The sequence below is a fragment of the Camelus dromedarius genome, chromosome 10 (genome assembly GCF_036321535.1).
Source record: "Camelus dromedarius isolate mCamDro1 chromosome 10, mCamDro1.pat, whole genome shotgun sequence".
Classification (NCBI taxonomy): Eukaryota; Metazoa; Chordata; class Mammalia; order Artiodactyla; family Camelidae; genus Camelus; species Camelus dromedarius.
In genome coordinates this window covers 72,473,227-72,744,338 of record NC_087445.1, presented here as the reverse complement: position 1 = coordinate 72,744,338, position 271,112 = coordinate 72,473,227, and the positions used below count along the sequence as shown (strand labels likewise).

Genomic DNA, 271,112 nt, shown 5'->3' with positions numbered 1-271,112 from the left:
AATCTCCAGATGCTCCCTCTCTGCCTCCTGTGACTTTCTTCTGTGCACTGAGTGCCCCACTCTTACAGCAGCCCCACTTCTCACAACAGTTGCAGGAGGCAGTTCCTGGCTTCCCATCCACAGTTTGGTCACCCAAGAGGGACTGTCCTCTTATTTTCAACTCAGAAGATCTTAGGGAAGGACTCTGTCATGTCCCAAACCTGCAGCCAGGGTTGGAGGGTGGTTGGTAACTCCCACTGGAAAATTTGTGGGTAGAGAAGGTACGCGCTTCTCAGAAAACAGTGGCACGGGTGGCAGGCCAAAGATGTCCTCCAGAGAGAGGGGCTCCATGCGGTTCTTTTGGAGGAAGCAGATAATTGGGTTTATTTATTTATTTATTTTAATATTTTAATAAACTCAGGACCTCCTGCATGCTATGCACCATCACTACCACTGAGCTATACCCACTCCCACAAAGGAGGCATTTTCGTGTGTGACTTAAGGAGACCCAAGGCAAGGCATGGCTGCTTCAGGGCCTCGGTGATTAAATGCAGCCAACACAGCTCTGGAAAAGGAACATTCTCCTTGTTCCTTGCCAGGATAATGAGGCTCCAGGAGCATCTGGTGCCTCCCAGGGTTGCCACTCAGGAATCACCAGGCAAAGGGAGGCTGCAGGTCCCATGAGGGGGACAGTGACAGGAGCCACTCTTGGGGGACTAGAGCAGGGGACACCCTCAAGAAGGCCAAAGTGGAAGAACCTGGCTGGAGCTCATATGTGGCTCCCCCAGGCACTCCCAGACAGAACTGAAAAGGCTTTGAGGGGGTCGCAAGGTGCTGGCCCGCAGGATGGAGGAGGGGCACACTGCTGTTAACACACCCACCCTTATACCCCCAGCGGGCAGCGCTTAGGGACGGCTGAGGTACAGGTAGCATTACCTATTCACATGTGCAGATAAAACAGACTCAAGAGCAGCTCAAAAATATTGAAATGATTGGAAGGTGGAGGGAATATAGACGACTTTTTCTATCATGTGTACATTTCTGTGTTTTCCAAATTTTCTCCATTAAGCAGGCATCACTTTTATGTTTAGAAAATAAAATTAACACTACATTTTTCAGAGAAAAAAGATGACGTGGCAGGTGCTACAGAGCAGGGGGCAGGAGTGTTGAAGCAGCTTTAGTCCACCTGCCTGGGGCAGGCTCAACCCCTGAGAATCAGAACACCCAACCAGTAGCCTTGGCTCACCGGAATTCAGCTCCTGTATTCTTGTTAAGAGAGACAAAAGGACAAGCGTCGAGGAGGCATTCAGGAAGGAACCTTGTTCATGCTCCCCTCTGACCCCTGGCCCTGCTCCACCCAATCCTTCCCATCAATCATCACAGGATGATTTGTTCAGAGTTGCTAGATTACCTGGCCAGGTGGTTAGTAAGAGGCAAATGTGCTGGGGAAATGTTTTCAGCAACTTAGGCTGAAACTAAAGATGAAGTGGCAGAGTTTGGCGGAAAGGGCTCTGGACCAGGGGTCTGAAGACTCCTGCGTCCAGTTCAGTCAGAGGCTCACCTTGGGACCTGGGATGAGTTGCTTTCCTATAAGGCCCACATTCCCTCATCTGAAGAGATAGAAAAGGAGGAGAGAAGTAAGGTCGTAAACCCATTAGGATGCTCCAAAAGTAGAAAAAGCAACCATTGCCTCCAGCCTTCTGATGATTTGTGGCTTGTGTCCAACCACAGTAGGAAAACTGCAGGTGACAATATCAGACTCCACATCTACCCATGAGCACGCTCAGCTGCCTGTGTCACTGACTCATTTAAGAAATGCATTCATTCATTCATTCAAATGCATACTGAGTACCTATATATGTCAGGTACTGTGCCAGGCACCAAGGATGCAGCATGAACAAGACAGACAAGGGCCCTGCCCTTATGGAGCTTACATCCTAGTGGAGAGACAGACAATAAGCAACTGATAAATAGTGAGATAATTGTTGTGGGAGAATAAAAACAGGGCTTAGGAAGACTGGTGAGGAGCAGGTGACACCACTTTAAATCTGGTGATCAGAGAAGAGGATATTCGAGCTGAGATCTAAATGTGTCAGCTGTATTGGTCAGTATAAGCGAAGCTAAGCTGCAGTAACAAGTTAATCCCAAATCTCAGCAGTTTAACACAACAAAGATTAATTTCTTGACCATGCAAGGTCCAACTAAATCGGACAACTCTCCCAGGATGCCTTCCCCCATGTGGTGACCCAGTGGTTCACTCTAGACAGGAGCTAGATTGTCCTGCAAAGGAAGATATTCTTCTCACTGACACGCACAGACCATTGACCAGAATTAATTTCATGACCCCGCCTAACTGCAGGGGCCTGGGAGGGGCAGTGCTCCTGGTGGCCTGCGAAGGAGAGGCGAAGCACAGGAAGGTGAGCCCTAGAAATCTCTACCATACTAGCTGGACGAACAACGGTAGATGACCGGTCCAGGCAGAAGGAACAGTAAGTGCAAAGACTAAACACAAGAACTCATTGGTGTGTTGGAACTGGAAGAAAACTCACATGAGGCGGAGGGCAAGGGGGAGAGTGGAAGGAGATGGGGCCGGAAGGGAAGGCAGGGATGGGCGGGTTCAGTTACCATCCATGAAGGGACTTCATGCAGCCACACAGCAAGCACTCAAGAAATGGTAGTGATCGTTGGTGTTATAGGAACTTCCTTCCTTTCCCCAGGTCAATGGGGGAGGGCAGCTGGGGTGGGGGGGATAAACCAGTAAAATCACAGTCTGGGGCTGCTGCCCCAACCGGTTTCTCTGGTCATGCCAGACAGTCTGGGGCTCCAGGCCAATCCGAGCTTTGTCCCTTCTTCCAATGGACGGGTCCCTCAGCAAAGGGGGAGGATGGGAGGATTGTCCTAGGGCTATACACGGGTTCCTTTTGCGACATCCCCTCCCTGAAAATTGTAAATATCAGATGAGTGAGTGTGGACCAGCACGCAGAGACCAAGCACCAGAGGGCTTCTTCTGGCCACCTCCCCCCAGTCAAGGTGCCTATCCAAAGCTCAGGCTTGTAGTTCCAAACTCAGCCTCCAGAGCCACACAGACCTGATTACAAGTTGGTGACAACAGGTTCTTCACTTCCCCGTTCCACATCTCCAGTCCCTCGTCCACAAAACGAGGAGGCACAGGAGTACCCACCTATGCGGTGAGCCTTCTGCTGCACGGCACCTGGCATACAGTAGGTGCCCAATACAAGAGCTGTGATATTGTCACTAGTCAGCTCTGCCCAGGTAATACGTTTTCCCCACAAAATGCCAGACAGTTTTTCTACTGGTTCTCCTGTTGAACAAAATTGATGACCTAAGGGGGAAGGGTATATCTCAGTGGTAGAGTGAACACTCAGCATGCATGAGGTCCTAGGTTCAATCACCAGTACCGCCATTAAAAAAAAAAAGGTAAATAAATAAACAAATACATAAATAAATCCAATTGCCCCCTCAACAAAAACAAAAACAAAAACAAAATGAAACAAAAAATTTGATGACCTAAAAGGTAAGAAGCTGCACCTCTTTCCAGAGGGAAACGGTCAAGATCTTTTCACTCTGGGGCTGAGGAAGGAGAGCAGAGGAAGTGCCCTGTAAACTTTGTTGGATTTTTTGTCTTTCCATACATTGGTACTCGTGTTGTCAAAGAGGTTAATCTCCAGGGAGGTGCCTGGGTATCTTCAGGGCCTGGCTATGCCTGACAGTCAACATTTACTCAGCGTGTGTTTAACAGTTTCATTCAGCACCCAGGCTTGACGATGGAATGAATGAATGGATGGATGCATGCATGAGTGAATGGACTATTTGTCAGTTCCAGGGGGTGAGTTAAAGGGGAAACAGTGGGTGAGAGATTATTTGCCTGCCCTCCCAGCCATCAGCCCCTTCCTCGCTCCCAAACTCCTGGGTCTCTAACTCCTCTGCCTTAGTCTGCCCCCGACCCCAGTTGTTTCTGATACATTCCTGGAACAACCTGAACATTTCTCACTTTCGGTCCCTAGCTCCCAGCCACCCTCCAGGTCACACACACATACACACCCCACCCCAGGGCGGGATGTGAGGGTCTTCTGTGACACCCACAGCAACCAGCCTGAGGAACGCTGGGAAGGCTGGAGAATAAAGCTTCCCTTTGTTCAGACAAAGAATTGGAGGTCTGACACAGATAAAGGACCTGGCTGAGAACAGAACAGGTCCACATGGGGAGGGGGTAGTCAGATCTCTGAGTGACCAGCTGATATTTTGGATGAATGGACACTTCCCAAACACTTTAAGCCAAGAAAGGAATCTAGATGTCCAGGTTCCCAGACTCTGATCCGCACCTCGACAGGTCCCGCATTATTCAGGCCTCAGAAACTCAGCTAAAGCTGACTTAAGCAAAGAAGAGATTACTTGGCTCACAAACTAGGAAGTCCATGGGTGTTTTAGCTCCAGGCACAGCTGGACCCAGAGGCTCACATGACATCACTGAGGGCTTGCTCACTGTCTCTTGGCACTTCCTGTCTCTCCTTGGCCTCTTCTTAGGTTTTCTCTGGGGCGTGAGCAAGATGGCCACCAGCCAGGGCCAGCTTCTCAGGCATGTAACCAGTACAGTCACACAGGGCCCCACATTCAAAAGACTCCATGCTTGGGGCTTAAAGCTCTGCTGTCCTGATGGGGCTTAATGTTTATGCCATCTTGAAATCCATAATCGTTCTGACTTTGAATCTGTGTTTTATAAGTGAGGTCTGATGGAATGATGGCGCCTGTACTGAGGGCGTAGAACTTTGACTCATGTGCCATCCTGCCTCCCTGGAAAAGGTTCTCTGCCCCCCACTACCCTACCCCTGGCACCGGCCCTGTTTGGCCTCCCCTCTGCATGACCACTGCAGCCTTCCACCCTGGGCACAGGCATAGGAAGGCTGAAGTCAGGCTACATGCCCAGCAGCATTGCAGGGAGTGGTGGCAGCCTTCGTTGCCCTGGGTCAGAAACCCTACTACCCGTCTGGAAGCCAACTAGAGACTGTGTCTAGGACAGGCCGAGCCTCTTACCTACCCTCTATCTGGGGACTGAGATCCTTGGGAGTCACCCCTCTGCTGGAGGTTGAGGTGGGGGAAGGGGAGGTGCCTGGCCAACTTCTCCAGGCCCCAGCCCTGGACCAGGACTCAAGACATTAGCCTGGTGGGTGGTGGAAGGGGTAATTCAGCAACCATAAGGCCCAAGGGAGCAAGGGAACATGCACACATGGCAGGGTGGAGGGGTGCTTGGGAGGTTCTGCACCATTCTCTCGGCCAGCTCCACCGGCCTGGGGGATCCTCTCTGCCTCCTAGAACCTTTCTGAGTCTGGTTTGTGTTTGTCTTTTCTGGCCAGTTCAAAACACCCTTAGGGACAAGCCACAAAGTACAAATTGTGTCATTTGTGTTACATGAATTAAATGTTCTAATATTTGCATTTAAAACTGGTATTGCACACGAATATATTTATATACATGCATGACTGGAACATTATGCTGTACACCAGAAATTAACACATTGTAACTGACTATACTTCAGTAATAAACAAACAAACAAATAAATAATAAAACTGGTTTTGCACAGTGTAAAGATGAATGATAAAATTCCTGCTAATTATTTAAAATGTTTATTTTTCCTTACTTAGAATGACATTAAATAGCAAATAAAATACACAATGACAAGTTTGAGAGCCTGTGGAAGGAAAGGAAAGCATTCTGGGTACTGTAAGTGGCACTTCTCCTGCTTTTTGAGGAGGGGGCCCTGAATTTCCATTTTGCACTGGGCCCACAATTACACAGCTGGCCTTGCCACTAGCATCCTCAGGATAGCATTTTCCCAGCTTAGCAACCCTGGCAGAAGGAGCATCTTCCCATAGTTCCAACAGGAAGTATCAGGGATGCCACTCATTGGCACAGCCTGGGTCACATGCTCATCCCTGAACCAATCACAGCAGATGGGAGGCAGGAACCCTCTGATTGGCCAGGTCTGGGCATGTGTCCATCCCTAAGACTAGGAGATTGGTCAGCTCACTTTAGCCCCTTTTGATGGGTTCTCCATAGGGAAGAGGGATTCTATTCCCAGAAGAATGGGGCCTGCACAGCCACCAGCCCCTTCAGTCCTTCCTCTATAACACCCTTCCTGCTTAGTTTAAAAAACAAAAATATCAGCCGGGCAGAGAGCAATTTAGTTCTATTCTCCTAGCTCATATCTCCCCAGTCTCCTTTGTGGGGTCCTCCTCCCCTTCTTCTAAATGTGGGAAGACTCTGGGTTCAGACCTTAGTCCCCTTCTCCCTTCCTGCCATCTTCTTCCAGCAAAACTCATGCAGGGTCATCAACCCACTGACAACTCCATCTCCAGCTGGGACCTCTATGCTGAATGCAGCTCAGGGGTCCCAGCCCTGCATAACCTCTCTTCTTGGGGTCCCAGGCATCTCAGAGCTCACCTGTCTGAACCCAAACCCCTGAGAACCACCCCCAACACCTGCTTCTCCCCTAGTCTTTGCCATCCTGTCAATGGCAAGTTACTCACACCAAAAACTTCAGAACATCTGTACTCCTTCTCTCAGAAACCCAAATCCAGTCCATTGGCAAATCCTGGCAGCTCCCCTCCAGAAGAGAGTCACAGCCCACCCTGTCCTCACCATCACTGCCTTTGCTCTCCCAGTCCAGCCACACCGTCACTCACCTGGATCACTGCACGAACCTGCTAACTAGGCTTCCTAGTTTGGTTCTCACCCTCCTATTGTCCACTCTCCTTTTCTCCATCCTCTGATGTTTGAGAATGTTTAAGTCAGATCATAGCCCTCCCCAGCTCAAAACTTCCCAGTGGTGTCCATTTTTAAAACTGGTTAGGGGGTGGAGGGCAGAGTTCATCTGTAGAACTTGCCGATCCCTGTGGTATAAATTCTCCCCACTTTGGCAATTCCAACTTACCAATGTGACATCACTGAACACACAGTGGAAAAGAGACGTGCATGACCAGCTTTTGCAAGCCAGCTGGTGGGACTCCAGCACAGCATGGCTGCCAGCCTGCTCAGAACAAAGTACAAAGTCCTTCTATGGCCCACATGGCTCTGCACAACCCAGCCTGGCTGCCTTTCCAATCACCCCCACCCCCACCCCATCACTCACTGCCCTCCAGCCTCCACCTTGTCTTCCTACCTGTCAAGGCTGTTCCCACCTCAGGGGCTTGGCACTTGCTGTTCCCTCTGCAAGCATGTTTTCTCAGCTCTTTAGCTCTTTCCATGGCTGACTCTCTCACTCACGTGTCACCCTGACTACCTAGTACCCCTCTATCACACTCGCCCTTATTTTTTTCATAGTCTGAATCACTGCCTGATGTTCTACTTTTGATTTATTTGTCCATTCGTCCATCTTCTTCACCAGAATGTAAACTCCACAAGAGCGGGAATTCATCAAACCACTGCTCTTTCCCCCATCTCTGGAGAGAACCATGCATTGCACACAGTAGTTGCTCAGTAAGCTTCTGTTGGCTGAAGGGACCCACTTCCTCTGGGCCAGGCAGACACTAGGAAGACGGTAAGAGTAAGTGCTGGTCACCATCAGTGAACCAGAGACCCCAGGGGGGGGCCTCAGATGTGGAGAGGAGGACAGCAAGGGGACCCAACTGTTTCCAGGAGGGCCCTGAGTGCCAGGATGAACACGTGGACCTTCCCCTGCTAACTGAGGTGGTATCTGTACATTATCCAAAGCAGGATCGCTCCGGCTCAGTCTGTCTCCTTGCTGCTCTGCCTCTCTACCCTTGGCGATCTCCCACAAACTCAGCTTACCCAATGCCAGGTTCATGTGATCTGCCCTGCCTCCATCAAGGGTGCTGCCCAAGCATGTGAGTTGAACCACAGAGCCATGAAACCTCAGAGCTCAAGACCCTGCAAAGTCGTCTTGTCTACCTGACTCTCCACCGGAACCCAGAGCTCCTGCATTGGACTCGGGAGAGAGACAACCTGGCATCCAGGGCCCTGTTCAGCACATGCTGTCCAGCTTTTTCTAGAAAAACTCCAGGGACAGGGAGTTTTATTCATTCATTCACTCAACAAGGAGTTACTGGGCACCTACCTACTCTAGTGCAGCCACTGTTATAGGCACTCAAGTCAGTGGTGACCTCAGCAGACCTGCTTCCTGCCCTCACCAAGCTCCCATTCTACTGAGAGAAATGATGACCAAGTAAGCAAGTCAATAGATAATAAAATTTCAGTTCATGATGACTGTCATGGAGGCAATTAGAAAAGAAAAGCTGGCGTGGTAGAGGCTCCCTCTGAAGCAACTCAGAGAAGGCAGGGAGGGACCCTTGGAGGTGGCAGCATCTGAGCTGAGCCCTAAACAACTAGACAGAGCCAGGCAATCCAAGCAGAGGGAACAGCAGGTGCAAAGGCCCTGGGGCAGGAATGAGCTTAGCATCTTAGAGGGCCACAGGGGGAGCAGTATGACTAGGGCGTAGGGAGTAGGAGGAGAATGGAGGGGTCAGAGGGGTCAGATCACATAGTAAGTTGTTCTGTTGGCAGAGAGAAGCCACTTGTGGGATATGATGGACTCAACTTCAAGCAGCTTAGCGTGAAACCCAAGTTCAGAGGGCAGAGTGGAATCAGGAAACCAGAGAAGAGGCTGCCACAGTGGTCCAGTAAGAGCTGACAGTGGCTGAGACCAAGGTTGCCACACTGCTGGTCAGGGAGAAGTGGACAGATTTGGGTTATAATTTGGACAGACCCCATAGGATATGCTCATGGGTTGGATTTGGGGAATGGAAGGAAGACAGGCTAGTGCCTGGATTTGGGGCCAGATGGGTGCTGTCCACTGAGATGGGCTGCCTGGGCCTGGGGGGAAACAAGGAGCCATTGGCCAGAAACAATTTCCACTGCTGTAGAGAAGTCTTCTCCTTGCCCAGCTGGAAGTGCCTCCTCCTGCTGACCGATGCAGGACCCACAGCAGACAAACCTGGTTCCACCCTGACTCCACTAGATGAGCTGGAGACCTTGGGCCATCACGAAAATGCTCCAAGCCCCAGTTTCATCGTCTCTAAAATGTGAAAGTGATGCCAACTTCCTGGCTCACTGTGGGGACTCCATGAGGGACATGTGAAGCACGTCTTGCAGGCTGACACATGGCTGTCCACCAGAGCTCCCATTACCATCCCTGCTATCCTGCCGCTTCGTTGTCTGTCAACTAGCCCTGCCTCTCAGAAAGAAACAGGATCTGGGAGAAGGCGCCTCTCAGACAGGGCCAGGGCCTGGGGCCAATCCTGGATAGATGAGCTCTGAAGCAGCAGGAGGAGGAGGGCTCTCGGGCCACCTGAGTTGGGACAGCACAAAGGAGCCAGAGCCACCCTGAGGTTCCAGGTCAGGCCCTAAGGAGAGGCTACAGGAACATGAACTCTGGCAGGAAAGAGACCCAGCATCCCCCCTGTCCAGCCAGTGGCTTGATCACGTTGAGCCTCAGTTTCCTTCTCTGAGAAACGGGTACACAGTTGGCCCATAGTGAGGATGAGATGAGACATGCTTTTAAGCACTTTACCCAGGGCCAGACACATAGGCCAGACACCCTGGACGCCCCCCAGGGGTCGAGGGGAATGTGGCTTCTGGGGCCTGGAGCAGCAGTGGCGAATGAAGACAATGGGGGCCAAAAATGTGCGTGGAGTGGGGCGGGAGCAGCACCTATAGGAGCTCATTCAGCCAGAAGGACTCACCAGGCTGGTGTGGTCCAGGCTGGATTGGCAGCCAGCAGTGGGACAGCCACCCCCTAGCTACACCTCAAAGCCTTCCCAAGGGGTTCTCACTGCCGGGGGCCCTCACCCCACTCACAGGGAAGCCTCCTCACCCCAATCCTCTATGGTGCCCATCGCTCCCCACAGGCCCTCTGGTGTTGTCCTGAAACCTCCAAGAGGAACTAAAAGCTGTGATGGAGCTCAGTGGCCGGAATGTCCGCACTGGGGCTCGATGGCCTGGGTGTGAAGACTTCTTACCCAGAAAAGTCTCGACCCTCTGTGCCTTGGTCATTGCACGCCCAACCCACACAGTGACTTGTGAAGATCAGATGAGATAGTGCTGAGTGCTGCCGCTCCACTGGATCGTGCAATAACCCGTGTAAGGCCATGTTTGTTTATCCCCAATTCATAGGTGAGGGGACTGAGGCTCAGAGGGGTTAAGTAATTGGCTCAAGGTCACACAGCAGCAAGTGCTAGAGCTGACTCCTGAGCTCAAGCACACCTCTTGACCAACCACTGTACTCCCCACCCCTTGCAGAGGCTAGGGAGCCGGGTCTAGAAAGGTCTTCCCAGGGAGACCAGCCTGAATGTTCCCAGGTGGAGGTCTGAGCGGTCTGGTCCACCTGCGGTCCCCTCGCCTGGGGCTAGATTCCAGTTATCTTTCTAGAAGTCAGCAAAAACCCAGCTGGAGAGGGTGCTAAATGTCCTGGAACAGTAATGTTTAACATTTTCATAACCATCTTTTAGGAGTAGGAAAAGCAATATGAATTTTCCCAAAACCCTCACATCCCCACCACCCAGAGGTAAGCACATTACTACCTGGAGAAACAGCCTTCTAGTCCTTTGTCCATGCAGGCAGACAGACAGAGATGGACCGATCAAAACAGGTAGACTTTTGCTTTTTTAAAAGAGGATTGTACTTTACCTTTAGTCAGTCATTGCAGCTGCCTTCCCTGACTCACAACAGCTCACAAGCATCTTTCCAGAAGAATACACGAGGAAGCACATGGCCTGATGGCCCGTTGTATGACTGCTCCATCCAGCCTCTAACAATCCCCCACTGCTGGACACGTAGCGTATTTCCAATGTCCCATCAGGATAAGTTATGCTAGAATAGGCTCCAGAGGGCGGGGAAGGTGGGGGGCTGGGGGCTGTCTGTCTTGTTCACTGTAGCATCCCAGCGCCTGGCACTGCAGCAGGGCAGGCTCCAGCAATGTTTGCTGGATGAATGAATCAACACCGGCCACAGAGAGCAGCCTCCCAGCTCACCGACCTGGGCCTCCCCAGCCCCGCAATCCTCCCCTCCCCTGACCTCCCACCACCCCCACCCCCCCGGACTCCGGTCCTCTGCCTGTAGTTACACTGTGGTTCCCCAGGGCCACTCCAGCAGCCCACTTGGGCTCTGCTTTCCTCCCTCCCATTTTCTCTGCCACCCTAACCTCACCCTGATGTCTCCCCTGCCCACTCCACTTCTGCCTCAGTCCCCATTCCCTCAGAGAACTGCTCCATCAGAACACACCCCAACTTCAGCGCTGGCCAGCTGGCCTCAGGGCAGCAGGGGAAGTGCTGAGCACTCCTTCTGCTTCAGGAGTATCTCCCAGCCTCCAGGCTGGGCGCCTGCCTCCTCTCCCCTCTCCCAATTCTCCTGGGTGATCTGGCCCACTTCTGGGCCTCCATCATCTCTCCACAGGGAGGGCCCCTACCTATCACAGCCAATCACAGATACTTCCTGAGTGCCTGCTGTGTGTGGCACCTCCTAGGGACAGCGGGAGATGGGACGGGATGGAGCAGCAGGGTGCTGAGCGTAGGGGACGCATCTCAGCCCCCCACCAAAGAACCCCAAGTAAGAGAAGCTGTGTCTGCACAGTAAACAGCCCCCTACCACTCCATCCTCCAACCAGATGGTGGCCCCCTACTGCCCCTAAAGATCCCAGAGCAGCTGCACAGACGTACACAGCCCCCAAAGCAGGGTGTACCCAGTGCTCAGAGCAGGGACAGGCAGGCAGCCACGTGAGCACATCCAGGACACCTGCCCTGGTCCAGGGGGCCAGGTGAGGACTCTCAGAGGAAGTGAGGCCTCAGCTGAGACTTGAACAATGATCAGGGGTTCCCAGTGGGGAAAAGGGTTCTGCGGAAAGGGCCAAACCCTAACTATTCGTTGGCCCAAGGAGTCCAAGGAACAGAGAGGAGGCCAGGGCCGCTTGAACCCAGAGAGCAGGGGGTGGGAAGGGAGACTGAGGCTGGAACCCTGGGGGTGGTCCTGGAAGTCCCTGCAGCCCAGGCTCCCCTTCCCCATTAAGGACTGAGGCTCAGCAGCCCTGCCAGCCTCCTGATCAGCTAAGGCTGACATGTCTACCTAACAGAGCTCCTCCAAATCAGCACTCCTTCCCACCCAGGACCGCTCCTTCCCCCGGGGTCCTCCTAGGCACAGAAGGGGGTCCTAGGGTCATCAAGAACACCTCCTTCTTCCTCAGCACCAAACTCCACCTCAGTCTCCCCCTTCCTAGCCTAGGGTGGCTCTCTGCCCTTCACATGGCCTCCAACATCTGCCTGGGCCAAGGCACCAGCCCTGGCCCTGGGACCCAGCTTCCAACCCAGCACCCAAACAGCTGCCCCGAGTTCCCCAAATCCCATCTGGGCAATCTGGGTCTCTCTCTCCCCGTCCCTACCCCACAGAGACGCCCCCTCCCTGGTCACTGCTTCTACATTTACCGGCGCCTGCTGTGTGCCAGTCTCTGCTGGGACTGGGATCCAGCAGCAAGCTGGTCCCTGTCCTCCCGTGGCTCATCTTGTAGCGGACAAGGCAGACATTAAATGCACACATTTCACAGATACTTAAATGCAGTTGTGTCTCGTGTCGCGGGGATGTGCAGAGGTCACTTAGAGCCTTCCGTGGGCCTGCCCCCTCCCGCCTTTCCCGCACCGCCTCCTGTGGCCCAATCTCCACACCTCCGCTCACAGCAGGCCCACCCAATGCCCTTCGTCTGTGCCTATTTTCAAATGCCAGCTCCTCCATGTGGCCTTCCCCGGGCTCCCCAGCGGGTCCCTGGTCCCCCTTCTGCAGCTGGTCCACTAGCTCTGTTCCTTCCACTAAGTTGGAAGTTTCTTGAAGGCAGGACCCTCACCTTTTCATCTCTGCATCCTCCAAATGCCTCGTACGAAGCATGTGCTTAACGCTTGTTGGATTCACGAAAAACACGTTGACCAACTCTTGGGTGCAAGTCTTGGGCACAAGCCTCCCCTTTGTTCTTCCAACCCAACTCCTGCCCAGGCTCTTCCTCCTAGAAAAGGCCTCTTTGCTCTTACCTCCCATGAGCATGGCCCGACTTCAGCCCCTTTGAGCCAGGAAGGAACACAGGAGCTCAACTTGTTCTCTGGGGCCTCTCTTGCCCAGGATGGTGGGAAGCTGACACCCCCGCCCCTCCATCTCTGGGGACCAGCCCCACTCTCAGATTTCCTTCTGGACCCACTGACCCTCAGGGGGTGACAGCAGCGCGGACATCCTTCACCGAGCACAGCCTGGGCAGAAGGCATGGACCCTTGCCACGTTCCATCTCCCAGGTCCTGCATGGGCTTCCCACCTGCCCCAGAGCCCTTGCCCACAGCCTCAGTGTGCCACTGCCCGCCCTGGACCATTCCACCACGCCCTCTACTCCACACCTCCTCCTGCTTCTCCCCACCCAACTGCAGCTGGTGGCCTTGCCTAACATTTTGCTGCAGAAGTAAATCCAGTACAGTCAGTCTGACGGAGGCCAAGGGTCTGCCTCCCCTCTGTAAGAATGGACAAGCAGCCTGACGCCTTCTCCAAGACCCACTTCCATCAATTCTCCCCTCTCGCCTCCATCACCGCCTTCTCCCCTCTCCTGGGTCATTCCCAGCCACAGCGTACAACCCAGCCTGAGCATCACTCCTTCCAAAGCCTTCCCTGACCTCGAGCCCCGCCCACTCTCCAGGTCTCTGCTCCCTTTACAGCAGAGCTCCTAAAGGGGGAACTGAGGTGTTGGCAAAGAGCGAGGCTCAGCAACGGGACCACCCAGCTCCACACTCCTCCCTCCAGGCGGGGGCGCATGGACAGGGGACCTCTGTGCTTCCATATAGAAGCATATGGCTTCCTTACCTGCACCTCCACATTCTGTTCCCCTTGCCTCCCCAACCATCCCACTGAAGCAGCCCTTAGCAAGGACACAAAGGCCCATCCTCTGTCCTTAGTCACATGTCCAGCAGGTCACCATCACCTCCAGGGCCCTGACCTTAGGGTCTCCCACAGCCCCCTCACAGCGCCGCCCCGTGGGCTCCCCTGCTGGTCTGCCCAGAGACAGCCCCTTCTCTCCTCCACCCCGACTCCCCGACTCTTCCCAGGGTGAGCTGAGGGAGCACGGCTGGGGCTCTGCCCACTCCACACCTCCTCTTGGAAGCTAAGTGGCATCTCCCACTCCCAACAGCAAACCCTCTTCCCCCTCGGCCCCATCTCAGCAAGTGGCACCGAGCTACACACACCAAGCACTGCGGGGTGTTCTTGGCCGCTCTCTTCCCTCCTATGTCTTCCTCCTCTTGGCAATACCTCTGAACACAGCCTACACCAGACCATTCTCACCACCTTCACTCTGAACCCCAACCCAGGCCTCCAGCCTTGCACAGTGCGCCTCCCCCCAACACCCTAGGCCCATGCGGTAGACTACACCAAGGCTAGACTCCAAAGCCCTCAGCAGAGCTCAGAAGCCCCCCACCCCCTCCCCGCCCTTCCCAAGCAGCTCCAGCTCCACCACCCCAGCTGCTCCCCACCCCACCTGCCCTCACCAGCGGCTCTTCCTATGGCTTCCCCTCCTCTTTGAGTCTCAGCTCGAGTCTTTCCTGACCCTTGGAGCCCAAGCAAACCCCTCTCGCCAACCCTTTATAATTGACAGCTCGTTTTCTCCTTCGTAGTAATGCATCACCACCTAACATTCTGGTGTGTGGGGATTTACTGTTATCAACACTAGAATGAAGACTATGGGGTCACTATTTGTGACATAAATGAATCTCACAATTTGTGATCTCAGTATCATTATGCCCATTTTTCAGATCAGGAAGCTGAGTCTCAGAGACAAAGTCAACTATCAGGGTCTCCTAGCTATGCAGCAATGGGCCCGACTCCAAAGGCAGGGCTCTTGGCCACCAGGCTCTCCCATGCCCTGTGCAAGGCCTCCGAGGCTGGGAGAAAGGCAGAGAGTTCATGTTCTCAAAGACAAAGTTCTGTCTTCTAAAAACAGAAGCCAAGTCTCAGGCACAGCAGCCCCACAGAGACTCCCAACTCCAGGAGGACAGGGACACCGGGGTGGAGGAGCAAGAATAGAGGGTGGCCCCTTAAAGACTGCAAGGGCATGTTTCAAAGCCCAGCCCAGCCCAATGGCTCCCCAGGCATTTGGGGCTGACCTACAGGCTCAGGGAGGCTGTCTTGATCAGGAATAGCCACAGTGACCACAGGGCATTTGCTGTGTGCCAGGCCCTGTGCTGAGGACTCCACATCCCTCACTTGCTCTTGGCAATCACCCCGTGATTATCCCCATTTCATAGATAAAGAAGCTGAGGCTCAGAGAGATTCAGTAACTTACCTGAGACCTTGCTGCTGAGGGTGGAGACAACCAGGATTTGAACCGAGGTCTCAGCTTCAAGCCTGCTCAGCAACCATTACACAGTCAGGAGGGTGCCTTCCCGCTGCCCAGGAAAGGCTCAACCCGGACCCCAGCTGAAACAGCTCAAGCCCCAGACTCCATGGCCCAAGGGAAGGGGCCTTGGTGGGGGACAAGCTGTCATGTGGAGAGGGAACAAGCACAGGGCACGAAAGGACACGCCTCACACAAGTGACAGGTGCAAAACAGAGGCTTTAATCTGAAGGGCAATAAAGGAGCCAGGGGCTGGAGGGGCCCGAGGGGACACAGGAAGGAGGGGCCAGGAAGGCGGTGGTCTGGGCCCGCAAGGGAGGCAGGCAGGCAATGGGCCTCTCCAAAGAAAACCATTTCTGTGACTCTTGCTGCTCCTGTCCCAGCCTCTACCCAGGCCATCAGCCCAGACCTGAAGGCCAAGCCCGTGAATTGTGCTTCTCGGGTGCTCCCCTTCCCAAAGGGTGTGTGGACCCAGATATGGGGAGGGGGCAGTGGAGATGGGCCAGCCTGGGCTTGAGCAGGGGAGAGACTGTGAGAGCCAGGCCTGGGAGCAGCCCCTCTCCAGAAGAAAACTCTGGAACTTGCATGCTGCTGCCAGCACCCTCAACCCCCCAATTAGGCCTGCCTGGCCCAGCCCCTGCCCATCCTCAGAGCCAAAGTCTGGCCTTGAGGAAGCATCACCACCTCATCCTGGAACCCCAGCAGGCCACTTCTGGGAGGGGAGGACCAGAAAGTGGGCGGCCTGCTCACCCACCGCCCAGAGAGAGGGGCAGGGAAACAGGGCTAAGGGCCTTGGGGAAGCAAGCAGCAACGAGGCGGGGGCAGGAGCAGCAGCAGCTGGACATAAGAATGCCGAAAGGAATCCAGGTTCTCCACAACCACAACTGGCCTGTAGCCCACAACCTTACCCCTCCAGAGTTTCAGCCACCCACTCCCGGCCAGAGAAAGCTTTGGAAAGGCAGGCCTCACCCACTCCACTGGCGAGCAAGCCCTGCCAGGCCCTCCCAGGAGCCTGGTGCCTGCCCAAAGGGCAGCTTCTAGAGGCTACCCTTGAGCCAAAGGCCAAACAGCAGAAAAGCAAGGAGGAGGCACTGGACACAGGTGCCCACAGGCCCAGGGGGCAGCCACGAGGAGGAGCTGGGAGGGTCACTGGCCAGAACAGCCAACGCTTTTCCCTTCCCAACCCCACCCCAGTCTGGCACCAGCCTCAGCCTCCAGCCCTCGGGACACCCACTCACCCACCCAAACATGGCTTAGGACGTTGACCCACCCCGTGGGGAGCATCCGCTCCAACCCCTAGGAAGGCAACCTGGGAGGAAAAGCAAGGGCAGCGGCACGGTACCTCCCCTCCCCGCTGGGGCCCAGGACAGCCTGGGTCTCGAATAGGACTGAACAGGGAGGAGGAGAGGGAGGCCAGGGTGGGAGCTGGGCCCTCTCCTCTCGCTGGTCCACCACAGGGGAAGTCAGGGAACTGGCCACACTTTGGTCGCTTCTTCCAACTTGGGCCCTTCAGCCTTATGCTATGAGCCTCCCTCCACCTCACACTCGCCACTCACCCCAGTAAACAGCCTCTCATCAAACAGAAAGAACAGAGGGAAAGGGTGGGGAGGGGGCCGCAGCTGCGGTGGGGGAGGCAGGCACAGGAGCAGCCTGGACGGCTCGGGCTGCTCAGCCCCTCCTAGCACGACGTGACAGGATGGATGGGCAGCAGGCTCCCAAACTTGAAGTGCTGGATCACCGGGAACTTCTCCAGGCACTGCGGGGAAGGAGGGCGAGGAGCAGAGTTGAGGGCAGCGCCGCACCCCTGCCAAGGCCTGCTCGGCCTGGGCCCCCAAGAGACCCCATGACGACTCCAGAGACCAGTTCCAGGAGCTGTCCAGCCAGGGCCCGGGAAGCGGCCCAGTCTCAGAGCGGCCCCCAGGCCTTTTGGGAAGGGCAAAGCTTCCACCACCCCCTCCCATGCAAAGACCTCCACTCCACGACAATCAGGCCCATCAAATAATGAGAATGAGAGTGGGAGAGGGAGAGAAGGTTGCCCAACCCCACAAGGCAGATGCCAAGAAGAAAGGCACCCTAGTGACACCACTCAGCCCAGAGGGACAGGCTGGGACTAGAGGTGCAAAGAGCCCTCCAGACCACTGGGGACCCCCAGGCCAGGTCCCGGGGCTGGAGAAGACGTGAGGGGACACTGGGACACAAGCCTAAGAAGGGTCCAAGGACCATTTTTTCCAATTTTCAGTTCTCTAGACTGAAAAAGGCATCTTGGCACTTCAGATGCGACAATAAGAACCAGCTGACAGCCCCCACCCCCAAGGCAATTCTCAGCAGCCCCACAAGCGAGCGCGTGGGGCAGAGAATAAAAGCACTGCATGGGGCGGGGGTACCGTGCAGGGGGAGGGTGCTCCGCCCTGAGCCCAGCCGGCCAGGGCCTCAGCCCCAGGGCTCAGGCAGAGGAGATGGAGAGAGGCAGGGCCAACCAAGAAGCTAGCCTGGCCCACAGGCAGCAGGACCCTAGGCCCACACCCCTCTGCCCTACCATCAGGGCGCTACTTCCGCACCACACAGGTCCAGGAAGGGAAGGGGGGCCCAGCTGCCAGCCTCCCTGCATCAGCCCTGCTGGGCCTACCTGCCAGCCTGCTAGGCCCTGTACGCTAGCAAGCTCTCACAGGCAGCAGCCTCGAGCATGTGAGGATCTGCCTCCTTTCATACCTTTGGCCGCAGAGACAACCAGAACGTACACCTCCTGGCTGGGGTGGAACAACACTTATGGCCTCAGAGAGGGTGAGGGTCCCATTCTATGACTGTGCTCTCCTCTAACTAACTTAGAGGAACAAAGGCACGCCGGGGCTGGCCCAGGTTCCCTCATCTCAACAACCAGCTGCAGAAATGAGGTCTCTGCCAGCCGTGTGTGCGTGTGTGTGTGTGTGTGTGTGCGTGCGTGTGTGTGCGTGTGTGTGCGTGTGTGTGTGTGTGTGTGTGTGTCAGGATGGGGTGGTCCACAAGGACTGAAGAGGGGCCAGGAGGTGAGCAGGAAGGGAAATCTTTTTGTATGATGGAAGGATAGGGAACTAAGCTCTGTGTGGGAGCAGAGCTCCAGGCCACAGCCAGACTCCTGGGCCTGGGGCAGAGAAAGTGGGGAGCAGGCAGCCGGGGTGCTCCCTGGGGGGGAGGAACAGCAGCCATTCCAGACCAGAGGCAAAGGCAGCTGCCACTGTGCTTATGTCATAGAGGAAGTGGTGGGAGTTCGTTGAAGGGAGGGCCCCCCCAGGGCCCAGGAATTCCAGAAAGGGTCAAAGGTCAACCTGCTTCTAGCTCTCAGGCCTGAGAAGCTGCAAATGCAAGAAGCTTAGGGGGAGGGGACCCAGGACAAGCTTGCTTCTCCAGGGCCACAGGAGAGGTGAGGAGATGGGCTAAAGGCAAGAGGCTGCTTGGGGCAAAGGGACTGCGGGGCTCCAGGGTAACAGCAGAGTGAGCCTCCCGACAGACCTTTCTCCCCTGGGGACCGACTTGTGCACTGGGCAAAGCAACAGCTTCAACCTGTCCACATCCAGGCCTTCCAGCTGGAGGCCCTTCCAGGTCCCACTGACTCAGGGGGAAGGGGCTCTCCAGGCCCTGACAAGCCCTTGTGAAGGGAGTGCCTCCACAGTGACAGCCCTTAGGAAAGACAGGCCCCAACACCCATGAGGGCCCCAGGAAGCGTTTGGCTCTTCAGTTCAGAAAGGCCGAGACAGGCAGTTCGTCCCAAATCCTGATGCCAGGCCTGATCAGGCCTCTGGGGCAGCTCAGGGGACAAACTCCCCTCCAGCAGCCAACTCTGGCGGGTGGCTCTGGACTTCAGGACTGGTGGACCTCAAAGGTCCCCCCCAGGGACCAAGAACTGGTCTGGAAAAGTGAGTCATTTCCTTGCCTTTCTCTGTGCAGGGAGTGTGATCCCATGACCCTCAGGGACCAAAGACTAAGGGCTACCTGCTAGCAGCTTACAAATGAGTGCCGAACATCACAGAAACTCGGTGTTCCTAAGGTCAGCGAGATCCAGCGCTGTCCTACAAAGCAGTCTGGCCGCCACACCACGCTGGGCAGACAGCAAGCTCGCGCTGCACACCCAGAGCTGGAATTTCCCGTTTCCAGGAAGGCACTGTGTTATCTGCTCGAGCGCCCTTGGGCTGGTCCCGAGCTGACCTTCTCGTGTTCTGCAGCTGTAGAAATACTGACAACTGTCACCCCATGGACTGTCTTGTTTCTGCTGCACCATCACCATCTCTAACCTTAATCTGCTCCTCCCTCATCTCCATCAGCCAGAGTTCTCTTGCCTCTGGAAGGGGCAGGTAGGGAAGGGAGGCAGGGTCTCCTGTTCTGGCTTTATGAGCCCGGGTCAAGATAAGTTTAGTCGCTCAAGTAAGAGCCTGCAGGAAGGACAGGATTTAAGATTCTGAGCAGGAAAGGCACCCAAGAGTCCTGCTTGTGACACAGAGGGGGAGGGGGTGGGAGACTGGAGGGGGCTGCGTGCCCCTCCATGCTGCACATGCTCCAGCAGTGGGGAGTTCCCCCTCAGCACCCACTGTGGGACTGGGGGGGCAGGGGGTGTCAAGAAAAACAGATCAGCCAGGGCAGCAGTGACCCGGGTGCTCTCCAGCAGGAGAGGCCAGCGCGGAGGGCCGCGCGGCCCAGCCCGGAAGGAGCCAGCACAGCCCCAGCTAAACCGCCTCTTAGATTAGAGAGGTATGTGGGTTGGAACCTAAACACAGGACGTGAAGTCCAGAGGAAGGGGACCGGAGGGGGAGGGGGAGGAAGGGAGAGAGAGGGCCAGGCCGGGTCAGTTCTAGCGCCTTTAACCCCTTCAGGGCCATGCAGAGGGATCCAGGCCCACTCGAAGTGTCTGTACCACCAAACACACCCAGGCCCCTGCTCCCTTTCGTCCCTGCCCCCTCGCCTCTGTCAGAGAGAACTCTGGGTGTAGAGGCCAGCCCAGAGAACCTCCCCCTCCACAGAAGAGGGGTGGCCAAGGGTCAAGAGATGGGCATCTTCAGGGTGACACCTGAGACCACCAGCCTGAGGGCGAAAAGAGGGGACTTTGGGACCTTCTGCTCCAGGTGAAACACTCCACACTCAGGCCCTTCCCTGGCCAAGGTCAAGCAGTTTCAGGACTAATCTGCCCAAGATGTGGACGGACGAGCAGAAAGGACAGGGTGGGAAGAAATGTCTCCTCCCCAGTCGCCAGAGAAAAAGCCACCTCCTTGGCTGGGAGAAGGGTGCCTGCAAGGAGGACCAGGAGAGAGGGCAGGAGCCACCCTCAGGAGACAGTGGCCGCCTCCCAGCAGAGGGAGCTCCGGAATCGCCACCTCTCCCTGCATTTCTGATTTGAGAGCAGGAAGGACCACTTGAAGTGGTCCTTAAAAGTGCCAGCTCCCGGCCCCCCCAACACCTCCCACTTGCCCAGGGATCAAACGCACCAAAGTTTGAGAAACACCACTTTGGATGATGCCTCCAAAAGATAAAACCCTTTCCCAAGCATGTCTCTGTTTTCATGTCCCCACAGGAGACAGAGCGGGCCTCCAGTCACTTGACAAGTGGAAACAAGAGACCCCTGAGCAGCAGGGCCTTGCCTCAGCCACGGAGCAGAGCTGGACCTCAGTCCAGTGCTTTTTTCACTGCCCATCCCACAGGCAGAGATTCTGAGGCTTCAAGTGTCAGAGGGGCTGGCCCAGGACTCAGAGCAAAGCAGCAGAGTAGGGCTGGGGGAGCAGGAGCCCAGGACCAAAAGTGCCCACCAGCCCCCACTCACCTCAGCCTTATACATGCGGATGAGACCCTGGTTCACTTTGGACCAGGAGGGGACAGCACTGATGTTCCACAGCTGGTTGGAGTGCTCTGCAAAGGGGCCTGTCTTCATCTGGAAAAGAGAATCCACAAGCTGGAGAGGTGAGCCGCCTGGGAGCCCAAGTTCTGCTTCCCTGCAGCAAGGTCATGTGGGCATCCACACACACAGGCACACACACACTCATGGGGACTAGGCCGCAGATGCAAGCATGTACACACACACGTACACACACGCACTCCTGGGGACCAGGCATTTGCCTGTGGGGCTCACATGCGTGCACACACACAAGTTCCAGGGACAGGGTCCCTTCTAGGCAGAGCTAGAAGAGTCGAGGGGTCAGTCTCGGGGAGGGGTCAGTCTCGGGGAGGGCCCAGGTGGGTAAGACCAAACCCAGGTATCTGACCGTCCTCTCCTGGCAGGCTGAGGGAGGAAGGAAAAGAGGGGGCCAGAGAGCACCTGCAGCAGATTTGGGAGGAAGGTCTGTTGAGAAAGCCAGCCTGACCTGGTGGGGAAGTGCAGAGGGGATGGCAACAGGAGCAAGGGACAGGCAGGAGCAAGGACAGCTCCATTCCTGGTCCCTGTTTTTAGAAGAGAGAAATTCTGCAGCAAGACCAGTGGAGCTTCCATAGTATCAGAAACCACCGCACTGAGCCAGGGGGGGCTTTGTGCCTGAGTGCACCCCTCGGACAGCACAAGGCCAACACATCTGTATTTATTAACAAGCAGTTCACAATCCCCCTCAACATTGCCTCCTCCCAGGCCGATAAGCAGCACTAATGCTGGGGAAATGGGGCTCCAGGCTTCAGAAGAGTTGGAAAAGCAAAGAAGCTGAGCTGGCGAGAAAGCAGACTTGGACCCTGAATGGGTGGAAGGTTCCAGAAGAGGCTGTGCGTGGAGGTGGGGCTGGTGGAGAGTTGTTCCAGGGAGAAAGGATGGGCCCCAAGCGGGCCTCTCTCCGCATTGGGGGTCATAAGCATAAAGGCCCAGGAGCACAAACTCCCCACCCACCAGCTGCGGCCTTGCCTCGTGACCCACTCCCACAGGCCTCACGCTTCTCTAGTAAGAACAACTCTTACAGAACTGTAAGATCAAAGTGGGAAGAGCTGCCATTTTATAGTTGTCATCTTCCTCCCCTGGCCCAAGTCCCCAAAAAGCCTGTCTCAACCCCCAAGTTCAGTATTAAGGACAATAGGCCTCCTTCCTCCAGCAGTGAGGCCCAAGGTGCAAGACAGGTCCCCACAGGGCTTCTCCTGGACCCACCCCTTCACCCAGAATCTTTCCCCTCCTCTCTCTCTCTCTAAGGCTCCCTCCTCCAGGAAGGCAGCCAGGAGCCCCCAGCTTGCAGGGGCCTGGCCTTCATAAAGCTTTGTTCCCAAAGTCCCAATCAGGCTCCACCCTCCCGCCCCTCGCTCCGCCCCCTCCCCAGGCTCCAGCCCTCTCTTGGACACTTCCAGGCCCTGAGAATCTGAGGGATCACTGCAGCTGTGGAACCAGTTTCCCTCTGGACAGGCCCTGCAAGCAAACCACCTAGGAGGCACCCTGCTGGCTCCGTCCCAGCCGTCCCAGCCGTCCCAGCCATCCCAGCCGTGGCTCCAGAGGCCTGCTCAGCAAGGGCCGGCAGAGGGACATGGGGAAACCATAAGGTTCTGCTTCCTGGGCCGGCCACCCCCACTAGGGCCATGGGATGGGGGGCACTAAAGGCCTCTCTGGCCTGCTGGCAGAGCCAGGGGCAGGCCTGAGCTCTGGCGCCCCAGTGCCCCGGCCCCGTCCATGGAAAGGAGGACCATGCTAGTTCTCTAGAAGAGCTCCCCCCACCAACCAGCCTCCAGTGTACCAAGGTCTCCGTCTCCCTAAGTCCTTCAGAAGGAGACTCTGCAACTCTGGGAGAGGAAAACAGATGAGGGGGAAAAAGGAATCGGGGGCGAGAAGAGAAAAAAAATTAGCTCATTCTAGCCACAAAGGGAGAAGAGAAAGAGCGAGAATGAGCGAGCGAGCTGCAGTCCCGCAGTGACCCCAGGGGAATCGTGTGAGTCAGAGCAGCCATATTGAGCAGGAAATTACTCACAGACGCTGCGTTCCTGCCTCTCCACTCCCAAGAGAATCGGCCTTTTGTAAATGGTTCCTCTGTCAGTAACAGGGGGGATGGGGTGGGGGGAGGCTCAGCACAGCGCCTTCCTGTCAGCTCCTTCCCTTCCAGCTGAAATCTGATCCCTCCCTTCCCAAAACTCCAAATTTAGAAGCCAGATTGAAACTGAAATTCTTTTCCTGCCGGCCCTGGGCTCTTAAAGGCGCCAGGGCTGCATTTCCTGAGACGGCAGAAGCCCTGCAAGGTGAGGTCCCTCATCCGGGATGCTCAGGGCAACCAGGGCAGGTCCCAGGCTGGTCCCTGTGATGCCACAGGAAAAGCCTGGTTTCATTCCCAACTTCTTGTTTGTTTAATCTCCTAGCTGCACCAGCCCTAGCCATCCCTGGGTCTCCAGAGGCAACACTGCCCCCTTCCTGACCACAGCACAGAGCTCCACACCGGCCTCTAGGTCCCTGCCTCCCAGTGTCAGGCCCTGGACCTCCCTCACCACCATCTAGGGGCTGCGAAAACCCTGGTCTGAGGTGCCAGGGGGGTTGGTGAGCCTAGTCTCTGGAGAACTAGCACAAGGCCTGCAGTCATCAGCATCTGCACCAGCTTGCCCTAGGCTGGCCAGGAGGGCGAGGGGGCCCTTCCTACGGTCTCCTCAGCTCTGGGGCATGACTCTGCTAGTGTCCAATGTTTACTACCATGCCCAAGCACCCAGACCCAAAGTGCAAACCAGGCCTTGCAGACAGGTGTGGAACAACCGAGAACTCTAGGGCCTGCCGGCCAACTCCCACTTCATGCCTCTCCCTCAACTGTTACTAAAACCTTCTCCAAGTTCCATGTGTCTTTAGCACCACCTAGTGGCCACTTCCGGATTTCCTCTAGCAGAGGAACTGGGTCCCAAACTTTGGAAGAAAGCTTTTCTGTTTTTATACCAGCATAACCAACCAACCAAACAAAAATACAAAGTTTTAACCCAGAGTCAAGTCCCCTATTCCCTCAGGCCCAGATTGGCCCTCCTCCTTGTTAGTTATTGACAAGGAGCCACAGGCTTGGCCAGCCACCAGGGGGAGCCAAAACAGCTCAGCCTCTTAACCCCACCAGCCAGCGAAGCCATAGCTCGCTGTGGACTGTGCACCCTTTCCCCCTACCCTGCTCCTCCAGCTTCTCCTGGGGTCTCCTGGCTCCACAGACCCTCCCATCCCACTCCAGGGAGAGCAGCATGTGATCGGATCTGAAGGCAGTGAGCCAGGCTGCCCCAGAGTCCTTCCGACCTTGGGCTGGCTACACTGCTGAAGGCAGCAGATCTCTGAGAATGAAGCAGTGGCCGTCCAGCCGTCAGTACGGGCTTCATTTGCTGACTTGGAAAAACGTGTCATTCCCCTCTGGCCTCTGGAGTTTGGCGAGGCCTGAGCCGAATGCTGACCAGGAAAGCCTGGAGCTACTGCTGCTTAACCAGGCATCTCCCACTCTTCAGGGGGCTCAGAATGGGCAGCGAAGAAGAGTAGCCCCCATAGGCAGGGGTCCACGGGTGTGCCAGGGACGTCACTGGGGCCAGAAGGCAAGCATGCAGGCATCAGGAAAGAGAATGGGGCAAGACTCTCTCCAGGCAGCAGAGCCAGGGTGCCCTTTGGAAGTCTGGGGGGGCAGGTACCAGGCAAGAAAGGTGAAAGGTCCCTACACCTCCTGAGGACCTGAGGGCAGTGGGTCCCCAACTTTCATGCACAGTCACTTGGCATGGGTGTTTAAATTCAGGTTCCCAGCACTCATCCCCCAAGAATCTGATTCAGAAAGCTGAGGTGGGACCCAAGAACAGGCATTTTAACAAGCCCCTGGGTGACCCTGAGGAAGTGGCCCAAGGCTGCAGAACAACAGCACCCAATTAAATGACCCCACTGGGTGGGCTGGGGGTCCAGGCCTGCTCACTTCCACTTCCAGTACTCACTCGGCCCACGTCCTCAGGCACTGACAGAGAGGAGCCCCTTCAGCAGAAATCTGTCCGCTGTCCACGCCATTCTCTCCAATCCCTACAAAGGCTTCGTCCCACACATCCACATGCATGTAGCTTTACAGATCTCGTGGGCCCCATCCACAAGATGCTGACACCCACCCATCCTCAACAACACCTACCAACCCTTCAGAACTGCTGCATCGGTCACCAAGTCCAGCAAATAACCAAGTCTTAATCGATCAGCTCAAGTTGAAACCTCAGACCACTGACTTGGGGGAGGAGATCCTGGACAGTCAAAAGTTAGCTCAACCATTCAGAGACACCTGGCTGGGCTTCCTTGTCAATAACCCACCTTCTGGGGCTGGCCCTGCCATCTTCAGGCAGCAGCTCTGGCTCTTCCGTCCAAAGTCACCACCCTCAGATCATTCTGGCCCAGAGGCTACCATGGGCTTCTCCCTCACCTCCCTCCCTCACCTCGGTGATAAACAGGATACACTCCAGGAACATGTAGTCCTTGTGGTTCTCATTCACGGCCTTCTCATCAACAAAGTGCCTGGGCTCCAGATATGGGTGGTCTGGAAACAGCAGAGAGCCCCAGGATTCAGAACCAGGCATTTGCACAGCAGGGCACCTCGGCCCGGTGCGGTCTATACCCACCCACCCTTGACACTTGACCTCACAAGAGCAATCAATTACCTTGTGACTTGGTCTCCTCACCCTGCAGTGGGGATAAGAACGGAACCCCCCACCACCGGGCCATGGCACACTGCCCGACCATCAGGACCACGGTACAGCACACCAGTAGGTGGTATCAGTGGTATGCTGGCACAGACCCTTCCCAGGGTCCTTGAGACGATCTACTTGAAGCACTTAGAGCAGTGCCTGGCACAGGGCATATGCTCAACAAATGGTCATTGATTAATATTATTTTGCAGGCAGTTAATCCTAGGTCAAAATAGATAAAGACCCCCCACCCACTGTGGCTTGCCCGTAGGAAAGTGGAGGGAACCAACAGAGTGGGCCCCTAGCGAGTGGCCCCCGGCCAAGCACTTGGCAGCAGCTCCCTGATGGGCCCCTGTGCGCACGGCTCGATAATCATAGCAAATGACGTTGGTCACTGAGTCAAAAGAACCCCTCATTTTCAACATAAAACCCCACAGCTACTGCCAGGAGTTGGGGCGCATTTCATACCAGCCCATTGTGCGCCAGGCGGGCGCCCTGGCTCCAGCCCACATCACTTTCCATTATCTCGGCAGTGCTGGCCTCCACCTCCCCCAGCCGGCCACGCTGGTGGCAGCACAAAGTCGGCAGCGAGCAGCCACCATCAATAGCCGGTCTAACGCCTGCTCTACAAGCTGTCACTGTGTGCCCTGGGCAGGAGGGGAGGGAGGAGGGCCAGGGCAGGGGTCCGTGCCCCCTCCAGTACCTATCAGCTGCGAACTGCCCCAGATGAAGGGCAGAAACTGGAAGTCATCCAGGCCCCACACGCCCTGGCTGCCGGCTGGCTCCATCCTGTACGTCTTCTGGAGTTTCCGCATAACCTCAAGATACCTGCACGGGACGGCGGGGAAAGGAGGGGAGGTGGCAAAAAGTAAATAGACAGTCTCAACCCTTCTGCCACTAGGAGCAAAGGAGGCCAGAAATAACCACCTAAGAGTGTGTCTCCATTTCAATTATAACCCTCATGCCTAAGTTACATATCAGCTGATCTTCTCAGCATAATGTAGCTCGATTTTTTTCTCTCACACTCAGCCTCCTTTCGGCCCAGGAAAGGGGCAAAACACCAACCAGGACAGAGGGGCAGTGCCGTCAACTCCTGACAATGTAAGAGCCTGGGCAGGAGCCACAGCTTCCCCAGCTCCGGGCTGCCCATCGGAATCGGAAAGACAGACCACCTCCTAGGTCCCTTCAGACTGTGTCAGAATCACCCATAGAGCTGCACTCCAGGGCATCGGCAGCACTGGGGGGGAGGGTACGGATGTGATGGTGCCTTCTGGTGACTGAGACACACCCACATGCGGGGCAGGTGGTCTAGGTGGTGAGGGGAACAAGGCAGAGCCTGACAGCCTGGGTTCAGCTGGCTGTGACCTCAGTGAAGAGACCTGACTTCTTTATGCCTTAGTTTCCTCATCTATAAAAAGGAAAGGACAATTGCTACCTCCTGAGGTTGCTGTGAGAATTAAGTTACATGTGAAGTGCTTACACAGTGCCTCCACATGGTAAAGGCCACGGGAGCATCAGCAGTCGTTACTTGCATTCTCTTCATTTGAATCTGACCCTGTGAGAACACCCCACTCACAGAGCTTGATTAGGACTAGACTGGAGACCCAACAGCCACTCAGGGGCCCCCTCCAACACCCTGTGCCTGGTCCAAGCAACAAGGAGGAAAGCGACCCCTGGCTCCTCCTCCCACTGGCAGCCGCCCCACCTGCCCTCCTCTCACTCACCGATTGAACACCTTGAAGACAATGGCTATTTGGTCGTCTACCCGCAGCACCCCAATCTTGCAGAGACAGCAGAGGAAAGCAGCAAAGGCGGCTTCATGTCCTGAGGGAGAAAAACAGCTGTGGTGGACAGTCTTCCAGAAGGAGTGGGGCTGCTCTTGGTCTCACCAGGGTCCAAATCACTGATAACCTCCCCTCTAGGGAGCGCAATTAACATGGAGACAATGGAGCCTCTTCCGTATGGAGAAAGACCTAAGTCCTTTTAGAACTACCACTACCACAATTCTACTCCTAAAAGGCCCAGGCTGTTGATTTCTTAAATAGGCATTCACATTTTGTTTTGGAGGATTAACTCATTCATCAACTCCACCCTATTTACTGAGCACATGCTATGGGGGTACTCACAGTCCATGGCAGGCATTAGGGAGACAGCAGCAAAAAATGTCCCTGCCCCTGTTTGATAGTTTATGATTTACCAGAATGACAGACATTAAATATTCAATCACTTCTATGAATCTAGCTCTGAAGGAAAATAGGGTGAGAACTGGAGGATATCACAGGGAGACCCTGACATAAGCGTTCGGGAAGGTTTCCCTATAGAAATAAATAATATTTAATTTGAAAGACAAATAAGAGTTGGCAAGGTACAGGGAGTGAGTGAAGCAAGAAGAGCATTCTAGCCAGAAGAAATAGCATGTGCAAAGGCTCTGAGGCAAGAAAAAAGACTGGGAAGTTTGAAGAACCCTAGGAAGGTCAGTATGGCTAAAGCAGAGACATCAAGGGAGAAAGTGTAACGAGAGGAGACTGGAGGTCAGACAGGCCTTTAAGGCCATAGGAAAAAAGTTAAGACTTTATCCTAAGAGCAACAGGAGCCACTGAAGGATTCTAAGTATGGCCACATTACAGGGTCAAAAGGCACCCTTCCTTCCTTTCCCATCTTGTCAAATAGGAATGGTCAGCACCACAGAAACCACTGGCTGGACTTGGGACCAACTCTCATGGTTCACATTTGGAGCGAGATGAGGAAAGACTATTTCAGAGACTTCCCATCCTGTTTTTGCAAAATGAGGGTCCCTCCAAGGGCTTGGAAAGTTTGTGAGCTGTTACTTTCACCTGCACAGTTTCTGATCGTGACCAGAGTCTAAGCCACCATCACTCAGGGGTAACCATTACTCCTGCACACCTAAGAGCATCTGAGAGTGGAAGAAAAACCCAGCCCCTGCTGGCCTGACCACTCTCCCCTCCAGGTCTTTCCCAGTTGGCCTCAGTGAAAGATCCGCCCCTGAAAGTCTCACTTGATAAGCCTACTTTCCAGCATCAGGGGAGCAGACAACAAAACTTTCGGACGACCCAGTCCAAGGGTACCCTTCTCCAGGCCTGCCTCTGCGGCCTGGGCTCCTCTTGGGGAACCGCGGCCCAGGGAAGGGAAGGGCCTGAGAGGGCAGCAGCTCTTGTATATGCCTGCTGCGAGGTGGAAAGGAAAGGACGGACGAGCTATCAAAGCAGGGGCCCTCCTCAGCCACCCCTGGCCTAGACAGAGAACTCCTCCCTCGACGTGCCAGCACCACTCCCTCAAGGGCACTGAGTGGCTAAGAGCAACATGCCACGACACTGCCAGAGGCCACCAGGCTCTTTCAGTTCTCAAGGCTTCTGTAAGCGGTTGTCTTGAGACATAGCAAGTGCTCAATAAATTATTAGTTTGGGGATAACAATGATCTCACAGACAGGCCATCTCTACAAAGAACAGAAACCAGCATTGGGCTTATAGCCACCACACATGTGGCACCAGCGCCCCCTGGTGGACCAAGCCAGAGCCGCAGGAGCAGCACCAGGCATTCTTGCACTGGCAGTGCTGCACCCCAGGGGGCACCCCAGGCTGCCTGCTTGGGGCTCCCTCACCCCCAGACAACCCAGAACTAAGAGGAGGCAGCCCAAGAAAAGACTGCAGTGAAGCCAAGGAAGCGCCAGGAGCAGCAGGTACCTGTGCCGTAGTCGATGCGCGTAGAGTTCCCTACTGCCTCCTTTAGGTAAACAGCCACCTCGGGAACAGCAGCTGCCAAATGGGTGGGGACCACTGTGGCCACCAAGTTTTCTGCTTCCTGATAACACAAGAGACACAAAGTGGTGGCAGCAGATTAGGCAGCTTCCCGGTCGGCAGGCGCCTCAGAAGCAGTATCTGGCTGGAGCCCAGGCTGCCACACAGAGCAGTCCTGCCCCCCACCCCGGCTCTGACTGGCCACAGAAAGAAGACAAGGGAGGGCATCTCTTCTTACACAACAGAGACAACCCTGGGGCAGCTTTTCATCTGCTGATCCTCCCTCCAGGAGACACAGTTCTGGGGGCAAGACAGGAGGATTCTGAAGCTAGTCGACTTCCCCATCTAGTCATTCACTGACGTCCCCAGAAATATCCCTTCTTCACACTCCCCAGTAAGGGAGTTTGTGCCATTCATCCACCAAAAGACTCATGCAAGGATGTTCGTGGCAGCATTATTTACAGTAGCCAAAATGTGGAAACCCCTCACAGCTGAACTGTCCATCAATGGTAGAATGGATAAATTAGGCTATGGTCCTGCGATGGAATACTACGCAGCAATGAAGACAATCCACTGCTCCGCACAACGTGGGTGAGTCACACACACATTAATGCTGAGCAAAAGAAGCCAAACATCTATGTGGAGTTCAAAAACAGGCATAATCAATCTATAGGATAAAGGTCAGAAGAGTCTGGGGGATATCAACTAGAAAGGGGCACAAGGGCCTTGCTGAAGTGCTGGAATGTTCTATGGCTTGATATGGGTGGTGGATGCAAGGATAAAAACATGTTAAGACCTATCAAGCTGTCCAGCCATGACCTGTCAGCTTTCTTTTAAGTTATAACTCAATAAAAACCTTTATTTAAAAAAAGCCCATGAGCCATCTCAGCATCCAGAGGTGGCCCCAGGCTGCTCTTGGGCAGGGGTAGCGTTCTGCTGGGTTCTTGGGCCTCTCCCCTCTGCTCCACATGAAAACACTGGGCCAAAAAAATTAGGCCCCAGGTTCTTCCAAGTTCAGCCTATAAATGCCTGGCGTGAGACTCTTGGAGACCTGGTGGAGATCCGGATTCCCAGGCCCCGCCCCAGACCTACAGACTCGGCTTTTCTAAGGACAGGGTTGCTGTCCTGCATTTTTTGTTTGTTTGCTTCAAACAGGTATTACCTTTGCATGACTCAAAAATAAACACATTATGAAAGGGATGCATTGAGAAGTCTCACCCCACCCCTCCCCCAAGCCCCCTTCACCCCTACCTTGAAAAAGAAACCACAGCTTTATTTGCCTCTGATGTAGTCTTCCAGTGATGTTTCTCAACGTGAACAGAGCAATACAAACAAATCCTTTTAGTCTTCCCTCTTTCTTATCAAAATGCAGCTTGCCTTGTGCATCACATCCTGGCTCCTCTCTAACCTAACAGCGCAGCCGGGCCTCTGTATCCATAGATGCAGAACCCGTGGATACAGAGGGCCAACCGAACTATGCATTTTGTGTAAGGGACTTCAGCATTCGTGAATTTTTACATTCGTGGGGGGGGGGGGGTGTCCCAGAACCAATCCCCTACAGATACCGAGGGATGACTGTAAATCGCAGTCCCTTCCTCTGAGTTCCCTAGTCGGTCTCCTTATCCCTTCTTACAGCCGCAGAGTACTCCATGGGTGGACTTACTGGTTTATTTAACTGACAATAAACTGCAGATGGACATGCAGGACGTTTCAATCTGTTGCTACATGACTAAATAAACAGCGCTGCAGAGGACGCGGTGGTGATTCCCAGAGGATGGCTGGGGCAGATGGTAAATACACTTGGATTTTTGGGAAATGTAACTGCCATTTTAACAAACTCCCCAATGATTCTGATATCTGAACGCTTTCCCCCCAGCCCAGCCCCCAAGCCCGTCTTGTGGCAGCCTCACCTCATCAAGTTTGGCATACCAGGTCCTGTAGGCCTTGTTCCCAAATCGAGAGGGCTGGTCCACCGGAGGAGTCTCATCAATCCACCTGTCCAGCGTGTTGAGAAGAGCGACCAGTTTCTCAATGGCCTGTGGAGCAAATGGAGGCAGCCAAGCCACAGTGACTAGGGGCCCCGAGCCAGAGCCACAAAGGGAATCCCAACTGCTGCCGGACAATGACCCCGAGGCATGCACTACTGCATTCCCCCTGCTGGCCCCCTTTACTCCCAACCATCCTGAATGTGAAGGAGGGGCCAGGGGAACACAGTGAGCTTTACAGGAAGGGCCCAGCACTAGGCTGGAGTACAGATGTGGCTTCCACACCTGATTTCTCTTGCCAGCCCATCCAGGAGGAGCTGCTGGACAAGCACTACATTTTATCAGGGTCTTCGGTTTAGTACACCATAACTAAAAACACTATAAAACAGAAACGTAGAAAGGAAGGAAACAAAAATGACCAGTAATCTTGTCACCCAGCAATAAACACTACAGGTATCCCTCACTTTGCACCACTTCACTTTTACGAAAGATCTACCTTAGCATTTGTTTTTGCTAACTGAAAGAAATCTGAAGACTTTCATTTTTGCCACTTTGGCTTACAAAAGGTTTCATAGTAAACGCTCTTCTGTCAGATAGCAGGGGACATTTTAACATACTCTTCTATTCCATCTTTCTACAGTGTTTTCCATTGCTTACCATAGAACTTTGAAAGCAGCCAGATTCAATCCCAGCTAAAATACCATTTAATTGCTGTGAGACCTTGAGCAAGTGACTTTAACTCTCTGAGCTTGTTTCCTCATCTCAAAAATGAACATAATGGTAAATAACTCCTCGGGCCATCACAAAGACTAAGTGACAGTCCATAAAGAATGCCAGCACAGTGCCCGGAACGGGGTGCTGCTATACATACACACACAGACTAACACATGGGGCATGGGGCACACACAGCTTTGCAGCCTGCTTGGCTTCCTGAGGACTCTCGTTCTACATCAACATGTAAACATAATTTTGTGATAGCCTCTAATAAATGAATAACACGTTATCGTACAAATGTACTGTGATTTCTTTGCCCAATCCCCGACCATTAAACGTTTGGGTTATTTCCAACTGTTCACCACCACAAACAGTACCCCTGGCGGAGATGCTGGGTCAGAGGTGCGAGCGTGGTAACACCTTACAAGGCTGACAGTGTCTGAGATCCATCTCTACCTTTCCCACAGGAGGCAGGGACTGAGGAGCGGAGTCGGTGTGACAGGCCAGGCAGTATTAGTACACAAGGTGTTACTCAACAAGGGAATTATGTGAGGCTGTCTGTCTAAAACATGGTCTGTGAGGGCAGCACAGAAATGGGCCAGGACAAAGGGGAGCACACGATGCAGAGGACACTCAGAGTCAGGTGGCCCTGGGAGGAGGGGCCCTGCCAAGAAGCAGATCTTGCCTGTGTCTGCTGGGCACAAACGGTATAAGGAGACACCTCCAGGAGCCCCTGGTGAGACAGGAAGGGGGCAGGGCACAGTCACTCAAGGAATGCCACAGCAATTAACATCAAAACGGTGAAAGATTCAACTCCAAGTAGCCCTTGAGGTTCAGGATGATGAAAGATTTAACTTCTAGTAGATCTTGAGCTTCATTATACGCCCACTGTAATATATTAACATGGTGAATGACACAACTACAGGCACCACGGCAGTCCCAAGTTTAGCCACAAAAGGTCAAAGGATGGGAAATGGCCAACTTCCTGGGAATCCCAACCCTTTCCCCTTAGACTGGTCCTTCTACTTATTAGCATATGAAGCCACCAAGCCCATAAAAACCAGCAACAAAGCACCTCGGGGGCGGCCCCTCTCTCTCCCTCTTCCAAAGGTGGCCCACACTCTGTCTATGGAGTGTGTACCCACTTTAATCTGAGCACCCAACCCCCACACCTTGTGGCCTTTCTCTTGCCTTTCAATGTATCTCTCTGAATAAATCTACCTTTACTCAACTGTGGCTCGCTTTTGAATTCTTTCCTGCGCGAAGCCAAGGACCCAAGCTTGGCAGGGCACATCCCAGGGGCTCAACCGAAGCCTGGGACACAGCCCTTCTCATGCCCCACATCTGTTTTCCTGCATCACTGGCAGTGGGTGGTGCCCGCAGGAAAAGCTATGACAGAGGGCAGGCCATGGCCAGGTCTGCCATTGCTGAGACTCTGCGGACAAGCGGTCCCAGGAGCTGTGTGCGTATTTGTGGGGCAGGAATAGGTGGGCTTGAACTAATAGAATATACGTGAGCCAACCCCACCCCACCACACACAGCTCCAGGAGGCACAAATCACACTGTAGTCCACATAAACAGTCCCCCCTGGAGATGTGCAACATGACAATGGCCCTGATGCTGCCCTCCCTCACCTCCCTGTGAACAAAAAACACTACAAACCTTATCAGTAAACAAAGAATGCTAAAGCCATCAAGTCATCAGCCATCAGCCAGCTGCTGCCACCCCCCACAGTGAAGACAAGCAGACAGGCCAGCCTCTGAAGCCTGAGGGGACTCAGAATGTGAAAGGACAGGACATTGGCCCTAGATAGCTAGGTGCTTATCGAAGGAATAATTTCAATGAGCCCAAATGTTTGCTCCCTCCCAAAGAAAGGCACTAAATTCTTTAACTCGAGATGTCTCATTTTCAGTTAACAAGTAATCTTTTAATGTTCCAACTACCTGGTCTTTGTTGTAAAACTCCTATATATCCTGGCTCCTCCCCTGCCTCTTCGGAGCAGTCCCTCAGAGTGATCTGGGAGGCTGTCATACCAGGCTCCAAGGGGTTCGAGTCCTCAAAAATGTCCACCGAATAAAACATAACTCTCAACATTTAGGCTGTGCATTTATTTCAGTCAACATCCCCTTTCCCTATGCCTGAGACCTGGGAGGAAAGAAAAGTTACCTGTGAAAGGAGAAGGCTCCCTATACACCTGGCTGTGGCAGAGGGCCAGCGTGAAAAGCTGTCTTGCTGAAATGTGACCAAACCATGAGAACTGGCTTTGTGAAGAACCAGGTCACCAGAAATGGCTGCTAAGGACTGAGCAAACCTGAGCCCTGGCAGCTACTGCACTTACAAGGGATGGCGCAGGGATCCAGGCCCCAGGAAGCACCAGCAAGGCCGGATTCCCAGGAGACCTCAGTCTGCAGCGAGGCACCGCGGAGGGATAAAGAGGTGCTGCAAGGCCAGCAGGAGCCAGGCCCCAGCTGCCAGCTCAGCTGGGCCAGTGAATAATTAAAAGGCTCCTGGCTCCTCTTTCTGGAGACGGTTTTTTGAATGCAGGGGCTGCCTCTATTGTTTGGCCTGCTAGGGGAGAGGGGTTGGAGGGGAGGGAGCTGTGGGCTGAAGCCCCTCAGAAGCATGTAGAATCATTTGAGCTGCCCTCCTCCTTAGACCAAAACTGCCTGTTTGGATTTCATGGACCAGTAAAATTTTCTCCAAATTTTATTTGCCAATTTTAAATTCTGCCCTCATTAAAAAAATCAAATGGAACCACCACGAAAAATAAACCTCCTATCTACTATCACCTTTATTTTACAAAAATAATGAATTTTAATCCTCAATGAACAGGACAGCCAATCTCAAAAAGAAAAAGAGACTTCTAAACACGGGTCTGGACAATCTCACTACATGGCCCTCGCCTGTTCCCTTTGCTGCAGGTAGTCTGGAAGTCACCCCCCAGGCCACTCTGCCCTCTCCCCAGCTGCAGTCGTCCCCCCACCTCCAACCAGAGGCAGGAGTGAGAATCAGCAGGGGTACCAAGCAGCTGCACCAGGCAGGAAGGGAGCGCCCCCTCTGCAGGAGGCCACATGCTGCGTGCCTGCAGTGCCTTCTGCCACCAGGCCAGCTGTGGGTGACCACACTAGTCACCTCTGTCCACCAAGTGAGGATGAACCTCAGCTCAGGAAGAGCCCCAAGTAAACAACAATGTTACTGGAAATTCAAACAGCTAAAAGATAGCTAATGGTAACAACAGCTAATAATAATGATGCCATCTAGTAGGTGCTAAGGCACTGTGCTAAGAAAAACCTACACATGAGATCTCAGTGAATCCTCCCCAGGGCCCATGAGTAGGTCTGTGGCTCTTCCCACACTACAGATGAGGAAATAGAGCGTCAGAGGGAAAAGGCCACCCAGCTCAGAGGTCAGAGGCTATCCAAACCCAGTCAGCCTGACTCCAGACCCCAAGCACTTAACCTGGCTGTAATTCTGCCTAAAGAACCCCCTCGAGCTAAGACAACACCTGGTTGGGAGGGGATCTACCATCAAGGCCTCAGGGGCAATTAAGGGATCTGAGAGGGATCTGGAAACTCAGAATCTGCTGGGTTAATTATAATATTCCCCTTTAATTAGCCTTCCACCGTCTCATTCCCCAGCCTACTGAGCACAGCTGAGCATTCCTTACCATAGGCTCAAGGAGGAGCCATCTCTCTCCCCAGCCATCTGCACCCACAGACAAAGTCCCAGGGCACCAGGAAGGCCCAAGGGGAACCCAAGAAGTCATTGGTGGGCAAGCTCCCAAGAGAAGGCTGTCAATCCCCAGCACAGGCCTGGCTTCCCCCAGTGACAGACCAGGACCTCAGCCACCCAGCAGCCAGTTAGGGTCCAGGAGCCTGAGGGCTATGCTAGCCTGGAGAGAGGTGGAGGGACTGCGCGAGTGCAAGGCCAGGCCTTACCCAACAGGCCGAGGCTATGGCTAGAGAGCTGAGTGGACAAGACACTGAGAGAGGCTGCTTGGGCCTTGGTGTCTGAGATAAGATAACGCTCACAGAGGCTCTGGGATGCCTGGGACAGGAACCTAACAGGCCACTGGAGGCCTGGGACCCAACACTGGGAAACGGCATCCAGCAAGAGCAAACAGCTAGCAAGAGCACACCTTCCCATGGGTATCAGCCTCCACGGCTCTTGTCCTCCCTCCACAGACAAGCCCGTCTCTGAAACACAGCCAAAGAGCACCCAGCTAGCAGTGTGCCCCTCATTCGGCACTGCCACGTCTAGGAGTGATTTCTCAGGAAAGAAAGCCCACAGATGTACAGGCCAAGGTGTCCAGAGTCCCAGTGTTTAGGGAAACAACCTCAAAGTCCACAGGTGGGGGTTGTTTAAACCAGTGAGGGCATGGCTCAACGGGGCAGAGGCACTCCTGGGGCAGGTGTAGGTGATAGTCCCCACACCGTTAACAGGGGGCCGCCCCTGGGAGTCAGTTATGGGAAGGAGTACAGGAAGAAGCCAGCTTTTTTGTTAACGTTATGCACGTTTCTATCAGCAGTCTCTTCAGTGAGCATGTTTATTCTTTCGTGATCATTTTTAATTTAAAAAGTTATATAAAGACACCAGTTAGCAAAAATGCAGGCTATAAAATGGAATATTTACCTTGATCTCAATTTTATAAATATACACTCATTCACAGATTTTTTTAAAAATTGGAAATACAGACACCAAAAGGTCTGCAGCGCACGTGTGTGGGTGACGTGACCTCCCGCACTGGCCAGTCACAGACCCTGTGGAGCTGTTTCCGGAAAGGCCCCGTGCGCAGCCCACGGCCCGCGCCTACCTCGGAGACTGTGTACTCGAAGGTCAGCTTCTTCCCCTTCACACCTTCGTTGAGGGTGAGGATGAATCCGATGTAGTCAGCATACGCCTACCAAACAGAATGCGGAGTGAGGACATGGCAGAGGGATGTCAGACCCCCACTCTGCACGCCCGGCCAGCCCCCACCTCCCCCCATTTAGCAAAGAGCTCCAAGCTGCCCCAGACCACCGGAGCAGCAGAGGTAACGCCAAATACCCTACCCTTATCCTCCATCCAAAACCGCTGGCAAGCCAAAGACCACGATGACACCTAGACCTCCAGCCAGTTTACTATGTGCTCATTACTGCTGCCAGCAGTTTCTTTCCACAACCTCACGAGGTAGACACTATCACTGTCCCCATTTTACAGATTAGGAAACCAAGGCTTCAGGAGAAGTGACTTGCCCAAGGTCTCCTAAGACCAAGATCTCATTACATGTGGAGGTAGGACCCAGCCAGCCAAACTCCAAAGCAGAGTGGCCGAGTATTCCACCATCCCACTATACCACCAAGGGTCCTTCCCTGGTGGTTTTGCGGATGTTTCCCCCACCAGACAGGCCAGGATGCGTGCCTGCAGTGCAGAGGCCCTGCTCCCAAGAGATGAAGCTGTCTTCTGCCCATGGCTAGGGCTCCAAACACACCCATCCCCAGCTTCTAACTGGGCACTCTCTTCCCTAGGGGGCTGCAGGTTACAGACAGCACAGGGGTAAGAAAGCACTGAGGCGCAGGCCCCTGGAGAGGCAGATTCGAGGACCAGGCAACTTCTGTTTGCTCTTGTTTCTTCTTCAACCCTTTTGCCTCTCACTTTCTTTCTTCCTCCTTCTCCAAGCCTTAAGGAAGCTGGGACATCCACAGCAACCCCTGAGAAGCAACCACTCAGGATCTAGAACATTCCTATACCAGGATCCTCCCACCAGCCTATGGAATGACTGCAGGCGGAAATGTGGGGTCACATGGCCAGCCCAGTGGACCACCCATGGCAACTCTCCCAGCCTAGGGCAAGTCTGAGTCCTCATCCTGACTGTGGCCAGTGTTCACAATCATTCCCGTAAAGTACATGAGGCTGCAAAGAAAGGTAGCAGCAAGAGGCAGGGTCACCCTCCACTGTCCCTGCTCCCACATGGCTCACAGTCTCTTGGTGACTAAAACTGACTAAAACTCAGGACTTTCTTATGAACGTGATTGTATGCAAAGTCACCACCAACAGCACCATCATCACAGCAGCAACAGTCATTACGCCCATCGCTCAGTGAGGCTTACCATATGTCTTGCACTGGGCCACATGCTTTTCTGGCTTTACATCATTCAAGCCTCCAAACAGCCCCGTTTTACAGTAGACGCCTAGCCTAGGTACTGAGGTTAGGCACTTAGCCTAAGTCGCAAGAAGAGAAAATGGCAGCCCTGGGCTTCCAGCCCTGACCTCTCTGACCCCAGGCCTGTGCTCCTGGCCACTGCACTCTGTTGCCTGGTGAAGAGCTTTGGCCACAGCGCAGTCACCTGTCTGGCCACAGCAGGTCCACACCCTTGACCAATAAGCTTCAGAGCAAGCGAAAGGTTTCCATCAGGTATTGGTGAATCTATACCTCCAAAAACTGTCAATGTCAAAAGGTTGGAAAACTCCCTGCAAAGCATCAGATAGTAAATATTTTGGGTTCTAAGGGCCCCATAGCTTGGTTCACAAATTCTCAACTGTGCCCTTGTACCACAAAAAAAGCCATGTAAACCAATGAGCATGGATGTTTTCCAATAAAGTTTTACTTACCAAAATAGGGAGGGGGCCAAATTAGGCTGGCAGGCAGTCATCTGCCCACCTGTGGCCTATGACACAGCAGCTCTAGAGTCAGATGACCTGGGCATGAATCTCTGGAATCTCATCTCAACCACTAACTGTGCCGCCATGCTAAATGTCTTCACCTCCTGGCCTCAGTTTTCTCACCTTCAAAATGCAGGTGACCACAGAGCCCCCATCCCAGAGCTGCTGTGAAGATTAAATGCACTGAAGTACCTGGCACATCATAAACACCCAGTCCTCCTTGGAAAACATTTAGGGGAAAAGCAAGGAACTAAAGCCATGTTTGGATTCAGACAATCCTGCAGGTTCAGGAAAGAGCATTAGTTCTCAACCCAGGGCGGTCTGTCTCCCTGGGGACTTCTGATCTGTCTGGAGACATTCTCAGTTGTGATAACTGGGGGGGGAGGGTGCTACTGGCATTGAGTGGGTAGAGGCCAGACTGTTACTAAACATCAGACAATGCACAGGGCAGCCCCCATGCCAAAGGGTTATCTGCCTCCAAATGTCAATAGCGCTGCGATTGAGAAACCCTTAGGTAGAGCAAGATGATGAAAGGACTCAAACCATGTCCTTTGAGCAGCTAAAGGGACTAAGGCGTTTATCCTGGTGAAGGCTCAAGGGAGACCACAACTCAGAAAGACGTAACCATCCCCAGATATTTAAAGGGCAGGCTTGGGAAAGAGCAGCCAGAAAGGCCTGCATGACCCCCAAGTCCCAATGAGGCCAAGACACAGTAGCTGTAGTGTTTAGGCTCAATGTAAGCACAGCAAAGTCTTCATAGAAAACCTGCCAAGCTTGCCAGGACCCCCAAGCTAGCCCTTCTATACAAGTGATGCTCCCCACGCCAGCTGACCAGACCAGGTAGAGGTAACCGGCTAGAGCTGGCCCCAAGGCCTTTCCCGGGAACTTGAAACTGGCTTTCTTTTTCTCAGTCCCAGTCTTTCCATAGCCTATCCCAGAAGCTCAGGAGGCACAAGCTGCCCACCATGGGGATGGAGCAGTGCAGAAAGCTGAGGTCCTAATTTCTGGTATTTTTAGGCTTAGCCACCTCCCTGGCTAGGTTTCCATGTGGTTACCTTCTCTCCCTTTGATTCACTGGCTCCCAATTTGCTATTACTTATAACCAAGAATCAAAGTGACCTACCTGATCAGTTAGGATGTTCAGCCAATACAGTAACACCCAAGGGGTGATGGCTTATGAGAACCAAGAGCATTACTTTCCAGGGTTATCCTTACTCGGGCCATGAGATACTTTCCCACTAAATACTGCCCCTGAGGAGGGAGACACAGCCAGCTCCCCTGACACCTCTCTTCCTAGCTTCCAAACAGCTCTGGCTCCAAAAGCAAGAAAGGTCAGGAGCTCACAGCCTCACTCAGGCCTAGAAAATCAATGTTTTGAAAAAGCCCGTTTCTCATCCCAGTTCCAACCGCACAGTGCAGACACCACTGGTACCTGAGAACGCTTCCATTTGCCCATGTCTGGAACAGTGTGGATCTCTTTTTTTGGAATGATGAAGTTCTGAGTGGCTGGAGGGCTATCCTCTGAAGAATCTGGACAAAGAAAATGAAAAAGCAATCAGATAAACAGACTCTTCCCCTCCCAACACACACACATACACACACACTTCTAAACCAACACTCCAATACCCAAACCCCAGTGTAAACCAGACATGTAGTCCCAGAATAAAGTATTGGCTCGTTAAGCCAAACCCACTGGCCTCCTGCCTTTCCTTACTCTGCAAGGAGCTGGGCAGTACTGGCAATCCCCTCAACAACTGATACTCCAGTGGCTCTGCCATGCCCTCTCCTCCTGCTCCCCAACCAGGCAGAAAGGTTAGAAAAATAAAACCAAGTTGACCTTTCAGACATATAAACAGGCAAGTCAAAGAAGAAGGAGAAAAACAACACATGGCCAATATACACTTGAAAAAAATCACCAACCTCCCCAAATAAGCAAAGATGAGACTGCTTTTCTAAATCAGGTTGGCAGGTTTAGAACATCTGGCATTGATTGGGGAAGGAGAAACAGGAACTCTCCTGCACTGCTGGTGGGAGTCTTAGAGGGTAGAATCTGCTGAGGGGGCAACTCGGCACTGTCTTTTGAAGTAAAAACTGCATATACCCATTGAACCAACAGTAGGAAACAACCCTTCAGATGTGCCCACAGAAACAGACAAAGATGTATAGAAAGGTGCTTACTGCATTTAAAAAAATTAGAAACCCAAATATCAATCAATAAAGTGATGAGTAAATAATGATATGCCCATATGATGGAAATCTTCCTAGCTTTTAAAAAGAATAAAAGCTAAATTACTGACAGAGGAAGAACAGCCAAATACTAATAAGTAAAGAAAAAAACTGTACTACATTGTATATAATAAATCTTATTTTTGTACAAATAACTATACATACTAATATAAACAATACACGTACCCATTAGCACATGCATCAGAAAAACCTAAAGGATTAAACACCAAAGTTAATAATAGTCATCGCTAGGAGGTAAGATTTATAAAGGACTTCCATTGTCTAAGCTACATATAACTACTTAAAACTAGCATATAGTACTTTTGTAATCAGAAAAAAATATTACTTTCAATGGAGTTTCTATATTTTCAGAAGTTGAGGGAAAGGAAAATACAGGGTAGTTCCATGTGCTAACCTAGAGGCAAACTCTACCAAAGCTGACTGCTTTGATGACGATGAGTGTTCAAAAATATCTGCCCCACCCTGCAGGGTTCCCCTTCACTTTGTGACACTGACACAAGCCTTCAGTCTCTTACCCAAAGTCCCCAAAATTCCAAAATCCCAAAGTTTTTGGGTTTTTTTTTTTTCCAGTAATTTTAGCATAGACTCATTTGATATAAAACTTAAACCTAAGCTGATATAAGAACACTTACAGGCTTTATGTATCCCACTTGGTTGAAATTTATGTTTTGCTGCATAAATCTTTTTGTTTGATTATGAGACACTGCTTTCTGAAATCTGAAAAACTCTTAATTCCAAAATACACCTAGGGTCCCAAGGCTTTAGGGTTGGGAATTGTGGGCCTGAATCTACTATTGGATAGTTGTCAGGTTAGTAAGCGCTTCCTTTAAAAATGAAAACTCTCCAAGAAGAGTAAAAGGACTATCAGTCACTCACAGTTTAGTATAAACTTGTCTCATTGCTGTCCTCCTAAAACCTAGCTCACATCAGCTGCCTGGAGAAAAGGGGACAAGGACCTAAGTAGGTTCTAGGACACGTGACAATTGGGGGAATAGAGCCTGCATGGAGAGGCCCTGAGGAAAGGAAAAGTGCCAGGAGACCTGGAGATCTAAGGAGACAGAGAACCTGGGACAAGAGCAAGGCAAACTCTGCCTAATTCAAAATTCAAACGAGGGCCCCCCGAAAGAGACCAGAAACTCTCTTCCTCCTCCCACCTTCTGCAAGTCCTGTTCCCAGAACCTCAAATTGATGACCCTACTATTAGTAAATTGCTACTTTAAGTAAGATGCTAAATTAGAAGCTGTGTAGGTCAGGTGACCTAACCGCATTGTTTTTATAGGAAAACATGCTCTACATTCCAAATTATCAACTTGCAAATGATCTCTGGGAACAGACGCTTTTCTAAGTTTGAGAGAACTGTTCCCACAAGGGGATAGCCCTCCTAACATTATTTCAAAGGGAGGAAAATCTCCAGGCCAGGCCCTGTTTCCAGAGGAAAGGCTACTTGGTGGAAGTTTGCAACAAATCACTGACGAAACACACAATTCGCCAGACCACGCAATCCCAAATCAAAAAAACCAGCCTTCAAACTTGGGACTGTGATAAATGAGGTCAGACCCACAGCCCCTCCAGCCTCAGATTCCATCTCTGACAAAAGTGCCACAAGACAGTGGGATCCCCTACAACTGGATGAAAACATCCAGAGTTTTAGAGATGTTTCTAAAAAAAAAACCCAGAGAGTATATTATCATCTACCATTTGGTAACCTGTCTACATGTTCAACCTGTACCATCTCTGAGAAGGATAACAGTAACCTACGTTTACTGACTACCTACCACGTCCCATGATTTGCCCACATCATCTACGACACAAACACTACAATTCTGTGAAGGAGGTACAGTAGCTCCCTTTTAAGAGATAAGATAACAGGCTCTCAGAGGCTGTGACTTGCCAGGCAGAGCCAGGTCCATGTAATTCCAAAATCCAAGATTTTCACTACTACACAGTCTGAATTAAGCAGTTCTTCCCACTTGTTCCTAAATGTCCTATTTTAAACTTCAAAGAAGGACCACCTCCTGGGAACCGGAATCTTCCCAGCCACAGATAACCTCCCTGAGCCTTCCCCTCTCTCAGGGCACAGGTCCTACCCTCCAAATCCCCCATGACCCATCTTCAGAGACACATTCATCTCACTGATAATTTTGTTTGCCTATATCCTGATGTCATTACCAGAACTCCTAAGAGCACATGGACACAAGTTTTGTATCAAATAAATGCCCTAAGAGACCATACTCAACTCTTTTGTTCATGGGGGGGGGGGGGGGGCTCTTTTGTTCTTCAAAATCTCTCCCTCCTGAGACCTTCCCAGAGATCACAAATGACAAAACAGGGAAGTAATACCGAATGGTTTCAAAACTACCTGTTTTGAAACAGCTGTTTAGCCAACCTATTTACACCTCTGCCAGAATTTTAAAAGCTATCTACCATCAGTCCTTCTTAGCTCAAGAGGCGAGGGGGTTGGTCAGCAAACACCTTTCCATTTCCCCAGGTTATGGGTCTAAGAGTATCCTTTGCCTAGCACTTCCAGCCCAGTTATTTGAGATGAACTAAAGGAAACCACGGTGTAAATAAAAGTTACAGATGGTGAGGCCAGAAAGAGACTCATCTCCCTGCACAACCAGCCTTTTTAAATTAGTGGTTTAGACGACCAAGGGCAGTTTCTCTCAATAACTTCTTAACCACTTAAACTCCAGAGCCCGGCCTCCGAAGGTGGAGAGAGGGTAGGTGGATGAGGGGTGGTCATGAAGTGGGGAGGCTGGAAATGGGATCGAGGCAGGCCCAGGCCCAAGGAGCACCACCCCCGCCCCCCGCCTGAGCAGGGTCTAATAAAGAAGGAAGCCGTCATCCTGACTGGCTTGATCCCCACCAGGTCAAGCGCTGATGTGAAAAAGGCCTCCCTTCTGGCCACAGTGCTGCCCACACGACCCTCGGGCAGCTCAGGCTCCCCAAGTCCTCGTGTTGCGCCCCACCCATGACCTCTTTGCAGCCCCGGGTTCCTGTCCTCCTCCTTCCAGATGCCGCAGCACTTTTCTCTCAGGGCCCCTCAACTCTTGCTCCTCCTCGGGGCCCACGAGGAGCGCCTACCCCTCGAGTTCCTCCATCTCCCGACCCTCCCCTTACTGAGACCCCCCACACCACACCCCTTCTCCGCCCCCACGCCTGGCACCGCCTCCGCGCCCCCACTCCACTCCAGCCCCGGCGGCCCGCCTTACCTGGCGGCGAGTGCCGCTCGCCTTCAGCCATCTTCCTCCCGCCAGAAGCCGGCCCAGGTGCCTGCAGTCCCCTCTCACCTTTCACCCCCGCACGCACCCAGCCTTTCTCCGCTGCACCACGCGCTCAGTGCTTCCCGGAGACAAATAAGCAGCGGCCGGCTATAACCGAAAACCGAGAAATAAAGTCACCCCAGCGAAGCCGACCGCCATGTTGGTGCGGGGCACTCAGAGAGCATGCCCAGCAACGGCCGGCTGGCGGCGGCCGCGCTCACCCCGAGGCGGCGGCCATGTTGGTGCGGGGCACCCGGGAGCATGCGCGCCAACGGCCGGCCCGCCCCTCGACGGGCCAGCCGCGGACCGGGAGGGCTCTGGGAGCGCGGCAGCCATGCTTTTGCGGGGCGGCCCCCACCTGTCATCTTCGTGCGTGGCTCTGACCCTATCCCGAGGAATATTAGAAGACACTCCCCTGTCAACATGGTTGTGTTTTCCCACCACTCCGGGAGCAGCGCTCAAGGACACCAAAAGGACTGAGAGGGGTGCACACCACTGCCTCCAACAGTTTGGACGGCTAATGGACGTGGGAGAGAGCGAGCTGGACGGCGAACTCCACCTTGCTCCTCTTTCGGCGTTCCACCTCCTCGCGGGGTCCCCAACCGCTAACTGCGCCCCGGTCCCGCCCCCGGCCCCGCCCCGCGCTCGTGGTTAGCCACCGGGTTCCGCAACCGGCCGGAGGCCCCGCTCGGAGAAAGTCCCCCTCCCCTACCCCCACCCCACCCCCGGCCGCCCACCCGCCCGGCCCGGTGGGTGGGCGCCGGGCCGCTTCTACCCGCTGGCGGCCGTGACTCGGCGTCCTTGCCCCAGAGCCTCTAGCTAGGACCCGCCCACGGCGGCGGCTTGGACTTTGCCCAGCGCAAGGGACGGAGCGGATTGTGTGTTCCTGGGCAGGCCGCAGAGATGTTGGCCTTTGCTGCCAGGACCTTGGTGAGTGCGGCAGGGAACCCGGGCTGGCGGGCCCTGGACGGGGAGGGCGGGCGGGCGGGCCGCGCGGGCCGCGGGCCGGGCCAGCCACAGAGCTGCACCCGCATGGGGAAAAAGGCCGTCGAGGCGATACAGCTGGGCGGCCGCCGTCCGGCGTGGCCAGCAGCTACTGGGATGAGGTCGGCAGGTGGGCTAATCCCGTTTGGCAGAGAAGGAGACTGAGGTTCAAGGTCAGAGGCTGGGTCGAACCCACATGCTGTGGCGCTAAATTCCAACGACTTGGAAAAGACAGTGAGGATCCTGGCTTCAGGCAGCACCTCCATCCACCCTTAGACCCAGAGCCAACGAGCAGAGAGACCAGGGATGTCTCCCCACAGTTATTCTCCGATTCACACATCTGTCCCATGCTCAGCTGGAGCCACTTCTCCAACCCCATCCAGTTTGTCAGCTTTTCCGGGCTTATCAAATGGCCCCTGGGGAATGGTGTGTGGACAGAGAAACTCAAGTGAAGGTATCAAGCTGAGCTGCTCAGAAAGTCCTCAGAACTAGCAGAAGGAAGCAGGTGGCAGCCCCGTGCTCTCCTTTTCCACCGGTCCCTCCTGGGACGTGACTGAAATCTACACACCCACACTCTCAATATCCCCAGAGAGCAGCTTGGAGCAAGTGGTGCTGCTATCCTAATTTGGATTCCTTCCCTCTCTACTCCAAGCGTATCTCCCTCTGTCTGTGCCAAGAAGGGTGTTCAGGTACTGCTGGGCCCAGAGGGCTAAGAGTTCCCATCCACAGGCCCAGAGGTTTTTCTAGATCTTCCGGGACCCTAGAGCTCCTCCTCACCCTTGCCACTGCCACCTGAACTGTGTCACCTCTGGATCATCCTCCAGGACCTGCTAGGTGGCCTGGTTACTTTACTGCCAGGAAGACTGAGACAAGGAGAGAAAAAAACTTGACTAGAATCCCCTGGGTCTGGTGACTCAACTCTAGCTCAATCCAAAGTCAGCATCCTTTGGCTTACTGTTAAGGCTCAAAGTTGTCTACTCTTAACACCCCATCCCCCACTGAATGAGCCACAGCTCAAGAGAACCAGGCTTTGGTGGAAGAGTGGCCCAGAAGGGCCTCATGAGTCCCAGAGGGAAATATCCACTTAAGCCCTTTCCCAGTGTTTGCTCCTTTGCACCAACCACAATTTTCAAGACTATATTCATGGTTGTGGTTTAACTTCGGCAGCGAAGCAGTTTCTGTCCTCCAGCCAAGTTTTCCCTGATCAAAGAGACCTATGCAGTTTCCAGCAGGTGGATTTTTTAACACCTCTTGGCCTGCCTCCCTGGCACTGGGCCCATCTAGGGAAGGAAAGAGAAAGTTTTCCAGGTGTCCTCCTATTCTGGTGCACACCCCACATGCACCGTCTCATCAGCTCCCTTTTTCTCCATTTCTGGAAGCTAAGGAGGGTGGAACAGCTGCTCCTGCGACAGCCACAACCCAGATGCCACCACAGCCACCATAGCCATCGTCATTGCCATCTCTGCCTCCCCCTGAATCTCGGCTCTTGTCTTCTCTTTCCAGCCCAGGCAAGTGGCTGCCTCTTGCTAGGTTCTGCTCACCCACTTGGTAGCACAGTTAGGCTTAGAGATCCAGCCCAAGGCAGACAGACAGGGCTCAGAACCTCAGTCCTGCCATGGAGGACAGGCAGCAGAAGGAGAAGGTATGAAATGGAACCTCTGCCGCTTGCCTGCCCATTGCTGCCAGCAGCCTCCGGCCTTCCTGTCTCTTTCTGCCCACCTCCAAGTCTCCAGAGTCTCTCTCTGCCAACTCTCACCCTCCTTGCCAGTCCACTCAGCTCTCTCTTGCCACAGCGCTGCCCCCATGCCTCCCCAGCCCCACCCCACAGATAGGAGAAAGCCCGAGGCCTTGCCCTCAGCCAAAGGTACTGTCATCATCTGGCTCTCTCCGATTTTCTCTTCTTCCCCCCTGTTTCCCAACTTGGAAAGGGTGGGAGAAAAGGAGGTGGGGACCTCCGGGAGGGAGTGGTTACCTCACATGTCGTCCCAGGACGAGAAAGGCAGAGCCCTGTGCACCCAACAGGTGAGAGGTCGCTCTGAACTCTGCCACCCCCAACAAGTGCCATTGCCAAGGGCTTCTCTGAGTCCTGCCAAGATCAATGGCCACACCCCACCCTCCCCCATCCCTACCTGCATCTCCAGGCCCTTAAGAGGTGGAGACACCTACATCTCCAGGGCTGGGAAAGCATAGCAGGCACCACCCAAGAGGCGTCTCTGACCCAAGGAATTGGGCACATAAGTGCCCAGGACTAGCTTTGGGAGTGCCAGGGCCTCCCAGAGCCGCTAAGAGAATGAGCAGGGTGTTGTGCTGCCTGCAGGTGAAGCCCCTGGGCTTCCTCAAGCCCTCCTCCTTGGCGAAGGTTTCCAGTCGCTTCAAGACACACCAGGACTCACTGCCCCGACTGCCCGTGCCCCCGCTCCAGCAGACCCTGGACCATTATCTCAAGGCACTGCAGCCCATCGTGAGCGATGAGGAGTGGGCCCAAACCAAGGAGCTTGTGGAAGAGTTTCAGACCCCGGGGGGCGTAGGGGAGCGCCTGCAGAAGGGGCTGGAGCGCAGGGCCAGGAAGACGGAGAACTGGGTGAGTAAGAAGGCAGGGGGCACAGCAGTCCCCTTGGCTCGCATGGAGGATGGGGGGAACAGGGACCTCCCCAGAGGCCCTGGGTGGTTGTGAACATCCCTCCCGTGGCCTGTTGCTGGCTACACACTCAAAACTTTCCAACTCAGGCTGCTCTGGTGCATCTGTTTGTACCACAGAGTTTCTTGACCACCTACTCTGTGCCTGGCACCAGGCAGGGGACTGGGTGAGAAAGGACACTGTCAGTGGTGTCTTGTCACTGACGTTCAGGTAGGGCGGAAAAAGGACACACGTGAGAGGTCATATCAGAGAATGGAATTCTATAGAAATAAAAAGCACGATGAGAGGGTGAGGGTAGAGAAGGGCAACATCTTCATTCTGAAGGGGCAGGGAGGGTGTCAGGTCTGAGACAGAGGAAACAGCACTGGCAAAGGAGGCAGCAGCTGGTGAGTTCGGGGACAGAGGCTGGGGTGGAGTGCAAGGGTAGGGCGGGGGCCCTAGGAGGAGGCACCTGGACTTGAGCTCAGTGGGAGGGGGGCTGCAGGATGGTCTCAAACGGAATTTGTGACAGATTGTCCTGGTTCTGCCTCCGTCTGTCACGCATGTGTGTTGGGTGTGTGCAGATGTGTCTGCACTGATGCTGCATGCATGTTGCTTTCCGTATGTGTCTTACACTTCAGTGTAAAGTTAGAAATTAGAAAGGACTGCCCTGCTACTGGAAGGGAAGCGAGGGTGGGAACAGGAGCCCAGTGACGAGGCTGGTACCATCACCCCGATGAGGTGCTGTGGGGAGAGGTTCCGAAGTCATATCCAGGATATGTTTTGGTGTTGATGGCACTTGCTGATGGGGGCAGGGATGGCAGGAAGGCTGGCAGACAGTCCTGGCCTAAAGCAACTGTGTAGGGGAAGGGAGGGGGGATTTGTTGAGAGAGGGATGACGTGGGGAAAAGCAGGTTTTAGGAGAGAACCAGAGGGGGCATCTGGTAAAATGAGAGATGCTGTGAGGGAGCAGGTGTAAGGGTAGGGCTGCACACAAGAGGTTGGGGGCATCAGCTGGTGACCAGCACGTGTGAGCCTTGGCAGGTCAGGACCTCGGACTCTGGATTAGAGTCTGGAGTCTGGCAGTTTTCCAACTCTGGTTAACCCAGAACTGCTTCTTCAAACACAAGCTTCTGGCGGAAGCAACTGGGGGCACCACCCCCTCTCCACTCACAGGGCCCTTAAGGGGGTCTCCCACTGCCCAGCAGACTCTCACTCAGGGATGCCTACATCTGCAGGGTCTCCCCTTGTCTCCCAGGCTCTGGGCAGAGACTCTCAGATCACTGGTGGAGTGAGGGCTCTTGTATGAAGGCATCCCAGCTGTGTCCACAAGGGGAGGGAGCTCCTTTCTGCCCCTCCCTAATCTGCAGATAAGGAAACTGAGGCCCAGAGAGATAGATTAAAGTCCCAGAACCACACAGCAGCTCTCAAGGCGGCCCCAAGCTACACAGGAGGATCTGGCTGACCAGGGGCCCTGTCTCCCGGTCACGGATCAGCAGACAGCAGTCGCCCACTGGCCTGCTGTGCAGTCCGGGCACTTTGCCCTCCTTTATCCATTGCCAAGGGACCAAGGCTAGTGACCTGGTGCCACAGGCCAGCAGTTCCCCAAGGGGAATCTGTGGTGATGAGGCACGTCCCCCTGCTATTTAAGATAGAATGAGGAAGCACAGCAGGGGCGCAGGTCTCCAGGGGTTGAGGGACTTGCCACAAAGAGGCATACGGGCCTGTGCTTGGAGAGGTGTGTAGTGGGGACGATGTTGCTGTCAGCACGTAAGGCTCAAGGGTGACACTCACCTGGGAGTCTGCACAGTCCCAAGACAGGAGCCTTTAGCAATATATCCACGGCTGGTCTCCAGGGAGACACGGCTTACCCACTGGAAATAGCCCCGCCCTGGGCAGAGGACGGCCCGCCCAGTAGATACGCAGGGTGTATCAGCCACATCTTGTCACTGGTGCAATAATTTGTCTTCACCATGAGCTTCCCTCAGATTGCCCTGACCTTGACATCCAGGTGGGTGTCCATTCCCCAGTCTGACACCAACAAAACTGAGACCACAGTTGGTCAAGGTCGCACTGAACACTGTGCTCCTGCCTCCCTGGAAAACGCCCCACCTGGGACAAGCAAAAACTCACGCATCAGCCTTTTTTTTTGTATAGCTTTCTCTTCTTTTCTTTTTATTTATCAGACATTTTTACTTGCAAAAGCACTAAAATCATTGACCTAAAATGTGTAAGGTAAAGAAAAGTGATTGACATTTTGCCTCTGTTCTTCCCCCCGCCCCAGGTTTCCTGCCAGTCTTTTTTTCTTGGCAGTGTTGCCTGATTTCCCTTGCTAGTGCTGATTGGCTCAGTCTAAAGGGAAGATGATGGGACACTGCTGGTGGGTTTAAGGGATTGGTGGGGTTCTATCTGAATGTTCACTTTGACAATCTCTGCTCCCCAGAGAGGGCAGAGGGTACCCAGCCAGGTCCTTTAGCCCTGGTTGGGAAGGGGCACCAGGTCCCCACCTACACCTCCTCACAGGCTCTGGTCCTTCCTTCAGCTGTCCGAGTGGTGGCTCAAAACAGCCTACCTCCAGTACCGCCAGCCCCTGGTCATCTGTTCCAGCCCTGGTGTAGCACTGCCCAAGCAGGACTTTGTGGATCTGCAGGGACAGCTCCGGTGAGTGGCTAAGGCGCGTTCAGGGCGAGGAGGCAGCAGAGGTAGCGCTCCGGACATCTCCAGAGCCCTGAAGTCCACTTCCCCCAGGAGACTGGAGGGGCCGCAGCCCTATTCATTATCTTTCATCCCCACAAACAGCCTTAGGAAGTAGGGAGCATCATCCCTGTTTTATAGATAGGGAAACTGAGTCTCAGAGCCGGGAAGGGACCTGCCCAAGGTCACCTTTCAGGATTGGCTGACCCTGGCAGGAAGCAGGATCTTACTGGCTCCAAAGCTTCATAATTGTTAACCACCCAACTGTGGACCAGGTCCCCTTCCTCATGCTTAAACCTGAGGCTCTCCCTCACCCCATTGCTAGCAGTTCACTCCCTCCTTCCCGCTCTCCTCAGCTGGCCACAGGGGTGACCTTTGTACACAGTCCCCTTTTCCACATTCGGTCATATCACTTGCCCTGGCTCTGTTCCAGTCCTCCAGGGGATAAAAATACCACTGACAGGGCTCTCCTGTCCACAGACTAGCAACTCACAGCCACCACGGCTTCTCTTAAAGGGACCAGGGTACCCCAGAAAGGGCCAGGGGTTCAGGCCCAGGAACTCCAACCAGTTGTCCCCATGTTGAGGGCCAGGAGCACCCCTGGATGTCAGGCATGGTTGGTGTGTCCCAAACAGTCCAGGGAGGAAGGCCAGGCTGTGCAAGGTGGCCTAGGGAACACAGAGGCTCAGAAACAGGAAGGGACTTAAGAGAGGGGACACCTCAAGCCACTGCCCTCCCATTCACAACCCCCCTTCCCCTGAGGTCCTAGGTCCCTCCATAACTGGTGCTTCAGAGCAGGGTGACCACCTTCCAGACTCTAGGCTGTGGATCAGGGCCTTGGGCCCTCCGCGGGTGGAATCACAGTTGGGCACTGACTCATAATCTAGCCATAATCACGCTACTGTTCATTAGCACTTAAATTCTGCTGGTTGGTTGCCCAACACATCACTCTAATCTCTCTTCCTAGAGATTACTTGGGTCCCCGGGGGGTGGACTGGGACTGGAACACAGGTTCTGCACTTGAACTCCCCCACCCTCTCTGAAAGCAGTGACAGGAGTGAAACAATGGGTCACTTCCCTGGGTGAGGCCTCTCCCTCCACACAGGTTTCCCAAACCCAGGGACCTCCCTGTGGGGGTCCACACTGCCTTCTGATCTCTGATTGGCCCCTCCAGGTTCGCTGCCAAATTAATTGAGGGCGTGTTGGATTTCAAGGCCATGATTGACAAGTGAGTAGCTCTGCTCCTGCCCTGACTGCCTAATTAGAACAGCTGCTCCAGCTGGCCCAGCCCAACCCCAGGACTGTCCCCCTCCCTCCCACCCTCAGCGCAGCCTGAGGGCGGGGTAGACCCAGAACTCAGTTGCTTTCACTCCCATTAACCCAGCCTCTGTTGGGGTTGAGGAGACAGACAGTAGGGATTGGGACACCTGAGTCCTCCCTCTGCTCCAGTTGCTGGAACCTCCTCCCGATGACCCTATCCCAAGAGACTCCTGGAATGGGCTTCCCAGCCAAAGAGGACCCTAGAGGTTGACTTGCTGCTTCATCTTCTTTCCTGTGGCAAACTGAAGCCCAGAAGGGGAAGGGAGTTTCCAGGGTGACTCACAAGCAGGGTGGATTACAGGCCTCCCGACCCCAGTCCTACTCAGACAGGCCCACTGCTCATGCTGAGGGGGAGGAGGGACGCAAGGGGGCCCAGCACTGCTTGTGTGAGCCCCGCTACCTGGCCCAGCCCGCAGCCATACCCCTCAGCTCCCTGTGCCTCCTTCCTGTCCCCTCGCCCCTGCAGCGAGACCCTGCCTGTGGAGTACCTGGGGGGGAAGCCGCTGTGCATGAACCAGTACTATCAGATCCTGTCCTCCTGCCGCGTGCCGGGTCCCAAGCAGGATTCAGTCGCCAACTTCAGCAAGATTAAGAAGCCACCCATGCACATCACCGTGGTGCACAACTACCAAGTGAGTGCCCCGCCCCCCCCCCCCCCCACTGTCCCACAGCCTCGGCCCCAACGCTGTTGTCGAGGAGGAGGGGGCAGGGCCAACACACTTGCCTGAGTGCCCTTGGGGATAGACAGCCCTGGGCACCTGCACTGAGTGTCCAACTAGGCCCTGCCTGGGGGATGCCAGGAAGGGCTATGAGCCTGGCAGCCCGAGGAGAACATTGCAAGGACCTCCTCCCCTCTCCTCACCCTCGGCCTGTTGCTGTCCCCTCAGCTGGGGTGCCAAGACCAGGAGGAGGCTGGGGTGGGAGGTGACTGCTGCTCGTCTGAGGCTCCCCACCAGCCCCCTTCTCTCCACCCACCTGGACAGTTTTTTGAGTTGGACGTGTACCACAGCGATGGGACACCCTTGACCTCAGATCAGATCTTCACGCAGCTGGAAAAGATCTGGAACTCGTCACTACAAACCAACAAAGAGCCCGTGGGCATCCTCACCTCCAACCACCGCAACTCCTGGGCCAAGGCATACACCACTCTCATCAAAGGTACCCCCAGAGGACAGGCCTGCACCAGGCCCTGGGCAGCCACAATTCTCACTGAATCCTCTCAACTCGCAGTGGGTGTTGTTGCCCCATTTCACACAAGAGGAAACTGCAGCTCAGTTGGGTTAAATTAGTTTATTATTTCTATTAAGTAGCAAGTTGCAATGAAAATCCAAGTCCTCTGGCTGAGGACCCCACCTTCACCTTCCCTCCAAATCCTGTGTTGCTCAGGGGCATTGTCCCCAGAGTCACCTGCTGTGTTGGGTCCCCAGCTGCCTCACCAGCTCTCTGTGCAACCCTGGGCTTCTGTTTCCTCCTTTCTTTTTATGGGTCAGGTGTTAGGCCCTGCCTCACGGAGTGCTGTGGGGCTCCCTCACCGCCACCCCACCCCCCACACACGTCTCCACAGACAAGGTGAACCGGGAGTCAGTGCGCTCCATCCAGAAGAGTATCTTCACTGTGTGCCTGGACGCGCCCATGCCGTGGGTCTCTGAAGATATGTACCGCAGCCAGGTAGCCGGCCAGATGCTGCACGGCGGCGGCGGCAAGCTCAACAGCGGCAACCGCTGGTTCGATAAGACGCTGCAGGTGAGGACCCAGCAGGGCTGTGACTCCCACCCAAGACACGCAGCCAGGCTTGACCCACTGCCGCCTTGGGACTCCCTGCCCTCCCTCCGAGCCTGGCTCCCCTGGCTTCCCAGCTTGTAAAGCCGGAGGGGAAGTCAGCGGGTGGACGCGGCTGTAATTACCAGCAGTCAGCCTGTCATTATCAGCCCTGGCCCAGAAACCACTGTCACCTCCAGCATGCCCATCAGCAGATCAGAGAGAGCCTGGGATGTGGGGCCAAGCAAAGTGGCACAACCATGACTCTCCCTCTGTACCTATAAAATGGGGTGGTGGTAGGACTCCCTGGAAGGGAAGTTGTGGGAACTCAGCGAGGTATGTGAGTGCAGGACGTGCTTAGTGTGACCTGAGACCTTAGTGTTCCAAGGCCCCCAGTGAGTGTTAGCTGTTATTAATAACAGTAATAGGTCAGCAGGACCCCTTGAGATGGCTGAGAGGCCCTTCCCATGGGACCCAACCAGAGAGTGGCTCCAGGGACCTGGGGCTGTCAGGGATCCCCATTCCCCTCTGCAGTTCATCGTGGCAGAAGACGGCTCCTGTGGGCTCGTTTATGAGCATGCAGCAGCAGAGGGACCCCCCATCGTCGCCCTCGTGGACCACGTCATGGAGTTCACGTGAGTGTGGTTCCCCCACCCTCCACCCAGTTCTCCAGCTCCTGATGACAGGTGACACAGAGGCGACACAGACTAGCTTTTAAAGGGGAAATGGCATTCTCCCTTAGACCTGGGAATCTCTTTTTTCAGAGGAAGCCAGAAGAAGGCCTGGGTTTGAGTTGGTCAGACCTGGGTTTGAATTCTGGCTCTGCCACTTCTCAGCTGTGTGACCTTGGACAAGTCCCTTCCCCTCTTCCATTAGCCATTTGAAAGCTGGAATGAAGGCGGATTGCAGAAGAACAAACCCAAGAGTCTCCCTGGACTGGCCCCCTCCAGCTTCAGGGACCTATCCTCCCTATCCCAATCCCGGGGATGGACCCAGTCTCCCAAGGCTCCCGGCAGGAGCCTGAGACCCCGACATCCCATGCAGGAAGAAGCCTGAGCTCGTGCGGTCTCCCATGGTGCCCCTGCCCATGCCCAAGAAGCTGCGATTCAACATCACCCCTGAGATCAAGAGTGACATTGAGAAGGCCAAGCAGAACCTTAGCATGTGAGTGCTGGGCCGTGGGGCCCCTCGAGCCAGAACAAGAGCCAGCTCTGTCATTGTGCCTTGCTGGCTCTGAGACTGCCCTTGGGCCCTCCCAGGGGTTGGGAGGCTGCCCGGTGCCAGCTGCTCACCCACCTCCACCCCATCCCCACCCCACCCCCACCCCAGCATGATCCAGGATCTGGATATCACTGTGATGGTGTTCCACCACTTTGGAAAAGACTTCCCCAAGTCGGAGAAGCTGAGCCCAGACGCCTTCATCCAGATGGCACTGCAGCTGGCCTACTACAGGTGCGCCCTGCCCCGCCTCCCAGGAAGGAGGGATGAAACCTGGGGGTAGAGGTGGGGGAACCTGCCAGGGGTGTGCTCAGCCCATCTCCCACCCAGGATCTATGGGCATGCGTGTGCCACCTATGAAAGCGCCTCTCTGCGCATGTTTCACCTGGGCCGTACCGACACCATCCGCTCGGCCTCCATGGACTCGCTGACCTTCGTCAAGGCCGTGGATGACCCTAACGTGCCGGTGAGAGGTCTGGGGCAAGGGTGGGCGAGCTGGACTTGAGCCTTCTCCCTTCCTGCTCATTCTGTCAACACACATTGAGCACCTACTGTATTCCAGTCCTATGGTGGGCACTGGGAACCTAGTAGAAGATGGGCCATGAATTTATCAGTGCAGTTTTCTGGCAGCCAAAAATAGAAAGGAACTACAGGTGCTCTTTGAACAATGCAGGGTTTAGGGGTGCCACGCAGTTGAAAATCCAGGTATAACTTTACAGTCAGTCCTCTGTATCCACAGATTCAGCCAACCACAGGGTGTGTAGTACCGTAGTATTTACTGAAAAAAAATCCACGTGTAAGTGAATCCATACAGCTCAAACCCAAGCTGTTCAAGGGTCAGCTATATTCATTCAGTCGTCAGCACTGAGCACTTGCCCTGTGTCAGGCCTCAGCCAAGGACTGTCCAGAGAGATGGCAGATCCAGTTCCTGCTCTCAAGGAGCTCAGAATCCAGAGCTGGAGCTGGGTGGGGTGTGGGCTGCCGGGGAGGGGCCAGAAGCACGAGGCTTCAGCACCCTCTCCCACTCCCCCTCCTAGGAGCACCAGAAAGTGGAGCTGCTGCGGAAGGCCGTGCAGGCCCACCGAGCCTACACGGACCGGGTGAGTGAGCCTGCACATCCCTACTCGCCTGACCCTGGACATTTCTCACTTGCCTGTTCATCCCTGCAGTAAATGGCTGCTCCCCTTAGCATCAAGCACCCCTCCCCTAAGCCCTGGGGCATTTGGAGCAAGGCAGAATATCCCCATTTTAAAGTTGGAGAAACCAAGGCTAGGCCCAGGGACTGCTCTGGTCCCAGGTTAGCCTCTGGACCTTGTGTCATGCTTTCTCCCCAGGGCCTCTGGAGCCCAGGATGCTGAGGGTATGCCCTGTCTGGCAGACAGCAGGATTCCTGCCCTCTGACGGCTTGGGCTGCAGTCACGGGGTGGAGGTCTGGTTCCCATCCTGGCCCTGAGCACCTGTACGTGCCAGGCTTTGCCCCTGTCACATGCAGATGTCTGTTTAGATCTCATTGCCACTCTGCAAAGGGAGTTAATGACTGTCCCCATTTCACAGATGAAAACATGGAGGCTCAAGGTGTAAGTGACCTGCAAAGGTCCCACAGCCAGGATGAAGCCAGGCCACCGAGCTACAGGCCTGTGCTCTTAAATTTCACCCTGTCCTGCCTCCCTGGGCAGGACCCTGGGCCTTAGTTTCCCTATCTATGAAGTAAAGGCTCTCCTGCCTGGCTGTTTTGGTCTCATGGGTCTGGGAGGCCAGTGAATGGAAGGCTCCTGAGGAGGGCAGCAGCGCCTTGTGGGCCTGCAGCCTCAGTGCCTGACAGCTCCCCCTCCCGTAGGCCATTCGTGGGGAGGCCTTCGACCGGCACTTGCTGGGTCTGAAGCTGCAGGCCATCGAAGACCTGGTGAGCATGCCCGACATCTTCATGGACACCTCCTATGCCATCGCCATGCACTTCAACCTCTCCACCAGCCAGGTGGGTCGCTGCCCTAGGTGCCCTGGGGTGGGATGGAACAGAAGCCACTGGAAATGAGCTGGACAGAGGCTGTGCTGAATGGAGCCAAGGTCCAGAACATGGTCAGGCTTTGGTGGTGCTGTGGCCCACACAGGTCCACTCCCAAAGCAGCTGAGTTCTGGAGGAGACGCTGGGGTCAGGGGGGTTCACTGCAGCTTAGGCAGGCTGAGGAGGAGTCAGGACCCACCCCCACCCCCAATGGAAGAATGGGCTTCATTCATTCACTGGTCAGACATGAAGGAACATCTGATCCATGCCAGCCTCTGCGGGGCCCTTGGCCACAGCAGGGGCAGACCACTGTCCCTGCCACAGAGGCTCACAGTCCAGGCAGGAAGCGCAGGAAATGAGGCAATGATGGCCCCTTGGAAAGTGCTAGGGGATCAGGGGAATCCCGAGGAAGGAGCAGTTAAAGGCCACCAAGAATGTCAGAGAAGTCTCTGTAACTGCACCCCGAAGGATGAAAGGGAGTAACCTGTCCACTGGAGACGAGAAAAAGGCTTGGGCAGAACACCGGGGGAGCAGAGACATGGAAAGGCTGGCTGCTGCCACTTCAGGGCTGGCAGGGAGCCAGCGGGGTAGGGATGAGCGCCTTGGTCCTGTGCCGTCCCCAGGTCCCCGCCAAGACAGACTGTGTCATGTTCTTTGGGCCTGTGGTCCCAGATGGCTATGGTGTCTGCTATAACCCCAGGGAGACACACATCAACTTCTCCATGTCGGCCTACAACAGCTGTGCCGAGACCAACGCTGTCCGCCTGGCGCACTACCTGGAGAAGGCGCTCCTAGATATGCGCGCTCTGCTGCAGAGCCACCCCCGGGCGAAGCTCTGAGCCTCCTTGCTTAGGCCTGCCAATGCCACAGCCAAGCCCCGTCGGAGTGGGTCATGCGCCAGGCTCCACTCCTTCTCTCCCTCTTCTCCTGGGCCCCAAAGATCTGACCGAGCCAGAGCCAGAGACAGCATCCCCCAGCAGGGCCTGCAGGCCTAGACAAGTGCCTTCCATGGGTCCTTGCCTAGTCCTGGGCTGAGTTCAGAAGCTGAGCAGGCAGTGGGCCCAGGTGCTCAGGTGTCTCACCCACTGAGGCCTCCTCAGGGGAAAGCAACCAGCCGAGCTCATCCCTTGTCAGGGTAGGGGACTGGGTAGGGGACTAGGAAGTCCTTGTCTTGCTAGCTCAGCTCTGCCCAGTTCCTGGCACCTGCAGGGCTGATCTGGAGTCTAAACCCCAATCCCCAAGCTCCCAAAGACCTAGAGACAGGATTACTTGGAGCTGAGGGGCCAGGGTGCAAGGTGTGCTGGTGGGGAAGTCTGTCCTGCATTGCAGCGCCATCCCTAAGTGGCTCTGTGCTCTTCCAGACGATGCAGCTCTCGGGCCCCAGCTCGCTTGCTTCCATGCTGCTTGATTCCTGAACTGTATCCTGATTGTACGATAGCAACACGCACAGCAATTAATAAAGGGGAAATTTGTTGGTAAAGAGTTGTTTTAGTCTAGAAGGCAGGCAGGGTGGGGCAGACTTCTGGCTTTGCCTTCCTCTAGCTTTCCCTGCATTTGGGAGCTGGTGTCCAAGCAGCCAGTGGGCTGAATGGAAGGCCTCCTGGAGGAGCCAAGGGCCAGCTCCAACCTCAGGACTCTGCACCAGAACAGCACTCACCCCAGCCCACGTTCTTCACAGATAACTCCCACCTACCCATGACTGGGCCTCTCCAGTTCCATGGGCTGCAGGTGGGGACAACTCTCCCAGGGGACTGTGGGGCCCTATAGCCTCAGGTTTGGTGATCGGAGCAGTGTGTGCTGACACCCAGGGCCCAAGGCCTCATCTGCTGCCCCGCACTGAGCCCAGAAGGAGTGGTGGCTGAACAGGTGTTCTGACCCCCAGCCCTAGCCACTGCCTTGGGCCATCAGGCCCCAGATCATGCAGTCACCCAACCAGAACTCTATACTTGTCCCCACCTTCATGCACTTGTGCCAGAGTCAACTGGGTGGCTTGTGGAGAGAGAAGGAGCATTCTGGCCCAAAGGAAGGCACATGTGAAGCCCCAGAGGAAGACGCCAAGTGTGGGAGGTCACCACGCCTGTGGGTGAGATGCTTCACGCCCTGCAACGGTCATGTGAAGAGGATGGGGCCTGTGGTTGTCTCCATTTTTCAGATAAGGAAGCAGGCGCTCAGAGAGGGCATGCCATGTTTTCAAAATCCCAGGGAGCAAGAAGTGGAGCTCAGACAATGCAGGGAGTGGGTGTCGCCTGAGGCCTGGCTGCTCCTTGGGACCTCAGCAAGGCTGGCAGGGTAGCGTAACACTGAGGAAGGGGTGCACGGGGGCCCATTCAGGCCACAAGCAGGAGGACCTGAAGACAATACCACTGCAGTAACACAGAGGCCTTGCTGTGCCACTGGAGAGCAGGGCTGCCCGTGGTGTCTACAGGCTGGGTCACCTAGTCTATACAGTGGAGATACGCAGTTCCTCTGGGTACCCCGTGGAGTCCCAGGAAGCACAGCCCACAGCAGGAGCTGAGTGCTGTGTGAGCAATACTAGGGCAGGGCCGCCACCACCCGGCCTGGGGCAGCAGGGGAGGAGACAGGGATTCAGGCTGAGAACACTGCAGACACCCACCCAGGATTCCTGAAACCCCATTTCTAAGAACCACATACATCTGCCTAGGCAGGATTTTTTTCCCAAAACAGCATCCCTCAGAAGTGAAGTCATCCCATTGCATTTGAGTTGTTACAGGTCTCAATACAGAGGCTCACTCAGTTCTTTAGAGCAGCAAAGTACTGTTTGGAGAAGACACGTTTAGCACCTACAACCCCAGTCAGTTTAGATGGAGTGCTGAGAGGTCCCCTGGTGGAACTGGTAAGGAAACAAGTCAAAGTTAACAGTGAAGATTTAGTAATTATTCCTGAGGGTATAACCTATGACCTCACGCTTTGCAAGTGCTGGGTGCAAGACAAGCGAGTGCTTTAAAGGTCTCTGGACAAGTTGGCGAGATTACCCACTCCTACAGGATTGATTTTTAAAATCCAACCGTCTGTTATGCCAAAAGGTTTGGAATAAAATTTCCAGGCACAGCATCATGCATGAAATCCAGAAGGTGCTGCTGTATACCAAACTGCTTACCCGCTGAGCCCGGGAGGAGTAGGGCAGCAGGCCCAGAGGTGGTCCCAGGGGCAGACCCTCATACCAATGATACAGATGAAGAACTAGAATTTTTTTTTTTGCAAAATATGAATGGAAAAGAACTGTTCTAAATTCATGTATTTTGTGCAATACATCAGTTGAAATTTGAGAATGTAATATAATTAATAAAAGTAATAAAGATGGCTTGGTTTTTACCTAGAACCTCTAAAAGTTTGTCCAGTTTGGCATGAATTTGATTTTGGCTCTCTTCACTGGGAAAGTGCAGTGGCTGGAATCAAGAGCAGCCCTGGAGCAGAGCCCTGAGGTGGGGTGAGGGCTGGACCACACGGACCATGTTAAAGACCTGGGCTTTAATCCCAAGACACTGAGGAGGATGTTTTAGGAAGATGCTGAGGAATGGATTGAAGGGGCCTAACTAGGGTGAGGATGAGGGCAACCTGCCAGGAAGCTTTGCTGCCTCCTGGCAGGGGCTAGTAGGGGCCAGGACCCAGACTGGCCTGGGAGGCAGCGAAAGTGGCTGTTTCAAAGATGCTTAAGAGATGGAGTGAGCGGGACTTGGTGACTGACTGAAACAGGGAAAAGGAGGAGTTAGGCAACCCGTAGGTGGGGTGCCGGGCAGTTCTCTGAGAGCCCAAGCCGGGGATGTGTGTGAGTGGGGGTAACCTGAAGTGAGAGCAATGGATTTACCGAGGACTCAGGGATGCCCAGGGCTCACCAGACAGCCCTGTTCCTCTCTCCTGCTGCATTCTGGGAAACATCACAGAGGCCATTCAAACCCTGGCTTTGGGGGCTGGAGGGGACTAGATGTCTCAGAGATACTGAGTGATTTTCTAGTCTTCACCATATCCTTGCCCCTCAGGGTCATGTGTCCCCACAGCTGCGCCCCAGCCTCCTCTCACGAGCTCAGTCAACGTGCTCAAGCTGCCAGAGTTCAAGATTTTATTTTAAAACAATAGTAAACAATTTGATTTTTCTTATGTCAAACCACCTCACACTTGGCTTGTCTCAGGCCAAAAGTAAAAAACAAAAATAAGAAGGGAAGGAAAGGAAAATGTGGACACTGACCAACCTTCCCCAGAAATAGGCCCCTGGTCCTGGCATCTGGAATGGCTTTGGACACTGTCTTTAACAAATGAGAAAAGAAAGCACCAAAATATTGTGCTTCAGCAGCAGATTAGGAACCTCCACAAAGAAAAGGCAGGGTGGGGTGAGGGGGGATTCGAACACAGGTCCCAAGCAGCCTGGTTCAGTTCTAGAAGCTTCCGAGTCTGGAAGCATCTCTCCTCCACTCCATTTGAAACTCCATTTCAAAGCGACTTTGAGACTGGGAGGAGCCATCCTCCGAGCTGGGCAGTGGGGCTCTGTAAGCCCCCACACCCAACACAGGCTCGGGGCGACTCGAGCAGGTTCCCAGCAGCTCGGAGCCAGGCAGGGAAGGACAATGAATGTTCAGAGCACAGAGGAGAGGGAGGGGCCGGGCCAGCAGGCACCCACGGGCCCCCTCCTCTCACCGGCTCCTGGTTCCTCTGCATTTTGTTCAGGTGGAGATGAAGGCGAACCGCTACCAGATGGCAGGACAGAAAAGAGCTGTAAACAGCTTGGGTTTGCTCACCCACATGTGCAGGCTCTTTTGTCAGAAAGGGACCACTGTCTTGGGGACAGGGGACCAGAGAAAGCCCTTGTGGTGCAGGGTCAATGTGGACAGAACACAACAGCAGCCGCCAGATGCGCGCGCTCTCTGGGCCCGGCCCCCACACAGGAAACACTGAACGAGGTTCTGGAATGGCATTGGCGGCAGGGAGGGTGTGGCGTGCTCCCTCCTCCGGGGCCCCCAGGCCACCTCTTGGGCCCAGGGAGAGAGGATCTGCCCCCTGGGGCCCGGACCAAGGGCCTGGGAAGCTGACCTGGGCCCCTCCGTACATAGGGCAGCCACCGCAGAGCAGGCTCTTCCGGCCCCATCTCCAAAATCCCGTTTGCTTTTGACAAAACCAAAAAATAAATAGTTTGTATTTTTCACGCCACCTGGATTTCCTGGCCCTGGGACCCAGGGGTGCAAGCCCTCCTTCTCTACCCCACGCCCTGGTGCCCAAGCCAAGGGCACTTTCCGCCCGACCGGGAGCTGGCAGCGCAGCGAGAGTCTCAGGCCGTGAGGTCCCCTGGCAGCAGGCCCTTCAGGGTCCTGGTTGAGGGGCTGGCTCAGCCCTTTGGTCCACCTTGTTCATTAAAATTAAAATAAGAAAAAAAAAAAGGCTCCACTTGGTGACTTGGATCTGTAGAGGTCTCTGCCTTGTCCCTCTGTCTGTCATTCCATCCATCCTGCAAGGCGCATCGTGCAGGCCAGATCTGGAGGTTGGACCCGGCCACACTCACCGGTCACTGCAATTTGGTCCCCAGCTTGCGTTGTCTGTTCCTGCAAAATGGGGGTGGGTGTCAGATGAGGGGACTCCTGGTATTCAGTGACCCACCCCCTCAGCTGTCCCCTCCCTACCCACAGTCCCATCAAAATCAATGAATGTCCACCCCACCCCACCCTGGTAGCCCTAGTGTTTGGCTTGAGCTGGGACAATCAGAGCTCCTGCCCTGGGACCTGGGACTTGGGCCACAGAGAGGGGCAACATCTCTGGCTGAGCCTGTATTGCAAGTGCCTCAGCTCTGGAGTCCAGGTGCAGAGCCAAGAGGCCTGGGCAGGGGTGGCGGCCAGGATGACAGAAGAGAGGTGAGACGGACCTGGCTGGATTCCAATAATCACGGGGAGTTCCCACTCATGGATAAGCCAGCAGTTGTGCTATCAACCCAAGCAGATCAGAAGATAGTGACTTCTCCGTCTGGGATGTATGTAAGCAAAGGTTGGAGAACTATTGATGGAGGTTAGAGATTGGATCTGAGTATCTGATTTGGGGGTGGGGCTACATCCACAATGAGATCAGGAACCTGAGGGAAGCAGGGATAGTCCCACTTCCTGGAGAGCCTGGCTGAGGCTCAGAAAGGAGGTTGGGGCTCGTCTAGAGTCCCAGCTGAAATTCAGAAACCTAACTGCACCCACAGATCCTGTGTGACGCCCCCAGCCTCATCCCAGGGCTGGCCTCCTTGTTCCCTGGGCTCCAGCCACACCTGCCTCTGTTTGGTGGACTCACCAAGCTTTGTCCTACCTCAGAAGCTTTGCACACACTTTTCCCTATGCTGAGGGCACTCCCTGCCAAACCCCAACTTCACCAGGCCTGCTCCCGTTCCAGTCAGGTTTACCTCACCTGTCACCTGGCCCAACCACCCCACCCCAACATCACATTCCTGTCACAAGCTCTCAAGCCCAAGGTGCTGATCACACAAGTAGATGCCTCATTCCTCATGTCTCCCTCTGCCAGCCACTGCCTTCACTCTGTGCCCACCCCCAGCACACAGCCTGGCACAGACCAGGTATGCCTGGAAATTTTGGTAAAGAAGGCATGTGGTAACCAGCTGGGCAGGGCAGCACCTGGAGGTATGGGGCAGGCAGGGCAGGGCCACTCTGGGAGCTAGGTGGAGAGCCTGGGCCAGCTGGGGCCTTCCGCCAATAATGGGATTGCCTGCCCTAACCCCCTCAAATCCCCTTTCCTCACGGATCCAGGGCTTTAGCCTTAAGTTCATTAAGATAATTTGAACCATGATGTACTGGCACATTTTCTGGCTGCTGCGACTCCCTACCCCGTCCCATGTTCCCTCTCACCAGGAGCCCAGTATTCCTCAGGAAGCCTCCCAGGCTTACACTGAAGCCCAACCTCACCTCAGCTCCCCTCTGAACCTGGGGAGAAGCCAGGCCTTCCCCACCCCAGCTGGCACCCCACCCAGGATTTGGGGTGAGTGGAGAGGAGAGTTGAGTCAGAAGGCTCCAAAACTAGATTCACCCTGACTTGCTGTGCAACCACGGGCGCCCCTCACTGCCCCTAGGATCACCCCCCATAAGGAAGTGTCTGGACTAAGCAGTCCCAAGGCAGGGTCCACACACAGGCACCCTGGGAACCTTGGCTGCCCCGTTCTCCGGTTCTGAAGCATGGCTCTGGGCCAAAACAGCCTGGGGTTCCAGCCCAGCTCCCACACCCACAATCTGCAAGTCCTTGGTCAAGTGACTCCTCTCCTCTCTGAGCCCCAGTTTTCTCATCTGTAAGATGGGGTCCAGGGGAGGATTTCATGAGGTGGTATAAGAAGAGTGCTTAGGCAAGTGCCTGGCCCTTGGGGAGCCTTGCAAAAATGGGGGCAGAGCTTCCCTAGGGCTACCCAGTAACTGCTGTCCCCTGGACTCACCTGGCTTCTGCCCGGGTTACTGTGTACTCAAACCAGAGTACGTTGGGAATGAGGCTCGTGTCGCGGATTAGGAAGAACTCAGAGACAGGCCTGGGGAGACAGACACCCAGAAAGTCAGGACCGTATCAGGGCATGAGTCTGTGCCCCAACCAGTGCCTGGGCCAGGGGTGCTCCCTCCTCTGAGCACTCAGTCTTTGCCTGGCCTGTGACCCCAGGGCCACTGAGAGACCCAGACATGTCACCCATGTGACACTCAGGCAGGGATACTGCCCCACGGTATACACAGCCCAGAAGGACTCGGACTGCTTTCTAAGTCCCTCAGAGGCTAGGCAAGGACCGAGGCCAGTACCTTGGTTTCTGGGCTGAGGAAACCCCTGGGGGAGGTGGAAGCCAGGCAAGCGGGGCCGGCAGCCTTATGCCCACCAGAGGCCTGGGCACTAGGGCCTCCCAGGGAGACAGGGTCAGGGCGCATGGGTCCTCCCCTTCTGCAAGAGGGGATAGGAGCCATGATGTCTGGGAATGTGGGGGGAGCGGGGACAGCAACAGGGGCAGGAGACAGTTACCAGGCTGCTATCCTAGGAAACAGTGGGGTGAGGACCTCCTGGGTGAAGACGAACCAGGCAATGGCCATGAGGCCTCCAGCAATGCCCCCATAGAGGACCTGGCTCCAGGTGTGATACAGCAGGTAGACCCTGGGCCAAAGACAGGGAAGTTCATGAGAGCCAGCCAGAGACAGGCCTGCACAATCCCCCCCACCCACCCAAATGCATGCACATGGGGAGACATACACAGACAGGACAGACTCATGCGACCACACGGACTCAGATCTACTTTCACAAGGAGGTGGGGATTTGGACCCCAACAACTGCTCCCCTAACTCTATAAGTGAAAGGATGGCTCGGCTGAGATTTGCCTTTCTGTCTAGCCCTTGAACTCAGAATTTGTCTGCAAGGGGCTCCTCCAGGACACTGGGAACAGATGGCTGATGTATAGGTGTCCCCGGAACCATGGGCCCAGCCAAGAGGAGAGAGCAAGGACTGGGCTGGAAGGGGCAGCTGGAGCCATGTCCCTTTAAAATGAGACAACAGGGACCCCCTTCTCAGCCTTGCCCTACAGAGTCCGGGACTTGGGTCCATAGTGGGGGCCACTAGGGACCAAGAATCCAGCAAGACCCCAGTGGGCCAGGTGTGGGGCGGGGGCTCTCCTCCCCTCTGTACCTGCTGTAGGAGACTAGAAAGGCCATGGTGAGGAGCCCCAGGGAGAGCACGTGCCTCCAGAGCAAGTCCAGGAATCTGGCGTTGTTCGTTTGGTGCATTCTGGGAAAACAAGCCTGTCAGATGGCCTCAGTCCACAGCCCGGAGCCAAGGCCTCCCAGAAGCCCCAGCCCCATCCACATGCTCCCTAGGCATCTTCTGCCTTGTCTACAGCTCCTCCCACCCCCAGGAGAGGCCAGGCTCCAAGGGGTATCCAAAGGGCTAGCAGTGAGTCCCTGGCAGAGCCCAGCCTGGGCCAGTTCAGGGACACCCCAGCTAGGGCAGAAGCTCACCTTAAATACAGGAAAAGGAAGGAATAGACGGAGAAGAACCACATAAACTGGGAATGGCTGGAGGGCATCCCGTATTTGGTGCCCACTCCCATGTGGGGGCCTAGGAGAGAGAGAGCAGAGCATGATGGGAAGAGGCAGGCCTCCCAGCAATGCCCCCACCTGGGGGACCCCCTCAGATGGCCACGGCCTGGGCCCTACCTCCACAGGGCCGTGGCTCCTGGATGACGTGTTTGATCAGCCAGTTGACCCCCTCATTCAGTGCCAGGCCCCCGAGGAACGAGATCTGCCAGGGAGATGTGTGGTCAGCAGGGCCGCTGTATGTCTTCTGGTCACCACCCAGCCCAAAGACCGTGGCCTCTGACTAAATCTCCCAGCCCAACTAGAGAACAACCTGGAACCAGCCAGGAGGCTCCACACACCTCAAGAAGGGTGGAGGCATGGGAGGGAATGCAAAGCCCCTGGGATGGACTGGGGTGGCCCCTCCTCCCTGGGGTGGGAGCGCTGGGGAACAGCGGGGCCGGGGGGCGGCAGACAGACTCACTCACCGTGTGCAGCTCCCTCTTGAATATGATGAGGGTCACAAAACCAACAATGATAAATATGGGACTGAGGCTCAGGTAGGCAAGGAGGTGGCCAGAGAGATCACCTGGGCAAGATAAGGAGCACAGGATGAAGACAGAGCATGGCCATCGAAGAGGGCCCAGCCCCCAGCAAGGCAAGCAGGACCTGAGTCAGAGAGGCTGTCCCAGCTGGGCCCAGAATGCAGGACCAGGCAGCTGTGGACGCCTCAGTGCACCAGCTGACCACTCCACCTCAGGTATGGGCACAGCGTGTCTGGGTCTGTTTACTGAGCCCTCAGGTTCACAGATCGTGAGGTTAAAGCAGGTGCCTTGACTGTCCCCATTCTATAGATGAAAAGACTGAGTCGCACAGGGGTAGCATGACTTGTTCAAAGTCACACAGCCAGAATGAGGTGGGATCTGACTAAAATCCAGGTCTCTGGCCTGGTCCAGGTACTATACCCATCACTCCGCTAAGCAGAAATCTAAACCATCCTTGGTCTGTACCAGGAGACAGCCCAGAGGGACACAGGTGTCTCCGGAACGCAGTGCTGCGCTGAGGCTGCCCCAGCTAAGCCCTAGGGCTCCGGTGGAACCTGGTATTCTCTGGACATCATAGAAACATGGACCTACACTGCAAACCCTGACAGGGACCAAGGCCAGGGGCAAAGAGAAGGTTGCACTGCCCACTATGGCCACCTGTTGCAGTAACAGCTTCTCACCATCCCCCTACTGGCAAAAAATTAGCTACCTATTGAATATCTGCTTTTTATCCACCAACAGGCCCGGGAGGGAGACAGTGTGAGGACCACGAGCCCCTTTGAGAGGTGAGGACCCTGAAGCCAACAGACGAGAGCCACTTACCCCCTTGCTCAAGGGCAGAATCCAAAGGCCGCCCTCGTCATCTGAGACAGGGCAGTTATGTGGCCACTCAGGTCAGAGGGCATGGTTCAGTTCCTGTGTCAGCACTTGCTGGCTACATGACCTCAGGCAAGGACTTTACCTCCCTTAGACTCAGCTCTCTCACCCATGAAATGGAAATCTTACTACCCACCTCCTATAGTTGTGGGAGCTTTGGTGTGACCAGGCCTGTGACACACCCAGCTCAGTCCCTGACACCCAAGATACTACCATGTTGGGAGAACCCAGCGTGGGAAATGGTGCCACCATGAGCCTGGCAGCAGGAAGGTGCCCACACAGGACTGAGCCTAGGTTCCAGGCTGAAGAAATGGGCACACACCTGGCCTCACTCACACTCACACCTACCCAGGGTAGGGCTGACTGAACTGGCCTGGGAGAGCAGGCCAGCAACACAGGTCCAAGTGTGGGTGCAGCCATAAGCCCGCTGGATGACACTGGGTGAGGCCCTTCCCTTTTCTGGGTCTCTGTCTCCTCATCCAGACAATAGCTCCTTCCAACCCAGAGATTCTGGGTCTCTCAGCTGCCCAGCTGATGCCCAGAGCACTGGGTCATGAGGACAGGAAGTAGCTGGTACCCCTAAACCTTTGGCCATTTCCATGGCCTATCCCACTGCAAGGCACTACCCTTGGGACTTCCTGCAGATGCTGTTGGCCACTCTGGCTTCACCATTTCTCTGATCGAAGCCCCTCTGGATAAGTCCCACCTCAGCCCTGCTCATCAGGCCCTGCAGTCCTGGCCCTGCTTCCCTCCCACCCTCTGCTCCAGTTCCAGGGAGCAAAGTCTAGTTCGCTGAAAGCACTGTGCTCTGTCCTACTTCTGGACCTTTGCACACACTGTTTCCCCCACCCGGGATGCTGTCTAGGTTAACGCAACATAAATTAAGTACCCATCACAGCGGGGAAAAAAAAAAAAAAAAGACACATTCCTGCCATTGCCCAGCTCTCAGAATCTATAACCGGGGCACCATTCTTGACACCACTCGTAAATGCAGATATCCGGCCAGTGGCCAGTGTCTGTCTCGCCCTTTCCATGGGAGGCTCCATGAGTGCAGGGATAGGATCTCTACACTCCACTCAATCCCTCAAGTCCAGCACAGTGCCTGGCACTTAACTGGGCTCAAAAATTATGTTAAATGATTGGAGAATGGATGAAGGAAGCAAGGGTCAGTGTGATGAAGCGTGCAGAGGAAATGTGCAGGGATTCACAGAAGAGTTAGCACACGACTAGACCTCAGGGGAGGCCCCCAGGCTGAGCCAGGTCTCTCCTCCAGGTACCCACAGTCCCTGCAAAGGGTCCCTCATCACAGCCTGAGTCATGCTGCTCACATCTGCCAGATTCCTTCTCCTCGCCATGAGAACCCGAGAAGCTACTCCCAGGCCAGGGAGGGGAAATCATGAAGGTGCTGAGGCCTTAGGCAAGTCCCTTCCCCCGCCCAGGCCTTGGTTTCTCTCCTGTAAAGTGAGTTTTTCACAGTCCGAGAGTCCCAGAGATTATCGGCCTGTTCACCATTCTAAATACAGAGTAAGCCCAGGGCCTAGCATTCAGGAGGCGCTCAGTGGATATCAGCTGAAAGACAGTGAATGGTGGGCGGGCAGGCAGGCAGGCAGACGGTAAGGCCACCCCTTCCCCAGTATAACCCACAACACCTAGGGTCAAAGTTCCCTGGCATCCAGCCCTGGGGCCCTCAATAGAGCCAGGTTCTCACATCTCTGCCTATAAGAGCAGCATGAGCAGACCCTTCCAGGAGCAACCAGAGCTCAATGAGGGGGCCCCCAGCCTCACCCAACACCCAACCATCTTACCCAGAGATGGCAGGGTGAGCTTGAGAGGGTCCTGGGAAGGTGGGATCTTGTTAACTGCAGTTATTTATTGAATGCTTACTGTATGCCAGGCACTGCACTCAGCATTTCTCACACCTCCTGTTTTCGATTCTCACACCACCACTAGAAGGGAGGCACTGTGATTAGTTCCACTTTAGAGAGGCACAGAGAGGTGAAGTCACTTGCACAAGGCCTCAGCCTGAACTCTGACCCCAAGGCCCAAGCTCTGCACCACTCTACTAGACCGCCTCCAGAAAGGTCACTACAGGAACTCCCAGATGGAAAACCCTGCGCTTCTACGAATGTGTCTGATGGGAAGCTCCAGAAGTCAACATCCCGGGGGCTGCCTGGCCTCGATTTGCACACTCCTAGCAATGGGGATCTCTTTCTCACAGACAGCCCAGAAGCACTGTTCGAAGGAAACAGGCACTCCCTTCATGCCTGGGATAGAGTCTGGCCTCTCTGGCTCCAGGAAGGCCGGCAAGAAAGGCTCAGGTCCAGGCTAGTGATCCTTTCCCGCTTCACACAGACCCTCACCCCATTACAACCCACCCGAGCCCCTGGACCCGGCGGAGCTCCCGGGTCGCGCAGCCGCAGAGTACGCGAGCGAACCGCTCAACGATTTCGCCCAGCTCATCGCCGCACCACTGCGCCTGCGCGGCGCGCGCGCCGGCCGAACCCCTCCATGGCTCACTATTTGACAGTTCCCACCCCGGTCCCGCGGCGCCCCCTCCGCGGGCTTGCGCCGGCCGGAGGGCCCGGGGCTGACAGGCTGGCCCCAGGAAGGCGTCCTCGGGGCTGGGGTCACCTTTTACCTGCAGGATATTCGACGTGGGTGAGGGTCACCGGCCGCCATGAAGCGGGGAGCGAGCACTGTCCGTCCGCTGCCATCTTACCCGGAGACCGGGCTTCGCCGAGCAGCCAATGGGGAGCCAGGGGGGCGGTGGCCCTGACCTATCACGCCAGGGAGACGCCACGCACCCAATCGGAGGCCGATACAGGTAGCGACGCAGCCATTCAGCGTGCAGGCCGTGGGGCTGGCCCGTGCGTCGAATTGGAAAGCAGGGCCCCTCGGAGCCTGCGAGCCGGCCAAGCCGGTGCCCAATCTGGGGTGAGCGCAGGTAGATGTCTGGCCAATCAGAGAAGAGGAGGGGTTTAGCACACAACAGAGAGCAGAATAGCCAATCAGAAGGTGAGACCGGCTCGCGGTGTGGGCAGGGCAGGCCAATCAGATGTTAGCTTCGGGGGCGTGTTGAACTTTGGTGGGAGCTTTGGTTTGGCGGAGACCTGAGCCGAGTGCAGGCTTCCTCTGTACCGGGAGCCCGTCGGGGGTCTGCGGGACCTGGGCGCCCATTAGAGCTCGTCCTCGAAGCGGGGAGGCGGCCTCGGCATGATAGGGTCTGAACCCACTTTCAGTTATGAGTAAACTGAGGGCAGAGACCCAGAAGGGACTTGTTTTCCTTTTCCCTTTGCTGACCGGCAACAGAGCAAGTCTCAAAACGGACCACCTTTCTTCGGGGGCGAAGCGCACAGTTGGCGCCCCAAATGCTTTATGGAATGGAAGCTTAACTGGTGCTAAGAGTGGAAGCTTAATTGAAATTAAGAAAGACTCTGTCCCTCATTTCATTCAATTAGCACGTTTATTGATTCAGTCATATTTATGCTGCTTAATGAATCATCTTGGGAGCATTTTAAATGAGAGGCTGGTTTTCCGCCTACACCTCAGTTTTCCCAAAACATTCCTCTCAGTGTCCTACAAGGCCTTGTGTAAACAGCCACACCTTACCACCCACGCCCCTTTTTCCCACCGCCACTGTCTCTCTGGCTAGACTTCAGTACTTACAGTCCAGGTAAAGTGTCCTGGCCCCACTTGTATCCTAGCTTTTGCACATGCTGTTCTGGCTGCCTGGAATGCATCACCTCTCTGCCCTGCTTTGCTTGGCCAAGTCTGTCTCAGGTGTCTGTTCTCCCTGAGAGGTTTCCATGGCCAGGAGGGGGGCCTCCCCTGGGCTCTCACAGTTGCATCTCCTCTCCTACTTCAGTGCTGACCTCACTGGACTGTGATTGGTTCCTTGTCTGTCTCTCCGTTGAACAACTTTTCGAGGACTTCACGCAGCACTACAATCAGCTTGTAGAAAATGGGGCCCAAGTTGATCCAGTAGATCTGAGTTGGAGCCTGGGAGTCTACATTCTTATGTCTTCTGGGGTTCTGAGATCAGTGGTTCCAGCCACAACTGGAGAAGACCCGGGCAACATGAAGACAGAGCCTGTTATGTATTGAAGATGGGCCCAGACCGATGCTAGAACAAACACCTGATAGACAGCAAAAGTGCTTATGAGAAGTGAGAATACAGCAGAGAATTCCACTGACCAGAGTGGCTCACTCTGTGAGTCTGCCAGGCAGCTGGAGTCAGTACCATGGGCTGGGCTGAAAGGGCTGGGGGGATGATGGTGGCTCAAAACCCACTAGCAAGCCAGGAGGTCCCAGCCCCCCCACAACTGTACACAGCTACCCACCCAGTCCAACCTGGGCTTGTCTGGGTCAGCTGGCCCCACTCCCCTGTCACCTGCCCTCAGCTACCTCAGGCACTGCCATTATTAGCCTCTGACAGGCAGGATGTGTGAGGAGTGGGCTGTGAGTTTCCCAGAATAGTCACCTGGGACGGAGCAGCCATCCCTGGTTAGAAGCCATTTCACAGATGAGCAAATCGGCCTGAGAGGCCAAGCCCTTGAAATCCAGGCCTATCTGACTCCAGAGTCCTCTCACCTCAGGGGGAAATGTTCTGTAAAAAGTGATGAGGGTGAGGAACTGCAAAATGAGAAGGAGTTATCTGGGGTGCGGTTGCCCTGGCAGAGGGATGAAACAGCACAGGATGAAATGGGCAAGAAAGAGGCAGGGGTAAGGTGCTGGGAGTGTGGGGATCGGCAGGGGCCTGGCCTCCCAAAACTTTGAGGGCCCACTACTGGTGAGTACAGAGGGGAGCTTGAAAGATGGTTTAGTTATTTGGTTTGCTTTTGCTTTTGCAACAAATTCAAATATAACATTCATACAGGAAAATCCAGAAATCAAATGTGTATAGCTTGATGAAGCTTCACAAACTAAACAAGCCTGTGTAAGCAGCACCCCAGATCAAGACCCAGAGCCCCAGAAGCTCCTGACACCCCCTCTAGGCTAAGATGACCACCATCCCAGCTTCTAACACTATACGTTAGGTTGGTCTGATCTGCATACTTCCTGTAAGCAGAATCCTACTGTATGTACTTTTTGCGTGTGTCTCCTTTCACTAGCATTATGTTTGTGAAATTTTTGACCATGCTGTGGCCTCTAGTTGTAATTCACTCTTGCTGTTAGTATTCCATGGTGTAAACACATCATAGTTTATTTTCCATTCAACTTTTGATAGATATTGGGATGTTTCCAGGTCTGGGGTTTTAGGAATAGGGCTGCTAGGAACATCTTAGTGCATACCTTTGGTGTACGCATAGATGCTTTTCCGATGGAGATGTGCCATTGCAGGGTCCCACAAGATGGCAAAGATGACAGTTCAGACCTGCCGTGTAGACGAGGAGCTGGGTGGTGCAGGCATGAATGCTGTGAGGAGACCCCTGGGAGGCTGCAAGAGCCACTCGTCTCCTCCGTGAGCTGACGGGTGGACCAGTGATGCACCTGGTATCACTCAGCATCCTGGGATGTGCTCCATCCTTAGTCACTCGTGTTATCTCCACTACAAGCTGCGAGGCAGCTCTTAATGTGCCCACTTTGTAGCTGAGGACAGTAAGGCTCTGGGTGTCCCACCTCAGAGCCTGACTGTCACCTGGCTAGTGTGTGGCAGAGTCAGGGTTGAATCCAGGTCTACCTGATAGGCAGGACCACCTTCTGAACCACCCTGCATCCCATCAACCAAACTGCAGGCTGCCTCCTCCCACTGTCCGGAGGAGTCCTCAGACAAGCCCCAGCTGTCCCAGGCAGGGCCGGCCTTTCACTTTGACCTCTCCTCTGGCAGGGAGTTCACAGACAGGGCGGCCCCCAGATTAGAGGCACGAAGTCTAAGTCTGTGCACCACACCCCAGCCACACAGGCTTGTGCTCAGAGTCCTGAGGAAACTCTTCCCTTCTCTAGGGGTGGTTCCCCGAAATGTGTCAGCTGCCACCCCCTAGATTAGAAGTTCATTCATTCACTTCAGGGACTATTTGAGCGCCTCAGTGGTGCCAGACCATGTGTATGTGTCAGTGATGAAGAGAGAAAGGTGGGGAGGAGGAAGGACGCTGCCTTGGAGAATCTCCCATTCCCATGGGGGTCATGTTGCTCCTGGATCCCAAAGATGCCAGTAAGAAAGACAGACGATCTCAAAGTAGGAGTGACAGTTTTGGCTTCAAAACCTCTGAGAGGAGCCACTCATGGTCTGTGTGTCAGAATAGAAGCTTCTGGAAGTCAGGGCCTAGAGTTCCAAACATCATGGGGCCAAGTCTTCGAGACACATTGGCTCAATCCCGTGGGCCGCAAGTGCCTGTGGTTTGTGGCATGTGCTGACTGCCATGGTGTAAATACTCTTTTGTGGCCACTTTCTAGCCACCACCATGGTGGTTCTGAACAAGCAGTTAGGGAGAGATGCAGTCAGCAGATGGGGTGGGAGCCGGCGCCAGCGCACTCTGCCGCTGCCTGTGCGGCATCTGGCACAGTGCTTGGCACACAGTAGGTGCACAGGAAATACAAACGAATGATCCTTCTTCGACTGTCCTGTTGCATTTGTCTGTGCACCCTGGGAGCCATTTCTATTGTGATTGAAAGGACTGTTTACTGAGCAATTGATGTGAACCACATCGTGGGCCAGAGACAACACCATGGATCTTATCCTCCACAACCCACCCCGCTTCACGCTGCATGAGAATCAGCCTCGTGGGTGATGGGGCAGAAGCCCTACAGCTGTTTGTGGCCCAATGTAAACTCAAACAACTCCAAGGTGAAGGACATCGGGCATGGATAGAGCGTTGGGCGGGACTCAGGAGACATGAATGTCCATCCTGGGGCTGCCAGAAACTACTGTATGCACTGGGGAGGTCATCCTCCCCTCTCAATTTCCCTCTCATCAACAAGGGGGCTGGAATCAGTTACCCACTGCTGTGTAACAAGCCAGCCCAAAGCCTAGTGCCTTAAGACCATCACCATTTTTTAAAATTTTATCTATCTATCTATCTATCTATCTATCTTCCCTTAACGGAGGTGCTGGGAATTGAACCCAGGACCTCGTGCACACCAGGCACACATTCTGCCTCTGAGTTAATTATACCCCCACCCTAGACCATCACAATTTTATTGTTCAAGATCTGCCACTTGGCAGAGCTCAATTCAGCTGGGTCACTCATGCAGCTGGTGACTTGACTGGGCCTGTACAGTCCAAGGGGCCTCCCTCAAATCTGGCACTTAGGTGGGGCTGCTGGCCAGGGTGCCACATTCTCCTCCACGTGGCTTCCCCAGCAGAGTAGCCAAGGTTTTCATGGCTACAAACACTCTGCAAGAGGGCAAGTCCCAGTGCACCAGGGCTCACCAAGCCTCTGCTTGCATCACATCACTCTTGTCCCACTGGCCAAAGCAGGTCACATGGCCAAGGTCAGAGCTGACATGGGACAGAACTATACAAGGACATGGATTCCAAGAGGCATGATTGTTGGGGCTGTGATTCTAATAGTCCACTGTCCGCCACAGAAATAAATGGGCCAGGATTCCCCTGAGGGCCTTCCCAGCTCTGTCTCTGGGATTCTGAGCTTCCTGGGAGTTGTTATGCTAGAAAGGACGTGCTCAAAGACTGATTTGGGGTCAGGGGGGTGTCTTAAAGACCCAGGAGACAGCTCAAAGGTTCTCCTGCTTGTCAAATATGTGACCAAATGAGCATCAGAAAACTGATTGTAACTGATTGTAAATATCGAACAAAAAAACCTGGGAGTCCATAGTGGTATTCAAAAGAGAAAAGGTAAAACTTATTGCAGAATGCTGTTCAGCAACAGAGAAATAAAATACCGATACATGCCATAAAATGGATGTATCTCAAAAACATTATTCTGTGTAAAGAAGCCAACCACAAAAGACCATATATTGGATGGTTCCATCTTCTGGAAATGTCCAGTAAAGGCAAATCTTGAGAGAAAGTAAATTAGTGATGACCTGGGGGCTGGGGGATTCACTACAATTGAGCACAAGAGGGCTTCTGGGGGTGATGGAAATACTCGAACGATATTGTGGTAACAGGTACACACTTCTGTAAAGTGATTAAAAACAAATGGTTAAAGTGAGTGCATTCTTTGGCATACAAATCATACCTTTATAAAGCTGTTTAAACCAAACACTTATCTGCCAGCATTGGAGGTAATCATATCAGCTTGTGTCTAGAATCGGTAAGGGAAAGATTCAGACATCTATCCTCCTTTTAGGTGGAACTGGAGTCCATTTCCAGTTGGCTGAGAGAAGCTTCTTTTCAGAATCCCAGCAGATATTAGAGAGCTGTTGATCATTTTTAAGGTGTGATTATGGTATTGTGGTTATGCCAGAGAACTACCTTATTTTCAAGACCTGCTTATTCAAGTAGTTTAGGAAGGAAATACAAGCCTAAAACATAACCTAAAATATTTTAGAAAAGAACTATATACATGAAATAATATGGAAAGATGTTTATTACTGACTCAAAGTGTTGATTTCATGGGTGTTCTTTATACGGTTTCCTTTTTAACTTTTCTGGACATTTAAAGTTTTCAAAGTGAAATTTTTTTTTAAGTACAGTCGTCCCTCCCTTCTCCACAGTTTTGATTTCCAAGACTGCAGTTCCTCTCAGTCAACCACAGTCCAAAAACATTAAATGGAAAATTTCAGAAGTAAGCTCATGCATTTTATTTCTTTTCTTTTTATATTTTTATTGAAGTGTAGTCAGTTTACAACGTTGTATCAATCTCATACATTTTAAATTGTGCACCGTCCTGAGCAGCGTGATGAAATCTCGTGCCATCTCAAGCCATCCCGCTCTGTCCCCACCTGGAATGTGAATCATCCCTTTATCCAGTGTATTCATGCTGGATACGCTGCCTGCCCTTTAGTCACTTAATAGCCACCTGGGTTATCAGAATGACTATCACAGTATCACAGTGCTTGTGTTTGAGTAACCCTCATCTAACTAAATAATGGCCCTCAAGCACGAGGGTTGTGATGCTACTAATAAACAAATAAATATCTGATTACCTCTCCCACCAAAAAATAAATAAAAATAAAATATAAAAAAGAGTAGTGATGCTGGCAATTTGGATATGCCAAAGAGAAGCAGTTAAATGCTTCCTTTAAGTGAAAAGGTGAAAGTTCTTGATTTAATAAGAAAAGGGAAAACACCATATACTGAGGTTGCTAAGATCTACAGTAAAGATGAAACTTTTATCCAAGAAATTATGAAAGAAAAAGAAATCCGGGCTAGTTTTGCTGTCCTACCTCAAGCTGCAAAAGTTTCAGCCACAGTGGGTGATAAGTGATTGGTTAAGATGGAAAAGACATTAAATTTGTACGATATTTTGAGACAGACCATATTCACATAACTTCTATTACAGTATAGTTATAATTGTTCCATTTTATTATTGTTGCTGTTCATCTCTTACTCTACCTAACTTACCTAAATTAAACTTTATCATTGGTATGTATGTATAGGAAAAAACATAGTATATATATAGGGTTCAGTACTGTCTCCTGTTTCAGGCATCCACTGGGGGTCTCGGAACATACCCCCAGCCCATAACAGGGGACTACTGTTCCTTTCAAATAAACTGTGATGTCCTGCTGCCTGTGAAAACTTCTGAAGAGCTGGCAGGCTCAGATCTGCTCCATTCCTGGTCCAGCCCCTCACCCTGGCTCTCACCAGCTCAGGCATTCACAGTGACCCAGAGGCTGAGTCTGTACCTCCTGCCGGGTCAATGCCTTTATCTTAGAGATGTGGACACTGAGGCCCAGAGAAAAGCGACCTCACCAAGAAGCTGCCCAAGCTGGATCCACGCCCAGGCTGCCCATCCACATCTGTCCCTTCAGCATTGCACAGGCGCTCTCCTCACCTTCACCAGGGCCCTCCCTGCCTAGGGACACATGGCCCTGCCAGACTGCCATGTAACCCCAAGTGGGCTTACAGCCCCTACCGGGCTGCCCTCCACCTTTTGCCCTCCTGGCACCTCCCCCAAATAGTACCCCCAAAGAGCAGGTCTCCACATGTGCACAGCAACATAGAAGGAAATCATTTATTTGACCCAGAGTCGATGCACACACACTCTACCATACAAAAGTTGGAAGCTCAACAAATCAAGTGCCAGAGGCAAGTGCGTAGACGTGTAAACAAAGACAAAATGAAGATGCTGCTTCTGTGTGATTCAGGAGCAAATCAGAGCAGCTGGGGCCCAGGCCCAGGATTACATTCACAGCGAAGGGGAAGTGCAAACGAACGGAATGTCAGGGTGAAGGAGGGCCACCCCGGTCCTCCCACCCAGGAGAGGCGGGTGTGGAGCCAGAACTGTGGTTAGTGCACACGGGTCCTACAGGCTGGAGGGCAGGAGCGACCAAGCAGGGGACGGGGGGTGGACTCAGAGATGATGGGCCATGCCCAGCATGACCCATCTCCCACCCTCCTCCCTCCTGCCCCAGGTGGATGAGATCACCCCACCCCTGGGACCCCTTTGCCATTCACGGCAGAGGGATCCCGGTCTGAGGAACCAGGCCCAACTCCAGAGTGTGGACAACCAGGAGTCAGTTTTTCTCCTGGGCTTCCCAACCTGGAAAGGGACAGACCTCAAAATAAAGTGTTAAGGCAATAAATAAAACATCCCACCCCAGGTGAAAACACTGTAGAATTGGGTCTGCAGGGCTGACAGAAACCCTGCGATGTGGGGGCAAAGGCCACCCAGCCTTCCTCTGCAGGACCAGCGGGGAGGCGGGCTCCCCGCCACTCCACGGCTTGAGAGCGTTTGTGCGTCGAGTTGAAGGCAAAGTGCCGGGTATGTTTTTCGTCCAAATGCTGGTCCAGAGGCCTACATCCTCTGACCTCCCCCAATGTGGCCCCGGGGGCCCCTCACTCCTGGGGCCGCCACCAACGGCAGCACAGGTGACAGGCCTGAGATGACCTCAGAGCCTCCAGCTCAGTGCCTAGCACCAGCCAGGGAGTTCCGGGCTCAATGAGGGAGGGGGCGGGGGTGAGAGGACCAGCCCCACCTCCTCCATTGGTGGTGGTGGCAGAGGTGGGAAGAGAAATGAGAGTCTTTGGCAGGGTGAGGGAATGGCAGCATCCTGGTTTAGTCCTTGAGTTTGTCAAGGGCCTGTAACCCACCCAGACATGGCAGGAGAGCAGACCCGTCCAGGTGCCACCCACCAAGGTGGTCCCCACCCTCCATTTGGAGGTGGAAACTGTCTAGGGTGGTGGTGGGCCATCAGGACTGACCAGCCAGATGCCTGGATTCTGAGACGGTCCAGCCCACATACCCTCACCAGAGAGCCCTGCCACCCTCTTTCACCTCCACCCTCCCAGTCTCACTCATCAGCAGCCCTGAGCTTGGGGACCCACACCCAGGGAAGCCCATCTCTGCTTGTCCCAGTTCTCCTCACAACACCGTCCTCTCCCTCAGGCTCCACAGGCCACTGGTCCAGCCTCTTCTTCCCCCAGGAAGAGCTGAGGGCAGTCATGTGGGCCCCCAGGGGTGCCATCCCTCTCCAAGGAAGTTTGCCCCCCGGGACTTGGGGATTCCCAGCTGATGGAGGTTGGGAGAATGGGGCAAGGTCAGGGCTGGTGCCCTTGGCCACCATGGCCTGGACTCTGCCACTGCTGGTGGCCACAGACACCCAGGCCTCCAATGCCAACCCAAAGGAGGGGAGGGGGCAGCCTTCTCTCTGCCGTCACCCACGTGAACGAGGCCCAGCGGCCCTCCCAGAGCCCACACCTGCCACTACTGCAGCTCCTCCGGGGGCCCGTTCTCTCGGGGCAGCACACCGTTCAGGCCAATGCTGCTGGCCACTGGCACCCCCAGGTAGCCGAGCAGGATCTCACTGCGGCGCCGGGACAGCTGGAGGATGTCGTCTGCCAGGGCTGGCACCGAAGTGTAGCGCACATTGTCCAGGTCGAACATATCCCTCAGGTACTGCACAATCTGGTGCTGGGGGACGGGGCTGGCGTCGGGCCTCTGGTCCTCCAGACCATCCAAGGCCTCTTCCTTGGCCTTGAGAGCCCCAACCCAGTCCCTTCTGTCCTCGGCTCCTGCCCTCCGGGTGCGTCCTCTGGACCCACGTGGGCCAGGCTCCCAGGGGAACAGGCAGCACCTGGACACAGGCCCAGGCCCTTCCTCCACTCCTGGCACCTCCCAGGGTTCCTATCCCAGGAGCTGGGGCAGGGCCCAGGCCGGCAGCAGCAGACCCAATGCTCCCTGTTTACCTTAAAGAAAGCACAGACTTCAGAGAGCTGAGGCTTGGGACCAAGGAAGCCGAAGGCTAGGACAGGGCTAACGTGCTCCGATACGGAGTAGAAATGGGAGATGAAGCCATCAGGCACCTGTGAAGGGCGGCAAGGCTGAGGGCTGGGACCGGGGCAGGGTGAGGACCCAGGCCCTGGGGTCATATGAAGAGCTCTGCTTCCGAGCTCAGATCATTCACATCCTTGCTGGGTGATGCCGAGCCAGCGACTGGAGCTTTCGAAGCCCTGCTTTTCACCTCTGCAGAACAGGGGCAACCTCAGGGCTGTGGTGAGGGCTGCAAGAGGGGTGGGCCCAGCACAGGAAGTGCCCAGAGCATGTGGCAGTGGCAGTGTTATCAGCTGGGCAGCAGAGCCTGGCTGGCAGAGGGGAACAGTGGATTGCAGCCCAGATAGCACAGCCAGTCACTGCCTGGGAGTGCAGATAACCACAGCCCAGTGGGCAGGAGGGAAGCTCTGCCTGCTCGCGAGGGCATCCTGCCCCTACCCACACGCCTCTACCAAGCCAAGCACCACTGCTCTCGTGACATTTCCCAATGGCCTGCTCTGTGCTGGGCCAGGGTGGAAAGATGAAGCAGATCTATGTGGCCCTCTCGGTCCAGGGAAAGGTAATGGCAGACAAGTGGCCGGTGCTGGATGGAGACCAAAAGGTGCAGCAGGGCCTGGGGGCTCAGCAAGACCTCGCTGCACCAGCCTTTTTCCTCTGCCCACCCCACCCTATCCCAGGCCTCCAATGCCAACCCAAAGGAGGGGCCCCCAGACCAGGGTCCAGCACACACCAACTGGAAGGTCAGCTGAGCCAGGCACCACACTCAGGGTCCCTGCACAGCACTCCCCAGGCACCCAGTCAGCTCACTCACCATCAGCAGCCTCCTTTTGGCTTTCAGGACCGACCAGCAAGCTGTGGCCAGGGCCTAAATCAAAAATGGGACACCCCAGGTTGTCAGACTAACATGACCCATCCTCTGGTCTGGGACCAAGCTCTTACCCCCAGGTCACACCCAGCTCAAGCAGGAAGCTGGGTTCAGCCACCTGGACTCTGCTGCTTCCCTGCCCTGTTAGGAGTCAGACACACCTAGATCTGATCTTGACTCCAGCCCTTACAGCGGGGGCCCCTGGACTTTCCACTGAACTTCTCTGGGCCTCAGATCCCTCCTCTGTAAAATGGCCATGACCCAGCATCCCCGCTTCACTTCAGTGACAGTGGGTATCCATGGTTACCGCCTGTAAACCACAAGCCCTGCCCCTTCCAAGCCACACCTATGCCACACAGCATGACTGCCCTGCGGGGCCCTGTGCTCAATGCTCTCCTGCTGTTCCTCTTTCTTTCCCCCCATATTTTAACTTGATTTAAAGCATCCAAATTGAATAGAATGAATGACAGCACAGAATGAGTAGAATTACCTCAGTGAAAGCACTGTGCAGAAGGGAAATACACAGCACGCTGGTGCTCGGCCAGTGCCGAGAGCAAGGGGATCCCCTGTGAAGCTTCTCCAGAGCAGGCAGGCGCCCTGGATCACAGTGGTGGCACCATGCCCAGTGGGGTGACCGCTCTCTAATAGGTGGGAGCCCAGCCTTGGTGCCCAAAGCCAGGGAATGAAGTAGGGTCCAGGCAGACGCATGTGGTCCTGTTAGCATGTGTGCTTGGGGGGGTGGCCACCCACCGTCTCCTTGAAGCTGTCCGACAGCCAGCGGTTCCTCAGGACAGCGAGCACCGAAGATGGGGGGTTCTCCAGGTCCTCGAAGGCGTCCATGAGGATGAAGTCCAGCACGATGTCAAAGAAACTCATGCACACAACCTGTGGGGGCGGCAGCACTCTGAGGCCCGGCTGCCAAGCTGCAGGGCCACTGTCCAGCTGGGAAGACTGAGGCCAGAGAGGGTGGATGTGGGGCCTGGGTGGGAACACATGGCTGGATAGACACACCTCCGTTCTGCAATGGGGTGCAGCCGGAGCCGCCTCCCTCACAGCCTGGGCCTGGGGCAGGGCAGGAACAGGGGCTTATAGCAGGGATGGAGCCGTCTCAGAGCCCCAGAATCAAGGCAGGGCTGGCACAGGCACCTCCTCCCTGCCCAGGTGTGAGGGACCCTAGGACACGGGGGACTCAGCACAAAGGACTCACCCCTCGGCCCTCCAGCTCCAGCCGCGTGGTGGCCCAGGTCTCCGGCCGCAGAGCGTAGCTCAACATCTCCTCGTAGCTCTCCAGGAAGCCTTTGGGGCTCTGTGGGGAGAAGCAGAGTCTGTTTTGGCTGTGAGAGAGGCCCCAAGACCCAGTGCAACTAGATCCACAGAGGCAGGCTGTCTATGGGTGGAAGACACACAAAGTCCGGGCCAGAGCCAATCCCTGACCAGTAGCCATGGAGAGAATGAGGCAGGAAGTGTCCTCTGCCCACCTCTACGCACCTCTGCAGAGCCCAGGGCATGCCCGGGAGAGATGCAACACCAGGTGCCCAGAACATCTTACTCCAGCCCATTACTGAGCACCAACTGCCTTCCAGAAGACGTGCACCTGCTCCAGCAGGAGCTCACTTTGGAAAGATGCATGAGGTCGAGCCAGCCGCCAAAGATTCAAATCTCCACGCACATCAGCCTCACTGGTGAAATGGGAGAAGCTATAGCCCCACATGAGGGCTGTTCTGGGGGAGTCAATGAACTCGTTCATGTAACACAATCAGGCAATAAATAGTGTATAGGACTGCTGCCACCAGGTACAAAGATGATCAGCACACAGGAGGAATTCCTCACTCTCTGGGACCAGGAGGCTGAGCTGGGGCTTATGACACAATTTGCAGACGCAGGTGTAATTTCTGAATGTGGAAACCTAGTACACGACAGGGATCAACTCATTTAATTCATACAGTCCTATGAGGAATGGTTCAGTATTGTGCCCACTTTACAGATATGAATCCTGAGGCTTCAGGAGATTGGTGATGTGCCCAAAGAGCCAGGCCGGGTGGAGCTGAACAGAGCAGCACGGGCAGGTTGATGCCATTTATAAAGAACCACAGGCAAGGGGCCACTGGATGGATGTTCACCAAAATATGAACGGGGTGGGGCTGGGGACAATTTATCTTTTTGCTTGTGTCATCTTCGTTTTTTCTATAACAAGCATGAATCATTTTTATAATCTTTTTAAAAAGCTATTTTTATTAAGCTTTAAAGAGAATTTGCTAGGATGATGCTGGGCTGTCCTTTAACCTCCCTGAGCCTCAGTTTCCTCATACGTAGAAGTCCATGACAGTGAAGGTAAGAGCTGGCCCTCAAGGACACTTTTAATGATGGCTGAACACGTGTGACATTATCTCATACGTCCCCAGGACATGCCCATTGACACACGAAGGGGACTGAGGCTTGGAGGGTTCACGTCTGGCCCTGGGCACAGCAAGGAGGCGGCCTGATCCCACAAGTCCGGAGCCTGGGTGCAGTGCAGGGGCCAGCACCTTCTGAGACAGGGGCGGCCCCAGCTCCGCGGCCCGGAAAGACCCGACAGGGCTGCGTCAGTTACTGCTCCAGACAGGGGCTGGGCGCGGGCTCGAGCACTTAGGAGCTGCTAAACACTCAGCCAAGCCTCTTCTTAATTTCTTAACAAAAGTGAAGCCAAGTCCTGCACTGGGGCAGAGGATGGAGAGAGGAAAGCCATTCCTCTGGTCCTCAGGGAGCAGCTGCAGCGAGCGGCCACCCACAAAGTGCCTACCACCTGTTTGTCCTTTCTTTCTCTTGTCCATCCTTTCACCCTCCTGGGGAGGCCACAGAAAACAGGTTCCAGGCATGGCTGGGGTTGGGCTGACCGGGTCAAATCCTGGCTCTGCCCCGCCTCAGGCTTGGTTTCCAAGTGGACAGAGTCCGTGGTCAGGAGCTACCAGAGGTAACAAAACGTGAGTGAAGCGCCAGGCTCGCTGCTTGGTAAATGGCAGCTTCTGGGAGAATAATTAGTTGTCCCTCAGAATCCATGAAAGAGCGGTTCAAATAGCAGGATACCAAAATCCAGATACTCAAGTCCCTTATATAGAAGCGTGTAACATCTGCATCTAACCTCCCCTACACCTTAAATCACCCGAGATTACTTACAACACCTGACATAATGTGGATGCTATGTAAATGGTTGCTGGTGCATGATAAATTCAAGTTTTGCTTGTTGGTATTTTCTTGGTTTTTTTTTTTTTTAACATTTTTAATCCAAGTTGGTTGAATCCACCGACGTAGACCCGCACATGTGGAACCCATGCATACGGAGGGCCAGCTGTACTCGTGTTGATGGAGCAGCTGCCCTGGGCACACACCTGAGCCGGGAAAGCTGTGGTCCTGGCCCTCGTGAGTAACGAGGAGGATGCAGAGTGAGGGGACCATGTGGGGCGGGGCTCACAGGCCCCAGGGGACAAGTTAGGGGAGGCCCTCCTGGGGAAAGAGCTGGGACTCAGAAGGCAGGTGACCAAGGAGGCAGAGGGGGATGGGGGCTTTCAGATACTGCTGTGTGTCCCACCTCCTAATCTGGGTGCTGGGTACACCAGGGTTCATCCTTTCCTTCATTAAATACTATAGATACGTTTTTATAGTCTTGTATGTGTATTTCACAATAAAGTAGTTAACAACAACAACAAAAGAATTGAGGGACAGTGTTCCAGGCCTGGAGGGGCCAGCAACGCAGAGACCAGGTCAGGGAGAGAGTCCGGTGTTCTCTAGGAGCCTTGAGCCAGCACAGGCCACAAGGCGGAGATTGGGCTTCACACCAAGGGCAGGGGGCGCGCAGGAGAGTTTAAGCAGCTGGGGGCAGGCGTGTCAGAGGTGCATTTTAGAACCATTACCGAGGAGACAGGACTCGGAGGGAGAGGCGTGTTCAAGAGCTTTGCTCAAACCCACCAAAGAAAAGAAACACAAGTGGCCAAGAAACATGAATATTTATGCAACCTGATAAATAATCAAAGAAACATAAACCAATGGATAAAGTGAAGATTAAAAAGATTACAGGCATACCTCGGAGATACTGTGAGTCCAGTCCAGACCACCAACCACAACAAAGCCAATATCGCAATGAAGCGAAGTCAGATGAATTTTTTGGTTTCCCGGTGCAAATGAACGTTATGTTTAAACTATACTGTAGCCAAATAAGTGTACAATAGCATTGTGTCTAAAAAGACAATGTATATGCCTTAATTTAAAAATGCTTTATTGCTAAAAAATGCTACCCATCCTCTGAGCCACTGGTGTGTCAATCTTTTTGCTGATAGGAGGGTCTTGCCTCGATGGCGATGCCTGCTGCTGGGGTGGCTGTGGCAATTTCTTGAAATATGACACCAGTGAAGTTGGCTACATCGACTGACTCTTCCTTTCATGAATGATTTCTCTGTAGCACACAATGCTGTTTGACAGCATTTTACCCGCTGAACTCCTTTCCAGATTGGAGTTCATCTTCTTAAACCTCGCTCTATCAACAAAGTTTATGTAATATTCTAAATCCTTTGTTGTCACTTCCACAATCGTCACAGCATCTTCATCAGGAGTAGCTTCCATCTCAAGAAAACACTTTCTTGGCCCATCTATAAGAAGCAACTCCCCCCAGGGGAGGGTATAGCTCAACTGGTAAAGCGCATGCTTAGCATATGCAAGGTCCTGGGTTCAACCCCCAGTACCTCCTCTAAAAATAAATAAATAATTAAATCTAACTACCTACCCCCCTCAAAAAATAAAATTAAAAAAAGCAACTCTTCATCTATTCAAGTCTTATCATGAGATGGCAGCCACTCAGTCACATCTTCAAGGTCCACGTCTAATGCCAGTTCTCTTGCTGTTTCCACCACACCTGCAGTTACTTCCTCCACTGAAGTCTTGAACCCCTCAAAGTCACCCAGGAGGGTTGGAGTCAACTTCTTCCAAACTCCTGTTAATGTTGATATTTTGACCTCTTCCCATGAATCACCAATGTTCTTGATGGCGTCTAGAATGGTGAATCCTTCCCAGAAGGTTTTCAGTTCACCTTGCCCAGAACCATCGCAGGAATCACTATGTATGGCAGTCAGAATCTTATAAGACTTATTTCTTAAATAAGACTTGAAAGTCAAAATGACTCCTTGATCCAAGAGCTACAGAATGGATGCTGTATTAGCAGGCATGGGAACAACATGAATCTCACTGTCCATCTCCATCAGAGTTCCTGCGTGACCAGGTGCGTTGTCAATGAGCAGTAATATTTTGTTTTTTTCTTTTTTTTTTTTTTGTATCTTTTTTTTTTTTTTTTTTTTGTAATGAAGGTCCTGGGGATTAAACCCAGGACTTCGTGCATGCTAAACATGTGTTCTACCACTGAGCTACCCTATACCCCCTGCAGTAATATTTTGAGAGGAATCTTTTTTCTGAGTAGTAGGTCTCAACCCTGGGTTTAAAATATTCAGTAAACATGTTATAAAAAAGATGGTCTATCCTCCAGGCTTTGTTGTTCCATTTACAGAGCACAGGCAGAGTAGATTTAGCATCATTCTGAAGGGCCCTAGGATTCTGGGAACAGTCAAGGAGCACTGGCTTCACCTTCAAGTCACCAGCTGCATCAGCCTCTAACAAGAGAGTCAGCCTGTTCTTTGAAGCTCTGAAGCCAGGCATTGACTTTCCTCCAGCTATGAAAGTCCTAGATGGCGTCTCCTTCCAATAGAAGGCTGTTTCGTCTACACAGAAAATCCATTGTTTCGTGTAGCCACCTTCATTAATCCTCTTAGCTAGATCTTCTGGTTAACTTGCTGCAGTTTCTACTCCAGCACCTGCGGTTTCACCTTGTACTTTTATGTTATGGCGACTGCGTCTTTCCTGAAACCCCATGAACCACCCTCTGCCAGCTTCAGACTTTTCTTCAGCTGCTTCCTCACCTCTCTCAGCCGTCACAGAACTGAAGAGAGTCAGGCCTGGCTCTGGATTCGGCTTTGATTTAGGGGGGATGTTGTGGCTGGTTTGATCTGTTACCCAGACCACTAAAACCTCCTCCCTATCAGCAATAAGGCAGTTTTGCTTTCTTTATCATTCTGTGTTCACTGGAGTAGTACTTTTAATGTCGTTCAAGAACTCTTCCTCTGTATTTACAACTTGGCTGTTTGACACAAGAGGTCTACCTTGTCTCAGCTTTCGACATGCCTTCCTCATTGAGCTTCTAGCTTTTGATTTAAAGTAAGAGACAAGCGACTCTTCCTTTTACTTGAACACTTAGAGGCCATTGTAGGCTTACTAACTGATGTAATTTCAATACTGTGGTGTCTCAGGGAATGGGGAGGCCAAGGAGAGGAAGAGAGACAGGGGAATGGCAGTCAGTGGAGCAGTCAAAATACACACAACACTTACTGATTAAGTTCGCTGTCTTACATGGGTGTTTGTGGTACCCCAAAACAGCTCTAATAGTAACGTCAAAGATCACTGATCACTATTAACAAATACAATAATAATGAAAAAGTTTGAAATAGTACAAGAATTACCAAAATGTGACACAGAGACACAAAGTGAGCCAATGCCATTGGAAAAATGGTGCCAAATAGACTTGCTGGACACAGGGATGCCATAAACCCTCAATTTGTAAAAAAACTGTGAAGCACAGTAAAACGAAGCCCGCCCTGTGCTAGCACCCAGTACTGGCCAAGGCGTAAAGAGACAGCCTTACGGTGCTGGCAGGGACTTAAGCTGTGAAGGCATTCCAGAGCATAAACTGGCAAGATCTGCCACCCATCTGTGCCCAAGACATGGCGCTGCCACATGCGGGCTTTGCCCCCCAGAAAAGCTCACAGGTACCTAAAGAGATCTGTACCTAAAGAAATTGTAATAGTCGTCTCTGGGGCAGTGGAAACATGAGACGGAACCCAAAAGCCCATCCACAGAAGGATCAGGTTAACCACAGCCAGCCCACCCGACAGAACACTACACAACTAATGCATCTCCTGATACGGAAAGATGGACAAAATACACTCTTCTACAACAAAACCAAGTGGCAGAACAGCCCACAGAACACAAACTAAGCTTTGGAAATTCAATTGCAGTGTTCAAAGATCAAAATCTCTGGAACTAAGTGGGAGGAATATATTATCAGACCGTGGGCAGCAGTTCCCTCTGGCAGGGGGTGTTCAGGGAGACCTTGTATGGTTTGCATCTCATACTCAGTCAACTTTATAAAACTGTGTTACGTTGTAATCAGAGGTAAAAGGCAATACGGATCGGTATTTTTCAAAATAGCCCAGCAAAAAAAAAAAATACCCACTCTTTCCCCACTTTCCTATGGCCTGCAGAATGAGGTCAGAACTCCGTGGCTTGATTTTAGATTGGGTTTTTTCTTTTTTCTTTTTTAACAGAACTAAATAAATGTTAGAAAAATAAACAATTTTAAAGGTAGGGGAAAGGAAACTTGAGAAGAGAGCCCCCACCCCCTGCTACCTTCTCAGCCTTGGTCATCAGGCCTGTCACCATCTGCCGGCCGACCTCCCCAAAGAAGAGCTGGTGACTCTTGTCTTCCAGAAGGCCCTAAGGAGTGAGGAAGGCAGGGAGGGGGTGAGCTGCTGGATAGCAGTCCCCCAAAGCCACGGAGAGGGCAGAGCAGGGGGCTGGGCAGGTGAGCCATGTGGGCAGAGGCGCCTGCCTGACTGCTCCCACCCCAGGCTCCATCCTCCCCAGGTGCCCCTGGACCACACCCACCTTGAAAGCCTGCCGCACACAATGCAGCTTGGCCAGAAAGTCCTGGTCACTGTAGCAGCCCAGCAGTTCTGTCCTGCGGGGAAGCACAGAGCGTCACCCAACCTGGGCCCCGCCCAGCGACACCCCCTGGAGTCGGGGTGGAGCCCTGGGTGGCCCTGTCTCCACGTGGCAGTGTGACCTCGGGCAGGGGTTTGCCCTCCTCTAGGCCTCAGTCTCCCCCAAACCAAAGGAAGAGGTTGACAGGATACTCTCTGAGCCACTGGCAGGTGTAGTCGCTGAGGATCAGGCTGACCTCAGCCTCCTTTAGGCCCCAACCAGCAAAGGATCCTCCCTGGCAAAGGACCAACATGGCCAAACTGCTCCCAATCCCAGGGCAAGGCTTCCTGGGGTGCCTGGAGGCACCCTGATCTGGGCCCTTCATCCAAATCCCCAAGGCTTCAACTGGGGCTCTCGACCACTTTCAGTCCATGAACTTTAAACACATATCCTTAAATCTGGGAGTCATACAGAACAATGAACTTGAAATGGGTAAGAGCCCTAAATATACCACAGAGGGGAAAACTGAGGCTAAGAGAAGTCAGGAGACTTGTCCAGGGCCACATGCAGGACCTGGAGAGAGCCCACATCTGTCTGTTCCCAAAGCCTGGCTTCTGGACCGCGTCTCGAAGGGCTGTGCAGAGCACAGGGCTTAGGAACAGCGCCCACTGGGCTTCTGTGGTTGGACCCCCCAAGAACTTACAAGTACAAACGATTATTTTATTTCGTCATACTAACTAGTTATTGTGATCACTAACTCCAGACCTGCCTGCCTTGTACTGGGGTCATCCTAGGCTTTCCGGGGCTAGGGCAGAAGCCATGGCCAGCCCACCCCATCCTCAGCCTGGCCCAGCTGAGTCCTCACCAAGTACCACTGGCATCTCCAGCTTCCTCCAAGGGGACAGGCCCCTCCAACCTATCTCCTCCCCCACGCTCACCTGAGGGTCCGGCAGGGCACTTTGCCCTCCTTCACCAGCTGCAGGGCCTCCTCATAGGCGGCAGCAGGCCTGGAGAGTGGGATTGGGTAATTTCCGACCTGCAGGGACTCAAAGAGCTGGGGGCAGGTGCAGGGTTGGGAAAGAGGGGTGCGTGAAACCGTGTCAGCAGCATCCCGGGGGGCAAGGGCGCCAGCAGGGGACACCCTAGGGGCCAACCTCTCAGAAGGGATGTCCGAGGGAACCCTGGTTGGAGGGCTGGAGGCCTGGGTTTGAGTCCCACTCTGGGCCTCAGCATCCCCATCTCCAGGTGCCCTTCCCAAAAGGACCACCTACTGGACACAGACCCACATCCTCCCATCCCAGACAAGGACAGCTGCCTAATACACATGGCCATGGCAGGAAACTAACGCCAAGCAATGGGCACACAGTCTGGAGAAGGGAGAGGCCAGTGTGGGCTATAGCTGTTGGGGACGGGGACCCCTGCCCTCACTCACAGGACCTATGACCCCTGGTTTTTCAGGCTTCCGGGTCCCCAGCAACTTTGAAGAGTCCCCAGGGAGCAGCACTTGGCAACTGCCAAATTCTGCTCCCATCAGAGGAAATGCGTTCACTTTCCCATGACCCAGGGCTTGCACCCTCCAGGAGCTACACAGGGACCCTCGCCTTTACCCCACTCCCCCACGCCCATCCTCCCCACCCACATCACCTCGGTGGCGGAGAAGAAGGAATCCTCTGAGGTCAGGCTGTCTTCATCGTCTGCCCGCAGGCGCAGCGAGCCCTCAGTCAGGGGCAGAATGAGGGTCCGCTCTGGGCAGAGTCAGAAAAGAGGGGCTGAGCTGAGATTCCTGAGATCACCAAGCTTTGTGGTAAACATATGCCTAGACTCCCAGTTCTGGGTGGATGATGCTGATAGGCGCAAAGGCCCCCGGACCCTGAGGCCTAAGGCCCCTGAGCTCTGAGGGCAGGCTGTGCTGTGAGGCCCTAGGCAAGTGTCTCCTCCTCTCTGACACTCAGCCACTGATACCAAAAGGCCACTCAGCACTGCCATCCCCGCCTGCTCAAGGGCGAGGGGGTCTGGACCTTCAAGGGTGTTTAGGAAAGGTCCATCAAACAAATAAGCAGAGGCTCCAGCCCTGAACACCCCAGCAGCCTTCTCTGCCACGTGGGGAGGCCAGAGGAAGGAGGACTGCTCCAACAGGGACAAACCGTGGAGGATGTGTCACCTCGGCTGGCCCTCGCTGGGCCCTCGCTGCCACTGGTGGAGCCGGGGAGCACAACACTCAGCAGTCTGATGTCCCCCCTCAGGGCTGACAGCACCCAGGGAAGGGCCCTGGGGGTCACAGTCACTGCACAGGGTCTGGTACACAGCGAGCACTCTGGCTGAATAACTTCATTCCCTCTCAGTGATGTCACACCCTTGACCTCAGTGGGGCAGACAATAGCACTTGTGTTCTTTGGGCTAATCTCCGTGTGAGCCACCCCTCTGCCCGCCCAGCGCCCACAGGAGAGGGCGCAAACCAAAGGCCTGGAACAGCTGTCAGGGGAGATGCTGACACACAAGCCCCAAGGCCTGCATCCCTCGATGGGATGGGACCAGGTTCCCCGGGCCAGGGGCCTCATCCCAGCTTTGAACCTGCGGGTCGGGCCTCAGTTTCCCCATCGGTGCAATAAGGTACTGATCGGACGAGGTTCTGGGCCTGGGGATTCTGGTTCACCTGATGCACTGAGGGAGTCCCAGCCCAGTTCTCTCGCAGCGTGCCCACTTCCCCGCAGCCCCCATCCGCCACCCGCGCCCCAGGCCTGCTCACCGAGGTCCAGCAGCACACCGTCGGATGGGAAGGTGGACCCAAACTCCTCCTGCAGGTGGTAGGCCCGGTGCAGGAGGGATTCCAGCTTCTCCGCAAACTCCCTTCGCTGTGACTCCGGCTGTGAGTAAAACAGTGATGGTCAACCCAGACCCTAGAAGCTCCCCATACCAACAGCTGGCCCCTTCCCTCACCACAATGGGGTCCCAGCCCCTGGGGAAGGGGGAGACGGCTCTGAGGCCCAGCAGCAGGAGCGCAGGTCTAGCCTGAGCTGCCCAACACGGGAGCTGCTGGCCACGTGCGGCCAGTGAGTATTTGAAATGCCACTGTCATTACTGTGGCCAATCCCAACTGACATGGGCCATAGGTATACATTCAAATACTTAGGATCCCCCCAAAAAGCCCCAAGAATACAAGAGTGTGAAGTACCCCAGTGATTTTTCATTCTTGATTACATGTTGAAATGATAATATTTCATAACATAAAATATATTATTAAAAGTCAATTCACCCATTCTCTTTTACTTTTTAACATGATCTCCAGAAAATCTTAAATGAGACACATGGCTTCCCACTGAACAGAGCTGCTCTAGACCCAAGCAGACCTGGTTCAGATCTTGACATCACCAGTTCCAGAACTGTGTGACCTTGAGTAAGTAACTCCCCCATTCTGAGCCTCAGTTTCCTTATCTGTCAACTGAGGTAAAAGAACCTAATTCCTAGGATTTTAGAAGAAACATGGACAAGGTATACAAAGTACTTCCCACAAGACTGACCCACGGTGACAGCCCGTGAGTGTTGGTTATTATAACAAGAGGGCAGTTCAGAGCCAGAAAGAGCTGGGTTCAAACCCCACTGTTGCTATCCTGTGTGCACTTGGGAAGGTATCGCACCCGTGGCACCGCAGCCTGTGGCCTCAGTGACCTCCTCGCGGCCCTCGGCCTCCAGGTTGGGGTGCGGGAAGAAGGGGGCGCTGCTCCTTTGACCCCAGGGGCTGCCGGGCCAAGGGACCAGGCACGGGCAGGCCTGACGCTGTTTTCCACGGGGGCTGCCAGATCCTGTAATTGCACGTAACCAGACCCTGGGGAGGAAACAAGGGCCAACTCGGGCCTGAAGCCACTGGGGAGGAAGAGCCGGAAGCACTCGGAGGGGGACAGTAATGATGGAAGCGGCTCCCCTCACTGAGCACTAGGCCTGGACCAGCACCTCACTGTTCACCCTCAGGGCTTCCTTGAAGACAGCGGTTACTGTGACCCCATTTCACAGAGAAAAACTCAAGGAGGTTAAGAGGCCCAGCTCACCCAGCTAGAGCCTGGCAGACCCCGTGGGTCCCCAGACCCGCTGGTCACCTTGCTCAATTCTCCGACAGGGCCAGACCCCGCTCGCTGTGGCCAGCAGAGCCTTGCAGCTCAGCAGAGATCTGCCAGCTCTGTCTCGGTGAAGTCACTGTGGGTTTGAGAATGGTTTCTTAGATATGACGCAGATGACCAAAAAAAAAAAAAAAGATATACTGAATTTCATCAAAATTTAAAACTTTTGTGCTTCAAAGGACACCATCAAGAAAGTGAAAAGATAACCAACAGAATGGAAAAAATACAGACAAATCATTTATCTGATAAGGGACTTGTATCTCGAATATAAAGCAAAGGAGGAGGCGAGGGTATAGCTCAAGTGGTGGAATGCACGCTTGGCATACACAGGGTCCTGGGTCCACTCCCCAGTACCTCCTCTGAATAAATAAATAAGTAAACCTAATCACCTCCCCCACAAAAATTTAAAAAGTGACAAAATAAAATAAAATATTTTTAATAAATAAAATAAAGCAAAGGACCTGAATAGACATTTCTCCAAATAAGATACACAAACAGCTAATAAGCACATGAAAAGCAGCTCAACGTTATTAGCATCAGCGGAAAACAACTCAAAAGCACAGTGAGACACCACATCATACCCACTAGGATGGCTAGAATCAAAAAGTCAGATAACAGCAAGTGTTGACAAGGATATGGAGTTACTGGAACTCTCGTACACTGCTGGTGAGAATATAAAATGGTGCAGCTGCTTTGGAAAATTTTTGGCAATTCCTCAAAACCTTAAACACAGAGTTACCATAGGACCCAGCAACTCCACTCCTAGGTATATACCCAAGAAGAAATCTGAAGAGGATATTTTCACTTTTATAAAAAAGGCAAAAATTGAAAATAGCATTCAACATTTGCCTGTTTTTATTTTGGAGGGAGGACAATTAGATTTTTGTTTATTTATTTATTTAACAGTACTGGGGATCGAACCCAGCACCTCATGCATGCTAGGCATGCACTTTACCACTGAGCTATACCCTCCCCCCTCAGCATGTTTTGCATTGAACTATTTGTATAACATGCACTGCCAAGCTCCTTTCCCGGGAACTACAACCAGCCTCTCAGCATCCAGCCCCTGTAACTTTGAACTGTCTGTAAGCATCTGCGTTTTATCTTGATGAATTTTGCACATCTATTAGGAAGCTGTGTCCTGTGGTAATTAATTACTTCTCTTGATGTCATTTTGGCTTAAGAACAGTTTCACAGGAAGGCTCTACTTTCAGATGGTGGGAGAAATCTGTACACTAACAGCCACTGAACCATACAATCTAATATGGTGAATTTTATGGTATGTGAATTATATTTCAATAGTTACTTAAAATCCTTATAGCATAGTAAAAAGCCTGGAAGGTTATCAAGTAGTTGTGCCTGGATGAAGGGTAATAGGTATCAATAATACCAATGTCAAAGATCATTTATTGAGCACCTGTGTGGACCAGAACCCTGGTCCTGGTGCCCTGCCGAGGGGCACCAGTGCACAGGGAGGCTGAAAAGCCTCTGCCCACATCACACCACCATGAGCTGTCTGATCAGAGCCTGGGCTCTTTTTTTTCCCCTTTTTTCTATTTCTGTAGTTTCTCACTACTCTATTAAGGAACATTTTGTTGCTTTCACAGAAAGAAAAACAAGGAAAGGTTTATAACTTTAAGATAGAGTAGGAGCAATAAATACAATTTTGGAAACAAAGTCACCTCCCTTCCTCCTCCTGCCCTAACACTCCCACTGTCTTCCCACGAGCAGAGGGGCCCTGACGCAGCGCTGAAAGCTTTGTATGCCCCAAGCACTTCCCCAGCCGCCATGACTTCCAACCACACTGGTCATACCTGCGTGATGGCCTCAGAGAGAATGCCCCAGCTGGGGTGGAGGGCAGTACAGCTCCAACTTACTACCTGCTGTACCAGACATGTCCCCACACTGTGCTGCAAATTGTCTCCCAGGCTCCCCTGCCATCTGGCTGCTGGCCAACAGAGGCAGGTGGAGGAAAGAGGACAGGGGGGTGGTGAGAACCTCTCCCCTCCTCTTCCTGCCTCACACAACATCCCTGCCCCCACCAACCCACCACCCCCGCCCCCAGTCAGACCCCTCTGTGATGTGAGCTCCCGACTCCTGAGCTCTGAGCACCACCACCCCAGCTCTGGGGTCCTTCAGCAACTCCCTCACCTGTGCAACGTATTCCCCGGGTTCAACTCCCTCCCTTTCCAACACCTGAAGTTGTCCCCATTCCTGGCCTCCCCAGAGAGACGGCCTCCACTTTGACCTCGCTCCTCGTGGCGGACGAAAGCTCATGTTTGGTTTTTTAAATACAGAAAAGTATAGAGACTAAAACAGAAACAGCCCATAATACCTACCACCTATACACACACTGTCCAGAGCTTGTGCCCAAAGTGAGAAGTCAAACAGTAAAGAAAGGCACAGAAAAGTACAAGAAAATTCTTTGCACCTTTCCCTGCAGATCCTCTCCTCAAAGATCACTATTAACGATTTTCTGTGTATCTGTCCAGAGGGAAATAAAAGTGCATGTCCACATCAGCAGTTACTAATCAGCATACATAGGGATGGACGACTGTCTTTTTAAAACGTACACACAGGTCGTGAATCACTGTTATATATTTGTAACTTACATAATATTGTACATCAGCTATATCTCAATAAAAAATGTATACATGGGTCACACTATACAAATCCTGATTCTTCCTTATTTTCATTTAATAATATATAGTAGAGAAAGCAACCTATCAGCCCACAGCTTTCTGTCAGCCTTTTAATAAGGGCTGCGTAGTACTCCAGACTCCTACTGATAGGCATTTAGAGTTTCCAGTTTTTCGTGTTTTTTAATTATTACAAAACAATGCTTCAGTGAACCTTCATCCTATGACATATATTAGGCATGTTTTTAACAAAAAATGTTTTATTTTAGCTTTTGTACCTTATTTCTCTCTCCTGATACTGAAATAATAAATATTCATTATAGAAAACTCGGACAGAGCCAAAAAATGTATAAAGACCACGTGATCCACTCAACTATGAACACAGGCTGTTTCCCTCCAGCTCTTCAAGAATGCATATTTTCAGGGGGCAAGGGCATAGCTCAGTGGTAGAGTGAATGCTTAGAATACACGAGGTCCTGGGTTCAATCCCCAGTACCTCCATAAAAAAAAAAGTGCGTATCATCCTCACATAGTCAGGATCACGTTGTAATCATCGTGGTTTCCTGAGAAAGTACCAGGCTTGTGCTAAGCACGTTACATGAATTTTCTTACTTTGTTGGATCAACATTCTGGTTAAGGGGAAAACGCCCATCCAAGGGGAACTTACGGGCCGGCAGGAGGCAAGGCTGCTAGCCGCCTCCCAAATTTGGCCGCCCCTCTGCCACACCCCCACCTTCCCCATGGAGCTGGGAGGAGGAAAGACCCAGGGAGGTCCGCCTACCTCAGACAGTGCCTCTGAAGCAGTCTCGGGGTTCCGGAGGCTGTCCCCCGGTGTGGGGGTGCTGCCGCTGTCCCCCCTCTGCCCCACGCTCAGTGCCTGCTCCCACTTCTGCAGAGCCTCCTCAAACAGCTCCATGCCTGGGGACAGGTGGGGAGAGAAGGGAGAGTCAGGCCCCCTCGCAGACAGAGGGCATCCGGGCCCCACTCGATGTCCCTCAAGATGGGGCTCAGAAGAGTGAGGGGGAAGAGGGCCCCAAGGGATGGGAACGGGCAGGACCGTGTGGACCGGGTCCTGACCCCTTTTTCAGGGCTGGCCAGTTTGCAGGCCTTCATTCAGACCAGAGTTATTCCTGGAGACTGTCCCCTGTCCACAAACAGCTGGAAACTACTGAACCAGGGTTTGGGGTAAGAGTGTGGGGTGGCAAGCAGCACCCAGAGAATCCAGTCTGGGCTCCCGGGAGGAGGCCACCCTCCATCCTGCCCCGGGGGAGCCCGAGGCCGGCCTCCTGGCCTGCACCTTGCATGTAGAGGCTCTCAGCGTTGCCATCGTTGTTGGTCACAGACTCCTCCATCCCTCTGGTGTCCCATGGTCCCGAGCATGCAGCTGTGGGGCTGGATGAGTTCACCGCCACCATCTGGGCACCAAGTAGCACCGAAGAATAAGGGGTGAGGACTTCCCAGATCCTTGGCAGGACCCCGAGTCTTCCCCACTGCCTGACCACATGCCATATGCCCTCTCCAACAGCATCCCTGAAATTAGCCCCCCACCGCAGAGGCCAAGCCCTCGACAGCCTGGTGCCACCAACTCCAAACGCCTGAGGGAGGGTCACAGAAATGGCCAAAGCCGGAGGAGGCACTGAGGCCAACGCCTGTCTCCAGGCTGTGGGCTCCTCCAGGATGAGAGCCATCTCATGCTCACGCCTAGATCCCAGGGCAGTGCCCAGCTCAGAGCTGCGGCTCAGTGCTTGCTGGATGAATTTATAAATAACTGGATGATTGAATGAGCCAAAGGCATTTCCCGAGAGAAAATATACTTCTTTGTCTTATTTGTCTCTAGCCAAAGCACCTAGTAGCTCCTGGCACAGAGCAGGTGCTTGCTCAGTCTGATAAATGAAAGAATGAGTGAATGAACGAACTTTCATGGATACGTATCTTTCCCAAGAGACCATAAATTTCTCCTCTGCACCTATCCACCTCCTTCTCACCAATATCCAGCACATAGTGATCGGTGACAATCTCTGAGAGCCTACAGGGATGGATGGATGAGTGAATGAATGAATGAGTGAATGGAATCCCTTCTCCCATCTTCCTACCAGCCCATAAGCCCCCTGAAGGCAGAGGCTGGAGCCCCAAAGCGGGACAGGCACCCTGATATCCTCACCGAGGCCAAGCTGTGGGAAGAGCCTGAGTGCTTGCTGGGCCCGATGGAGGAGATGCCGCTCAGAGTGTCATTGCTCTTGCTACTGGGGCTCTGTACCCTCCGGCTGGAGTAGCCTGTGAGGAATAGGAGGGTAGGGGTCACACGGGCTTCGCACCCAGCCTCTGCATGGGCTGTTTCTCCCCTCCGGACCCCTCTCCCCTCCTCCTCATCTGGAAGCCTGTCCTGACTTCTAAGTCAGGATGACAGCAGAGCACGCCCAGCGCGCACACCTAGCAGCAGAGTACTGACCCGGAGGGGCCTGGATCTGCCGGGATAAGCCTGGGAATAAGGCCCAGCTATTTCCACCTCCTTCTTACTCAGCCTTCCCTGTGTTGTTGATTGACTGACTGATCTGGAATTCTCCTCCTTCCAAAAAGGATCTGAGGCAGCAAATTTTTAAAAATACACGGACTTTTTTTTTGAGTGAGAAAAGTTGGGAAGGCAAAATAAGGTGAAACCAGAGATGGTGGTGGTACAGGGCAGGCAAGCAAGAGGTTGGTACAGAAACAACTCTAGGTTTCCAGGGGTAGGGGGTGCAGGATGGCCAACTCAGAATGGAAACCCAGCCGTGTCAGCATGTCTCAGGGTCTTGCTCTAGACTAGTCTGCAAACGTTTCTGGACTGAAAAGACAAAATTTCCCTTTTGCAATGGTAATTCACAGTTAAAATTCACTGTCACACGGGGAGATTTTGCTTCTTTAAACAGGTTTCTCCCAAGATAAGAGCCTGTGGGAAAGCAATCTGGATGTGGCAAACGCTGGGCTGCGGGGTTACCAGATTAGCGGGACTCTAAGAGGCTTTTAAAGCCACAGCAGAGGACACAAAACAGATCACTGGCTGCCAGGGGCTAGGGAGAGGGGCTGACTACAAAGGGCACTGGAGAGATTAAGAGCAATAGTTCTCAACTGCAGTAGTGATTGTATGACTGACTATATGTGTTTGTCAAAACTCATGGAATTGTGTGCTAAAATGGGGGAATTGTACTGTATGCAAAGTAAACTGTAATGTAAAAAAAGAGGCAGGTGGGGAGAGTACCAGATGGCTCAGGGACCACGTGGCCCTTCCTGCTCCTGAGCCAGGGGCTCCCTTTGCTGGATGGAAGAGCTGCGCCCCACCAGTCCCCTCTGTACCTAATTCTCCCTCAGAGTCCTCAGATAATGAGAACCACTGCTTCCGGCGGGACACGTGCATCTGGCCGCATCACCCACCAACTCTTTACAATAACCTGCTTTACAGGTGAGGGGGACTTGGCTTGGCAACAGAGTTTCACTAGCCTGAGATCCCAGCTAATAGGGGCCCAGCTGAGACTCGATTCCAGGTCAGGCCTGTCCCCACCACCTCATCCCTACCTTTCTTCACCGACGGAACCTTCCTGGCCATGAGGATGGGGAGGGGCACTGTGCCCAGATGCTCTCCTCCCATCTCGGGGCCAACCTGCTTCTTCTTCCGCCGACGCCTCTTCAGCTGGTGGGCGGCCAGGGCCAAGGCCACAGTCCCCAGGGCTGTGGCAAAGAGGACCTTCCGCAGGCCTGGCGTCAACCGCAGCTGGGAGAATGCAGACTGCAGGAAAAGAGGGAGGCAGCCATTACCTTTCCCTGGGAGAGCTGCCTTGGGGAGCACCTGAGAGGCAGAGAACGCTTCAGGCCCTCAGGGGATAGTTCCTGACCAGGAATGGTTGAGGTGGGGGGACGTGACCAGCCCCTCTGAAACCTCTGGACCACAGAGATGTAAAGAGGGGAACTGAGGATGGCAAAATGACACAGCCGAGGAGATCACGTCTGGAGTCTGGCAGGTATCCCCAACACCATCAGCCAGGACTCTACCGGCAGCAGTGACTGGGCGCCTATGCCAGGTACTGCACCAGGATTTCACCTGTGTTACCTGTCTGAACTGAATGCCCATCATCTTCCAGGTGAGGAATCCATGGCTCATACAGGTTAGAACACATGCTCAAGATGACAGAGAGGCAGAAACTGAACCCAGGTCTGCTGACCCCATTTCTCAACAACTCAAAGACAATGATATTCACTCCACCCGACGGTCCATCTGTACATGTCCCTGCTCTGCCCTCACTCTGCCTGCTGGACTGGGAGCCCCTCGGGTGAGGCTGCATCCCACAGAGCAGAGCTTCAGGAAGCGTCAAGAGGCATGGTCAGCCACAAACATTTAAGGTTGGCAGGGAGGGCATTTACTAACCCCTTTTATAGACTGAGAAAAATGAGATCAAGAGTTCACATAGTCCTAGGGTGAAGACTGGGCTTGGGACCTCAGACTCCTAACCCAGTCCTTCTTACTCTGCTCAAAGAGGAGACACCAGATGCCTGGGACAGCAATCAGAAGGGTCCAGCTTTCCTGGATTCTAAGGGACCCTGGGATGAGTGGCTCAGTGTTTCAAGGACCAGGGGGGTTTAGGGCAGGACCACAACCCACACCATCTTTACCTGTCCAAATGTTGTATATAGGAACACAGGGATCTCAGCCACGGTCATGGCCAGCGCCTGGATCATGGACATGCCCTCAGTCCTCCGAAACGCCATGACAGGACCAGCACCCCCAGCGAGAGGCCGTGGGGCTGAGAACTTCCAAAGAGAACGTCTTCAACTGGTTGCTGGCTGGGTCCTGGGCACCTTCCACGCCCCAAAAGGACAGGGACACACATAACAGAAGGTCCCTCCAAGGAGCTGAGAGACAGAATGACCAAGTCAGCCACAAGGACGTGCCCATGGGAGCACACAGAAATGCAGAGTGCCCTGGGGGATGAGGCGGGAGCATCCTACGTCTGGAATGCCAGGCTTGGAATGAGGCCACAGCCTTCTGCACCTGCCAGCAGGAAGACAGCCAAATGCCCCACAGACCCTCTGCCCACCCTGAGCTCTGGCAGCAGAAGGCAGTGTCCCTGGCACGCTGGCCCAAGAGCAGACCCAGAGCCTGGGAGTTGGGTAAGTTGCTCTCATACTTGGGGCTTTATGCCACAGGTCTTCAAACTTATTAAACATGCTAAACAAAAATCTTAGGCCTCTAAATGGTAGGACCCCACCTGAGAATCATCATATCTTTTTGACCTCCCACAAAGCCAAGAATGTTGCACTTCCTGAGGACAGTATTATGAAAACAACAGCGTATTTCCTCAAATAATAACAGCTACTACACATCATGTGTATTTCATGTATTTTGTGTTGAGTCCCCTACGAACGCTATTTCACTGAATTATTACAATTCTGTGAAGTAGATTCGACCTATCTCCTCCACTCCCCACCAATGCCAGTTTCCAATGAGGAAACTGAGGCTCAGAGAGGCTAAGTCAGGAGTCCAAAGTCACACAGCTGGCACAAGGTGGAGTCAGGACTTGGACCAAGATCTGTCAGGCTTCAGACTCTGTGCTCAGTATAGTCTTTTTGCCATATTTGCTATGGAGCAGGCAGTGGGAGCCCCAGCAGAACCGCAGACGACAAGGGCAACTTCCTCCTGGGGAGAACGCCAGGGTACCCCATGGCCCTATTCCAAGGCCAGTAAATAAGTGGCTTGAGCACACATAACCCAGTCTCCAAGATCCTGCAGAATGCTCCCCAACCGTCATCATCAAGCCCAAGGATGCCTTCAAGGTCTCCTGGGAACTCAAATGGAAGGAATGTGCAGGCCAGACAGACCCTATCCACCTGGGACGGCGGCCAAAGTCACTAGACCAGCACAAGAAACAGCTTATCCCCAGTTAATAGGAAGGATGAAGGATCCTATCAGTCTAGCTCTAGTGCTGGGCTGTGTGTGTGGCAGTGGTGAGGGGGTGGGGGGGCCGGGGCAGGGATGGGGGACAGGCAGGGAAAGGCTCTAGGGCTGAGGAAACTCATGTTATCAAGGGTTAAGGGCTTCTTGCCAGGAGACTGCAAATTGAGTTATGTGACCTCCAGTGGTCAGTGCCCGAGTTAATATCATAAGCCACCTCTGTAACACACACACTCCTTGCAAACTTGGCCCAAACCTCAGAACAAAGGGAGACGAGAACTTCAGAGGACCAGCAGCTACTATTTCCCAAGCACTTGTTTTAACAGGCTAGGCTTGGAACAGTCTCTGCGAGGAGGCTTTTGAGTCTAGTTGTTCACAGAACCCTCACTCACAACAAGCACTGTTTACCTCAACGACAGGAAAACTGTGGCTTGGAGAGGTAATCAACCTGACGGAAGTCACTGACTAAATGGCCAAGCTGGGATACGACCTCAGCTCTGGCAGACCCCAAGGCTGTGCTGTTTCCCCTGTGCTGCCTGCTACAACAGCCACCTCTCCCTCCATGGCACAGTTGCAGGACTTCTGGATCCCCAGGTGAGAAGCCCACCTGGAGTTGCAAAGATGAGCCTGAACACATGCTCAGGAGTGAGACAGGTCTGTGGCCTGGCATTTGCCTGCAGGAAAGTCAAGAGCAGCCTCTGCTGCCCCCACTGAGGAAGAGTGGTAGGTGCCAAGTAACAACATCCGCCCCCAAGACTGCTTCACTCCAGGGATGGATCCAGATCTAGCCCAAACCGTTCCCTGTTCAGCCCCCTGGCACTACCGAGGGCCGAATGAGACAGGCCTCCACCTCTTCTCCCATGGCAATGTTCCCCACCACGTGGACACTCTCAAAGCCTTCCCCACCTGGGGAAGTCATCTCTCCTGCCCTGTAACCTTGGGCGGGAACCTCATTTCCACCCCCACCACAGCACTTACAATCCCTCAGCTTGGATGCCCACGCTTTCCATCTCGGGCACCTCCTCCCCTGCCTTGAATGACTCTAGCCTGAGCACCCTTCATTCCGCCTTGACCCCAGTAATGTCCCTTGAGCCACTCTCTGTCCAGTCTCCGTTCCTTCTACCCTGGCAGGACACCTCATCAGTCCGACCCAGACCGGCACTGAGCACTCCCACACTGGATCTCAGCAGGGTCCCCTTCTTCAGAATCCGCTCTTTCCGTTCCGGACAACTCTTTGAGCAGCCCCTGGTCAGGACCTCTCCTCTCTTGCCCCGACCCCCGCAATATCCTTGAGAGTCGTCCAGATGCCCACTGGCGCTGCGCACGGCCGGCGCGCTCGCTCCTCCATCTCGGTACTTTCCCAGTCTGGGTCTGGTACCTGCTCCTGCTCCGATCTCGGCAATGTTACACGTCCGGGCATCTCTTCCCTGACTGGGTACCTACCGTTCCACCTCTAGCGCAGCCCACGGCTGGAGTACCTTCTCATTCCAACCTGGGCCCTTCTAGTCCAGCTGAACAGGGACACCTGCGCCCCAACCCAGTCGTCGGCTCCCGCTCGCTGCAAGTCTCTGTTCCGGACCCCGCCGCGCCGCCCGCCTGCCCAGCTGGCTCAGCCCGAGACGCCGCCACTCACCCAAGATCCCATCGCTGCGGAAGGGCAGCGTCTCCTTCCCCGGCGCCCGCTCAACCAACCTCCGGGCCATCGGAGGCGTGGCCTCACGCAGGGCCAAGGTTTCTTTGGCCAATGAGAGTCACCGACCCCTTCTGCACCGCCTCGGCCTCTAGACTATTGGGTGGGTCACGTGACCAATCTTGCCTCACCGCCCCCTCCTCTCTCTCTGTTCTGCCCCTTAAGTGCGGTTGAGGCGCGGAAGTGACCTTTTCTCTCCTGTGATTGGCTATCGAAATTAGATTGACCTCGGTGGCTGAGTAGGGCGGGGCCGCTCTTAAAGGGACTGAGGCGGAACAATCAGGTTTAGAAGGGGATTTGTGGAAGGGAGCGTCAGCTGTCTGAGCCCTCGTATTTGGTCCCTCTGCCTCCGCTGGTCTCACACAGACAAGTTCTTCTCGCCTTTCAAGCGCCCACTTTCCAATACCACCGTCTCTGACATCCCATAGCATCCTCCTAAACACTTGCCACTCCACCTTCAGGATTTGTTTGCAAAGGTACCACGCCTCCCTTACCAGAGGTTGTCTCCCTGAGAGCTGAGAGTGATTCGATTCTGACCGCCCACTGTGCCTTGCACTAAATACTGGGTTTGGAATTAGGGCCACTTGAGTTGGAATCAGGTTCTACCACTTCAGCTCTCTGAAGCTTACTCAATTTACCCCTCTGTAAAATGGGAAAGGAATTCCTGCCTCGCCTGAGTAACAGGGCTTTGGTGCTGCTCACAAGAAAGCGGGGGCAGAGTCTATAGCCATATCACCCTGAAAGAACGGGATCTTGGAAGCTCTCTCAGGCCTGGTTATACTTGGATGGGAAACCACCCTGGGAATACTGGATGCTATACGCTTTAAAAAACGTGTGCGTGGCGGCGGGGAGGGTTTAACTCAGTGGTAGAGTGCATGTTTAGCATACTTGAAGTCCTGGGTTCGATCCCCAGTACCTCCATTAAAATAAATGAAAAAGTAAACCTAATTACTCCTCTCTACAAAAAAAAAGTCATTAAAAAATAGTTTTTAAACACAATGGCGCCTTTTCATAACCAAAAAGCTGAACACATGTAAGTTTTCAAAATGTGTAATTGTAAGTTTTTAAAATGTAACTATCAGGAAGGTCACATTCTTTCATTCATTCAACAACTGATATCTCTGTGTGCCAGCCCTTTGACTGGAGTTGGGAGCGCAGTGGTGGACAAGATACATGGTGAACACAGTATTGGACAAGATATATGTAAGATACTTAATTACAGTCTTATGTGATATTGCTCTAATGGTGGAAACTCAGGAATGTGGGGATTTCAAGGGTACACTTGTGCTCCCATGGGGAGGTGAGAGAGACTCCTGAAAGAGAGATCCAAACAGAAAACTAGAGGAAGATCAGGAATTAGCTGGGCAGAGAGAAGAGGAAGCAGTATTCAGGAACAGCATGGGATGTGATCCAGAGGCAAAAGAGAACCTGGCATCCTTAACTTAACATGGCAGAGAAAAGGGAGAATGGCAGCTGATGAAGTGGGAGCCAGAGCAAAAGAGAACGGGTTCCACCACTGGACTGGCTGGGTCTGGGGCCAAACCCATAGCTTCCTCCCCTTTGACCTTGGGCAAATCACTTAACTTCTCTAAACCTCAGCTTCTTCACCCTTAAAATAAGGATGATGATAGCTTCTGAGCTGTTATGAGGACCTTAGGTAATTATTCACTTAAAAATGCTCAGTGCTGGGCCTGGCGTGGGTTTAGGACATTTTGGCCATTGCTATCAGAAAAACTGCAATAGTCAAGTAGAAAGATAAATAAATAGATGAAACATACAGACCTGGACAGCTACAAGACCAGGAGTAACTGGGACCTACATCTTGCTCTCTCTGCTCTTTTCCTTGTTGTTTTTCTTCCCAGGATTTGTTTGTCCAAGAAGGTAGGGACCTTATTTTGTTCACTACTGTATCCCTGGCACCTAGAACAGTGCCTGGCACACAGTTGGTGCTTAACCAAACCTGAGTCAGGCTCCTCTGAGCCCTCTGCTCGACTCCATTCAACCTTGAGCTTCCATAATGTAGAGTCTTGTTTTAGCAAGAATCCTGCGGGGTTAGTTTAGCAAAATCCCATCGATCAAATTCTTCATCCTCCATTCTGAATATCTTATCATCCTGGCCTGCCTTCAGCAAGAATCTCACTAGCCTCTATGTTCCCTCTTAGTTGTTTTCCACTCACTGACCCCCACTCTGCTCACTGGCTATAGATCTCCACTTGTCCTTACTGTATTCGGGGGTTTTTTCCTTCATTTTTTTTTTTTTTTAGGTGGGGAGGTAATTAGGTATGTATGTATGTATTTATTTAATGGAGGTACTGGGGATTGAACCCAGGACCTTGTGCTTTACCACTGAACTATATCCTCCCCCTTGTCTTTATTGTATTTGGAGCTGAGCCCAATCTCTCTTCCCTATTGCAAACCCTCCACTGCACTAGAGACTCTCTTGGATAAAGTCTTCCTTAACATCTGTAACAAGTATCGTGAATATTTTTTTCTTTAACAGTGCTCAATGTGGTTATCAAATGAATGAGCATGTAGTTATATTGATATATGGCTGCTGAAAGATTATATGGCTGGATGCTGGCTAAATGAATTACATACTCAGCTATAGACAGACACTGGTAAGTAAGCCAATGATCAATACAGGTGAATAGAAATACATAGTGAACACTTTGAAACGTACAGAGAAACACATAGAGATGATGAACCACAGGTGTGTGAGTGACATGAAAGTTGATGATGGCTCCATGTAGACAATAATGCAGATCAGTGGCTCTGAACCTGGAAACTTTTCAAAACTCCACCTGCCTGGGTTCCACCTGCATTGAGAGAAACAGGGCTGGGAGTGGCACCAGGTTTGGATTTTTAGTAACCCCAGGGGGTGACTTGAAGCTCACCCTGCACAGACAAGCTGGGGTAGATGATGGGGAACTGGTGTAAGTGCAGGAAGATAAACAAAGCCAGGAACCCAGGGGACAGAGCCAGAGAGGAAAGTGTACCAGTTCAGGAACAGACTGGGTTAGGAGATGAAGTCTAGAGATAGAGAGCACGGACGGGTGGAGAAAGGTAATAAGCCCCTTCCAAGCCCCATGGAGTCAGAGTGTATCTGCAGGCCTTCCCTTTGCCTGTCTGGGGTTGTGAGGTCATTTCGTGTCCCTGCGTGGAGGGTAGCCTATTCCTCTACCTGGGCAGAACGGAAGCCTCTCCTCTAGTCCTTCCCTCCCTTTAACCCTTCCGCATACCCTCCCTCAACTTTGGGGAACAAGCGGATTTCTAGGGGCCAAACAGCCATTCCCCAGCGGTGGAAGCTGAGCCCCCAGCCGGCCTGTCCCCTGGCTCAGTTGTCCTTAGTGTCACCAAGGTCAGAGCAGAAGAGGCGGGGGCTAGAGAGGTCTAGGTGGTGGTGGTAGTGGGCGGCACAGAGAGACTCAGGGCAAAGAAGCCGAGAAACAGGGAGACACAGGGCCCAGCAGGCGACAAGGGTGCGCACGGAGAAAGGGAGAAGAGGCACAGATGGGTCAGGGACCAAGGGACTAGGAAGCCAGAGAGGCTAGGTGGGCGGCGGGTACAGGGGTCAGCAGCGAGCAGCTGCGAGCGGTGCCGCCTCCGCCCCGCCCCGCCCCGCCCCGTCCCCTCGGCGGCTCCTCCCCCGCGGCCGGCGCCCCGCCCTACGCGCTCGGGCAGGCGCGGCGGCGGCGGTGGCGGTGGCGGCCGCAGAGGCTGAGGCGGGCGGGCTCGCTGAAGGCCGGCGCACCGGCAGCAGGTGGGCGCGGTGCGGACCGGCGGCGGCGGGCCGGGGGCTGCCGGGCGGCGCTCGGGCCGGGCGCGGCCGGCAGTGCGGCGCGCCATGGACTTCAACATGAAGAAGCTAGCGTCGGACGCCGGCATCTTCTTCACTCGGGCGGTGCAGGTGAGGCCGTGCGCCCTGGGCCCAGCGCGGCCGGCGGGCACCCCCGTAACATAGCTCGGCGCCGCAGCAGAAGGCCCTGGCGGCCGCCGTCCCCTTCCCCGCTGCTTGGGCACCCTAGCCCCGCCACCGCCCCTCCTTCTGCGCTGCCCAGAAGAGGGAAAGAGCAGGGGCGGCCGGCCACACTGGCCGCACCCTCAGGGCGGCCCAGGGCCGGGCACTGAGCCTGGACTCTGCCCTGCTGCCTGGTCAGGGAGGTGTCAGCCTCCACCATTGCGACCGGCCGTTGAGGTTATCCTGCTGTTCTGGCGCCCGCCCAGGCTCCCAGTGGGGGCTCCGCTGAGGAGGGGAGACGGCACCAGGCGGCTCCTGCCTCCCTGCCCTTGCTCAGCAGTGGCTCTGACTCCCAGCAGGCGTTTGGAGGCCTCAGTTCCAGGCCCAAGTACTCGTGCACCCTCCCCGACCCCTTCTCTGAGCCTCAATCTCCGCACCTGTGCAATGGGCTGGTGGTACTGATTCTCTCAAGTCCCTTTTACACGGTTGGATAGTCAGCCCGGAAGCCAGGAGGGCTGGGGTTATTTCCTTTCTGCTCCATGGGAGGCCTGGGGGATGGGGAGAGGGCTGAGGTCTGGCCAGGTGCCCTCCTTGGGAAGCTGCCCAGGCAGTGATGCGGGCATTGGAACAAGTCCTATCCATTTGGGGGCATGGAGAGAAACTGAGGCAGCTTAATGTAATGATGAAAACTGGAGCCAGCTGTGGCCGTGGATGCCTCTTCTTGTGACTTTGTGGAAGGGGACTTCACTTCTCTGGGCCTCAGTTTTTCAATCTGAAAAATGGAATTAGTAATCCCTCCCTTCCAGCATGAATGTGAGTGTCCCAGGCACTTTGCGTGAACATGGTCGCTAACGGCAAGTCACTCTTGGTGTAATGTCGTTAGTATTGCACCCTTGCACCATGTGACCTTGGGCAAGTCACTTCTCTCGGAGTCTCCATGTCCCCTCCTGTCAATCGGTTGCCACACCAGTCTGCCTCCAAGGATGGCTGCACACTTGAGGCTTGGCCCATCACGGTGCTCTGGGAATGGGTCCTGTTGTTTGTCCTTGCCCTTGTGGTTGGTTCTCTGGAGGAGCCCAGCTCCAGACAGTCCCTTAGAAGCCCATGTTTACTAGAAAGCACAGTGTCCCATTGAGGATTCATGCTCCCAAGAAGGTTTGCTGCTCCCTGTTCCAAGCCCTGCTGGTGACCCCAGCCCTAGTGAGAATGCTAGGAACCCAGAGCCCCTTGGGCAGCCCCACACCATCTGGAAGGTGGGGAATCCTCCCCAGTGTTGATATGGCAACCAGTTTATCTCTTACATCTAGGAAGAACCTGATCTGCCAGTTTCCTGCTACTGTGGGGCCCTAGCACCTGACCTGGCCGTGCCTGCAGAACCTGGGGTGTGAGGAGGCTTGGACCCTGTGGCCTCACTTTGCCTGGTGGGGGCAGGCCCACTGGGTCCCCATACTAGAGTGGGATCCAACGCCCAGGCCCCAGCCTCCAGGGTGGAGGAGGGAGCTGGGAGCTTTATAAATAGAGGCTTTCTCTGGCTCTGCACGCCCACCCCCTGCTGCTGCCATCTTGCAGGGAGCAGCCTTTGGACTCTGCAGGCATCAGCCTCTGAAGCACTGGGCCCATCCTCTTGGCAGAGATGGAGCAGTGTGGCAGCCAGAAGAGAGGGGCTTGAAATGTGACCTGGGCAGGAGAGCACACTCAGGGGACCTTCCTGAGGCCAGTCTGCCTCGGGGCATGAGTCAGCCAGGAGGGATAGGAGTAGTGTATTATTAATGCGTGGGCAGCTCCTCTGAGTAGGTACCACCTTGCCAGGTCCCAGGACACGCTTGGTAAGCACTCAGCCCTCACCCCTATCCGGTCAGGAACTGGACCATGGCCCTGGGATAAGAATCTGGAGGCAGGATCTCCTTTGCATGGGTGATTCTAGGATGGCTTCCCAGTCCCTGAACTGTGCCTTGAAACTTGGGAGGGGTTTGCAGAGTTGGTCCAGATGATGCAAACAGCCCATTTAAGGGTGCCCAGGCAGGAACACCTGAGGTTTATTTGGGTCAGATGCCAGTCGGGTGGGAGAGGGTGGTGGAAACACTAGTACTAATGCTGTTAGTAGTAACTGCAGTAATAGTAATAGTAGTGGTAGAAGTAACAGTAAAAGCCAGAGAGGCTATGGCATTGTTACCATCCGAGCCAGGCAGGCAGCAGTAGACGTGGGAGGGATGCCCAAGAGGTGGGGAAAGCCTGGTAGGACTTTGAACGTGGGTGGGTGTGTGGTGTAAGGGACAGGTGGCCAGGTGGCACCACGGGGAGTGAGAAGAGGAGATGCTGAGGTGCACACTTAGGGTGGGTGACATGATCACCTTAATCAGATTGGCTGGTACCGTCTGGGTAAGGAGGTCCCTAGGAGCTCCTGAGAGCTGAGGAGGGACGTGAGGGAGGCCTTTTATTCATGATGAGGATGATCACACCACCTCACATTTATCAGGCCATGTGCTGACCATGGAACGGAGCACCTCCCAGATGTTCTGTGAGACCTGTGAGGTCTGAGGTCCTGTTATCCCCATCCTCAGGGGAACTGAGGACCAGAGAGCTGACTTTGTCTCTTTGAGCCTCGGTTTCTCATCTGGAAAATGGGGCTAATGCCACCCTCTGAAGGGGCTGGGTGAGGTGAGGCCTGTTCAGGGCCTGGCTCTGGGAGGCCCCAGTTTGGGGAATGTGAGGGGGAGGGGGAGTCCAGAGACTGGGAGGAGACCGAGAGCGGCTATAACCCTGTCCCCCCACTCCCAACTACCCCCAGCTGCCCGGCCTTGCAGAGAGAAACCCAAGCCCTGTTGCATAATTGATGGCTGGCCGAGATGGCAGCCTGGCTATCGGCGGTGCCTCCCCGCTCCCTGCAGCCAGGCTGTCCTCAGCCTCCAGATGATTCATCAGTGCCGGGTCATTTGGGAAGGGCCTCCAGACCTCCACCCCATGATGACCCTGATTCCAGCACAGTCTGCCCCTTGCTCAGCCTCAGTGGCCTCTCCTGTGAAACAGGAGCCTTGACCCGACTGGCCTTGGAGGACCGTTGAGGGAGTTGGTGTGAAGCACCCAGCGCAGGGTCGGGCCGCGGTTGCCATCAGCAGTGTCTGTCATCGTCAGGTCTGATCTTACTCCCAGAGGTCTTCACCTTTTTGCTGTTTGGCTGTGACCTTCCCCAGGCTGGAGAAGGCCTTGAAGATCAGAGGGGACTGGACTGGTTTTTGGTCATTCCTAGGTGGCTCACTTGGCTTCTGCCAGCTCTGAAGGGGGACCCCTGGGACATCTTGGTCCCTTCCTGGCCTTGGGGCGGGGCTGCTGAGCTTTCTGGGTCCTGGGGGTGCCCAGCAGTTGGCTTGGGTGAGCTATCAGTGTTCCATCCACCACACCCGGCAACCAGAGGCCAGCCATGTGGCCATCCTCTCCCCAACACACTCCCCTTCCTTCCCAGCCAGGTCTCTGCCCATCAGCTCTTAACAGCATCAGCATTTACACTGAACACTGACTCCCTGCCGGATCCTGTTCTTCATGTCTTACCCTCATCTTTCTTATTTCATTCTCACAGCCTATGAAGGAGATGCTATTACTTTTATCCCCATTTTCCAGCTAAGGAAACTGATGCTCAGAGAGGCAAAACCACTTGCCCAAGGTCACACAGCCTATTAGAGCTGAGGCTTGAATCAGGTCCCTCTGATTCTGGAACATGGGTTCCTCCCACTCACTCCCCTAGTACCCCCTTCCCCATGGCTCCCAGCTCCCTGTGGAGCCTCCTGATGACCCCAGACCTTGCTTTGTGCCCCTTTTGTTCCCTAAGCACTTGTTATCAAGTACTTTCCTTCAGAGTCAGGCTGGGAGGACCCTTAGTGATGGGCTCCCAGAGGTTCTCTACACCCTAAGCTGTATGCCTGATTTTGTACAAATGTGCATTTTGGGGGAGAGGGAATCTGTAGCATTCATTGGCTTTCCAAAAGGAATCCTGCCCCAAACTCTGGTCCAACCACCTCGTTTCACAGAGGAGCAAACAAGGCCCAGGGCAGGGTTGTAACTTGATCAAGGTCACAGAGCCAGTATCTTGACGTTGGGGCCTGAGTTCCAGCCAGTGGTGGGGGGGGGGGGTTGATGAGTAGGGCAGGGGTGGTCCTCCCTTCCCCTCTTCTGAGCCCTCCACCCCTGGGCACTCCCCTCACAGTTCACAGAGGAGAAATTCGGCCAGGCCGAGAAGACCGAGCTCGATGCCAACTTTGAGAACCTTCTGGCCCGGGCAGACAGCACCAAAAACTGGACGGAGAAAATCCTGAGGCAGACAGAGGTGCTGCTGCAGCCCAACCCAAGTGAGTGCTCAAGGGGCTGGTCCTGAGCAGAGAGGGGCGGGAGGCTGCTGGCGGGGGGGCCAGGCTGCCAAGGGCCTGCAGGTGCGGCTGGCAGCAGGTGGGGTTTGGCTTAGACCCTCGGGGCTTGAGGCTGCTGTGGGGGCTCCCAGTTAAATAAAACAGCAGGCTCGGTGCTGGGCTCCCAGATGTGCTCTCTGGGGCCATGGAAACGCTGAGTTTTGATCAGAGGAGTCACAGAAGTGCCTGGACACTAAAACACAGTTGGGAAAAGAGGCAGGAAAAATGGGAGCCAGGTCACTGGCGATTAGGCAGCGAGGCCCAGAGGCACAGGAGGCCTCACCCAGAGTCACAGGAGCACAAAGCAAACAGAAGCACCTGCAGGAGACTCTGTGGGAAGAGAGGTGGCCTGGGAGTAGGTGAGTGTGTGCAGAGAGCTTTCTGGGGCCTGGTTGACCAGGTATTGTTCATTCCTGGGTTACCCTCTGTAAATCTGTATTATAATGAGGGAGCAGGTGGGGTGGGTGGGGGAGCCTGTGGGCCTTGCCTTCAGGCCCATCACCTGCCACTGTGTGACCTCAGGCAGGCACTTCATGTCTCTGAGAAGTGGCTTCCTCCTCTCTAGAGTGAGGGGTTCCACACCATCGAGTGCCAGTCTCACAGGGCTGAAGTGGGCGTCAGCGAGAGAATATTCTGGAAGTGACCAGGCTGGGTGCTCTTGTGGGCAGGCCCTGGTATGGGTCTGTTTCTGTCACCATGGCTTTCATCCTTGAGCTCGTACTGAAGAGCCCTGTGGCTCTGGCTGCTGTTTCCCCACAGGTGCCCGAGTGGAGGAGTTCCTGTATGAGAAGCTGGACAGGAAGGTGCCCTCGAGGGTCACCAACGGGGAGCTGCTGGCTCAGTACATGGCAGAGGCGGCCAATGAGCTGGGGCCCACCACACCCTACGGTGAGCCGGTCCCCGCAGCCGGGGTCGGGGGCCAGGGTCCCTGGTGCTGATCTTCCCCATCCCTGCTTCTTCCTTTCTCTATTTTTTTGATTACTTAAATGATACCTAGATTCATTCTACTTGTAAAAACCTCAATCAGTGGAGACAAAATTGGAAGCCTCCCTCGGCCAGTTTTGGTTTGTGTGCAAATTTTTTAATGGGATCATTCAACAACCTGGTTTTTAAACTTGGCATTGCATTATAGATATGTGTTCACAGTAACATTTATAAAGCCACCTCAATCTTTGTTTTTTCTTTATTTTTATTGAGTTGCAGTTTATATGCTATAAAATGTACCTTTTTATTGAAGTATAGTTGATTTACAATGTTGTGTTAGTTTCTGGTGTACAGCAGAGTGATTCAGTGATATACATATTCTTTCTCAGATTCTTTTTCATTATAAGTTATTACAAGATAGTGACTGTAGTTCCCTGTGCTATACAGCAGGACCTTGTTGTTTATTTTATATATAATAGTTTGTATCTGCTAATCCCAAGCTCCTAATATATCCCTCCCCTTGCCTTTCTCCTTTTGGTATCTGTAAGTTTGTTTTCTACGTTTGTGAGTCTGCTTCTGTTTTGTAAATAAGTTCATTTGTATCATTTTTTAGATTCCAGATATAGGTGATATATTTGTCTCTGTCTGCCTGACTCAGTATGGTATTCTCTAGGTCCATCCATGTTGCTGCAAATGGCACTATTTTGTTGTTCTTTATGGCTGAGTAGTATTCTATTGTGTATGTGTGTACACACACACACACACACACACACCCCAGATCTTTATCCATTCATCTGTCAATGGGCATTTAGGCTGCTTCCATGTCTTACCTATTGTAAATAATGCTGCTGTGAACACTGGGGTGCATGTATCTTCTCGAGTAGAGTTTTCTCCAGATACATACCCAGCAGTGGGATTGCTGAATCATATGGTAAGTCTATTTTTAGTTCTTTAAGGAACCTCCGTAGCATTTTCTATAGTGGCTGCACTGTTTTACATCCCCACCAGCAGTGTAGGAGGGTTTCCTTTTCTCACCACCCTTTCTAGCATTTATTGTTAGTGGACTTTTTAACGATGGCCATTCTGACGGGTGTGAGGTGATACCTCATTGTAGTTTTGATTTGCATTTCTCTGATAATTACCCATACTGAGCAATTTTTCATGTGCCTTTTGGCCTAATGGCCATTAGTCTTCTTCGGAGAAATATTTATTTAGGTCTTCTGCCATTTTTTCATTGGGTTGTTTGGTTTTTTGTTTTTGAGTTGTATGAGCTGTTTGTGTATTTTGGAAATGAATCCCTTGTTGATCACATCATTTGGAAATATTTTCTCCCAGTCTATAGATTGTCTTTTTGTTTTGTTTCTGGTTTCTTTTGCTGTGCAAAAGCTCGTAAGTTTGATTAGGTCCCATTTGTTTATTTTTACTTTTATTTCTATTGCCTTGGGAGACTGACTTAAGAAAACATTGCAACGATTTATGTCAGAGAATGTTTTGCCTATGTTCTCTTCTAGGAGTTTTATGGTGTCATGTGTTGTATTAAAGTCTAAACCACTTTGAATTTATTTTTGTGTATGGTGTGAGGGTGTGTTCTGACTTCACTGATTCACATTTGGCTGTCCAGCTTTCCCAGCACCTCTTGCTGAAGAGACTGTCTTCTCCGTTGTATATTCTTGCCTTGTTAGTTGCAGATTGACTGTAGGTGTGTGGGTTTATTTCTGGGCTCTCTATAAAGTACATCTGTTTTAAATGTCTAATTCAATGATTTTTAGTAAATTTACAGGACTGTACAAACATCCCCCAATCCAGTTTAAAGAACATTTCCGTCACTTGCGGGAAAGTCCCCTGTGTCTGCTTAAAGTCAGTTCCCACTCCCACCTTCAGCCAACTAATGTGCTTTTGTCTTCTCTATAAACTTGATTTTCCTGAGTATTTCGTATAAATGGGATCATACGATATATTGGTTTTTGCATCTGGCTTCTTTGCCTTTGAGGTTCACCCAGGTTATAGTGTGTCTTAGGGTTTCATTCCTTTTTATTGTTGAAGATTGTTCCACTGTGTGGCTAGACCACATTTTCTTTACCCATTTACCATTTGAGAGACTTTTTGGTTGTTTCCCTGTGAACATTTGCATATAAACCTTTGTGAGGACGTTGGTCTTCACTTCTCCTGGTTATATACCTAGGAGTGGAATTCCGAGTCACATGATACATTTCTGTTTAACGTTTTAAGAAATTGCCAAACTGTTTTCTGAAGTGGCTGTGTGATTTTACATTTTCATCAGCAGAGTGGTGGTCAGTTTTCAGCTATTAATGGATTTTCCAAGTTTCTTTCTGTTGATTTCTCATTTAATTTCACTGTGATCAGAGAACATACTCTGTATGATTTTAATCCTTTTAAATGTACTGGAAGACTTGTTTGTGGCCTAGTATGTGGTCTCTGTTGGAGGATATTTTGTGTTCACTTGAGAAGATTGTACATTATACTGTAGGGTAATGTTGTCATTTAGGCCAAATTGGTTGATGGTGTTGTTCAATTTTTCTATATCCTTGCTGATTTTGTCTTGTTTTCCTATCCATTATTAAGAGTATTGAAGTCTCCTGTTATTTCTGTTGAATTGTTTGTTTGTCTTCAGTCTGTCAGAGTTTGTGTCATTTTGGCACTCTGCTGTTAGGCCTATATGTTTATCATTGCATATCTTTCTCATGAATTGACTCTATCATTGTAAAATACTGCTCTTTGTCTCTAGTAACTCTTTTTTTGTCTTAAAGTCCACTTATCTGATGGTGGTACAGCCACTCCTTTTATGATTACTGTTTGCATAGTGTATCTTTTTCTGCCCTTTTATTTTCAACATATTTGTCTTTAAATCTAACGTATCTCTCTTATAAACAACATATATTTGAATCTTTTTAAAGATCCAATCTGACAATCTTTACCTTTTTATTGAAATGTTTAATCCATTTACATTTAATGTAATTATTAATGTGGTTGGATTGCCATTTTGTTATGTGATCCGTATGTCTCATTTCTGCCTCTCTTTTACTGCCTTCTTTTGTATTAAATAGATATTTTCTAGTGTAACATTCTAATTTCTTTGTTGCTTTTTTTTACTTTAAAATTTTTTCTTAGTGGTTTTATAATATGAATTACAATTTTAACTTAATGTAATCTACTTCACAGCAATACTAACTGAATTCTGATAAAATATAGAAACTTTGCTCCAGTAAAACTCCCATTTCCTTCCTCTTCCTTTGGGCCATGATTGTTATACAGGCTACATCTCAACAATACAGTTTTATAATTGTTGTTTTTTGTAATTATCTTTTAAATTAGTTAAGAAAAGAGAAAAAGTTTTATATTATCTTTTATATTTGCCTATATAATTACTTTTACGGGTGCTGATACTTCTTCATGTGGATTCAAGTTACCATCTGGTGTTATTTTGCTTGAACCTGAAGTATTTCTTCTATGGCAGGTCTGCCAGCAGTGAATTCTTTCAGCCCTTGTTTATCTGGGAATGTATTTTGTATTCACTTCTGGAGGACAGTTTTGCTGTGTATAGAATTCCCAGATGAGAATTTTTTCCTTTCATCATTTTGAATATATCCTCTCACTGTCTGGCCTCCATTGTTTCCGATAAGAAGTCATTTGTTAATCTTATTGTGGCTTCCCTGTACTTCCTTTCATACTTTCCAGCCCTTTGTGTCTTTGTCTTTCAACAGTTTGACTTAGATGTCCTAGCTGTGGATCCCTTTTTGTTTATCCTATTTTGAATTTGTTTAGTTCCGTGGATATGTAGATTAATGTTTTTAAAATCAAATTCAGGATATTTTTGGCTATTATTTCTTCAAATATTTTTTCTGCCCTTTTCTCTCTTCTCCTGGGACTCCCATTACTCATGTTGGTTTGTTTGATGGTGTGCCACAGGTCTCTGAGGCTCTGTTGATTTTTATTCACTCATTTTTCCTTCTGTTCTTTAGGTTAGATAATCTTTGCTGACCAACTGCAAAGTTGCTGCTTTTTCCTTCTGCTGGCTCAGATGTGCTCTTGAGCCCTTCTAGTGATTTTTTCACATCAGTTATTGTACTTTTCAACTATAGAATTTTCATTTCTTTTTTATAATTTTAATCTCTTTATTGACATTATTTGACAACTCGCTGTCATCATACTTTCCTTTAAGCCTTTAAACATGGTTTCTATTAGTTGTGTGGCTTTTTTTTTTTTTTTTTTTTTTGGTGAGGGAAGGGAGGTAATTGGGTCTATTTATTTATTAATTTTTAGAGGAGGTAGTGGGGATTGAACCCAGGACCTTGTGCTTGATAAGTATTTGCTCTACCACTTGAGCTGTACCCTCCCCTCAGGTATGTTTTTTTAATTGAAGTGTAGTTGATATACGATATGTGTTAGTTTCAGGTGTACAGCATCGTGATTCAGTATTTTTGTAGATTATATTCCACTATAGGTTATTGCAAGATAATGGGTATAATTTCCTATACTATATAGTATATCCTTATTGCTTATATTTTATATATGGTATTTTGTATCTGTTAATCCCATACCCCTAATTTGTCCCTCTCCCCTATTAGGATTTTTTTTTTTCACATATCTATAATGACTGCTTATAAGTCTTTGTCTGCTATGTCTAATATCTGGGCCTCCTTGGGGGCAGTGTCCACTGACTGCTCTTTTCCTCCTGTGTGTTGACTACACTTTCCTGTTTGTTTTCATGTCTCATAATTTTGGTTAAGTTATTATTGCTGTTTGTTTGTTTTATGACTTGCCTGAGCTAATTGTTTAGAGTTGATGTTATCTGCGGTATGCAGCTACTGATGTCTCTGCTTATTTTTCTTTTTAAATTATTCTTTTTATTTTTAAGCCTAGCTTTCTTGGGGTTGCTTCCAGATCAGCCTATGTTAGTGGTTGTGCTTAAACATCTTGCACCATTAGGGCTTTACTGATGAATTTGTGAGTGGACTGGGAAACACACTCAAAGTTCAGGCAGTTTACTTGTCTGCCCAGCTTTTACTTTGTGCGTGTGCAAAGCCTCCCACTAGCTAGGGGTGAGTTAACAGCTGGGATTCTCTCCAGTCTCTCCCGAGGGTGCTACACACTCACAGAGCCTTCCAGAGCACCGCAGATGTCTGGAGTTTATCAAGGCCCACCATGACGGTCTCATTTCCCAGATCTCCTGTTATATTTTTAGCAGGTCGGTTACTTGTTCTCACCAGTATTCCAGCTTCATCTTTGCTATGATGTTGGCCTTTCCTGACTATCTGCTGTTGAGATCATTATTGTTTGTCACGTGTCCTGTGGATTTTTCTGGGTTTAGCCCAAATCAAGTCAGCCCCCTCCAGCGGCCTCAGGGCTTGCCCCACTCAGGTGGGGGGCACAGCACTGTGGGGCTTGAGGAGATGGGAGCACCCCAGACTAAAAAGCCACAGACTCTATTGTTCTTACCCAGGTCCAGTAGTCCTTGAACAAATGCTTCTCAGTTTTTTATTTGCCTTTGGTCAATTTTCAGAGTCTGGAAATGGTTGTTTTTGACAACTGTGTCCAGTTTTATTACTGCCTTTTTTGTTTTTAATGGCTTTTAGGGAGAGGATTTGTGGCGCTCCTTCCTTTATCATTCTGAAAGTCCCACCCCTCATCTTTCTAATGGCTATGTAGTGTTCCATTTTTTGGATGTCCCTCTGTCAGTCCCCAGTCGATGGCTCTGTAGAGTTTCCACGTTTTTCCAGGCTGGCTATTCTGCTCTTGCCTCTCAGAGCATCTCTTTCTGGGCTCCCTCCTACTTCCTGCGGGTCAGAGAGGCCTGAGCCTGACCCTTTTCCTCACCCTTCCACTGTATTTTCTCAGGGAAGACACTGATTAAGGTGGCAGAAGCAGAAAAGCGCCTGGGAGCCGCAGAGAGAGATTTTATCCACATGGCTTCCATCAACTTCCTCACGCCCCTGCGCAACTTCCTGGAAGGGGACTGGAAGACGATTTCGGTGAGGGGACCGGGGACCAGGGCTACTCGCTTCCTTGTAACCATGGCAGCCCTCTCCTCAGAGATGCTGAGCCCAGGCTGTCCTCCCGTGTTGGAACCCATTGCTCCTGGGGCCTCCCCAGACATGGCTCTTGTGGACTCGGTGGCCTGGAGTGGGTGACCTCCCCTGTCTGGGCCTCAGTTTCTCTGTCTTGACCAGATGGCCCTATGGGCCGGTCCTGCCATGGCCAGGGGTCTCCCAGGGCTGCCCAGGTCTAACTGTTCCCTGTTCCTGCCCCACAGAAGGAGAGGCGACTCCTTCAAAACCGGCGTCTGGACTTGGATGCCTGCAAAGCCCGGCTGAAGAAGGCCAAGGCTGCAGAAGCCAAAGCCACGGTAGGTGTCCTGGTGACTTCCCACCCCCCTGGCCCCAGTTGGAGCCGAGGAAGGGGTGAAGGGACTTGGTGTTTGGCATGACCTCTCTCCCCATCCCTGCCTGGAGAGGCCTGGCTGGGGGGCACTGCTCTGGGCTGACCACTTCCAGTCAGCCTCTCTGCCCCCACCCCTGATGGAACCCTGGCGGCCCAGAACAATGGGTCCCAGGTCAGACGTTGATGGGGTGGGTGGACCTGCAGTGCCCCGACCTGGGCTCAGGGCAGCCCACAGCCTCCCCAGACAGACAGCCAGTTGGCTTCTTGCATGCCCCTGCCCTGCCCTCCCTGGGTGCTCGGCTCTGTTCCCGGCTCTGCCCGGGCATGGCTCCCCTACTAACTCCCCACCTGCTGCTCCAGCACTGGTCCTAGGGCGCGCTATGCTCAGGCTCCCCTGTGGTGATGTGGAGAGCCCCAGAGCCAGACCACGTGCCTGCCCAGGGGCATGTCTGGGGAACCCCACCCAGGGAACCCAACATTGGATAGGGCCTGGGCTGTCTTGGGTCCTCCTTCACTCTCAGCTCACCAAGACCTGTTCAGCCTGGCCAGGCCGATGGGACATAGCATGGAACAGTTTGACCAGGACTAGGCCAGGGTTGGGAGAGCTGGGCCTCAGGGTGACCAGGCTGCTTGGGGTACAGGGGCCTAAAAGCCACCTCATAACTTGGGGAGGGAACCCCCAGGTCAGGCCCAGGGCACACCAGGGAAACTGCCACCTGTGCCTGCCTGGGACCCAACCAAGGAAGGCCAGGCCCAGCCCAGCTGCCCCTGAGACTTCCAGCCCCAAACCCTCCTTGAGTTCCCCTCTCATAGTGTGGCCACCTGGGGTTGTGGAGCCTGGGTCTGCCCTGCCTCTGGTGAGAGCCGTGGACAAGATCTCAGCTTGTCCATTTGTGTGGGGTCCAGGTTGGAGGCAGGGGCTCGGCCACTGGAGTCTTGTTGGGGTTGAGTAGGATAACCTATGGCTATCTGAGTCACCTGGACAGGACAGTCTCCCTGTCACTCAGGGCTGGACAACCTCTCTGGAGTAACTTGGCCAGGACAAGCTCTTCCTCCATCAGCCAGGCCAGGGGGGCCTTTCCTTAGTCACCAGAGTGGCACAACCTCTTCTCCAGTTGTTTGGCCCAGACAACCTCCAGCCTTTGGCTTAGGCAGGACGCCCTCTCCTGAGCTGGGCCCTGGCAGCCCAGGTACAGCATCCCCGAGGACTCAGGCCCAGCGGCTCACTCCCTCCTTCCTACCTCTCTAAACAACATGCGCGCGCGCGCGCGCACACACACACACACACACACACACACACACGTCAGGACTCCTTCCAGAGGGCGGGGTGTGCGCGTCCCCTCCCGCTGTGGCTGGGGGGCCTGCTCCCGCCTGCGCTGTGGACTCACTAACTCTTTGTTTTTGTTCCTTTCTGTTCTGCTTTGGGTAACTTGGCTCAGTGTGAGGGAGATGTGAGTATACCTGTGCCATGTGCTGTGCTGCTTCTGGTTTGCCCATCGTGGCCTTGGGCCCATGGTGCCGGGCCGGCCCTGGGACGTCCTTGGGCGTTTTGCAAGCAGCTGGTCGCCCCACCGGAGCCTCTACCATGTGTAGCCTCTGGTTGGAGGGGACACCAGGCATTGGAGCCTGTGAGTCAGCTTTTTGCAAATGTTGAAAGCCTGTCACTCTGTCCATCCATGCATCCATCTGTCCATCCTCATTGTGGGGGAGGGGCCCAGTCCCTGCTGCAGGAAAGAGATGTGCGGAGATTCTGGATGGAGAAAGCCAGGGGGGTGGCTTTGTTTGGAGGATTGTGGGTCTAACTGGGGCATCTGAGTGAGACAGGGGTCCAGGGAGGAGGGGCCATGACTGCTGGGCCAGGGGCCAGACCTGGTCTGTGGCTTGCCAGAGGTCAGGGGTATGACAGCAGCCGTAGGCTGTCTCCTCGTCGCATCTGCTCTCCTGGGCTCCCCAGCGTGTCCACCCACTTGGTCTTTGTCTCGACTCTCTGAGTCCCTAAGCCCGCCTCCTCTCCAGGTGGTTGGCCTGGGAAGAAGGGGGTCCGTATTGTGTTTGTCTGTAGCCTCCTGTCCCTGGGCCGGAGGCTCCTGGCATCTCCCTGTGGGAGACTCTAGGGCGGCCTCCTGTCCCTGGCCCGGCCCAGTGTGACTCCCCTCCTCCCATGAACTCTTCCCTGCCAGACGGTGCCTGACTTTCAGGAGACTAGACCGCGTAATTACATTCTCTCGGCCAGCGCCTCCGCGGTAAGCGCCCCCACCCCACCCGGCCTCCCCCCACCCTCCCACACCCAGGGCCTGGTGCACAGCAAACCGGAGCCAGAGGGTAAGGCAGGGGCGCTGCGCTCCGGGTCACACCAGGTCCTGCAAGTCCTGAGAGGCCAGGGGAGGGAGCAGCTCCCCCCACTCCGCCCCCTGACCCGGGGCTGTCCGCCCACCCGTGCCACATGCCCCCTCTCCACGCCGCTGGCCTTGGCCTTGCTCCTCCCTGCACAGCACTGAAGGTGAGACTGGCCCACTGCCCTCAACAGCATGGGGGACTTAGGATGGCAGCTGCCCCATCTCCAGGGGACCTGAGAGTCTGCCCGCCCCGACCCCCGCTAAAGCAGGCACTGCCCCACCCCCACTCACCATCCACTGGTGCGGGAGGAGGGCTGAGCCTGGCCTTCCACGAGTTCACAGACCCCTCGACGGGGTTGGACAGTGCTGGCCATCCAGCTGCCTCCATAGCACATCTGCTAGGTGTCCAGGGAGCGCTAGGAGGCCTCGAGAATGAGCAGGGAGGGTGGGCGGGCGCTGCGGGTGGAAGGAGCAGCTTGGGCCAAGGCCCAGAGGTTTAAGAACAGGATATGTCCTGAGCTGGACACAGGCTGAGCCCTTGAGGGCAGGGCGGGGGGCCGTGGGATGGGCGGGGCTGGATCAGGAAGACTTTGAATGTCTTGGTATCTTTTTTTCCCTACAGCTCTGTTGAGATGTGTGGTATTTACTGTTTAGTTTGGGAAATAGGCAAATCACACCTCTCCCATCATGCCTTTCACAACCACTGCTGTGCCTTTTTCTGCCTCTCTGTCCCTCCCTTCCCCCTATGGGTGACATCCTCCCGCACAGACCCTCTGGCTCTCCATCTGTCATCAGCATGTCACCGCGTGTACTCATGGAGTCCTTCGTCCCTTGGGGGCGTGAACCGCAGTCTAGTCTGCAGGGCCCTGTGGCTGGGGCTCTGACGTGTGTACACGTGGAGGTTGCTTCCCGTGTTGTGATTTTCTAAACAGCGCTGAGGTGGGACATCTCTGTCCACAGGGCTGGCCTTGTTTTGCTTCCCGCATTTCAGGTCACATCTCAGGGTAGCTTTCCCACTGCGGGCAGGAGAAACGGGTCTCCTAAGCCGTGGGGCGGGGAGGGGGGTCTTTCTTCTTTAGACTCTGGATGACACTTCCTGCCCCCCTTCCTGGGCCGAGTGGAAGGAGACATATCCTGGAGGGTGGAGACCGCCCTGTTTTTTTCTTTTGCCATTGAACCCCAGTGTGACTCGGGCACGAGGCTGCCTTTCTCTACCGAAGGACAGAAAGGTTCAGTGACTGGCCCAGGGTCACAGGGTCCTGCCTCCCAGCCCACCAGCCTTAGCCAAGTGTCAGGGTGGGGCGGGGGACGCTCGCTCGGTCTCCCTTGAGAACCAGTCAGAGCCTGGGGGCTTACACTGTAGGAGAAGCCCAAGCAGGACTTCCCAGCCGGCTGTCCCCCCTCCCTGCATGCGGCATGTTGGACTGGATGGACTCTGACGCCAGTGCCCCCTCACACCAGGCCTCGCCTCAGCCTCAGCTCCTGGTTGGGTTGTGGGGAGGGAGTTGGGAAGGGTGTGGGCAGGAAGCGGTTGGGTCTCAGGGAGCTGGGGCAGGGCACGGGCTCTGGGGTTCAGCTGCCCCCCCCTCCCCTGCTGACCGGTGCGCCCTCCCTCCCCCGCTGACCCGTCCTGTTGTGGTCTCCGCAGCTCTGGAATGATGAGGTGGACAAGGTGAGTCAGGGCTTGGGGAAGAGGCTTGGAAGGGGTGGGGGACACGAGTCCAGCACACCACTGGCTGCTGTCAGAGCAGGTCTGCCCTGCCCTGTAGGTGTTGTCACTTCCCCTCTGCCCTGTGGCACACAGTGGGCCCTCCGGAGGTGACTGTTGGTTGGATTTTCCCCTGATGGGTGGTCACGTCAGATGGGCAAGTGAATGAGTATGAAAGGCCAAGCAGAGCACCAGGGTCTGCACCCCCAGGGGGAAGTGACATCTGCCAGCCAAGGGGAGGGGAGGCCACTCCCGGGCGGGCCTGGGGGCGCAGGAGAAGGCCGATGGGAGGGAAGCTGGGGCGAGTCTCACTCTCACTCATACTCTGCCCCTCCCAGGCCGAGCAGGAGCTCCGAGTGGCCCAGACAGAGTTTGACCGGCAGGCAGAGGTGACCCGTCTCCTGCTGGAGGGGATCAGTAGCACTCACGTGAGTCCCACCCCCACTTCCTCCTCCTGTCCTCCCCTGTCCCTTTGCTACCCAGCACATCCCCACTAAACTAGTCCATACTGAGGCGGCGAGGGGCCTGGATCTCAGAGGCACGTGGGAAAGGACAGCGCTTGAGCCCGTGGTCCGTAAGAGCAAGTCCCAAAGGGTGGGTACCTCCCTCCAACGCCAGGGAGCAAGCGGCTTGGGCAGAAGATGCTGGAATGCTGGGCCAGGGGCTGGCAGAGGACAGGGTGGGGAACAGGTTTTATCCCCTTGCCTCCCATCAGCTGTGGGCCTCTATCTGCAGGTGAATCACCTTCGCTGCCTCCATGAGTTTGTTGAGTCTCAGACAACTTACTATGCCCAGTGCTACCGCCACATGCTGGACCTGCAGAAGCAGCTGGGCAGGTGCCCACTGGGGTCCCTGGCCCCTGACCCCAACTTCCCCTGAGCTCAGAAAGCCCTGTGACACACAGGGCGGGGTGGAGGGCTGCCATTGGTGGTGGGGCATCACACCCCTCTCTAGGCCTGGCATCTGGTCAGGATGACAGTGAGGTGGCTGGCGTTGGGGACCTCTAGGCAGTTTGTTGAGAATATGTGGGGTCGGGAGGGAGGCAGGGATGGCGGGAGAGTCTCACTTTTCCACTTGCTTCCCTCTTTCTTTCATGCTGCCAGCTCCCAGGGAGCCATGTAAGTAGCGGGGTCTCGTTGCTTCCGCAGCTGTGGGCCCAGTTGACCACCACGGGAGCCTCCCCTGGGGATGTGGCTCCCGGCTACTGAGATGCGCCCCCGCCCCCATTCTCTGCAGATTTCCAGGCACCTTCGTGGGCACCACAGAACCCGCCTCCCCGCCCCTCAGCAGCACCTCGCCCACCACCACTGCAGCCACTATGCCTGTGGGGCCCTCCGTGGCCGGCCTGGCCCCTCCAGGGGAGGCCGCCCTCCGCCTGGAGGAGGTGGCCCCTCCTGCCAGTGGGACCCGGAAGGCCCGCGTGCTCTACGACTATGAAGCAGCTGACAGCAGCGAGCTGGCCCTGCTGGCTGATGAGGTGGGCCTGGGTGCCACCAGGATGGCGGGAAAGGGCTGGCTGAGGAGCACCAGGGAACCGGAACTGGGAACGCTGGGCCTGCAGACCCTACAGCGCCGGCTTCAAGTCTCTGAGGGGCCCTGTGGGTAGAGCTGGGACCAGCAGGGTGGGCGGCAGCGGCTCCAGCTGTGAGGAAGCGGCCTCTGTAATGTTAGTGTGGAGCAGCTGTGGAGGTGAGCGCCCGCCTCTGGAGGGGCAGGTGCCCCAGCAGATAGAGAGGATGAAACGTCTGTCCCCTTAGCCCACGGGCCAGTTCTGCCCGCCCAGGGCGTGACCCTCCTGCTCTCCTCTTCAGCTCATCACCGTCTACAGCCTGCCTGGCATGGACCCTGACTGGCTCATTGGCGAGAGAGGCAACAAGAAGGGCAAGGTCCCTGTCACCTACTTGGAACTGCTCAGCTAAGCAGGCCCTCTCCCAGGCCCTGCCCGTTCCGGCCTGGGCAGGAGAGGACGGGTGCTGCCCTGCCACTAGTCTTGTCTGTTGGTGACCCAGCTGCTCAGGGTGGGGAGACGAATCCCATCCCGTCCTGCTGTGAGGGGCCCCAGAGGCTGAATGATCCCGGCCCCTCCCCAAGCCCTGCTTTTGACCTGGTTCTGGAGCCCCCAACCCTGCCTGCATCCCTGAGCGCCCCCACCCTCCCGGCTCCTCCTAAGGAGGGAGGGGGGCTGGCTGCAGCAGCTGCACTCAGCGCCTTCGCCTGTGGGGGTCAGTGCAGATGGCCTGAGGAAGCCCTGGGGTGCACCCTTGGCAAGAGAGCACCTGCCTTTTAGTTGCCAAAAGCAGCGAAGGGGAAAAGGCAGGCAGGTCTGTGGCAGGCCCGGGGACTGGGTGCTGGCCCCTCTGGATGAGCTGGAGCGGAGGGCAGCCTGGCCAGAGAGGCAGGGCCAGGCTACGGAGCGGCATCTCCCCGGTGCTACCCTTCCCTTCCCACCCCTACAGCTCAAGCCAAGTACGGTGGCTGCAGCCTGCGCCTCTTCACACACTCACTTTTTAACTCATCTTTTTACTCTGCCTGTCTGCTTGCTCTCTGGCCGGTGACAAATAATAAACCATCCTTCGTGTGCATGCTGCCTGGGCTCTGGTTGGGTCGCAGGCCTCACAGGTGGGAAAGGGAAGAGGAGACGTCACATCTGCACCATCCCTCCTTTGCGGGGAGGGGGTGATGTACAGGGAGAGCAATGGGTCCTGCTGTGGGCGCCTCGCAGAAACGCGAGGGCAGAGGAGCCCTTTAGAGCAAGCAAGTGCGTCCTTCCCAGCCCTCCCTGCCTCCCACGGCGCCTGTGCAGCTCAGGAGGGAGTACCGGTCCTGTACTGAAGCGGCATGATAGATGTTCTACTCCTAAGAAAGACTTTCGTAAATTCAGGCAGAGTGGAGTGGACTGGAAAACTTGCATGATGGTTTAAGCTTGCGTAACGGACAGCTGACAGTGCTTCCTGTGGGTTAGCACTGACCAAGCACATTCACACGTGTCCTCGTGTGGTCCTCACAGATGAGGGAAGAGATCAGAAAGACAGTCACCTCCTCAAGGTTCCGTTACTGGCAAGTGGCCACACAGGGACTCTAGCCCAGGTCAGTCTCATTCTAGAAATTTTAAGGGGTAGCTTTGGACTACAAGCCAGGTTTAAATTAAGGCTCGTAGCCAGACTCGGAACTCTGTGATTAGGTCGCAAGGAGGTTAAAGGCTGGTGGGCCCACAGCTGGGGCTTCTGAAGGGTAGGGGAGGGGGAGGCACAGCGCCCTAACAGAAGGAGCGGAGATTCGGGAAAGGGCACAGTCAGCGATAAGCTCAGCCAGCTGGTAGATGGAAGTGTGTGGCGGGGGTGGGGGGACAGGGCCTGGGCGGGCCAAGGAAGGGAAAACGTGAGTGTCCACCCAGCAGCCCCCGAGCCTGGGACGTTAACAGAGAGATGTTAGTGAGTCAACCATCAATAAACACCCTGCCTTCCCCAAACCTCTGCTCCACTCCAGGCCCCGGGCCGAGGGAGACAGTTCGATGCTGAGAGCTGACTAGTCCCTCTCAGGCTTTGAAAGCACATCCCACACAGCTATCTATAAACAGTATTTTAATATTTGTATAAATAGACCACAGTATTACCAAAAACTGCAAGAACAGAGCATGGAAAACAGATTCTCAAACCCGTGCACACAGCCTCTCCTGGCTGCACGAGACTGGCTCCCTGTCTCTCCCTGGGCCAGAGTCAAGTGCTTTGGGGACCGCCTGAAGGGAAGGAGTACACCTCTTCGGGGCATTCTCAATGCAAGGGCAGCAGACTCATGGCTCCCCGCCCTACTGTTGACCTTTTGATCTATTACAAAAATAATGCCGGGGCGGTGGGAATTGTGGCTACTCTGGGAGAGTGACAGGAGCTACTCTCTGCCCCAGATGGGGCCCAGCAGGCCTGTAGCACCCCGCTGCCCGGGGCTGCTGTGCGGGCTGGTGGACAGTGGAAGGTGAGCGGCAGACCGCTATCCTATCTTTGCACGTGTCGGACAAAGGCCTGCACCAGCTGGATCAGAGGCTCCTGACTCTCAGGGCTGGCCTTGGAGAGAGACGAGGACTTGCCCTGAGGTGAGGGGAGGACGCCAGCAGCAGGAGAGCTGGGGGCTCCTCGGCGGAAGTAGCGCGAGAGGCTGGAGAGCAGTGTGCTCTGCGAGAGAAGCAGCACCTGATGAGCCTGGTGCCCCCACCCCCCAGGGCTGTCCTCAGGGCCCCCGGCTCTGCCCCTCCTACCAACTCCGAGCTGAGCTCCTGCTTCATCCGCTGCTTGTCCCGAGGGTGCACAGCCGGGTCCCTAAGGTAACGCATTGCCTGGGAGATGAGCAGGTAAAAGCAGTTCTCCATGGTGAACATCAGGAGGGACCTGCAGAGGGCGGGTTTGGATACGGCTGCAGAGGGTCAAGCTGGCAGTTGGGGGGGCGCTGCCAGCCCAAGACCACCCCAACCCGAATTCCAGAAGGAGGGCTTTCTTACTTCAGTGTTCTGGTCCCTTCCACCTGTGTGCTGAGTCCCACTGCCTGGGTGAACGGCTCCTTTTTTTTGTCCAGCTGGAGGAAGAAAAATAAGTGGTTAAAAAAATAAGGTAACAGCACCAGTTCCAACATACTGAGAGCTTCCTACTTTGCAGATCCTACGCTAAGCAGTTTTATCAGTTCCCTCATTTAACCCTCACAATAATCCCTACAGGTAAGCACCATTATACTGCATGAAGAGAAACAGGCTCAGAGAGGCTACATAAATGTGCCCAAGGTCGTGGTCAGGAAGTGGTAAACTGGGAGGGAAACATGGGTTGAGGGGCCAGACAACACCAACTTACCTCTCCAAGCATGTTTAGGGCCACATTCACTGTGGCCAAAAGGGTTCCGAAGGAGGGGGCCACTTCAGAGTCAAAGGTGGGAGTGGTGAAGTTCAGGGCAAACAGGAAGTTGTATTCAGCGAGGTCCAGGGACTGCAAGGCAAAGCAAAAGCGACGTAGGGCCCAGCAGGACCCCAGGCAGCTCTTCGTGCACAGCAGAGCCTTGGCGGCTCTGCTGGGAGGCTGGTGGCACAGCGGCTGGTACCTGATCCAGCAGGATTTGACAGACGTCCGGGGTGAAGTGGCGCAGGGCCGCCAGGGTCCTGCTGAGGATCTTGAGGAGGCCGTACTGGACCGTGTGCAGGGCTCGCTGCTCTGAAGCCTGTGTGTCTGGACTGGGCTGCTTGGAGGAGGAGCAGGAGGGGGCAGCCAGGGTGGCTGTGGGTGGCCGCTGAGCTCGGGGGGCAACAGCTGAAGGGATGCCCTCCCCGTTTTTGTTCTGGGGAGAGACAAGAGATGGATGGAGCCCAGAGAAACCAGGGTGAGGCGGGCGGGCAGCCGCAGCGGGCAGGGGCTGTTACCTGCAAGTAGTGCTGCAGCATCTTGCGGCTGTGCAGGAGGGAGGTGCAGGCCTGGCACAGGTAGCCCAGGTTTACCTGGAGCAAACCCAGGGGAGGGTGAGGGAGAGCCTCGTGGCAGCAGCACAGCCAACTGACGATCTTCCAACCAAGCGGGGCTCTACATGCTGACAACGCGTGTGTCCTGCCCCCTGAGCACCCAGCAGTGCTCGCTCCCACATTCTCTGAACTCAGAATTGTCAGCAAGCACGCTCACTGGCAAACTCGGGGTCAGCAGATGCCGGGACTGTTTCCTGGGGACCCAGCCACATCTGGGCATGGTATAAGGTCCCACGTAAATAAGTGAGGATTATGTTTCCATTTTACAAAAGAAGAAAAAGGCTTAGAGGTAAAATGACTTAGCCAACGTCACTCAACAGGCAAATGACCGGCCTGTCTGACTCCAGAGCCCATGTTCTTTCCTTGCCCCCACCTCAGGCTGGTTCCCAGCTTCAAGCCTGTCTGTTTCTAAGGGATGTCGGACAGAGCCCAGGGGCTTACCCTACAAGGCTGCCCTATGCTGTGGAGGGAAAACTTGGCTCCAAAGAAAGCAATGTGAAACCGAACCCCGTGCTACCTAAGCAAAAAGCCCATGTCCCAGGAACAGGCCTGCCATCCACTCACCACTCTGTCCCCTAGCATTTCCCCAGACCCTCCAGGAAATCGTGTCTGAGGCCCCACCTGGACGTCTCTCATGAGCTGAGGCAGGTGGAAGTGCCACTCCTTCCGGAAGCTGGACAGCTGCAGGATGAAGCCCACGGTGTGATCCGCCTCCTCCAGGCATGCCAGACTCTGCACCGTCCTCACTGCATTGAGGCACTGGGAGGGGGAACACAGGGACCTGCCATACCTGTTCCTGCCCTCCTGGGGAAGGACAGGTCCTGGGCTGACAAACGGTTAGGTGGCGGCACAACAGGTGGCTTGGCGTTACAACTGAGAGGTTTCTGTCTGAGTTGATCCCAGACCCTTCCCCTCACTCAGCAGGGCAGCCCGCCGCTTAGCCTGTCAGCCAGCAGTGCTTACAGCACCTCAGAAATGTGAGCACCAACACCCCCCCCGCCAAGCCTCAGCCCTAAATGGCCCAGACACCCTTGAACCCTGAGCCCCGAACTCTAAGATGCTGGCAGTCCCTCACCTGTAAGGTCCGCTCCTGATGAACACCCACGAAGTCCAGGGCCTCCATCAGGAAGTTGTAGCGCAGAGTTTTGAGGAGCCGTTCCATTAAAGACATGGACAGGCGGTAGACCCCCGGCCAAGAGGGGGCGTCCAGGGACTTCCGAGAGGTGCTGGGTGTCTGAGACACAAACAGCAGACAGGATCACGACACGTGCAAAAGAACCCAGCTAACACGTATAGCAGGGCCTCCTTGCAGCCCAGCAGCTAAGGCAGGCTAGCTGCTCAGAGGAAAAAACCTCCTGGAATGGGCATGGCCACTGGCTGGCCACCAGCAGGGCCAGAGCGAGGCCGAAGCCAGCAGTTACAGCAGAAAGAGCACTACAGAGACAGAAGCATCCTAGGTTCTAGACTTGGGTCTGTCACTGACTAGCCGTGAGCTTCTCTTGCAGGAAGTCAGTGTTGGGTCAGGGAGGATTCTGTACCGTCAGCGCATGAGCGAGGCCACTAAAGAGAGCAACTTCCAGGGCAAGTGGAAGTACCAAGGGGGGTTGGGGAGGACACTGGCAGGACACTGGCACTCACCTGCACTGTCCCATTGGTGCTGAGCTGGTACACACTCAGGAGCGGCAAACAAATGCTCTGGGTGATGCCGGCGCCAGCCACTGCTGTGGCTCCCTGGGAGGGAGAAACAAAGAATGAGATCAAAGCTGTCCCCGCAGCCGTCCTGCCCCGGGGCAGGTGGAGCTCTCGGGCTGAGAGAACCACAGGCAGTGTTAGAACCCACCCAGCACAAGCAAAGATGCCCCCTCCTGCCCTCGGGCTCGCCTCCTACCTGCTGGGTGCGAGCCAGCGTGAGGAGCAGGTGCAGCGCGGCCTCGGTGAAATGCAGGTTCTGCTTCACGCGAAGGCTCACCTCCAGGGTGGTGAAGAGGGTTGGCAGGATGGGGAGCCTGCGGGTCACCTGCAGCCATGAGTCACCATCCTCATCCACCTCACACAGCTCCTTGGCCAGGTGCAGGCCCAGGACACACACCTGCTGGGGCCCAGGGGCAAAGATGGGTAAAAGGGAAGGACGCAGTGTAGGGGGAGGAGGAGAGGAAGAGGACAGACCTCACCCAGCCTCCAAGTGAGCGGGCTGAGACAGTCCTGCTCTGCTCTGCCTCTGGCGACCCTGACCACCGCCCCCCAACACCACCCAAACTGCCATCAAGCCCTGTCAGTGCCACTTCCAACCCTGCCACCGCATGGAGCCCTAGTGACCTCCCCTCCTGCTGCACTACTGCAATCACCTCCTCAACAGTCCTTCCACCCTCTCTGGATGCTCCCTACTCAATTCTTCATGCCAGGGGCATTTCAAACTTATCTTTGACCATGACTGCCCAGAGTAATACATACTTATGCTGCACTCCAGTATACACGTATTTATATATTTTCATGAAACAGGAACTACCCTTACTTCCTACAAAATATGCTGATACTTTCTTTTACACTTTATTCTACTTCATTTAAAAAAAAAAAAGCTGGTTGTAACCAATTGAGATCATTTCAAGACACATCAGTAGGTCCTGACCCAGAGTTTGAAAAACACTTCTCTACACTATATCCAGCATACTCTTTCTAGAGTACGAATCTGATTTCTCTTCCTTGCTTAAAATCCTTAAAAATTGTTTCCTGATTCACTGAGGATCCCAACCAAAGACCCTGACAAGTCTGCTGGCTGTCTAGCCCCCAGCTCTCAGGCCTCACCCCGGCCTGGCTGACACCAGGTGACTCTCACCCACAGCTCAGCACTCACTGTTCTCCCCGCCCGACTCTACCAATACCAAGCCGAAAGGGCGCTTTCACTCTGAATCCCCAGATTAGATAAGAACCTCACACTGCACGTTCTCCCTGTGTTTCTCCCCTGCAAGACTTGCCACAGTGGGACTGCTATGGGTAGTGCGGCCACTTTGATAGTGTTGATACTTCCAATCCAAGAGCACAAGAAATCTCTCCATTTCTTTGTGTCATTTCGGATTTCGGAGTATAGGCAACCTCCTTGGTTAGGTTTATTTCTGGGTATTTTGTTGTTTTTGATGTAATGGAAATATTTATGCCAGTTATAAAATTCTGGCTTTTGAAGTGAAAAAAAAAAAAGTGAATGAAGGGCCACAAATGGCAAAATAGCCTTCTTTCTTATGGATGAGTTGTATTCCAGTACATATATATATGCTGCATCTTCATTATCTATTCAACCATTGATGTGCACTTAGGATGCTTCTGAATCTTGGCAATTATAAATAATGTTGCTGTTAACAGCAGGGTATATGTATCTTTTTTAATTAATTCTTATTTTGTGGTTGGCTTTATTCCTTTGATAACTATGTAAATTTAAAAAGCTAGAGCTCTAAATGTTCTTAGAAACAATAAACAGTACATACATGTAAATTTAAAAACACATGTGCAGTAAAAAAAAAATGAGCTATCAAGCCATGAAGACATGGAAGAAACTTGAAACATATATTATTACTAAATGAAAGAAGCCAGTCTGAAAAGATTACAAACTGAACAATTCCAACCAAATGACATCCTGGAAAAGGCACAGCTACAGGAACAATAAAAAGATCGTGGTTTCCAGGGGTTTGGGGAAAGGGAGGGAGGGAGGAATGAATAGATGGAGCACAGGGATTTTAAGGGCAATGAAATTATTCTGTATGATACTACAGTGGTGGCTACATGTCATTATGCATTTATCAAAACCCACAGAATGTACAACATCAAGAGTGAACCCTAATGTAAACTATGGACTTCGGTTGATAATAAATAATGTGTCCATATTAGTTGTACCAAATATGCCACACTGATGAGGGATGTTGAGGGTAGGGGAGTATATATGTGTGGGTGAGGAGGGCTATGTGCAAACTCTCTGCATTGTCTGCTCAATTCTGCTATGATCCTGAAACTGATCTAAAAAAATTAAGTCTATTAATTTAAAAGAAAAAAAAAAAGACTTGCCACAGTGGAATTTCATCGCTTCTCTGCATAGTCTGATTTGTTAACTTTCTCCATCAGGCTGTGACCTCCATAAGCGCTGTGATTACGTCCTGTTCATTAACCACCCTAAGGCCTGGCACAGAGCAGGCAGTGGTTCTCATCTGTGGATGCATGTGGGAAAGATAGACCATTTCCCAGGGAGCTCCCTCACCCCGTCACGCTGGTCCTTGTGCCGGGGCCGGGAGCAGTCGTCAGTCTCCATGCTGTCCTTATCCTCTGTGGCACTGCCTGACGCCAGACTGTGGCGGGTCTGGTCGAAGAGTGCAATCACCTCTTCTTGGAGGGTCTCACAGACGTTCAGCACCAGCTGGGAGTACTGGGGGATGTCACTCACTGCAAAGCAGACAGGGAGGGGACACTGTCATGCTCACTGCCGGCTCCGTCCCAGGCAGGCGGCAGGGAGTGTAGAGTGCTAGGAAGGAGTGTGCCTGTCCCATAGGTAGGGAGAAGAAAAAGAGTCTTCCTGAAGATGACAGTTTCAAGACTGAAAACTCAATCCTCACAGGAGAAACATCTGGCTCTAGAGGAAGCCCTGCCCAGGCCGGCTAGCAGCAGGGGCTGGGCGATCACTGTGCCCCCAGCTCCTCTCTGCCCCTCACCTCTCATCTCCTTCATCTGCAGCACCGTGATGAATGCTGAGAACACCTTGGCCTTGGTCTTCTCCATGAGTTGCTGGTCTGCCTGCAGCACTCCCTCCAGGATCTCTGTCAAGGGTCCAAGGATATCATCCACAGAACCTAACTCTCTAGAAACAATATGAAGAGGAGGGGGAGGGGAGGACACACCTCAGAAAAAGGCCACAAACTCCCCATGCTCCCTCTCAGGACGCCCATGGGGCAGTGCGCCGCACATCAGGTGTCTGCCTTCAGTCCCGTTCCCTAGGATGGAAAGCCAGCCCATTTCACACCCACTTCCTCCCCTTCAGGAAGGCGAGGGTCAGCAGAAGATGGCCAAGCCACCCCTCCTGGCACGGGGCTCACCTCTTCCACTGCCGGAGGAGGATAAGCAGCAGAGTGCACATCATGGAGCCGAGGCGGAGGCAGTTCACAGAGGTGGGGACTAGGAGCTGAGGGGAGACAGCACAGTTAGAAGTCAGGGTTCCTGTGAGCCGATGTGGCCGGAAGATTTGAGCTCCATTCACAGGCACCTTCGGCCTCAGGCCTTTCCTTCCCAGCAGCGAGCTCACAGGGCTGGGTCACGGGGGAGAGGCCAGGAGAACTCTGCCTCCCCACTGTAGCCTCAGGCCTCCCAAGCCAACTGAGCCCTTTGACCTGATCGTTTGTGTGGCTGCAGACTCGCGAGCTGCTCTGACCTCGGAGACCTTCTCCCTGGGAGGAATGTGAAATCTCCCAGACACACTTACTAACGCTTTGGTTCCATCGAGCACATCAAGAAAGAGCTGGCGACGTACGGCAGAGTCGGTCAGGTGCATTATCTCTGCCTGTAAGGGAAGAAGAAAAAAATACCAGTTAGGAAAATTTCCCAGACTTAAGGTGAGGTCCTCTGTCAGGCAATCAGTCACTGTCTTCCCAAGTCAAATGGGGCTTGATGGCCCTGCTGTTTCTTTGTCCACCTTAGACACGGACAGAATTCAGCCCAGGTTCACATCCTCCTCCCGACATCCTTCCTCTGCGCAGACCCTTCAAGGCTTCCCAGTGCGCTAGAAACACAAACTCCGCTCCAAGGCCTGGGAGCCCCTGAGGATCTAGTCCACCTGACTATGGTGTCATCCCCGCTGTGCTCATTCTACTCCAGCCCTATTGGCCTCCTTCCTCCTCCGTGAACAGGTGGGCTCTTTCCACTTCTGGACCCCCGTAGCTGTGACCCCAACTGCCTAGACCACCCTCCTCCACAGGCTCTCTGCCTGGGAGGTTCCTCGCACATTCAGGTCGTGCGGACGTCACCTCATCAGGGAGGGCCTCCCAACCACTCCTACCCTACTTAAGCGTTCCCTACCCTGGCACCCTGACTGTCTCCTTCCTAGTGAGCTATCACAATCCCAGACTATTTCTTTGTGAACTTGTTTACAATTTGACTCTCATGGACCACTCTCCATGAGATCAAAGACCTTATCTGCCTCATTCACTGCTGCATCCCCGGCACCTGGCGCATGATGAGCATTCCACTAATATCCATTAAATGAATGAGTAATCAGTATCTTGGATTAACCAGATAGGTTTCCTAGGGGAAAAGAGGATGGTGGGATTTTCAGAGCTATAATTCAAGAACTGCTGCCCAAGTAGGGCCTAAAAGGCAGGTGACACAAATTATTCCCCGGAGAATCAATCATTCCCTGATTACCCAAAGATAGATGAGCATTCTGATGCGTCTATAGTCTCAGGGGTCCCAAACGACTGTGTCACAGCCAAGCTCTAAGGCTGTGGGCAGTCTGGCACTAAGGAACAAGTCACAGAACTTTTAAGAGAGTGCTCGGAACAAAAAGCATCTATCAAGCTGATGTTACTAATGAAGTCAAGAGATTAATCTGGATTCTCTAGGGCATAACAAGTCAACATCAAGTCCTTACTACACAGCATGATGCTGTCAAAGGACAAAAACAAACAAACAAAAAGGAAAAATGCAAATTCTTCCCAAATGTTAATTCTCACTCTAAAAGACACACGTTGCCAAGACAATGGTCTCTGTTCCTTTTCTAAGAAGACCAGGAAATGCAGTTTCCAGAATCATTGAAAACAAAGCGGAAGGAGCCGGCCTGCTCACGCAGTTCCCTGCTGGCTGGTCAACAAGCACTCACCTAGCGCCCACAGGGCACGCAGTGTGAGAAGGCAGTCATCCAGGTGTGTGAGAGGTAGATGAAGGGACAGAGCCCCCAAGACCTATCCAGGGCCACAAAGGTGGCTATAGGAGGCTTTTATGAATGTCTGAAGGGATTTAAAATTACTTTTCTGCACTTTTCTTAATGGTCTCTCATTGAACCCAACATCCTCAAACATCCCCATATTAGCCCTGTTGTTTGGCACACAACCTGTTACATTTTAGCTCTCAGGGAAAAATTCAGATTCATTCTTTGTCCCAAGAGGCTGTATCTGCTAGGCATCCCAGCACATCGTTGCTAGGATACCAAAATGAAAACTCGCCCCAGGAGGTTCTTACGTGACTGGTGGCAATGATGAGAAACATCCTCCAGGCGGAGACCAACATCTGATATTCTACCAGGGAGGTGCAGCTGCTGCCCTCTGTGTCAGCCGTGTGAACTGCTAAGGACTTGACATACTCTGACCAGTAGGCAAAGCGTTTCTCACTGGAAAACTTCTTGAGCGTATCTTTTAATGACTGGTCTAATGAGCCCCTAGGGTGTCAAGAAAAAACAAAACCTACAGTTAGGTTTTAAAAGCAGATAGGAATGAGGGTGGGTGTAGCTCAGGGGTAGAGTGCATGCTTAGCATGCACGAGGTCCTGGGTTCAATCCCCGGTACCTCTATTTAAAAAAAAAAAAAAAGAAAGCAGATGGGGATGTGATGGGCACAGACCCTTGTTGAGGCAGAGAAAGCAACCCCACGTGGGCTTAAAGACACACAGCTCTGGATCAGCTCCAATGTGTGGGGCTCACACTTCTTGCTCAACATAATGGGTGAGGCTAAGGCCTTTTCCAGGATTCCTCCTCCATAAAATCCCAAGCACGTGGAGTTTGCTTCACAATAACTTTCTAACAATCATAAATGCCATCAATGGACTGGCCAGGGACACAAATGGCACCCAACCAGCTCTGTCCTCTGCCCCGGCTTGCGCACTAGGGATTGAACCCAGGACCTTATGCATGCTAAGCATGCACTCTACCATTGAGCTATACCCCACCACACAATCCTTTAATTAAAATCTCAAAAGAGGAAAGGACTCACTTAACTACATAGTATATCTCCAAGCAAATTATCTTCATGATTAGGGCACAGGTTTCCAGGATGCTGGGCTGTGGAGAGGAGAGCAGAGCAGACACCAATCATGATAACCTCTTCCCTGGTACCTCTCGCCACCACAGGGGAACAGAGCAGGGACTCAAAACTTGGCAAACAAGAAAGCATATTCCCCGTCGAATGCGAATGGGCATCTAACTTGCAGGAGCCGAAGTGTCAGGTCCACAGTGTCTCCAAGCGAGTGGAGAAGACCACGGAGCCATCAACACAGAACAGGGCATGCCACTCTTTCCCAAAACAGGATATCAAAGGGAGAGGAAGCACGCGCTTCTCTGAGAAAGAAGACCCTAGTGAAGAGAACATTCTGGCTGCTTCATTAGGGGAGGTGTCACTTTCTCCAGCTCAGTCTCACAGCCCAGCCTTTACTCCCAGGGACTTTCGTCACTGTCCCTCCCTCTACCCTGGCTTACCTCAGATGTTTCTGAGGGAGGAGAAAGGGTTCCAAAGAGTGGACTGGTTAAATTCTCCCAAAACTTGGGTCTAAAAAGAAAATACAAGTTGGAAATCACACTTTCTCTCCATAGTCCTCTCCTCCTCTCTCCACCTCCCCTTGGAGGTTACTGCTCCACATTTTTCAGTCCCAATCCTGACAGCTGTTGCATGTGTCACGTGCTCCTACATAAATGCAAAGGACTCCACATATAAAATTGTTTTCCTCTTAGGAAATACAACCATAGGTCACAGAGTTGACCAATAAGAACTCTCATGACTCAGCCCATCTCTAACAGCCCCAGAGAGGAGTGTGAGGAGGTAAATAAGAGCAGCAGGTGCCCACGTTTAGCCTTTTTAATGTTCCTTCCCTCTGTGCAAACAAGGTCCAAGAGAACAGCATATCCCATTCCATTCAATGGCTTGAGCAAGCCACTCTTATCGGAATCTACTATTTCTCATGAACAGTGGGTTTTGAGGGTTGGCAGAAGGCGGGAACTCAAAAGGTAGAAACTCCAAGGTAAACACATCTTTACCTTAAAGGCTACACCTGCTGGTGGCAGCATTCAAAAGAGAGTGAGAGTAAAACTCCCACACACTGACCCAGGTACTAAGCACTTCAGTGCATGTGCTCAGTTACCTGTCATAACAAACCTCTCAGATACCAGTGATTGTTACTCCATCTTACAAACAAGGACAAAAGCTTTGGAGGTTAAGTATGGCGTCGGACTCACTTGGTTCTGAGGACCAGCATGGCACTGTCCCGACGGTCCTGCCACAGAGCATGCAGAAAGGCAATGGCCGCACGATGCAGCAGCGGGGGGCACCAGTAGCGATCGTGTTGCTGGGAATCGATCAGCTCCAGCACGGCGTGGAGACAGCTCCACACCCCAAGGCTGAATTCCTGCAGGAGGGGCAGATGAGAGTTCAGTCCCACAGCTTCTGCCAACAACCAAACCCACAGAGCCCAGCACCCACATCCCAGGCAGCCATCTTCCAGCCTTTATCCCAGGTGCAGGCTCACCTTGGAGCCATCATTGCCATCTTTCACCTCCAGATTCAGAAACAGTTCAATGAGGCCTGGTTGAGTCTCTACAGCAACTGTGAGGAATTCCAGAATCATGACTTTGATGCGCATGTCCTCAATCTTGCTCTTCAGTCGGGTCAGGAAAGCATCACGAATGGCAGCTGCATCGTTGCCCAGGCAGGCATACACTGACATTGGGGCTACCTGGTAGAGACAAGGACACATGGGCTTTACGGAGCTCTACCTCCAGAAGGACCACAGCAGGCTCCTGCAGAAAAGTGCTGAAGAAATCTCAGAAAATGCCAGAAAAGGAAACATCCAGACAGACAGCTCTGAGTCAAAAGGACATCACCCCAAACTACAGCAAAAGATGTCCAACAATTTCCAGGAGAAACAGTAACCAACATAAAAAAATGCATAACCTCTCTCATGTTAGTAAGTGCAAAGTTAAGAAAAAAGATAATATTGATTTCCTTATTAGATTAGCACAGATATAAAAAATTGATGAAGCCACTCTGGCAAGGATACAACACTACTTGGGTTTTAGGAGTATAAACTGTTACAACATGTTTGGAGGGCAACTTCGAAATGTCTAATAAAAATTAAAATGTTCCCTGATACGTATCTAATTTTTAGGAACTGTAAACAAAAGTTTATAGAGTTCTATGGACAAAAATGTTCACTACAGCACTGTTTGTAACAGTAAGATAGAAAATAGCCCAAATAAATTACTCCACTCCAAGGCATGCCATGCAAGCATTAGAGAACGAAGTAGCTTTAAATGTGCCCACATGGCAAGACTGCAGGATACAGTGTTAAGTGGAGAAAGATGGTCACAAAATATGTGTAGTGGAATTCTGATTTTGGAAAGAGCAAAAGCTCACACCCAATCATCCTTTAATACACAAGCCAGACAAAAAGAAATCTGGAACAACGCATACCAACCTACTGACAGGAACTCTTGGAATGAGGAAAGATCACAGGTATCTTAACTTTCTATGTTACATTTATCTGTAATGTTTAAATAAATATTTTAAAATGAGAATGATGTCTTTTATAATAAGGAAAAAAAAACTCTCATAAAACACAACTTGTACGTGTGTGTCTATGGCTATGTAACTGTAAAAGTCCAAGTTAGCTGCTTTTCTTGGGAGAAAGCAAGAGTGGTCTCAAGCACAAAGTCAGTTTCCTGGGGCTTTGACTGGCGAAGTGGGATCCTACCGTGGCCAGACGTTTCAGTAGCTGGATGGCAAGACGTGGCAAGGCAGGGTCATGTCTGTGGTAGATGTATTTGGCAAGAACAGCAATCAGGTTATTCCCATGGGCACCTGAAGAAGTACAGGAAACAGTTTAGACACCAAAGTGTGCCTGATTTAAGTTCTTAAAAGAGGCTGCTATTCAAAAAGGCTCATGTATGTAAGGGAATTTATTCTAGGTACTTGGAGGGCCAGAGCAAATCCAGACGGTTATATCATTCTCTTTTTCTCAGTAGCCAAGAAGAGAGGCAGGATTTGGGGGTAAATAGCTCAATCCAACTCATTAAGCGCAGAAAAAGATATATTTTTAAGAAAATAGTCTTTTGACAAATAGGTTAGAAAAACACATCAAAGCATTTCACTGAAATGCAAAAATCATAAAAATCCCAAAATGATACAGCTTATAAAAGGTCATTATCCGAACACCTATTTGAAAATGAAGAAACTGAGTCCCAAAGAGATTAAATGAGTAGTTCAAGGTCAAAGAGTAATAACAATCAATACTAAGCAGGCAACAGGTACCAGGTTTTACAGGTACTAATTTAACCTCCACTATAATCTTATAATGTAGATACTGCTCTTACCCTCATATTATAGATGTGAAATCTGAGAGTTGTTTAATAATGTGCCCAAGGTCAAAGCTGGTTGGAATCAGAATTTGAACCTACACAGTCTGACTCTGAACACGTGTTCTTAACCATTATTCTGTCACCAATAGGAGGTGGAAATAAATATGATACACTCTTCTTATTTCTAAGTCCAGGAAGAAATCTGGTGATCATTTCCAAATTTCCTCAAGGAGCAAATCAGAAAATACTACTGACCTCTAAAAATACAGCCTGAAGTACACACTTAAGGGCAGAAATGTTGACTGGAAGAAAATACATACCATGTTGTGTGAGAGCCTGTTCCAAGGGGGACACCACATTAGAAGGAGGTTTCAGCCGAATAACATTGTTGGTGACGGAGAATGCCAGTTTCACTGTCTTGATCAGCAGCTGGCCCTGGCCCTGGCCCTCTGCCCCATCACTAGGGTGCCAAATGGAAACCAAAGTTGATTCAGATAACATGACTTCATTTGCAACATTTGTGCTCTCATGATTTAGATTCCAACAATAATCCCAGAGTTCAACAGCTTCTGTTAGAGGCCCCAGTCCAAACTAGGAGAGAGGAGGAGCAATCAACTCCCTTTGCTACATGCCAGTCTACACAGCAGCCACTAGGTTACATAAAGGCTGCGTCCTAGGAAGAACAAGGTTGTCTTTCTTACACTGAAGTTCTCACAACATGCAGGCACAATAAAGACAAACGAGGGGAGGTGGAGAGGGAGGCCTACCTGCGGGGCTGAGCAGCCATCACCATGTCAATGGTGTCCACGCCAATGCCCATGATATTGATCACTGTCTGTCCTGCTTCTGTGTAGGCCAGGCTGCAGATGCAGAGAGACTGCAGACTGGGTGTGTGACTGGAAAACAGATGTGCTCTGAGTTACTAGAGAGTTGCCAAATTTATTACTGGAAGGGTAGGGTATTGTCCAAAATTGTGGACAATAACCAATTGTGGAGGAGAGGATATAGCTCAATAGTAGAGTGTGTGCTTAGCATGCACAAGGTCCTGGGTTTGATCCCCAGTACTACCATTAATTAATTAATTAATTAATTAATTAGATAGAATTTAAAAACCTAATTACCCCCCACTAAAAAAAACCTAAACCTAATGAACTGGACATCAGTGATACAGATCAGCTCTCTTTGCCAGAGGAAGCCACTCCGATTTCTTTCCTTAAATAGACTCTGAGACCTCTCCTTAAATAGACCCTGAGAAACAATTTAAATGCCCATCCATTAATGGATATGCTTACTGAAATGAATCATAATTAATCCACACAGTGGAACGCACAGAACCATTAAAACAAGACAGATCTCTATGCAGTGGCATGGAAATAAAGTTACAGAAAAGTTAGTACAAACAGAGGAGAAAATCTAGAAGATACACACTAACTTGTTAATAGTCATCTCTGGGAAATAGGCAATATTGCCCTATTTTCCTATGAACCTGCATAACTTTTGTCAAGGTCATTAAAAACATGTGTGTTTAATTTCACTGGGAACAATCCTGTTCCCAATTCATTTGCTCTTCTTTGTTCACAGGGAGAAAGGAGAAACGAACAGCCTGGTGGACAGCAAATCAGAACACCAAGAGCACTGAGCTCTGGGCTCAGCCAAGCTGAGTTCCCTGGAAGAATGAGCAGGCTCTGCAAAGCAGAAGCCCATGTCTTTCCTTGTTCAGTGACAGCAACTGAGAGTACCAAGCCCTAGCAATCCCCCATCATACCTGCTGTGCAGGTCTGTCTCATGGCACAGGTTCAGTATTGCATGAATCAGCTCCAGGATCAGGCAACCTGGACTCCAGAAAAGACACAGGAATGACGTGGCTTTATATGATGACCCTTATCCCAGAAAGACATCCAGGGAGCCAGAGATTCCTCCCACCTTCCCTATCCATGCTTTCCTTACCAATCTGTTCTCTCACACCGTGGGAGTTATAGCGCCACTTGTGGTAGCTCGGAAGCATCTCCTTCAGCACAAACATGACACAGGGCACCAGTCCTTGGTTCTGCGTACTACCAAGCTGCCCCTACAAGAAACCATGCTGTGAGGGCTTATGCCACTTAAGGATAAATCATTTCATTTCTAGAGATGATTTAACTCCAAAACCATAAGTCCGAAGAAAATCTAGGCAAACCTTGGCCATCAGTGGAAAAAAAAAAAGAAACACTGAACACTCTAGTTCAACTAAGTCCAAGTTGTAGGTTTCTTTAGCACAGAGAAGCGGACTAAAAAGACAATGTGACAATGTCACAAAAGGCACCTACATGACAGAGAGGGATGAAGGACAAATCTGGGCAGAAGGGAGGTATCTTAAACATAAAGGATATAGAATTGTTGTTGATGGAGAATGCCAGTTTCACTGTTGTGATCACCAGCCATCCCCCTAACCTCTGTCCTATCACTTGAATACCACAAAGAAGATCTGATACTCAAAATTCTTTGTGCTAGTATTACTTGTTAACATCAGCTTCCTTATTTTGAAAATGAGGATTCTTTATTTGTATCTAAACATCAATATCCACATCTCTATTTCTACACAGAATTGCTTCTATCTTTTTCAGCATTCATTGACTGATTCTTGCAGGCAGGAAGTGTGCTGAGTGCTTTTCATGTGTGGCCCTCTCAACAAGTCCATGAAGTAGAGACCATTTACCATCTCAGTTTAGAAAGGGTCTGAGAAATTCAATACTTGCCTAAGGTCACACAGCTAGTAAGTGGTCAATCTGAAATGTAAACCTAACTCTGACTCCAAATCCATGCTACACAAGTATGTGTCAAACAGAGCTATGAGCCATTAGCAGACTGTGTGATCACCTTATTAGAAAACATCAGAGTGCTTCTTGCATAAAATAAGAGCAGTGTTGTATTATGAAACTTTGCTTCAGAAGTATACAAACACACATGTATACTGGGACACAACAAAATATGTACCTATTACCCTGGGATACAGCCAAAATAGCTTGACAGTCACTGCATTACACCATACAGCCTCTGAGCATTAAATGAGTTAATGCAGACAAAGTACCTACTACAGAATCTGGCACAGAGTTAATACTCAATACACAGAAACTGTTATCACCATAACTTCAGGACAACTGTTCTGCCCGCAAACTAAATGACTATAGTAGCTTGGGGCAGGGAAACTATTGCAGATGCTTCCATCTGACCAGATTTTACCTTGACAAGAGTGGTGATCAAGCGCAGAAAGGCAACAGTGACCCCATACTCGCCCTGAGGCTGTTCACTACCCATCAAGAGGTTTCCATATCCTCCAGCATTCATCCCCTCCGCACTGGGAAAAGACAGAGAGGCAGAGGGGGGAATAAAGGAGGGGGCAATTTCAAGGTTTCAAGAAACTGTAATCACAGAGCATTCTTGGTATTACCTACATGGCTTCCCCATAAAAGAGGACAGCTCTCAAAGGAACTCATCAAATCTAGGCTATTTTACACCCAGGGTAAGCATTAAGAACGTTACTTATTGATAAACAACCTTAAAAGTGAAAAATCAAATAAACACGAGGAAAACATCCTTGTCTTATAGGCAAGACAAAGCAAGGAGAGAATGCTCAGGCAGTAAAATGGAATCTGTGTATTAACAACTGATCTACCAGACAAGTTGACTGGCCATGAAACAAGGAAAAGTACAGAGTGACTGTGGGCTTAAAAAAGGGAAGCCAAGTCTCTGGATCCAGACATCTCTGGATTCCCTAGACTGGAAAGTTAATGCCCACATACCTAAGGTGACTGCTGGATGAGAAATACCTCTCTTTCTCTCAGGCTTTAAAGACTGTGACCCACCAGTGCTGGTCTAAGAGGACAGAAGCCTCTGTGCCCATCATCTCCTTTGCCTTGTCCTCACTCACTTCCAAGGAGAGGGTGATGGGCAAGGAGCAGAGTAAACAGGCACAGAGAAGCATCTTCAAAACTAATGAAGCTAGCTTAGACATGAAACATAAATGGCACTCCCAGGCAATATCCTCTACCCACCCGCTCTGGCTCACCTAATCATCTGACTCATGTTGGAGACCTGGTGGGCCACGAAAGGTAAAAAGCCTGTGTGACGAAGATCAGTCCAGACCTGAGCGGAGAAAAGAAGAGTCAAATGTCCATGTGTCTCCAGGTATACATTATGTGTGACACTTTTTGGCTGTTAGGAAGACTTGGGGCCTCACCTTTGCTGGGTTCCGGGCAGCCAAAACAGTCAAGCAATTGACACAAGAAGCAATGACATCCACAGGAGGGGAGATCACGGTCGTTAATCTGGTTGGAAAACAGTGCAGTGTACTCAGTAAAATGAATAATTTGACTTGTTCCATCACAAATATATTCCAGTTCTTTCTTTCCAAGCCCCTCCTTGCAGCAGGAATGCAAAAACAGGAAAACCCTCAGCTGGGGATAGATACCACACCAGGGCTTCCCACAGTGGAATGTGTATAGACTTCAAGCCAGTAGGTGCATGACCAGATACTGACCGCTGCAGCAGCATGTAGATGCGGGACGTGATGGGCAGGAGACAGTCTGCTATCGACAGATCTGTACTGATGACTTTATGGACCAGATCAATAATGGGTTTGACCCGCTGGCAGTGCTGAATCACATCTGAAAGGAAAGCAAGCTTGTGATCTCAAAGAAAACAATTCTTTTAAGATCACTGAACAGTCTCTGAGACCCAGATAAACAAATTACACTAATCACAAGCTGGATGGTTCTGAATTTCATCTCGAAACTCTCTATTTTCCAAATCCTCTAAGCATGTCTGTATTTCTTCCCACAGCGATGTATCCCAAAGCCGACCTCACCTGCAGTGGAAACGACATGAAGCAGCATTTCAATCTCACAGGTGAAAAGGGTCCAGCTGCTATAGGAGTACTCCCAACGCACCAGGTAAGCCCTGTCGTCCAGCATTACTTGGCCCACAGTGCCCTGAGGTATGCGAAGGTTGGTCTGACCCCCTTAGGAGAAGAGAAAGAGAAATTAGTCTAATATCTGAGGGCTCAATAGGAAGAGGTTGACTCCTATAACAGACAGCAATATTTAATCACACAGAGATGCAGTCTCTAAATCCAACACAGCTACAGTTTTTTGCTTTCTTTCTTTTTTAGCTAACCCACCTCCCCAGTTTTTTTCCATTAAAAAGCAAAACAAAAACAAAAACAAAACTCGCTCTTGTCAGTGGGTAAGTGAGTCTTCCCATGTGTCTACAACAGCGGAGTGCAGAGTGGTTTTCCATTCCAGTGATGACTGGATGACAGGAAGACCACCTTATGGGACCGCAGGTGCCTGGGTCACTGTTAAGTCAGTAGTGATGTCAACATTAGAAGAGTAAGGCTGTTCCTTCCACATTTTACTCTTTGAGCACCTGGAATACACATGAGCTTACAAGAATGAAGTGGTCACTCTTACACACTGCCAGTAGGAAATGAAATTGCATCAAGCTTTTTCTAGAACTTAATTTGACACTATCCATTTAAGACTTTTTAATTATTATTTTTTGTAATTGTGGTAAAATATACGTAAAATTTACCATTTTAACCATTTTTAAGTGTACAGACCAGTGGCATTAAGTACATTCACATTGTTGTGCAACCATCACTACCATCTACCCGAAGAACTGTTTTCATCTTGCAAAACTGAAATTCTGAACCCATTAACCAGTAATTCCCCTCTCCCTATCCCTCGGCCCCTGTCAAGCACTGTTCTACTTTCTGTCTCTGTAAATCTGACTACTCAAAGTACTTAATATGAGTGGAATCATATAATATTTGTCCTTTTGTGACTTACTTCATTTAGCATCATGTCTTCAAGGTTCATCCATGTTACAGCATATGTCAGAATTCCTTTTCTTTTTAAGACTCAATAATATTTCACATTTTGGCTCTTAGGAAGACTTAGTGTCTCACCTATATATACCACATTTTGTTTATCCATTTCATCTGTCAGTAGACATGTATTTAAAATTTTTATTGTGTATACCCTTGTACCCAACAATCCCACTTTGGGGAGTCTATGTACCAAAAATAAAAGTACCAGTGTATGTCCCCAGTGCAGTATAGTCTGTAGTGGCAAAAACCTAACATAACCTAAACGTCCTTTAGAAGGGGAAAGATAAAAAATATGGAACATCAAGAATAATTATGTAGTTACTAAAAAGAATGAGTAAGATCCACATATAATGAAATCAAACTGCAGAATGAATTTGTGAGAGAATACAGAAATGTGTGAGAGGACACACACCAAACTCTTCACACTGATTATCTGATGAAGGCAGGTCTGAAGAGAGATCAACTTTAAAAAAATGTATCTCTGCACTGTTTCCCTTGTTATAATGACCGTGCATTATTTTTGAAGTAAAACAGTCTAATGATGCAAAAACTGAGTAACTAATAATTTATTAACAAATCAACAAGCAGAGTGGAGAGGAGAAGGACCTGCTTTAAAGGCACCTTGTGTATTCAAACAGCAGTGAGGTCTGCATAGAGACCGTGGAAAAGAAGCTACTGAACCAGGGTCTGTCTCTCTTACCAAGAGGGTAAAGGAGTTTGGGTGTCTGCCTCCGCCAGAGAGTTCCATCTTCATGGGAGATCACATCATGGGGCTTGTGCTTATAAAGTTCATTGTAGAAAGACATCTTATCCAAGAAGCTATATACCTGCCAACATGCAGAGAAAAAACCCAGCCACACATTTACCAAGGGGACCTCTAAGAGACCCCTTACCTGCTTTTCTGCTCTTTTAGCCAGACTGTGTATGTGCTGACTCTCAAACTTCTCACAAACCCGTAACTGTGACTCTCCTTAGAATGGCCTCTGCTCTCCTTGTCAAATCCTCACCGCTCTTTAACACCCAACTCAAGGCCCCCCTCGCTCCACAGAGAGTTGCCTCTCTTGAACAGTATGATCTTTACCAATGACATTAATTATATATCACCTTATTACATATTTCTTGTATCTTTCATTTTCCTCCAAATAAATATTAAGGAACTTAACATTCTGTCTTATTCTCACAATACCTACAATAGATACTTAATAAAAAATTTTTATTTAATTTTATAGAATTGAGGCACTGTCTCTGGGATTTTTCATTCAACTTGAGACTAATTCTTGCCATGGTAGTGGAATTTCAATGCAGAAAGCAAAAAGGGTTCCTGAAAAACAGCTCCCACTTTATCTAAGCATCTAACTGAACCACCTACCTTCTTGGCAGTAGACTTCCCTGATACAAGGGCTCGCAGCAATTGCAGGAGTGGGGAGAGGAGATGGGGAAACATTCCACATACACTGTCCAGAATGATTCCAAGACCAGAGGTTGGCTCCTATGGTGGAAGGGAAAAAGTTACTGACCTTCACATCATCCACGAATTAACACATCTCTGAACTGTCCAGCAAGAGTAAGAAAATATAAAATTAATCCTTTCCTTTAGGCAGACATTATTCACCTCTAGTAATTTAAGACTTCCATGTTTCCACTGAAAAAGGCTATCAACAACTCAGTCAGGACCTGACGGGAGACCGCTGCCTCCAGGGACCTCTGCCCGGCTGCCCACTCCAGAGGAAGACCACACTGTCCACTGTGCAGGGCCTGTTCCCACTAATGCAAAAAGCACCCCACAATACATCAGCAGCTAGACACCACACATGAGCAACACATCCTCAATCTGATTATCGTTTCCTACCAGCTTCTCCTGGAACACTGATTCTGTAAGACTGGATAGTATCTCAGGAAAAAGAGGATACAATATACCAGCAAATCAATCAGGCCACAGTTCAAGGGACAACAGATTTATTCATCAACTGGATCTAGAGGCTTGAGGCTGTTATCAATGCTAAGACTAAGTCCTGGTGAGAAACTGCTCTCTCCAAAGCCAAATTCTGACTCTAACCTGTCACAATACTCTGAAAATTCATGACATAGTCACAATCCCCTAAGAGTACATTCAGGAGTTACAGCACCACTGGTGCCTGAGACTCTCAATGTAAAAAGACTTAGTGGGTAGGATAGATAACTCACTGGTTAATAATGTGGACTCAAGACTCATGTCAGACAGAACTCGATCTTGATCTTATCTGTCTAGCTGTCATGAGCTCGGGCAAGTTGAGTCACTTCACATCTCTAAGCATCACCTTTCCTCATATGCAAAATGATGATGATAACAATACTATCCAATTCACAGATTTCTGTGTAGATACTATGAGAAAATAGATCTAAAAGCTTAGGGTAAGACCCATCACAAAGTAAGTGTTCTCTTCTGCTACACAGAATATCATAGCAGAACTCCCTCTGACATACTTACTGTTCCCCAGAATAGTTCTGGAAGAGAAGGGTCTGCCAGGACTTCACATGCTGTGTCGATTACATCCTGTTGGGGGAGGGGGAAGAAAATGGCTTATTTTCCCTAGCTGAACCAATCGTTTTTTTTCTAACTGTATTCTGTTAAAAGAAATATCAATAATACCTTCATCTAGTATGTCAGGAAAACTCTGGGATTAAAAAGTAAGGGATGTAATCTTAATCTGTTGTCTGATGTTAGGCAAATTAACCTTTCTGAACTTCAAAATCTTTTTCAGTAAAATGGTGAAAACACTATCTCCTTCACAGTGTTGTCGTAAGGATTAAATGAGATAACGTATGGGGAAATGAACTGCAAATTTTAAAATGTCCTGTAAATGCGAGGCACTAGGCTCAGCTAAACTGTGTTTGTAGAGGGCAAGAATAATGCCTTTTTAAGTTTTCATCCTCAGCACCTGGCACAGAGTTTGGCACACACACACTGGGAATTAATGAGGGCATGTGAAATGATTTTTTTTTAAATTCCAAGTACTAGGACACCTGTAACCCCAACATGTTAATATCAATCCTCTAGGGGTATAGTAGGATCCAAATACAACCAGAATTTTGGCAAAGGACACAAAGCTTCTTCTATGTGCCCCTAGAGCTTTAGAAATTGAGTCTTTCACTTAACACCAATTTCTTTTCTCTCCAATGATAAATATCCATCTTCATCAACTTCATCAATTTCTTTAATTTCTAAAATAAGTCATTAATCATTAAAAATGAATACAATGACTTATTTATAAAGAACTCCTCAAATGCCATTTCCCACTGAAAGGAACCAGGGCTCCTTGGAGAAAAGGCAGATTCTAAGTCTGGGACAAGAATCTTTTAAGATAATCCTGAAAGATTCTGTCATATCAAAAAGCAATAGAGCTATCAAAATATGTTAGTGTAAAACCAATTCAGAAAGTAACCTCAAAAAGCTCTTACTGGCCAAAGATGGGGCAATCCGAGTATAAGAATAACTGCAATGGATTAAAACATAGCTAATATGTTTAAATCCATGATTTCACAACGCTATGTAAAAAAATTTTAAAAACCTCACTAGCCAACTTGGTGGAGGATGCTAGGAAAAAGTGGTAAATACAGGAAAAGAAGCATATACAGTACTCTATACCAGAGTATTAAACAGTTAATGAGAGCAAATTTCTTTTTTTAATTGAGACATAACTGACATGTAACATTTTATTAGTTAAGTCAAGGGCACAAGATGATTTGATACTTGTATATATTACGAAACAAATCTTTTTAATAGCAGTGTTCCAACCGATAAACAAAAGAGGAAAGACAGAGTTAGAACAGTGCCACTTAGTAACCCCTAAAGAATTCATAGATTAAACAATGATGTGGCTTGTGGCTACCATCATGGACAACACAGCTATAGGCTAAAAGAAATCTGACAGACTTATCAACCAATAATGTGTGGATCTTGTTTGTTCATATCCTGATACAAACAAACTTATGACAAATTTATGATGTTTAGAAATTTGCACCCTAACTTGATTATTTGAAGATATGTTTTTTTTTTCAGATGTGATAATGGTTGTGAAGCTTTACTGAAATATTCGTATTAACTAAATGATGTCTGGGATTTGCTTCAAAATAATCAAGGAAGGAAGGGGCAGAAATGAATAAGATCAGCTGTGAGCTGATAACCTGGAAACTGGTGATGGGATCATGAGGGTTCCTTATACAATTTTGTCTCCTTTGGTATAACTTTGAAATATTTCATTTAAAAAATATTGCAGAATATTTATCAGCACCCACAGATGTTTGGGACAGATGCACTACAGAGTTAAAAAATGCAGTTACCAAACAGTTACCAAACATTGTGATTCCATTTCTAGAGAATTATATTTTTATATTTGGAAGGGAACACATCGAAATGTTAACAGAGGATATACTGTGTAGTGGGATTACACTTTTCTCTTTTCATTAGCACTTTCTATTTTTTATTTATCATTCTATGCATCATTTTTATAATACAACAAATGAAAAACAGCAATAAACAAATTATACTTGAAGTATATGGGTCTGTATTACATCAGCTCTGAAGAAGTATCTTAGGGAGATGGTTGCAAAGCTAGGCAGTGTAGACAGTCTCAACGATAGCCAGACACTGACCTGCTGATTGCCCAGTGTGTGCAGCTCCAGCGAGGTCAGAACAAAAGAAAGGAGTCCGTACACACACATGCACGCAGTGCTGGTGGTACACTGTAACGACAAAGGAGTCAGTGGGTAATGCTGAGTAACACCACTCTTCTCTAGATTTTATATGATTCCATTGTATTAATATAGTTTCGGTAAACAAATGGGAAGGGAACCTGAGTCTTCATAATTTTCTTAATTTAGTCCCAAGATCAGGAAGACAAAGGGAGAAAAGAGAAAGCAGGACCCACAAACACTACAACATAGTCAAGAAAAAAAATCAAAAGGGAACCATCATCAAAATGATCAAAGTTTTCATGGGGAAGAAAACCACATGCAGCCTCTGAAAAGGACAGAGTCGATGCTGGTACGAATGATGCGGCTGCCTGAACTGTCACCAATATACATCAACCAGTGCCCACAAGCTGGCTGAGTGAGGTTTCATTTCAGCACGTCAAAACAAGCTGATTAAACTGTGCCATTCAAACTAAGCCCCAATACAACACTCCAGAGAATTTCTAATTCATCCTGCTACAGTTGAATAAGGACCACCCGCAAAAGATTTCTCCAGTCAGTATACCAAAGCTATCTTCTAAGAGATACACCATAGTGGCATGGTGCATCTGCCACTGCCAGAGTCAGACACGGTAGGTGCAAACAGTATCCACCACCAACTGCTAATAACTATTCCTGTGGGTAAATTCTATCTTCTTCAGTCTCAATTTCCTAATGTGTAAAACAGGATGATAATCCCTAGTGCACAGAAGCATTGCAAATAACATACTGCACAAAGTCCTGAGCACAACGTCTGTCACAGTAAATGCTCTATAAAGGTTAGTTTAAAAATTATCATTATCCACATCACTTACAATTATTATTACTATTACCATGATTCATTAATGAGCTCCTGCCCTGCTCTTTGCCCACTCTCATGCTCAAACACCAGTAGCCCAAGCCTCACATCATTTCCCCCACTGGCCAGTGAGCGGAGTAATCGGGTCAAGTACTGAAATACGTTCAGCTGGATGGCTGTGCCCCCTATCTTCCGAACAACACTGCTTGTCTCTTCTGGATTCAGGGTGTGACGGAGGAGAGCCCAGGCCAAAAGCACTGGGGCATGATGTGGAATGTCCCCAAAGGTCAACATCAAACGGTCCATATCCTAATGAAAAGAGGAAAGATCTGTGTCACTTAACAGAAAGGGTCACGACCCTTCCAAAAGATCCCTCATCATGCTTAATAAGTCTTCCATTCACCCACAGTGGCCCCCCTCTCCCATTCTGACATTTTACTCTTTTCCAAACCCCCCACCACCTCATTAATGGACTCTTCAATTATTCTTTCCTTAACCCACAATTTATTTCTTCTGATTTTAAATAGTATTAATCTAAGATTACAAAATACATGTTCAAATGGAGACTCGAAAATTTCCCCCGATGCTTCTAGAACTTTCCTGGATCTCTCCTCATTTTCTTTCTGACCATCCCATCTTAATGTTCTTCCCCTTTGCTCTTCTTTCACAGGCTCCATAAAGACAGACAACTCCCAAGGTTCTGTCCTGAGGCCTTTTTTGTCCTTATCTCCCTGAGGGACTCTCCTCATTTTCACAGATTCAACTATCATCATCTGAATAGATAAGAGGCTGTTCCAAGTTCACCTGACAGATAAGCCCATCCTGCGCAAACTGGTGCAGTTCTCTTCTGTCATCCAAAGCACACTTATGCAAGGACTCAATATCCATGCCTTCCACCAGGATAAGGGCACTAAAGTAGCTAGAAAGAAAAACAACACCATGGTGTCACATATGCTACTCTGAACCTCAATGGGGAATAAGGTGACATGTAAGACACTTCAGTGTCAAAAAATTCACTGAGTTATTTTACATTCTTTTTTCATACTAAGACTTCTAAATCTTGTACGTTTTTACAATTCCAGCACATCTCGATTTGACCAGCTATAATTTAAGTGCTTGGTAATCTTCTGTAGCTTGTGCCTACCAAATCGTAGATCTAGTACCAAAGGTTTCTATAGACACCAATTACATCTGACCTAGATAAACTGTCTCACTGGTCAAGTGTGTATCTTTGTTCACAGAGGAAATAGGCCTCAAAATGTGGATATACTCACTGCTATAAAATTCAAAGTCTACCAACTATGACCTCAAAGAGGACAGGGAACACACCTGCCTTATTTATCACTGTCTTCTGAACATTTGCACAGTGCCTGGTCTACAATAGCTGCTCAACAGATTTTTTTGTAGAACAAAAGGATGAACCCCTTAGATGAAAACAGTAAGAACAGAATGCAATACTTATTTGGAGAGAAGGTGTCCCTCTAAATCCAAGTCTTTACTCCCTGTATGACCTGGAACGTGGTAGTACATCCATTTATTTCCCCACTTACTAAGTGAAAAGTACACCTACCCCCCTTCCCCTCACCCATTCACAGGACCACCACAGTATCAATGCTGTAAATACTGTACAAGTTCTAAGACCTCAATTCGTTCAGACTTACCCAATCCGATCCACAAAAGGATCCATGGTCTCATCCACCAGGTGCCTATTAGTCTGCCTGCTACCAAATCCTTGCTCTTTAAACATCTTGGTTAATACCAGTAAGTCACTAGGTGCCATCTCAAAGTATGCATAATAAAGGAAAATAATTTCCAGCAGCATGGACTGCTCCCGAAGGCACTGAACAAACCAGCGAGACACCTGGCGCTCAGTCTGCAAGACCAATGAATAAAAATGGGAGAAAAATAAAGTCAGATTTTTAAACACATTTAAATTTTTATTTTGATTAGGCAATACATATATAAAAATAAGGTTAAAAAATAAGCCTCCCTCCCTACAACTCCTATTGCCCAGTCAACCAAACCTCTTCCCAGAGGCAACCACTGTTAAAAGATTTTTGTTTTTCCTTCCAGTAATATGCCGTATACATTCATTCACTCATACTAGTGGTTGCTGGGGGCTGGGGTCACAGACCACAAACTTTCTGGGTAGACGTAAGTGTTCTGTATCTTGATCATGCAGCATATAACTATATACAACTGCCAAAACTCAAGCTGTACATTTAAAATGAGTGAACTTTTCTGGATATAAATTATACCTGAATAAAGCTGGTGGATGCTACAGATTTGTCATTTACACAAATCACTTCTTGTAAGTATGAATGGATTTATAGGTAGGATAAACTCTTAAAGTGGAATTACTAGGTCAAGAAATATGTGCTTTTTAATTTTTAGATATTATCATAATATTTTCCATTAAAAGTATGAGTTTATACAGCAAAATATGTGCCCATTATCCCATCCCTTGGGTAAGAGTGTTGTTACGTGAATATATTCATTCCATTTGCCTGTTTTTCTGTTGGGTTTTGTTTATTGCTTTATAGGAGCTCTTTCTATTTTAAGAAACTTTTGGGCTATGAGTTTGTCTTTTTACTTTGCTTACAGCACTATTTTTGGTTTTTTGCCTTGTAAAAATTTTTGATCTGATGTTGCTGGGTTTTATCATTTTTTTTCCTTTTATGTCTTCAGAGTTTTAAAGTCTTTCCAGGGGAGAGGGTATAGCACAGGGGTAGAGTATGTGCTTAGCATGCATGAGGTCCTGGGTTCAATCCCCAGAACCTCCATTAAAAAGAAACTAACAAACAAACAAACCTAATTACTACCCTCACCAAGAAAAAAAGTGAAAAAAAAAAAAAAAAGGAGACAAAAGTAAAATGGCAAAATATTTTTTTTTGAAAGTCTTCTCCACTCCGAAAAAAATAAAAATAAAATCACCTCCCAAGTTTTCTTCTAGTATGTTTATAGTTGACTCTTTTAAATTTAAATCACTGATCTCTCTCTGACTTTCTTCTGGTAGAAGGAATGACATGGAGATACAGTTTGATTTTTCTCCAGATGGCTACCCAGTAGTTCTAACACCATGAACTGACTAACCTAGCATTTCCCCACTGACCTGAAATGCCATCTTTATCATACACTAACTCCTGATCAGCGTTTGGTATGCAGCTAGACTTCCTATTCTGTGCTGTTCATCAGTCTGTTTATTCATGTACCAATGCCATGCTTTAAATTACTGTAGTCTTATCAACTAATAAAGCTAATTTTCCTTTTTCAAAAGCTTCCTGGCTACTCTTATTTTTTCAAACCAGTTTTGTCTAGTTCTAAAATAAAAGACAAAAGAAATAACTTGTTAGTATTTTTTCTAGGATCACACTAGATTTATAGATTAAAATAAGAAGTACTGACACTTTTATGGTACTGAGTCTCTCTATTCAAGAATGTGGCTTGTCTTTCCATTTGGTTATGACTTCTTTTTACAGTTTTAGCATTTTAAAGTTCCCTTCATTTAGATTTTGGATTGCCATAAGCTTATTCCTGAGAAATTTATGTTTTTGATGCTATTGTAAGTGGGCCCTTTTCTTCTATTAAATATTTTAAATAGCTACTGTCTGTATTTTTCTTGAATTGTTTTAATAAACATGTATTATTTTCAAAACAAAAAGGTCATGCTCCAATCTAAATGCAGATTGGTTTAAGACTCATATAAAACAATTAAACTAGTGTCACACATTTAATAGATAATGATAATAAAGAAGGTAAAATCTTAGATTTAGAGTTCCATTAACCACTGAGAACATATTAGGTAAGAACAAAAAGTAAATTAACTGGATAGACAAAGTCAAAGGGAAAGGTCCAAATTAAGTACTATTAGTTAAAGTCAATGTTTTGATCCATATGACATGTTTAAACTTTTCTAAAGAATAATCATTTATATATAAAAGTTTTAAGTTAATAAGTGAATGAATAATTTAACCTGTAGCTCTATGAGTAAGGATATACAATTCTGAGTTACAGAAGGGGCCAATAACCACATACCATGAGGTTTCCATGTGTCTCCCATGTTGGTGCTTCAGTTTTATAAAGCTCTTCAAACTGCTGTCTGTATTTTATAACTAGCTCCTTCTCCAATTTATCAACACAGTCTGCATATTCAACCTTAAAAAAAAAAATTCCGAAACACAGTAACTTATACCTAAAGAAAAGGTAGATATTTAAAAGAACACAAATATAAATAAATTATTTAAAACGGTTGAAATTTACAGGGTAAAGAGAACCAAGAGGACTAAATGGGCTTACCCTATAGGGGTGTCTTTCATCTTGGAAATAAGTGAGAAGGTGCAAGACACAACGAAGAATACAGGTTCTTTCTTCATAGTAATAATCTGCAATCTGGGAAGAACCCAAAGATTCAAAATCAGTTACCTCTGCACAGAAGATACTCAATTTTAAATTTACAGATAAAGAGATCACTTAAAGGTGTGGATGGAAAAGTCTCATCTATATAAGCAATCACAGAAATGAAGACACAGTATTTGGCCTCAAAAAAGCAAAAGACCTTCAGGAAATAGGATTCAAGTAAAATACTACAAGATAAAATGAATTATTTAATAATATAAACAAGTTTTCTAGCATGATTTCTCAGTTGGGAATTGAAGTAACACACAGTGCTACAAACTGATAGCCTAAATATATGAAAGCAAATACAAAAATGCCACTAGTATATGTCCGAATTGCTTGCAACTGATGTACTTAGTTCTCACTAAGTACCAATTAGGAAACTACTTCATACGACACGATCAAATTCCATGATCCTAAGTGAGAAGGTTACTTCGAAGGTTGGAGAGAGATAAAGAAATAAAAAAATACAAGTTAATCCTATTGCATTTAGACCTAGAGAAAAAATATCCATGAACCACTTCTCACCCCCAGTTGCTGAAGAATCTCTTTTGAAAAAATATTTCAGTTGGGTCCAGCAGATAAAAGCCTCTTGTTTCACAAATGAGTTAATAAGAAGCTTCTTCATTAAGACCTCAATGCTTACTCAACAAAAAAGGCAAAGGCAGCAATGCTCAGGAGAACAAGGTCAAGAAGCTGTTGTCCAATTTTACATCAAAGAATGGAAACGGTGACTAGTACTGACCTTCAGGATTAAGGCCTGGCTCTGCCTCTCATCTTGCAGTACCGTCTGAAGAAAAAGAGAACAGTCAAGAAGCCATCTTATAAGCAAAATCAATTAGTGAAGAAAAGGTAAACATCTTCACCGTACCCTTCAAGATTATAATTGCCCATTCATTTCTGGATACATTTTTCGCCTAAATATATCCAACTGTGTGCTTAAATCCCAGCTCCCCTCCTCTGGTCTCAATTTCTCATATGTAAAATGAGGGGCCGGATAGGCAAGATGTTGTCTCAGGTTCTTTTCAGCTCTGATATCCTGAGGTTCTATGATTAACATGTCAATCTTTGACCTCTCCACCCCTCCAAGTCTGAGGACAGACCTCAGCTTAAGCAGATGTGTTTTTTTTTTTTTTTTGTCTTACAAAGCCTTTCCTGAGAATAGCTGTATCTGATCACCTATCTGTTGCAGAGAACTGGTATCAAAACCCTAAATTATCTAAAACCAACAAAGAAAAGGATAAACCCAGGAGAAGGGAGTTGGATACAGCTACAGACCTTTAGTAAGTCCCGAGTACCTCTGTAATCCTCTTGAAGGTAACACTGGAGTAACTGCACACTCTGTTCTTCATCAAGACCCTGAAAACAGAAGTCATAAGGGAGGGAACAGCCACCTCAGCTTAGAAACCACACATAGCATGTAAAGCAATCTAAAGATTTGTCCTCTGGAATGAACGAAGAGCTTGAATTAAAAAAAAAAAAATTCTTTTGGATTCCATACAACGTAACAATTTTAACCCAAACAGGAGAAAAAAGGAGTAGCCACTGATATGTAATTTACATGCCAACTGAATTTACATGTCAGAAACAACTGTGCTTATTCACCAAGCACATTAATAAAGCAACAGGCATGATCTGGATTTCCAAAAATTAAAAGGAAACAGCTACATAAATAGATACAACCTAGTCAACTTAAAGAACACCATAAGTATGCTGAAGAAAACTCTGTATGTATGTAGTAAACGGGTCAGGCAACTTGACTTGTGGCTTTTACCAAGAAGAGCTACAACTTGGGCATTTCTGAAACACAATATGCTCAATTTAATCTCCCAAACTGAAATAAACCAAATTTTCATTAACAATCACTAACAATAAAACCATGCATATCCATCCATCCTGCAGGTAATAAACTGAGCAAGTGTTCATTTTTACTCACCAAAAACTTGCTGATTCTTAAACCCAGTTCCTTCAGTGGTGAAGCTACATCTTTACTAGCTTTCACTCTTTCAGCTGAATTTGGACTATGAAAAGAACAGTGAATCATTTCCTCATTCTCAATGATCCTCTAGGGGTTTAAAATAAAAATACTTAAAGATATTTTTACTACAGACCTTTTTCTGTCCTTTAAGTGCCTATAAAATACATACACACACAAAAGTTCATCTCTACAGACTTTTTAACACAAAACTATTTATGTCTAAGTAATAAATATAGTATATGTCTGTTACAAACTACAGTTATAACTATATTATTTGTAGATATATTGAATTACATTCATTATTTTTGATCCTTACAACTATCTTGGAAGGTAAACATTACTATGCCCACTTTACAAATGAAATTAACAACTTAGAAAGAATAAATAACTTACCAAAAATCCCACAGCTAACAACAAGTTGAAGTGAAATTTAAAACCAGATCTGTTAGTACATATACATATATTACCTAGCTCTGCCCACTGGGAAAGCCTAAATGTTACGACATCCCAGTAGCAGGGAGTACACCCAGCACCCAGATCTTAATTTCTAACATCATTCTCTAATAAAAGGTACCAGAATTCCTTGGAGAAATGGCTGATGCTAGAGCTGAGGTGGGGAAAATACTAGATGAGCCTGGAGCATCCTGTAATGCCAGAAAGTAAGAAAATGCTCAGAAAACAAAAGGATAGCAGCCTATCAAAAAGACACAGAAACCAACCTGAAAGAACTCCCACTGGCCAAAGCTGGAACAAGGTATAAACAAAGCATAAAATAAATGAGACCATAATGATCTAAATAAAGGAATGAATAAATAAATATATGTAAATAAATGGGAAAGAAAGGAAAAAAATCTTTCTATAGAAGAAGTCTCAGTAATATACATAGATGCTACCTGCCAGAGAAGGTAGAGTTTAATTCCACTACATCCCTAAACTGAAAAGTGGGCTATACTTAGTGACTTCACTTTCAAAAAACAGAGTAGGGAAAAGGAAAAAATTTACTTTACAGAGGAGAAACTTGGCAAATGCTGCTCTACCCAAGTGAGCAAGGTTATAAAGTCACCAGTGATTTCATATGGATAATATGTATCCTCTGCTCTGATGTAATAAGAATGGCACTTCACTTTTGCATATTCTTTCCAAAAACCCACAACCTCAATCTAATAATGAAAAAAAAAAATCAGATGATTCCAAATTGAGGGCATTCTACTACAAAATAATTGACCAGTCTTCTTCAACACTGTTTAAGGTCATGAAAATCAAGGAAAGACTGAGATACTGTAACAGCTAAGAGCTAAGGAGACACGATAATTAAATGTAAATGTTACCCTGGGTTGAATCCTGGAACAGAAAGAGGACATTAAAAAGAATTTTTTTTAATTAAAAAAAATTAAATTTAAATTAAGCCTGCAGTTAAAAAAAAAAAATCTGTCAGACTTTAAATCCCAAGCTACTATAAAAGGAAATTTTATCTTAAAAAAAAAAAAACTTACGCCACTAATGCCCATTCTATGAACTAGAGCATGTTGTTGTTGGATTTTTTTTTTTAAGAGAGACTTTCACATTTTACAGAAAATCCACAACACAAAGGCTAGTATAAGGTTAAACAGTAAGTTTTGAAAGAGGCAACACAGAATGATGATTAAGAACATAGACACTAGAGTAAAACTGCTAGGTTTGAATCCTGGTTCTACCACTTACTAGCTGTGTGACCTTGGGCAACTTACTCAACCTCTTTGTGCCTCAGTTTCCCCATCTGTAAAATGGAAACAACAATAATAAAAATGTCCAAATGTGGTAATACAGTGATTATCTTCCTTTTAAAGTCCCTGTATTTTAGATACATGGTGAAGTATTTACATATAAAATAAGTATCTGGGAGTTACTTCAAAATAATTATGGGGGAAGAGTTACTAGATGATCAAAAAAAGAAAGTTCTTCACTAATCTAAGAGAATGAAGATGGAGGGGAAGATGCAATAAAATCAACAGATGTTCAGAAGTAGAAGGGAAATGAGAGCAGTCTGGGAACTACGATACACAGTAGAATGAGATCTGGACTAGGAATTAAGATACAAGAGTCTCATCCTACAAGATGTATTCTCTTCTTTTTAAACCACTTTGTATTTTATTATCGTTGTTTTCCACTGCCCAACAAAAAAATCTATATATTCAAACAAAGAATAAAAACAGTACCTATCTCAAAGTGTTGTTGTGAGGATTAAATAATTTACAGTAAGTCTAGTGCTTAGAACAGCTGGTACCTAGTGAACGACACGTGTCAGCTGCTGTTACCACTGTTCACTGCTATATCCTAGCTTTTGGTGCTGACAGTTTCTCACACAAACGTGACAGACTGAAATAAATATTAGGAACATCAGTTGAGTATTTAACAAGTCCTCATCCCCAGACGCTAGGGTTATATAATGGATTCAACAAAACTGTATTTTTAGAAGGGATCTCCTTTTCCTTCAACACGTAGAAAAAATGTGCCCTACTCTTTTTCACTGGTAACCAAACTGTATACTCTCTGATCAACCTAACCCAGCAATATCATGAAATCCTACACAAGGATGGTTTCATCTATGCCAGGTTCCTCAGGGGAATTACTCAAATGAGACCCATGGAATAGCCATACCTGGGAGGTTTATAGTAAGAAAGCCCTTCTAACAGACGCTGCCAATGTTTATTCAGCTCTGCCTCAATCTGATTCTGAAAAAGAATAAGGAAATTATACAAATGCAATTTTAATCAGATTCCAGGATCACATTGAGGATTACATATTCCTTCGAGTCGTTTTAACATGTATTTTCCTCACAGTTGAAATAATTTTGAATACAGAATTGTGTAGCCTCCTTTTCTTTGTTTAACATTCTAACATAATGACTTAACCTTATTATGAAAATTTTGATAAATATCCTTTCTAGTGGTTGCATAATATTTTATCAAGTGGCTAGATCATAATTCATCTACCATTCCTCTAAAGTTGATACACTTAAGCTGGCTGTAATTCTCTATTTACATGAATAATACTACGGTAGAGAGCTTTGTACAATATTTTTTCAGGATTTCTTTAAAGATATATTTCTGGAAGTGGAATTATCAGATGAAGGCATATCAAAAAAATGTTAAGACTCTAAAAAAGTGTAACATTCATTATGTTAATTACAGTAACAATAGTAATAACTGAACGTCATCTTAACACTTTACCCTCACAGGGTCAGAACACCCAGGGACCAACATGAAGAACTGTCCTCTATTGATGACATACTCGGAAATGTCCTAGAAACCTCAGCCTCTGTGACTTAAGCAGCTAGCTAAACAGAAAAGGAAGAAAAGGCAAGCAAAGTATGAAACAGAGAAAAGACCTGAGAATCTTCCTCAGCCTGGGGTAGTAAAATGGTATTTGCACCCCTATCCTCAGCAGTCAGTCAAGTAGCACTGGCATCTTTTCGGAAAAGAAATCACTAAGGTCCAAAGAAAAGTGGAGATTTAGAAAACTTCAGCTACGCTATAAGATACACTGCATTTCAGCTGGGAAAAGTGGGAAATGCATAATGACTACAAAGTTTTAGGAATAAAAAATGTGTTTACCTCCTACTTCAAAGAGAAGGCAGGGGGTTTTTTGGGAATATAAGCTACACAAAGAACCACAGAATCCATTCAAGAACACCACCACTTACCAGTTCTCTCAGAGCTGACCTTCCAAGCAGAATTGTCCACAGTTCTCTACTGCTCCTGAAAAATGACAGAAAACAGGTAATTTTGCTCTTTTAGGAAAAAAAAGTAATTATAGAATAAATGAAACACAATAATTAATGAATTACAGTACATCTTTTATGCTTAGAAGACACCTCAATTTAGTATTTCTATCTCCTCCCATCTAACTAAAATGTAGCAACCAATAAGGAACAAGAATCTAGAAAAAGACTAATTTATTTCATCTCTGGAAAATTTTCTAAATACATGACATAATGCACTTTCTTTTTCTTTTTTGTCTTTTTTTATTTAAAAAAAATTTTTTTCATAATGCACTTTCTTCATCAAGTAAAGTCTAACAGTCACGATGAATGGCACTACATTCATTCATTTATTAATAAATTCCCAGTAGGTGCCACATGCAGTGCTAGACACATGAGATTAAAAAACACACATAAGATGTAGTCCCTGCCCCCAGTAAGGTCTTCAGATATACTCACAATCATGTGCTAACTCCAGTTCCTTCCCTCATTCATGCCTTTGGAATTTCAGGAAACATGTTTTGTGTTTTTTTCAAGTCCAGAATTAAACTTTAATATGTAACCGTTAAGAAAGTCTCCCAAGAAAGGGTTATAAAAAGTATACTAAGCCCTAGAATAGGAACCTGAAATAATTAACACTGCCTAGAAAGCCTATCTGCAGAGAGAAGATGAAAAGGTCCTAATGAAATATACTAGACAGTTAACAACAAAAAAGCAAGCTATATTAACTATTAGGATAAACTGAAAAATCTTTCCCCCATTAAGACAGTAACACAAAGCACCAGCCCTATCTAAAAATGGTCTTTCAGGTTATCCCATACTCTTGGATTGGAAGAGTTAATATTGTTAAATGGCCATACAACCCAAAGCAATCTACAGATTTAATATGATCCCTCTATCAAATCACCTATGACATTTTTCACAGAACTAGAACAAAAAAACCCTAAAATTTATATGGAACCATAAAAGACCCAGAATTGCCAAAGGAATTCTGAGGAAAAAGCACAAACCTGGAGACATAAATCTCTCAGACTTCAGACAATACTACAAAGCTACAGTAAACAAAACAGCATGGTATTGGCCAAAAAAAAAAAAAAGAGTAGATAAATGGAACAGAATAGAGAGCCCAGAAATAAATCTACACACCTACAGTCAATTAATGTTTGACAAAGGAGGCAATAATATACAACAGAGAAAAGACAATCACTTCAGCAAGTGGTGTTGAGAAAGCTGGACAGCCACATGTAAATCAACAAAGTTAGAACATTCCCTCACACCATACACGAAAATAAATTCAAAATGGCTTAAAGACTTAAATATGAGACATGACACAATAAAACTCGTAGAAGAGAACACAGGCAAAACATTCTCTGACATAAATCATCATAATGTTTTCTTAGGTCAGTCTCCCAAGGCAATAGAAATAAAAGTGAAAATAAACAAATGGGACCTAATCAAACTTACGAGCTTTTGCATAGCAAAGGAAACCAGAAACAAAACAAAAAGACAACCTATAGACTGGGAGAAAATATTTGCAAATGATGTGATCAACAAGAGATTAATTTCCAAAATACACAAACAGCTCATACAACTCAAAAACAAAATAAAACAAACAAACAAAAAAAATGACCCAATCAAAAAATGGCAGAAGACCTAAACAGACGTTTCTCCAAAGAATACCAATGGCCAATAGGCACATGAAAAGATGTTCAATATGGGTAATTATCAGAGAAATGCAAATCAAAACTACAATGAGATTTCACCTCACACCTATCAGGATGGCCATCATTAAAAAGTCCACAAACAATAAATGCTAGAGAGGGTGTTGAGAAAAGGGAACCCTCCTACATTGCTGGTGGGAATGTAAAACAGTGCAGCCACTACAGAAAACCCTACGGAGGTTCCATAAAGAACTAAAAATAGACTTACCATATGATTCAGCAAATCCCACTGCTGGGTATGTATCTGGAGACAACCCTAACTTGAAAAGATACATGCACCCCAATGTTCACAGCAGCACTATTTACAATAAGCAAGACATGGAAGTAACCTAAACGTCCATCAATAGATGAATGGATAAAAAAAGATGTGGTATATACCGACAATGGGATACTACTCAGCCATAAAAAAGAATGAAATCATACCATTTGCAGCAACATGGATGGGCCTAGATATTATCACACTAAGTGAAGTAAGTCAGAAAGAGAAAGATAAACATATGATATCACTTACATGTGGAATCTACAATATGATACAAATGAATTTATTTACAAAACAGAAACAGACTCACAGACATAGAAAACAAACTTACATTACCAAATGGGAAAGGGGATAGGGGAGGGGTAAATTAGGAGTCTGGGATTAGCAGATACAAACTATCATATATAAAATAGACAAACAAGACAAGCACGGGGAACTATATTCAATATCCTGTAATAAACCATAATGGAAAAAAATATGAAAAAGAATATATATTATATACATACACATATAACTGAATTACTTCGCTATATATCAGAAACTAATACATTGTAAATCAACTATACTTCAATGAAAAATAAACATTTTTTTAAAATGGTCTTTCAGAATTTTCCCATCAAAAGAGGATTAAGCCCATGCCTAAAAATCATAAATCTCTTTCCTAAGGGTTAATGCTTTTAAGAAAACTTCAGTTCTTCTGAATCAATTGTCACCAACTCCCACAACTGCACTGTGGAATCACTTACCATTTTTCTGATAACAAGAGAGCATTCACTATTCAAAAATTACAAGATCAGATCCAGTTAATGAAACAAATAAGTCCCTTTGTACTGGCAATGTATATTAAAAGATATGAATAAACCAAGCCCTAAGTAATTAAAGACAGAGGCAAGCTCACAATTTAAAGAAATTTACAGTAAATTTTGAAAGAATGCCTTTGGTAAAGAGAATAATTAACATCTAATGTTTTTGTTTGATAAATCTGAATTAGCAAATAATAAAGGAAGGCCTTTATTTTAAATGGCATATATTTTTACTTTACCAAGAATAGCTTCTGGCTCGTACAAAACAGACTGGATACCTATTATATAACACACAGCTAATAATGGGGCTAACAGTACATCACAATTAATGGAGAGAAATTTATCATTAATTGAAGGCTTTTGCATGCCTGAGCTACATTACTTTTTTTTAATCACTCTTTCTTGATATTACACCTTCCAATTTCAAAAGCTTGCCCCATCAATAAGCTTTAATGTATCTGCATTTGCTTTCAGAACTTCAGTCTCTAACTAGCCAGGTAGCAGTGATTCTCAGGAGACTGAAAATACCACTACCAGTTCTCAAGGACCAGCTGCCAAGATCCAGAATTCCCTGTTTCCTCAAATTTGAGCTGTGGGCATTTGCTACACCAAAATTTGTATAGTTAAAAAAAAAAAGTCCTTAGAAGAGTGTTTCTCAAAATGTAGTTGATCCTCAAACCAAACATAGCAAAATCAGCTGGAAACAACATACCAACAGTGTAGAATCCTGGTCATCACCCAGAGCTACTCATTTTCAGAGGCTGGGCATTGGGTATGGGAAATCTACAATTTAAAATAAGTATCCAAATGAAGTCCTAAATTATCACTGCTCTAGGGCATCAATTAGTCTCAGAGGAGCAGGTAAAAGGCTTGGTCAGTACAGACCCTCCTTGCCTTTTATGTTTGATACATTTAGTGGCACTTTTTGGGGGGGGCGATGAGGGATTGGGGAGAAAAAGATGCTGCTACTAAACAAGATTAAAGATCAGTGACCTAAAGTGAAGCAGTAACTTTTACTACTCAAAAGAAAAAGGAATTAGTTATTTCTTTAGGAACTCATCCTCATTCACAAAGCCATGTCATATTATGGTCTTTTTGTTATAAGGTATCAAAAACAATGTTTATTAAAAATGAGTGTGATAAGATTAGCCAACATTTATTGAGCAGTTATGTAAGACGCTGTGCTAAATCAGTCCTTAATGCTTTGTCTTATTGAATATTTCAATTTACCAATGAGGCAAAGACTGTTATTGCCTCCATTATTTCATTAGGAAACTAAGGTTTCAGAGTGGTTAAGTAACTTACCTAAGACCACAAAGCTAATTTATAATGGAGCCAGAGCTTGAATCCAGGTTGGCATGACTCCAGGGTTTGATCATTACATTACACCGCTTCAGGGTGCACCCAAGAATAAATGGAAAATAACCTTTAAAAATTGTATTAAAAATTTTTTTTTAAAAATTGCACCCAAGAATTGACACTGTAAGTAGGCAAAGACTGAGGTTAAGCTTTCAGTCCTACAACGGTAGATCATACCCTAACACAAAGAGGCTCAAAAAATACATGCTGATGGGCAAATATTAAAGAATAAGAATGATATGAGTCCCTTTTAGACCTGCAATCTAGTTGGAACACAAAAACTAAAAAACAAATATATGCAGAAGTGCCAAGAGAAGATAGAATAAAGGAGAAAATGGTAGTTTATCAGGAAGGGAATCCTTGTGAAAATGAGTGTTAAACAGGTTCCTCAATGTCTACACATTTATGGTCTAGGAATAAAGGGGATACAAATAAATCTGAGATCTTCAGGGTGCTCACTAGTGTCGGGAATGACAAAGGACAGTAAACATACCTTACATAATCAGCAAAGAGTAGAAAGTACCTGATCCTAACAAAAGAATAGAACCATACAGGACAGAAAAAAATCAGAGGAGAGATCACTGGGACGTGATTCAGGAATCGATGAAGGACTTCACCTCAAATTGAGACCTGAGGTTTGAGCAGCTGATTCTCAAGACACAACAGACATGGCTGGAATTGTGATGTCCAACTCAAGCCTCAGGGTAACATCTTTCACACATATTTTCAAGAAATGATGTAAGTGCTAGTGTCTCCCATTTATCTGCACAATACATAATTTGAACTAAGTGTTTTGGGGAGAAACTAAGGCACAGAAATTGAATAATTTTCCTCAAAAGTGAAGATAAAAAAAAATTATTGACTTCCAGTCCAATGTTGTAGCAGATAAGGAACTCCATTCCTAAAAGAGCTGATGTTAATGGAAACTGGAAATTATCTTCCTTAGAGAGATCCATGTGGTTGGAAACCTTTGGATAAAAGCTACCAGGAGGTCAGAAATAATTGTCTTAACAATTGAGTCCTTTTGATAGAAAGCCTGAGACACAGCCAACCAACTCTGATATAGTTCTTCTGAGAAACACAGAATATTTGACATGGAAATCATGAATAAAAGAGGCCACTGCCCATGGATGCTGTGAATCCCGATGAAGCACACCTCTTTAGTGAGAACTGAGATTTAAGCTAAGCAGCAAGTTTTTCAAACCACAGTTGTTTTTAAGCACATATTAACTGAAGAACACAACAGATACCCCCCAAAATGCCAATATTCAACCTTTCCGCCAAACCTTCAGTGAGTTTCCCAAAACCCTGAGTTGAGTATTATTGCATTTTTAACTAGTGCCAACTCATATTTTGTCTTTTTTTCCCCTTAGTGCCAGTCCATATTAACATACACCTTCTTACATGTTTCAGAGCCACCTCAATACCACTCTGAAAAAGACTCACATTTGGAGAAACAGACTCAAATGATAAAGTGACCTGCCTGTTGTCATCTGCAAATCAGCAGGCATCAGGGAAAGTTTTCTCTTAGTCCAAACCTCTAGACAGTTCAAACAGAAGGCTACTGTTCAGTATAATCTCAATCGTTACAACGTGCCTTCCAGCACAAAAAGAAAGAAAAGGAAAAAAAAGAAAGAAAAGAAAAGAAAGAAAGCAAACTCCTAAAATAGTCTATGAGCAAAGCAGAGCCTAGAACTCCTAGTGCCATTTCTTCCATCTTCAGGTATGAGTTTGGTAGTTTCCCCAGGATGAAGAAAGAATCTTTCAGGCAAATTAGTAGTTTTCTTTCCCTTGTCCTCTTTCATTAAAGAACGTCTTACCCTGCAGGAGAGGAACTTTATCAGAGTTCCGCAATGACTATAAGATAAGCCTAAGAAAAGGAGGGCACAGTGGCCACAATGCTGCTCCATATAAGAGCTAACACGAAACAGCAAAGGAGGAAAAGCAAACTGGTCCTCACAAGCTTCAGAAGTAGTTCAATGGAAATGCCAAAGCAGAAAATCTCACTTGAGCAGAGAGGTGAAGGCAAGTGGTATCAGAGAACATGGACGATACCTGTAATAAATATTGACTGAGAGCCTGTTATGTGCTCTTCTGGGTGCTGAGGCTACAGTATTGGACAAAACAAAAAAGTGGGGAAACACTGCTGGCACAGGGTACAAGTGACAGGGAAGGGGAGGCAGGAGGGTGGTAGGGAAAAGGGACGACACTTCGAGCTTTTAAATGAACGATGGAGTGCATGGTGATCTGGTTTAAGCTTCGGAGTCGGACACACTTCTGGCTGAATCCTCACTTTACCCCTCAGCCAGGTCTGAGTTGGGTTTGTGAGTCATCTGTACAATTCAAGGTGCCTCACGGAGGGAGTTGTGGGAGTCAATGAGATAACGCACAGGAAAGAAAGCGCGTCGCCAGTGTCTGGCGCCAGTACGCACTGTCGAAGTAAGAACTGTCTCTTTCTTTCTAATATTTTATCTTCCCGTCCCCAAAGCCCAGTACCGTACCCAGAATGTCGGCTAACGAAATCAGGGCGTGAAAAAATGAATAGATGGATGAATGAAAGACTGAGCGGCGAAAAAGAGGGCAGAAATTGCCGGGAGGTGGCTCGGCGACGCCCGAAACAGGCCTCCCAACGAGAGCACATGACGGAACCTGGGGAGCGCCGCCGGACCCGGCACCGGAGGCTGCAGCGGGGACGCGGTGGGGGCTCCCCCGGGCGACCGCGAGGCGCCCCGTCGCGCCGGACAGGAAGCGCGGGGTGGGAGTGGGGGGGCGCCGGGGGACGCCCCGAGGGGAGAGGGGAGGAAAGGAAAGGGACTGGGTGAAGAGACGGGAGGCCGGCGCCGAGAGAAGGGGTGAGGCACCGTCCCCCTTCTCGGACAAGTCGCCTCAGATCTCCGCGCGCGGGGACCGTTTGGACGTAACTGCCTCCTGTCCCGGCGCCTGTCCATCTAGCCGGCCTTCGCCCGGCCACCGCCGCCACATCACGCCCCTAACTCCCGCCCAGCTTCAGCTCTGCTTGGACCCGCCGCTTCACAACCACCCCCGCCGAGTCGGCCCGCTCCGCACCTCACACACGGATCATCGGCGGCCGCCGCCATCTTCGCGCGCGCGCGCGCCCCAGCCCCGCCCCCAGACGCCACGCCCACGTGACCACGCGCCTCCAGGGCGTGGAAGGGGCTTCTCGTCACGTGAAGGCGGGGCGGGGTTAAAATGGCGATGCCCAGAGAGGTGAGGAAACCAGGGCGAGGGCGGCGGAGGCAGTGAGGCAGACGGCCGAGGGCAGACGTCTGCGCCGTAGGTGGGAAGCTCCCAGGCGGCAGAGAGTTCTCGCAACTGGAGAACGGAGAGAGGTCCTGGCTGGGTGAAGCTACCGCTGTCTGCCTGGCGGGGCTTAAGCGGCCGAGAGTCGAAAGCGTCCCTTGTCACCCCGGTTTCCCGCGGTCCCAGGTCTAGAGAGATGACTCGAGAGTGCGCTCCGCCGGCCCCTGGGTCCGGGGCTCCTCTAAGCGGGTCGGTGCTGGCAGAGGCAGCAGTGGTGTTCGTAGTGGTGCTGAGCATCCACGCAGCCGTGTGGGATCGCTACTCGTGGTGCGCTGTGGCCCTCGCAGTGCAGGCCTTCTACGTCCAATACAAATGGGACCGGCTGCTACAGCAGGGAAGCGCTGTTTTCCAGTTCCGAACGTCGGCAAACAGTGGCCTACTGCCCGCCTCAGTGGTCATGCCGTTGCTCGGGCTGGTGATGAAGGAGCGCTGCCAGACTGCGGGGAACCCATACTTTGAGCGCTTTGGAATTGTGGTGGCGGCCACTGGCATGGCAGTGGCTCTTTTCTCATCAGTACTGGCACTGGGCATCACTCGCCCAGTACCCACCAACACCTGTGTCATCTCAGGCTTGGCTGGAGGTGTCATCATTTATATCATGAAGCACTCACTGAGTGTAGGTGAGGTGATCGAGGTCCTGGAGGTCCTGCTGATCTTCGTCTACCTCAACATGATCCTGCTGTATCTGCTGCCCCGCTGCTTCACCCCTGGAGAGGCACTGCTGGTATTGGGTGGCATCAGCTTCATGCTCAACCAGCTCATCAAACGCTCTCTGACTGTGGTGGAAAGCCAGGGGGACCCGGTGGACTTTTTCCTGCTGGTCGTACTGGTAGGGATGGTGCTCATGGGCATCTTCTTCAGCACCCTCTTTGTTTTTATGGACTCAGGCACCTGGGCCTCCTCCATCTTCTTCCACCTCATGACCTGTGTGCTGGGCCTTGGCGTGGTCCTGCCCTGGCTGCACCGGCTCATCCGCAGGAACCCCCTGCTCTGGCTTTTTCAGTTCCTCTTCCAGACAGAGACCCGAGTCTACCTCCTAGCCTACTGGTCTCTGCTGGCCACCTTGGCCTGTCTGGTGGTGCTATACCAGAATGCCAAGCGGTCATCTTCTGACTCCAAGAAGCACCAAGCCCCTACCATTGCACGGAAGTATTTCCACTTCATTGTAGTAGCCACCTACATTCCAGGTATCATCTTTGACCGGCCACTGCTCTACGTGGCCGCCACCGTATGTCTAGCAGTCTTCATCTTCCTGGAGTATGTGCGCTACTTCCGCATCAAGCCCCTGGGCCACACTCTGCGGAGCCTCCTGTCCCTCTTCCTGGATGAACGAGACAGTGGACCACTCATCCTGACCCACATCTACCTGCTTCTAGGCATGTCTCTTCCCATTTGGCTAGTCCCCAGACCCTGCACACAAAACGGTAGCTTAGGGGGAGCGAGGGCTCTAGTCCCCTATGCAGGTGTCCTGGCTGTTGGTGTAGGTGACACTGTGGCCTCCATATTTGGCAGCACCATGGGGGAGATTCGCTGGCCTGGAACCAAAAAGACTTTTGAGGGGACCATGACATCTATATTTGCCCAGATCATTTCTGTAGCTCTGATCTTAATCTTTGACAGTGGAGTGGACCTAAACTACAGTTATGCTTGGATTTTGGGGTCCATCAGCACCGTGTCACTCCTGGAAGCCTACACTACGCAGATAGACAATCTCCTTTTGCCTCTCTACCTCCTGATATTGCTTATGGCCTAGCTGCTGTGCAGCAGCAATGGAGGAAACAGGAACATGGGGAGGATGAATGGTCCCCACAGCAGCCAGCCACTTAGGCAGGAAGAGCCAAGGACTGAGAAGCAGATTTAATTTTTTCAGTTGAATAGGATTTAAAATAAAAATCAAAGCTCTCCTGGTTTTAGTTTTGCTGATACTTAAAAAGCAAAAAGGCTTAAAGGATAGTGCAACAGTTCAAAAAGCTTGAGTGTGCTGCAGGGCCCCCCTCACCTTGCCGTCCTCAAGGGTCTGGAGTGGACAATGGAGGCAGTAGGGCATAGTGGTTAACGCTTCAGGTTTTGGTGTCAGACTCATCTGGTCAGAATCCTTGGCTGTACCACTTCTTAACTGTGTGAGTTGTGTAATCACTCTGCCCTCAATTCTACTGTCTGCAAGATGAGAATAGTAAGAGCCTACACCTCACAGGGTACTGTGAGGATCTGATAAGATAACATGTGTGAAATTTCCAGCCCAGGGCCCGCACATAATGAGCAGTCAGTAAGGGAAAGTGTCATTGTTACCCAAGGCCAGTTGTCATCTCAGCAAAGAGCCAAGCAAGCCAAAGGGTTATGTGGGTTGTACTTGGAGACCAGAATGATCTTACTCCCCTGATTTCATTTGGAGGAGAATCCAAGAGGAAAATAGCCAGGTGTGTGTGGTTTCTCCCGTTTGGGCTAGGAAGAGCTGAAGGGGAGAGGTGGGATGGGCTTGGGGCATCCCTGGAAGGGCTGGAGAAAGAGGATCCCACCCTGGGCTGACTACCTGTTTCAGCCAACCCCTACCCTGCCTCACGGTCTCTGCTGCCTGGCTGAGTGGTGCTGATTTACAGGCCAGACAGCACAGGGCTCTTGTCAAGGGCTCCCTCCTGAGACTTGTCACACTCCAGTCACGTACACACCTGTGTTTATCTCTTCTGTGGCTTCTAAGAAATTAGAGCCAGGGGGGCCAGTGAAGTTTACTGAGAGTTCAGAATCGCTCTCCGGCAGGGAAGGACCCATGCTCCAGCCTTGCTCTCTGGGAGGATGGAGTCCAGGTCTGCCTGGTTCCCCACCACAGCCCCCAGTGCCAGCACAGCCTGCCTGGCACATAGCGGGAACTCAGTAGACCTTCACTGAATGGATGGACATCTCCCATCAGCGAGAAGACAGCACAGCAGGTTTCTAAAGGCCAGCCTGACAGGGAGGGGCCTAGGAGGAAGAGATGAGAACTTTGGCCCACCAAAGCAGAAGCCAGGAGCTAAGCTCCAGGGAGCCTGTGCTTCTGCCTGGGCGTCACTGCCAAGCCATTCCCCTCCAAAGACAGTACTAGGACATTCCTTTTGGGCCCAAAGGAGACTGAACAAACCCTTCTCTTTGCTCCGGCTCCCCACTACTGCTTGCTGAAGGAGGTAGCAGCATGTTAGGGAAGAGGACAGACTTTGCCTCACTGACTCCCCGGGTGGCCTTGGTTTGTCCACATATACAGTGGGGGCTGGATATCAGGGTCAGAAATTTATAAGGCTGCTGAGGCCAGGCAGGTAACGCAATGAAAGAGGGTGGGGAAGGGAAGCCGAGAGCACACCGGCCTCTAAGGAGGCAGCTCCAGTCAGTCGTCGCCTAGGGTAGACCACAGGTCCGGGCCATTGACCTGCTCCTTCGAGGAAGCTTAGAAACCTGGATCATTAAGTGAAATCTCCCAATTTTAAAAAGTTTTTTTTGTTGTTAATGCTGAGGCCCAGACAGAACACTTCTGCACTGTGAAATCGGCTGGTGGCCCCCAGTTTGCAACTTCTGGGCCGAACGCCAGCTCAGCAGGTTTTGGATTTGGTAGTTGTTCCTGCAGGTCTGGGTGCCTGCCCAGCATGCCCCAGCAGGAGGGACCTGTACAGGTCCTCATCCAGCCCCCTGATCATAGAGGTGGCAAAACGAGCCAAGAGAGAAGGGCCTGGCCTGAAGTGGGAAAGCGAGTTGGTCACAGAGCCAGAGCAGAATCTAAGAATGGATTCCAGGCCCTGGTCTCCTTCCCCCCTGCACACACACACACCCAGGAAAGGAGAACTGGGAGCGTAGAGTTTGGAAGCACAGGCTTGGGATCCGGCTGACCTCTGAACACCTGGGCAGCTGTGTGACTTGGGCAAGTCACTTAACCTTCCTGTGCCAGCTTCTTCATCTGTAAGCACAGAAGGTAAGAGCACCTACCTCAAAGGTGTGAGGATCCAGTGAGATAAAGTATGTAACACTCTTAGCACCATGAATGCCTACTAACGTTACTGACTATTAGTAACATGATGCAGACCTCACCAGGCAGGGCTGGGGCATCTGGGATGATTTGCAGCCGGACTCCCGAGTGCAAGGCTGCTTGGGAAAGGAGGGTCAAGACGCTGCGTTCCGAAGGCATTTTTATTCAGTGTCTCATGCTGTAATAAGCACGAGTTTCATCTGAGAGGAGAGGAGGGTAAGAAGCCGGCAGAGAAGCAGCCAGAACCCTTTCATGGCTGAGAGGCCGCCTCGAGGGGGAAGTCATGTTGGGGCAGGGGGAGGCAGAGACAGAGATCGCAGGAAAGGCACCCCGCCCGGACTCCTGCTGCCTGGCAGCTACCTCGTGCCTGCCTGTCTGCACAGACACTGGCAGAAGGAAAGCCCAGGAGGGGAGATGCGGCTTCCCGGCTGCAGCCGGGTGGTCAGGTGAGGCGCTGGTGTTGGCAGCCCACAGCTTCCCCGAGGAGGGGACAGCATCCCGGCCCTGAGAGGGCCTTCAGGTGTACAGCGGGGGAAAGGGCAGCTCGGCTGTCGGCTGGAGCCTGCAGAGTATGGGGAGATGCCTTGAGGTGCCGGTAGCACTGCTCCCAGCCTCCAGGACCTCTTCGGGAGACTGTCTGGAGCAAACACACACCCTGCCACCTACCAATTCTCTGGGCTCCAGACGGTGCCGGCGGTCTCCATGATGTGGAAAGTATAGGCCTGGCGCGAGCGGTCGGAGAAATTCTGCTCACTCTTGTGCACCACTTCGCCATGGATTAGGACGAGGGCCCCTGGTGGGGACGCAGAAGGTCAGGAGAGCACTCAGGGCAGGAAGGGACATGGTGGGCACCCTCCTCCCTCAAGCAGTGCTGTGGCCTATTCATCCGCATTCCCATCCCTGGAAGCTTGGGCCTGCAGCCTGCCCCAGCATGAGAGGCTTATGCTGTTGGATGTAGGTTCCCCTGGGATCAAGTCCCTTCTGCTGTGGCCTGTGCCCTTAGCAAGGCTAAGCAAGGGCATCCCCTTCCATGGTATTTGCAGAACCAGGCAGAAGCTCTCTGTCCCGTGCCAGCCAGCTGGGGCCTCACCCATGAACTTGGAGTTAGGGCTCAGTCTCCCTTTTTAAAAAGTAAGGGAGTGCTGACAGCCAGCATTTGTGAGCACTTGTGCACCACCTTCCTTGTCATCTCTCTGGCTTCCCCACTTTATGTCTGGGGAAACGGAGGCTCAGGAAGTCTCAGTCATTCGCCCCAAGACGAGGGGAGGGTATAGCTCAGTGGTAGAGTGCATGCTTAGCATGCATGAGGTCCTGGGTTTAATCCCTAGTACCTCCATAAAAAGACAAAGTTAAATAAATGACCTAATTACCAACCCTCCCCCCAAAAAAAACCCCAAAATATTAAATTTGCCCAAAGAGACAGTCCGGAAGTAGCAGCATCTGGATTCCAGCCTGATCTGGGAGACCCTGCTGTTCATCACACAGCTTTCAGTCTTCCCAGTGCCCAACCAACCCGACCTTCTCTCACTCTGACTTTACAACTCTCAGGTGAACTGGGTGGTCAGAGCAAGCACAGAGCCCCGGCCATGGCCTCTGGGCCCTCCTCTGCGCCCTCTGTGCCCCACCTACCTCTCCGCGCTGGTGTGGGCACAAAGAGGCTGTTATCCCGGGCTGGCTCGGACCCAAGGAAGCTGGTGCCAGGCTCTGAGCCAGCAGGGGCCCGGACCATCCTTCTAGACACTCCCCCTGCAGGCCAAGATGGGGCTTTTAGCCTCCCTTTTTATCCCCCGTCGGGTCCCTCCCGCATGAGGCATGGGGGACGAGTGGGCAGGGAGAGACAGTTGTCCTCACCAGTGTGGGAGCCAGGGATGAACCAGAGGCAGCCGTTCTCCAGTGTGGCATCCTCCAACGCAATCCACACACCCAGCACCCGGCCCAGGGGCTCCGTGTACAGGAAGGAGGCGTCCTGGTGAGGGGTGACTGCAGCAGGCCCACCTGGGCATGAGGACCCCAGTCCCACCTCACCTTGGCCTTTTCTATTCCCTCCTCAGTCCTCTCAGGACCCTCCAGGCCCAGCCTCCTGTGATCAGTTAGAATTTCACCACTTCCTGGCCCAGAGATTCTGGGCAAGAGATTTCACCTCTCAAAGCTTCAATTTCCTAAACCACAAAGTAGCCCCCGTGATGACCTAACCTTGTGGGGTTGCTGGAGGATTCCATGAGACGGTTTACGAAAAGTGCTTCGTACAGGGCCCAGTGTAGGAATTCTGGCTAAAAAGCAGCTGCTAGTGTTTAATTCCAGCCACGTAACTAAAGCCACTATCCTTAACCAGGGACAGCACCTCCAGCCACCAGATGATGCAGTGTGCGCCACCAGCGGTGTAAGACTGGGAAGTTGGGTGTGAAGGGAGGAGGGGCACTGACTGAGCACCTACACTGTAAACATCCCCTGCGTGATGCTGGGGCCCAGGCAAGGTGGAGGACCGCTGAACAGAGCACCTTAGCCTGTAATGACAAAAGAGGGTGCTGATCTCGCCTGGTTCCTATGTGTTTAGGAACTATGTGTTTCTGAGCCCCAAACTTTAAGAGGAGCTTTGACACTCCAGACAGTGTCCAGATGAAGGTGTCCTAATTTGGGGGAAGCATTTGGAGGAGGAATGGCTGGAGGAAATGGGGGTGCTGAACTGAACAGAGAAGGCTCAGGCAGGGGACGGTCACCCCTCCAGGAGACTGTCCTCAGGCTGAATGGCAGGGAGGAGGGGACCTCACAAGGGGGCTGATGTATGCTCATGCAAGGAAAGAAAGAGCTGCCTGCAGCGGGTGAGCCCTCTGTCCCTGGAGGTACTGGAGAGAGATGGATCATCACCCACGGGGGAGGCTGGAAAGGGTGTCTGTGTATCCTGTGGGGTTTGTAATTAGATAAGCAACTTCTATGCTGAATCAGTCCCCTAGGGAACTTGTTAAAATACAGATTCCCAGCCCCTTGCCACCCTCCTGACTCAAGAGCTCGGGAATGGGGCCCAGGAATCTGTATTTTTAACCAACTAGGCTTTGCTGCCAGGGTCAACCACTGTTTCAAGGGCTCCAGGATGCCCTCCCAATCCACTTGGGAAGGCACAGAAAGTGGCATGGCTTCTCCCCCCTCCCCAGCCCAGGCTCTCACCCCTGGACATCACAGCAAGTGCCATCCCTCCCCCTGAAGACCTGACAATAGCTGAAGTCCCAGATCTCCCACCAGGCCTTTGCTGGGCCCCCCAGCCTGCTTCTTGGCTCACCTTCGCCCCCAAAGTGAGGTTGCTGCAAGAGAGAGAGAAGGGCTGGGTGCGGCTGGGGACAGCAGGAGGCACAGGGGCTGCTCTGAGTCATCTGAGCGGGGTGCTATTCCCCGGCCACAGGTGTTTCCCTCCAAGGATTCCAGCTCAGCACCTAGCTATCCAGCACCTACTGTGTACTGGGCCCAGGAGGGCTGCAAAGCGGAAAACCACCCTGCCTGGGGATGCTTCCAGTCTGAGCACACGTATGCCTCGCAAGAATGCAAGACAGAAGTGAGGGGCGGCAGGAGAGCCTGGGGCGCAGGCCAGCAGTTAGGCCTCTGGGCTCCAAGGTCAGGGATTGGTCCTCTCTTCCCAAGGGAGCTGGAAGGCTTCTTGAAGGAGGTGGCACTGAGCTGGCCCTTGAAAGTTGGGAGCAGAGCATTTCAATAGCCAGTTAAGGGAGGAGGCAGCCCTGGGATCCCCTTCCTTTCTGCCACCAAATTTTAACCTGAGTTAAGTGCCCAGCACCCTCATCAGAGGGGACCAATTTTACATGTTATCCAACCAACTTAAAAATTCTTCAGGGAAGCAGCTTGTGGCCGATGTAAGGAGGGGCTTGGTATAAGCACTGTGCCCATTTTACAGAGGGTAAACCAAGGCCTGGGGAGGATGGGGAGCTCACCTTAAAGATATACATACTCTGTACCACCACCGGCATCTGGAGGCCCAGACTTCTGGCCAAGGCCTGGAAGGAGGCAGAGGTCACACTGCCGGCCCACCCGCATTCATATCTGGCCCAGCCACCCACCCTCACCGACACCTCTGCTCACCTGCACCTTGGGGGAGTGTGTGACACACCTGAAGACAGGGTCATGGGCATGCAGAGCTGCAGGACAGAGGGGGACTGATGAGCCAGTCCCCAGACCCCATGCGTCCCTCCCACGCCTAGGCCTGGGCACCCAGGTCAGGCCGCACTTTGATATTCTCACCGATTTTATGTCCATTAAGCTTTCTGCTAGTTTATAATCAAGGAAGGGGCCCCACAGAGGCCTTCATCCCACTCATGACCTTTTTACTGTCCTTCTGGCCCTGACTGCCTGCTCCTCAAGAGACAAAGGACTCCAAGGTGGCAGGCTTGGTACTGCCGCTTACTCTGTGCCACGTTGAGCACCCATTTCTGTCCCATAAGCCTTAGTCCCTTCCACATACAACAGGTCTAAAAGGCTGGCCCTGCCTCCTGGGCTTCCAATTACCCCATGGGCGAATGGACATGCAGCCGCAGCCCAGGGCCAGGCACGGAGCAGTCACTGTTTACTACTGTTGTTATTACAAAAAGTGAGGGTCAAACGTTATTTCCTGCCACTGAACGGTACACTTCAAAATGGTTTCAATGAAAAATTTTATCTGTATCTTACCACAATTTGTCAAAAACAAAGCTACCATGATATAACTTCAAGTTTAAAAAGCAACTATAAAATAAATGATAATACATAATCCTGAAAAAAAAAAAAGAGAGGTTTTTGTAGATTGGTTTTGGGGGTCTCAGAACAGGTCCATGTCAACATGTTAGGTGCTCCTTAAGGAGGCTCCAGGAAGCAGTGAGACCCAGAAGCCCCACGTGCCTGGTGCCTGAGTCATCCCCAGGCCAGGCAGTAGAGAGCTGAGGGGTCTGCACACACCCATCTGCGTGGGGGGCTCAGGGGGACTCCTGTTCCCAGTGCCATGGTGGCAGAATCATGCAATTAGCATCATAAGATGCAGAAATGCCATTTGCTGGGCCACAAACTTACTGTGCACTTTGGAGTAAGGCCCTTAAACTCTTCAGACCTCAGTTTCCCCCAAGCCTCTGCTTACCATGGCCAATTTTGTTGATGGATTTCTCCGGAGGGACCAGGAAGTTTCCTGTGGCACAAGGATGCAGACCAGTAAAGGCAGCTGGTCTCAGTGCCCACCCCCCAGCCCCGGGGGACAGAGACCCAAGTCTAGCCACCCCCACCTCTAGGGCTCCAGCTCCAAACCTTTCTTATCAAAGACACCTTCCTCAAAGAAGAATCGAATCTTGTCACCACTGCTCAAGAAATAGTCTGTGCTGCCCTGTGGAGAGAGAACATCAGAGGGACTGAGAGAGCATGATGGGAGCAGAGGTGGATCTGGCTGAGAGGGAAGAGGATTCAGGTGCCCCCCCCAACCCCAAAGCTGCAGACTCCATTGGTGCTTCTCAAACTTGTCCACTGCGGCACAAATGGTGAACGGGAACTCCAAGTGCCTGGAAGCACAGCTGGAACCTACAAGCATGGAATTTCTAGGAGACCTCTTAACAAGGCACCCGACTCCTGCTCAACAGGGCAAGAGTGACAGGTATTAGATCAAACAGGCCTGGATCCCAGGTAGTCTCTGTTTCCTCATCTGTAAAAGGGGAAATAATAATAGAACTCACCTCCCCCGGGCTGTTGGAGGCTTCAGGTAGAGGCTGAACCTTATAACGACTGAGAACACAGACCCTGAAGCTAGAATACTTGGGTTCAAATCCCAGCTCTGCCCCTGACTGGTTATGACCACAACCATATCACTAAACCTCTCTGGGCTTAGTTTCCTCATAAAATATACAGGTTATTAATGGCATCTGTCTCATAGGGTGAGATTGTAGGGATTATGTGTTGGTACATATAAAGTGCTAGAACAGGGGGCAGGGTATAGCCCAGTGATAGAGTGGGTGCTTAGCATGCATGAGGTCCTGGGTTCAGTCCCCAGTTCCTCCACTGAAATAGATAAATAAATGATCCCTCCCGCCCCCCCAAAAAAGGAAAAAAAAAAAAGCACTAGACCAGTGCTTGGAATATGCTGTCATGTGTGTATCTGCTTTTTATTATTATAGTAATATCATAATATTATTATTACTACTGCTGCCAGAGACAAACACACAGAGAGGGCATGGCTAAATGCTCGATAAATATAAGCTATTGCTAATCTTCTCCTTTTTCCTGCATAACTTCTCCTTGTTAATTTTAACATCATGCTTTAAATTTCTTAGCACCGTATGGAAATGATGCTCCAGAAGATGCCCCAGGTTTTCCTTGTGGCTTCAGCCACCCTTGATCACCACATATATGTTTCTTCCTTTGTGGTGACATCCCTAATTTGTGCACAACTGCTGTCACGGGTGCCTACATGGCTCAACTCAGAGACCCACCTGGCCCTTTCAAAGCCCTTCCCACTGAAAACTGAAAGGGTTTTTTTTTTTTTTTCCAACATTCTTAGCTCCTCTGCACTAGGATCAGAGTGAGGGAAACAAGTCTGGGATGCAGAATTGATAATAATATCAAAGACAATGATGCTATATGCATGTCAAAGACGTTAGTTAACTTGGTAATTCACAAGGGAACCAGCAGCAGGTCCAAAGAAGAATTCTAAGAACCACACAAATACAGGTAATAAGAAACAGTGAAATGAATTTACAGATCAGTGCAAAACTGATCTAGCCACAAAGGCAATAATTGCATTCTACCTGACCCAGTTAATAGTCATTTCTATAGACAAGTATCATGTGAGTTATTATCAGTTCTATGTGACTTACAAAGCTGTCAACTCACTCAAAGACAATGAAAGGTGCAGGAAAGCTGGAAAGGAGAGCTAGACAGGACACCCACTGATTTTTTAAAATTTTAATACGCATTTCAAAGTCTTTCACCGTATCAGTAGTGAATATTTAGTAGTGAATATTTACTGAATACCAATGCAGCCAAATGAAACCGACTGTTTGGAGCAAACAATCTTTCTGTAACCCTTTTTCCTTCTGAAGTCCCCATCCTCTGGGTTGCCTTCCAATCACTGTAATTCCCATCATGCCCACCAGAGGGCAGAAGCTCCTTGCCATGAGTTTGAGTGAATCCCATTTTTGAGCCTGGACCACAGTTTTGGCTTGGGGGCCCAGTCGCAGGCAGGCTCATAAATTCAGACTATGAAGGGTTAAGAGAACTGTGTGGGAGAGCCCCTGGGTCTCAATTTATCCGTCTCAAACTGTACTGAGTCGTACTAGGTCACTGGGGAAAAGAAGCAGAGTTCCTTGTCTCACTGAGGGATGACCCAGGTGGGCCCCTTAGAATCACTTGGCTCATTCTGGGTTGCTGGACACAGAGGCCCTTTGTGGCAAGAGACCTTCTAAGGAAATTCAGCAGAGCAGTAACACCATGAAATTTGTATCAGGCGGATCTGGGTTCAAATATTGGCTCTGTTAGTCCCTAACTGTGTAGTTTGGGGCAAATGAGCTGAGCCTCATTTATCCCACTTGTCAAATGGGGGCAGTAACTCTGGCCTTATACATTCATAGCAGGGAGTGAAGGAAATATGCAGAGAAGACACATGGAAGACACATGGAAGGGATCTGATTCGTTACCAGAATGAGCCCGTGGGCCTTGGGACCCTACCTTTCCAGGCTGCTGCTCTGGCTGGGGACTGAGCTCATCAAAGACCAAAGTCCCATCCATACTGCTCTAGACACCCACCTGGGCTCGCAGCTGCTCCTCTTCCTGGGTGGAAAATTCCGTGCGGCAGTGGAGAGGGACATCCATCTCGGCCACTATCTCACCGATCCTCTGTTGCATGGCCATACACTCGTCTGCAGACAAGAATCCTTCCAACACCAGGAATCCATCCTCCTGGAACTGTAGGCAGGAAAGAGACTTTGGCTTCCCCCTGCCCTCAGACATTCTTTATGAAGACTGATTTGACCCCTCCCCAAACCTGAAGCTGTGTGAAGGCAGGACCAAGTGTCCTGTTCATTGTTCTGTCCCCCTCCCTGGCCATGGGGTCTAGCGCCCAGTGAAGAACAATCGGTGTTGGCTGCTTGAATGAAAGAAAGGAGAAGGAGAAGGGGAGGTGTCCCCACCTTTACCCTCCAGTGGGCTTGGGTCACATGGGAATACAATCTCATTCATTTACTCAACTAATATTGACAGCATCTACCATGCATCAGACATGGTTTTAGGAGCTGGAGAATCAGTAATGAGAAGCCAGCCATAATGCCTGCCTCCCAGAACTCGCAGTCTACGGAAGGAGACGTACATCAAACAAACCAGGTGAACTTACCACAAGTCAACGAAGTACGGTGTATCTACCTGGAACGCACCACCACTGATAGGAAAATATTTACTGACGTGGGGGTGTGTTCCAGATATAGTGTGAGTTTTTTTCCCTAAAGCCAAATGTATATTAATACCCTAATTTGTGGGAACTTTCATAGTTGCTTTCCCCTCTCTGGCCCTCTCTGGCCCTCTCAGACTATCAGATGGGGTACACAGTAGTGCCTCTTTTGTAAAACATGGCAAGCACTCAATTAGGGCAGTTACTGTGATGGATCTTTAGAGATTCAAGGGCTGTAAGCCAAAATATGAAGTCTCAGCATTGGAATTTATAGGTGGTTTTAAATGTTCTTTTTTGTGCTTTTCTGGTTTTTGTTTTGGTTTTTTTTTTTTTTTTGCATTTTTCCCTTGCCATCAGGAACAAACAAGGGTCATGTTTTTGAAGTCTCCTTCGGTCTCATTCCCACGGGTTAGCCTTTAGAGTTTGAACACGTGGTTCCCCAGCCACCTACCCCTGGCTAGGGGTGTGTCAGAGGTGGGGTGGGGTGGGTGCATCTTCTCATCCACCCCTTACCAGATCCCCTTGCCCTGTCCCTGGATGACAAGATCCTGTGTTTTATCCTGATTTCTGGCACATACACATTCTCACCCCACCCCAGGTCCCGTGGCCTGGACACCCCTGGTTGCATGTGCGTTAGTTAGGGGTCGTTATTGGGAACTGACCACTCCAGTTTCCTCTTCTGAAAAATGTAAGGGGGTGGATTTGAGTTCCTGGGGACTACTCCAACTCTGGAGGGCCTCCCCACTTTACCTGACCTTCTGGGTCCCCACCCATCAGGCCCCTACCTTCTGAAGCTGTGAGGGGCTCAGGCAGGCCATGAGGACGAGGCAGGGTGCTCTGCTGGCTCTGGGTTCTGTGCCCAATGCTGGAGAGGAGAAAGGTCAGGAGGGGAGAGTGGCCGGAGCCTGGGAGGCGGAGGACTTAACCCTTCCCTGCCCAGAGATAAGCCAATCCCGGGCCCCAGCCCCTCCCCCACCCCCGCATCATCTCACTTCTGTCCTTGGATAGGGCCGCCCTGGCCTCTGCCTCAGCCCCACACCCTGGGTCCATCCCCACAGCTAATCCAGGATTAGCCATTTCTGATCTCCTCCCTGGTTTTTAACTGCTCCCTTCCAGTTTCTTTCCAGAAAGCACTCCCAGCTGGCTGTTTACCAGGTGCCCAGAAGATGTGTTCTAGGAGTGTCGTGTCTGGGCAGGCAGGGGGACACTTGAGTCCCAGTCTCCTAGGTGCCACCATTAACTGTGACCTCCGGCCAATGTCTGCCCCTGTCTGGGCCTCAACCAAGGATTAGAAAGCGCCCAGACCACCAGCATCTACTGGTCTGGGTGAGGTGGGCCACAGGGTGGGACTGGGCCTACAGATAGGCCCTGAGTGGTTTTGCATTCCAAAGGTAGAAGGGGCCTCAGAAGAAGGTTGTCTGTCCCCCTCGGCCTCTGCCTCTCCAGCTCTGATCCTCTGAGACTCTCTAGGTCTTGAGAGGATTATGGAAGGCAGCTTCGGGATCTGCCTGCAGCTCAGAGGAGGGGAGAAGATAAGGGGGATCTTAGAAAGGGGAAGGGGCTGGAAAGTGGGGGCCTGGGTCTTCAGAATGAGGGGGAGAGAAGCTGTAGTTCCCGTTCCCCACCCCCAGGCCCAAGATGTCGGGTCTCAGATCAGGTCGGCTGGCACTGGAGGCCGGTGGTCACAGCAGCCCTGCATGCCCACCCTTCTCGCCAGCCCTGCTCAGCAGCTGATGGGGCCATTCTGGCTGCAGCTTCTGACAACCGGCCACTGGCCTTCCCTGAAATGATGCTTTCTGAATGGCAGCGAAGGGACAGAGTGTTTCTGGAGTGAGTGTGGGGACACTGCAGCCCTCAGAAGCCTTGGCCTTGAGTCAAGCCGTGTTTTCTGGGCCATTGCACGGGGAGTAGCTGCTTGGTCCCGACTTCCCGGGAGCCGGGGAGGGGTGAGCACCGCAGGCTCCTGAGGCTGGTGGGGAGAGGTTCTAAGGGGAAAGGCTGGGTGAGGAAGGCAGGCGGAAAAGACAGAACCGTCTGGGGAATTATGCCCAAGGCTCAGCTCACTGGAGGCAGGGAGCGTTTCCAGCAGTCCGGGCCCCTTCAGATACAGTCGCCCAACAGATCCAGAGAGATGCCTGCCGTGTGCCAGGAGCACAGTGAGGGGCCCCAGGGCTAGGCTAGCAACTCCTGGGGGAACCCCCACCTAAGCCAGACGGGGTTTACACCCATGCCCAGGCCTTACATTTCCTATCTGTAATTTGGGCGTAACAGAAGCATTTCCTGGGTACTCAGTAAGTGCCCAACAACTCTTTGCCATCCTGTTAGCAGGAGCTGTTCTAGGTGGAATGTGAGGGCATTTTAATTTTAGTTTTTGAACTTCCCCAAGGTTTCCAAACTACTGTTATGATCAGAGAAAAGGCCACTACTGTGGTTTTAGGTGGAGTGATGGGCCCTGGGTGGGAGTATGGGGAGGGGGAGGGGCTGGGCCGCCCAGGATTTGTTCATTCATTCCTCTCAGGCTTTGGGAAGTGGGTGGGTGGTATTTCTATGTTGCTGTTTTTTCCAGAAGCTAACGAACTCCAGATCGGCACACTGGGCAGCCCCAAGTCTGGGGTGGCTGAGGTGAGGCAGTGGGCATTAGTGGGGAGGTACCAGACTGGACAGGAGAGGAAGACCTCCACTCTTGAGACACAGGAGGGTGTTACAGGGGCTCTTGGCCCAGCTGCTTGGCCTCCCAGTCAGAAAGCCCACGACAGGGGCAGAAGAGGGAGGGACTCTTGACTCAGTCCTGAGGTCACCGGGCAGGGTCAGACTTCATTGGAGGGAGGAAGGACAGACTGGTTTGTTCCACAGGAGATGCCCAATCATCGGCTAAGGCCTCAGTGTTAAGGCCAAGGTCAGACACAATGACCTTTTTTCTTCACCAAAAGACCCCTGCTCCAGGGCCTACGTCAGCCCACATCAGCCTGGCACAAGCCTCACTGGTCCAGGAGCAAGACAGATCATTCATTGATTACCAGGAGCCAGGCCTTCCCTCTGCTAAAAACTCAACCTACCAGCAAAATTATCAGGATGCTGAGTAAGCCTCAGAACAAGACTATGGGGTTGCCAACACCATCCTGATTTTATAAATGAGGAAACTGAGGGCCCACGTCAAATAAACAGCAGAGCTAGGATCTGAGGGCAGTTCTGTTCATCTCCCTGAGCCTCTGCCCTTCACCCCAGCACCTTCAGCCCTTCAGCATCTCCAGCCCAAAGGGGCTGGGAGCTGGGTCAGGCCCGGCCATGGTGACGCTCAGTCCTACCTCTGCAGAGCCCTGGGGACTGGCTGTTGGAGTTACAAGGGACTGATGAGAGCAGGGTAGAAGTGCCCATCACACAGATGGAGACATGGAGGCCACAAGAAGGAAGGGATCAGCCCAGCTTCACGAAGGGGATGACTGAACTGGGACAAGGACCCAGGGCTGTTGGGTCTCATTCCAGTGCCCTCCCCGCCTTCCCTTCAAAACTCCCAAGGGTCCAAACCCTAGACCTCTGGCCGGCAGAGAACGTGCTGGGTGTGGGATCCGGTACCTGCCCCCAGGAGAGCTTATGGTTTCAAAGGGCAGGCAGAGGAGCAGAGTTAATCATCTTCTAAGTGCCCGATAAATGGTCACTCCACAAACTAGTCCATGGGGCCAAATGAGCCTCAGAGAGCTGACAGGACAACATGGAGACCTCCAAAGGCTACTTTCTGTTATAGATTTATTTGATATTTGAACCGAGTCTACAAGTTCAGACCCACGTGTAACGGATTGCTTCATGGTTGTCAGAGGCTAGTGTGCATTATTTCTGAGGATTACATCCAATGACGCAACAAAGAGAACACAAATGGACAAATGGACATAATCATTAAGACGAGACGCTAAAACGTGCCTTAGTGTCCAAGGGTTTGATCTAAGGCGGGGACCCTTCTAAGGTGGGGACCCCGGTGACTGATCTAAAGTGAGCTGGCTTCCCGCCACCAGGCGCTGAGTCGGCTGTGTGTGCCAGGCACCTGGGACAGAAACTGGAACCAGGACTTGGGGACCTGTCTCCCAGCTGCAACTTCCCCACCCGAGCCCGGCCTCCAAATGTCTGTTCTCAAGGACCAGGTGGTGACAGGGCTGACGTCAGCAGCTGAGGCTAGTAGTGGCTGGCATTGGGCAAACTCATGACACATGATGACATATGAGGTGAGAAAGCAGAGTCCAGGTGAAGTGGCTCCTCTCGGCTCCTTAACACTGTGACGAGGTACGGGGGAGGATGGAGCACCGTTCATCCGGGGATTGGCCAACCCGAGTCTCCTCCTTCTTGGCAGCTCCAGAACATTCTCTTTGGCCAACAGCCACAGAAATGAGAGCCTGCCAAGATACATGGAGGAGAAAGAAAACAAGACACCAAAAACAAAACAAAACAAAACAAAACAACCCCCGCCCTAGGAGAGGAGAGGAACAAACAGACTCCTAGACCAAGGTCACACCAGATTCGGAGGACATCCTGCAGCCTGCACCCCGGGGGAAGGAAACACAATTCAGTGTCTTGCTGATCTGCTCAAGGGGAACTGTTGTCCCGCCCTGAGACCCCAGCTCACTGGCCTTTAGTGTCCTCTTTTTTTTTTTTTTAACGTTTTTTCTTTTTAATACCCAAACCATCAATTTTCAAAGCTTTAAAAATGTTTTTCTTTTTACTGAAAAAAAAAAAAAATGGTGAGGCAAAGCCCAGTCCTGGCCTTTCTACCTGGTGGCCTGCTTTCCCACTGGCTGGGCCACCAGAGCCCTGCCTGGCACCTCTGGGGTGACCATCCCATAACTGGTTCACCCTGGACTGCTCTACTCAAGTCTGGGTGGGCATTCAATGCTGGCGGCATCACCAAAAAAAGGAAAAGGGAAACAGAGCCCGCCCTTCCTTAAAAACCCCCCATCTGAGCTGAACTTTCTTGGGAATGTGTAAGTTATCTGGAGGGAGGGGGCGGGAGGTGGAGAAAATAAATACCAAGAACTAAGTAGGTGTCCCTGGACCTCTGGCATCGGCTCAGCCTGTGGGGCAGACTTGGCCCCAAGGAAGAGGCCGATTGTCCAAATACTGCGCTCCTAGACAGACTACAGGTCTCTGATCTCCCCCACAGGCACCTGCCCTGGGGGACAGGAGTCTCCGGAGCAGAGGGGCCAGCCCCTCGGGTACTGTCCTGTCGACCCGGCTCAGCTCACATTCGGCCCCAGGTTCCCGCCCTGGCTGAGAGGCTGGTTGTAACCGGGGTTCCTGGGTCCTTGGGCCTGAGGACTCCTCAGTGGTCCCGCTGCTGGCCGCTCCGGGACGCCCATGCTGGGTGCCCACCAGCGCTCAGGCCTGCTCCTTGTCGGCCCTCCACAGCCGCTCCTTCACCTCGGGCGGCAGAGTGTTAAACAGGTCCTCCTCCACCACCAGGCCGCTGCGCTTGAGCAGAGGGCACTCGCCCAGCTCCACGGGCAGGCACTCCAGCCGGTTCCCCCGCAGCTCGATCTGCGTCAGGCTGGTCAGCTCGCCCACCCGCGAGGGCAGCGACTGCAGCACGTTGTTGCCCAGGTGCAGGGCCCGCAGCTTCCGGCACTGGAAGAGCTCCGGGGGCAGTGCCTCGATCTAGAAGGGAGAAGCAGAGGGCGGAGTGAGGCGGGTGCAGCTCAGACCCGGGCCTCTGGGCCCCAGGCTTCCCTCCCCTGGGCACCAGTACCTTCTCTGATGCCCATTCCGGCTACCCAAGACAATCGGGCCCAAGTCTGGCTAACTTACCCCTGTACTTTAGATCGCAGCTCTGCAGCCACTTCCTCTAGGAAGCCTTCCCTGACTGCCTGGGTAATCTATGGTGCCCTGTCCCCACAATAGCACTGCTCCCTCCATGGTGAAACTGCTTGTCACCCCTAGACTGTGGCCTCTGAGAGGGCAGGGCTGGGGCTTCCAGTGACAAAGAAGTCATGCTACAGTTACACTCGGCAGCTACTACCAACTCCAGCCCCCTCCTCCACCACTCAGGGCTCAGCAGGAGCCAGGTCCTGCCTGGCTTAAGAACAATTTATGAAAGTAGAGCGGCACGCCGAGAAAATTCCATACCCTCAACTGTTGCTGAGAACCGGGCAGAGCCTGACGTTGGGGGTCAGGCTCCCAGCTGTCAGCTCCCCTCCCTGGGCCTCAGGTTTCTTATCTGTCACGGGCACAGGGAGCCCAGTATTGACCGGAGTCCCTTCCTTCTGAGCAATGGGCAACACTCACACGCTGCTTACCGCAGGGCAGGCTTGCTCCGAGCACGGATACTGTTAACTCACTGAACCCTCAGAACCACTTGTAAGTGCTTGTCAACACTCTTTCCATTTTACAGATGGGTAACTGAAGGAGCTGGCCCGCCTAGAGCGTCACAGCTGGAAAGTGGTGGAGCCAGGATCTGAACCTGGTTCAATAGCCCAAGCTCTGACAGTCCACACGACTGGACCCATCAGTGGAGTCTGGATGGGGCCTGCTGTGTCTCACACAGGAAGAGCCCCAGGAATGCTGGCTTCTTCCCCCGCCCCCGTGAGCAATCAGCCACAGACACGAGCTCTTACTGAGCTCTTACCGTTTGTCCTAAAACGGCCTCCCTCAGATACGATGGGCAGGAGGGACCCTGCCAGCAGGGCAGGAGGCAGGAGACTTGAGCCCCGATCCCATGTGAAGGTGACAAGGAGACTGTACAGTAACCTCTCTGAGCTTGCTCTGTCTCCATCCCCATTTTCCTGCTGAGGAGCCCGAGGCTGGGCAGAGGCCATGCCATGAGGGAGACTCCTGACCTGGGCCTCCACATCCGCTACTGTTGTGCCCAGCAGTCAGGAATGGGGCAGAGGTGGCTTCCAGGTCAGCAAGGCCAAGGTCAGGGACTCAAAGATGGGGGCAGATGGGAGGTGGGCTCTGGCAGGACTGAAGGGCCAGAGCCTCCCAGAGACCCCACTCTACCCAACACTGGCCTCCTCCGAGGACACAGACAGTGGCCAGGGAGCAGGAAAGACTCGACCAGTGATGGCAGAGCTTGGGTTCACATCGGAGCTCTCTCCCTGACACGCCCCCTCCAGTGAGCTGTCTCCAGGCTGCACGGAGAGAAGAGAAGGTGCCTTCAGTGGTTTAGTGCCCACCCTGGCCGCTCCTGTCCCTTGGACCCGTCCTTTCTGAGGTGTGCTCATTCGTTGAAGACATGAAGTCGTTTCTTATCGCCCCAATCCCACCCTCTCCCACCTCCTCCGGGACCTCAACAGCTCCCCCGTGGCCCGACTCCTGCCCCTGCCCACCCTGGAAACCATCCGGCCAGAGGCACTAACAGTCCCTCCTAATCCACTGGACCTGCATCTGTTCTCCTCCACCTGACTCCCCCACGGGCTGTGCTGTTTCACCATCCGTCCCAAAGGCTCGAGCCAGACTCCCCCATCCCTCCGTCCTCTCCCCAGTGATCTCATCAAGGGCCTATCTTCATCCATGAGCCCTGGGGGGACAACTCCTTGAGGTCAGGCTAACTCAACCTGGTCCCTCAGATGTCCCAGGGGTCCCAGACACTCCACATGGGACCTACCCTCTCCCCTCAGAAAACCTCTGCCTTGTCCCATGTCCTGCCTCAATGACCCTCCAGCTACCCAGGCAGCCAAGGGGCAAACCTCAGTCACCTCAGATTTCCTCTCCCCCAACCCAATCCTGCCCTGTTCTGTGATTCTACCTCCAAAGTCTCCCCCAGATTGGCCCCTATCTCCCCATCCCCGGTGGCCTTTGACCATCCAGGCCTCACCCCCTACTGACAGCTGACACCTGTCAGCTCCTGACCTCTCACCTTGCCCTGCCCCCACTCCCTCGTGCTATAGCAAGAGCGAGCTCCCTAAATTCCAAGCCAGCACGTTCCATCGTCGCTCAGTCAATGGGAATTCAGTGAACGCCCTGCTCCACGTCAGGCACTGAACAAAAAGAGCCAAGGTCCTTGTCGTCAGGACATAGAGGGAAGGGACATGAGACAGATTTGCAGATATTAACTACTATATGAAAGAGATAAACGAGTTTCTACCGTACAGCACAGGGAACTATATTCAGTATCTCGTAGTAATATATAATAAAATCGAATATGGAAAGGAATGTATGTATGTATACGTATGACTGAAACATGCTGTACACCAGAAATTGACACAACACTGTAAACTGACTATACTTCAAAAAAAAAAAAAAAAAAAAAAAAGCCATGTGAAACCAAGTGGGAGGAACAGGATGCTCCTGAGCCCTGACACAGAAAGTCCAAATTCCAGGGGCTCAGCTCACACTCAGCTCCTCCCCTGCCAGCTTTCAGCTCCTTGAGGACAGAACCTACTAGACTCTCCCCTTCCTCTTTACCTGGCTAACTCCTCCTCGTCCTTCAGGGCCAGGTGCAATGTCCCCTCCTCCAGGAGGCCCGCCTGCCCCAGGTTAAGTCTGGGTTGAGGCCACGCCTCTGTGCGCCCAGGGGCCTTGTGCCGCAGCACAGTCTTGTCCACTGTGCTAACTGCGGGTTTCTTGTCTTTCCCTGCGATAGGTGAGCTCAGGAAGGGCAGCCAGGGGCCTTCTCTGTTCCTCTGCCCCTGGCTCCTTGCTCCACACTAGGAGTGCTCAAAAAACACTCACCAAATCAAGAATATATATACATGTGTAACTGAATCGCTATACTGTATGTCAAAAACTAACCCAACATTGTAAATCAACTATACTTCAATAAAAATATGTATAAGGAAAAAAAAAGAAACATTCCCCAAATAAATGGATGAATGAAAATCTGAACAAATGGACGAATGAATATGTCCACTCATCAAGATATTCATTAGCATGGGTTTAAACCTCAGAGAACAGCGGCTCACGCCTCCCTGTCTACCCGCACGTGGCCCAGAGTGGGTCACAGGGAAACATCGGGCCCAGAGGGAGGAAGGAGGAGGGCTCCAGCTCAAAAGGAGGAGCCAGACTAGGATTGGCCCAAGTGAACTTTTTTCCCTACAAAGGCCTCTGGCCTTCCAGGGGGCGGGGACAGGACGTGAGTAAGCAGGGTGGTGAACTGGGTGTCAGAGGGTCTCCTTCCTTGGGACAGCATGCCTGCCGCCAGGCTCTTCCCGAGGGGTGACCTTAGCCAAAGGCATGACCTAATAGGCATGCTTGGGGTGAGGAGTCCAGGGTTGGGGACAGGTCCGGGAGCTGCCTGGAGGCCAGCCACACCCACCACCGGTGGGAGGGCCCACCAAGACCTGATGGGTGTACATCTCCCGGGACAGGGCAGGCATCACAAGGGGTCCTGGGATGCCCAAGTCTGACCAACTCCAGGGGCAGTTCGGCCCCACACTGTGCTCCAGGGGTCACTTGGTCCCCCTCTACATGCTAAAGCAGGGGTTGTGTTTGTTTGGTACTCCCCAAAAGGCGCTTCTCCCCAGGATTCCAATGTTCCTGATTAGAGAGGGCCTGTCCTAGGCCCTGGGGGGCAGATTCTCCAAAGCGAAGCAACCTGGGATCTGACCTTCACACCTGTACATTCTCATACATGCGCACAGCCATGATTTGGGGGAGACAAACAGGATTTGTCACAATCTCTGATATATGGAGACAGGCTGGTTTGCAGGGAGAGAGGCTTAGGGAAGAGGGGAGGGGGATTTCTAGGAGTCAGAGGTCTGGGGTGCCCATACCATCTAAATGATGCTAGAGAAGGCATGTCTCTCCTGGGGCGGGGGCATTTCAGGGGCTGCTTGCCTCCGTGTCTGAGGCTGCTGTAGAGAGCTCCCATTGGGAGGACAGGATGCCGGGAGCCACGTGCCTAGCACAGGGTGGACACAGAGCAAGTTCTATAAATCCACAGGGCCACTTCATGCTGCTGCCTGTAACAGAGGCGCCGAAGTGGTGGCTGAATCAGATCTCCCTCTCAGCGTCCCAGCTGCTGGCTGTGGGCTCCCACCACCCTGTCTCACTGCAAGCGTGTCCACGTGAAACCACCCACCTCACTGAGAGAGGGTTTCCACCCAGAGTGGGGACCAGGAAGATGTTCTTTTCAATGTCAGCCTCCCTGCAGGTCCCCAGCAGGGGTGGGCAGGGCAAGGGGAGGTTCCCCCCAGTGGCTGAGGTTTTGTTACCATGGCAGTGGCCAGACCACAAAGCCACAGGAGCACCCTGACCTCAACCCCCGTATACCTGCTTCCTTGGGTGGCAGGCTTCCCCGGACAGGCAAGGGGCTGGCCCACAGGAGCCGTCAAAGGTCTCAGGGTGTCTCCAGGGAGTGGCCTCTAGCACTGCAGGCCCACAAAGGTTTGCACAATTTCCTCTCCAGAAAGGCAGGTGGTGACAAGCCAGCCCCAACTAAGCCCAACTCTGACCTCCACCAGCCCCAAAACGCAGAGGGGAGGGGGTGTGAATGGCACTGGGATTTATACTGGCAACCCACAGAGTTTCTGTCCCTGGTGGACCCAGACAGGCCCCTTGGCTCCAAATCTGGTCCATGACAAGCTGAGGGAGACACCGCAAGCTCCAGGCCCTCTAAGTCGCACCTCCCACAACACAACCCAGAGAGAAGGGAGGGCCTTGGACCTCCTGTCTATGCACATCCCTGCCTAAGGCCATCTCAGGGACAGGCCCTGCCTGACCACACCATCCCCCCGGCGGGAGAAGGCTACAGCATTCTGTGGCAAAGACAGGCTCCCAACCCCACAGATACCAATTCAGCAGAATCAGGGCCAGCGCCTGGGAATCTGTATTTTCAACCAGCTCCTCCCGGATGGTTCTGGGAACCACGGGTGAAGACTCCGAACTCGGGAGCAACTTGGGGCCGTCCTAAGACACTGGGCCTCCCGAGCACTCACCCGGTTGGCCGTGACAGCCAGGTTCTGGAGGTTCTGCAGGAGCCCGATGTCGGCGGGGAGGAAGGTCAGGTTGTTGTGGCTGAGGTCCAAGTAGCGCAGCTTGCGGCAGTAGAAGAGCTGGGTGGGGATCTTCTCGATCTTGTTGCGGTTCAGGTAGAGGCGCTCGAGGTTGGTGAGGTTGCCGATCTGGATGGGGATGTAGGCGATGTGGTTGTACCACAGCTTAAGGCAGGTGAGGCGATGCAGGTGCTGGAAGCTGATGATCTCCTCGATGGTCTTGAGGTTGTTGTCCTTGAGGTCGATCTCCTGCAGGTTGTGGAGGCTGAAGATGGAGTGGGGGATGCGCTCCAGGTCGCAGCGGATCAGCTCCAGCTCCGTCAGGTTCGCCATCTTCTTGAGGCTGTTGAGGACGATGAGCTTGGTGCCCTCGTTGTTGATGGACAGCTTCTGCAGGTGCACGCCCACGTCCGTGACCACCTGCGGCAGCTTGCTCAGGTTGCTCTTGAGCCGCAGCACCTTGAGCCGCTTGAGCTCGCGCAGCCCGTCAATGACGATGTAGCGGTTGTTCTCAGCGCTCAGGTTGCCTGTCAGGTGCAGCTCCTCCAGCGTCTTCAGGCTGTAGATCCACAGCGGGATCTCTTTGATGTCCGTGAACTTGATGTGCAGCGCCCGCAGGTTCTCGCGCAGGAAGGCCAGGGCTGGCGCCTCGATTTTGGCGGCCGTGTGGTACAGCCACAGCTCCTTGAGGCCAGTGAGCTGCGCGATGCTGGGCGGGATGGTCACATCTGGGATCAGCTCCAGCTTCAGCACCTCCAGCTCCACCAGGTCGAACACAGTGTCAGGGATGCCACTGAGCATGAACAGGTGCAGCTCCAGCTTGTCCTGCGCGTTCTTGGTGAGCCGCTGCCGCAGCTTGTCCAGCGTCCACTCGTTGTTGAGGTTCAGCTGCCGCAGCTTGTTCTCGCTGACCTCCGACAGGAAGACGGCGAAGCGCTTGGAGTAGAGCGGGTCGTACTGGTCGATGAGGTGCAGCATGAAGGCGAAGTCGTTCTTGACGTCGGGGATGTCGCTGTAGCTGCTCTCCTCGCGGATCGACTCGAACGAGTACTTCTTGAGGGAGCGCCGCAGCATCCACCAGAGCGTGTACATGCAGATGAGGCCGTAGAAGATGACCAGGCTGATGTAGAAGGACGCCAGGATCTTGAAGAGCGTGGCCAACGGGTGGGCGCACCGGTAGGTGCGGTAGCCCGTTAGGCTCTCGATGTCCACGGTGCAGTCCACGTCGAACTTGATGTTATGCACGTAGTAGACGGTGTAGCAGATGATGAGGATGAACTTGATCACCTTGATGATGGTCTGCCGCATGTAGAGGCGGTACACGATGTCCCCCTCCTCCACGTGAGTCCGAAACTTCTTCACCTTCTCAAACAGCGCCTTGGCCTGCTCCCCCTCCTTCTTGTCCAGCACGCCCGTCTCCGAGCGGTCCACGATGCCCTGCTCGATCCGAGACTTGGTCCGCTGCAGCATGGGCACAGTGGCCTCCACGTCCTCACTGACCGTCGACGATTTCTTGTCCATGGAGCCGTTCATCTTGCTAAAGGCCGGCTTGGGGTCACTCTCTTCCACCACCGTCTCTGACAGGGCCCGCGTGGTCCAGGGCGAGTCAAAGCACTTGAGCAGGATGGACACAAAGTGCTCCAGCTTCGAGCTGGTGCGTGGGAACTTGAACCAGAAGTTGCTGCAGGCCAGGAAGATGAGCGTGTGCAGAAGCACCAGGTAGGGGAAGTACTTGGCGAACCAGTGCAGGCGGTTCTCGTAGCACACAGCATCAACGTAGTTGTACTGGTGCCGGTCCAGGTCATACTTGATGCCCGTGGGGCTGCCATCAGGGGTCGACAGGATCGTGGAGTTGGGATAGGTGGGCTCTGGGCCAGGAGATGCCCAGCCCCGGAACGAGTCGTTGCAGGAGTCCTTGGTGACCCACTTACATGGCAGGCAGATCATCTTGTCCTGGGTGACCTGCAGCGTGCCCCCAAAGACCGCGATCATCAGCATGACAATGGAGATATAGTCTGTGAACACGTCCCACCACGGCTTCAGGATCCGGTATGCTGGCTGTGTGTCCGCAAAGTAGCGGAGCTCTGTCACTGGAATCATGGTTCAACCTGAAAGGGACCCACAGGAGGGGATTAGCTCAGGGTGGCCTGGCTTTCTGGGACCCGGGGGTCAGGGGAAGGAGACAGTGGACTCACTGTCCAAAATTCAACCTCAAGTCTAGCTGGGAGTCACAGCCTTGCCACTCATGGGGCAGCCCACAGATCGGCCCTTCTCCAGAGACCACGTGGGCATCAAGTGCAGGGAAGCCACACAAGGAAGGCAGGCAGCCTCCCCATTTCACAGATAGGAAGGCTGAGCACTGAGGTCCAGGCCCATGCTGACAGATCGCTGAAGCAGCCTCACAGGGATCCCCCATCCCAGCAGGATTCCAGAATTCCTGTCTAGACCCCATCCTATTAATGATCAGAATGCCCAGAGGAGCCAGTTGAAAACTTCCAATTCACCTGGAACTAGCTGCCATGATGTTCCTTCCATGATCTGAAGAGATTTATTCAAAGTGTGAGAAAAGCCAAATGCAAAAGAGGGGGCTTAATATGAACTCACTTTTGTATTTTGACAGGGGTTGCACTGGGTCTGTAGGTTGCTTTGGGTAGCACGGCCATTTTGATAATGTTGATTCTTCCAGTCCAAGAGCACAAGATATCTTTCCATTTCTTTGTATCATCTTCAATTTCCTTCATCAGTGTTTTAGTTTTCAGAGTATAGGTAACTTCCTTGGTTAAGTTTATTTCTAGGTATTTTGTTGTTTTTGATGCAATGAAAATGTCTATGCCAGTTATAAAATTCTGGCTTTTGAAGTGAAAAAAAAAGTGAATGAAGGACCGCAAATGGAAAATATCCTTCTTTCTTATGGGTGAGTTGTATTCCATCACATATATATGCTGCATCTTCTTTATCCATTCATCTATTGATGTGCACTAAGGATGCTTCCATATCTTGGCAATTATAAATAATGTTGCTGTTAATAGCAGGGTGTATGTATGTTTTTTAATTAATTCTTATTTTGTGGTTGGCTTTATTCCTTTGATAACTATGTAAGTTTAAAAAGCTAAAGCTCTAAATGTTCTTAGAAACAATTAACAGTACATATACGTAAATTTTAAAAAATACATGCAGTATATTGTGTATACGTATTTACATGCAATATATTGCTTATGTGCAGTCAAATTGTAACAATTCTACCTAAGAAAACTGAAAAAATGGAAAAAAGTGAACTCACTTTTGTAAAACAAATAGGGAAGTTTAAGAAATCCCATGCGTGTGCATGTAGGTTCGTCCTTGTACAATTCTGGGGCGGGGGGTTGGGAAGGACACACACACACACACACACACACACACACACACACACACACACACACTGGGTGCAATGACAGGTGCCTGGGGGAGGGATTGAGCAGAGAGGACAAGGAAACAGGGCTGTCCTCCACCCCAAGCTGGATGACATGATCACATTGACACTTTAATGTAAAATAATCTCTGGCTGTGTATGTTCCTGTGTGTGTAAAGATTTTTAAAACAGCAGCAGCAGATTCTCTCCCTGGAGAGTTCAATTCGGCAGGTCTTGGGTAGAGCCTGGGAATCTGAGTATTTAACACCTGACTTCAATGATGCTAACGATTGGCCAAGTTTGGGAAACACTGGCTAAGGGGCCACAGTCAGGAAATGCAGCCAGGGACACAGGTGTGCAGCGAAATAAACGTGGGAGGAAGTCCTGTCCTTGGGCTGTCTGTGAGCACCCTGCTGTGACACGTTACTCCTGTAACACGTGGCTTGTGAGACTGCAATGGACGGGAAAGGTACTAGGTGTTCACTGGACAACACTTGGGAAGATATAAAAAAGCATTAAGGCCAAGAAAAAAAAGTCCCCTGTAAGAAGACCGCCCAGTCACCCACTGTTAACTTTTCAATAAATGATAAACTTCCAGTCTTTTTTATGTCTACTTTTTAAAACCAGTGATTTTACTTTTTACTCCCTATTTTCTAATCTAGAGTCCAGATTTTTAAACCAAGGTTTAAATACCTGTGTTTTGACAAATGGGTCTGTTGCTCTTGGGAGAGGAACAAGAGCTCCCAGGTTATGAGACTAGGCCACCTTACTTTGATTACTGATAATACTAATAATGACAACAGTAACAAACCCTTCGTAAAACAGGGCCTCCCACAAACACCAAATACTTCCCATCCCATCTTTCTCAGGCACACTGGGATGGGTGAGGACAGGAGGAAAGCAAACCTGGACCCTGTGAGGGAATTGGGGTGCTGAACAGATGGACGTGTGCCAGGCACTGGGCTAGCCCTTACCATGGAATCTGCCTCATGGGGGCCCTCTGATGCTGGGATGCAGGGTCTATCTTTGGCCCCATTTCACAGATGGGAGAACTAAGGCACAGGGAAGTGAAATCACCTGCCCAACGTCACTCTACTACTCAGGACAGAGAGGAGACCAAACCCAGGCCTGTCCCTCCACTGCCCCACTCAGGTCCTCACCGCTGTGCGGGCTCACTGTTCACCTGCTCAAGGCCTCACACACAGGCAGTGCCAAGAGACTGAGCCCAGGAGTCCAGCTTCCCTGCCCCCACCTCCAGGTTCCCAGAGCTCAGGTCACTGCGGGGCCAGCAGACACCACCACCCGTCCTGGGCCAGTGGCTCCAGCCCAGGGGTCAGCCCTCCTGGTGAGGCCAGGACTCACAGGCCGGGGTGACTATCTGCCCCACAGGAAGGTCCCGGCCTCTAATGACCAGCTGGCTCCTCGCACCACCCACACTCCTGGGAAAGTGGCCGTCCAGGGGAGGGCCTGCTGAATCACACAGCCGGCCCCCATCTGAAAGACTCCCCAACACTCATCACTCCCTTCCCAGCTCCCTGAGTCCACATCCAGGCAGGCGCCCAAAGACTGTGGACCGGAAGGGAGGAGGGGCCGGGCCCAAGGGCCTGAGGGTGTGCAACAGCCCGCCCCTGGATCCAGGATGAGACCGCCAGGGCAGGATGCCAGATGCTGGGGGTGGGGACAGTTTATGACCAGGCAGGATGTGGTTGCAACCTCACTGTTTCGGAGGGAGAGTGGGTGTGTCAGCCTCCTGCAGAACACCCAGGCTCTCAGTGCGGAGCTGCCTCTGGGCCCTGCTATCCTGCGGCTTTGCTTACGCTGCCTTCCCAAGTCCCTTGGGTACTGAGGTGGGAAGTGTCCACAGCTCTGTCACAGGGGAGGGGCCTAAGGCTCCGAGATAGGAGACGGTCCGTCCACTCCAGTACATCTGGTTCTTCCCCCAACACCTGTCCCGAAGCACATTCTGAACTCTCTCCGTTCAGCCCTTGGCTCAGTCCTCTGTGGGCAATAAAAGTGACCAAGGTGTGTCTCCTGCCTTAGGGGCCTCTCGGTCCAGTGTGAACATGTGGGGAGGGGTAGGAGAGACAGAGGAAGGTCCAAATAACTGGACCCGAGTCAGGGCAGGGGGCAGCTGTGGCTACAACACAAGAGACGGATGCCACCTCCCTGCTGAGAAGGGCTTCATGGAGGGGACGGTCCTGTCCTGGTCCCTAAGGTGCCTTGTCAGCCCCGGGCTGTGCCCATTCCACCGTGTGGAGGAAGCAGGGACAGAGCCAGGAGCCCAGGTCACACAGCTCAGAAGGGCAGGGCTAGAGTCCAGCATAGGCCCGGCCTCGTGTGAAGGATCTGTCTCAGGGTGGAGGGGTGTCCACCCTCTAGCTGCACTGTGTTTCTGTCTCAGCTCTGCCACCAACTCACTGTGGGACTCTGGACAAGTCACTGCCCCTCTGATAGCATTTGGGGGAATCTGGAAAGAAGGCGCAGGCACCAAAGCCCAGGCTTTAGCCCCCAGGGTGCCAGGGACCAGGTGCCTGCCCCATGACTGGCCCCCAAGAGGAGACGGCCAGGTGGTCGGGGAGGTAGGGAGCCAGCAGCTGAGAAGCACAGAGACCTGTGTGCAGGCTGGGGCGCTGCCGTGGCCTTGGCCTCAGGCAAAGTCCTCACTGGCTCTCAGCCTCAGGTTCTTCGCAAATAAAACAGGCAGATACCTCACAAGGCTGCCGGGAAGAGTCCATGGAAATTCCACGCTTCTAAAGTGCTTAGTGCAGAGAGGGGCGGCAGGCAGTTTTGGCTGGTGTCATCTATCCTCATCCTGGGTGAGAAGACCAGATACTGCTGGAGGACAAAGGTCTACGGCACACAGCAGGTGCTCAATAAAAGTATCAAGAAGGGGAACAGGGAAGAAGTGGGTGCAGGAAAGAGCATGGCTGGGGGTGGCAGGTGGGGCCCCAGTTTCAGGTGGATGTGGGCTGGCCTGGGGCAGAGGGAGGAAGCTGAGGCTGGGCTTTGGGCCCCCTCACTGCTCCTGCCCAACCCTGAGGGCCCTGGGGGAGGCGCAGGATCCCCCTCAGGAAGGGAGTGTCAGTGCAGGGACCTGCCCAGGAGCTGGTGACTCAAGGTGACTGAACACCCACAGCTGAAACAGCTCCCCGTTCCATTCTGAGACCGACAGCTGAGGGCCCAGCCCAGAATCCTCACAAGCCCAGGAGGCGCACACCGCTTTGGCACCCTTTCCTTTTTTCTCAAAACTTTTATTGCAGTAAAACACACGTAACATAAAATTTACTGTTTTAACCATTTTTAGGGTGTATAATTCGGTGGCATTAAGTACACTCATCTTGTGCAACCATCACCACCATCCATCTCCAGAACTCTTTTTTTTGGGGGGGGTAGTAATTAGGTTTATTTATTTTTTTAATGGAGGTACCGGGGATTGAATCCAGGCCCTCGTGAAAGCTAGGCACGTGTTTCCCCCTCCAGAACTCTTGTCATCTTGCAAAGCTGAAACTGTCCCTACTGAACACTGACTCCCCAACCCCTACTCCTGCCCCTGGCAACCACCATTCCCCTTTCTGTTCTCTACGAATTTGACTACGCTAGATACCTCATATAAGTGGAATCATACAACATTTATCCTTTTGTGACTGGCTTCTTTCACTTAACATAATGTCCTCCAGGTTCATCCATGTTGTAGCAGGTATCAGACTGTCCTTCCTTTGCTAGACTGAATAATATTCCTCATGCCCATTTTACAGCTAGGGAAACTGGGGCTCGGGGAGAGAAGTCAGATGCCCAACTTCACACTGCCTGTCAGTGATTAGAGGCCACCTTCAAATCCAGATCTGGGATGGAGCTCAGACAAACAGCACTTTCAGAGGCCTATTCAGATGGAGCAGATCCCACCAGACAGCTGCCCCTGGGGCACACCTGGGGGTGGTCAGGAAAGCACCAGAAGGGAAAAGGAGCAGATTCAAGGGAGTGAGGCTTTTCCCCCCAGTTACAGAAAGTGCCCTTTGCAGGAGATGCATTCATCCCCTCCCTGAGCAGAGACCTCCACAGTCAGTACTTCCCCTATCAGAGGTGTGGAAGGGCTGCTCTCCCAGGGCCTGTTTCCCTGCCTGGAAGGGAGCAGGGAATCTGCCATGGACGTACCCACATTTTATATAAGGTATTCAAGGAACAAAGGGGCGTGTAGGTGATCCAGGTCTCTGTCCACCCTGACACTTCCCTTCCCACTGATACCACCACAGACACACCTTGGTCCTGGCTGTCCCTGCCTACAGCCAACAGGCAGGGAGAGGGGCCGTCCAGGAGCCAGGACTTGGTTTCCCCATCCATAAAATGTGCATGGAAACGGATGCCCTGCCAAGCTCTCAGGACTATCAAGAAGTCATAGGTGTGTTGTACACCAGAAAGTGACACAACATTGTAAACTGACTATACTTAAACTAAAAAAAAAAAAAGTTTGGTACTAAAAAGCAAAAAAAAAAAAGGCACAGAAATGAGGCGTCCCAGACAGCCTGTGTGGGGGACCCCGGGCAGGTGGAGAGCAAGGAGCGGTGTGATGTGAGCCTAAAGGCAGAGGGCCTGCCAGGCCAGCCTGGGCTCTGCCACTCAGTAACAGAGTGACGCTGGGCAGGTGACCACCTCCCTGAGTCTCAGTTCCCTCATCTGTGGAATGGGGCTAAAACAGACACGGACCTAATCCTGACTTCAATACAATCGATGGACGGATGAAAAGAGCACAGAATCAGAGCACAAAGGAAGGAAATGGAAGAAGGAAAAGTACCTGCCCTGACACCTGGCAAAGGGACAGGGTTAGGTGGGGCCCAGCACACAGGAAGCTGGCAGTAAGCAGATCTTGGTCTATTAAAGAAGCCACTAGAATGCAAGGAGGAGGCCTTTTCAGAGGAATAAAGTAGCTCTGTATGCAATGCCACTTTGGAAAAAAGCGAGATCCAGAATAATAAATACAATCCCATGTTGATAAACCTTGACCAACCTCGCTGTGCCGTGGGGAAGGGCTCCTTCTCAGACTGGGAATAAGAGGCAGGATGAAAGGAAACTAATTTTTTTTACCTGCATGCATCATCTTTGTGATTGAAAAGAGTTTAGAATTTTAAATAGAGTCTAAAAGAAAAGAAAGAAAAAACCTGGACCTTGGGTAGAGAGGTCGCGTGTTCTCTTGTGGCTCTCAGAGGGCAATCTCAGGGGGGCGATGGGCAGTCGGGTCAGGTCAGGTGTCTGCCCCAGCAGATGGAGAATTTGTAGAGGCTCCTGAACAGAGGATGAAAGATTAAAGGGTTGCAATCGAGGCGGATGAGAAAGACACAAAGGCCATGTACCCTGCTGTCCTCTGTGCTCAGTCTAAATAATTCTCCTTCCAGAACTGATGCATCGCTTTAAGAGACTATGCCCTCCTAGAAGTCAGGGCTTAATGCCTGCCAGTGAGGCAGGGTTCACCCTGGCTGCACCCAGGTAAAGTTCATGGCATGAGACCACTGAGGGGTTGGGGAAGGGGGAAGGCTGGGAGCCCCACAGGACAGGGACCACTCCAAATTCATCCCAGTCCCTGTGCAGAGCCCACAACACAGAAGGTGAAGGTTTGCTGAACTGGGCTGAGTCAGGAAGGAAAGGTGGTAGGAGGGAGGAAGGCAATTGTCAGGGAAAGACTCTAGGACAAAGGTTCAGTTACAGGAACATTCATCACAGTGTTATTTATACCCCAGGAAAACTGGAAACAACCCAGATGCCTGTTACTGTGTGATTGGTTAAATACCTATTAAATGATCAGATAATGGAGTACTATGAAATAATGAAAACATGTCAGAACAGAACACTTGATGACATGAGAAAATGTCCAGAGTGTATCAAATGCAAAAGGTAGGTAAAGAAACTGTGACAGAGTTAGCTTTCTGCAAGAACTTAGACATGTGTCTGAAAAAAATTTGGAAGAATAAGGTGGAAGGGGAGACTACTTATAAAGATCTAGGAATGCAGCTCCTGTGGTGTGGATGGAGGGGTAGATAGATGGACCACAGGACAAGAAAAGCGACTCTACAAACAGACCCCGCAATTTCTGGAAACCTAGACGTGATCGTGTTGGCTTTGCAGGTTGGGGGGAAGACTGGGTGTCCACAAATGCAGCTAGCTCAGTTACTCACATGAAAAAAACACAGCCCCATCCACCTCCTTACATGAAAATAAATGAATTAAAGACCTAGAGCCAAACTTGAAAAAGTTTAAAGAAAAATCTAAGAGACCATCGTAATGTCTTTAAGACAGGGAAGGACTGCTTATCACAAAGAGTACAAGTCCTTGATGTATTGATCACATTAAAGTTAAAATGTATGCACATCACAGGACAGAAGAGTAAACAAGTGAAAAGAACCCACATACTTGGAGGACATATTTGCAATGTTTGGAACCACCAAAGGATTAATATCCAGAATAAACACAGAACTCCCACAAATGTATGAAAAAGACAACCCAGTAGGAAAAAAATGGCAAAATATATGAATGGACTACACATGGAAAAAAATACAAATGAAAATTCATGTATAATTCTTAATCTCATTAATGATCAGGGAATGCAAATTAAAACAATCACATGCATTTCACTCCCCTGCGATTGGCAAAAACGTTGAATTCTTAGATGAGGAGATGGAATGGATGTATCCTCCAGTCCAGCAATTTCCCTCTTAGTTAAAGATCTTAAAGAGTTGTTTTACACACACATGTGAAGCCAGGGACAAGACTGATCACTGAAGAGTTGTTTCTAATAGCAAAAAATCAACAACCTAAATATCCAACAGGAGAAAGGATAAAGTGCTCTCATCATAGAGTGAAATGCTAAGGGAAAGGAGGTTAATGAACTTTAGCTACACGTATCAACATGGACAGACCCCAAAAGAATGCTGAACCAAAAAACAAGCTACAGAATAATACACACATTATATAAAGCTTTCTCTAATGCATGTATCCAAGTATAGTGAAGGTATAAAAACATGCATGGAGAACCTCAAAATCAAGATGATAATTTCATCTAGAGAGAGAAGAAAACAGGATTGGGGAAGAGGCTTCAAGAGCGTTTGAGAGAGAGAAAAAGAGAGAGAGAGAGAGAGTGTGTGTGTGTGTGTCTGTCTGTCTGACTGAAGCAATTACTGTAAAACATTAAGGTCTGACAAAGCTGAGTCACGGGTACAAAGATATCTATTCTAGTTTTACACTGTCATGTGTGCTTAAAATATTTCATACAAAATTTACCAAAACAGTCATCTGTTTCTGCCCCTCCTGGCTGGTTCTCTTTGTGGTCCTCACACCTGCCGGGCTCAGCTGGAGGCAGCAGCTACTGGACAACTGCCAGGCCAGCGGACTCAGCTCTTCCTTCCAACTGGCCTGCTCCTTCCTGGCGCAGCGGCACCTGTGGCCTCTGAGGATACTGCAGAACCCAGCACCACCCCTACCTGGGCCTGTCCTGCCCCCCGGGGAGATGCAGAAGTGGGTAGAATGCAGCCAGACCCTCCCCAGTGTGCAGCACACACAGGTGCAGAGAAGCGGGACCAGGTTCCTGCAGCAGGGCCAGGGCATCCCTGTCCCCAGCAGGTCAGACAGGAAGCCCAGACAGCCCCATTCCCCTTGCAGCAGCAGGTGGATCTCGGGGAGTGTGATAAGCAATAGCTTTGGAGTTGGAGAGATGCAGGTTCAAATCTAGCTCTGTCATAAAATAATTCCATGACACCAGGCAAATTATTTAGCCTAAGCCTCTATTTTTGCAACTTTAAGATAAGAACAATACTACTTACCTCAGATCTGTATATAGTGACCCAAAAGATGTCCAAGACATATTAAGTAATATTTTTTTAAAAGATGCTGACCAGTATATAAAATATACGGTATGTAAAAGAAGCCAGTCATAAAAGGAAGAATACTTGATGTTTCCAGTATTTGGTACTTAAATTTGATACTTTTATAAGTAGAAAAAAATACTTGGGGAAAAAACAAAGGGCCTTCCTCACCCTGTGGTTTCTGAAGATTGTAAAAAAGTTTACAAGAAGCCATCTACTATAAAAAAAAAAAAAAAAAAAAGGTTAGCCCGCCCCTGCCTGCCCTGCTTAGGTAACCACATACTTCGACAGGGCGCAGGGAAACAATGCCTCAGGGTGGGTGAGCTCAGACCCCAGGACGAATGACTTTTCTTCCCTGAGCCTCAGGTTCCTCAACTATAACTGGGATTACAGTATCCACCTCAGAGGCTTATAGTGAGAACTAAAAATAACGTAATGCACATATTATGGGACAACCCATTGCCTGGCACAGAGGAAGTGAGCTACAGCTACCCCCACCCACCTGCCGGGGCAGAACACCCTCCCAGAATTAGTGGGGGCTAAAGCCCAGGAGAGGGCTGAGCCGCAGGCACCAACACCTCCAAGCACAGACCAGACTTCCCAGAGGTCCCCAGGACCTCCCAGGACTTGGAGACCACACTAGAGGGCCTTGAACTTCTGGAGCCCAGGCTCAGGACTCCAGGCCAGGGCAGAGACAGAGCAGGCGACCTGCTTGCAGAACCACCCCCAAGGTGTCAAGCCTGGTCCACGTTGCTGATTTCCTCCTGATGCTCCCTGCAGACGGGGAAGGGAGTCAAAGAAAGGACCAGCTGCCCCTCCGGCCGGGGAGCGGCCGCCCACACACGTTCCACCCCCCCACCCCCACCCCCCAGTGGCCTGTAGAGATTTGGCTTTCACACCTGAGTCGTGGCAGGCAGGCCAGGCTGCGGGTAAACAGGGCATAGAGAGCTTTTTGTTAAAGCCCCAAGAGGCTGGGAAAACTTCCCAAGCAGGAGGGAGAGGAGGCAGGAGCCTGGTGCCCCTCGCCCCTCCTAGGACCACACTTTGGGAGGCTGCCCCTCCAACACTCCCAGGGAAGGGAGTGGGAAAGGGCCATTCCTAAGAGGCCTAAGGAAGACACTGGGTCACCGGCCCTGTCCCCTGGAGGGCTCAGGGCCTGTGAATCTGCTCTGAGGTCAGCGCCCTGGGGCTGCCTCTGGTCCCAGTACAGGAGGGGGGAGGAGAGGCTCACTTATCATCTGGTGTACTCGGCCCCCACCAGCCCCAGAGCAGGCGCTGCCCTCAAGGTCCCCACACCCAGCTGGGGTGAGTCAGCAGCTGCGGGCTGGGGGCGCCGCCTGGCTCGGCATTCACCCTGTATAGAAGGGCACACCCTCGCTTTCCGGGAAAAGAGGGGAGACAGTCTGGGGTGGGAGGGGAAAGAGAACAAGTTTCAGTTCCAAACTGCTCGACATGTAGGCTGGGCCTCGCAAACAGGTTGGTCCTCATGCAAACTTGCAAGGGTGCGGTGGCCTCCCAGGGTGAAGGGTGACAGGTGAAGGACACCCACCTGGGGCTTCCTGCACTGGGCCACGCATGCAGAGACGGCAGGCCAGGCCTGAGGCTCAGACCTTCCCTCCGCCACCCCTAGAGCTCCCGGTCAACGACATGGCCGGTGGGCTAGCACGTCCTGGGCCTCAGCTCCCAATCTCCACGGAAACAGTACAGTGGCTCTCCACCTCACCAGCATGTGACCTTGGGAAAGTCACTTTGCCTCCCAGAGCTCTGGTGTCCTCATCTATAAACTGGCTAATAAGTCTTCCTAGTAGGGCGGTGGTGAGGACTGAACCAGGCAGTCCATAGAAAGCTTTTGGCACAGGGCCTGCTAGCAGTAAGACGCTGTAATGTTAGCTGCTGTAATTACTATGGCAGGTTTCATCAGTTCCCTCATGGGTATGAAATCTGAGGCCCAGAGAGGTTGACTGACCTGCCCAAGGCCACACAGCTATAAGACAGTGGGAAAGATCACCCCAGTCAGCCTTTCTAATGTGCCCATCTGTCTCAAAGGCAAGCAGGTCTCCTGGGCCTACCTGGGCACCCAGAACTCTGGAACTGCTTCCTAGGACAAGATCCCCTTCTCCCAAGGGGCACATGGAATCAAAGTCTCTGTGGGGAACCCAAGCAGGCCATACTCAGATGCTTCCAGTCTCTCAGGTAGAGGTTTAGGAAACTCTGGAAGGGAGCCCAGTTCTGAGTTTGGGCCTTGAAGCCAGGTGTTGGGTCTGGGCCCATGGGAGCAGAGGGGCCTTGAAGGCAGGACTTGATCTGCTCTGAACACTAGCACCACCTTCCTAGAAAGGGTACAAAATGTGGGCAGGAGAAGCCAAGGGAGGCTGCAGACGCATCTTCTGCTATGATCTCAGGGGACCAGGACCAAGGGGGCCTGGCTGAAGGTAAGTTGCCTTTTGGCCTGCTCTCTGGGCTGGAGTGGGGCTGCCCCCAGGGATCCTGACCCAGGGTGCCAGCTGCGAGAGGTGACATGGAGATCACTGCGCTACCCCACGAGGTCCTCTGTCAAGGGGCATGAGTTTGGCAGTGGTGCCTCTGAGGGTGGGTGTCCAGGTGGCATGTGAGAGCCGTGGAAATTTACAGCCACTTCCACTCTGGTGGAATGTCACTCCAGGCATGAGGCTACATCTCAGTGTCTATTTAATTTTGAGGTTTTAAGTCCTCAAGAGACGGTTAAACATAGAACTTACTACAAGATGTGAGATGAGATGCAGCAGAAACGCATCGGGAAAGAGAGCAGGAAATGTCTGTGGCTGGGAGTAAAAGCCGTTCTAGAAACCTCAGCCCCACACATACTGGGAAGTCGTTACAATCCGGGCCTGAGGGAGCTCAGCCCGGCTTCCACATCAAGAGTGGCAGGGCTGGCGGCAGCTGGAGGTGGGGACCAGGGCTGATAGAGGTGCCCTGGGCAGCGTTTGCCAACATGGTCTGCAGGCTCCCAGCCTCACGACGGCCTGGGGAGTGTCTTCAAAGTGCAGATTCCTGGGCCCAGTCCCCAACTCTGACTCTGCAGGACTTTGAGGATGGGTCCAAGGGAATCAGTATTTTGAACAAGCTCCTGGGTGGCTCTGAAACACCCCCAAGTCCGAGAACCCAGAGAAAAAGAAAATGGAAGGTGGGGCGGAAGGAGCACAGGCTGCCAAGGCAAACAGACGCGGGTTCAAGCCCTGACTTGGCCCCCTCGGTTGTACAACTTTGGGCAAGAGGCCTCGTGACTCGAGCCCTGGTCTCCTTGCCTGTAAAACGTGGCCCGATTTCCCCCAGGAGACTCTGGTGGGTCAGATGGTGAACCACACAGTGACCCAGCACGCCGCCTGGGCTCGGACCACAGGACATGAGGCTCTGCGGCTGGGGGGAGGCGAGCAGAGCAGAGCATCACCAACCCAGAGGCTGGCTCTGGGGCTCCTGCCAGAAGCATCCTGTGTGAGAAGGAAAAAGAGACTCCAGGGAAAGACTAGGAGGAAGAAAAGAAAGGGGGTGAGGGAGAGGGTCGGGACAGTACACCAAGAGCACCGCCAGCTGAGGGGCCATCTCTGCACAGACCCTACTCCCAGGGCGGCCCTGCCAAACCGCGCTCTCCGGGCTCCACAAAACAAGACCGCCAGGCCTGAGATCCCTCCTGCTGAAACCCGTCCTGAGGGCATGTCTACATCCCATTGGAGCATCTTTAGACCCCAATCACAGGGAAGCCTCCTGGCCTTTTCCTTGCCTGCTCACCCTCAAGGCTAAAACCTGAGAGGAGTGTCTTGGGGGGACCAAGACAGGCTTCCACAGGGACAGCTGGGGTAAACTGAGTCACAGCCAGATCAGGCCGATATAATACGGTGGGCCCTGCCTCAGGCAGGCAGAGGAGGCCAAATGCCAAACCTGGAGGCCAAAACTTCTGGGGCTGGCCCGTGCTACTCCTCCAGCCACCCCTGGCACAGAGGAGGAATTCGTGATCTCAGATAAGTAGGACCTGCTGCTTCCTGCTCACCGCGGGCCACAGAGACCTCAGCACAGGCCTCCACTCTTGGTGGGGGTAGTGGCAGAGTTTCTCAAAACCAACAGGAAACTCCCACAGGGCAGGGCTGGGGTTGGCTGACCTTGTCCCAATAAACAGGAGAGTCAACAAAATCACACACCAGGCACTTCCCACCCGCCTCTGCTGCTGTAAATGCCCCAACAAACAGCTCAAAAACCCCAGAATGCTGAGGCAGGGGCGCAGTGTGTGTGGGGGAACAGGAGAGTGCTGGGACCTTCTGACAGGACTCACCTGCGGCTCTGCCCTTGCCCGGCAAAGAGGTCCGGGCGGACCACTAAATGAAACAAGAGCAAGCTGCAAACCAGCAGCTCTCATGGGACTTGATTCTAGAAAAAGAAGCCAATAGTAAGAGCATACATGGACAAGTCTATCCCTCCTCATTCACATCTCTGGAGAAGGGGATCATGAGAGACTTTCACTTTCTACATGACATTAAAATAAAAACATTATAAAAACATGTAATGAGCATGTAATTTTGTTGCTAATTACAGAAAAAGGAAAAAAAAAAGAGTACTATTTCTTCTAAAATCCAGGCTGGGGAGGGCCAGGCCTTCCTTAACAAAAAGCTGAGGTGGGAGGTGGACGCAGGGAGCCCTTGGACACAGAACAGAGGACCCAAGCCCAGGATTCCAGGGTCTGGTTCACATCCCACAACCCTGCCTTCCTTCTGGATAAGTTTGAGCAAACTGCTTCCTCCCTCTGCACCTTAGTTTCCACATCTGTAAATGGGGATCAAGGCACTGCATGAGCCTCCTTGAATGACCAAAGGGATCACTGACAAGGGATCACTGTGATAAGTTTCACACATGATAAAGCAGTCCATATACATACTTGCTATGATGAGGGAACACGTTCCAGGATACACCGTGCTCCCTTCTCACATCAACATATTTAACCTTCAAAACTGAAGATTTTGCCTCCCTAAAGGGAAGCAAGGTGCTAATATTATCCCTTTTACAGATGAGAAAAACTGAAGCTCAGAGATACAGTGACTGACCCACAATCACTTGTAGAGCACATGACGGCTGGGACGCAAATGCAGATCTGACTACATAGTTTGGGTCCTAACCAGTGCACGCTCCTGCCTTTTGGAACCATTTCCCAAAGCGTAGGCCAAGGAAGCCCTGTTCCCAAAGACGTCACACGATCACAAAAGTGCAGGGAAACATGACTTGCTAGCTCCCTCTCAGAGACTCATTATGTTTACTTCACTGAGTTCTGAGAAGCTCTTCAAGGCTTAGGAGTCCTACAGCAAGGACCAGGGCAAGTTACTGCTCCTGGAGTTACCTGACCACTGTGACCGAAGAAACTGATGTTCCATGGAAAATGCCTTGGGAAATGTGGTCACGAGACGGCATTAATAACAAGCCAGACTGACAAAAACCAGGGGTTCACGATGCAAGTTAACACGGGCATTCGAAGAGTACAGCGGCCACATGCTACTCAGTGGTCACTGAGTCAGGAGAAGGAGGAAGACTTCTGCCTTCCGCCAGCTCTGCCCTAGAAGCCCTGGACTTACAGTGAGAAGAGCAAAGGGTTGCAGAGACAGGGACACTGCCCTCTGCCAACCAGGCTGGGGAAGGCACCTGCCCGAAGGCCGTGGCTGGCTTGAAGGGAGAGGGCCCAGTCCTTACCCCGTGGACGGCTCTGCTATCTGCGTGTTGGCTGTCGGTGCTGAGGCTGGCCCACGTCTGTCTGGGCAGGGTCCTGGCATTCCTTTTGCTCCATGGAAGCTGCCTCCCTACGAGGAAGCAAGAGCTACTGTCAGCAGGGATGCGTGTGACTATCATTGTGACCTGCTGTGCTGCCAGCAGTTTCGGAGTGCCTGCTCGGTGCCAGGCCTGGGCTGGGGACTAGGGTGACAAGAGAGAATCAGACAGTCTACTGGGAAGATGCCAAGTCAACAACTAGAACTGGTGCTTGAGAGCCTGGGACTCTGCTGGGGGGCATCTGGAACCTCTGGGAACATGGAAGAAGTCCTAGACCTAGACTAGTGGGGTCTTCTCCCAAGAGAAGGTGTTGTCTGAGCTGATTCCTGGGAAAGAGTGGGAGCTCGAAAAAGAGCATTCCAGGCAGAAGGAAAAGCACATGTTTGCCCGGAGGGGAGAGAACAGGACAGAGAACGCTGAGTGATTCAGCGTGGCTGGATGTAGGGCTGGAGGTGGAAAGGGGCAAGAGGTGAGCTACCGTGGGGTAAGCTGGATCCAGGCAGAGACACAGCCTCAGCCCAGACACATGACTTTGACTTAAACACAAAATCCAACCACCATCTATAGTCAAGAAGCATTCAGTGAGCGTCTACTACGTGCCAAGCTCTCTGCTCAGCACTGTTTACAAGAGCGAACAAGACCAGTTGGGAAGGTGGGAAGAGATGTGCAATCAGACTACAATAGGGTAGGGGAAGCATCTAAAGCAGCTGGGAGCTGGGAGTGTGGCCGAAGGATAAGGAGGAGTTAGCAGGAAGAGGGGGCGGAGGGGTGGGGAGAGGCTGCACAGACAGGGGTATTGTGGAGCCTTCTGGCCATTTATTAACACTGAGCATTTATCGCACCTACTCAGTGCCAGGCACTGTGCTGGGAGGAAAGAGGCAGAGGATGGTCTCCAGCCTTCCAGGGAGACAGTCAATAAGCTGGCACTCCCATACAGGGTGATGGCAACTGGGCACTGAAGCCCCTGGGGCTATAAAGGCACAGAAGCCTTGGAGCCAGCCTTCACTACCACCCCTCACCCTCCTTGACAAGGAGAGGGACACCCACTGAGGCTGGGAAGTCCAGTCACTTGCCTGTGACAGAGGTAGGCCAAGAATTCAGGCCTCTGGACTCACTGGCACTGATTCTTCTAATTCTTTCTCTTCTAGGAAACACACACTGACCACCCCCTACATTTTCACCCACAGCAAATGCCGCCTTCCCCTGAGCTGCCTCTGTAATATTTCTAGTATTACACTGGTCACCGTATCAATGTTTTCCTGTCTGCCTCTCCTCCCAGACTGTAGCCAGGGATCGTGGTCTCCTAGTACCATTCTTGGCCCAGACCTGGCACTTACTTACTAAAGGATGATTCAATGAATGAATGAATCAATGAATCAATGAGTTAAGGGATAGAGAGATGGTGTCCTGGGCTTTAGGGCCCTGCATTCAACCCACCTGACTCTCCATGAGACCTTAGACCATCAGCCTGTGAAAATCTGGAATCACCTCCACTCTCAGGAGAGGGAATCAGGAACCAAGCTGATTCCTTCCCTCTGACTCTTACAGGCTAGGTCAAGGCCAAGCCAGGCAGCAACCCAAGGCCCAGCCAGCTCCCCAGGTTGTGACCTCCTGGGGCAGTCTTCAGGAGCCCACAATCTCCAGAAAGGCCATGCAAACTATGCAGAGGAAATTGCTTCCTAGTGGGTGTGACCAGGGGATGGAGTACAAAAGCATCTGGCTGAGTTCAGGGCAAAGTCAGAAATGTTTCTTGGGCCCTTGCTCTGTGCCCCACAGCCCCTGGAAGGCAGAGGGGCATTAGCGCTAACCCTGAAGAATCTCTGAAACTGGACAACAAGGCGGCAGGGGCCAGTCATTCATGCCATAGCACCTCTCCAAAAGCCAGTCTGCGAGCACAAGTCACCTGTCCTTGCCTCCCCTTGTGAGCCAGAGAAAGACTTGACCTTCACGAAGGCAATGCCAGTGTGACTGAGCCATAGGCACTGCCCAGTCCCTCTGAACAAACTCTCACTCCCCCAGCCCCTCCACAGGAAGGATCACCAACATCAGACTTCCTCCTCCTGACTCCAGTCTGTCTGTCTGCCAGTCTGTCTGCTCAGAGGGCAGGATACAGTTCAGCAGGGGTAAAAGGTACTCCTAATGGAAAAGGTGGGGGAGGCCCTTGGGAGCCTTTCAGCTCCCCCAAATCCTTTCTCCACGATTTAGACCCAAATTCCCCTTCCCTCACCAAGCTCTCTCCCTTCTCATCCTTGCACCTCATAAGGCTTCCGGGGATAGGCAGGGGAAGAGCCGTCAGGGGAATGTGGTCACCAAGGGATGGCCCCACCCTTCCAGCCAAGTCCCCAACAGGAGGAGGTTGCCGGCCACCCCTCAACCATCTCTCCTCCTTCCCAAAAAAGGCAGCAGTTGCATCAGCTAAGAACCAGCCCAATCTTGGTGCACTCCAGTCCAGACCAAGGGAAAGAAGCAGTCAACAAAAGGAGCAGAATCATCATGAACCTCTAGAGCCAGTAACTATTCTCCTTCAGCTTGGGAGCCAACTTTGCTGGATCTCCAGCCCGGACCTCATCAGATCTGGCTCTCAGGCCCATCTGGATGCACAGAGCACAGGCAGGATCCGGGTCCTCAGACGTTCCACCCAGCTTCCCAGGAACCCCAGCCCAGACAGGCCCCAAAAGCCTAGCCAGGGATCTGTCCCCAACTCAGGGCACTGTTCCCGCCGGATCAAGAGGAGGGAGGGGTTCAAGGGAAGAGGAGGGGGCCAGGAGCCCAGGGTAAGAGAGCAGGGGAATTCTTTAAAGACGGAAAAAAGCTGCCAAGGAGAGCTCAGAGGTGGAAACTCTAGGACGGGTGCAGTGTGTGTGTGTGTGTGTGGAGGGATGAGGATCTGGGGCAACCCAGGGGATGACAAGGGGACCTGGGGGAGCCGAGGCGGAAACTCCCGGGCTGTAGAGCGCAGGGAGGCACTAGGGTGCCTGGGAGGGGGCTCGCGCGCCGCGGCACAGGGGAGAGGGTGGGGTCTCGGTGACCCGGGGGATGGGAAATCCTGAGGTAGGCCGAACTGAGCTGCCGCAAAAGGCCCCCAGAGAGCCGGCCCCGGAAAGCAGAGCCCCAGTTGCCCAGGGCGCCTAGGGCCGGGCAGCTGGCCAGGTCGTACAAGAGTAGATTTCGAGAGGTGACAGTTCGCGCCCCCTTCCCCACCCCACCCACTCACCTGGGCTCGCCGCGCAGGGCCGCCCAAGCCGGCAGCACCGAGCCCCTGCCGCTCCGTCCCGCCGCCGGCCACTGCGCCCCTCCGGCGCCTCCTTTTGTTTGTCCCTCACTGCACCACTCAACCTCCTCCGCCCCGGAAGTGACGTCACCGTCGGGCGCGAACGCGGCTGCCAGGGCGCCGCCATCTTTTTGAAGGGAGCTCTCTCCGCGCCTTCTCTTCTTCCTCTCCCTGCTAGCGCCATGTTGCTTTGGGGCGGAAGTAGCGGAGCCCGGGCTCGGCCCCCTTAAAGGAGCAGGGACAGCTGCAACCTTGAGGTCTTCGAGACAGAGGCTGAAACGGCCGAGGCGGGGGTGAGTAGGTGGTAAGCTGAGCGTTGCTGCCCCGAGGTGAGTTACTGAGGAGGGAGGGCCTGTAACCGGTTCCGAGCTCGATTGTGCCACTCTCGTCCCTGCGTTTGGTGCTGCTGGTATAGCGAAGTGGCTTCGCCGAAAGGTTGACCTAGCTGGGAACCGTTGCACGAGCTTCTCGCTGACCCGCGCTCGGACACTGGACCCGCCAGGCTGGTCGCACCCCAATCCGCCACCCCCACCCCCCACCCCGCGATGGTACCGGTGGGGAAGAGGGAGCCTGAGCCAGCTGGGCGAATTCTGGGCAGAGCCAGGGCTGGAACCGGGTGCCGGACTCCACCTCTACAGCTCTATGTATCCCGCGTCCTGGAAGTTCCCAGACTGATAATAGTAACGGCAACCAAGTTAAAAAATAACCCACATAAAAAAAAAAAAATTCATATAGTGGAATACTCTGCAGCCACTGGAAAAAAAAGTTCAATATGCGCTAATGTGGGCCAACTTCAAAGATACTTTAGATGGTAAAGGGAAGGGGCAAAAGGAACAGCGCAGATTGGTGCTACCGTTTTTTGTGAAAACGTGTTGGGAGTGGTGGTGGGCGGGTGTGTGCACCAGCCGCCTGGTAGGATGCATAAAAAGTTGTTAACTGTGGTGACCTGGGACAGAACTGGGGTCCTGGGTATCCAGACAAGGGGGAAAAATTTACTACCACGTGCACAGGTTGGTTAAAAATAAAACGGGATGATGAAGGTAATCACTGGCTCCCATTTAACCAGTGCTGACCAGTACCTGGTTTCAGCTCTCCTTCTGGGAGTTCTTCCCTGGTGATCTAGTGGTTAGGATTCAGGGCTCTCTCCTTCTGGGAGGTTTTGTATTTCCCCATTATTAGAAGAGGAAACAGGCTCAAAGATTAGGGGCCTTAGTAATATCTCATAGCCAGGAAGTGGAAAAACTGGAATTTGAGCCCTGGAGGATTTTACACTAAAAAAAAACTAACTACAGTGGCTGACACTGCTTCCACCTGTCCTACTTTGTGCTTTACACACAGATCAACCCCATTTTACAGATCAGTAAGTGAAGTACAGAGAAGAAAGTTGCTCAACAGAAGACCTCAATAGACATTTCTCCAAAGACATCCAGATGGCCAATAGGCACATGAAAAGATTCTCAGTATCACTAATTATCAGAGAAATGAAAATTAAAACTACAATGAGGTATCACCTCACATCAGTCAGAATGGCCATCATTAAAAGATTCACAAACAATAAATGCTGGAGAGAGTGTGGAGAAAAGAGAACCCTCCTACACTGTTGGTGGAAATGTAATTTGGTGCAGCCACTATGGAAAACAGTATAGAGATTCCTTAAAAAACTAAAAATATACTCACTGTATTATCCAGCAATCCCACTGCTGGGCATATATCTGGAGAAAAATCTAATTCAAAAAGGTACATGCACCCCAATGTTCACAGCAGCACTATTTATGATAGCCAAGACGTGGAAGCAACCTAAATGTTCATCGATAGATAAATGGATAAAGATGTGGTATATTTATACAATGGAATACTACTCAGCCATAAAAAAGAATGAAGTAATGCCATATGCAGCAACATAAGTGGACCTAGAGATTATCATACTAAGTAAAGTCAGACAGAGAAAGACAAATATCGTATATCTCTTATATGTGGAATCTTTTTTAAAATGATACAAATGAACTTATTTACAAAATAGAAAGAGACTCACAGACATAGAAAACAAACTTATGGTTACCTGGGGGGAAGTAGGTGGGAAGGGATAAATTGGGAGTTCAAGATTTGTAGATGCTGACTGGTATATATAAAATAGATAAACAAGTTTATACTGTATAGCGCAGGGAACTATATTCGATATCTTTTAGTAGCTTATGGTGAAAAAGAATATAAAAATGAAAACAAATTTATAGTTATCAAGGGGAAAAAAGGGGCAGGGATAAATTAGGAGTTTGAGCTTGGCAGATACAGACTACTATATATAAAACAGGTAAACAACAAGGTCCTAATGTATAGCATGGGGAACTACATTCTATATCTTGTAATAACCTATAATGAAGAAGAATGTGAAAAACAAAAAATATATGTATAACTGTGTGGTACACCAGAAGCTAACATAACATTATAAATCAACTATACTTCAATTTTTTAAAAATTAAAAAAGTTTTAATTTTTTAAAAAATTAAAAGTTACCCAAAGGGGGTTCCCACAGGGCTCTCTCCCCCTCTTCCTGAGAGAGGTTGTTGGGCTCCCAGACCTCTCCCTCAGCCTCCTGGAATCATCAGCACTAATTCTTTGTGTGCTAGTGGAGCTGCCAGAGGCTGAGGATCTGGTGGAGAAAAGGACAGACACACAGTTCCTGTCCTTAGAGTCTGATGAGGGCAACAGACAAGCCATGTCAGCATCTGTGATAAGCGCTATGGTGGGTGGAGGTTGAGGCCCTGGGAGCACAGAGGAGGTGGTACCTAGTTCAGCCTGGGTGGAGTCAGGGAGGGCTTCTCAAAGGAGGTAACTTTTCATCTGTGATAGAAAAATAAGATATCTGGGAGGAGACATGATGAAGCTGGAGACTCGAGCAGAGACTTGCTCATACCTGAAGAAAACAGAGGATCAGAGACTATGCAGGTTAGAAATGATCAATCTGACTTCTGCCTGAATCGCTCTTCCCTCCTAGAAGATACCTCCTCTGGACAATATCCGTGACTTCCCACCCTCTACTCCACACTCAACCTTCTGCATCTCCAAAAGGTAGAACCCCCTCATTTTATAATCCAGGTAGAGGCAACAAAGGAGCCTAGGACAGTTAGCAGTGAGGAAGTCCTCCACACTGATGCTCCCTGCCTGCCCCCCGACAATTCATTTGGCCCCCAGAGTGGCAGCCAACTTGCTGACACCCGTGTGAACAAAGGTGTCAGTGCTGGAATGCTCCTCCGGTCTTCTTGGCCACTGCACTCGCCGAGGTTATCAGGTTGCCCTTCTGCTGGGACATCTAGCTGGGCGTGACCAACCCCCCCACCCCCCCCCCCCGTTCTGTAGCCAGCAGGCCACAGTCACTCCAGCTGCAGCAAGAGAGGAATCATTGTCACTCCTGCCCTAACAGACGTGGGGCCACATCCCACCCCCAGATGACACTGCAAGCTCTCCAAAAAATTTCCCAACATGCATCTCACTTCCTCGTTCTTGGACAGTGGTACAGCTTTGGATTCACAGCTGGGGTCCTTCTTTGCTTTTCTAGAACTTTGACTTTGGGTAAGTCATTTCCCCACTCTGAGACTTAACTTTTCCATCTATAAAATGGTTATGACTCTCTAATTTTCTTGCCAGGCACTAGATATATATACATATATTTTTTTTCTTCCATGTGTAAAACTGCCCTAAAGGGTGAGATTTTGATTTTGGATCTGGATCCGTGCCAGCAGGAAAAAGGAGTGGGCTCCCTGCTGTTTATCTTACTCAGGGTCCTCACCCACCAACCTTTCTGGCCTGGGAACCTACAATCTGGGCTCCAGAAGCCATTTCTTTGCCAATTTTTTGCCAATTTTTCTCTCTTCTTTGCCTATTGCAAAGCCAAGGGGAACTGTGTCTAAGTCAGTATACTTGTTAGAGCTCCTCAAGCAGGTTGTCACCTCCTTTGGGGCAGAACTATTGGCATGACAAGTTTTCACCAGACACTTGTCTTCTAGGGACTCTGTGGTTTTAGATGTGAAACAAACAAACAAAAATCAGGATTTATTATCTGCAAGAGATTCTGTTTTCCTGCTCAGTTAACTAATTTTTCTGGAAAGCCTTATAGGCTTAAATGTTGTTAAGAGCTTATTGCCATTGACATGATAAGTGGGCCAGGACCTGTGCTAAATGCTTTCTGAGGGTGATTGCATTATCATTGTCCGCACTGCATAGATGAGGAAGCTGAGCCTGATATGGCATCAGGGTCCTGTAGCTGGGATTATTTTATCCAAGTCCAAGTTCCAAACCCAGGCTTTCATCTTCTGTGGTTGTTTGTGTAACAGACTGGTTTTGCCTAGGAATGGTACCCTCTCCCCAGGCCCCTTCTCCAGAGGTACCGCGGTTTCTCTTTTTCTCAGTAACTGGGCCGGGGGAGGGGGGCTCCTGACATTTTGAGCCCAGAGATGCTAAACATTCATCTAGGCACCATGTAGATCTGCCCAGTAAAGAACTGACTCAACCCAAATTGTGCCACTATGGAGAAGCACTAAAATCTAATGTCCTTATTACACAGAATTGGCTTAGCTGATGTGGGGCCAAGCTGAAAAGGCAAAATCACCTTGCCTGTCCCTGCAAGCTGCCGTACAGGTGGAAGCTGGATGAAGCAAGTGTCCTGCCCCAAGGGCTGATAGTCTCCTGTGGGCAGGGGGGCTGATAGAGGTAGCAGCACCCACCTCTGAAAGGAGGATTTTGCAGGGAAGAGTCTGGACATTGGAAACAGCTCAAGCTCTCTCAGCTGAGTGAGTTTTTGTTCATTCTCCTCTTGAGCAAAAAACGGACAATAATGACTTCCTAGTAGGCTGTTGTGAAGATGAGAGTTTAGCCCAGGTATCAGGTGCATAGCTGTGCTCTGAGCTCAGAGGAGGGCCCAGGCTGACACAGGAGGCTTTAGAGAGGAGGCAGAGCTGGGGCTCAGCCCTGCCAGGGGGATCGGATTAGAGGGCATGCCAGGCAGGGCACAGCTTGAGCAAAGGTGGGCGATGTCTATTCAGAAGCAAAGATTTGTCTATTCAGAAGAGGAAGGAACATGGAAGCTGCAGAGTCCAGATTCAGGCCAGCCCCAAAGGCCAGGCTGGGGAGGCTTTGGACTTTATCCAGTATCAGTGTAGGCAGTGTCCGGTGGGAGGTATAGCTGACATCAGCTGCCAGAGTATTGGTCGCTGAGGCATGTCCCTAAGGGTCATCCGCCTGCTATTCACTAGTCATGGTGCCTTCTGGCCAAGAAGGTAGCCAATAGCTGCCCAGACCGATGGAGGCGTGTACTGGGGGAGGGCATTGAGCACTGGCCACTAGCCCTTCCCCTAGCAGCAAGGGAGCCTGAGATCTTAGATGCCTGGGTGGCTGTCCTAAAGGTCACCTGGTGCGTTTCTGCTCCCCTCTCCAGGTGAGGTTGGCCTCCCGAGAGCTGCCTGCATTGCAGCACTTCTCAAGACTAAATTTTAGTAACAACAGTAGTAATGATGACATTTGTGGAACACTTGCCTAGCACCACGCTAAGTGGTTTTTGTGTGTTATCTCATTGACTTCTCACTACAAGCCTATGAGGCGGGGACTATCATTCTCATTTCAGAAATGATTCTCAGAGAGGTTTAGTAATTTGCCAGAGGTCACACAGCTAGTAAATGGCTTCAGATCAAGGTTTGATTCCACTTCACAGCCTTTTTTAAAAATTAAACTGTAGAAGTTTATAAGATCCCAATCCAATACCAGGGAAAGTCACTGTTAATAATTTACACACAAACATATACAGTACATAAGCAGTCCTTGCTTTGAACGAATTTCAGACACCACAGTCTGGTTAAATAACACCAGTCCCTCAGTAACATGGTTCAAATTTCAGTTGCCATGTTAACTATGAGTAATTGCAACTGTAACTATGAGTAAAGTATGGGTTTGCTACTTGCTCCTCCGTCCACAAATCACTGTGGAAATGACAGGTGTACATAACGGTCAGTGACCAATTACATCACTTCTTTCAAAGCCTCCCACTGATTGGTCACCATGCAAGTTTTTCGGTTCCTACACAGACAGCAAAGCCTGTAGATGTGTTGCCTCCTGTCTCCCGATGATAAACCCTTGTGACATTTTACAAACGTGTATAAGCACAAGAGGGAACTGGCCAACAAGCACGAAAGTGCGGCACAGAAGTGCAGTGATGACCCTGAAAGTGAGCCCGAATGGAACATAATTGGGGTGATGAAAGAAGTAGCTCGCCGTGGGAATGCTGACACCACAGCTAGTCGCTGTTCCAGAAACTCTAGGTATGCAGCCAGGGAAGCAGCGAGGGCATGTTTGTCAACATATAAATAACAAAAGTGGTTCTGCGAAAAGGATGAACATGTCCCGAGGAAGTAATGCCAGCAAAAACATCGCATCAAAGGAACTCCCCAAAATTTAGACTTCTTGCTTTGTACATTGTAAGGATTCAATAAATATTTGTTGAATTTTAAAAGAAAGCACAGAGGAACTCCCAGATCTATTCCATGTCATTGAAAATACAAAGGATAAAATGTTTTTAAAGTTGATCTAAACTTGGAAAGGGGTGTGATAATTCACCAATGCATGGAAAAGGTGCTCGTTCTGTATCCTGAGTTGCACAACCAGCAGAAGGCAAGCGGTGTTCCAACTACTCTTGAAAATTTCCCCCCAGATTTATTGAGGTATAACTGACATATAAAATAGTAATATATTTAAAGTGTACAACACGATGATTTGCTATATGTATACACTGTGAAAGGATTCCCACAGTCAAGTTGATTGACACATCCATTACCTCACATAATGACTCTTCTTATAGGGAGAGGATCTAATCTCGCAGCAATTATACAATACAGCAGCATCTTCTCTAGTCACCAGGCTATGCATTAGAGCCTCTGAATCATTCATCTTATAACGGAAAGTTCATACCCTTTTATCAACCTCTCCTCATTTCCCCCACCCCTCCAGCCCCTGGCAACCACCATTCCACTCTCTGCTTCTTTGAGTTCAGCTTTTTTCTTTCTTTTTCTTTTTTCAGATTCCACATACAAATGATACCATGCAGCGTTTGACTTTTTTTCTGTCTGACTTATTTCACTTAGCATAATGTACTTCAGTTTCCATGTTGTCACAAGTGGCAGGCTTTCCTTCTTTTTAAAGACTGAATTATATTCCAGTGTGTATACAGAAATACCACATTTTCTCTAGCCATTTATCCATCAATGGACACTTAGTTTGTTTCCAAACACTGGCTATCACGAATAATGCTGCAGTGAACATGGGGGTGCAGGTACCTTTCTGAGAGTGATTTCGCTTCCTTTGAATACATACCCAGAGTGGGGTAGCTGGATCATCCTCAGTACGTTTTTATAAAAGAAAGAAAACACTTTAATTCTCAATGTTTCTAGTTTAAATTACACTAGTGATTTAACAAATACTAAATTTATTCTTAATTGTATTACTTTTTCATTTCTTTATACATTTATAACAGACCATAAAGAGTTTTTAATGCTTTGACAACAACTTTTAAAGGTCACAGAACAATCCTAATTGTTCCTGTTAATTATTAAGTTCTCTTTGCAAGATTTCAGCTTGCATGGTCATTTTCACTGTCCCACACTGCAGTGGGGAGCGAGGACTGTGGATGTATATGTGGATGTAGTATATGTGGATGTCTGTATCACCACAGGGGTATCTATCTGTATCATTTAAAGTGTAAATGGAGTATATTGTCTTCAACCTGCCTTTTTTTATTACCATGTTTTTTTTTAAATGAGGTGAAATGCACATAACCTACAGTTAACCATTTAAAGTGTGCATATCCATGGCATTTAGTGTATTCACAATGTTGTGCAACCACCAGCTCCCTCTAGTTTCAAAATGTTTTCATTACCCCCCCAAAATACCCCATACCCATTAAATAATCACTCCACATTTCTCCCTCCCATGCCCTGCTAACTACTAATCCGCTTTCTGGCTCTATGGATTTGCCTGTTCTTGGTATATCCTATGAAAATAATCATACAATATGTCACCTTTTGTGTTTGGCTTCTTTCACTTAGGATAATGTTTTGAGATTCATCCAAGTTGTACCATGTATCAGTATGTCTGTTGTTCCTTTTTATGCCTAAATAATATTCCATTGTATAAATTTATCACAATTTACCCATTCATCTGCTGAAGGACATTTAGGTTGTTTCAACCTTTTGACTATTACAAATAATGCTGCTATTAACATTCATGTACAGGTTTCTGTGTGGACATATGTTTTTATTTCTTTCTGGTATATATCTAGGAGTGAAATTGCTGGGTCATAAGGTAATTCTGTGTTTGGACTTTATAAAAATTTAAAACTTCTGTGCATCAAAGGACATTGGCAAGAATGTGATCAAGGTCATTGATTCACTTTGAGTTAATTTTTGTAAATGGAGTGAGATAGAGGTACAGCTTCATTCTTCTGTAGGGGGCTGTCCAGTTGTCCTAGCACCATTTGTTAAAGGGATTATTCCCCCCTCATTGAATGGTCTTGGCACTCTTGTCAAAAATCAATTGGCCATAGATGTTTCAGTTTATTTCTGGACTCTCAATTCTGTTCTGTTGGTCTGTCTGTATATCTGTCTTTATGCCAGTGCCATACTGTTTTGATTACTATAACTTTGTAGTAAGTTTTGAAACCAACATGCATTTTTCATAAAACCTAAATGGAGTATCTTTTGATGTCAGAATGCTAGGGGTAATCTCATTCCTTTTGGTGGCTGCACAACATTCCATTGTATGAATAAATCATAACAAACTGAACCAGCCTCCAAATGATGGACATCGGATAGTCTCCAGTTTTCTCTCACATGCAATGCTGCATTAATCATCCAAGTGTATACCTCTTTGTGTGTATATATGAATATCCTTGTCAGATAAGTTTCTAGGAGGTGAAGTGTTAAGTCAAAGAGTAATATAAGTCATTATTATTAAGTTGCCCTCCAAAAGTCATACCGATGATTTTTAGTGCACTGTAGTACTGATTTGGTGAATCTCAACCTTCTTATTCTCTGCCTGAGAGGCAGAAAATAGTGCTTCATTTAGTTTGCATTTTTCTAATTATGACAAGGTTCAGCATCTTTTCAAGTTTATTGATTGTTTTCTTGTTTTGTGAATTCATATCTCTTGCCCACTTTTTTTTCCTATTGAGATATTTGTCTTTTGTTATTGATTCATAAGAATCCTTTGCATATTAAAGCTCACACTATATTAGAATGGCCTGGGTCCTTGTTTGTCTTCTTCATTAGATGTGCACACCTTGAAGGAAAGGAAGGTATCCTATTCGGCCTTGTGTGCCTAGAGGCTAGTCTAGGGCACAGCACATAATGGAAGTTCAACAAATATTTGCTGAAGCGATGAAAAGTTGTACAGCCAACCCTGCTCCAGGTGTTGACAATAAAAAGATGAACTAAGAAGAGTCCTTATTCTAACGGAGCTCACAGTCTAGTCAGAGAGATAGACAATTGTTCACTTTTTTAACCAAGGTTTACTGAGCAGCTTCCCCTGTGCCACATTCATAGTATCCCAGGCAGCCTTCTAGGATGAGAAAAAAGGCAGGATTGTGACTCAGGTGACCTGGTCCCACTGGAATCTGGGCTAGTCAGTTCCCCTCTCTGGTCATCAGGTTCCCCATCCATAAAATGTAAGTGATTGGACCAGATTCTCTCATTTCCCTCTGAGCATCCATCGGTCTGTGTTCCTTTGGCTCTTTCTAGAAGTAGGAGTCAATGGCCCAAGGGGCCATCATGTCACTGCTCAGAGCCTCCCCTTGTCCCACAGTGACAGTGAGTATAGGCTTTGAACTCAGAGTCCCAAGTTCAAATTCTGGCTCTGCCACATGCTAGCTGTGGTCTTGCGTGTTTGACTTAGCCTCTTGATGGAACCTTTCTCTTGGGATCAAAAGTGGTGGACCCTGTAAGGTGCTTGGCAGGCTGCCTGGCACAGAGAAAGTATGCAGTAAATAAAAAGCCATTGTCATTACCCTTAGGACAGACTTCAGGGCTCTAGAGGAGTTGGCCAAGGAAGACCTGCTTCCTGAAAGATGAGGGATGAGGCAGATGGGGAGTTGGAGGTGAGTGTGGCCTGGCTACCCAGGAGGCCTCCAGGTATCTCTGAATGAGTTGAACGAGTCCCTGGTGAGAGACCCAGGTGCTTATGAATGAGGCCCCTGTGGAGGCCCCTATGTGAGCCAAGGTCAGTGGGAGAACTCTGGACTGGGAAGCCAGCAGTCCCGCCTCGAGGTGGGCCTGAAACCAGAATGTTCCCCACTGTGGGCCTCCTCTATGAAGTGAGGCCACATTCCCCTCCTGTGTCCAAATTTGTGAATGTGCGGATCCCCAGGGTTCCAAGTCTAGGCAGGGCTGACTCTGGGTGCCCCCTGCTGGTGGATTTGGGAACAACAAGCCCTCTTTCCCTAGAGCATCGCCTTGACTCCTGGCAGTGTTGCTGGTGAGGGCAGCCCACATGGCCACCAGTGCCCTTCCTGCCCTCAGCTTAGACCTCCAATGGCTTCTCCCTCCCCTTCAAGTTCCCAGAAACTTCCCCCACAACACCCACGTGCTCACAGACACAGAGACCTGTACGGATGCTCAAGGGCAAATACGCTTATTTGCACATGAAGTCACAACCACACACGGATTTACCCACGTTCAAGGTCACAGGATGACTTCCAGGAGCCCTAATCACTTTTACTTTGTGGGCCTCTCTCTCAATTAGAAAAATAGTGAAAATTAAGGGGGAGAGTACAACTCAATGGTAGAGTATATGCCTAGCATGCATGAGGTCCCGGGTTCAACCCCAGTACCTCCATTAATAAATAAGTAAATAGATAAATAAGTAAACCTCAAAAAAAAATCAAAAAAAATTGTAAGTTACAACTGTGTTGGTATAAAAACATATCATCTAGGCTGGATTCATTATTATATTATCTTTTTTTCCAATTTTAAAATAAATTAAAATTAAAACATTTTCATAGGCCCCTCAAACTATCACAGGTCCTCAACACTAAGCCTCCTGAGGAGGTCTGGTGGGGAAGTCAGCCCTGCCAGCGAGCATATGTGTATTCACATACATCTAGCCCCATGTGCCGTATTATATAAATTCAGTGAGTATTCATAAAGTGTGCACTCTATTATTAACATCTATCATTTACAGTCACCTTTTACGTGCCGGGCACTAAGTGCAGTGCTTTCCATGAATATCTTATTTTTATTTATTTTATAGACAGAGAAACTGACATTCAGAGTGGTGAAGTAAATTGCCCTGGGTTACGTAGCCAAGGTCTACATGACCCAAAAGCCTGTGTTCTACTCCTCCCCCCAGGGGTCTGCTTGGGGCCTGGTCCTGGGTGGGCACCAAAGCTTTGGTGGGACAGACCTACCGCATGGAGGGTGCAGTGTAATGCTAACTCCCGTGCTCACAGACTCTCCTGGGCGCACACACCACCTCCTACCCTGGCAGTCCCCTGCAGTGAAAGCCCCATCCTGGTTTCCAGACAACAGCCCTGAGGCAGCGAGACTGATTAAACATATCCTCGTCCAACACAGTCTCTCCTCGCCCTCCGTAGAGCCAGGTGGTCCAGGCCACCTCCAGCCCCAAGGCACCACCTCTCCTGATAGCTGGTAGTGAGAGTGAGGGGCTGAGACTGGCAGAGAAGAGGAGGGGGCCACAAGCTAGGATCTTTTCCCATGTGAGTTTCTGCTGTTTGCTGGGCATCAGGTGATGCAGACCCTACCCCAACCTGCAGGAGCTCCAGTTAAAGGTTAGTTGTTATTTTCTCATTATTATGAATTTCCTTGTCCATAAATGGGGGTGAGGATAGCACCTACTTTCCAGGGCTGTTGAAAGGGTCCGGTGACGTATATATAGTCCATATCTCAGCACCTGGTGCAGAGTGAATACTCAGCAAATTAGAGCTGACTGTATTAATATGATTCCTACCACTGTAATCCAGTGAGATGATCAAAGTGTGATTTGGGCCAGAGGAAGTGTAGACACTTCAGGAGAAAGGACAAAATTAATAGACATGGAGTGATAATGGCAACAGTGTCAGAGAGAGGATCAGCCTACCAGGCATCTGCAGATTTTGAACCAAGTGTCAGGAGATGGTCCCCTAGGATCAAGTCCATCTGGAGGAGTCAGCAGGACATCAGGCACAGGACCGAGCCACCAACCCTGCATTCGACCAATCTTGGGGGACCACCCATCCCCGTTTGCTCAGGATGGTCCCAGTTGTAGCACCAAACGTCCTGCATCCCAAGAAACCCCTCAATCCTGGGCAGGCGGGATGGTTAGTCTCCCGAGAACACTCAGTGGACACAAGGCGCCTACTGTGACCAGCACTGGGCTCAGACCTGGCCGTGGGCCTCTTGTCCTTTGACTGAGGGAAGCGGAAGCACACTGACACCCCCTCCCCTGACGTGACACACCATAGAATGTCCTTCCTCAGATGTTAATCACACTTACCCTCTGTTGCTCCAAGCTCTGGTTCTTAGCGACAGGGATCACAGGGCAGACTTCCAGTTTCCAGGGAGTACTCTCAGTTCTGAGAAATTGGAGGGTGAACTCTGACCACATTGACTCCTCAGCTCCTTGAGTCTCCCAGCTCTCTTCCACTCCAGGGTCTTTGCACCATCCTGGCTGCCTGGCACCCTTTCCCCTCCTTTGGGACCCAGCTTGAAGGCCACGTCCTCCAAGGAGCCCTCCCCAACTCTCACACATGGGGCTGTGCCCACAGCGCCATCTAGTGTCCTGGGCGTTCATAACAAGGCACCATGAAACAACAGAAATTTATTCTCTCAGTTCTGGAGTTTAGAAGTCCAAAATCAAGATGTCACCAGGGCCATGCTTTTCTCTCAGCTTCGGTGCCACCAGCAATCCCTGGTGTTCCTTGGCTTGTGGCTGCATCATTCTAATCTCTGCCTCTGTCATCACACGGCATTCTCCCTGTGTCTGTCTCTTCTCTTCTTATAAGGACACCAGCCATACTGGATTATGGTCCACTCTAATCCAGTATGACCTCATCTTAAATTGATTACATCTTCAAAGATCCTATTTTCAAATAAAGTCACATTCATGGGTACTGGAAGTTAGGACTTCAACATATCCTTTTGGAGGACACAATTCAAGGCATAACACACATCCTTGCACATGTCAGGAAATACTTGCTGGATAATGGAGACAGTGCTTGTGGGGCGTCTCTCGCCAGGCCTGTTCTCTGCTGTCGTCTCAGTGCTTTTCACTTCGTTCAGCTCTTTACTTGTAAGAACGGAGTGACAAGCTCCTCACGTGCAGGGCTGGAAACTGGAAGGTCAGTGTAACCCATCTAGTCACATCATTTCACAACAGTACAACACTCTAACTTTATGATAAAAGAGAAATAAAGAGAAAGTAATTTATAAACCAATAATGGATATTTTAGTATGTAAGTGCTCAGGCTTGCCCACACTGGAAGGTTCCATGAAGTAGACAGCTGTTGCACCTACTTATAAGGAATAAGTCTGGCCTGGACCGGGCAACACTCTAGCCCGGTCCCTTCTGAACCCCTCCCAAACCAGCCTCTTCCCCCAAGGTCTTTAAGAGCATCTCAGAGCCCTGAAAACTAGCAGTCTGCCCAGAGGTGGGGCACTGCCTCATCTATTCTTCACTCAGTCATCAGCGTCTCCTTAGCATATTCTCTGACCAGGCTCTGGAAAAGTGCTCCAACCATAAAATTAACCCTGCTTCTGAAAGCATCAATCCAGCAAAGTCCTGCTTCCTTGGACCCTCACGCAAATCACCCCATCAAAGTCCAAATCCTATAATAAGTTCTGAGACCCTCTTAATTGAGACACCCCACACCTCCCTGGTGTGCATTTTTCCTCATCGCCACTTGTTCAGTCACAGCTATGTTCCTGGTGGTTTGAGGCTGAGAGTTTATCATTTAGGCCTGATTTGCTCTGAATGGGGAGGTGGGGGGAGTAACAGTAGTTTAAACAAGATCCAACTCTTTCTCTCTCTCTTTCTCATCAACTAAGTCCAGAGGTAAGTGACAGCTCCTTGACCATCAGAGGCCCAGGCTCCTTCCACATTGTGGCTCTGACTTTCACCTCATGGGTAGGGAACATTTCAAATATATAGAAAATTAGCGACTAGAGTGGACTGACCCTCCAGACCTCAATTCATGGCTCATCTTACTTCATCTATTCCGTCACCCACTTCCTGAATCTGGAAAAGACACACTTCAGTGTCCCGCTGTGCTCCTGTCCTATGTCCTCTCTAAAGCAGAGACCCAGGGTGTGAGGGCAGCACCATCGGTAGTTGGTTTCTTCGAATCAGAATCCTAGCCGAGGTCCATTCCTTGTACTTGGTTGCTATGCAGCCCTCCTTCACCTCTCAGCTTTTTATTTTGAAAAAGTTGGACATACAGAAAAGGTGAAGGAGCTGTACAGCGGCCACACAGGTGCTTACCACCCAGATTCACCACTAGTTCACGCTTTGCCGTATTTTGCTAATGTTTCTCTCTTCCTTGCCTGGTTTTGTCTATGACTGTCTTCTTTCTTATTTTATTTCATTTTTAAAAATTGAAATATAGTCAGTTACAATGTGTCCATTTCTGGTGTACAGCATAATGTCCCAGTATGACTGTCTTCTTTACTGAATCTTTTGAAAGCAAGTTGCAGGGTGCAGAGGGAATAATAGCTCAGTGGTAGAGCGTGTGTTTGGCATGCACAAGGTCCTGGGTCCCATCCCCAGTGCCTCAATTAAGGGAAGAAAGAAAACAAGTTGCAGACATCCTGACCCATCACCCCTAAATACTTCCTAAGAATGCCATCCCCTTTGTGAGCACCCACATTAGCACACCAAAGACTCTTGACAGTTGATTCGGTCATGTTATCTGATATACCGGCCATATTCAGATTTCTCCAGTTGTCCTACAGATGCCTTTTGGGAACTTTTATTGTCCTTGTTGTCACCCCCAGTCTAGGATCCAGTTATGGGTCACATGTGGCATCTGTGTATTGTATCTCTTTAGTCTTTTAATCTAGAACAGCCCCCCTCACCCCCAAACGCCCACTTCTTTGTTTTGGTGCTGTGTTCCAACCCTTTGGAGGAGAGAGGGAAAGAAGGAAGGAAGGCTGGAAGGGAAAGTCTCAGACGCAGTGCAGTTCTCAGACAGCTCCAGCAAAGGCAGTGGGAGTCCTCAAGAGAGACCTGTCTCCCAGCAACAGCCTCCCTCACTGACCTTCTGGCCCTGGCTGGGAGCAGCCCCCGGACGCACGGCCTCCGTGCTGAGGATGAGGACCAGGGATGAATTTGAGGACCAGGGATGAATTTCTGAGCACAGCTGTCCCCTCAGTCAGTTAGGCTCCTGATAGTCCAGAGACACTTCCCCATGGCCATCACCAGGGCACTGCCTTTTTTTTTTAAAACCTTGGCAATTTTTAAAAATGGCTTCATTGAACTATAACACATGCGCTGTGTAATTCAGCCTTAAAGTATACCAGTCAGTGGTTTTTGGTATATTCACACTGTGAAGCCATTATCACCATCTAATTTTAGAACATTTTCTTTAGGCCAAAAAGACACCTGTTCCTATTAGCAGTCATCCCCACCGCTACCCCTACCCCCCCCACCCCACTCCCTGCCCAAGGCAATCACTAATCTGCTCTCTGTCTCTACTTCTTTTTTTTTTTGGTTGTGGGGGAACGAATTAGGTCTGTCTGTTTGTCTGCCTGTCTATCTATCTATTTACCTACCTACCTAACTACGTATCTATTTATTTAATGGAGGTACTGGCGATTGAACCCAGGACCTCGTGCATGCTAAGCATACACTCTACCACTGAGCTGTACCCTCCCTGGATCTTCCTCTGTCTCTATAGGTTTGTCTGTTTCATGTCAATGGAATCATACAATCTGTGGTCTTTTGTGACTGGCTCCTACTGCTTAGCACGTTTTCATCCATGTCGTAGTGTGTGAGCGCTTCACTCCCACTTACTGTCAGATGGCGTTGTTAAATCATATAGATTTACCACATTGTCCCTCAGCTGATGGGCATTTAGGTTGTCTCCACTTTTTTGACTATTAGTAATCATGCTTCTTATGAATATTACATACAAGTTTTTGTGTGGACTTTTTTTTCTTCATGAATAGGGTATATATACCTAGGAGTGGAATTGCTAGGTCACATGGTAACTCTATGTTTAACATTTTGAGAAACTTCTAGACTGTTTTCCACAGCAGCTGCACCATTTCACATTCCCAGAAGCAACGTACAAGGGTTCCAATTTCTCACCATCCTCGAAATACTTGTAATTATCTGTCTTATTTGTTATAGCCATTCCAGTGGGTGTGGAGTGGTGTCTTAATGTGGCACTTCTCAGGTGCTGACTAGCCATTTAGATCTCTTTGGAGACACTCAGATTTACAATTTGCAAATATTTTCTCCCATACTGTGGGTTGTCTTCTTGCTTTCTTGATGGTATCCTTTGAGACACAAAAGTTTTTAATTTTGATGAAGTCCATTTTATCTACTTTTTCTTTCATTGTTTGTGCTTTCGGTGTTGCATATAAGAAACTATCTTCTAACTTACGGTCATGAAGATTTACTCCTGTTTCCTTCTAGGGGTTTTATGGTTTTAGGTCTTACATTTAGGTCTGTGATCTACTTTGAGTTAATTTTTGTTACAGTGTGAGGTAAGGACCCAAGTTCATTCTTTTGCATGTGTACATCCAGTTGTCCCAGCACCATTTGTTGAAAAGACTGTTCTTTCCTCATTGAATTCTCTTGGCATCCTTGTCAAATAGCAACTGGCTGTAAAAGCTAGAGTTTATGTCTGGACTTTCAATTCTATCCCATTGATTTATATGTCTATTCTTATGCCTGTACCATACTTTCTTGGTTCCTTTAGCTTTTCAACGAGCTTTGAAATTGTGCAGTGTATCTTTCAACTTTTTTCTTCTTTTTCAAGGCATTTGCTTTTTTATTTATGTGTTAAGTCTGCATTTGTCTATAATGCTCCAGGCTTTTTTTCCCCTTGCACTTTATTGAAGAAACAGGGTAAGTGGTTCTATGGAGTTTCCATCAGCCTGAATTTGTTGATTGCATCTCTGTGGTGTCATTTAACGTGTTCTTCTGTCCCTTGTATTTTAGTAATCCAGAAGCATGATCTGATTTAGATCTGGTTTTAGCACAGGAATAATTTGTAAGTGGTATGTGTGTTTCCAGAGTGAGAGCATAGTGCAGAGTTGACTCTGTGATGTTAGGGGCCAGCCATAGTCTTCCCCTGGCTCATATTTCATTAGAGGTGACTTATGTTTGGAAAGGGTCTCTCTGGTGGCTGGAGGAGGGGGGTTCACGGGGTGGTTTCAAGGATGGAGGGATACTTGTGCACTTGTGCAATAAAACCCTTGTTGCCATGCCCGGTACACAGTGACTGCCCAGTAAATACTAGCTCTTATTGTTGTTGTTACTAGAGCTGTGTGTGTGGGACCCAAGTCCTGGGCTCGGAGCCAGTTTCTGGCCAGTGCATTCTCCTCTGCCCTCAGAGGAGACATCATCAGTGCCCCAAGGCTCTGGGAGGCATGTTCAGGAATACAGCGGCCATCTATTTGCATCTGGTGGGGCCCCTCTGGGGAAAGAAGTCTGGAGCTTCGCTCACCCGGTGCTTGCACCAGACTGTAAGTGCCCTTCATGCTCTGCTGCCTGCATTACCCAGAGCTCCTGGGAACTAGCTTGGTCCTGGCTTCAAAGCTGTGCACGGGCCTCCTCTTTCAAGAAGCCTTCTCTGACTGCGGCCTGGGTGTGGGCCCTTCCCTTGCCCTTGCTTCTAATCTAGAACTTGTAGCTCTGCATCTGAATGGTCTTCTTGGTGCTGCTGCCTCCCCATCATGCCCTGTGCCCAGCCCAGTGTTCAGTACACAGTAGGTGCTCAGTAAACTTTGGCTGAATAAATACATTATGCATAAGACCAAGAATAGTCACTGTTTCCTTACTTATCCCAAGTCTGGTGTGACATACTTAAAAGTCACTCCTTTGAGCACCCCACGTTTCTGGGATCCCATTTTTATCTCCTTCCTAAACTCATTCATCACCATTCACCTCTTTTGCTCTCTCTCTGTGCTCCTGTTCCCCTCTAGTCCTTCCCCCACCCCAACCCTCCTCAAACTTCCCTCCCTCCAACTTTACTCCCACCCCTGCCGCTGCCCCGACTCATCTTCACTTCATTATTTTTTTTAATATGATGTATACCCAAAAGTAATCCCTCATGTCATTGAATCCCTAACACCATCACTTATATGATGCGCTGTTATTTTATGCACTAGTGAGGGGGAAATTGCCAATTAAACTAATGCTATAGATTCTAAGACACATCTGAATTCAGAGAGAGTGCAATGTGAAAAAATATGCATATCAGAATCAATCAAATATGGTATGATCTACGTACAAAAAGCTTAGAAACATAGAAAAGCACACCTATAACTAAATCACCTACAATTCCACCACTCAGAGAGAACCTTTGTTAACATTTTGATATGTTCCCTTCCAAACTTTTTTTCCTATTCACATCAGGTTATAGAAAAAAAAGTGTGTGTATATATACATATATGGGTATATTTTTTATAAAGCATAATGAGTCCATATATACTATTTTGCAGCCTACTTTATTGATATCGGTATATCACACTGATAAATATTCCTCTAAAATGTGATTTTTCTCCCACATTTTTTAATCATAAAAATAAAATTTGTATTTTAGAAAATTTAGAAAATAAGAAAATTATAAGTAATGAAGAGAAGAAAAAAATATCTGTTAACTAACAAACCAAAGATAATCACTGCTAACTGACATTTTGGTGATAACATGATTTTCCCTGGCAGGGATCACCCTCTCATTGTTAACTATTTTGACATGTACCAAGTGCCAGGCCTGATGATAGGTGTCAGGGATTCAGTGAAGGGTCAGGGCTGCCACCGTTGGCAAAGCACCCACTGTGAGGTGCCAGGCCCCCTGCTGGGCTCTCTGTGACTCACTCACATGAGCGGGACTCCCCAGGTGATGGGAAAGCCTGGGCCATATGCAGACGGTCCCCGGGTCTTTCTCCAGGGCGAGGGCCAGGTGCTAGGAGCCTTGCTATTGCCACCACCCTGACCAGGGTCCTATCCAGCTCCTCCAACCTTGGGCAGGTCTCTGAACCTCTTTGAGCCTCAGTGTCCTCATCTTTAGAGGGGGATTATCAGGGCCCCTCTGATGGGGTGCTGTGGGAGACTGAGCAGGAGGAACAGTAAGGGCTCACTATTAGCCACAGCAGGGGTCTCCACCACCTGCCAGCCATCTGAGACCCAAACCCACAGGAAGCTCCAAGGGACCACGAAGCCCATGTTCTTGTTACACCATGGGGAGACTGAGGCCGGGCAGAGCTACATCACCTGTGCAGTGTCACCCAGCCAAGGCGGGCTTAGGACCTGAGTTTGGAGGTTCTCAGGCCTGGCCAGTGTCTACATACCTGTGGTTGGGGAGGATGCTGGCCTGGAAGGAATGCAGAGGAGGGTGGAGGGGGCCCCTGAGCCTCCTAGGATTGAGCAAGTGTCCCGGAAACCCGAGTCAGAATGAGGCCTTGCCTCAGACAAGCCTGAGTCTACTTGTTGTGTGACCTTGAACACATCACTCTCCCTGCTCCCTCCTCCTTTTTCTCGTCTATAAAATGGGCCCAGCCAGCTTGTTCTGAGAAGTAAATGGAAGAGCTTAGCAAGATCTCTATAAACGGAAGCTGCTGAAGTCACTGTCGCCATAAGCCTTCCCCTGCTCCTCCTGGGTCACACTTTAACCTGACTGAAGCCAGGGTGTGTCTCAGGTTACATGGAACCTGGGCTGGCAGGTAGGCGGGTCCAGGCTCTTGGAGTGGGGAGGAGCTGGGCAGAGTCTGGCCCAGACAGATGCGGGAGAGGCCGGCAGGAGCCTGCCCTGCTCTCTGGAAGCCCCGCTCTCCGTCTTCTGGAGCAGTGGACCGAGGAGGCTGTGGTTAGAAAGTAATTACCCCCCGGGGAGCCCAGGCTGCTGCACCACTGCCACGCTGACCTTCTGCTTGCTCTGTCTCCAGCTCGCCATGGCCAAACGACTGCCGGCTCGAAGGCTGGACGGGATCGACCACAACCCGTGGTGAGCCGGGCAGGGCCAGGGAAGTGCGTGGGTGTCCCCTTGGGCACTTGGGCAGGACAGGGCTGGCAGTCCATGGATTTGCAGGAACTCATTGCTACCAAGGACAGCCACGTACTCAGATGGGGAGATTTGCAGGCACAGCCCACAAGCGACGAGACCCACGGCAGCCGGCTTGGGTTGGGATCTCAGCTTCACCCTGCTTGGCTGTGGCACTGGGGCCAGGACACACCTGCTCTGACCCTCAGGTCCCCAGCTGGGAAATGGAGATAATTCTTTTTCCTTTGAAGGGCCTGGGAAGATGAGGTGAAATATTGTGTGAGCGATGATCATTACCCAGGCACCAGGCTGAGGGCTTTCCAGGGGTCCTTTCATTTCACACTTAGTACGGAGCAGGATGAGCTAAGGAATACAAGAAGGTAACATACAGGCAGCTCCTGACTGACATTTGCAGAAGTTAATATCTTTTCTACTGACTAACTCTAAATACGAAGGCGTTTGTGCCCATTGTCACGAGTGATATGATGGATGCCATGGAAGATGTGTGAGAAAGGTTTAACGAACTTCCTGCTTCTCCCCAACCCACCCCGCTCCCCCAGCCCATTCCACCTTTGATCAAGGATGTAGAGACACCTCTGTACTTAAAAAAAAAATCATTAGCTGTTGTTTTCACAAAAAATGGGACCATTTTTTCTTTCAAACTCCCCTCCTGTAGAGTACTTTTGTGTTTTGCAAAGATCTTCCACCTCCATCTTCTCTGCTGTCCCACAGTGTTTGGGATGGGGGAGCCAGGTCTAATGGCCCTACAGAGTCTGGCTGCCCTCTAAGTTGGGCCTTCAGGGTCCTGTTCCCCAGGCTGCCGCCCTCTGTCCTCTCTGTAAGGCAGGTGGGCAGGCTTGTGGCCCACTTTGCAGGTAACAGAAAATCCAACTCAGAGGGAGGAAATGACAAAGAGGCAGGCTGGGAGAGGCAGCAGGAATCTTTCCTGACTCATAGAGCCAACAGACTCTGGGCCTGTTACCCCCATTGTACGGAAGGGAAGCCTGAGGCCAGGAGACGCTGTCTCACGCAGAGGCAGGACAGAGCAGGAGCTAGCCTGGGAGGAATGTACGAGACAGGAGAGGAATGCCAGGAGGGATGAGGGCTATGAGAGGCCCCAGGTTCCTGCTGACCCCAGGGTGGTAGCCTGAGGATCAGGACCCTAGAGGCCCAACCTTCAGGGCAGCTGGTCTCTGTAGGGTGTTTGAGCCTGGTTCCCCTGTCCCAGCCACCATGGAACATCTAACACCTGATTTTGCATCTCAGCCCTGCCTTTAGTTGCTGTGTGACTCGGGGCAGGTCACTGACCTCTCTGAGCCTTAGCAACTCTGTGTCTGCAAAGACACTGTGGCACTCTGGGGAGAAAATGATCAGTTTCAGACATAATGATATTCACTGTTATGCAAATTCGTCATTGAAGCCTGCCTACTCTGCCCCCAACCAACCTGGAACCCCATACCAGCCTCTTCATCTGGCCTCTCAGCCTCTCTCCCAGTTTCCCTGAAGAGGTGGCCGCCTGGTAGGGCCAGAAGAAAAGTGGTCAGGGGCCAGAGACAGCAGATGGCAGGGATGGGGGGGCCCCATTCTGTCCAGGGTCATGGTCAAAAGCATAACCTCTACTTCAGACAGATACGGAGTCAAAGTCTGGCCGTGCTAACTGGGAGCCACTCGGCAAGTCACCCGAAACCTCAGCTTCTCCGTCCCCACTGAGACCGGGAAGCAGAATGTCCCTCAGACTATTAAGGGTTACATGAGCAAGGATTTCAAACTAGGGTGCTGACAGACACATGAATGGTCATGAAACCATTTAGGAGAGCTCAACAAGTATTTCTAAAGAATAGAGTAGGGTAGGACGGAGATACTGCTCTGCATCACAGCAGGAGGCTGTCGGCTCCGTGCCTGTGCTCTGCAAGGTTTGCAGTGTAAAGGTGATTTGTTACCATGGACCAGGGTGGAAAGTTGGTAAGTTGGAAAGCCCCTGGGCTGAGATAAGTGATCAGCCTGGAGCTTGCCTATTCTCAAAGTGTAGGACTAGTTATGACCAGAAACAGATCTTCAGGCCAGGTGAATACTAACTATCCAGTTTTTCTAGAATGAGCCCAGTACTTTGTTCATCCTGCTCTGGAAGCAAGCGGAAGTCAGAAAGGGGTGGAGGGGTAGACAGGTGGCCCGGTACCAACTCTCTGTTTGTTGCCCAGGGTGGAGTTTGGCAAACTGGCCAGTGAGGCTGATGTCGTGAACTTGGGCCAAGGCTTCCCCGACTTCCCACCCCCAGACTTCGCTGTGGAAGCCTTTCAGCACGCCGTCAGCAGGGACTTCATGCTCAACCAGTATACAAAGGCATTTGTGAGTCTTCCAGCCCCTCCCGGGGCCCCTGGACATAGGTCTCTAAGGAGGCCCTAGGGGAGGAAGGGGCAGGTATTTCTGGGCAGCAGGCCTGTCTGGGTGTCGGAGTTCATCAGGCAGTTCAGTGTTTACTGACTGTCTCCTCTGTTCCAGGCCCTAGGACAGTTCATGGTCCCGGGAAAAGACAGACAAAAATAAATAAATAAATAAATTAGCAGAGAGCTCATGGTCTAGTGGGAAAAGCAGACCAAAAAAACAAAACAAAAGCAGAAAATGAAGGAAGTTGGTAGCCTGTGATGGAGAAGGATGGGGTACTTGAGAACAAGAAGGAGGGAATGAAACCTGAAGGAGAGGACACCTAAGCTGAGTCCTGAAAGACAAGCTGCTGATTGTTTTGACTCTAAATCCAAAGTCTTTCTGTAAAGAATGACAGAGTAAATATTTGCCAGCCCTTGGAGTAGAACAGTAGTTCTTAAAGTTTGGTGTGCATCTCACTGCCTGGGGGAAGGTTCCGTCAAATCTCATTACCCAGAGATAACCACTGCCAACAATTTGCTACTTGGCTGAGTGTTTAGCCTTTTGAACTTTGAAGTTTTTTAAATGCTTATATAAAGACACACACACACGGACATGAGATTTGTGGGGTTTTTTAACCCAAACGTACTCACTCTATAAATAATGTTCCGTAACTTGTTTATTTCACTATATAATGTGTAATAGGCATCTTTTCATGTCGAATTGCCTCCTTCTTTTAATGGCTGCATAGTATTCCACTGCCTAGATGTGTCATCATTTACTTATGTAGCCCTGCACAGATGGTCTGATTAAGATATCTCACCTTTATAACCAGTGTCACAGTGACTTTCTCTGTGTGTACACCTTTGTACACATGTGACTGTTTCAGTCAGATAAATCCTTAGAAGTAAAACTAGGGAATCAAAGAGTGTAAGCATTTTAGCCTGTGATGGATGTTGTCAAATTGCCCTCCAGTGAGGTTTACTCACATTCTCCCCAACAGGCTGGTCTTAGGGCTGGCTGTTCGTTCCTTTCATATGTGTATTGGGCTTCAGTACTTCTTTCATGACGGACCTAATTTTTTTCATTTGGATGTATATCTTTGTTGTGTTGCTTTGCAAGACTCTTTGTATACTAAATGTCTTACCTCTTTCTCTTATGTTACAATGTTTCTCTCTTTGTCTTTTAACTTTGCTCATGAGATATTTTGCTGTGCAGAAAGTTTTCATTTTTATGCAGTCAAATCTGGTTTAGTGAATTATTTAGTTAAGTTCTTGATCTTAGGTTTCAATCTCTTGGCTTAGCCTGGAATGTATTATAAGTGTCCTTAGCGAACAGGCATGCAGATTCAATCTTCCTCTCAAAGTGGGGTGCTTCCAAAGCTGCAACATAATGTCTTATTTATGCATTTCAACTAGTGTTACCTTGGGCAAGTCATTTCCTTTCTCTGGGTCTTTGTTTCTCTACCTGTCAAATGGTAGGGATCAAATAATACCTCTCTTGCAAGGCTGCCAAGAGAATCAGATGGCATGAAAGTGCTTTTTAAACTTAAAAGGGAGGTGTGTGAAGTGTGGAGTTGCTGCTTCTTCACAAACACCATTGGACTGTTCTCCATGAAGGCATGTGCTCTGTCTGGTTCTCCACCAAATCTCAGCCCAGGATGCTGGGCCTGGCATGGAGCAGGCTTCATGGCAAGTGAGATGAAAGAACTCACCCCATAGGAGCTGATTCTGCCCCCAGGCCTGCTGCTGGGAGATGCTAGAATTGCCAGGATGCAGCTGAGCTGGAGGGTGGGCTCAGGCTGAGCCGGGTGGCTGACCCCTGCTGTCCTGGCAGGGTTACCCACCGCTGACAAAGATCCTGGCAAGTTTCTTCGGGAAGTTTCTGGGACAGGTGATAGACCCGCTCAAGAACGTGCTGGTGACTGTGGGTGCCTATGGGGCCCTGTTCACAGCCTTCCAGGCCCTGGTGGATGTAGGAGATGAGGTGAGTGGGCAAAGCTAGGGCTGGGTGGGAGTGATGGGTCAGGGGGTGCTGACCTCAGCTAATCTGACCCTTGTACCAGGTCATCATCATCGAGCCCTTTTTTGACTGTTACGAGCCCATGACTTTGATGGCAGGGGGTCGCCCTGTATTTGTGTCCCTGAAGCCGGTGAGGATGCTGGTTGGGGTGTGGGTGGGCAGAGGAGTCCAAGGAGTGTGCTAGGTTGGACCCTGGGAGGTGGGAAAGAAGGAAGGAAGTGTAGGAGGCTGGTTTCTTCAGGATGGAAGGAGTGGTGTCTGGAGCCCCAGAGGAGAGAGAGTGGGGACAGATGCCTGGCGGGGAGGAAGGCTAGATACCTAGAGATGAATGTCAGGTAGGTAACTATTGTCACCCCCTCCCATCTCCTCTTGCAGTGCCCCACCCAGGACAGGGAACTGGATTCCAGCAGTAACTGGCAGCTGGATCCCACAGAGCTAGCCAGCAAGTTCACATCTCGCACCAAAGCCCTCATCCTCAACACACCCAACAACCCCTTGGGAAAGGTACCTGAGAGACCTCCTCCTGGGGACCCCTCCAGATTGGCTCATGTCCTTGCTCTGTTACTCATGTACTACCTTGGGACCTCAGTTTCTTCATCTGTGAAGTGGGTGGGCTCCCTGCGATAAACACTGAGGACTGAGGCTCCCAGGGGTCCCAGGGACAGGGGCAGGGATCCTCGGGGAAGGTATCAGAGCTAGGGTAGTGGACTGGGCTGGGTGCCTCTGTTACTTCCCCATGATCCTGGGACAGTGACTTCACCTCTCCAGGGTTTTCTCATCTGTACAATGGGAACATGACAGAACTAATATCAGGAAGACCCAGGCTTCCACTCGTGTTTCTCCTTTCCTCCCTCAGTCACAAGGCTTCTGACACTAGATATGTAGGTTTTTTCCCACGCCAAGCAGTTCTCAGTGAGACCAGCTGGGTGTCCCACAGTTTAACTCAATTTAATTCAATTCCGACACTCTCTTCCTGGAGATGGCGTCGGATCCCACAGGTGAAGGGCTCAGTCCTACCCCACCTCAGACTCCAATCACAAGTCCAGGTTATCCCCTGTGCTTCTGACCTGTGGCTGTACATCTGAGGTGCCCACAACCCTCCTCAGGTTCAATTAATTTGCTGGAGTGGCTCACAGAACTCAGTACCTCCATTAACTGTTACTGTAACAGTAACCCTGTTTTTTTTAATGGAGGTACTGGGGATTGAACCCAGGACCTCGTGAATGCTAAGCATGAGCTCTACCACTGAGCTATACCCCCCACCCACCCCCGCTTAGGAATTTACAAGGGTTTTAGGAGTTCTGTGCCAGGAACTGGGGCAGAGACCAATATATATATTCTTCTGTTACCTCACAACTGACCTCACAGGGTTTCTGTTGGAGGGGTACAATAGAATTGGGCAGAAAAGCCCATAGCACTGGCTCTGGCTGTGTCCTTTCATCTCTCTGAGCAGGTCTCTCTGTTTGGGGACGGTCCCTGCAGGTGTTCTCCAGGGCAGAACTGGAGCTGGTGGCCAGCCTGTGCCAGCAGCATGACGTGGTATGCATCACGGACGAGGTCTACCAGTGGCTAGTCTACGATGGGTACCAGCACATCAGCATTGGTGAGCCGAGGCAGCCAGGGTACCCCATTCCCCTGGACACTTGTGGCCCAACCTTGGAGTCAGCGCAGGTCTGGTGATTAGGACCAAGGGGTCTGGACCCAAACAGGTCAGGGGACCTGGGGCAGTGACCTCACCTCTCTAAGAACCGGGGAACACAATGGCACTTGCCTCCCAGTGTTGTCATGAAGATGAGCTGAAATAAGTCCTGTAGATAGCTTAGTACAGAGGGGAGTCCAGAATGTTGAGAGCAGGAGTGCCTGCTGGGGCCCAGCCACCACCCCTCCCCCTCGCCCTCCCCCCACCCCTATCTCAGCAGCCATTCTCTTTGGCCTTGGGCAGCCAGCCTCCCTGGCATGTGGGAACGCACCCTGACCGTTGGCAGCGCTGGCAAGACTTTTAGTGTCACAGGCTGGAAGGTGAGTCAACGAGGGTGGGGGTGACCCCTCCCACTATGATCCTTGGCAGGAGAGGCTGGCCTGGGAATCCAGAAAGGGTTTGGCCAGGCACTGAAGGGCTCACCCCCAACCTGTGTTCCTGGTCCAGGTGGGCTGGGTCCTGGGCCCGGACAGTCTCCTGAAGCACCTGCGCACTGTGCACCAGAACTCTGTCTATCACTGTCCCACGCAGGGCCAGGTGAGGAGGGGCGGGCCCACACCGCAGGGGGAGGGGGCGGGACAGCAAGGGACCCAGGCTGGCTCCAGGGTCAGGTCACATCCTTTTGTTCCTTTCCCCTCCCTAGGCCGCAGTAGCCCAGTGCTTCGAGCAGGAGCAGATGCTCTTTGGCCAGCCCAGCAGCTACTTTGCGCAGCTCCCTCAGGCCATACAGCACAACCGGGACCACATGATACGAAGCCTGCAATCGGTGGGCCTGAGGCCTGTGATCCCCCAGGGCAGCTACTTCCTCATCACAGACATCTCAGACTTCAGTGAGTGAGACTGGCCTGGCTGGACTGGGTATCGGGGCCTGGAGGCTGCCCAGGGCTCAGTTTGGCCTCTGTTCCCCAGAGAGCAAGATGCCGGACTTGCCCGGAGCTGCAGATGAGCCCTATGACAGACGCTTTGTCAAGTGGATGATCAAGAACAAGGTAGGCTGAGCCTCTGCCAGTGCCACGTTTTATGTATCTTTTACAGGCTGTGCGCCAGTAAGGGTGCCCGACGTGGGGGGCTGATGCACCAAACCCAGCCCAGCCTCTGCTGTGAGCCATGGTACAGGGTTGCATCCATTTCAAGGAATGGGGGAGCCTGTTTTTAATCTGCTCAAAGATACTTTGTGGGCTGGTAGGAATTCCTGCCCTCTGGGGCCTCAGTCTTTCCATCTGTACAGGGAGGAGCTGACCCATTAGTTCTGAGGTCCATCCAGCTCTGAGCTATGATTCTAAGACTTATTTCTTCTCTGGCTCTTCCCTGACCTGCCACATGATCTCCCCTCTCGGCCTCCCTCTCCCCTCTGTACATAAGGAGAGAATTGGAATGATGCTCTGCGATGCTTTTCCTCTGACCTTGACATAGAAATGGGAGGTGCGGCATTGAAGCTGTCTTTCCCCCGCCACCCCATGAGGGAGCCTCTCTGTCCCTCAGAGCCCCCCGAGGCCTGCTGGGCTGTGGGGCCCTGTTGAGACTTGGGCTTACTCCTCCCCAGGGCTTAGTGGCCATCCCGGTCTCCGTCTTCTACAGTGTGCCACACCGGAAGCTCTTTGACCACTATATCCGCTTCTGTTTCATGAAGGTAGGGGACAAACCTAGGGGAGGGAAGGCCTCCCCAGCTTCCCAAGGCCCCCTAGGGGTTTGAAGACAGAGGTGGGACCAATCTGTTGGTGCAGGATGAATCCACGCTCCAGGCCATGGACCAGAAGCTACAGATGTGGAAGGATGAGCTCAGGCCCTGACACCACCCCCTTGGCCCTGCCCTGCCTGTTCCCTGCAGGCTCTGCAGAGCTATGTCTTTGTCCAGGTTTCAGCCATCCCAGATTAGGAGTAGATGGTGGTGGAGGATCCTTTCTCTGTAACACAGAATGACCCCAGGGAAGAGCCCCCTTTTGGTCTTGGGGGAATCAGGAGCACCTCCCCATGGTGCATAGCTATGTTCCTTCTGCAGAGGTGAGGGAGGCCTGACCTGGGCCTCTCCCTGGCCCTCCTTATGCTGGGCTATAGTGTCTTGAGTCCCTTCTAGCCTCCCCAGACTCAACTGGAACTCAACGGGCAGAGCTCAACAGTGTATGGCCTTGGGTCCCAGCCCTGGCCCCAGCCGTGCACTGGCCCCTTGACTAGCCTCAGGCTTCCCTTCCTTTCCTTATTGAACCTTGACCTTGGATAAGCTGCCTTTAGGTTTGAGTCCTCAGGACAGTACATTTTGCCCATAATAAAGTTTTAAGTTATTCAGACCCTTATTGGCTGCTTCTCTCTGCTTCACACCCTGATGCTGATTGCTGACGGGAACCTCCATGAACCTCCGTGAACCTCCATGAACCTCTGAACCTCAGATCCCAGCCTCTTTATACAAATGTGTTTGAGGCCCAGAGAAGGGCAGGGACTTGGGACTTGTCTGAGGTCACTCAGTTAATGATAAAATCAGGCCTAGGGGCTCAGATATGTGTTACTGTTGATGGGTGAGTGTGTGTGTGTGTGTGTTGTGTGTGAGTGATGGGGGCCTATGATTATTGTGCACCCTTGCGTGCTGAGCACTTGGATGCTCATCATCTCATTAAACAAACAACCCTCTGAGACAGGAATTACTGCCTCCATTTTGCAAGTGAGGAAACCACTTTGGAGGTGAGGTGACATCCAGCTGGCAAAAGGTAGATGTGGGATTTGGTCCCAGGGGTGGGCCTCCCACTGGAAAACAATCAGCAATCAACTCCTGAATTCTTTGGGAAGGTGGTGCCAGGGACTTAAAGTTGCATCTGCATAGGAAGTTCATGGGTTTTGCTCAGATTGTATATTTAATTGGGGGAGCTAATGGGAACATATGGTATAATAAAGTATATTTGGTCTTTGCCCCTAATTCCTGGCACAGAGCTCCCAAAACCCTTGGAATTTCCTGAATGATAGTGTCTTTCGTTATTCAAAATGAACCCCTTTGACCAAGTGATCAGAGGGTCAGAACTTTCAGTCCCAACCCCAGACCCCAAGTAGGCGAAAGGGACTGGAAGATGAGTTCAGTCTCATGTTTAATCAACCATGCACATGTGATAAAATTCCACATAAAAACCCTGAATCAGTAAGACTCAGGGAGCTTCTGGTTGGTGAACACGATGAGCTCATAGGGTGGCCCATCAGGAGAGGGCATGGAATCTCTGCAGCTCCCTCCCCCAAGACCTCACTCTATGTACCTCTTCTGTTTGGCTGTTCCTGAATTGTATCTTTTATAATAAAACTGTAATTGTAAATCTAGCACTTTCCTGAGTACTATGAATCATTTTAGCAAATTGTTGAATCTGAAGGGGGTCATGGAAATGTTGGAATTGTAGTCAGCTAAGCAGAAGTGTGGGTGAACTGGGGACCTCATTTGCTGCTGGCATCTGAATGGGACGCAGTCTTATGGGACTGAGCCCTTAACCTATGAGGTCTGTGCCAACTTGTCAGAATTAAAGTGTAGGACACCCACTTGGTGTCAGAGAATTCCTGTTAGAACGTGTTTGGTGTTAATGACAGAGGATACTTTTCCTCCCACCCCTTCCAGACCATAACTTTGTACTCCTACCACCGTTCCAAAGTCAAGATTGTGAAACAAAATAACAACTCAGAGGCTCAGGCTTGGAGCCTCTTTGCTATACAACACATAGCCTGATAAGAATAAAGTTCTCCATGGGGGAAACCCACAGATTTCTCCCGTAGAGCACCCTGACCAAAGGTTTCACGTCTCATGAACTAATCCAGAATCTGCCCATAACTCAAATTTGTGACTCTACAGAGGTTCCAGATCTTAGACTAGGTAACCTCAGCCAACCTGAGATGCATAAATGACTTTGCTTTCTCATTCAGGTAGGGGAGCCAGGGAATGGTGAAATAAACACAACCCCTGTAACATTAACACACATACTGAATTAGAAATTATTCTCTCCTCTGCTAGGTTGTAAACGCCAGATCAGTATGTACTTTTGCTTAACATTGTGTCCCTGGCAGTTAGCAGAGGGAGGTTCTGCCTCAAAACAGGCTCTGCTAGATAAATATTTGTTGATTGAATGAATATTGACTCAAATTTATTAGTTAAAAAAGAAAGTGTATCATTTATTTCTGGTGGGAATGCAAAATGGTAAACCACTTTGGAAGACAGTTTCGTAATGTCTTACAAAGCTAAACATAGTTTTACTGTTGGATACAGGAATTGGACTCCTAACTATTAACCCAAATGAGCTGAAAATTCATGTCCATACAAAAACCTGCACATGAATATTTATTGAAGTTTTATGCGTAATTGCCAAAATACTGGAAGCAGGGGGGAAGGTGTAGCTCAGTGGTAGAGCACATGCTTAGCGTGCTCAAGGTCCTGGGTTCAATCCCCAGGACCTCCATTAAAAATAGATTAATAAAAACCTAATTATCTCCTCCCCCACAAAAAAATACTGGAGGCAACTAAATGTTCTTCAGAAGGTGAATGGATAAACACCTTGTGGCATATCTGTACAATGAATAGTATCCAGCAGTAAAAAGAAACGAGCTATCAAGCCACTAGAAAATATGTAGGAACCTTAAATGCATATTGCTTAATAAAAGAAGGGAGTCTGAAAAGGCTATATGGGCTGATTCCAGCTATATGACATTCTGTAAAAGGCAAAATTATAGGGACAGTAAAAAAGACAAGTGGATACCAGGAACTTGGGGATTGGGGGCAGGTAGTGGAGCACAGAGGATTTTTAGGGCAGTGAATCTATTTTGTATGACACTGTAATGGTAGATACATGACATTATGCATTTGTCAAAACCCATAGAATGTACTACACGAAGAGTGAACCCTAATGTAAACTATAAACAATGTATCAATATTCATTCGATTATACCAAACATACACATTAATGCAACATGTTAACAATAAGGGAAACTGAGACAGGATTATTATATAGGAACTCCCTATATGTTCAATTTTCAGTAAGCCTAAATCTGCTCTAAAAAATAAAGTCTGTTAATTAAAAGGGAGAGTGAATGAAAGAATCTATGACTATACTTCAATAAAAAAAAGTTTAAAAAAAGAATCTATGAAATAGCTGGATTAAATTATTTCCAGCTCTGAATCACATTCTTGCTCTGGGCCTCAAGGTCCGCATGAATAAAACCAAGCTGAGATTTGAGTTTCCCGTTCGCCCGGAGCCGGAGGGCAGCTCTCAAACCGTCCCACTGTTCAGGAGAGCAGCACACCCCTTGCGTATTTGGACACCCAGGCTGGCAGTGAGCCCCGCCCACTCGCGAGTCCTTCTCGGCCCACGTGCTCTCGGGGCAAGGTGCCTAGGCCACGCCCTCGCTCGCCATTGGCTCTCCCATTGGACGGCTCGGAAGAGGTGTAGCCGGAAGGGGTGAGTCTGATTGGTAGGGCGTGGCGGACTGTGTACGACGAACATGGCGGAGCGCGCGAGGAAGCGGCCCTGTGGCCCGGTAGGTGGAGGAACGTGGGACCTCGGGGTGGGGACAAGAAAAGGAGCCGCGTGGCGAGGGGGTCTGTGGCGGGGTTGGGCCGCGCCTCTCGCTCCCTGCTTCTCGCTGATCCGAGGTCGGAATCCCCGAGGTGCCACAAGCCCGTGGCCTCAAGCGCCCCTCTCCGGATGAGAAGCGGAGGTGGGAGCCGCGGCCGTTTGAGCCAGAGCCGGGACTGCGTCGGGTAACCTATTGCCGGAACCCCTTGTGGCTACTCTGGCCGGGACCCGGATTTACGAGGCGAGACCTTGCTCACAATTCCGAGCCCTTTCGTGGCGTATGTCTTCTGACTCCCAAGGCGACAGTGTGCAAGTTGTCTCCCTGCCTGTTTCCTCTTCTCTCCAGTGGAAACTTATTCAACAATTTATTGAATGTTTACTATGTGTCAGGCCTGGTCTCAGGCACTGGGGGTACAGCAGGTCCTTGCCCTCCTGACGCTCTTTCTGGGGCAGCAATGTGTGTGTCGGGGGTGGGGGGGGGGTTCCCTGGTTTCCTCACCACCCCCACTTAAAGACATGGGACAGCTGTGGAGGAGCAAGTGTGACCCCCTCTCAGTTGTGACTATTCAGCATCACTCCTATTCCTCTTCCCACTCCTGCTCCAGGGTGAACATGGCCAAAGAGTTGAGTGGCGAAAATGGAAACAACAGAGTAAGTAAGGGGCTGGAGGGGGTGCTCAACCTTCCCCTAGGCCACTCCATCAGAACACAGCTGAATCTTGGGGAAGAGCCAACCAGGTTTGCCCCACTAGGACCAACAGTACCCAAAATGGGGAGGAAGGGGCCAGAAGCCCTGGTCCTCTGGCTGCTCTCAGTAGCACTGGAGAGGGAGCCCAGGCTGACCCAGCTTTGTGGCAACCTTGACCCTACTGAGAGGGCACTGTCTCCTGGACGCTTCAAGTCCCTCTTCCCTCCACCAATCTAAATGTCCTCTTATCCAGAAAAAGAGGAGAAAAAGAAGTGGAAGGATCTCAAGATGACGAAAAAACTGGAGCGGCAGCGGGCACAGGAGGAACAGGCAAAGCGCCAGCAGGAGGAGGAGGCAGCTGCACAGAGGGAGGACCAGGGTAAGCAGGCTGAGTCCTGGGTAGGACCAGGAATGTCACAGCTGTAAGGACCCTTAGAGGCCAGTGGGTCCATACTTCTTGTCCTGATGGAGAAACTGAGGCTCAAAAAGTGGGAGAGACCCAGAAAACTGAGCTCTAACTTTCTACTAAGGTAGATTTCAATCCTCTGGAGAGTAAGATCATATATCATCACTTTGTGCCTCCAGAACCTCATCATTGTAATGATAGTTACTTTTCACTTTTTATGGAGCACTTTCTGTGTGCTTTCATTTTTCATTTAACTATTTTGATTTCATAATAAGAATGTCTTTTTTTTTCTCATTAAATAATACATGCTCAAACAATACAGAAAACGTTGCAGTTAAAGTTTCTCCAGGTGTTGTTAACATTCAGTTATTTACATGTAGAGAAGTAGAGAAATACAGTTTTACAAAAGTGAGACTGCTTTATCCAGGCACTTCTGGACCTGGTTTTTCTCATCCCAAATTGTGTCCTGGATGTCCTTCCGTGTCCGTACATCTGGATCTGCCCTAACAAGTTGTATCTCTTCTCCTTGGCCAGACCCAAAGTTCTGGAGGATCAGGGGGCCATATTGTACCCTGTAAGCCCAGTGATTACCAGTGATGATGGTTGACAGTAGGGACAGAAACTGAACATGTCAGCTGTCTCAGACTGGGAAGCCCTTCGTGGGCCTTATGTCACGTGGTTCCCTTTGGACAACTCTGGGAGGGAAGGTGTGTTGGTCCCTCTGAAGCCAAACAGCCTGAACCCACGTCTCAGCTGTCCTGCCTTTTTTGTGATCTTGGGCCACGTGTTTGACCTCTCTGGGCTGCAGGTTCTCCACCTCTCAAGGAGGATCATGGTGGTACCTGATTTCTAGGGTTATTGGTTAAATGTGCACACATAAAAGGCCGTAATGATAAATATAAATTCTCATTTTCATCATCATTTGACACCTGGAGAACTGAGGCAGTGAGGGGCAGAGCCAGGCTGAGAATATAGCTCAGTGCCTCTAACTACTCCCTGGCCTGGCCCAGTGGTATATCCTGCTCCTGGGAGGCTTGGAGACCACCGAGTCCATTTTCTTTCTGGGGAGATTGAGGCCTAGAGAGGGGAGTTGTATCTATGTTGCTTATCTCAAAATTCCTCCCAGTGGGAAAAGTCCCTAACTCTGGGCCCTGGGATTAGAGGAGTGGAGGGGAGAGATGGCCTTGGCGTCTCAGACTGACCATGAACACCCCTGTCCTGTCCTGCCCAGGGCGGCACTATACCCTGAGCGTGGCCCTGCCGGGCTCCATCCTGGACAATGCCCAGTCACCCGAGCTTCGCACCTACCTGGCCGGCCAGATTGCCAGAGCCTGTGCCATCTTCTGTGTGGATGAGATTGTGGTGTTCGATGAAGAAGGCCAAGATGCCAAGTGAGGGGCCATCCAACAGGGTACCAGGGAGAAGGGAGGGGCTGCCCAGATTGTCTGGGCTTCACTTTTTTCCCTGCCTACTTGCCTGGGCTGAAAATCCTGTCTGACGTGGCCCCATTGTAACCCTGCTGGGTTGAGTTACAAAGCAAGGGTGCTGCAGAGGTCATGTTGGGAAGAGGAGCTCTTGAAGGGAACCCAGTAGCCTTTAGCCTTATCTTTATCTCTCCAGAACTGTGGAGGGGGAATTCAGGGGAGTTGGCAAGAAAGGGCAGGCGTGTGTGCAGCTGGCCCGGATCCTGCAGTACCTGGAGTGTCCACAGTAAGGGAGTGAGGACAGACGTCCCAGGGCATGAGGGAGGGATGGTCACAGTGCAGGCCACACAGGAAGTGGCCTCCCTGGGAACTTCCTGAGATTGACATCCTCTACTAGGTACCTAAGAAAGGCATTCTTCCCCAAACATCAGGATCTACAGTTTGCAGGTAAGCCTGGGGGGTGGGGGTGAGACTGACTCCCCATTTCCTGTAGATTATCCCCCAGACCCTGAGAGATCGTGGTACAGGCGGGAGAGCAGGCCCAGGCAGGGCAAGGCCTGTGTCTGGGGACGAACAGCAGGTCTGGCAGAGCTAGGACTTGGACCAGGTTTCCCTGCCTCACTCCTGTATGCCTGTGCACCTCCCAGACTCTTCCTGGCCCCTCCCCAACCACAGGGCTCCTGAACCCCTTGGACAGCCCTCACCACATGCGTCAGGATGAGGAATCCCAGTTCCGAGAGGGCATTGTGGTGGACCGGCCCACCCGGCCAGGCCAGGGCTCCTTTGTCAACTGTGGCATGAAGAAGGTAGGAATTGGAGGGTGGGCGGAGACATGCTTCCCAGACATAGCCTGGCTATGGAGGGCAGGCAGGGGCATGTGGGTGGGAAGCCCTAGACCCAGGCATCTCTGCCTGCCCGTCCCCCGTTGGTACAGATTTGGGCCAGAGAAGTGCCTAAAATGGAGCTCAACAGTTAAAGCCAGGAGCAAACTTACTGTTTTTTAAAAAGCAAATCAACAGAAGGTAGTCCTTGTGCTAAAAACAAACTAAAGCAAAACCCTGCAAAATCAAGTTCAAAATCCCACTGGGGCTGCTCCCATGTGACACTAGGGATCCACTTGCCAAGTCAGAGGCAGAAACAGTTAAATGTGTGGGGATCCCCTCCCTCTCAAAAAGAACAGACCAGAGGTAACTAGCTAAAAGCAGACCAGGATGACCCAGACCCAGATGAGAGGAGAAACCCTCAAAAGGGCAGAAAGTGCTCCGTCCTGAATTCAAAACTAGGACAAAACGCAAATATCAGCTGTCCTGCATCACAGCTCCCATGTTTTTGGCAGTTGCTTCATGCCAGGCCCTGGGCAGCACAATAATAGCTATTGTTTATGGGAAGTTTTCTCTGACAGATTAGGAAACTAAGGCTGGGAGAGGTTAAGTGACCACTCAAACTCCTGTAGCTAGTAAGTGGCATAGCCACCAAAATGTGGGACACTGGGGTTTTATCTACTCTGAAATACTTCCTACTCTGTGCCAGGGCTGGACTGATTTATTTAATTTTTTGGAGTGTAGTTGATTTACAATGCTGTGTTAGTTTCTGGTGTACAGCATAATGATTCAGTTATACACGTGGTTTCTAATAACCTATAATGAAAAAGTAAATATATATACACACACACACAAATATATACATACACAGATGTATATATACTATATATACTTACTTTATATATATATATACTGATCATTTTGACCAGTGTCTTGCAGTAGTCATTTTGCAAGAATGGTCTTTTGTGAGCAGGTTTAGCCCAGGTGATGGGGCTGGGGCACAAAGGTGTCCTGGAACCCTTAGGTCCCCCCATGTTTGGGAGAGCAGTCCTGCAGGGAACAGCACCAGTTTCTTCTGGCTTCTCCCCAGGAGGTGAAGATTGACAAGAACTTGGAGCCTGGACTTCGGGTAACAGTGAGACTAGACCAGAAGCAGCTCCCAGGTATCTGAAAGCTTCCCCAGCCCGGCCAGCCTGTGGGCTCCGGACCTCCTTCTTCCACTTCCTTGTCCCCTTATACTGTCTTCACAGACTCTCTGCTTCCCCTCCAGAAAGCAAGACCTATCGTGGAAAAGTCGTGTCGTCGCAGGACCCTCGCACCAAAGCTGGTCTCTACTGGGGCTACACAGTCCGCCTGGCCTCCTGCCTCAGTAAGGACAGCTTCCTCCCGTGAATATCTATCCTCTCTCTATCTGAGGGGCCACAGAGAGCCTTGCTTGACCCAAAAGTCAGACCAGAGTCCTAATTCTACCAACTTGCTGTGTGTCCTTAGGCAAGTGCCTTTCCTTCTCTGGACCTTGGTCTCCCTAAGTGCACTGCCTGGAATGGAATGCTTTTAAGCTATTTTGTGTGTGTGTGTGTGTGGGAAAGCATCTTGATTGATTTATAATGTCTGCCATGGGGTTGGGAATTAGGGCAATAGGACCACATAAGTCAAAGGTCCACTACTTGTTTTCTTTCCTTTTGTTTTTTCATTGTAAACTCAGACTTTTTTCCCCATGTTCTTTATTTTTTTAATGCATTTATTTTATAATATCATATTTTTAAAATTGAAGTATAGTTGATGTACAGTATTATATGTTACAGGTATATAATACAGTAATTCATAATTTTTAAAGGTTATACTCCATTTATAGTTATTATAAAATATTGGCTGTATTCCCTTTGTTGTACAATACATTCTTGTAGCTTATTTTATACCTGACATAAACTCAGACTTTTAATAAGTTTAGGAAAAACAGAAGATGGGGTATAATTTGAGTTAACGTTTTTACAGCCCATACTGTTGCTGTGTGATAACACTACCTGATAACACTTCTTTGCCCTGCCTGCTCAATTCCTGACTTCCCAGTGAAAGGCTTAGTGTGGCTCCCTCACCTCCCTCCCTTACCTCTACCACCACCCTCCCGATACACGCACAGCCAAGCGGCTGTGGCTTGTGGGGAACAGGGCCCCCAGTGAGCTGGCCTCCCCCCAGGTGCTGTGTTTGCTGAGGCCCCCTTCCAGGATGGCTATGACCTGACCATCGGGACATCAGAGCGAGGCTCAGATGTGGCCTCCGCCCAGCTTCCCAACTTCAGGTGGGTATAGCCAGGAGAGGAGGAATGGAGCAGGGGAGGGACTGGTGGGGGCAAAGCTGTACAGACTGGGCCCCTACTGTGTATAGGGGGTTGCTGAGAGCTCTGGGGGCTGCATTCAGTGGGCCTTGATGGCAGTCAGTGATTCCCCACTCCTGTGGGTGCCAGGCACGCTCTCGTTGTGTTTGGGGGCCTCCAGGGGCTAGAAGCTGGCGTGGATGCTGACCCCAACCTGGAGGTGGCTGAACCCAGTGTCCTCTTCGACCTGTACGTCAACACCTGCCCCAGCCAGGGAAGCCGCACCATCCGCACAGAGGTGAGCCCGCTCGCCTCCCACCCCAGGTTAGTTCCCGAGGTTCAGCCAGCAGCCAGGGGATGAAGCCTCGGGGTCTGCCCAAGGTGGGGTTGCAACTCTCTCCCTGTCCCTCACCCCGCCCAGGGCTGCCCTGAGCCTGCCTTCTCTAGAGAGGTCTCCTCACCCCTTCGGCCTCCCACCATGGCAGAATTGGAGCAGGGACGAGTTAAGAGCAAGCTGGGAGTCAAGAATCCTGGGTGCTGGTGTCCATTCAACTGCTCCCAGGCTGGAAGACCCAGGACGACCTTGCCTGCCCCTGCTCTAGGCCCGTTTCCTTGGCTGTATGCTCAGTGTTCACTTCCCCCTGTATGGCCGTGGTGGGCAGGGCAGCCCTCCCCACTGGCCTCACTAGCACCTCAGACCCCTGGGGGACAGGATGTAGCCACCTCTGAGAGCCTTCAACCTGGGCCTCCGCTTCTGAGGGCAGCACAGAACACTGTATCTGTGGGCACTTTGCTGGGGGAAGGCTTCTGCTGGTCTCAAAGGGTAGTGACTGAACAGGTAGACGGCCTCAGTCTCCCTGTGTCCAAGAGTCCTGCCAGGGCCAGGTGCTGCCAGCTCGCCAGCCACAGCCTTCCAGCAGCAACCCTTGCTCTCACCCTTCCGATACCTGCACGGAGGGCCCTCCTGCCCGTCACCTCCCGTGCCCCTGCCCCTGGGAGGCAGATCTGATGACCATCCCCATTTTATGGAGGAGGAGACTGTAAAGCAAAGAGGCAGGGCCCTTCCCTGGCAGGGCCTGCAGGTGGCCAGTGACAGATCTGTAGGACGAAGCTGGGCCTGTCCTTAACCTCCTCGGGCCCTACCAAGACAGCTACCCCAAGGGGCTGGGAGCTGGGCACGTGCCAGCCTCCCAGGCCCCAGCCTGTGCTGTGCTTCTCTTCCAGGAGGCCATCCTCATCTCCCTGGCTGCCCTGCAGCCTGGTCTCACCCAGGCAGGAGCCCGGCCCAGCTGAAGGTTCTGTCGAGCCAAAGATGGCAAAGGAGCAGCAGTGAAGCCAGAGGTTCCCAGGAGTCACCTGAGACTGATGCAGCCAAGGCTTGTCTCCAAAAATAAACACCTTTAATTTGACCTAGCCCCGACAACCCCACAGTCTGGCTGGGGCTGCCCCTTACTTGCTGCCCACAGTGATGGCCTTAAGGTTGCTGGTCCGTGCTAGGATATTTGGCACAAAGAGCAGCCCCGAGGCCCGCTCAATGCTCTCGATGGGCACCAGGAAGCGCTCCAGCGGGATTGTCTCATCCACAGGTGCGTTGGGCATCACATAGGAGCGGAGTTCGATCTGCCCGCCTGCTGCCTCCAGGATCAGCACCTTGAAGAAGTGGGTGGGCACTGCCACGTGGTTCTTGCCAATCACCTGGTACTTCACATAGGACTTCCCGTCAGCCTCCGTCCTGTGGGCAGACCCAGGCACACAAGGCCTTTCAAGGCTTCTTTGGTCGGACACAAGGCCTCCTCCTCCAGGAAGCCTTCCCTGACTCAACCTCCAACTTGGGTCAACCTGCAAGACCACCTGCTCAGCATGAGGCTTCTCTGCCCTGCTTGGCTCCCCCAGGAGGCTGGGAGCTTCCTGCAGGGTAGAGACTCACTCTTACCCTCTTTTCCTCATGCCCAACACTGGGTCAGGCAGAGTGGGTGGTGGCAATAAATGCTACAGAAGGAATCAAGTCTTCTAAACATCCACATTTATCCATGCAGACCCTTGATTACTGTCCGCCTTTCCCTGTGGAGGGTGCGGACCAAGGGGCAGGGCTGTGACAGCTGGATTCCCAGCACTAGCAGAGGGCCTGGTGCGAAGCAGGTGCCCAGAACACTGAATGCGTGACTTCAGGCTAAGCCCCAGCAGAGCCTACCCCACTATAGCCATAGGAGACACTTGCTAATTAAAGTTTATCAGGGTCCCAGCCCCTGCCTCAGCAAGCCCACACTGAGCCCTTACTACACTGACATTCACCATCCCACTTTGTCCCTGGAACAACCATGAAGTAGCTAATGGGTATCATCCCCATTTTACAGGGGAGGATGTTGAGGTCACTTGCCCACAGCTCCCAGAGACTAGGTGACGGCCTGGCTTCCATCGCAGGCAGAGCTAGCTCCTTTGCGACAACCTCTTGCCTCACTCATCCCAAAAAAATCAGCGAGCAAGCCCAAAAGAGCGAAGGCTCAGGGAGCTGGAGTTCAAACCCGGGCTCCAGGGGAGCATAGGGGAAGGCAGCTCCAAGCAGAAGAGCCTGGTGCAAGGGTTTCTATCTGGGCAGACCTCGGAGTTAGGTGGATGTAACAAGAGATGACACAGGAGAGTGGAGCAAGGGTAGAATCAGGGCCTGGTGCCCATGGGCCTAGGAGCTGTGGTCTAGGTTGGTAGGTACTCCAAAGGTCTCTTTGGAAGTGGAGTTAGGGGGCTGGAAGCAGAGATGGATAGACATGCTGAGAAACCATATGAATGGGAGATGCTGGTGTCCCCAGGTCCCCCTGCTCTAGCCTTACCTGGGCAGGAAAAGCGGCCCCGTGCAGACATAGACATTTTGGTAGGTGCGGGTCAGGCTGCGGCTGTACTTTTCCAGGTTGTTCCAGGCATTCTGGTTGAGGTGGGGCACCTGGCATAAGAGGTGGGCCTCAGTGAGACTAGCTGGGACACTTGTAGCTGTCAGAGGGCTGCCCCAGGCCCTGAGGAGCAGGCACTGGCACCCAGCCAGAAGATTCCAGCAGCAGGGTGGGAGGTGGGGACAAGCATGCAGACGAAATGGGCAGATGGAAGAAGAGTCAGTGGGCCACACAGTCGTGAGGGTGGAGCCCAGATAGAGCTCAAAGGGTGCTAGCTCGTCCCCATCTGGAATGGGAGAACTAGCATCCCAGGTCTCAAAGCTGTTTCTCAGCTCCGAAGAGCCATATGGAGGAAGGGGGCAAATCTCCTGACTGCAGAGAGAGAAACAGGCCTGCCCTTGCCCCCAAGGGCTGATGGGAAGACCAGCTCTCCCAACCATCCCTCCTTTCCTTTTCCTAGTCTGAACCACATGCAGAGCCCAACTGGGAAGGGCATGAACCTGCTCCTGACTCCATCACTTGAGCTCTCCGGTCCTCAGCACAGCTAGTCAAGGGGGTAGGGAACTGTGCCCCTGAGAGAGCAGAAAGTCAGGTCAGAGACTGGGATCCCATGGGCTTCGATCAGAGCCCGACATCGGTCTCCACGTGGGTGTTAGGCCCTGGTGGGAACAGGACTAGAGGTAGGGCAGCTAGTCCAGGGTGTGCAGTGACTGCTACTAACAGCCGACTGTATGCAGGTATCTTCTTTAACTCCTACAAGAGGGCAGGGTAGGAAAATGGCTGAAAGCTCAGGGTCCTCCAGACAAACTGCCTGGGTCTCGTCCAACTGTATGACACTGGGCCAGTCACCTGGTCTCTCTGAGACCCACTTCCCTCGTTATAGCTAGTATTTACTGAATGCTTGCCATGGGCCAGGAAGTGTGCTTAGTACTTTTATGTGCATGGTGTCTTCAGTTCCTCAGCGCTACTGCAGGAGATAGGTGAATAACAGTATTATCCCTACAGGCTAGGAAACTGAGGATCAGGAAGGCGCCTGGGGGCCCTCAGTTAAGATCAGAGTGCAGAGGGGTTGCCCAGCACCCCACTGCTCGGTCCCTCCAGCCTAAGGCCCCGCGGTGTGATGAGCTAGGCGTTTGACCTAGAGCGCGCATTCGGCAGCTTTCCCATTCTGCAGCGGAGCAAACCGAGGCTCAAAGGGGTGGCCTCGCCTTCCGCTGCCGGGGCCGGGGGCAAAGGCGCTACCTGGGGCGCGACGTTGCTCAGGTAGAAGGTGTCGTCCATGGCCTTCTGGCTCCAGCGGTGGTTGGCGGCGGCGGCCAGGTGGCCGCGGTCGAAGCCGCTGCCGCGGTAGTCGGCGTTGGTGGCGCGGTGGTACGCATGCACCGAGTCGTCTTCACGGAAGTCGCAGGAGCGACGGTCACTGTCGCCGCGGAGCCGCTCGGGCCGCAGCTGCTCGACAACCCAGAGCGCGCCGCGGGTGCGCGAGTCATAACACAGCAGGTACGACTCGCGGCTCTTGATCTGCGCCAGGCCGGGCAGCCCGTACTTGGCCAGCTCGCCCGGGCTGCCGCCCGCCAGGGCCCCGGACACGGCTGGAAGCTCAGCCGCCGCTGCCACGGGCAGCACGGGCAGCCGGCTCAGCAGCCCCGGCGCCTCCTGTGCGTCCGCCCGCCGCCGCCGCCAGCCCTCAGCGGCTGCGCCCAGCCCCGCGCCCAGCGCCAGGGTCAAGCCAGCCCGCAGCGCCTGCATGCTCGGGGACTGTGTCCGAAGCGTGGACAGAGGGCAACTCGCTGTGCGGAAAGAACGCCGCGACCTCCGGCGTCCGACTGGTGAGGCTCTTAAAGGGGCCGCGCCGGCCTGCGGGGCCCACGGCGGGGATGGGGCCGGGGCCAGGTGGAGGCGTGAGAGGGCGAAAAGTCCGTCCCTTCCACTCACACACGCTCGGAAGTATTTACGACTCCAACAGCAGGGGTCAGGACCGGCCGACTAAACGTCCCCGCGCCCTTTCTATGCCCTTTTAAGATGGGGATCTGAGAAGGCGCGGCATCACCGCCTCGGTTCGTGATTGGCCACCCTCAGGCCCGGCTCCGCCCCGCCGCCTCAGTCTCCATCCAGGGACCTTCCGGTCCGCGCCGGTGTGAAGAGGTCCTACTTGATTCAAGTGTCAAGCATTCTCTAAAGGGCTTATACTAAGATTGGATTTAATCCTCAAGAGCCCGGAAAGGGAGCTCCCAGTTGGCAGAATAAGGTCAAGACCCCAGGTCTGTATGACGCCAGTCTAGCCGCCTAACCATTACACCATAAGACAAGGCAAAACTTCTAGGAGATTCGCAAAGATTTTAACACTCAGTGTGAGGACAACGATGCAGGAAGCCCATGCTCTTTAACTGCTGAGTGGGTTCCAGAAACTGGCTGATTCCAGAAAGCAGCTTGGGATAAATGAAAAGCCTTAAAAAGGTTCATACCTTCTAACTCATTCAGAGGACTAAGCTGGGAAATAAACCAGGAATACAAGGGTTTCACATACGAACTCTCCCCCAATGTTCCTTATAATAGAGGCTGGGGACTAAGCAAAATATTGAGAAATAGCGACTGGTTTGGGGCATTTTTAGTATATTAGATAAAACAGTATATAGCCCATACAAATAAAATCATACAGCTACTTGCTCACAACCTAAAGGGGGTAGACAATACACAAAGCAATACATCAGGAAAATGACAATTACATAATACAAATTACATCTGCAAATAAAAGACTAACATATTATCAGTGCCAGATTGTGGGCTATGAGTGACTGGTTGAATTTCAATGTTTTTCAATTAAAAAATAACTTGCTATGAAATCATGATGTAATACCTTCTGCCCCAGTCCACACTCCCTCCTCCCCTCAGCCGCACATTGCAGCAGTTAAATGAGCGTTGCTGAACAGGGTCTTCAAACAAAATTTCCTAGCCTTTTCCTTTGACTACTGTAAGAGCCTCCTGACTTCACCTCTGCTCAAGTATTTTTTCCTGCTCCGAGGTCTGGAAGGTTTCAGCCCATCACAGAACCAATGCCCACTGCAAAGAACACATGATTTATTAAAGACAACTTGTCAACAGCATTGGTTCAAAGAATGAAACAAATGAAAAAACAAAAGCAGACTAACATTCTGATCCTTGGAGTGAGACTTGCTGAATTCATACAGCCCATTCTTTAGGTATCCAAAGTCCTGGGGGCAGCTTCCCAGGCAGGAGGCTTCGGGATCTCTGGCTCTCTGGGGACCTCCGTTGAGTCTGGGGAGGGGAGACTGCCAAGCACAGGTCCTCTCCTCAGGCAGTATCCACTGGGGAGCTCAGTCTAACATGGACATGGTCCCTGTGCTTTTGACCTTCATCCCAGGGTCAAGGAGAGGGCACTGGACCAATGTCTGCCACTGAGGCAAATTAGATGCAAAGATTTCAAGTAGTATGGGCGCAGGAAGGAAGGCAGAGGGACAGGCAAGAGGGAATGCATCAGATGTCCTGGGCAGTGTCTGCTGGGTCCCTGCCTGTGGCCCAAGCCTTAGGCTGTGAAGGTATCAAGTTGGAGCTGAACGACCAGCTGACAAGTTCTGGGAAGAGGGTGAGCCAGGCTGGTGGGAAACAGTATGCCAGGTCTTGGAATCTGGCAAGGATACCAGCCCTCTCGTTTCCTATTCCCAGTTCTGTTACAGAGCTCAGAGCCCTTCTAGCCAGGACCTGCTAGAAAACCAGGAAGGTCCCAGAGGCAGGGAGAGGATGCTGACTCTGACCTTGGAAAGTCAGGAAGACCATGTCTCCAACTCATACACCTTTCCAGCCCCACCCTTCGTCCCCAAATCAAACACTTGCCAATCTGCAATAAATAACCAGGAGTCTGAATAAATAGTAAAAAATTGCCCAAATAACTGTTGGGAGAGGAGGCAAAAGGGCACGTGCATGAAGTCCCAGAAGCAACCAAGGTACAGCCTGGAAAGGAGCCGCCTGGGGAAAGCCGTCCCTGGCCCACAGCCAGGAGTCCTAGCCGTCAGACTCAGGAAGGCGCTGGGGGGGGGGGGGGCTGAGGACCCCTGCTGGCCAGTCTTGAGATGAAAAGGACCCTTGCTACATTCCCCAGCCTTCCAGGCGCAAAACACCTGCCTCCTCACAGCACGAGAAAGGGGGCATGGTCAGAATAAGCCCACCCCTCCACAGCCCAGCAGTAGGAGTACCCAGCTGCTCCCACTCAGTATGCGCCTGCCCCAAATCCTGGGAACAGCCCAAGCAGGTGCCCAGAGAAGGGCCAGCACCTCCTCCACCTCCCCTGCCTGGGGAGACCTGGCCTTCCTGGCACCAACAGGACCCAGGGCCTTTAAGCTCAGCTCTGCCTGGCCCAGAGAGGCTCCTTTTGGTCCCGCTTGCCCTTGACAGGATTCGCCTGCCCTGGGCCAGGACCTGGAAGACATGGAATGACTACATCTCAGAAGCACCCGGATCCAGGGTACTGAATCACCTTCATGTCCTCTTTGAGAGAGAAGGACCTTTGGGGGAAGCTCTGGAGGACACAGTTCTCCCTCTCCTCCCTCCTCTGTCCCTGGGCTGGAGGGTGAGAGGCTCAAAGCTTCATGGGCCGTCAATTCTGTGACAGGGAGCAGGTTTCCAAGAATTCTGTGGTGGGGAGCAGGTTCAGGGCCCTCAAGTGAGGCACTGTGGACTGGGAGACCTGGGACCCTAGAGCTGGGAAATGGGAACAGGGTGCAAAGGCCAAGGTTGACCTCCAGGAGCTTTGCTCAGCCTGACTCTTCATTCTGTCTCCAGGGTTCACAGGTGTGGAGGGGAGGAAAAAGGGGAAGAGGCCGGGGATAAGGCACCCCAAGAGAGGAGGGCAGAGGGAGAGCAATGGAGAGAAGGGCAGACAGAGCGAGGGCCACACACACCCTCTGCGGCAGAGATGGAGGGAGAGATGAAGAGATAGAGAAGGTGAAACAGAGACCCAGAGGGATATACTGCCCGCCATGCACAGACATACACACACACACAGATGGAGGGGAAGCACACACCTGGGGGATTAGAGACACATACACCAGCCTATGGCTACACACACACAGACGCACATGCTCAGTGGGAAAGGGACAGAGGATGTGACCTGGGCCTGGCAGCCTCTTAGCTCCTTCAGTGTCACCCTCCCCGTGGAGAAGCCGGAGCACCAACCCCCAGAAGTGGTTTCTGGCTCATTTGCCAAGCACCTCCTGGACCAGACCCCAGAAGACAGAGCAGGAGAGGAAGGGAGCCGCAGAGCAGACACCAGGAGGGGCCCCTGCCAGCCCCCAGCCCCCCATCTGCCCCAGCCCCAGGAAACAACTTCATGAGCTCTGCCTTGCTCAGCAGCCTGGGCAAAGGGTCCCAGGGTCAGAGTGGGAGGAGCCAGGGCTCGGTGTTAGGAAGGAGCGTGGCGCAGCATACCCCCGGTGGGAGCGGCCAGGCTGAGAGGCCTGGACAGGCCAACCCTCAGCTTCTCCCTCAAACCCAGCTGGGATCCCACAGGCTTCTGCATGTCCCAGAAGCCAGGGCACACGGGTCGGTGGCTTCTCTCCCAAACCCAGGCCTCTTGCCGCCAGGCTACTGTGAGTCTTGGAGTTCCTTGGCTTTCTGTAGGATCTGGCAGACGTCTGTGATGGGGTAATCCTGGGCAGGGAAAGGCCGACAATATGCCGCTGAAGCCAGCTCAGCCTTCACCACCTCTGCCGCACCTGGTCCTCCCCAACGGACCCGTCACCATGCTGGACCCTGGGCCTGAGCGGTAGGGACCACAGGATACCAGACACCCCCAGTCTGTCCAAACCCTGCGTGGAGCTGTTGCTACACCCACTGCAGCACTAACTTAATCAACCCAAATAGCCACCACCCAGAAGGTCTCACAGCCCCATCCCTATGACCAAGACGCCCCACCTTTCCCCACATCCTGCTGTCGGACCCTGAGCTCTGTTCACAATAAGCCTGGAACAGGGTCGGACACTGTCCATACATGAGCTCACAGGGTCACCCTAACAGCCCCCGTTTTACAGATCTAGTCAATGAAGTTATTGAAAACCAGCCCCAGGCCAGGTGTTGACAAAGAAATTAAGGCCTAGAGAGGTTGCCACTTGGCTTAGGTCACATGACTAGCACAGCTAAACAAAGATGTGAACCCAAAGCTGAGTGACTTTTTTTAGGGGGGGTAATTAGGTTTACTTATTTTGGGGGAGGTACTGGGGATTGAACCCAGGACCTCGTGCATACTAAGCATGCGTTCTACCACTTGAGCTACACCCACCCCCTAAAGCTGAATGACCCGAGCCTGTGTTGTTAACCACTAAGGCCCACACTTTACTTCCCCAGGTCTGAGCATGATTACCAACAAGCATTATTACCATGTACCGGGTAATAACGCTGTGCCTCAGGTGTGATTTATTTATGCAGAGAACTTGGTTCAGAGAAGCCAAGTCATTCACTCAAGGCCCCACCACACTCAAGGGCAGTGGCAAAGCCAGGAGCCAACCCAGATCTAAACCCAGATGTGCACCAGAAGTCTGGACTCCTAAGCCCCGCTACACTCTCCAGACCCTGACCGCAGGCCACCACAGTGGCCGGCGTGGGGTGGGTGCCTGGTAAGTGTCTGCCTCATGGCTAAAGACTAAACCTGCCTAAACTCCATTACCTGCAGGAGCCGCATGTTTACGGTGAAGTCCCCTTCCAGCAACTGCTCCCGGATCAGTCTAAGAAAAACAAGCAGCAGAAACGCTAGGCCCCGAGGCCACTGAGTGCAGGCCTGGCCAGGCCCCTTCCTGCTTCTTCTGCACCACCCGCAATGAGTTTGGTTTGAGGCTCATCTGAGAATCCCAGAGGCTCACTCCCTGCCCGCCCCTCCGCTCACGGCCACACTCACATGAGCATAGCGCAGCAGACGACGAGGAGGAACTCAAAGCGGTTGTCATCGGCGAAGAGGGAATCCCAGATTCGGATGACATCTGGCAGCAAGAACTCCTGGGAGAGCAGCAGTGTCAGCCAGCGGAAGGCAAAGAACTGGGGCTTGATGTTCTGCTCTTGCTGGGGAGACAGAGGTGTGGGGTGGGGCGCAAGAATCCGTGTTGGCTGGTTGCCATGGCACACCACGCAGCCTATTAGACAGGAATTCAGATAAGCACCCAACAGAGGACCCGGCAGGCCAGGTGTGAGTGCCGGGCACACTAAGGCGGGGATGGCTCCGGGCGGCCCAGGGAGCCTCGCTCAGAGAGGTAGCTACTGCTTGCGGCTAGCTGATGTCAAATTGTCTGATTTTTTGAGAGAAGCCAGAAACCGAAACTTTTATATAAGCTCCTTAGATTTATAAATGATGGCCCAAATTCTTTTAAAACACTATATAGATTCTAACTTCGGATTTATGGACAAAGAAACCATTTTTGGGCACTTACTACAAGCCTGGCCTTGTGCTTAACATGTTAAATATCCCTCTTATTTACTCCACACAAGAACCCCATGAGACAATTCTTCCCAATAGAGATGAGCCCTCTGGTCAGCCACAGTGAACATCACTAACTGAAAAAGCATGTCAGAAAATAGCAAGACACAATTCCAAAGTTGTTTAAAAAGATATGTTTATATATATTTTCTTATTCACAAAAAGGTTTTTATTTATAAATAAATGTATTTTACTGAACTGTTTCCTGAAATAAACATGGAATGCCACTCCAGTAATTTTTAAAAATAAAGTTCACACTTCCTCTCCCAGAGGACTCTAAAAGGCCGAACTAACTGTATACAGTGACTGCCCTGCACTGTGCCTGGTACACAGTCAGCACCGTATCAACCTCCTCTTCACCCCCAGGTACTAGGCTGCCACCATCCGCTGCCTCAGTCTCCCAGCCCCTCCTCGGCACCGGGGTCCACGCCCCCTGGCAGAAGCAGCCACTTCAGTCCCCAGACTCAAGCCAGACCTCACCCTGGGCCTGGGATGCCCAGGAGCCTGCTCCCCTTTGCCCCTTTCTGTCGGTCTGTCTGCCCTGGCCCACGTGGCCCTGGGGGTTCTCACCAGTTTCATGTAGAGTTCCATGTCCTTATCCTTCAGGGTGGAGTACACCTTTTCCATCTTGTAGGTGATGCCACATTGTGAGTCGTCAAGGCTCTTGATGAAGTTGTCCCGGATCTCGGCCATGAGGTTGGTGAAGCAGAAGAAGGTGTCTGCCTCCGCGTGCTCTGGGAGAGTCGGGCAGGATGAGGGCAGCTGCGAGAGAGCGGGTGCCCTCCCGAGGCCCATGCCGTCTTGCTTTCATCATGAGAGCCTCACAGTCAGGCTGCATCCCTTCTCTGTCCGTGTCCACTCTCCACCCTCAGACTAAGGACATCACTTCTTTCTTCTCAGATTCTGACTACACTGCACACCTGCTTAGCAACTGACTGCATGCTCTTCTGATGGCATTTTTCACATCATTATTTATATAAATCCTTTCTATTATCCAGCTTCCTGTATATATAGCTTATCTCCTCTATCAGAAATTCAGTTACAAATATCAAGAGGTCAGTAAGCATCTAACATTCTAGAAAGTTCGAGCTAGAAAAGATCTCAGAGATGATCCAGGCCAACCCCCTTATCTGACCAAGGGGCAATGGATGCCAAAACAGGGAAGTGAGCTGTAGTCTGGTAGAGCCCACTAGCCCAGCTTCCAGCTTTCCTCATTCCATTTTTCTAGAAGGCAGCAACAAGGATGTGGGAAGGCAAGAGCCCATTTACCTTTCCACTCGCTGTTGGGGTCAGTGGCAAAGGTATAGTAGAGGGGCCCCACGATCTCATTCATGCCCTGCACGTAAGCGATGCCAGGGTTCAGCTTGGCGTAGATGAACAGAATCCGCTCCACCACTTCCCAGTGGGCCTCACAGCCGTTGGGCAGCACCTCGTACTCGTTCAGGGATGATGGTGCCGAGTTCTTGTGTGGGGAGCTCATCTGGGGCGAAAGACGAAGAGCCCATTAAGAAGGTGGGCGGCATTACAGACCATCTGTTCCCACCAGAAATATTTACCATTAAGCCGAAGCTTAATTTCCATCTTACGGGCAACACAGGGCAGAGAGGAATGTGTCCACCGCCACCAGGAGGAAACAAGCAGATAAATCCAGAATGTGGGACATTCTACAAGACTGCTGGACTGAAATCTAATTTATGGTGATAAAACCCAGAATAGTGCTTATCTCTGAGAGAAGGGGTACTGATTGAGAGGGGGCATGAAGGAACTTTCTGGATGATGGAAATGTCCCATGTCTTGATCTGCTTGGCAGTTACATAGGTGGATACATGAGAAAAAATTCATCCAGTTGTATACCTAAAATGTATGCATCTTACTGTGTGTAAGCTACACTTCAATTTTAAAAAAAATGTCAAAAACAGACCACTGGCTAAGACTCTTCAAAAAGTCAAATGTTGGGGGTAGGGGAGGGTAGAGGCCCACTCTAGAGCAAGAGACTAAAGAGACGTGACATCCCAATGCAGTGCATGAATGCTGACTAGGTCCTGGTTTGCATTTAAAAGAAAAATATTCTTGGCACAACTGAGGACATCCAATCATGGACTAGATGTTAGATGTTACTATAAATTATGGTTAATTTTCCTAGATGTGACAGTGGTAAGGAGGAGGATGTCCTTATTCTCAGGAGATGCCTGCTGAACTGATTAGAGGTAAAAGGTCAGAATGTCTGCAACTTACTGTCTGCATATAACACATACACAACATGACAAAAGGTTAACAACTGCTGAATTTAGGTGGAAAGTATATAGGTTTGCATTGAACTCTTCAACTTTTCTCAATGTTTCAAAATTTTCATTAAGAAAAAGTTGGGAGATTAACAAAGAGATGATGATTCCTTGCTAAAAATTCATGCAATAGGGCAGAGGTCCCCAACAGTGGCTGCCCACTGGGAGCCCTTGGGAGCTTTGTAAATATTCAGGTACCTGGGGTTAGCTATATGAGAGCCACAGGCAAACCCACGCAGGGACAGAGTACGAAGCAGTCCTGGAAGCCAAGGGTCCTGGGGACATTAAGGCCCCTTTTCCACTATATATACCACTGTATTATGCACATGGATACACGTATACATGCGTGTACATGTGCACACACACAGCACTAATGTTTACTGAGAGTGTTCTATGTGCAAGACAGTACTCTAAAAGCATTCCTCTATTTATGCTCTGAACAACTTAGAGCATTCTCTCAAAATCATTGTTTTTTTTTCTTTTTCAAATGGAGGTACTGGGGATTGAACCCAGGACCTCATGTGTGCTAAGCATGCGCTCTGCCACTGGGCTATTGCCCTCCCCTACAACATCATTTTCAAGTTGAGGAAACTGAGGCTCAGAAATGTTAGGCCACTCGTCAGACATCTCACATTAAGTGGTGGCACCAGACTTACACCCAGACTGGCTGACTCCAGTACTTGAGGTCCAGGCCTCAGAGAATGCCCACTGCTTTCCCAGCTTTCCAAGAACCTGTACAGCCATGACCTCATTTCATCCTCTCTGCATAAGCCAGACAGGGCGGAAACAATTACACCATTTTTCAGAAGAAGGGACAGAGACCCAAGAAGGTGAGTCTGGTGTTACTTGCCCAGGGTCAAACCTGCCCAGTCAGCTTTAACTCAGACTGCCCACTCATCCCTAGGTCCAGAGATCTAGGGATGAAGCTTGTGGTCGGTCAGGTTCTCTGCCACCAGGACCAGGTCCAAAGGTTCTTGGCCCCCAATTACTGTAGAAAATGAATGACAGAAGCCAGGTCCCCATTCTACCCTGCAGACAGGGCATCAGTAGCCAAGCAGGAAGGCTACCCGCACAGCAAGCCATACAGTCATTTAGCCAAGCATTCATCATCTCCTGACACACTCAGTTCTGCTGTGGGCATGTGGACCCCTGGGATCAGCCAGAACTGCCTGTCACCCCTGTGGTGAAAAACGGCTGCTCTCCTGGAAACACAGAGCCCTGACCCGTCATTCCACTTGGGGAAAACACGCTTCTGCAGTAGTACCTGCGTCTAGCTTGTTGGAGGTTACAGAGAAGGATTTTTCCATTGTTGGAGGACAATGAAAAGTTTTGAGGAACAAGTCAGAGTTCCAGGTACCAAAGCAATAGGTGTAAGTTAAGGAATAAGAAAATATACTTGTTTAGCTATAAACAGCTTCTCAGAATCACAGGAATCTGCTAGAAGATTGAGATTCAAAAGCTCAGCCTAACTTGGCCAGCACAGTCCTTTCTCCTCGGTCTAGTCTCTCACCTCTCTCCCAGCTACACCCTACCCCCACCCACCCATCCTTCCCTGGACCCTCCCAGGCAGCCTCTCCACCTCCATTCCTGCCCCCTTCAATCAATATTCCCCCAGGGCCCGCAGCAGTCTTTTGCAAAGACATACTTGAATCACAGCACTGCCCAGCTGAGAATGCTGCAGGGGTCCCCAGCCCTCAGGATAAAGACCCGAGTGGCCTCATCACCACTCACCTCTCCCGCACCCCCCAGCAACCCTTCCCTCTTCCCTACCCCCACCTCATGCTGGACTCCTCCCTTCCTTGAACACACCCTGCTCTCTCCTGCCTGAGGACAACCACACATGCCCTCCTCACTACCTAGAAGGCTCTTTCCTCTTCATCCTTCCAGCCTCAGCTTAAATGTCACTTTCCCAGGAAAGTCTTCCCTGACACTCAGACTGGCTCATCATTCCACCCCATCACTGTTCTCCTCACACTTGTAATTACTTTTCCGAGAGCCATCTCCATCGCAAGACCAGAAGTATGGCTCCTTTACTGCACAGCAGGGCCCTCACCTGGCACCCGTTACACCCAGCCTTTGATACCTGACTTTCAGAAAGAGCCCAGAGGTGGCCCTGGAAGGACCAAGGCTGCTTTGAGTAACAGGACAGATGGTCAGGGGCCTGATGGCCTGTGGGCAGTAGTCCAAGGGAAGCAGGAAGGAAAAGGCTTTCACAGGGAGTCCCTGGGCCCCCATGTTGCCTCTCACATTTGTGACCCCACTCCGGTTCCGGGCCACCGTCTGGGATTTCAGTGTCGTCTGTTCCACCCGCTTACGAAGGGTCTCAAACTCATTCTGGGGATCCAGGATGAGGAGGCAGGGGTACTCAGTGGCCCTCTGGAAGAAGGATATGTCTGGGCACAATCTCCTGTCAAGAGGGAACGGGAGAGTACTGTTACTCAGAGTGGAGGTTTGGGGCATTCCATCGGCACCTTGCTGCCGGGTGCCCCAGCATTCCAAAAGCCAACTGTGTGTATGTATGGTTTTTAATTAATAATATTTTATTTTAAAAACAAGTTTTTAAAAAGCAATACAGTCACTGTATATGTAAACATACCCATACATCTTATGTGTATTTGCAAATAGATACACACACACACAAACACACTCACACACACACATATTTTTAAGTGTCCTTAGGGTCTTACAGTCTAACTTCTCTCTTAAACCACAAACATCTTTCCATGTCAAAAATATCTAATTTGTACAGGAATATTAACTGCCTTATGGATTAAAATGGTAAAAGAGGTTAAGTTACACATTGTACAACAGATTTTACAGCTGACGTGGGAAGATGTCCAAAACAGAGTCAGAGAAAAAAGGAGGTTGAGAGACAGTCTCTAGAATGTGATCAAGAAAAAGAAAAACAAACACTAGAATGTGATCAAGTTTTTAAAATATACATATTGCAGTGTATGCACATTTTTCAGACTCCTTATACACAGCACATTGCAACCTTGCCCTCGAAAAGCTGAATGACGTGCCACAATCACTATCAGGGTTAGAACCTGTTCCCCAGGACTAGGTTCAAGACGTGGTTTCTGACTTAAACTGGGACATTAAAACACCTCGTGGGTAGAGCTGCCCCAAAACCAGCCCAAGAACGAAAGAGGCAAGCACCCCATTCCGCAACCTGGCCGAGCCACTCTGGGCTGGGGTCCCACCGGGGCCGCCTGAGCCAGGGCCTGGGCAAAATGGGCACAGGCAGGGAGCAGCACCCGGGGGGGTGAGGAACTGGGACACAGCTAACAACTGGTAGAACTAAAACATGGCAGACGGCCTCCAGAACCCAAGCTCTAACCACCTGGCTCCACTGCACACAAGGCCTCCTCGCTCCCCACCCAGCCATGTGGGAGATTCCATCCTTGCCAGACGCACCAACCTAACAGGACAGTAGAGCCAGCGTCTCCGCGTTTCTCCACCAAGTCGAAAAGCACACACATGCACACAACGTAGCTCACAATTAAAAAAAAAAAAAAAAAAAAATTTCTGGCCCTGTCACTCGTATGCTTAAAGTATTTGTACAATTGCCCCATGTCCTTGGGATCAAGTCCAAGGTCTGACCCCTGCCTGCCCCCGGTGTGGATCTCACACTGCTCCTCCAAAGGGCCAAGCCCCATGGGTTCTCAGGGCCTTCCCACAGGCAGCTCCTCGCCCACCATGGCCTTTCCCTCCCTCCTCGCTGGAGCCCCCACTCCTCAGATCTCAGCTGAAACAGGCGAGGCTTCCCGAGCACCCTGAACCACCCTGAGCTCTGTCTTCAGAGCATTTACCAGAAATGTTAGTTACATAGAAGGTCTATTTTACCGAACATCTGTGTCCCCATCCTCCCCACCAGATTCTAAGCTCCTTAAGGAGAGGGACCATGTCTATCTGTTCCAGGCTCAACCCTGAGCTTGGCACTGAGCCTGCCACCGAGGAGGGCCTCAACATCTGTTCAAGGAAGGAGCAGAGAATCCCTAAACTCCAGGGCCACAGCTGCAGCTCAGGCAGGGAGAGGAGAGCCGGGCTGGGGATGGGGCCTGCAGTGCTGGCCCCATCCCCAGGCCTGCTATCGCTGGGGACTAGACTCAGCTACAGGGACAGCTGACCAACACTTCCTCAAACACCCTGTGGGGCCTGGGCTGGGAAGGGACAGGGCAGAACTAGAAAAAGCCCAGAATTCCTACGGGCCAGCTCCCAGCTTACCGGACATCTTTGTCGATCTGCAGCAGCACCTCGTTGTCCCTGAAGTATGTGTTCCAGCGGCTGTCAGGGTTGGGGTTGAGTGGCTGTGGGGAGAAAATGAGCTGCTCTGTCCTCAGCCGGATAGGGCCCCAGGAGCAGACACCAGTCTGGGGGCTGAGCAGTGCCCGAACCAACATTCCCACCAGAGACCCAGCTGTGGCCAAGACAGACAGCGAGCAAGTCGGGGGGCAGCACAGACCTCCCGCAGCCTCCCAAACCATGACCAAACTCCACACCCAGTGGACGAGCCCTGCAGTCTGCTCTGAGCCCCTCCTTGCTCTGCAGGGACTCTGTCTTTTCTGTCCACAGTTCTAGAACGCTGCATGTAACAGGTGCTCACTGAATGCTTGCCGAATGAATGAATGTTGTCTCATTAGGTCTCTTCAAATCTAATTCATCAATACTTTGAGTTGCCAATTCCAGTCCTTGGAGAATCTGCCTGGGTCCAACCATCTCCACTTCCCAACTGTGAAGTGCCAGGGAGGAGCTTGGTATTTGTGGGCAGGGTGAGGCTTCCTCGGGGCCACAGAAAGGCCGTTTATCCTCACCCCAACCCTGCTCTGATTCCTTTCAACTATAAAATCACAGAACCTTCCTCAAGGAAGGGGGATGAGGAGGAAAGGAGACAAGGCACAAAGAGGCTCCATGCTGCAGGCACAGCGCTCCCCAGACCCCGGGCATCACTCCTATTTCTGACCGGGCCTGGGGAGAAGCGACAGCCTTCGGGAGCTAAGCAGCCAAACACAGAAAGGAGGTACTGGGAGGGCCAGAGAGGCCCACGAGCAACTGCACCCGGCCTCCGGGTGAGGGACCTAGTCCACCCCAACGCCCACACCCCTCCCCACTCCGTAGCCTCAGTTCTCACCGCTGATCCTACTCACATGGTCCTCAAAGGTCACATCTTCCCTGGACACACCCATGTTGGCCTTGGCAATGCCAGGCTGGATGATCATTTCCCTCAGGAACTGAGAATACAGCTCCCTGGAGGAGAGGAGAGGAGAGGAGAGAGGGATGGTTCCCAAAGGTCTTGCCCAGGGAGCCCGAGCAGAGCGGCAGCAACAGGAAGCAGGACTGGCTCAGTCTGATACTGCCTGATACAAAGGCCCTCCCGGCATCCCTCTTTCGCAGGGTCTCACCTCTGCTTAGCCAGGATGGAGCTCCAGGAGGCTCTCTCCAAGGGGAGGTAGTTCAAGAGAATCTACACAGGGAGAGAAGAGTAAAGTTCTGGCGCTCCCCCAGCCCAACCCTGGACAGTAGACAGAGGCTGACAGGCCTCAAGGAAAATGTCTGATAAAGCCCAGAGAAGGCAAGATGCGCTAAAACCCAGGAACGGAGACGTAGGCTGGGGGCAGTCTCCCCTTCCTCCCCGCTGGCTTCCCCCTCCTTTATCCCAAACTAGCCCTTTCCACTGCTTTTCCTCACAGACTCTTTCAAATGATAACAAAACCTTGTGCTCAAAGGGGCTGGAAACCTGAACACTGGACTTCGGCTCCCACCTCAGAGACAAGCTTCAGGCAAAGCACAGCCTTTTTTTTATCCCAATAAGCATCACTTCCACTGCACCGTCTGGACCAGGAAGCAGAGAGCTTCACTGGCATTACAAAGTGTTCCATCCCCAAGGGGATCCTGGAGGGGATGCCAAGAGAAACAGAAAACCCAGAACTTCCCAGAAAAGTTTCCTTGGACAAGCAAGGAAAGGCAGAGAACAGGAAGAAGGGGCCAGGGGTGGGGGCAGCCCATGCAGGAACCCAGGGACTCTCAGCAGAGCAGAAGCCCCACCCCAGGCACACCCACCTTCCAGCAGAGGCACCGCAGTCCGCCCTCACAGGGGATGCCTGTGGACACAGCAGGCAAAGGTCACGCCCCCGTAGAGTCCCAGAACCCCCAGCCCTCCACCTCAGAGCCAGCCAGCAGGCAGTGGAGTGGGCAAGAAGTACGTCTTCAAGAATCGTTTCCTGCCAGAAAGATCACTAGCCTAGATGCTAATCCTGTGTATACTTTCTCTCCAGGATCCTTGCCCCCGGGGACAGAGCTCCCTCCATCTCTTCCCCAACAAAGTCAGGCCTATTGATATAAACAATGACGGCTCGGTGACTTCTCCTTCACAGCATCCCCCACAACACTATTGCATAATATAATTTGTATGTTTATTTAACATCTGTAACCCCTGCTACTGGGTATGCCCCAGAAAGACGAAAACCAAATCTGTCTTACAGTCCCAATACCTAGCACAGGGCACAGCACACTGCAGGTATTCCACAGGTATTTGTGGAATATAAACTAAGCTGCAAATGTGCTTTGTGCTTTACAGACATTATTTCATCTAATCCTCATTATAACCCTAGTAAGTAGGGAAGATCAGCATCATTATCCTCATTTTATAGATAAAGAAACTCATCTATAAAGGCAGAGCAATCAAGGACTCAAATATAGGTCTGTCTGACTCTAGAGTCCAAACTCTTAACCACTACCGCAGACTGCCTCCCCTGAAGCCTGGCAGATTCTTCAGCTCAGCACAGATTCCACAACCCCTGAAGATCTTCAGGGCCTATCACTGCTGAACAGAAAGACAAAGGTCTCCTGAAACACTGGCAGGAACTTCACTAAAGCAGCTGTTGCTACGGTATCCCTACTATGGTGAACAGGAGCTAACGCGCCCACCTCTGAATTCGCATGGGGATGAAGGGGCAACTCAAGCATTCCTTACTGACAAACTTACAAGGGCAGAGCAGTCATGGGAAGCTACACCAAACACCTTCAGGTATTTTTAAAGACAAACAAAAGTCTCCGTGCTGGAAAGTTAACAAGGCCAGGGAGGGCAAAGTCAAAAACTGCTGGAGGTTAGCTCCTTAAAGTCAGTGTCTCAAGGCTGGAATTTTATCATTAACCAAGTTCACTGTTGCCTCAGTTGGCTTTGATCCTAAGCCAGGGGGAGAACCAGGAACCACTCTGCAGCTAACCAAACTCTACAACACAGGAAGCTCGTTGAGGAATGAGGAAAGACCTGACCTTGGCTCAAGAAGCTCCCCCTGTCCCTCCAGTTACTCTCAGGAGGCAATCAGCATCATTTATAGACCAATAAGCACCATGTTTAAGGCCTACAGGCATGCTGTGGCCACCACTGCTCTGGGAACCCCCTCCAAGCTCAGGGTAGTCACCAGTTGTTCAGTTCCACAGAATCTGGAGAAGGCCCCAAAAGGCAGGCTGGCTCCCAGAACTGGCCAGGTGTGGCCTTGGGCACCTTTCCTTCCATCTTGGTCACAACACTGCTCTAGGAAAACCCTGAAAATGGAGAGTTGCCTCTTACCACTAAAACTGAGTTCCCGAAGCTTTTCCAAGGCAATAGTGGGCTCCTTCAGGACATCCTGGAAATCTGCAATCCTAGAAGGAAGGGAGGGGAGGCAAATTAAGCACAACCAAACCCCAAGATGACAGGATTAGGGACCACCCCTGAAGCTCACACAGCTTCCTCACACCACCAGTCCCCAACCTGCTCCTCCCTCCCCCTCAGGACATAAAAATAGCAAAGCTCAGTCAAGGTCCAGTCCAAAGGCAGCTCTGGATAACTATATATCACTTTTTCCTCTAAGACCAAAACCAGAGATATTCTTGTCTAGAGGTTTTCAAATGAGCACCATGAAATTGGATACATTCTAATACTTATGGAGCTGGCATTTATTGGGCACTCCCTACTGGCCAGGCCCAAACCACAGTGCAACTATCTGAGCTCAAAGAACCCTAGGAACCAGGAGTAATTTGATCTGTAGACAAGGACCTGTGTAATCTGCACGCAGCAGTCCAGGCTCAAAGATATAACCATTAGAAGACCTCTGGGCCTCCCTTCAGGCAAGGACAAAAGGTTTAAAGAACAAGCCCCGGAGGAAAAGTGAAGAGTGAGCAAAATTAGCCAACGCTGCGGGATTTGGCCTGGGGGAGAGGACAGACTGGAGAATCCAGGTTTTCTAGCACTTCTAGTAAGAAACGGCAAGTGGGACGCGTTTGGATAGAGGAGGGTACTGGGGCAAAGGGTTAACAAGGGAGAAAAGGACGGGCGGTGGGGGCGGGATGGGGCATCGAGGCCTTGGATGATGAAGACACCAGGGGAAGGGGAACCAGGGATCCAGGGTGCCGGGGGGAGAGAGAGAGAGAGAGAGAAACAGAGGAGGGGCGACGCCGAGGGGCAGAAGTGACTCCCCTCTGTACCCGCCCAGGCCCACCACAGGCAATGAGGTTGGAAGGTGGGCGCCCGAGACACCCCCCTGCCAGGGGGATGAGGGGAGTAGTTCCAGTCCCTGGCCGCATCCGCGCGCCCCCTCCGCAAGGCAGAAGGGGCAACCAGGCCAAGGAGTGGTCTGGCTGGTCGACCTCGGTGGCCCCCTCTTACCGGCTCTTATGCAGACTCGACATGGTGTTGACTTCCGGATCCCCCTGCTGCCTCCGCTGCCTCAGCCGCCGCCGCCCCCTAGGGACGCGGGGCGCTCGGCAAAAGCCTCCGACCGGAAACGCAGCCGCAGGCGCGCGCGTTCCGCTCCGCCCCGCCCCGCCGGGTTCACGTGCCATCCCTTCTCCCGACGCCCGCGGCTCGGCGGGGTGGGCGGGGCAAGAGGGCGCTAGGAACACGCCTCCCGTCCCCGCTCCCTCAGTTCCCGGCCCGCAGAACTAATGACCCAAGTCTGAGGACTAGCTGGTGACCCGCTGTACGCTTTAGAGCTATTCCTTGCCCTTCCCTGGGCCTCAGTTTTCAGTTACGCAATATACCTGTCACCCTGTCCTCT

At 51.1% G+C, this 271,112-nt stretch overlaps 13 protein-coding genes across 46 annotated transcripts; 5 read left to right on the top strand and 8 right to left on the bottom strand.

Annotated features, from left to right (window-relative positions):
* Positions 1–15,554: 15,554 nt before the first annotated feature.
* Positions 15,555–44,751, bottom strand: PTPA (protein phosphatase 2 phosphatase activator). Its single transcript, XM_010984238.3, has 10 exons — positions 44,475–44,751; positions 40,448–40,545; positions 37,187–37,273; positions 31,585–31,710; positions 29,621–29,738; positions 27,643–27,742; positions 26,622–26,746; positions 25,670–25,770; positions 21,138–21,245; positions 15,555–17,111 (listed from the first exon to the last, which is right to left on the bottom strand). The coding sequence occupies exons 1-10, from the start codon at positions 44,503–44,505 to the stop codon at positions 17,034–17,036; spliced, it is 972 nt and encodes a 323-aa protein (XP_010982540.1). The 5' UTR covers positions 44,506–44,751; the 3' UTR covers positions 15,555–17,033.
* Positions 44,752–45,267: 516 nt separating this feature from the next.
* Positions 45,268–60,467, top strand: CRAT (carnitine O-acetyltransferase). Of its 2 annotated transcripts, XM_064490603.1 has the most exons (15): positions 45,268–45,455; positions 47,013–47,151; positions 47,827–48,090; positions 50,669–50,787; positions 51,995–52,048; positions 52,607–52,772; positions 53,124–53,298; positions 53,705–53,883; positions 54,433–54,533; positions 54,943–55,062; positions 55,228–55,350; positions 55,447–55,582; positions 56,154–56,216; positions 56,954–57,091; positions 57,742–60,467. In XM_064490603.1, exons 2-15 carry the CDS (start codon positions 47,125–47,127, stop codon positions 57,955–57,957), a joined length of 1,881 nt encoding a protein of 626 aa, XP_064346673.1. In that variant the 5' UTR covers positions 45,268–45,455; positions 47,013–47,124; the 3' UTR covers positions 57,958–60,467. The 2 variants fall into 2 exon arrangements, with proteins under 2 accessions (XP_064346673.1, XP_031306519.1); XM_031450659.2 differs by lacking the exon at positions 47,013–47,151 and having other exon boundaries at positions 45,269–45,455.
* A 715-nt stretch (positions 60,468–61,182) lies between these two features.
* On the bottom strand, positions 61,183–70,310 carry DOLPP1 (dolichyldiphosphatase 1). Of its 2 annotated transcripts, XM_031450663.2 has the most exons (8): positions 70,198–70,310; positions 66,627–66,727; positions 66,280–66,364; positions 66,082–66,181; positions 65,753–65,851; positions 65,099–65,227; positions 64,536–64,625; positions 61,183–62,667 (listed from the first exon to the last, which is right to left on the bottom strand). In XM_031450663.2, the coding sequence occupies exons 1-8, from the start codon at positions 70,271–70,273 to the stop codon at positions 62,631–62,633; spliced, it is 717 nt and encodes a 238-aa protein (XP_031306523.1). In that variant the 5' UTR covers positions 70,274–70,310; the 3' UTR covers positions 61,183–62,630. The 2 variants fall into 2 exon arrangements, with proteins under 2 accessions (XP_031306523.1, XP_031306524.1); XM_031450664.2 differs by lacking the exon at positions 65,753–65,851.
* Positions 70,311–76,273: 5,963 nt separating this feature from the next.
* On the bottom strand, positions 76,274–102,921 carry MIGA2 (mitoguardin 2). 4 transcript variants are annotated; one of them, XM_031450654.2, is made up of 16 exons: positions 99,928–100,167; positions 98,836–99,046; positions 97,448–97,560; positions 96,584–96,701; positions 96,068–96,204; positions 91,282–91,399; positions 90,180–90,280; positions 89,474–89,589; positions 88,500–88,572; positions 88,242–88,328; positions 81,970–82,068; positions 81,513–81,647; positions 80,709–80,762; positions 79,813–79,929; positions 79,325–79,537; positions 76,274–76,403 (listed from the first exon to the last, which is right to left on the bottom strand). In XM_031450654.2, the coding sequence occupies exons 1-15, from the start codon at positions 100,021–100,023 to the stop codon at positions 79,331–79,333; spliced, it is 1,782 nt and encodes a 593-aa protein (XP_031306514.1). In that variant the 5' UTR covers positions 100,024–100,167; the 3' UTR covers positions 76,274–76,403; positions 79,325–79,330. The 4 variants fall into 4 exon arrangements, with proteins under 4 accessions (XP_031306514.1, XP_031306516.1, XP_031306517.1 ...); XM_031450656.2 differs by lacking the exon at positions 76,274–76,403 and adding an exon at positions 102,840–102,921 and having other exon boundaries at positions 77,613–79,537; XM_031450657.2 differs by lacking the exon at positions 76,274–76,403 and adding an exon at positions 102,650–102,796 and having other exon boundaries at positions 77,613–79,537.
* Positions 102,922–106,570: 3,649 nt separating this feature from the next.
* SH3GLB2 (SH3 domain containing GRB2 like, endophilin B2) lies at positions 106,571–125,200 on the top strand. Of its 3 annotated transcripts, XM_031450646.2 has the most exons (12): positions 106,651–106,803; positions 111,053–111,194; positions 112,011–112,139; positions 118,032–118,165; positions 118,447–118,539; positions 120,755–120,817; positions 122,559–122,582; positions 122,957–123,046; positions 123,354–123,454; positions 123,722–123,736; positions 123,855–124,095; positions 124,430–125,200. In XM_031450646.2, the coding sequence occupies exons 1-12, from the start codon at positions 106,741–106,743 to the stop codon at positions 124,535–124,537; spliced, it is 1,203 nt and encodes a 400-aa protein (XP_031306506.2). In that variant the 5' UTR covers positions 106,651–106,740; the 3' UTR covers positions 124,538–125,200. The 3 variants fall into 3 exon arrangements, with proteins under 3 accessions (XP_031306508.2, XP_031306506.2, XP_031306510.1); XM_031450648.2 differs by lacking the exon at positions 123,722–123,736 and having other exon boundaries at positions 106,571–106,803; XM_031450650.2 differs by lacking the exon at positions 120,755–120,817.
* A 982-nt stretch (positions 125,201–126,182) lies between these two features.
* On the bottom strand, positions 126,183–168,160 carry NUP188 (nucleoporin 188). The gene is made up of 44 exons (XM_031450632.2): positions 168,104–168,160; positions 160,839–160,893; positions 159,794–159,867; positions 157,115–157,199; positions 156,457–156,537; positions 155,924–155,968; positions 155,080–155,172; positions 154,819–154,938; positions 152,445–152,656; positions 151,588–151,702; positions 150,892–151,092; positions 149,907–149,996; positions 147,742–147,807; positions 146,644–146,763; positions 145,975–146,101; positions 144,252–144,404; positions 143,925–144,051; positions 143,625–143,712; positions 143,454–143,530; positions 142,628–142,742; positions 141,356–141,476; positions 141,174–141,240; positions 140,176–140,304; positions 139,729–139,868; positions 138,805–138,911; positions 137,581–137,787; positions 137,291–137,460; positions 136,538–136,607; positions 136,056–136,123; positions 135,310–135,505; positions 133,559–133,636; positions 133,176–133,261; positions 132,795–132,940; positions 132,347–132,528; positions 129,995–130,195; positions 129,745–129,837; positions 129,182–129,340; positions 128,728–128,865; positions 128,011–128,085; positions 127,695–127,928; positions 127,451–127,582; positions 127,108–127,181; positions 126,868–126,997; positions 126,183–126,784 (listed from the first exon to the last, which is right to left on the bottom strand). Exons 1-44 carry the CDS (start codon positions 168,133–168,135, stop codon positions 126,608–126,610), a joined length of 5,256 nt encoding a protein of 1,751 aa, XP_031306492.2. The 5' UTR covers positions 168,136–168,160; the 3' UTR covers positions 126,183–126,607.
* Positions 168,161–168,231: 71 nt separating this feature from the next.
* On the top strand, positions 168,232–170,265 carry DOLK (dolichol kinase). Its single transcript, XM_010984245.3, has one exon. It carries the CDS (start codon positions 168,495–168,497, stop codon positions 170,109–170,111), a length of 1,617 nt encoding a protein of 538 aa, XP_010982547.1. The 5' UTR covers positions 168,232–168,494; the 3' UTR covers positions 170,112–170,265.
* A 2,221-nt stretch (positions 170,266–172,486) lies between these two features.
* Positions 172,487–181,673, bottom strand: PHYHD1 (phytanoyl-CoA dioxygenase domain containing 1). Of its 4 annotated transcripts, none has more exons than XM_064490599.1 (11): positions 181,521–181,671; positions 180,099–180,257; positions 177,633–177,690; positions 177,451–177,498; positions 176,427–176,482; positions 176,279–176,341; positions 174,778–174,847; positions 174,195–174,323; positions 173,973–174,089; positions 173,010–173,136; positions 172,487–172,905 (listed from the first exon to the last, which is right to left on the bottom strand). In XM_064490599.1, exons 1-11 carry the CDS (start codon positions 181,551–181,553, stop codon positions 172,860–172,862), a joined length of 906 nt encoding a protein of 301 aa, XP_064346669.1. In that variant the 5' UTR covers positions 181,554–181,671; the 3' UTR covers positions 172,487–172,859. The 4 variants fall into 4 exon arrangements, with proteins under 4 accessions (XP_064346669.1, XP_064346668.1, XP_010982548.1 ...); XM_064490598.1 differs by having other exon boundaries at positions 177,615–177,690; positions 181,521–181,670; XM_010984246.3 differs by lacking the exon at positions 174,778–174,847 and adding an exon at positions 175,618–175,639 and having other exon boundaries at positions 177,615–177,690; positions 181,521–181,667.
* A 2,789-nt stretch (positions 181,674–184,462) lies between these two features.
* Positions 184,463–212,001, bottom strand: LRRC8A (leucine rich repeat containing 8 VRAC subunit A). Of its 6 annotated transcripts, none has more exons than XM_064490584.1 (5): positions 211,879–212,001; positions 208,590–208,696; positions 200,196–200,313; positions 191,592–193,756; positions 184,463–186,372 (listed from the first exon to the last, which is right to left on the bottom strand). In XM_064490584.1, exons 4-5 carry the CDS (start codon positions 193,746–193,748, stop codon positions 186,097–186,099), a joined length of 2,433 nt encoding a protein of 810 aa, XP_064346654.1. In that variant the 5' UTR covers positions 193,749–193,756; positions 200,196–200,313; positions 208,590–208,696; positions 211,879–212,001; the 3' UTR covers positions 184,463–186,096. The 6 variants fall into 6 exon arrangements, with proteins under 6 accessions (XP_064346654.1, XP_064346652.1, XP_010982551.1 ...); XM_064490582.1 differs by lacking the exon at positions 200,196–200,313 and adding an exon at positions 194,253–194,644; XM_010984249.3 differs by lacking the exon at positions 200,196–200,313.
* A 135-nt stretch (positions 212,002–212,136) lies between these two features.
* On the top strand, positions 212,137–240,541 carry KYAT1 (kynurenine aminotransferase 1). Of its 11 annotated transcripts, none has more exons than XM_031450637.2 (14): positions 212,190–212,264; positions 229,449–229,652; positions 232,074–232,132; positions 234,367–234,514; positions 236,366–236,515; positions 236,595–236,681; positions 236,927–237,055; positions 238,034–238,154; positions 238,494–238,570; positions 238,698–238,787; positions 238,894–239,080; positions 239,160–239,239; positions 239,794–239,880; positions 239,975–240,541. In XM_031450637.2, the coding sequence occupies exons 2-14, from the start codon at positions 229,557–229,559 to the stop codon at positions 240,038–240,040; spliced, it is 1,377 nt and encodes a 458-aa protein (XP_031306497.2). In that variant the 5' UTR covers positions 212,190–212,264; positions 229,449–229,556; the 3' UTR covers positions 240,041–240,541. The 11 variants fall into 11 exon arrangements, with proteins under 11 accessions (XP_031306499.2, XP_031306498.2, XP_031306497.2 ...); XM_064490586.1 differs by having other exon boundaries at positions 212,191–212,228; XM_031450639.2 differs by lacking the exon at positions 229,449–229,652 and having other exon boundaries at positions 212,137–212,228.
* Positions 240,542–243,655: 3,114 nt separating this feature from the next.
* SPOUT1 (SPOUT domain containing methyltransferase 1) lies at positions 243,656–251,431 on the top strand. Of its 5 annotated transcripts, XM_031450628.2 has the most exons (13): positions 243,656–243,740; positions 244,384–244,429; positions 244,719–244,844; positions 246,103–246,262; positions 246,492–246,581; positions 246,693–246,742; positions 246,971–247,101; positions 248,207–248,279; positions 248,387–248,485; positions 249,313–249,415; positions 249,581–249,754; positions 249,852–250,048; positions 250,655–251,431. In XM_031450628.2, exons 1-12 carry the CDS (start codon positions 243,705–243,707, stop codon positions 250,030–250,032), a joined length of 1,269 nt encoding a protein of 422 aa, XP_031306488.1. In that variant the 5' UTR covers positions 243,656–243,704; the 3' UTR covers positions 250,033–250,048; positions 250,655–251,431. The 5 variants fall into 5 exon arrangements, with proteins under 5 accessions (XP_031306488.1, XP_010982556.1, XP_064346666.1 ...); XM_010984254.3 differs by lacking the exon at positions 249,852–250,048 and having other exon boundaries at positions 249,581–249,728; XM_064490596.1 differs by lacking the exon at positions 249,852–250,048.
* On the bottom strand, positions 250,814–254,762 carry ENDOG (endonuclease G). The gene is made up of 3 exons (XM_010984253.3): positions 253,555–254,762; positions 252,256–252,365; positions 250,814–251,162 (listed from the first exon to the last, which is right to left on the bottom strand). The coding sequence occupies exons 1-3, from the start codon at positions 254,059–254,061 to the stop codon at positions 250,880–250,882; spliced, it is 900 nt and encodes a 299-aa protein (XP_010982555.3). The 5' UTR covers positions 254,062–254,762; the 3' UTR covers positions 250,814–250,879.
* A 146-nt stretch (positions 254,763–254,908) lies between these two features.
* On the bottom strand, positions 254,909–270,857 carry TBC1D13 (TBC1 domain family member 13). 5 transcript variants are annotated; one of them, XR_004136401.2, is made up of 13 exons: positions 270,722–270,857; positions 269,645–269,718; positions 268,132–268,172; positions 267,474–267,535; positions 267,219–267,318; positions 266,299–266,381; positions 264,319–264,478; positions 261,059–261,269; positions 260,360–260,523; positions 259,217–259,377; positions 258,989–259,046; positions 255,462–257,976; positions 254,909–255,372 (listed from the first exon to the last, which is right to left on the bottom strand). XR_004136401.2 is itself a non-coding variant. In XM_010984255.3 (12 exons), the coding sequence occupies exons 1-12, from the start codon at positions 270,742–270,744 to the stop codon at positions 257,911–257,913; spliced, it is 1,203 nt and encodes a 400-aa protein (XP_010982557.1). In that variant the 5' UTR covers positions 270,745–270,857; the 3' UTR covers positions 255,374–257,910. The 5 variants fall into 5 exon arrangements, 3 of the variants coding, with proteins under 3 accessions (XP_010982557.1, XP_064346664.1, XP_031306491.1); XM_010984255.3 differs by lacking the exon at positions 254,909–255,372 and having other exon boundaries at positions 255,374–257,976; XM_064490594.1 differs by lacking the exon at positions 254,909–255,372 and having other exon boundaries at positions 255,374–257,976; positions 259,217–259,314.
* Positions 270,858–271,112: the final 255 nt, after the last annotated feature.

Bases quoted from the DNA above. Each gene is read 5' to 3' on its own strand.
- ENDOG (XM_010984253.3), bottom strand. From the start codon at position 254,061: ATGCAGGCGCTGCGGGCTGGCTTGACCCTGGCGCTGGGCGCGGGGCTG. The intron at 252,366-253,554 runs GTAGCGCCTTTG...CTCTTATGCCAG, and splicing joins TGAGCAACGTCGCGCCCCAG to GTGCCCCACCTCAACCAGAA. The intron at 251,163-252,255 runs GTAAGGCTAGAG...GTCTGCCCACAG, and splicing joins GGGCCGCTTTTCCTGCCCAG to GACGGAGGCTGACGGGAAGT.
- SPOUT1 (XM_031450628.2), top strand. From the start codon at position 243,705: ATGGCGGAGCGCGCGAGGAAGCGGCCCTGTGGCCCG. The intron at 248,280-248,386 runs GTATCTGAAAGC...CTTCCCCTCCAG, and splicing joins AGACCAGAAGCAGCTCCCAG to AAAGCAAGACCTATCGTGGA. The intron at 249,416-249,580 runs GTGGGTATAGCC...TGTGGGTGCCAG, and splicing joins GCCCAGCTTCCCAACTTCAG to GCACGCTCTCGTTGTGTTTG.
- PHYHD1 (XM_064490598.1), bottom strand. From the start codon at position 181,553: ATGGCCTGCCTGAGCCCCTCACAGCTTCAGAAG. The intron at 180,258-181,520 runs GTAGGGGCCTGA...TCCTGCCTACAG, and splicing joins GCCCCTCACAGCTTCAGAAG to TTCCAGGAGGATGGATTCCT. The intron at 174,090-174,194 runs GTGAGGACAACT...CTTGGCCTGCAG, and splicing joins CATCCCTGGCTCCCACACTG to GGGGAGTGTCTAGAAGGATG.
- SH3GLB2 (XM_031450646.2), top strand. From the start codon at position 106,741: ATGGACTTCAACATGAAGAAGCTAGCGTCGGACGCCGGCATCTTCTTC. The intron at 120,818-122,558 runs GTAAGCGCCCCC...TGGTCTCCGCAG, and splicing joins TCTCGGCCAGCGCCTCCGCG to CTCTGGAATGATGAGGTGGA. The intron at 123,047-123,353 runs GTGAGTCCCACC...CTCTATCTGCAG, and splicing joins AGGGGATCAGTAGCACTCAC to GTGAATCACCTTCGCTGCCT.
- MIGA2 (XM_031450656.2), bottom strand. From the start codon at position 100,023: ATGGCGTTTCGGAGGACTGAGGGCATGTCCATGATCCAGGCGCTGGCC. The intron at 96,205-96,583 runs GTGCAGGCCAGG...ACCTGTCCCCAG, and splicing joins TGAGAGCCTCTACATGCAAG to GCATGGAGCTGTTTGAGGAG. The intron at 91,400-96,067 runs GTAGGCGGACCT...TTTTACTCACAG, and splicing joins CTTCAGAGGCACTGTCTGAG to CCGGAGTCACAGCGAAGGGA.
- TBC1D13 (XM_010984255.3), bottom strand. From the start codon at position 270,744: ATGTCGAGTCTGCATAAGAGCCG. The intron at 264,479-266,298 runs GTAAGCTGGGAG...CCCTCTTGACAG, and splicing joins CAGATCGACAAAGATGTCCG to GAGATTGTGCCCAGACATAT. The intron at 261,270-264,318 runs GTGAGAGGCAAC...CTTTCGCCCCAG, and splicing joins ACCGGAGTGGGGTCACAAAT to ATGAGCTCCCCACACAAGAA.
- CRAT (XM_064490603.1), top strand. From the start codon at position 47,125: ATGGAGGACAGGCAGCAGAAGGAGAAG. The intron at 52,773-53,123 runs GTGAGTGCCCCG...CCACCTGGACAG, and splicing joins CCGTGGTGCACAACTACCAA to TTTTTTGAGTTGGACGTGTA. The intron at 54,534-54,942 runs GTGAGTGTGGTT...CATCCCATGCAG, and splicing joins GACCACGTCATGGAGTTCAC to GAAGAAGCCTGAGCTCGTGC.
- NUP188 (XM_031450632.2), bottom strand. From the start codon at position 168,135: ATGGCGGCGGCCGCCGATGATCCGTGTGTGAG. The intron at 151,703-152,444 runs GTAAGTCTGAAC...TTTTCTTTCTAG, and splicing joins CCTTTTGTGGATCGGATTGG to CTACTTTAGTGCCCTTATCC. The intron at 143,531-143,624 runs GTGAGGCCCCAA...TTCTCCGCTCAG, and splicing joins CTGCCCGGAACCCAGCAAAG to GTCTGGACTGATCTTCGTCA.
- LRRC8A (XM_064490584.1), bottom strand. From the start codon at position 193,748: ATGATTCCAGTGACAGAGCTCCGCTACTTTGCGGACACACAGCCAGCA. The intron at 186,373-191,591 runs GTGAGTGCTCGG...TCTCCCTTCTAG, and splicing joins TGGCTGTCACGGCCAACCGG to ATCGAGGCACTGCCCCCGGA.
- DOLK (XM_010984245.3), top strand. From the start codon at position 168,495: ATGACTCGAGAGTGCGCTCCGCCGGCCCCTGGGTCCGGGGCTCCTCTA.
- DOLPP1 (XM_031450663.2), bottom strand. From the start codon at position 70,273: ATGGCAGCGGACGGACAGTGCTCGCTCCCCGCTTCATGGCGGCCGGTG. The intron at 65,228-65,752 runs GTACAGAGGGGA...TCTTTGGCCCAG, and splicing joins TTTCTAGTCTCCTACAGCAG to GGTCTACCTGCTGTATCACA. The intron at 62,668-64,535 runs GTGAGTCCAGGG...CCCATTTTGCAG, and splicing joins GTAACCCGGGCAGAAGCCAG to GAACAGACAACGCAAGCTGG.
- KYAT1 (XM_031450637.2), top strand. From the start codon at position 229,557: ATGTTCAGGAATACAGCGGCCATCTATTTGCATCTGGTGGGGCCCCTC. The intron at 237,056-238,033 runs GTACCTGAGAGA...CGGTCCCTGCAG, and splicing joins CCAACAACCCCTTGGGAAAG to GTGTTCTCCAGGGCAGAACT. The intron at 238,788-238,893 runs GTGAGGAGGGGC...TCCCCTCCCTAG, and splicing joins ACTGTCCCACGCAGGGCCAG to GCCGCAGTAGCCCAGTGCTT.
- PTPA (XM_010984238.3), bottom strand. From the start codon at position 44,505: ATGGCTGAAGGCGAGCGGCACTCGCCGCCAG. The intron at 31,711-37,186 runs GTAGGCGCGGGC...TTTGCTCCACAG, and splicing joins TCGAGTACACAGTCTCCGAG to GCCATTGAGAAACTGGTCGC. The intron at 21,246-25,669 runs GTGAGGGAGGGA...TCTCTTTTCCAG, and splicing joins GTATCCTGTTTATCACCGAG to ATGAAGACAGGCCCCTTTGC.